The following is a 288358-nucleotide window of genomic DNA, read 5'->3' as shown; positions in this document are numbered from 1 at the left end:
CATTTTAGCCTATGCCATGCATTTATATGTTAATACAGCTGTAATACTTTTAAAAAACTTTTCCATGATGGAAGGCGTTCACTGCAAGGAAAAAAAAAAAAAAGTGGTATTATTCTGAAATTAATGTTTATACATCAGTTACTAAGTATTATAAGATGTTATGGTTTAGGTCATCTTTCAGACCAACAAAACAACTAAGGTTCCTATTGATTGTGGACATTTCAGATTTCTTTGTTGTTGTTTTTCACCAATGTAATATATGTATATGTAAACCCTGGCTCCTGGCTTCATTCTGTCTCATTCTGCCCGCTTAAATTCTCCTAGCAGCTCTATTAATGTTTTCAGTTGCCATTGTGGAACATTCATGGCATTTACTTTATAGTCAACTTAGGTTGACTGTATACAGTGAACTGTTGTTTAATTCTTGCAGGTGTTATGAGGACAGATCGGTATTTTTATGATCCTGTCTTTACTGCAGCCTTTGTCCTTAGAAGGATGTATGTCAACATAGCAACTGTGCTCTGAGGTCTAGGGCAGATCTGAAATTACCCTTCCTGAAAACTGATAACAAAGATAATTGCTGTGAAAATGTGTCGACCCTGCTATCACAGAAACTGATACCTGATTTTCCTCTGAACTCTTCCATGAGCTTCTCCAAATACACCCTCCCAAGCATATATTCCTTGTGCTTCCACTGTGTGGCCACCCCCAAGCCTCCACCCCAATTTGCTAGTAGAGATCTAGCTTCATAGGTAGGTTCAACATTTTCATTCTCATCTCTGGAAGTCAGTTTCTCTGCCTGTGCTCCTCTCTGGTATTAGGTAAAACAGAGAACATGCTTCAGCCTGTTAAATGGTAATGAAACTTTTTTTTTCTTTTCTTTTTTTCCCACATCAAAATGAGGATTGTGTCAGAATCTAGCTTCATCAGTAGCCTGATACAAGGGCTTTAATCTCCCACAGAGACACTATAAATCTGTGCAATGTTATTATGTCAGAGTAGCAGGAACTGGTAACAGGATCAAGCAAACCAGCTGGCAGTGCACAGAGGTGATAAAAAGGCTGTGGATAACAATAAGAGATCCGGTGCCAGCATACAGACCTGCCTTTTTCTGACAGTCTAGTTAGTGTGGACACCCTCAAAGGTTTGTCACACATCTCCAGTCAAGAGGAATTCCCTGGCCTTTGCTTGTAACCCAGGGATCTCTTCCACAGTCAGTACCAGAAAGGCCAAGCAGACACAGCTCCGTAATAACAGCCATTTGGCAGAGGCACGATCAGATAATTGCTGTTTAAAAGTTTAGCAATTGTCAGTTGTTTAGGGAAGAACAGATCCCTATGGTCACACCAGATTTTCAGGGTCTAGACTCAGACAGTCAAAATGTAGCCTGAGGGTCAGCTTTAGCCTTTTGTTTGATTTTCTCCAGCCAGATGCATTTATCAATTAGAGAAGGAAAACAGCTGTTTACGATGGGAGCATGCCTTCCTGTATCTGTGGCTGATAAGAATACCTTTTTTTACTGTCTGTATTGAGAAGCAAGACTCTATTGCTCGTGTTATTCCCCCGCTAACCTGGCCTGGCCATGGGGAATTGGCATTCCACAACAGCAATTCAGACCCTTTGGGCTGTGGAGCAGAGCCATTCTGCTCTAGAGCATTTCTTTCTTTGATCGTTTGATTTGGCAGGCAGGCTAGTCCATCATCTCCTTCAGAAATATGTAGAATAATACCATGATTTACAGTTTTAGAAATCCTGAGATAAGTTGCTTGTTGTACTGATCATAGCCAAAGACAGGCCAAAGTGTACATGGGGCGTGACACCAACATACTGATATTTATGTGTCGTTTTATTGCTGCATGTTGAATTGCTATATACTGACTAAATGGCAGTCATTTTACCTATCATTAATTTCCAGTTAAGTTTGTGCATCTCTTGGGAAAGTTTCAGATGGAAGATACTATCAATTTTTTGTGCAACCCCCAATATCCACTAGAAAAGAGAAAGAAACACAGGCGATATTGTCTATTGAAAGCACAAGTGTTATCTACGTGCGCTGTTCACATCACCTACAGCATGACATTTAAGACTAAGCAAAGCCATTGGTTATGTAATTAGTTAGCAGAGGCAAACATCCTGCCTGGAAAAAAAACAAGAACAAAAGCTGATTTGTTATATCTTTACCATTCTCTTTAAGCCAATATGCTGCTCTAAATACAGCACTGCTGTACCAGTGTTTGTGTTCCTTCCTCACTAACAAAGCTGAGGTCCTGCTGCAGAACAATTCTCTTGCAGTGACATCAAATCCAAATGGCCTCTGAAGTAACACATTTGTTTGAAGAAAGTCCCAGTTACTAAAATTAGCTGCAAAACTGCATTTATTATGAGAGATTACTGTGTCAATGATGCCATGCTGCACCTCAGGAGACTTACATAATAGGTTTTTCTAACACTAATAATTCTGATTTTGTGATTCTCTGATCATCTGGGTATAACACAAAACTTAAGCCTGCATTCAGGCAGAAGTAACTGGATAGAGAGATAGAAAATTCCAATTACTTACATTGGCTGTATAACTACATTTATTATGAGAGATTACTGTGCCAGTGATGCTGTGCTGGTACCCACGGGACTTACCTAATAAGTTTATCTGTCACTAATAATTATGATTTTGTGATTCTGTGATCAGCTGGGTCTGACACAGAACTTAAGCATGTGTTCAGGCAGAACTAGCTGCAGAGAAGGAATTTTCACTTTTGGCTATAAAGAAATCATAGTATTTATGCACTTTCATGTATAAACACTGCTACTAAGACTACCTTACTTCAAACAAACATCCTCATTAGATCCAGTGTTCCATTTAAACGTTAAAACACAATAGGCAGTGCATATTTGGGCAATCATTGCATGCATCAAATGATGTTTAACCACCCGTCAAGTACAATAATCCCCTAGAAATGCACCAGCTGAAATACCGTATTGCTTTTATAAACCTGAACTCACAAAGAAATAGAGGGAAAGCAGTCTAAATGGGCACTGACCTAAATAGGGTACCATCACAGCCAAGCACAAATCTTTATTTATATCAAGTGTTCCAGAGCCATTATATAATTTGATGAAGTGTCCAAAGTATTCTCAGTAATCTCCCTAGTTAGGGCTATTTTAGCAGGATATACATATAGCACAAAAATCTTGTTTTATTTCTCCAGCTCATCTATATTTGTGTAGATTCCATAATCATGTAGAAAGAACTGCATTAAAAAGCTACCTCTGGTTTCTGGTGCCTGGGAGAGAAAGAGTCTGGTTGAAATGTGGAGATAAATTTGTCATTAGTGGAATTATCTTATTTTTCTTAAAAACTAAAAATTATGCAATGAATTCAGATTGGCAGAAGAGGAGAGAAGAGTGATTCTACTTAGATGTTGATGTGTACTTGACCTTGAACTTACTTCATTATTGTTTGTACTAACACAGGGGAGTCAACATGATTCAGAGGAAAATCAGTTGAACAAATCTTATATCAGGCACCTCTCGAGTTGCAAGTGAATGCACAGTTTTCTGCTTTTCTTTGTGCTTGTATTCACCTGTAGTAGGAGTGAATGACTTGCAACTTTCCCAAGGATATAGCCTTATGTTGACACAGTAGACAAGCAGAAGTAGATTAACATGGGCTATAGTTACCATACTGGTAATATATGTTTATGTGGGCATATTGGTAATATTTGATGAATTACATAAATTTGTATGAGTAGATATTACTGCATTGTACCTATTAGCGTGTTCTGGGTCCTTGGTTAAGACTTCAGGAATCTCTGGTGCTGACACAGGCAGTCCCAAATTCATGATAAAATCAGAGGTAAGGGAGATTCCATTGTTACTTTTCTTAGCGTTAATCGTGTCTGCTTGACAATGCTCAAAGACCAAGTGGAAACAAACCCTGTTGTATGTATGTTCTGAGGCTCTCTGGGCAAGGCAACAGGGTGTCTTGGAACTTGAACTGTCCGCTCAGATCCATTTAGAGACAGTGCTGGGGACAAAATAGACGATGCAAACCATGGTATTTACTCATTCTAAAAGAAGATGAGAATCTTGGTAAGAATTCGGTCCTCTTATGCTTTTTATTCTCTTACCCCAAACAGCAGTGAGCCATTAGTGATATATGTTAAAAAAAACTTGATTGTCTGGGCAGTCTCACAACATTTAAAGTTAACTGTGAGTGACCAGACTGCAGATAAATCAATTAGCAGGTTCTGGTCAGGGAGTACCTGCTGTCTACAATAGCATGATATATTTCAGTTACTCTGTCTACTACACGTTTGGCAGAGCTTTATGAGTGTAAAACACCTGAAGGATTTCAGGACTAGGACTTGATTTATTCCAGGCTTCCTGCTTCCTAGTACACTGTACTCCTGGATGGATACTCCCTTTGTTTTTCTCCTCAGGCTGTCTATCAAGGTTAGGGATCCCACTACTTTTCTCACCAGATTGGTTTTAAGAGGGAACTATCTCACGAGCCAATGTTGCATTCTCTACTACATTCATACCCAAACTATGCAGGAAAATGATATAGGAAAAGTGCTTATAGGGGGAACTGCTATACAGGGGAGCTAAGCTGTATGGATGATTAATGGAGAATAGGACAGCAGAGAGAGGTTGAAAAAGATGTTTTCAGTACAGTATGATACACAAAACCCTCACTCTCTAAATTTACATGAACAGAAAGTGTTGAGCCACATTACTGTGGGTTTTACCAGTCAATAGACACGCTATCAGGATATTTATTTTAACAACTGTTTAGAGTAATACTTAAGTGTATGTATATCAGTAGTCTAGAAAATAATTAGAAAAGTGTTAGAAACAATTAGAAAGGAATAAGTACTAATTAGGGGTATGAACCTGAGATTGTCTGTTGTTTCTAAGAGAACAGTCTTACTGCTGGTTGTCTGTCTTTTATATGACAGCCTTTAATGTTTTATAATTTAGCAATGCAAAAAATAAGCGAGCCCTCCTGGCAAGAAGGGCACTCAAAAGCACACAAGAAAGAGATATAACTAAAAAGAAAGAGTAAAACTGAATTCTGAGTTGAGAGAAAAAGCAGGGGGTTATATGCCTTGCAGACACAGTCAAATGCTACATATTTTTTCCACTCATTCCATGCTCAGTGGAAAAATGGGACACTTGCTTAAAATCCTCAAGAGTTTTTCTCTCACCACTTCTGTTATGATTCCCACAGATTTTAATATCTAATTACAGCTCCTCAGAGATTCCCAATGGCAGCCAGCAGGACCATTTTTCCTGCTCACAGGAGCCTATTTAGAAAGCCCAGTGATAACACTGGATATAACCCTGATAACAGTAGGTCATTGCTGATCTGAGTCACACTAATAAAACTGATATCAGAATTTGGGACTATGTAATAGTAATGTCTCTACAGTGGTGTAAAACTCATTTGAAGAGAATTGAGCTCATTGATTTCAATAGAGCTTCTCATCAGAGTAAAGCCATCAGGATTGACCCTGGGAATCTTGTGACACAATGTTCCAGGAAGCAGCCTTTGTTTGCACACACTGCAGCTCTTATTTATTAATATGTGAAGCCAACAATGGCTATTGTCTCTTTTCATATTAGAATGTTGTCACATGAGCAGTTCAAGTGACACCAAGGATTGCAAGGCGAAGACAAGTGGCTCTCTCTGGCTCCAACTAGAAATGCTGTATATTTTAATATATAAATACTCAACAAACGTTCCTTCAGATTAAATCACCCACAGATTTTTTTTTTTTTAATTAAAAACCACCCAAACATCTATGCTTAACAAAGAGTTTCCCCACCTAAACAAAGGAATGCTTTATTATGAAAATCCAGGCACAATACCTATTTTAAAAAGCAAAACAAAACAAAAACAAATGATGAGTAGCTGAAATCAGGTTGCAGGTTATTTACTATGATAAATTTCAGAAAGTATTCACTTTGTTCTTGTGCCACTTGGAAATCCTAAGTGCAGAGCTGTAATTTTTATATGGGCTTTTGTTTTGCTGTTTGCAAAGACTCATCTTATTTGTCCCCTTGTTGGTAGTAGAATTTAGTCTTGCAAAATAAACAGCCTATAAAATACTTAACCTTATTTACGTGAACCCTATTATGTATAGTTTCCTCAGAGCTTTTTCACTCTATAAATCTAGAACAATCCTTTCTTTATTGCCTTACAATTGCTGCTTTCTCCCCATATTTTAAATGAATCAGTTTTGCATAACTGCATCTATTATTCCATTCAAGAGAAAAGATGAGGACTCTTGTAAATGGTATCAGGCTAAATTGAAATTAATACAGCTAAGCCTTTAGCTGGTATTATAGTGCAAGAAGCAACTTGGCTCCTATGCATTTCTTGGTATAATAAATGAAGAATAACACAAAAGAGACAGTGAAGTCCAGAGCACTTATATCTGAATTGTATTTGAAGCTATATCTAAACCACTGGTGTGTAGACAGTGACATTGGCATTGTAGACAACGAGGAGATGTTCTGTCCTGGGAAAGGTAGGAGCAAGTACATAGAAGGTATTTTCAGAAATGTCAAAGTGCATTCCCTTTTTCAAAAATTTATTAAGCACATAGCCTTCAATCACCAAACACACCCCAGACCCAGATTTTAATAGGTGTTATACAACAAAATTTTTTTTTTTTGATCTAATTCTTGAAAGCCTAAACTATATTTTGTTATACTAAAGGCTAGATTCAAAAAGTATACTGGATTTAAAAAATGTAATGGGATAGCTATGACCAACACTATGATGCTACTGAAATTTTTGAACTCTCTTAATTGCCACTTAACTGAGGCGTCCCTGTGTTTCTGGCAAGACTGTGTTGTGCTTCCTAAACACCCGATATCACCAGCCTGTTTGTCTCTAAAGCTCAATAAGCAAGGGAGACAGGACAGAAGAGAAAATGGAAGATCTCTTTTTCAGGTAGTACTTCTCTTATACAAACTAGAATAAATTCAGCAATGTTCTGAAATGAAGTCCAGCAATAAGAATCTATGAGAAGTTCTATGAGACCTTGTTTCTATGACCTGGTTTCATACAAACAGATATTCTTGAATGGTGCTGAGGAACCCACCTGCTTTTGAGAGGTGAGAGCTCTTATCAGTATTTCCCAACGGTGAGTTTAAGCAACCTTCTCCTCAGTTTACTGACTTCTATGAACCCCATTCTAAGGTGCAGACTCCTGTCTTTGTCTATCACAGACATAGCTCAGGACAGGTAATTCCTTCAGGCACAGGAAATGTTGAACATACCAATGCTGAGGAAGTTCTGGATTCATCTACTTCCCACTGACTTTAAAGCATGTACAATTTCTAGTAATTGGATTCTTAGATATATAAAAATCTTTACGAGTCTGTCCTTATATTCTTTAGTTACTTAAGGTACTTCTGAATATTGTATTTCTAGCCTTTGCTGTATGATTTTAATAATATTGTATAACATATGAATCCAGAAAAGATCCCTCAAATGCCAAAGGCATTTAGCATTAACTTGACTTTAGAAACTTAGGACAATGCTCTCCCTTTCTCCTTTATGACCTGAGGCTCTGTGGAAACAGAGAAAGGGAAGGCACAGAGCCAGGAAATAGCTTATCTAAGTACTCTGAGTCTTTCATAAATCAACAGTATTACCACTGGAGAGTGAAGCCAACAGAAGAATAATGCCAGCATCACTAAATTGCACCCACCGTACATCCTCCTTGCAGGGGGAGGATGTTATTGCATGGCAAGTAGTGCAGCTTAGGAGAAATAGAAATAAGAATTACAGTTTCCTGTAGATGCTCTGAAATGTACGCCTCTCCAGACAAAAGGAGACTCTACAGCTTCACCCAACATATGCAGAACTGGTTTCTAAATCTGCCTGTGATTTTGCTGAAGTGGTCAGACTTGTTATTGCCCTTCTCAGGAATTCTCATCAGTCCATGAATTTTTTCATATCCCAAATGCTTGCCAACTTACCCCTTAGAAGCTGCTGCTCTCACCAACCACGTACAGCAACGGAATAAAATTCCAGAGATTTTTGTTGCACTGGAAACTACCATGTTTTACAATAGTTATGCAACAGATGCATCTGTTCAAGGGCCATTTTCTTTTAGATTCTCTTTGTGCTGTTGAAGTCTTTGTGAATTTTGCCACTGACTGAATGGGCTCTGGATCAAGTCCTTACTGCTAAAATTGTTCTGCAGTGATAGACAAGATAGTTGGCAAGGAAGAACAGTGGCACCCAGTGGTGATTTTCTTTTTCTTTTCAGATTATATTCTCTTCAAAGACTTCTTCCTTAGCTTTTTGAGCAGATTTCCTCATAAAATACATAAATTAGTTTACACAAATATACAGACATCTGTGTATCCATTATGGAAAATATATGTGTACACATACACATGCTAGTATTCATAAAGAGAAAGGTAGCTTTTATAAATACAATATAATTATAATGTTAATTTAAAGGAAAGTAATCAAATGAATTGCACTTTGGAAAAAAAAATCACTTCATCTAAGGTGCTTAAGGTGACTTTACTTGATAAATGGATAATGGCATTTCTGCAGCAGTTAAGGAAAACAACTGTCCTAATGGGACAGCATGGGTTTATGAAAGGTAGGTCCTGCTTGACGAACTTGATCTCCTTCTATGACAAAGTGACGCACTTGGTGGATGAGGGGAAGGCTGTGGATGTGATCTACCTTGACTTCAGTAAGGCTTTTGACACCGTTTCCCACAACATTCTCCTTAAGAAACTGGCTGCTCGTGGCTTGGACTGGCGTACGCTTTGTTGGGTTAAAAACTGGCTGGATGGCTGGACCCAAAGAGTTGTGGTGAATGGAGCCAAATCCAGTTGGAGGCCGGTTACTAGTGGAGTCCCCCAGGGCTCAGCACTGGGGCTGGTCCTCTTTAATATCTTTATCGATGACCTGGATGAGGGGATCGAGTGCACCCTCAATAAGTTTGCAGATGACACCAAGTTAGGTGCGTGTGTCAATCTGCTCGAGGGTAGGAAGGCTCTGCAGGAGGATCTGGATAGGCTGGACCGATGGGCTGAGGTCAACTGCATGAAGTTCAACAAGGCCAAGTGCCGGGTCCTGCACCTGGGGTGCAACAACCCCAAGCAGCGCTACAGGCTGGGAGAAGAGTGGTTGGAAAGCTGCCTGGCTGAGAGGGACCTGGGAGTATTGGTTGATAGTCGGCTGAATATGAGCCAGCAGTGTGCTCAGGTGGCCAAGAAGGCCAAGAGTATCCTGGCTTGCATAAGAAGCAGTGTGGCCAGCAGGTCTAAGGAGGTGATTGTCCCCCTGTACTCGGCTCTGGTGAGGCCGCACCTCGAGTACTGTGTTCAGTTTTGGGCCCCTCGCTACAAGAAGGACATGGAGGTGCTTGAGAGAGTCCAGAGAAGGGTGATGAGGCTGGTGAGGGGTCTGGAGAACGAGTCTTATGAGGAGCTGCTGAGGGAGCTGGGGTTGTTTAGCCTCGAGAAGAGGAGGCTTAGGGGAGACCTCATCGCTCTCTATAGGTACCTTAAAGGAGGCTGTAGCGAGGTGGGGGTTGGTCTATTCTCCCACGTGCCTGGTGACAGGAGGAGGGGGAATGGGCTAAAGTTGCGCCAGGGGAGGTTTAGGTTGGATGTTAGGAAGAACTTCTTTACTGAAAGGGTTGTTAGGCTGTTAGGACTGCCCAGGGAGGTGGTTGAGTCACCATCCTTGGAGGTCTTTAAAAGACGTTTAGATGTAGCCCTTAGTGATATGGTTTAGTGTAGGACTTGTTAGTGTTAGGGCTGAGGTTGGACTAGATGATCTTGGAGGTCTCTTCCAACCTAGACGATTCTGTGATTCTGTGATTCTGTGATAATGAACTGTTCACAAATAATACAGGTTGAATATTTAGGTGCAGGTAGCTATCTCTTATCTTTTACTTTATTTCAGTAAATAAGTGGTGAAAATGTTCTCATTTATGCTGGAAGAATGCCAGCCTGGATTCACACATTTCATCTTTGTAAACTTCACAAATTTGCAAACACTAGTTTAAAAAAAAATAAAAAGTAGTTTCTTGTAATAGTGCATAAAAAGTATGCACATAAATAGTGCATTTGTTGATAAAAATCCTATTTGGGAAAGATTCATATTCACTATCCAACAGGAACTATATTTATTTGATAATCACTTAGAAAATGATGCAGATTGTTCTCTGTCTCAGCTACTGTATCCAAGCCAACCTTCTCTTGAATGTTTCCTAATTTCTTATGGCTCTTACATGGTATACTGTGGGAGATCCTGCCCTGTCTACATCTGTGGCTATGTGGCAATCACATTAATGCAGCATCTATACTATAATCTTAAATGTAATCAGTCTTGTTATCTGATGCTAAAATAAATTGACAAACGTTTCTAAATGCTGTGAAATTCTTTGTCTCCAGAACATAGATGCTGCAAGCAAAGCACTTGTTTGGAGTGATCTATAGCCCTTGCTTGTTCCTGAAGCTCAAACAGAAATTATTAAAAAGGGTTAAGTGGCTTGGGCCAAAAATATACCAGAGGCGATCATAGCAATTTATCTGGATGGACAGTTCAGAGCTAATGCCTCAGAACACTCTCAGGCTTAGTTCTATTTTCTAGCGTGCATATCCTGTAAAACTTCTATATAGACCTGAAGGCTTCTGAAGTCTAAGGCAGTCCTGTCATGCTTGAACATGCTTTTCAGGGCTGCTGAATAAGAGTGAGGCATAAGGTCTGAAAGGAAGGAGAATTCCTGGAGCAGAAAACTGTAGATTGATGGAGGGATGGAAAGTCAGGGAAATGTGTTTGACCCTCGGTTGAGAGAGCAAGCAAGCTGAAACTAAAAGGATCAAGGAGCATGTGTAAAAATGTTAAATTTTAATGTTTTGTTTTGTCATCGTTGCAGCCCTTTGTTTAAAAAAAAAAAAAAAGATAAAATGGAGAGGATTATATTTGTATGTACAAGTTTGGGCAAACTAACTACTCTGAGGTATATCAGGGGAAGAGCATTCAACTTCAGCAGTACATTGCAGCCTTTGGATTCATTCTGTAAAAACATTCACTGAAGAAGAGAAGCAGCTACCTGGACTGGAATCAAAACAAAGTGTAGCACTGGTTCAGCTGCAGCTTGTTTGGTGCTTTGCCATCCAGCATGGCAGTTAATAGAGTCCTGTGATTTGACACCCACATTTTGTAAGTGGAGTGTTACTGAAAAGGAGGAGGGGAGCAGACAGCTGTCCAAGTAGTTGCATGATCAATCACACAGAATCACACAGAATCAAGAGTGGAGAGGGAGGATTTAGGTTAGGAAAAAGTGTCACAGGCTACTGCATGTTATCCTTTCTTTTCTTTTATAAAGTTAGTGTTGTAAAACATGTGGTTAATTATTTTTGAATGAGGACTTGCAGTTCATTGACCACTGTCAACAGTCCTTCAAGTTAGCAGCATTTTCAGAAGGGGAGGCTGAGATCCTCTTTGTTAGAGGCCCTACACAGAGACTTGTCAGGCGCTGTCAAAGAAGCGTGCATAGAGAGTAGACCAGTTCTTAGCAAATTAGTAGATTTCAGTTATATCTGATTTCTTTACCAAAACAATATGAAATTGGCATCAAATATGGCTTTTGTTATTCAGAATACATGGTAGTAAGTGGAGCAAACGTTTCAAACTGTTGTTTTCCACCTTATGTGCCATGTGCTCCAGTTTTCTGCAGACCACATACAGAGTGCATATTAACTCAGCAATACATTGTTTATTTGAAATGTTAAACTTGTTTTCTAAACAGAAGCACATTAGGAAAAATACCAGATTTTGAGTAAGAAATGTTATCCCACATGTGCATTTGCAATCAGCCTTATATGACTTTTTTCTTACACTACTATAAATACACACAATATCTGTTACTTTGCTGTACAGAATACCAAATGCTAGTTAAATTGTGCTGACAGCTTGTAAGAAAGCAGTGCTGTTGACCCCAATTACTAAAATCTGATTAAGAAGCAAACAAAATGAAATTCACTCACAGTCTAAAATTTGTAATCTCCTGTCAGTGTAAATTAATTGTTGCCAGCAGTTCTGACTAGGGCTGCTGTGAAGCATTCGTGTCCAACCCAGCAGATCTCTTCTTGGAAGTTAATATCAAAATTGTCATCCTGACTGTAGTTCATCAGATTGGGGTTTCTTATCTCTCAAAAATAGCAAGAGGATGACAAACTACTATTACAACAAAAAGGCAAAACCCAGCAAGCCTGAGGAATGTATGATGTGCTCCTCTTTCCTCCTTTTAAAAAGAGAACCTTCAAAACAAGGTTCATGAGAACTTACTCTCTAACACTGAAGAGAATATAAAAATAAGAATATTCCCCTAGTTCTCTTGGACAATCTCACGACCAATTGTGATTTGTGAGTCTTGCTATGCTCAGACAGAACTCCATCCTCCAGGAAGGCTAGGAGCTGCTTTTCTTCATTCCCCATGGGAATATTTGCCACACCTAGCTTTAGGCAACTCCCCCCCATCTGCTAAGTGCAAGCAAACCAGCACTACTAGCAAGGACTCACAGTGAAGGGCATCAGTCCTAGGCAGAATCAGTTTCCAAGCCAAGACCTACATAAGACCCATGTACAGAAAGATTAATCTGGCCAAAAACATATCTAAAGAACCCTAGGTATCAGCTTGCCAAATGCCAGTGTTGGAAGTTTTTTTCTATAATGAGACTAAAGATTCAGCCACTGTTTTTTGTAAACCTTCAAAATCCCTATATATATATGTGTATATATATGTATATATATATATAGGGATACATAATCCATATATATATCTAAATACTATCTATGACTTCATGGCATTTTCCCAGAAAAAAAAAAAAGAAAAAAAAAAGAATATACTCATACAATACATTCTGAAGAAGGTTAGTATATAAACAATACAAAAGTTTTTGACATAGTTACAGCATTAAATATTACATTATGATACGATATGTGATATGAAAAGACAGGCAGTTGTTTTCGAGTTTTGCTATTAAATTAACTTTTTTGTATAAAAGTTGATTTTCTTAAACCTCCAAGAGGAATGCAAGGATTATACACACTAAATAACTCAGTAATATACAGTAGATGTATGGAATGCAATTTTCATAGCTTGCTCTGTGATAGGAATAAGTAATATCCAATAATTGGTTTTCTCCTTAAAATTAAGAAAAAAGACTGATGATTTCACAGCTAATTTTTGAGTTTATATCATTAAATTGTCTCAGATTTTGAAGCATATGTACTGATAAAATTGGAGAATAAACTTTTCAGAGATTAAATTTGTGAACTTAATAGCAATACATACACACTGACACTCAGTTCCAAACATCCAGAGTTCAAGCCAGACCCTGAGTTATTCAGATCTCTCATTCATAAAGTAAACTCAGCAAATACAGGACATAGATCTCTATAAGTGCTGGACAGAAGTAATACTCCAAAGCTGGCAAGTCAACAAAATTGTATTTGAAAAGATGTACATAAGCCAAATCAAAATCATGCAAAGCTTTAAGACTGACTGAAAATGTTCTTTAATAGACCTTATATCAACAAGAGGTATCAAGGCTGTGAGTGTGCTGTGTGGAGTGTGCAGCTAAATGTTCATGAGGAGGAAATAGTCTGTTTAGCCCTTTTTAGAAAGGACAACAAGAACAAAAAAGGATCCTCTGTTATTCTCTCTAGGGCCATCAGGCTAAAGTTAGTTCAGTAGTATAATATGAACAATTTTATGGCTATGGTTTGTACTGTTGGAACAAAACATGAATGAAGTGAAATCTGGAGCCTCCTGGATAGGCAAATCTACAACAAATTGAAAGTCAGCGATGTTTTAATCTGTAGTGGCAAAATATGGTAAAAGCTGAAAGCCCCAGAGCACAGTACTGATCGAAATGCTAGAAATAGCTTAGAATGGACTAATCTGCATTAGCTGAAAGATAAAATAGATCTTTCACTGATTGTCAGCAGTGGGTGATTACTGAGAGATTTTGATTAAACTTTAAATCCATCCTTATTTAAGTTTTTACAAGTTCTGCATTATGTTGTTTGCATTTCTTAACACTGTCTCATAGCATAGTTAGTGGAGCAGAGGCTGAAATACAGATAAGAAAAGGCAACCTGTGAACAACACTCATCTTATTTTGGGTAATTGCCAAATCACTCCTAAGCACTATAATCTTATTTATTTATTTCAGTCTTGGTCTTCAAAGCTACTAAGTCCAGTAGAAACAAGAATGCTACTGATGTCAGAAATTTGGGCAAAGAAGACAAGACGATGGGGTCATGGAGAAACTTATGTCTTGTACCTCCTTTCTTTAGTCTGGGCTGGGAAAATTCAGTTCCTTCAAAAAGGCATCTTCCAAATCTTTTCTGATACTATCATTCTTACTTCTCTTCAATGTCAAACTCTTTATACAATGTCTTAAGCTAGTCATTCTACCTACCCAAGGTATTGTCAGAACAAAGCAGCATAATCCTTTACACATTCCATGTAGCGATACCATTAATACTTAGGCAATGTCTTTTTTTTTTTTAAAAGGAACACTTTACATCTTTATTCATATGTTTTGTACTCCACTACACCTTACAGATTCTTTCTTACAGCACTTCTACCTAGCCATTTATTTTTAATTTTACAAGGGTGCTTCCAAAGTATATTTGTTATGTAGTATAAAATATATAAAGTATAATATATGTTATGCAGCTTATCTTTTTTGAATTTCACCTACCTGATTTTAGAGCAATTTGCATTTGAACTCTGCCCCACACTGTGCTTGTGACTCCTCTTAGCTCATGGTTGCTTATAAATGCACTCCTCTTCCATTATAGCAGTTAGCAAAAATGTGAGGTAGACCTGGAAAAGACCAGATTGTTTTACAGTTGACCAGTCTCCAGATATTCCATATACCTCCGTACACTTGAGAAGTCCTCCAGTCTGATAGAAAATTATTAATATTTTGCTTACCTCCTGTTTTACAATCAGGTATAGTTATGCCTTACTGTAAATTCTTGAGGTCTTATCTTCTTAGTTTATTAGGGAAATGTCACACAGAACTGTTAAAAATCTTAGTGAAATCAAGGCAGAGTTTCTCCTGTGCTCTTTTTAGATATGCTGCCTAAGAAAAGTACTGGATATGAAGTTTTCTTTGAGAAATATATGCTGACTTTCTTTTATGACTTTATTATTCTCTAAATCTCCCAAAAAGATATGGATCAACTTTCCAGTGTATTTCTGGATAATTAAGCTGATTGGATTGTAAATCCTAAGATAATTCCTCTTTTCTCAAAACATACTTTGTCCTTTTTCAGTCCACTGGAACCCCTCTCCAACTTTTCGTAGTTGTCTGCGACAGTCTGGAATATCTCATCTAGTCCATTAAATTTTCTGGGATGTATCTTACCTGTGTAATCTTTTTCTGTTTCTTTTTTTTGTTTGTTTGTTTCTGTTTGTTTGTTTTTGTTGTTGTTGTTGTTTGTTTGTTTTTATCTTGACTGTTTTTTTTCTGTCTCCATTTAAAATGATACAAACATCAAGCCTTTTTTCTAATATACATTTTTTAACACATCATCATTTTTTATGATTTTATTAGATGAATTATATTCTGACAAATAAGAATGATGTATTAGATTACATGTAATAATTGACCAAATACATTAGCATAAATATTATGGCAGTCTCCACTGCTTAAAAGCTGAAATATAAAAAAATGCTACAGATGGACAGAGGCCAACTGTTGTCCCACATCTAGACTGGCAGAACCTGTTTTCTGGCTCCTTAGCGTCACTTTCATTTTCTGAAGGTCACTCAGATGTTCACAGCCAGCCAGAACCAGGACACACAAACATTTCTGAGGTATTAATCCCTGCTGCTGTCTTTCACGGTCATGTCATTCTCACATCCCTTTTGTCATATAACCAAAATGTAAGCATCTGGTCACACAATCAGCACACACAAGTACATCAGGAACCTGGCCCACAGGATCATATGACAAGTACACGATTTTGCTGAGTGTTTGCGAATGCTTGTGTTTTTCTCTAGCAGTGGGCACAAGGACCTCATTTTTGAAACAAAGCTATTTCTTTTAAACATCTCACAGAAAAGTATCCCAAATAAGAGGAAGACAAAAATTTCAATGTTTGTTCAGCTGATGAAATTCCAAATATCTTTTTCATTAAATCTCTTTCTCTCTGTCACATCTCTTAGGTACAAGTTTGGCTGGATATAAAAAATCAGGTCGTTACTTTTTAAACACATGTTCCTGCAAACTAAACTGTAAATTAATTGCTAATGTAATTTGAGATAATGAATGGTTATACTTACTAACTACTGCACGTATGCAGTTTTTCATAGCTTCATATCAGTTGTATACAACACTCTTTACAGTGTCCAGTGGGTTGAAAGTTAGCATTGCTTCAGAGAAACCAATGACTCTTTGTAACTTCTAAAAATCATATGACAAGATTATCTTTTGATAAGTAATATGAACTATGAAGGTGGAATTTTGACCTGATCTGGAAATAATGGAAGAATATTCTAAGTGGATTTCCAGCTTCATCTGTAGTACACAGCTCTGTCTACTGCAAAGTTGAATACAACTGATGGATATTCCTTTAAAAGGGAAGTCACCCAACTCCTCCTGCATATGTCAATAGGGGCAACAAGAGAAAGATCTTTTAAAGGACAAAATCTGTCTGCACACACTTGCATGTAGAACAAATACTAAAGCAGCTGAAAGTTAGTGATTTAGGGATGGACTCATTTCCTGTGTTTGCCTTGTTTGGCAGTCTCATAAACCCATCGGTTTAACTTGTTGACATTTAAACTGAGCAAGTGTCTGGGTATAGGCTGCTGTATGGCAGGTCTACACAAGAAACAGCATTACTTTACCTAGAACAAAACAGAGGCTGCACTCCTCCCCTCCCTACCCCCGCTGACGCTGCAGCCTGGAGGATCTGTCATCACGTGATGTATTTGAGCATGATGGAACAGTGATACCCTTCCGAAAACCCATGTGTCCAGAGCAGCGTGCATGTATTTAGCATGTTACCTTGCGTAACGTCAAGCACAGCACTAGTCATTTACAGCATGCATTGCGTTTTGCCTGCAATAGCAAGTTTCTGTTTTTGTTGTCACAAAATTTTGTACCACCACAGAAAGTTTTGCATTCTCCATTGCTGTAGAAAAGTCAGTATTGAGACCAAATCAGAAAGAGAACTAGTTTATAATGGGCTTGATCCAGGGCCAATAAATTTCAGTGAAATGCTTTATTTACGTTCAACAGATTTTGATGGAATTCCATTAGTCCACTAGAAAAAAAGTTTTTTTTTTTTTTTTTTTTTAATGTTGCTTTGTTGTAGCTAGCATCCGCATTTAAGGAGGGTTGTTTTCTCTCTCTCCCTCCCTCTCTCTCTCTCCCTCTCATTCCCTCTATATCCAGACATATCTAGAGTTTCACTATAAAAGCATAACTTGCACTGTTGAATTATTCCTTGGCTTCTTCCGTTTGTATGGTAGATAACAGGTAGCAATGACAAAGTATTGAGCTCCATATCTATCAATATCTTCCTTAGGTAACTGAATAGTAAGAAATACAGAATATCCAGCTTAAACTGTTAAGAATGTTAAAACATTCTTTTTCTTCTGTGCTCATTTTCACTCTCTCTCAAACAGCCACCCTGAACTATACAAATGCACCATTCACTGTATATGCACTAATCTCCGAACTTTCTGGGCCATTTTTTTGAAGATAACTTTTTCCAGAAGTAGAATTTTCTCATTTTCTTGAATTTCTTGCATCAAAGTAAACTTTACTGTTCTAACTGCAAATTCAAGTTTTGCAATGAAACAGAGTGAAAAGAAATGGAAGACAAATATAAAGTTTGGCAGAAAATTGAATAAATCCCAGAAAACCTAAAAGCTGTTTTCCTTTTTTTTTTTTCTTTTTTTTTTTTTTCTCTCCCAAAGATCTCTTTTTTCCTCTTTGGAGTGACACATATCATTCTGATGCCCTTGATCGAAGAGTGAGATGTGCCACATATTGTGTAAAGCCTAGATAAAACTAAATGCCAGTTTAATGGTGTACTACATTCCTTCATAAGTAGGTAATGGGAACCAGAGATATTTTGCCCTTAACAGAGACACATGCTGCCTTTGTAATCTGATAAGTGTACTCTGAATGGACATTATGGTACCTCAGTTCCTCTGCTAAGCAGTACAGAGTAGAGCAAAACTACGGAAAATGCAGTGATGATTACTGTTAAATAGAGTCATCACCTCACCTTTAGATGATGGTGAACCACGTGAGATAATTGTCAGGGTGTGTGGGGAAAAAAAATCTGAAAGCCATTCTGAAATACTGTGCCACAACTGATTACTAAAATCTCTCCTTGGTGGAACAAACAAAATCCTTGAACACCAGCCACTCTGCAAGAAAACAAAAAATAGTTAAGATGTCTTGACCAACCTAGTCCAGGGTGATGTGAAACATCTGTATGAGGCATGCTGGGAAACAAGAAACCTGACTGTAGTTGTCGTTTAAAGGCAGAAGGCAAAGAGATGTCTTGATGAAAGCCAAGTTTTTTGTTTGTTCGTTTGCTTGCTTGTTTTTTTTATGCTTCCTCATTTCTTTCCTCTCTCCATAAGGAGCTAATATCACATAAGTAGCTTCAACCGCCAAGCAGCTGTTTTTGACCTTATGTGAAGGAGAACATAGGGGTTATAATGAGTAGAAAAAGGAAAATGATGGTCTTCAAAACATACAGCAAATAGCAAAATACAGACTCTTCCATTGGTCTCAAGGATGCAGCATAGACAAACAGCTGATTACAGCAGGACACTGCACCCTAAGGAAAATCAATGGTAAGAATAATGTCAATCGCTTCTGTTCTCTGGAGGTCAACAGAGCTATGTTAGCTCTGCAGCAGCAAGGGGCTAGCTCTAAAACTTTAGTAACATATTTCAAGGTCGTTAAAAGCTTGATTTCCCATAACCTCCAGTGGTCTAGTTGTCACGAAGCTGTCCAATTTGACCTTTTCCCATGACAACAATTCATTTGTACAGATTGTTTACAAGACAGGACGTTACTTTATTTCAGACAGGAACATGGAGAGTGCAAGCAGTGTCTTTCCTCAGAAGAGAGCGTTCACTTTCAAAATGCAAGAAAGCAGGGAAGACATGAGAGAAGGTGTTTCTTTAACAACAGCTGCAGGTGGTGTTGTGAAGAGTGAAGTAAGACAATTGACTTTTCAGGAATATCAAATGTCACATGAAGAACATATATTCCTATTATTTTTGTCTCCATACTAACTACTGTAGCATGATCAGTGGCCTTGGCTTGTTATCCATATCGGAGAATGGCAGAGTGACATTTAAGGGCAAAGATCTTACCCCAGTACGACATAGATTTAAGTGAGGGGACTTGTCTTCAGAAGTTGAATACCAGCTCCATAGCTTATCTTAAGTGTCTGCACTCACATTGCTAGTTAGTTAAAAGAGCATGAGGCCAAAAAAAGCAGAAAATCTCAGTTTCTCCTTCTCACTAGTTCCCCTTGTTTAGGGAGAAATCATTTCAGTATGCCAGGCAAATGAATTCTGTTTGAACAAATTTTTGGCTGACATAAGCAAAATTGGACACAATTGTACTGACTATCAAAATTTATTCCTATTGTTCCCTAAAATTTCAATAACTTTTTAAAATTTCAAATATTTCCAGAGCCAATGTACAAACAATTACAAAGTTTAATTCAGCATGTAGCCTCCCAGCTTAAAAAAAAATAAAATAAAAAGTAAAAAAATTAAGACTACCCTTTATACTTGCCTGTAATAGCCAATAGACTATTTAAGAAGAAAATTCAGGTTGGACTTTCTTGAAATTTTTGAACAGACTTCACATTATACCATATACACTTTCAAAATTTGAAGCTGTCCTGTCCAGCCCTGAAAATCTCATTTATTAGAGCAGCAGATTAGGATGAGTATTTCCACAGCATAACTCCACTTCTTCTCCAAGCTGGAGCTGGAGCTTTGTCCAAGCAAATACCAAACTGACCAAATTTAGATCAAATGAGTGACATAGCCACTTATTGTCCTTATGTGACAAGCAGTATATGCAGTCCAAAGAATCTCCAGCAGTTTTTATTTCTATTGTTAAGTAGAGTGATCACTTCAGGTATCTAGGATACTATTTCCTAATTATAAATTATTAGAAAGGTCATATGCCAAATTAAAAGGTGGTGAGTGATAGCACACTGAGGTAATATTTCATATTCACATATACATGAGCTAAACTTGTCTTGCCTGTGCATAAACCAGCAACCAGTGTGAAAGGACTCAGTCAGGGAATACTTAGATCTAAGATTTCAAACTCAGATAAAGATTTCAGATATCCCAAATGAATTAAAGGGTCAGAGAGCAGAGAGGCCTCTGCAATTTGTCTTCATGGCTTCATTATCCTGCAGAGTACAGCTGTTCACAGTCCAGTTCAGTAAATCAGAAAAGCAGAACTTTTAGAAAGGTCAGGCATTTGAAAAATTATTTTAGAATTATTCCCAAGATTTTCCCTCCCTTAAGATTTAGAAGTCCTCCTGGATATTTTGTGGGCCAGTGGGGAAAAATAACCTGAAATGTTTAAGGATTTTTTCCTCTGTTCGTGGACTGTGGGAAGATCTGAAGACAACAGAATTGCACTGGCATAAGTGCATGAAAATGTTTTCCCATGGTCTTCTGGGTGTACAAGGACCATGCGGCTTGAGCAGAGTACCCTGTAAACATACACATTACTGCGTCACATGGATGTTTTTTAGCAGTTTACAGTTCCAGCAGTGACTCATATGTTTTAACTTGCATCCACTTTCAGGCATAAAACTTATCAATCAGTAGTCTAATCACAACATAAGTAGTGGTTACGTTAATTTATTCTATCCTTACAAAGCACTCCCAGGCTGAGCATTTTTAAATACTTTAATCTTACAAAAGCTTTGCTGCAGATTGCCTGTGGCTTGCTTGAGCTGTTTTTGTGTGTGTTTATGTTTTTGTTTGTTTCTTTTTTTTTTAATTTGGTAGTGTTGTTTTTGTTTGGTGGCAAAAAATTAAATGCAGCATCAGTTCAGAAGAAGAGAAGAAAAACACTCACTACACTGTTCTACAGTTCAGAGAATGTCAGCAGGGTCCTAGGATATTGCCTTTTTTTTTTTTTTTTTTTAGTGACTCTATGATGTTGTTAATTTAAACAAGATATTGCCAAATTTGTTGAAGACCTCTCAAACCTAGGACTGTTCAGAATTTTTCCTCTGCTTTGTTCCTTCTTCTTTTCGTTTCATCCAACAGAGTGAAAGAATGTTGCTTTTTCTGGAAAAACAGCTTTTCTGAATTTTTCTTACACTCCAACAGGAAAGCCAAAACATGTTTTCTTTCAGATTTTGTTAAAATAAATAAATGTATTTCTCTTTTTAACTCTGAATCCACATAATAGATACTTGAACTGCTTTAGTGCATTGTGTGAATAATACTCCAGAGTTTCAGCAACTGCAAATGGTTATTTAAGTTTGGGACATTTGCATCTTAATACACAGATTGAATTATAATGAATGTGAAGCTTTCATTGGAAAACTGAAAATGTTAACATAATCACAGGGAAAAACATAGATTCAAGACATTTGTTTTTTACTTTACCCTTGCACCAGAACATAATCATACAACTCTTGTTAGCTTGTATAGAAATTGAAATTAGTGGGAAAATCTTGCTGGAGGCATACGTTTTACAAAGTACTTTTCAGATTATCATATTTCTAAGAGCTTTCTGAATCAGGTCCTTACTGCAGAAGTATGTCTTGCACTGGTCTACATCAAGAAAACTGGGAATTTGTTCTAGGACAAGGGGTTTTGCTCATTTGCAAGACATTGCATAATTTTATAGCCCCGTAGACAGTAATGCTACAGGGAGATGAGAATTTTTCAGGTAAACTTGGTACAATTAATTCATGAGTAGGTAACTTGCAAAGATTCCACACTAGAAACAATAGCAACTGGTTTTCCCTTTATATTTCACTTACAAATTGAATTGCAGTTTCCTTTCAGGAACTCAACATCACATCTTTACCAAGTCATTTTAAGCTAGCATATTTTTACTTTTTGGATATGATCTGTATAGACTACACTACTCCTCTTCCCAATGCAAGAAGTTTCTTTGTAAAAAACACATTCTTATGATATTGTGTACATGCACTTGTCTGGTATAGGCAATTTTCACGTTGTTAATCCATTTGCTTTATGCATGTACTATCTGCAACAGTTCAATGAAATAATGTTTTCAGAAAAAAAGAAAGGCTATAGCCGGAATACAAAGCAGAAGTTAAATGCATCCAATTAAAAGCCTGACTCATGCCTTAATCCTCAAACTGTCTTCTGCTGTAACCAAAATGTCTTTAGCACTCATCTGAACATAAATTCGCAATACTAGATCCATCCGTATCCTCCATCCTGCAGGAAGACAGCAGATCAGGTTTAGCCACAGTTTTCTCTTTCAAAAACAGGATAGTAGTGAGGTCTGGGCAACACCTTGCAGACATTGAATTACTTTGCCTGAGCAGCGTAAACATTTTTCTCTCTCAAAAGCATGCACCAGATATTATAGAAAGCCTTCTATGAGGGAAGAGGCACTAAGAAAATGGTTTGCCAGCTAGGTCTATTGCCTAAAACAAGTTCAGCTACTGTAAAAGACTGGTGTGAAACTAGGAGGTATGCTGTGTATGAGGGGCTTCCTTTTGGCTAAGTATCATGCCACACAGACAGCTGGGTGGAAAGGAGCAGGAGCAAGTTTGCTTGTACACATCAAGGTCTATTTGGAGTTATAATATATCTCTCTTCTCCTCAAGTAAATTTGGTAGATGTTGTAAAAGCCTGTGCCATGAAAATAGTTTTACTCCCTTCATAAGCCCTTAGACTAAATAGGTGAAATTATACGTTTTCTCATACTGAATAGAGTGTATTGAAAAGTTGTAAGAATTGACAGATTAATACTTACCTGAGTTGTACTTAAATTAAATCTGGGACTGAACTACAGAACTTAAACTGAGCTTGAAGAAAACCAGAGTATTTTCCCTGAAGTCTAGATATCTGTAATGCCCATCATTTAAAGCTTGTAAAAGAACCAGTCCCCTACCATAAAATGAGATTTTCTAAAACTTTACCTTTCTGTATAGGTTCTGGGATAAATTGTAAAATTTTTGAAGAGGGAGAGGTATCTTGCTTTTTGGTCAGTACATGAATTCACAGCTGGAAATTCAGGCAGGGATTTTGATTGCAATAAGTAACATGGTGCTGGGCATAAGGGGTGAGGGGTGGGTGGGTAGAGGGTTGCTGGGGGGGAGGTAGGACTGGGGAGCAGCAAATTTTTTCCCTTGTGGCTGCCAATGACAGCACAGTACTCTGTGCTATTTAGCTGCCAGATCAAGTGGAAGGGACAAGGGATGATGATTGGTCATTACTCTTTCCACCTCCAGGCAGCCCCTGAAATTCCTGCTTAACTGACCTGGCATGCCACAGCCAAGACAAAAATATGCTTTTACGGAGTGTAAATAAGCACAGAAATAGAGAAATACAGTGTTCCTTTCGTCAGCAACTGAATCACAAATAAACTTAAACAATAGCCTCTTTGAAATTTGGCTAATGCCTGAAGAGAAAAAGAGGAATGCAAGACCAGAAAATCCACCCACAGTCTCAACAGACAGATAATTAAAATCATACTTGTTTACCATTCTAAATTGGTTAACCTTTTTGTGTTTCTTACCCCTACGGACTCCCATGTATTTTATTGTAACAACTGCTTGTTACAAAGCTGAGATCTTAATTTAGATGGATTGTTTACTTTCTTTGAAATCAATAGGAAAGCTTTCATTGCATTCAGTGAGAGCAGGATTTACCCCTAAATCTGAGCTAGTTTTTTTTTTTTGACAATGGACTTTATATGAATGAACAAGTATTTATGGACAAACACCCACCCACATTCTATTGTTTTTGTTGTTGTTGTTGTTTGTTTGTTTGCTTTCCAACCCTAACACATTTTTTAAAAAGTCCCCTAAGCTAATAATACTTCAGGAACTCAGATTAATATTTCAGGAACATTGCATTTTGTGGTGCCCATTGTAAACATCACTAAGGTGATGAGAAAGTATTTAATTTCTCACAAGAATCCGAAACACTTAAAGATATTCTAAACTTCCTCACAATGTTTCTTCTCCTTACTTAACAAGTTCACACAAATTGCAATTAAGTCTTAAAAAGACTAAAAATTTAGCTTCTCAAATATGCTTATAAACAAAATACAGCATGTAATTACTGTGTGATCTATAGCTACTTCCAAAAATAAGAAAAGAAACTTCTGCTCATTGTCCATTCTGGAGCCTTTGGGGTAGAAGGGGAGGCAATCACCAGAAAAGTGATAGAGTTAAAATTGTGTATGGAATAGATATATTCCCATATAATATATGGGAATGATAATATATTAATAATAATATGGTATAAATTAAGACCTTTGATCCAAAAGTTATTTTCCTAGAGAGTAACCATTCCTCAGCTTCACCCTGGTACAAACAGCTCCAGAAAATCTTAAAAATAAAATGCTTCCATCTATTAAATAGCAGATCAGCAGTCCATTATAACTCTGCCTCTGCTGACCCAAGTTTCAGGGACTTGGAGTTAGAATCCATGTATATAGGTATAAACCTGAAAGCAGCATCTGTTGACAGCGAGTGCAGAACATCTCTGTTGTTCTGAGACAATGCCTCTGAGAAACATCTCTACCAGGGCACAGCATTCCAGATGCACAAGAAAAGCATGACAAGATGCAAGTTGGACAGTTAGATTCATAGAATCATAAAATATCCTGAGTTGGAGAGGACCCACAAGGATCTTCAACTCCTGACTCTGCACAGGACTACCAAAAAATTAAACCATATGTCTGAGGGCGTTGGCCAAATGTGTCTTGGTATACTTGTCCTTGGGGATGCTGACTGCTTGTGGGGACACTGGGACCACTGGTGCCTCTACAGGCCAGTCCCTGGGGATGCCAGGACCTTTGGTGTCCCCACACCCTTGTCCCTGGGGACATTGGGACCCCCACAGCCCCAAGACTTCAGTCTCTGGCAAACAAGGGGCTCCCCATCTTGGGGCAGACATATTGTTCCCTGTCTGGGGAGGCATACTGTCACCACCTTGGGGATTCCAGGACCCCCACTGTCCCCATCCCAGGGTTCCTACAGGATGAGGGACCCTAGTCACCACAACAACCATCCCCAGAGAAATAGGAATCCTATTCTTCTGAGCCTTTGGTCTAATTGAAGTGTTATAAAATAGCAAAGCAAAAACATACTAGCAAACAGATAAAATTCTTACATTTTTTTTGGTTGAAAGCTGCATTTTTTATATTTTTTTAAAATTTGTTACCTTAAAATTCTTTTCTGTACTGTTTGGAATAGATATTTTTATTCCTGTTTCTATATTTTACTATTACCATCAAAAATTTTTTCCTTCCCTAGCTGGAATTCATTTACCAAATTCATGAATTGGACACTTCTCACAGAAATTGTTTTCATAAAATAGTTTTTTTCTTGTCTTCTCTAAAAGAAAAATAAAAGATGAGAAATATGTAATTTCAAGTTTTGAAGGGGTAATTATAAAGAGTATTTTACTTTATTAATACACGTTTTAATAATGAAGCTTTTAAGTCTATGAATAGTATAGTTATAGCAACAGAAGTCTTCTCCCAGTGAAGTAAATGAGAAAATTATACCATGTTTGATGGGTTTTGGTTAAAGCTGAACAACCTCACAGCTTGTTTCTGGAAAAACAAGGTATTTCATGGAACGAAACCAATGATCTTTTGCACTGTCACAACTGCATGACAAAAAAACGTATTTAACATGTCTATTTTATTTGAATGATAATTTAGAATACATAGAACATACATATTCTTTGAAAAATTATCTCATAAGTGCTCACATCCTGACAGCATGTCAATTTCCAGTGGAATCAAAGCATGTCATTCTGTTTATTTAACAGAAATTTATTTTGTACACTGCAATGATGTGTACTTTACAGGTGTCTATGAGTATCCTTTCTATCTCAGGTATTCTATAACAAGAAGCTGAAAGGAACCCTCTTTATATCACAACCACCTTTTTCCTATCTGACATCGCAGACAGCAGCATATTACAATGCACAGTGCCATGTTATAATGCCATGTTAAGAGAAAAACTCTCCAAATAAAAGGAGGTGATGCACCATCACTTCACTCCAACCATTTTATAATTGCCGCCTCTTGTTCTCCTACCAGTGCATTGCTTTTGATGTATGTGCTGTTGCTGTCACGGTGATCTTGCAGCTACAGCCTGTTCCCACTGGAACTGCAGCCCCTGTAGGCTGTATCACATGCAACAACAGGCAGACAGATGTCTGGCTGACGTGACACCTTTCTTTTGAGTTTTGTTGCTATTTTAGAGTCTTATGGTAGTTTCTTATCTCCTAGCAGCCGCCTGAGGAGAGGCAGTGGGCTATCAACTGCAGGGGCAGTTCTTCCCTGTTACACAGCCAGGTCAGGGCTTAAGCTCTTAAATTTTAACATTTAGCAACAAATCTGTCTTCCATTTCTCTGATAGCCTCATTATTTCCTAGAGAATAAAATGTTGTTTTCATGTCTTCTGCTTGTTCTCTTAATCAAACTGTCTTTTGGAGGTGATCAATCTGCTTTATTTTTTGTCAGGATGGTGCAATTTTTAGACTCGCTGCAAATGGTCCACAAAAGTGCTAAGATTATCATTTTCAAGGAAGCATGCTGATACTAGGCAATTTGCATGAACCTTTGTCCCATGAGTCAGGGCAGAGACTACTTCCCATCTGTTCACAAGTAGGAAGGAATCAGTTCAGGCTTTGGCTTTCAACCTAGCAGATGTCTCAGCTGCTCTCCATCTCTCATGCATTGCAAAGGACAAGAGAACAACAGCTGGGCCAATTGAAAAGGTATTTTTATTCTAGCTGGGGAATAAAAATCTGCTGTTCTACCTGGTGGAACTGAAACAGAAAGACAAGCAGAAACTACTGTGCATTACAAGAGGCATAATATCACTGGGGAGCAAGTCCTGCAGAATAGGATTAGGAGAAAAGATATTTCGAGTCAGATATATAGCTCTAAAGAGGCACTCCAAAAGCTCAGGCAGATGCTGGTTTCTAAATTGACTTCCAAATATGGCTTATTTAGGACTTAACCCATGGAAGAAGTATGCCAGAAGTGATCTTTTCCCCACAGAAGATGCTGAGGGAACATCGATTTTCATAAAGGAAAATATTTCTTTAGAAAGGTTTTGAGCTTTCATAACAATGAAAAGAACTGTCATGACTCAACCCACACTCAATCATCTACAACAAAGCTGGTGAAGACATTCAGCTTCAGTATTATATTATTTTGCTTTTGGGGACAGCATACTTCAGATAGAATATTTAATGAGCACAGCCTTATTTAACTGATCAGATCCATGTGTCTTTCCATTAAGGTCTTTCCATTTGGTTCAGTCACTGGTCTGCAGCATATGATTTCTCCAAATACCTTAGGATTAGAAAGTGATATATCTGTTTCCAAGAAATATATATATTTTTTTCATAACAAGCCTGATGTATCACCTCCTTCAAACTAATAAAGTAGCTATGTGTGAATTTTGTATAACACTGGGGTGTATTTTTTTTATATGTTTTGTGCTTTGGAAAACCTTTTCCTAACATTCATATATTAAACCTGTGTTTCTTACACATATTTTTAAAATCATGTGGCTAAGAAAACTTCAGTCCAAAGTTTCACCTATCCTCTAGAATGCTTATTCTTTCTATTCCAGGGTGAATTATAAGCAAACAAAAGGAAACTTTTTCATTGCCTTTGAGGAAAAAGCGTACTCCTGGGTACCACAGCTGCTTTAGGAAAGCAGTTTCGGTAGGCTAGCTACCATGCCTATGGTAAAAGTGACACAAGTAGTTGGCAAAAGGAGTAAGTTTGCTTTGGTGTTGCAATGAAAGGACTAGGGCACAGTGCCATGGATTGCTCTAAGTGACAGGAGATTCACAGTTCACTTTCAACAAAGCAATGACTGTATGGAAATCAAATTTGGAAAGGAACATATTTCTGTACAGTTAGATTTAATCACAATCTGTAAATTCAGAGCTTGAATTTACAAAGACACATAGATGTCTAACACTCCTGATCTGTTTGATTTAAAATTCTGTGTGTGGTATCACAGTCTTCCAAAATTCCAAAAAATTGAACCAAGATTTCTGTATTTCATAAGTCATAGGTAAAAGTACCGCTTATTGAAAATTCAAGTTTTCACACTCTAGAGAAGTGCTGAATACCTAACATTTTGAAATGAATTATATTTTGCAAAAACGTCAGGTTCCAAATCAAATATTCCATGGTAGATCAACACTAACATTGCCAACAAAAGTGAAGTGCAAGATAACAAACTGCCTCCAAACACTTTCATATTTTCCGTCAAGAATGTGAAGTGAAAGAATGTCAAAAGACTATTCTATGAAGTACTCTTCTACATTTAATAACCAAACAGACTAACAAAGTTTTAGCTTTGAAATTAAACAGTGTATAGTAATAAGAGTGTATAGAACTTATGCTTTCTGAAGGGGAGAAGAGGGAGGATGAGTCATGAATCCAGTAACATGGATAGGTCAGTATCTCAAAATCCACTAAGAAGTCAAAATGACAAAAAGTCAAGTCTTTTTGACATTCAGCAAAATGCAACTATAAAATTAGTTGTCTTGCCTGCAACAGAGAACCTTAGCATGTCCACATGCTCTGCCATGGGGCAGTAACTTGCAAAGTCATTTTACAAACCATCAAGTCATAACTTCTCTACCTCAGACTGCAACCTCAGATTCCCCTCTAAATGCTTCTTACCTTTACTTATAGCATCTGAATACCACTGAACATCCTTTGAAAGAAATAGAGAAGTTCAAATAGACTGCAAGCCCACAGCAAAATTATTCTTTCCTCCTGTTGAATGTAGTGATGAAATCTTCCATCAATTCAACATGCTGGAATCCAGTTCCTGTGGCTTAATTGGTGAGAAAATTAGTCTTATTTTCACAGCATACCAGCAGCTACAGATGCCAGAGCTTTCAGTATTCATTATGCCTGCTTTCCTTTGGCACCTTTTATGCTGCACATTCTTGTTCCAAACTTGTTTGTGGGTTTCAACCACAATGGTACAATGGTATACGTTTACTGGCATACCAAATGATCTTTGAATATAGTATAGCTTTACTTTCACAATATGGAAGGGAAGGGAATTTTGCTTTGCTCTTGCAATGTTTTTCTGGCTATGTGTTTTCCAGTATAGGTACCAAATGCCCAAAGCAACATCTGATTATCACAAGCCTCCTATTGATCTCCATTAAGAGAATGCTATATATCTGAACAGCTGTCCTGGTTCCAGTTAGGACAGAGTTAATTTTCCTCCTAGTAGCTGGTAGGGTGCTATGTTTTGGATTAGGATGAGAAGAGCGCTGATAACATGCTGATGTTTTAATTGTTGCAGAGCAGTGTTTACACCAGGCCAAGGACTTTTCAGCTTCTCGCTCTGTCCTGCCAGCGAGCAGGCTGGGGGTGCAGCAGGAGCTGGGAGGGGACAGACCCAGGACAGCTGACCCAAACTGGCCAAAGGGCTATTCCATACCATCTGACGTCATGCTAAACAATATATAGGGGTGGCTGGCTGGGGTGGGGGGGCCGGCTGCTCGGGGATAGTCTGGGCATCGGTCAGCGGGTGGTGAACAATTGCATTGTGCATCACTTGTTTCTTACACATTATTATTATTAATACTATTATCATTATCACTATTATTATTATTGTTATTATTATTTTCCTGTCTTAATAAACTGTCTTTATCTCAACTCACCGGCTTCACTTTCCCGTTTCTCTCCCCCATCCCAGAGAGGGAGGGGGGAGGGTGAGCGAATGGCTGTGTGGTGTTTAGCTGCCAGCCAGGTTAAACCACAACAGTCCTTTTGGCGCCCAACGTGGGGCTCGAAGGGTTGAGATATCGACAGATTTGACCTGAGTGTGTTAAACTAAAATTGGTATAAGTATTGGACCTGCCTAATAGGTGCTAGTCACCATGTTGATTGCCTTAATCTCTAGACTGTTGTGCCTGTTTTCCAAATTGAGTTTTATAGCATGTTACTTTCTGTATCTGCTCCCTGTTGCACTGTTTATCCTTTCCGGGCCCTGGTTTAAGATTGTTATGGTACTGTGGGGTGTAACAATGGCTTATGAAATGATGAAATTTCTGGTCATGACTCTAACCTGGTATTTGTACTCAGCACTGTCGTCGACTCTATACTTTGGAACCCATATCTCGGAAACTATTAGCAATTACACCTATTGCCTTTTTTCGTCAGGGAGGCGTCTCCTGTCAGCTGTGCAGGAAAGGTATCCCTTCAAGGAAGAACTTGTATGTCTACCAGGCAAATGGACCACCATGGAGAAGGGAATTCAGTACCTGAGGGAATTAGCCATACGGGAAGTAATTTATAAAGACCTAGATGATGCACAAACATCCACAGATCCAGATGAAGTCCAGTGTACACGACCCATGTGGCGGAAGTTTGTACGGAATGCACCATCATCATATGCCAGCTCATTGGCAATAATAACCTAGAAAGAGGATGAGGAACCCACAATGAATCAATTGGCTAAACAACTCCAGCAGTACGAAAGAAATCTCTCCTCTTCCCTACAGGCCTGTGTCTCGGCTGTGGAGAAACTCTCTGAAGAGTTCCACCAACTTAAAGAGAATTTATCTTCCCCTCCACCTGAACGAACCAGTGTCCACCAGCTAAAAGAGAATACTTTGGAGAAACTATTTGAAGAGGTCCACCAACTTAAAGAGAATTTATCTTCCCCTCCACCTGAACGAACCAGTGTCCACCAGCTAAAAGAGAATACTTTGGAGAAACTTTCTGAAAAGATCCACCAACTTGAAGAGAGATTATTTTCCTCCCCACCTGTACAAACCAGTGTCTCAGCTATTAGGGGTAAACGTTCATCTATGCAAGGAAGACAATATGGTGGGCACACACACCGCGCCACCCTGTGGTTTTACCTACGTGACCATGGAGAGGACATGAGAAAATGGGATGGAAAATCTACCTCGACCCTAGAGGCACGGGTACGTGAGTTGCAAAAGAAAACAATTGGGAAAAAGGGGTTCTCTGAAAAGTTTGCTGCTCCAACTTCCAGCTGGCAGTCCTTTAAACACAGAAACGAAGATTCTGACCAGGACTAGAGGGGCCCTGCCTCCAGCCAGGGGGAGGAAAGGGACAATCGAGTTTATTGGACTGTGTGGATTCGATGGCCTGGCACGTCAGACGCACAGAAGTATAAGGCTTTAGTAGACACCAGTGCACAACGTACTCTAATGCCATCAAGCTATAAAGGGCCAGAGCCCATCTGTATTTATGGTGTGACGGGGGGATCCCAGCAGTTAACTGTATTGGAGGCTGATGTAAGTCTAACCGGTAATGAGTGGCTAAAGCACCGTATTGTGACTGGCCCAGATGCTCCGTGCATCCTTGGCATAGACTATCTTAGAAGAGGATATTTCAAGGACCCAAAAGGGTTCCGCTGGGCTTTTGGCATAGCTGCCTTGGAGACAGAGGACATTAAACAGTTGTCTACCTTGCCCGGTCTCTCAGAGGACCCTTCTGTTGTGGGGTTCCTGAGGGTTGAAGAACAGCAAGTGCCAATCGCTACCACAACTGTGCACCGGCGGCAATATCGCACCAACCGAGACTCCCTGAGTCCCATCCATAAGCTAATTCGTCAACTGGAGAGCTAAGGAGTGATCAGCAAGACTCATTCACCTTTTAATAGTCCCATATGGCCAGTGCGAAAGTCTAATGGTGAGTGGAGACTAACAATGGACTATCGTGGCCTGAATGAAGTCACACCACCACTGAGTGCTGCAGTGCCGGACATGCTAGAACTCCAGTATGAACTGGAATCAAAGGCAGCCAAGTGGTATGCCACAATTGATATCGCTAATGCATTTTTCTCCATCCCTCTAGCAGCAGAGTGCAGGCCACAGTTTGCTTTCACTTGGAGGGGAGTCCAATATACTTGGAATCGGCTGCCCCAGGGGTGGAAACATAGCACCACCATTTGCCATGGACTGATCCAGTCTGCGCTGGAGCAGGGGGAAGCTCCTGAACACCTGCAGTACATCGATGACATCATTGTGTGGGGTGACACTGCAGAGGAAGTTTTCGAGAAAGGGAAGAAAATAGTCCAAATCCTTCTGAAAGCCGGTTTTGCCATAAAACAAAATAAAGTTAAAGGACCCGCACGAGAGATCCAGTTTTTAGGAATAAAATGGCAAGATGGGCGTCGTCAAATCCCGATGGATGTGATCAACAAAATAACAGCTATGTCTCCACCAACTAGCAAAAAAGAAACACATATTTTCCTAGGTGTCGTGGGGTTTTGGAGAATACATATTCCAAATTACAGTCTGATTGTAAACCCGCTCTACCAAGTAACCCGTAAGAAGAATGCTTTTGAATGGGGCCCTGAGCAACAACAAGCCTTTGAACAAATTAAGCAGGAAATAGTTCATGCAGTAGCCCTCGGGCCAGTCCGAACAGGACCAGATGTAAAGAATGTGCTCTACACCGCAGCCGGGGAGAATGGTCCCACCTGGAGCCTCTGGCAGAAAGAACCTGGGGAAACTCGAGGTCGACCCCTGGGGTTTTGGAGTCGGGGATACAGAGGATCTGAAGCCCGCTATACTCCAACTGAAAAGGAGATATTGGCAGCATATGAAGGAGTTCGATCTGCTTCGGAAGTGGTCGGTACTGAAGCGCAGCTCCTCCTGGCACCCCGACTGCCGGTACTAGGCTGGATGTTCAAAGGAAGGGTCCCCTCTACACATCATGCAACTGATGCTACATGGAGCAAGTGGGTTGCACTGATTACTCAGCGGGCTCGAATAGGAAACCCCAGTCGCCCAGGAATCTTGGAGGTGATTATGGACTGGCCAGAAGGCAAATACTTTGGGATATCATCAGAGGAGGAGGTGGTCCGTGCTGAAGAAGCCCCACTGTACAACAAGCTACCGGAAAATGAGAAGAAATATGCCTTGTTCACTGACGGGTCCTGTCGTATTGTGGGAAAGCATCGGAGATGGAAAGCTGCTGTATGGAGTCCTACATGACAAGTTGCAGAAGCTGCTGAGGGAGAAGGTGAATCGAGTCAGTTTGCAGAAGTGAAAGCCATTCAGCTGGCTTTAGATATTGCTGAACGAGAAAAGTGGCCAGTTCTCTATCTCTATACTGATTCATGGATGGTAGCAAATGCCCTATGGGGGTGGTTACAGCAATGGAAGCAGAACAACTGGCAGCGCAGGGGCAAGCCCATCTGGGCTGCTGCATTGTGGCAAGATATTGCTGCCCGGGTAGAGAACCTGGTTGTAAAGGTACGCCATGTAGATGCTCATGTGCCCAAGAATCGGGCTACTGAAGAACATCAAAACAACCAGCAGGTGGATCAGGCTGCTAAGATTGAAGTGGCTCAGGTGGACCTGGACTGGCAACATAAAGGTGAATTATTTATAGCCCGATGGGCCCATGACACCTCAGGCCATCAAGGTAGAGATGCAACATACAGATGGGCTTGTGATAGAGGGGTGGACCTGACCATGGACACTATAGCACAGGTTATTCATGATTGTGAAACATGTGCTGCAATCAAGCAAGCCGAACGGTCAAAGCCTCTTTGGTAAGGAGGACGATGGCTGAAATATAAATATGGAGAGGCCTGGCAGATTGATTACATCACACTCCCTCAAACCTGCAACGGCAAGCGCCATGTACTTACAATGGTGGAAGCAACCACCGGATGGCTGGAAACATATCCTGTGCCCCATGCCACTGCCCGGAACACTATCCTGGGCCTTGAAAAGCAAGTCCTATGGTGACATGGCACCCCAGAGAGAATTGAGTCAGACAATGGGACTCATTTCCGAAACAACCTTATAGACACTTGGGCCAAAGAACACGGTATTGAGTGGGTGTATCACATCCCCTATCATGCACCAGCCTCTGGAAAAGTTGAACGATACAATGGACTGTTAAAGACTACACTGAAAGCAATGGGTGCTGGGACATTCAAAAAATTGGGATACACATTTGGCAAAGGCCACCTGGTTAGTCAATACCAGGGGATCTGCCAACCGAGCTGGACCTGCCCAATCAAACCTGTTACGCACTGTAGAAGGGGATAAAGTTCCTGTAGTGCACGTAAGAAACATGCTGGGTAAAACAGTCTGGGCTACTCCTGCCTCAGGAAAAGGCAAACCCATTCATGGAATTGCTTTTGCTCAGGGACCTGGATGCACTTGGTGGGTAATGCAAAAGAATGGGGAGGTCCGGTGTGTACCTCAAGGGGATTTAATACTGGGTGAGAATAGCCCATGAGTTGAATTGTAGTATGTTAATTATTATATAATACTGTATGTCATCACTACCATGATTGCTATATATCATAGATAAAAATAGTGATTAATTAGAATGTATTGGAAAGAGTGTAACCTGAGCATGACATAAATGGTATGGAATAAGGGGTGGATATCTGTCCTGGTTCCAGTTAGGACAGAGTTAATTTTCCTCCTAGTAGCTGGTAGGGTGCTATGTTTTGGATTAGGATGAGAAGAGCGCTGATAACATGCTGATGTTTTAATTGTTGCAGAGCAGTGTTTACACCAGGCCAAGGACTTTTCAGCTTCTCGTTCTGTCCTGCCAGCGAGCAGGCGAGCAGGCTGGGGGTGCAGCAGGAGCTGGGAGGGGACAGACCCAGGACAGCTGACCCAAACTGGCCAAAGGGCTATTCCATACCATCTGACGTCATGCTAAACAATATATAGGGGTGGCTGGCTGGGGTGGGGGGGCCGGCTGCTTGGGGATAGTCTGGGCATCGGTCAGCGGGTGGTGAGCAATTGCATTGTGCATCACTTGTTTCTTACACATTATTATTATTAATACTATTATCATTATCACTATTATTATTATTGTTATTATTATTTTCCTGTCTTAATAAACTGTCTTTATCTCAACTCACTGGCTTCACTTTCCCGTTTCTCTCCCCCATCCCAGAGAGGGAGGGGGGAGGGTGAGCGAATGGCTGTGTGGTGTTTAGCTGCCAGCCGGGTTAAACCACAACAACAGCACACTGATATGTTCTTCCACCTATCAGAGAGACGGGGTGATAGCCAGCTGATGACAACTAATAATGATTCCACAAGATGATATCTGTTACATATGACACCATCTGTGGGTCACACAAGACAAGGAGGTAAACCCTATGCCAAAGATTGTAACTATAAATGGCATGTTTAGCCTAAAGAAACATCTTCCAAGCATCTTTAGTATCTCTGAGGTCTTCATAAACTTTATTTTATAACAGCTTATAAACATTTATTTCAAGCCTTGCAGTATTTGAATCACTGCTTCAAAGCTATAGCAATATAGTAAGGTTTGGATTATTTTCTTGCTCTGACTAAGCAAAGAACATTTCATAGTCAGCTGAGAAGGGGTGAAAACTTTCAAATTGTACTTAGATGCCTAAGTCACACTACAACAAAAGTCAAAACACATGCAAAATTTATCTCAGCAAGACAAATCTAAAATGATACAGGAAAATCCAAAAAGGATTTCAATAGTGTTAATGTGGTGGAAGTAAGTAAATGATCTCACTGTCTTCTCTAGAAGTTGTTATTTTCAAGTATTCCAAAAGTAGGAAAAGAAGTCAAAAGGATTGGGACTAGATGCTAGTAGCCAGCACCATGAGTAACTGTGATCTTCACAGTTCCTCTCACCTGAGTTGCCATACTGTGAGGCAAGAATGGTTCACCTGCCAGTGAATCTGTTCCTGAACCTTTGCAGTCCAGAACATTTAAAATGTTATTACATCTCAGATGTTTTAAGTGACTATGAAGGAAAAAAAATTTCCAAAACCAAATTAACCAGAAGAATGGAAGAGCGTTTTTTTCCTTGGAACTCAGACTGCTCATGAATATGAAATTCCTTTTTGGTGATATTTGGTAGTATCCCAACGTACACTGCTTTTAGAAAACTTAGGCAACCCAGTCGGCCTTTTTTTTTTTTTTAATTTAAAAATTCACACTGCTCACACCATTCTTTCTTCAAGCATCTGCCCTCCAGCTCACTTCAGTTGCTACTAATGACAATAGCGAAGTGAAATTGAGTGCAGAAATCTGCTTTCAAAGGAAGAAAAACAATTAGTAATTGCCTTGGATTAGAAAATTCTCCTTGACACATATTCTGAAGCAGCTATATTTTTATTTATCATGAGCATTGATAATGAGAGTCATCATGGACTAATTGTGGCCTAATTGTAGACTACTCTTTCTTTCTTCCTTTGAGAGAACCATCTATAGAAAACAGTCCAGGATTTCAGTACAATAGTCACAAGTCCCTAGCCCATCTATAATCATAGCACAATATGCTTCTGTAGTCAGACATCTCTCCAGCTGAAATTCCCACCTTCAGCAGCTTTATTGGCTTATATAGATATCAATGGGTTATGTAGAAATCTGTGTTCAAGCTGCAATTTATAAACTCGGAAGTGTGATCACACTGATTCATTGAGGTAAGAACTCTGGGCCAGAGCAGAATGGGAGTTCTGAAGATTTCTCTCTCTCTTTTTTTTTTTTCTTTTTTCTTTCTTTTTTTTTTTTCACAAGAAGCAGAACTGTATAGTCATTTAAATGAGCCAGCCATGGGACATCTCCAAGTTCTTTTTCCTTCTGTAAATACCTGAAATGAGAGAGGGAGGGAAGACATCAGCTTGAGTTCTTTCTGGCTGCCAGAATGCAGACAGCATTTCAATACACTCTTAAGTGGAGAAGGGTTTTAGAAACTGCTGAGCATTACCCACAACAGCTGCAAGATTGATCCAGAGCCTCAATGTTCTTGCTTCTCATCTCCTGTGATCCAGAGGGGGAGTCCAGGGCCATATCTAGCACACCAAACACTTCCACTTTAAATCTACTAATATAAAGCATATTTTCCAGAAGAACCTAGAAAATAAATGACAATTGCTAGGATTTCTGTTGTGAGCAGAACCCACTCTATGATAGACTTTTCCAGCACTGTTCCCTGTGTTCTCACTGAGGAGTTCAGAGGCTTCAGCCGACAGCACAAGGGCTGTAGTTCATACTTTAGTGACATCAAAGAGGCAAAAGTGACTCCAAACTCTGGTTCAAAGTACTTCTAGTAGCCAACAGCCAAGTTTGAGATGAAACCTGTAAAGCTATCTGTAAGTTTGTCATTATATGCAGAAGACTGACTACAAAAGACATGTTCCCCCAGACAGCAAAACTAAATGGGCCGTGTTTTTTTTGTTTTTGCAGATTCTTCTTTTTATGTACACCACAGCAGTTCCAACTCATAATTCTCCTTTTGCCCATGTCCTCTATTTCTTCCTTCTCCTCCTAGTTCCCTTCTGCAGATGCAAAAAAACTAGGTGCACTAACTAGTGCCTTGTCTCCCTTGTAGCTTTTGTTTCTCTGGAAATTTATCTACAAGATTGTTGCTCCCATTTTGAATTTCACTGAAAAATTAAAGCTGGATAAAAAAAGTAAGGGAAATGGGCATCGTAAGTGCACAAGCTTAGTTTCTTAGCTAACCATAAAAACTAAATTTTCTACAATAGCGAGATGTATTCAGCCAACTCAATCACTCTCTAAATAGTAGGGAGTAATTCTGGTTGTGAAACCTTGATTAAGCAATATGTCAGTTCAACAGGCAGATTTTTTTTCCTGTGTCTTTGTCTAAAGAGAGATTTCTGGCGAGTATGTGTGCTGGGCATGGATTTTTTCCACATCCTCATAACAAATTCTAGGAATACAACACTGTCTTGTTTCCCACCCTTTCCCACCCCCTTTTGGTTGACTTTTCAGGGGTTTTGTTTGCATTTTAAGGAATTCATATTTCATTGATTTACACATTGTTAAGCTCTATTACATTGTTCTTCCTAATTAGTGTTTTCTTCCTACAGCTTCAAGGCAACCAAACTGAAGTTCATTTTTAAAGCAGAGGTTTATATAGCAGAAGATTCACACGACTTGGACAATTGATACCATATTTATCTGAACAGTTGCTGTTTCAGTCAGCAATTCCTGAAACACCGGGATCACAGGATTCCTTTAATGTAGGTTTCTTCTTAATACAGTTGAAGCAAATCTAAAATCTTAGATAAAATGGATCAGCATTTTTATCCAAGTTGTAGGGAAAGAAGGACAGCTATTTAACTATCTGTTTTGATGGCCAGTCTGCTAAGTGACTAAAAAGAAACTATAGCAATAAAATTACTGAAGTGTGCTGGTACAAAAGAAGAAACTTGTTATTTCACTAAAGACAAAAGCAACACTTATCTCCGTCCTCTTTTCCTAGCTATGTCATTCTGTTACATGTTTTTTAGACATCAGATTATCAGATTTTCAGTAGCTAAAACACAACTGCTTACAGCAGTAAAACTGAGGCTGAGCCTACAATGGAAAATTCAGTTTTTCTTTGCAATTGGTTGGCATTTGTGGTAGGTTTTCACAGCATTAATATTAGTGCCTTTTCAAAGTGCCTTAAAAAAAAGTTCTGACAGTGTAATTTTACCAGGAAAGTGGGTGAGGTTTTAAAATATGAACAGAGAATCAATTTAAGTAAAAATAACAAAGGGGCCAATGGTCTGGTAGAAGCTACAAAACTTTAGTACAGCAGTCTCCACTGTTAAATAACACTAATATAATAATTGTTCAGGCATAGTTCTAGAAATTCATTACTTTTCCATTTCATTAAGTGTATCTATACGAACCATAAACACACATTTGTGAAGCACCACTATATTATAGACCTACGGATGGGCATTCAGTAAACCACCCTCTGTGAAATTAAAAAAAAAAAAAAAATCACCTCAACTTTTTGCTAATTTTAATATGTAATGGGCCTAGGAGAAACAGTTTCTACAGACAAGCTGATTTAAAAAGCAGAAAATTGAACTATTTAGAAAAGTGTTTTGTCCAGTTAGACTAGCTCATACATACAGTAAATCTCAAATTTTAAAAAGGGACTTATTGTTTGGAAACAGAGCAGGGATTTTAAAGTGTTTGTCCATTTATACCTCATCCTTGGATATAATTATTCAAAATACTTAGATAAACATCCTAATATGATTTACGATTCTTACTGGCAAGTTGCTTTGGTTCTTCATTTTAGTTTCATGTTTTAGAAATAGAGAAAGACCAGTATTTACTTAACACACATGTATTCTCACTCACATACACCGGTTTGGGCCATCTGTATGGCAAAATAAGTAAACTGAGAGCTCTGAGATGGAGAATTAGTCACAGTAAAATTGAAATTAATTTTGTTTGTTAGACATGTGCTGCTTTCAAGCTTAAAAAAAATAAATCTATTGTTAAGTATATGCAGTTATACATACGTGCCAAGAATTCTGCCTGTTTCTTATGGCTGTGGACATGAAGGACCATTTTCTCCTTCAGCTTTACCTAGTTAACATTGACTTAGCTTATTGATTAAGAAATGCGGGAAAATTATGATCTCATAAGTTTTACATACAGAATATGTACAGATAGAAATGAAAACCTGCATAAGGCCCATACAGAACAAACATTCTTTTGACCAATATGCAGGATTTACCAAATAAGTTCACAGCTAAAAATGTTTAAACAACTACTACTATTAGTTCATTAAACAAAATAAATATGTGGAGGAAATTTATCGATCCTGTTGTATCATTTGCTATCTTTATCAATATTCCTTGTGTAAAGCTCTCTTTAGGTGGCTTGCAACATTGTTCACTAGAATATATATGTGATTTTTTTTTTTTTTTGACCGTATTTATGTAAAAGCATGCCCTGTTAAATTCTTTCTCTTTCAGCTTTTAAACTGAGGAAGATAGGAAAAGGAAATTATTGTTTTGGTAGAAAACTACTCAATGTTTAAAGAGTAGGAAATTCCCAGAAATGTTTTAAGCACACATAAATTTTCATAGTAACCATAAAAAAAGCCAAGAAAAAGCTGAAGAAAGTTACCTGAAGGCAAGTAACAAGCGAGTGTTTGGAGGAAGGGAGTCAGAATGGAAGAATCATAGAATCACAGAATCATTAAGGTCGGAAAAGATCTCCAAGATCATTGGGTCCCACCATCCCCTACCACCAATGTCACACACTAAACCATGTCCCTATGCACCACGTCCAACCCTTCCTTGAACACCCCCAGGGACAGTGACTCCACCACCTCCCTGGGCAACCTGTTCCAGTGCCTGACTGCTCTTTCTGAGAAGAAATGTCTCCTAATTTCAAACCTAAACCTTCCCTGGCACAACTTGAGGCCATTCCTTCTAGTCCCATCACTAGTTACCTAGGAGAAGAGGCTGACCCCCAGCTCCCCACACCTTCCTTTCAGGTAGTTGTAGAGAGCAATGAGGTCTCCCCTGAGCCTCCCCTTCCCCAGACTAAACAATCCCAGTTCCCTCAGCTGCTCCCCATAGGACTTGTGTTCCAGGCCCTTTACCAGCTTCGTAGCCCTTCTCTGGACTTCCTCGAGCACCCCAATGTCCTTCTTGTAGTGAGGGGCCCAAAGCTGAACACAGTACTCAAGGTGCAGAGTCACCAGAGCAGAGTACAGGAGGACAATTGGACTACATTGGCTAACAGAAAATACTATGTTTAAAATGGTGCAGAGAGGAGTACAGAAATCAATGTTGAACGGGATCAGGTAAAAACCTCAGCAGACCCTTCTGAGAAACAGTCATAGCAGAAGCACTGTAAATGATCTATAGCAAGAGTGCTTGCTAGTAAGCATGGACAGAATAGCCCTGTGCTGAACAATGCTTGAAAGCAGAAGACAAGGTAGGGAAAAGAATTAGTCAAAAACAACAACAAAAACTAGAAACCTAGTCACTTATGAGGAAAGTGATGACGATAAAGAAAACAAGGAGACTATAAACAGGCAAAAAACAAAGATGATGGGGCACTACCCATGTACATCACATTTCTACTCCTAACAAAAACGAGAATTGCACAGCTGTCTACTGTAAGGATATTTTTTGGAGTGTAATCTGGTTAACATATGTTCATAGAAATGGGGAATCAGTCACTCTTTTTCCCCAAGTAAGTTCTTTCCTTTGAGGATTACTGTTCTGCCCACTGCATTATAGTTATGTGCTCCAATGAAGATCACTTTAAATCATCACCTACAAAAACTGTTTAGCTTTTTGGTAATTTGAGACTAGCTGTTGCAAAAAAAATGGAACATCCTTGTATGACAGAAAATACTCCTCACATAGAGGAGATGGATTCATTGCAGACAAGGCAGAAGAACAATAGACTCACTATTAAAGAAAGGCATAAATAATTGAGAATGTCTGCAAAGGGACTAAGTTCTCAGAGAATCTGGCTTTTAGCCACTTGTAAATTAAGTGTGAAGAGCACAGAAATAAGAGCAAACAAACCTGAAATTATCAGGAAAAGGAACAGCCAAATACTAGTTCCATTCAGGCAGTCAGGATATTAGCCCTAGCTCTAGGTGAATCATAGCACAGACATTTTCTATGAGTTTGTAACAGCAGACTACAATCTTGTTTCACTGCATGACCTCTGTGTGTGTGTATATATGTGCATACGTGCACGCAGGCCTGTGCACACGTATATTTAAAATCAGGCATACTTCAGCATCTGGTACATGAGTATAGGGCACTATTCATAGTCTCCATTTGGGGGTAACCACAGAAAGTCCAGTCTGGAGGAACATGTTCCACGACATCTATGTATTCAAGCCCCTGTGTATCTTCATACATTGTGTTCACAGCTCCCTAGCCTCATGCAAGGCCTCCTATACTTCAAGGCCTCACAGCCCTTTTCTTCCAAGAGCTGAATCTTGGAAGTTTCCAACACAAGGCTCCACCTGCTGGGACCCTCACCGCTCTTAAGCTGCAGGAAACTTGAGACTCTCATTTCTCCTGGAGTCTAGACACCTTTTGCTGATGCTATGAAGAAAAAAAAAAAATAAAAATCCAGACAAATTTAGGACAGTTCTGCCTTTCTCAGGAAGATCTGCCCACTCTGAGAGTGGGCAAGCCCATGTCTGTAAGCACCTTTCCCTCTTTTTTTTTTTTTTTTTTGCCTCCCAGATGGGTTGTAGGAGGAGAGAGGAAAAAAAGTGAAAGAGAAAAAAGAACAGCAACCAGTACCATCTCTGGAGGTGACACATTGATCCTGTCTGTGGGCCCCTCAGCCCCATTTTCGCTTTCTGAAAGAGTAAGATACTCATCCTGCTTTATCAGTGTAAACCCCAGGGGCAGAGAGCTCACAGCCTGTGCCCTGTGTAGGACATGCAGGTCCTGACAACTTACCTGGTCCACAAGCAATAGTCCTTCTTACTCCACAGAGTTACAGCTCATCATCAGCCTTGTTGCAAAGCTCATAGCCCTGAACAGACTTACAGAAAAGAGGGATATTTTGTTCCCACCACAGTAGCTCAGAACACTAGAGATTTCAGGTTATGTTCACATATCAGTCTGTGCCACTCATTCTTCCCTCTATCCTACAAGGACTAAAACTGCCTTGCTAAGAATCAGAAACATATTCACTTGCTGCAGCTGAAAACCAACTCAGCCACGAGTCACAGACATCAGTCAACCAGGGTCTCTTGCTCCAGTAGAGGTGATCCCCGTTACTCTCGTGCCCTACCTCATTCGTATGCCTTTGTCTCAGGTTTCCTTACAAATATTTGCCCTTGCACAGTGAACAAGAGTTCTGGGGAACCTCACTCAGGGTCAACCAGTCAGTCAGTCTCTCTCACCCATACATCTCCTCTCTTCTTCCCCTCCCTCCCAGCTAACATAACAGTATATCTCACCCCAAAGCTCAGCAGGGTTTCTGGCTAGAAACCCATCACGCCAGTGGAGCTTGTCCTTTAACACTTTTCTGACTAGCTGCTGCCAAGGTGTGTTATTTAAGATAAAAGATTAAACAGGGATGAAAATGCCCTTACTAAAGTCATTGCAAATTTTCTGGGTGGCATTTATGTAGAAATCCAAGTTGGACTTTTTCCTTTAGAAGTGTGCTTAATAAAGAGGTAAATAACACATATCAGAATACAGACAGGCACTTTTGTGCATGTCCCCCCGATGGCATCTTCTGCCATCAGTTACCGCAAAATGCAGGGACATGCCAGAAGGTACTCCCAGAGACACAACCCTCACAACAACCATTTTAGATGTCTTTATATAGTTTGAGAAACATTCAGCAGCTACACTGATTTGCATTTTAAAAGTCAGTATATTCTCTAAAGAGTGCTTGGTTTGCTTAAACTCTTCTGTTAAAACAAAATAAAAAAAAAAAAAAAAAGAGAAAATAGCTCCTCCTTTGAAAGGATACCTTGAACGAAAGAGGAAACAGCCTTTGTCCCATCTAAAATGTTCAGTTTTACATAAAATAGTACATCATCTCTGTCACTTCAGCCCCATGCAGTTTTTGGAAAATAAATCAAAAATTGCTGAGCTTCCATTTTACAAGAGCGGGTGGAGCTTACAGTGGTGGTCAGGCCTTGGCAGATCTCTGTTACTGAAAACTAGATGGTGTGCAATGATGGGAGTGATATCTTAGTGTAACCACATGATTTCCTGTGGTTTCTATGTTAATCCCATTTCTTTCATTGGCTTTTTTTTTTTTTTTCCCCCTCAATGTCTCTGTTTGTGTGTGTCTGTTAGTTTTGGTCTTGTTGCACACTTCTGTAAGTGTATGCGAGATTGATTGCTTCCTTTTTCTCTCAGTCTGGCTGTGTTTCCCTGTCTTTTTGTTGCATTTTTTTCTGACCATAATGATGTGGTCTTTCTGGAGTCCATGTACCACTTTCCACGAAGTTTAGTCATTACTTGTTAGAGGCAGCCCACTCACCCCAGTCTGTCATCCTGTTCACATTCATGCTCCTAGTATAACTGCAAAAAATGCTAGCTCTGTGGAGCATGAATGAGAAAATAAACTCTTTTTCCTTTGCTCATGTTCATCTTACCTTGCACTGAAAGATTTACTTGCCCTTGGAAGGGGCCATGCTGCAGCATAAATCCTTTTACTAAAAGCAGCCCTAAGTAAAGTACCATTCCTCTGCAGGGAGATCCAGCACACTCCAGCCAGTCATGGAGTGACCTGTGGCAAAGTTGTGTTGCTCCTTAACTTAGGCACCCAGAAAATGTGTGGTTTCAGATTTTGTGAGGTTAATCAACCTGCTGTCAATATGCGGGAATCCGTTTCACACATCACGTACCTGTATCACTCCCTAACTTGTCAGCATCTCATTGTTTAATATAAATGCTTATTTCTGAACTGTTTCAAAACTGATTATTGTCATTGTTTCGAAGGTAATACTTTAATTCACTCATTAAGTTCAGACACCTTTACCATCAGTGCATGAATAGTACTGCCAGGAAGGGTGGCCAAGACAATCTGCAAGAGCCAAAGACTTTTTCCTATGTGACTTCCACACCTAGCCTACTGCCAAGAGTGATTTAGGTCATACTTACAGTAGCAAGCAATTGCACCAGTTTACACTGGTATGCTTAACAATTTTCTTTGTGTAATTCATTACTGCAACCTCTAGATGAATGACAATTTAAGCCAAACATGTTTTTATTTAAATCTCTGTACTGCTGATGTAACCATTTTGGGTTCGGATATGGAATCTTCTGCTCAGGAAAGATTGAACTTTAGTTACTCTCATAAATGTCAATGGCTGGCAAACAAATTTTGCCTAAATGTGAGCATTAAATGTCTCTGGGCTGTGTACAGCTCAGATGTACCGCCGTAACTTTTACATTTTTTAAGGAGAGGCTGGAAAACAAGGAGAAGACAGAAAAAGCTCCCAGTAATAGCACACAGGGAGTGTGTCCAGCATGGACCAAGTACCCAGCTGTGGCAGTAGATGCCTGAGGGGACTTAGGCCAAGGTTCCCCTACAAGGATTTTGTTTTATCTTATCCTCAATTAAGCTTAAAAAGACAATAAAAAGCCCAGCGTGAACTGAGATTACAGGAAATAGATGTTCAGAGAACCATGTTTGCCTTGCGGGCTCACGAGCTCGTTGTGATCTCTCTGCGGTCCATGCACAGAGCACCTCCTCCGTGGCACAGCGCCGCGCTCCTTCCTTCGGTGGTCAGCAGCAGGAGCTGCGCCTGCTGGGCCCTGCTGGCTGCTCCTCTCCTCCTCCATATCCGTAATTATAACCTGTTTCTGCAGGTCTTTCCTCCCACTCTTCAGGCCATGTTTTCAAGCTCGTCCTTTCACTAGCAATGTGTACACCGAGGAGCACCACCCTAAGAGCAACTGTGAGCCTCTTGGGCTGGATCCAGGTTGGATGTGTTTGATTCGCCGCTCCATTGAGCTTTCCCTTGGCAGGGGAGGATAAGTGGGCTTATGGGCTCTAGCCACTTCCCTCACAGCCTCGAGAGGAAGGCGTGTGCTTGGCAGTGTGGTGCAGGTGACACACCAGCAGGCACGCTGCCCCAGCCGCCTCTGACGGACAAAGTTGTTCCCTGGGGCTACGGAGAGCTGCAGACAAACTGAGGCAGCTCTCAGTGAAAGGAGACAGGGAGCCTGCTGTGAAACCACAGGGTCGCTGACCAGCCCTGGTGCTCGTACAAGGGATGAAGCAACTCCTCAGGAACCTGCTGCCAGAACGGAGCACACAGCTGCAGCAGCCCCTGGTCCTCCACAAGCATGTGGTTAGGTTTTCACACTGACAGCTATACCAGCCCCAAATACAGTCCCACAATCAGAATAATCTGTAAGCGTCTCTCAGTTCTGAAATCCAGCACTGTGAAGACTGGAAATCCAGCAACTTACAAAAATTTATATTATTCAGTGTGTATATTTTCCAATTCTTACATAACATTCCAGAGATATACTTTAATTATGACTTTTACATTTTAGCTTCAGTTTTACTTTACGTAATTATAATGGGTATATCCCACACACAGACTATGTATTTTGCAGATGTGAAATTTTGTTATTATAATGTGGAGGGGAAATGGTTAAACTAATTGACAACATAATGTGAAGTAGTTAAATTCATCAGATACACTGGAGGTTTGTTATTTTTACATCTTGTTTTCCAAGTTATCACTAGTATCATTTTCATAGCTTTTTTTAAAAAAATATGAAAAAGCAGATTACTGAATATACAAAATAGTTCAGAGTAGTTGCCTGAATGCTGTTAAAAACAAGGTTAGCAAAAGGTAATACTTATAGGAAAATTACATTAAGGACATAAGGGACTAAAGTATGTCTGCAAATTACCTGCAATATCCCAATATAATCACATTTTTACTGGGAAAAAATGTACTTCAGCAACTACTATTTTTACTTTAGTTTTTAAGACCTCAAATGTAGAAAATAAACCAATGTACATACAAGTACTCACAACATATGGTGGGTATTCCCTTGCTAAGGTTGTGCAGGTATCCACTTTTGGAATATTATTAAAGGTTATTGATATAGTACGAAAAAGGTCCAATTTTTTCCATTATCCATCTGTGGATCCTCCTCTCCGCAAATTTTCTGTGACCAAGTTAACTTTAGCTTTATGACAAGCTTTCTAGACAGCCTACAAACAGTGTTATCAGACTCATCTAATGCAGTGCCCAGTTTATGGCAAAGGGTCAGCTACTTTCCTGCAGCCAGGTAGTCCATCAGCACAAACCCCACAGCAAGCTGAGTACAAAGCCTTTATGTTCAAGTTATGACCGTAGCATATGAGACACACCTGCAGTGGTCCTCAGTATGGCTGATTCTACAGTGATGCCTTTGACTGTCCCATACACTTTCCAGACATAATTACTACATTAGAATTGTTTAACTTGAAGTGGATTGTTTACTGCACATCAGCACAGCTAACCAGATAGTGTAAACAATGGCTACGTTTCAGAATAGAGTATTCTGAGTAATGTTAAGGAAAGCAAGCTGTGATGTAGTCTGAACTGAATTGTTTATGATACACTAGACATGGTCAAGAACAATTTCCACAAATAAGAAGCTTTCTTTTCTGATGACTTTTACTGGCAAACTGATAGATATAAAAGAAGAGCCTGAAATAGATACCGTTGCATACTGAGTAATCCCATTAACTTAAAATAGAAATACCCGCACTTTTAAATTATTTTTTTATCTTCACATTTGATCAAATTCAGCAGTGCAATGAAATGTCAAAGGCAACACAATGCTCCTGGTTGCTTGGGTCAGCTAAGAGCAAAACGGTTCTCTTTTTCCAAGTTAGGTTGTTGCAGCCAACATAGTTCTCTGTGATCTGTCAGATCATATTGCTCCCTGCCCCTTCAGACCTCTGTAATACCTGCTGTGTGTAGGGATCAAGAGTGGGTACCTCTTTCTGCTTTTCTGACTCACACATACACAAGTCAGAAGAGGTTTTCATTAGTATCTCAGAATATTCTTCTTTCTGATCCATGTTGCTTCTGGTATGTTCTGCTTTGAGTTGGGAGTTTGTACTACATAGATACTAACCCCTTACAGAGCTATGTATGAGTTCCTGTGATTGACTTTGTTTATTTATACAGAGCTGGTAAAAACAAGCAATCAAGTTATTGGTTCCTTACTGTTATCAAGGTGCAAAAGAGATTTAATTGATCTTGTATTACAAGTTGAAGAAGTTTTTTTGGTGGTGGTTTTTCTTTGTCTGTTTTCACTAACAGTTATGCTTAACTGTTTCAAACTTATCCAAACCTGAGTTTAAATTGTTTAAATTTTCCAATTTTTCTAGGTCAGTGTTTTGCATTGCCCTACCTCCTATCATCAGGCACAGAAGAGTGGTTATATATTCCAGTTTTTATATTTTTTCATACGCAATTCAAAGGAAAAAATGTGTGAACAAATAAAACAGGATATCAAAGCTCCTACCACTACAATAACCCTGACAAAAACACACTTTCAGGCCTACCATACAAAAGCTCTTCAGCACTGTAAACATTTTGTCACTACAAAGAGCAATACTTGACCACTTTTTGAAGACAGGCAATCCTATCTGAAAGAAATGTAATACTTTTTTAGACTCCCACTTAAGCTTTGTACGTGCTATGATTGTCAGGTCTGTAATTCCCAGCATGTCCAGCTCTGCTCTTGAATCAACAGTAAACAGTGTTCAGGTGGCAGGAGGTAGGTTTTGTTCACTAACAGCCTTGTGTTATGTCCTTCATGTGCTCCCACATCTACATGTGCTCTTCTGGCTGTGAGTTCAACCCCTGAAAATATAATTTGCACGCAGTGTGTTACAGCCTGAAGCTGAGCACACTGTCTTATCCACACAGAACTGATCTTATGTGAACTTTCTTTCCTCATAATATAACTCTATCAAATGGGGATCAGATGTAGTCCTGGCAATAAGCAAAGACAAAATACAGATCTTACACACTTGTCTTGATTTTGGAAACTGAAATCAATAGAAGTTGTCCAGTGGTCTAGAACAATAATCACAATTAATAATATAACCCTAATAAAATTACTTCATTTTATTTGCTTAGATTATTGAACTTCCTGTCATGATTCTACAGAGATGAAATTTTCTTTTCAGCAGAGGGCTTGTAGATTTAGAAATCCCTTTCCTAGAGAAATAATGGGCAGGATTTTCATAACTAATAAGGAGAAAATGGACCTAACTGAGCCATTTCCCAGGAACCCTGCTCTGGTACTCCAGAAGGATTTTAGAAATATGCACTTCTTTCACTTTCAATTTTTGAAAGGAAAATGGCAGGAAATGACACAATCATTTAGGTTTCAAGAAAATATTTATATTTCCTCTTGTTACATCTGAAAAATGAATAGTGCTTGTTGACCTAGCCTCACTCAGCACAGGCAGGTCTTTCTTTCTAATAAATTTGCTATCAAAATATAGATGGTAGCTGTACATCTTCATGTGCAATGGAAAGACACTTTCCCTGGGTGCACGTTATCTAAACTGTGTTAGCTGAGTGGAACTGTGGAAAACCAAAGTCCCGTACACTGAAAATTAAAAGCTGTCCACACAATCTCTGGCATATCCAGCAATTGATATACATGCTTGACAGGACAGGGAAAATAGCTTTATGGTTACTTATAGGTAGATTGCATTTCAGCAGTGATAATGATTCGTCATTAATCCCTGCTCTTAAAATCTAGCTGCTAAAATGAAAATGTATGTTGGCAACACTCATAAAACTATTACATGGGAGGCTCTCCTATTCTGCTGTGGGAAAATCAGTTCAACCATCAGTCACTGCGTAATACCTTGGTTTTTAATAGCTCTATTGTCATTTATGACAAAGTGGTCTAAGCACGTTAGGAAGACTCTAGGAAGAGGTAATGAGTTTTACTAGAGTAACTGATATACTTAGGTACTCAACTTACTGAAAAGGATTTACCAAATAGCTTTATGAAGAGGAATTAAACTACCGACCAGTCCTCCTCCCTTTTCCAGCTACTGATTGGCATGCTAAGACAGGAACAATCCATGCATGCCCAAACAGCCATTGAAATTGATTGCAGAAAGGGTGTTTTTCTCTTGGTCTTGGTGGATTTCTATGTTTTTTGTTTTCTTTCACTCTGTTTTGGGAGGAAGAGGAGGACTGAATGGATACGGTCTTCAAGGGAGATTTGAAAAAGACTGTAAATCAAAAGGAAATTGATTTCTTTGCATGCTGCCAGTACAGAATCATCAGATATGCCCCTGCTGTACTTCTTCACAAAGAGGTGAAGAAAATGAGATTGTTAAAGTTGTGTTTGGCATAATCCACAATTGTTTCTCTAAATTTGAAAACTTATAGTTGAAATTGTCAAGGAACAAATATACCCTCTATTTAGTTTTCCCCACATGAAACAAAATGCCCTGTAAAATAACCTCCATCACAGTAGACTTTTGGCAGCTGAGCTTCCAGCATGACTATTTCATTGCAAGAAAATGCACCCAGAGTTACTGAACAGTGTTGCTGGGAAGAAAGCAGCATAAACCAGCTTTCTGCTCTTGTGGTGAAGGCAGCCAGCCATATCCCAGGCTGTAGTAGCAAGGGTGTAGCCAGCAGAACCAGGACAGTGATATTTCTCTATTAGGCACTAGGGTCAGCATCATGTATGGTGAACTGTGTCCAGGTTGTGTCTCACTAGCATAAGACCAACATGGCTATACAGGAACAAGTCCAGCTGTCTCCAGGATGGTCAGGAGGCTGAAGCCCTTCACAAGTGAGGACAGGCTGAAGAAGGTGAGATTGTTTGACCTGGAGGAGAGAAAATTCACAGGAGACCTTACTGCTGCCTACAGCTGATCCCATTGGAGGGCAAAGAGAAGATGGAGACAGACTTTTCTCAGAGGTGCAAGGACAGGCAGCAGTAGGCAAAAGTTTCAACATAGGAGATTCCAACAAGATTATTTTTTTTTTCCATTGGAGAACATTTGAATACTTGAACAGCTGCCCAAGAAGCTGTGGGATCTCCAACCTTGCAGATATTCAGAACACAACTGGACACAGCCCTGAGCAACATCATCTAACCATATCTCCCTGCATGCCCTCTAATTTTTGTGATTCTGTGTATTAACCAACATGTTCTGCTAATGTTTCTGAGCACATATAAAATAAACAAATAAATAAATCCTCTCTTGATCTTTCCTGATGATACATCATTTGCATGTTAGCGTAACTTCATACTTCACAAACACTATTTTATCCTATAATAGGAACTAATGGGTCTTATCCAGGGTTTTATTTTTATTTTTACATCGTGACAGCCATCTAAATATAAAATTATAATAGTGAGCTGGCACAAAGACTTTTTATTCTGAGATTTACAGAGACCATGGCTCATGCTACAGTCCAGAGGGATGGGGATGCCTGTAAGGTTTATTCCATTTCACTATAAACCCTGTATCTTGGTTATCAGCACTAAGCAGCTACAAAGGGCTTAGCAAGAGCTGCTGATCCTATTCAGGATCTGTTCAGTGCTGAGCCACAATGTTTTTCAGTGCTGTGGCCATGCTACTAGTAATATTGAAGTTGTTACTCAAGAGCTGAAGTGTATTTTCCTCCACAAACTACAAGGATAGTAGACATACTGTATATGTCTCTATTATGCAGACGTAGATTCAGCCTCCACAATGAAGGTGTACAGTAGCAATTTCCAGTGGACATACTGAAATAGCCACTTTGTGCTTGCTTACATTAGGATTTTATGCTGTTACATGTCCAGTTAGAGAAACATGCCTGTATACACATGTCACAGCAGTGACTGCTTCAGGTAATAGCATCATGAGTTTAGTTGTATGCAGCTAACTACATCTTTCTTTATGTAAATGCACTGGTTTCTTTTTGAGAAAAAAAAAAATCTTTTGGTAAATATGAGGTTGAATAGATCAAGAAACATTTCAAAGCATGTAAACTAATACCCGTTAACATACAGGTATGCATACTTGTAATGCTGTATAAGATTAATAAAATGCATTAACTAGCAATTGTGAATAATTATTTTCTAAACACTGTAAGCTTTCTAATCTTGATATACCATTCTGTAAGTTATTTCTACATTATCCGTGTGTTTTAGGCAAGATCTTTCTCAGTCTATGGCTTAAACTTCAAGACAAATTTATTGAATTGTGATTTTATTATTTCTGTCTGCTGCTATGCAACTAAGAACACATCAGCCAACCAGTGCTTACTATCAATCAAATTCCACAAAACCATTCCATTATCACCTCTGAACTCCAATTTTAATTGTTGTATAAATAAGCATTCCTCTAATTTAATAACTGCTATTTTCTCGATGGCTAGAGAGAAACTCAGGAAAAGTTGAAAACATTACACCATATGGCAAATTTACACTGTTATAACTGCTGGTGTAATTGTGTCACCAACATCTTATGATGCTTCAAGGGAAGAAGCTGCATTTTTGTACACAACCAAGTCTTTTGGTTGTCTTTTGAAGTTAACAATAATGGAAGTTGTTTGTCCACATCTATAGTAGGAGCTACAATGACTACAAATAATACTTTTGATAGGGTAACCCATAAGCTTAGGTCATAGGGATAAAGAGACACACAAAAAAATCACAGTTCTCAACTGTTTTAAATATCTGATTGTTAAAATTCTTTCACTGTATATTTTGCTACCTTGGCCACTGCAACATGTCTTTTTGCTTCATGACACCTGGAAATGGCCCTTTCTCAGGGAAGTAAAGCTTTGGAACAAGCAGACAGGAACATCTGAGTTTTGAGTCACAAACAGAAGAAAGAACTGCAGTAAAGAAACTAAGGCAGAAATATCTGAAATGACAAAGAAGGAAGAGAAAAAAGTGATCTTATGCCAACCGTTTTTAGGAAAGGAAAGCAGAAATGTTATAATACAGTCTCCTGACACTGAGAAATCCAAATGGTAAAGAGAGGAAACATCTCATTTTATATAACTGGCAACTACACAGTAATGTTTTATGGCCAGTCTATATAGGTTATGAGGCAACGTTCAAGACTCTGACAAAAACTGTCTAAAGTTTAAACAAATATAAAAAGCAAAATAAAATAGTTAAAATAAAAGACCCAAATCTCAACCAGTGGTAACGCCTAGCCAAAAACAGAGTGACAGAATAGAAATGGTGCTATTAATGGTAATTCTAATTCCTCCTTTATGAGACTCACCCCGTGACTATCAGGCAAATACCAGGAAGAAAGCTACATTCTGCCATGTCATAAAGCCTCTAAAAAAGCATGTTATCACCCATAATAATATTACAGTTCTTATAGAACCTATTAAAGGACAACAACCAACGATGTTGCTTCTCAAAACCTATTTTATTAAAAAAATGACTGCACATGTATTAAACATCAGTGTGGCACACTACCAATTCGTTCTTGATATGTTCAGAAGTTTGGAGGCTGATTCTCAGTTATACCGAAGTAATGCTGCTAAAGTTGATCACAAGAAACCAAGGCCACATGGAATCAGCTCATAAGAATGGGAACCTCCAACTACATAAATTTTGTAAATTCATTTCTTTTTCTGTGACAAGGATACTGTGACTAATGTCACAAGATTAAAGTACCATAGGTCTGCTTTGATTTACATTGGAGTCTGAAGTGATCACCAGAATCAGACACAGGATTACAGAGATTAGGAACTCACATAAGTCTTTCTGCTGTCTCAAACTGGGGACAATTAAACATACTTTATGATGCAATGTTCCCACTCCAGCCTTTGTCATTTTTTCTCCACGTGGAATAGACAGTAAAAAATCTTTTTTCCCCCATGGCCTCATAGTGTGCAAAGCAGTTCTTTGCTTGGATGTTAATATTTAATTCTCAATATCAGTTCTCCAAATTTAAACCTATAATACCGATTTAAAGAGACAAGGCAAGATTTTTAAAACAATCTACCAAAAATGGAGAATCTCAATGAAAATCAAATCCATAACATGAAAGTATAGGCTAATTCAGGCACTGGTTATCAAGGTGCCAGAACAATGCTGCACCAAATCCCACAACTCCCCTGGAGTTTTTGCACTAGCCTAAGTAACATGCTGGGAGAAGTTACAGCACCAGTAGCTTTCCCTCTATATAAAACAGATGCATTTTCTACTGCCTTGTTGTCTAAGGCACAGCGACTTCAGCATGGGCCAGAAACCTATGCTTCACAGATCCTGTCTTAGCACTGATGATAAGTGTTCTTTGTATCTGCCTTGAAAAGCCCTTAACCTTTCACTCCCTTCTGTTCCTGCTAGACCATGGAGATAACAATGCAGACCTCTGAAGTCATGATGGGGGTTGATTAGTCTGTGTGCCAAAAGGGGAAAAAGAGAAATTGCAATGAAGTGTCAGCTGCTTGCATCGTAACACTGACACAAGAGCAGGAGCCATGGCAGCCACAGTTATCGATGCTGCAGAAATGACATCAAATCTATATTTTAAAAATAATAAAATCCAAAACTTTGCTGCAGAAAGTAGATCTGAAATTCTGTAGAAATCCAGAAGCACTGAAAATAGGATGTAAATTGTAGGAAAGAAATAGCTTTGTTTTCATGAAAGATGTAACATTAAATAACATTAACATGTTATTTACAGACTAAGCATATTTCAGTAAGCCAGGATGAAAAAAAATGAGATTTTGTATCAAAGAAATTTTTGGTCATGGCCACACACCCAGTCATGTTGTAGATCAAAGGTTTTGGGATTCTTTCCTGCAGTCCTTGGGATCTATGGGCTGCTTCTTGGTGGTCACTGACAAGGGCTGACAAATTTGTTGATCTTTGCACCAAACTAACTGAGTGTAAATTCCTAGCAAATGGTCTACAGATCATAACAAAGCTTACATCTCCCAAGCTAGACCTCTTGAAAATGTCCAGTGAAATCACTGCTGACGTGTAGTTCTAGTACATCTGTATAGATCTCCAACCTGCAAAATCCCTGTGTAACAATCCCATCAGGCCCACAGGTCCAGACCCATTTAGTACCCACAAGCCTTTCTTCTGGAAACATGGGTAGTAAAAGCTGACTAAGCTATGATTCTCAGAATTATTTATTTTATTTTATTTTTTTTTTTTGAAATCAAGCTTTATGTATCTCTTCAGAATACAAAGCAAGCAGAGCAAAGAGAAAATAAGACAAGTTGTTTTTATACATTTTTTCTTATTAACACCAAATTCTTTTCTATAAAGTCCATCTCTGGTGAGGGAGAAGTCTGCTTTGCTGCCAACTACATCAGTTGTTTGATGGTTCTTTTTCTCTCTCTGCTAGCACAGCTGTACTTCTGGATCCCAACCCAGAATCATAAAGCTGTAGAATGATTTGGTTTGAAAGGGACCTTAAAGATCATCTAGTTCCAACTCCCCTTCCAAGCCAGAGACACCTTCCACTGAATCAGGATGCTCAAAGCCCCATCCAGTCTGGCCTTGAACACCTCCAGGGATGGGGCATCCACAGCTTCTCTGGGCAACCTGTGCCAGTGCCTCACCACCCTCACAGCAAATAATTTTGTCTTAGTCTAAAAACCCTCTTTTAGTTTAAAACCGTTATTCCTTGTTCTATCACTACATTTCCTTGCAAAGAGCTTTCTTGTAGGCCCCCTTTAGGCACTGGAAGGCTGCTATAAAGTCTACCTGGCTCCTTCTCTTCTCCACCTGAAATAGCCCAACTCTCTCAGCCTGTCTTCGCGGGAGAGGTGCTCCAGCCCTCTGAACATCCTTGTGGCCCTCCTCTGGACTCACTGCAACAGGTCCATGTCCAGGCCCCAGAGCTGAACGCAGTGCTCCAGGTGTGGTCTCACAAGAGTGGAGGAGAGGGGGAGAATCACTCCTCTCAACCCGCTGGTCACACCACTTCACCTGCCTTTGAAGGCGAGCTCAGATCCTGCTAGCTGCATGGCAATAGCAGACATTTCTGTGCAGGTCCAGCACATGAGAACATATACAGCAGTAACCACTGCATGGCTCTTGCAGAGCGCACAGAGCTATGGATTTCTGTGGGTACTTTAAAGCTAGCTCACGTTGTAGCTAGCTCAACACCAGTTGCATCCAAACCTCTGACTGCAGTGGAGAAATAGCATCAGAGCAGTTCTCACAAACATACACCCCACACATTGCTGAGAACAGGCTCCCATCTCAGCTCACTGTTTGGGCCAGCATTTTGCTTTAAGGGTCATAACTGAGATATAAAAGTCTTAAAATCTCATCTGGAGTACGACAGCTTTACTCCCTCATGCCTATCAAGCGTCTTCTCTCTGTCCTTATTTGGCTTTCTTTCTCTGCAGTAGCCTTTGACTTAAACTCCTCGCAGTTAGATTGTTTGCCAAACAAACTAACATAAATGTGCTATTTGCAAAAATTTACACATTCTACTTCTTTGTCCACAGTGCATAAGTATATTTGCTTCACTAACATCAAGAAATACTCATTTCAAGAAGAGTTTTTAAAGATTGCATAAGATTTTCTACAGAAACCAATGTAATAAGCAAGAGTCTGTACCAGAGTGATGCAGAGCTGCAGACTGGCCTGAGCACAGCTGCATTAGCGCACAGATCCTCTCTTTCCCATCTCATTAATATTTCAGGTCATTCCACAGTGAACACTTATTCTTATGAGGCACAGCAATGTGCCAGAGACTGCTTTGTGGACTGGAATAGTACTGTTTCCATTCAAAGTCTGGTCCAGTTTCTCCATGGAAAGTAAAAGTGAGCTATCACAAAACCGAACTGCCAGCATGTCTTCAGAAAACTTCTGCTGGACTTTGAGAGTGCTAAGGAAAAATCCTGTGCTGCGGTATGGCAACTGGTGTGAATTTCCTCTTTTTGCTGTAATGAAGTTAGCAACATCCACAGATAGATTGACTTAAAGTGACTGCCCAGCAGTACTAAATTCCCCTTAACAGACTGACTTATCCCAGTGGTTTACAAAAATATCTCTTTGGAATGCCTCCAAACATACCAGAGATGCTGGCAAGCTCAGTCCCCAGAATAGTCCTCAGCTAGCGACTTCCAAGCTCCACACAAGAATCAAATTGCCTCACTTGAACACCGGTCTACATTCTTTTTTTGGTTGAAGACATTACCTCCCTCTTTCAGTGTAATTACGAAGAAAAGTTGTCTTCTTTTAAAATAAAATCAAATCCATAGTGTCTGAAGACAAACAGACCCCGGTACAGGAGAGAAATCCTAGGCCAGAGAGAGAAACACTGTTAATGCAGCTTCATAAATATTGACAACACGTTGCTTTAGGCAGTATTGATGCAACAACAGCAACATTTTTTGTATGCACCCTGTCATTACCTTTGGTTAATAGTCTGTAAATTTGCGTTAGCTTTGATCGAGGTGCCCTTGTACAGGTTAAGAAGTAGCAAAAGCCAGTAGTACCTCATGACTTCTGGAAAATACCGTCCCTTCTGCCCACTCTGTCTCAAAGGTTACTGCCCCCATGACACAGAGAAGCAGAGCTGTGCTTGTATGCCAGCAGTGACAGGTTGTAGCCCTGCTCCTTTCTTTCTCATCATGGAGCTGAGTTTGGAGCTCTCACTGCCTTCCTGTGAACTGTGATAACCGCAGTGATGAGCCACCCCCTGCCCCACTGCCTCTGCCACAAATAGCTGCAACCTTTAACCGATGGACAGGACAAGCAGCAAAAGGAAATAAATAGCACCACGTGCCACAGCGAGAGTCAGGGCCTCAGTGTGGGTGAGTCAGCACAGCCCCAGCTGTACCAGCTATGGCGCTGGCTTTGCTCCTCCATTTACAGGCTGCAAGCCAAAGCACAAAGGGAATACTTCCCAACGGCCTTCATTGTTATACTGAGTGCAAAATAGCTATATTTAAGGCTTTTTCTTAAAACAGGCAGCATGCTGCTTCCCTTCCCCACTCCATGAAATGTTTCACAAGCCAGGCAGCACCAGGACTGTTTTCACGGTTCTTGTGTGTTCCTGAGTGTGGCCTTTACTTCCTGGCAGTACATCAGATGTTATTTCCACTGTGGTATTTCAGTACTGCTAAACCATGCTTGCAAACATCCACTTAGACTGTAAGTCATTCTATGCCATTTTATGCCATCTTTTAAATGTTTCTTTCCTTCAATCGATCATGCAGATACGTTTTTATTTACATTAACTTCTAGGACTATTTTTTCATTGTACAAGCACTTTCAGAGATACTTCTCTGTGAAGGGGGTGGTGGTTTTTCATTGATTCTTACTGCTGATATTTCAGTCATCCAATTAGGAAAAAGGAACAATGCAATGTGACCTGCACACCAAATATACAGACTGACTGAATGCTTGAAATACACAGTCTGAAATTCATGCAAGACTGAAATTTGTTTGCATAAGCTGTTGTAAGAACAATGTAAAAACTTATCTTAGTAGAAATCAGTTTTGTCAAAAAAGACAAAGATAGGCCAAAGTCATTACACATTTTATTCACAACAAAGATTACAGTCAGTGATTTGTTAGTATTAGGTAGCTTAATCACTGTTTAATGCTAAGAAAGAACATTAAACCTCGGAAAAAAGTTTAGGCATTTTTTCTCCTGAAATTTTCTAGAGCTTTCATACTTATCTTACAGAACAAGAAACTTCCTCACTTGTCTTCAGAGCATGGGACTAAAAAATGAGACTTGTGGGGCTTCAGAAATTTATTTGCTATGTACAGATCATAAAAAGACATTCTTACCACATTTATAAGACGCTTTCCTCCACACAGTCTGGTTAATGATAAAAAGAATATCCCAGAAACAAACAAACAAACAAAACCAAACATTTGCTCTAGTGATTCTTATCCAGTTATAAGAGATCACATGTACTATATATTGTTCCAATGCATTTTGAAGCACCATTCTGCTAATGCAACCTGTCTCTTTTTCCTATGGGAAGATTCACTCAACTACTGTCAAAAATTTTACTTGTTTTTATATTTAATTTTTTAAAAATTGTGTCCATATGTGTATATTGTAACTCCTACAATATTTGATAAAATGCAAAGCAAAACCAAAATAAAATACATTCCTGAATTTTCTTTCTTTATCAGTGTGCTAAATAAGCCTTAACAATTCTCAATCTCTAAGCAAGAGCATAATCAAACTGGCCTTTCTCCATTCCACCAAGCCCATCAGCCCAGGTTGAGGTTGGCATACTCCGGTAGGGGTCAAGCAGAATTCGGAAGCAGCGAACAACGAGGATTCCCAAGAAAATAAATAATAAAATCACAAAGGCAAAGGTTGTTTTCTGTTCCAGGGTCATGCTGGAATCTGATGTCATGTTCCCAGATGGCACCAAAGTGGCACTGAATATCTCTCCATCCATCGTCCAGGGAAGCTGAAACGAATAATCCCACAGTCTCCTTCTTTTCATCATTAGTTTGCTGAGGTCAGAGTAGAAGCCATTTAGATGCACTTTGTTATCTGTAGGGCAAGGGGGAAGCAATGTTAATTGTGAATAGCCCTTTTGTTTAGTTCAATGCAACTTTCTCCTAGTGGAGAAAAATGAGATGGAAAAGGACTTGACAGCAGTTCTGCCTGCCTCTGTGTCACATAGGAGAGACATGTTAGAAATCCCGTACTGCTCTGTTGGCATAGCAGAATTCAGTCACTGATATTACATGTCACTAGACCCTGAGCTGGCAGGAACCTCTCCCTCCTACCATATTATTTGGACTGGGGTAGAACATTTCTTTCCTTGAAGGGTAAATGAGGGTTTTAATCACAGTGTTCCAGTGGGTAACCTACAGAAACGGCAACTGGGAAACAAATTGCATTCCTTGCTGCAGGATGGACGAACTGCAATTGATACCACTCTACGTGGGGGACTAGAAAGACAAGTGTATTTATGGCTTTATACACAGTGACCAGAAATGTTCTGAGGTGGGATGGACCAGGATCTGATGCAGGACAGTAAAATGCATGTGTCTCCAAGGTGGAAGGCAGCAACCCAGTGTTTGTAACGCTGCAGCATTTATAAGGAAAGGGTATAAATAGTGTTTGAAATGAGAGGAAAACATTTAGGAAGGCAGTCTAAAACAAGTCAAATACTAATGCAGCTCAAGGGCAAATGTTTCCTCTTCTTACTTAAAATCACGATGAGGTTTACAAATATAGTTAGCAAGAAAATGTCTTTTATATCACCTGCTCCATGGCATCAAGAGAATCACCAAGATTTGTGACTGAGCTTGGCTGTTTCTGGACAGAAGAGCACAGGCTGTGCTACCGCTGGCCTGGCACTTCTGCTGCTGTGTCTGTCTGTCTGGGTGTCTGCCAGCTGCTGCCTCCTCCTCCCTCACACACTGGGTTTTCCTTCCAGTAAGAAGGAAGCACGGCTGGATGCCACAGCTTAGGCCTGGTCATCGACACTACCTGAGAAATGACCTCGGGAACAGAAGTGTTGAAGGTCGAAGGACAGCACTGTCTCAGTTGAACATGTTCCGAAGAAATAGGAAAAGAGCACAACGCAGTGCACAAGTATGCACAAGTGGAACTTGCAAGTGATTGTGGCTATTCTGTCACTGGACTTGGGTCAGTAATTAGTTACAAGCATGCCTCAGCAAAACCAGTTAACAGGTATAAGTGGATTCAGAAAGCATAGTCACACTATCATTTTGATGGTATTATTCTAAAAAACATACCTCAAACAAAATAAAGTATTAAAGCAACAAAAATATGGGAATTGCACAACTGTTATTGCCTGATTCAATTTATGAATGAAAGGGTAGCAAATTTGAAATTTTAACTTCTCATCTTTTGAAAGCATGTTTCATCTACCAACCGATAAAAAATGCAGACTATCTAACAGTGAGCTAAAACTTAAGGAACACCCAGTTTAATAAAGCTGACTGATTTTTTTTATTTTTTTTTTTATGATACCTTGTGGAGGAAATAATTCTGATGATAAACAATCTTGTTATAAAAGAAGAAGAAATATATAAATTGAGACAGGCATGTAACATGGTGGCAGAGATACTACAGTGAAAGTCAAAAGCAGTGGTGACCCCTTCTTAAAGCCCTCTGGTATTTTGACTACAGAAAACTGTAACACTCACACATTATGTCATGGATTTCCATGTCATTTAAGCACACACTGTCAGCTATATGCATATTATACACACTTAACACTCTTCCCTAAACCTGCAATCACAAGATGCAGTATTCCATACTTGCTCTCACAGATCTGAGTGTTTTAGGAAATGCTTTCCTGACATTTTTCTAGGCATTGTTTCAATGCTGCAGGTGACTGTGGGAGAAAACAACTGTCAGGAAAGATCAGCTTTTGACATGCTGCTTTTAAATGTCAAACTTTGAATACACATAGACTCAGCACACAGTATCTTTCCAGTTTTTGAAGAAACTTGACTTCAGAGAGATATGTGCAATTAGGTACTCAGTGATAATCAAATACAGTTAATTATTTTCCTTTAGGCTCTGTATGGGCACCTATTCTGGATAATACAGATGCTCATTTTCATACTCATTTCATGCTCATTTTCATTTTCATACCATTAAGTGCTACTCATTTATTTTAGGAATGGGAGGATGTCTGATAGTTTTACGCTTAGCAGCTTTTCACACTCCAAATGCTAATCTTTATGCTATAGATTATAAGTGGGAAAATAACAAGACTACATTGCAAAGCTGAAAGGAATGTATTTCCCAGGCTTTGGTCTCCAGACAGCGTTCTGAGTATGCTCATCACTGCATACAATTATAAGGTTTTGGGGACAGGCAGTCTGTCTACATAGAAAGGCACTATACTCAGCATAATCAAAACCATTGCCCTGTTTGGAGCACTTCTGCAAGCCAGAACTTTAGTGATATCATCGACTGTTTCCTATGCATCAAAATGATGTTTAACTGTCTCTACAGATACAAGTACATAGGTACTTGAAAACAGAAGTTAACCAGCTAATGACATTAGTTGGGTGTTATTTCTAGGCACAAGTAATTAGTTAGACTTGGAACAGGCAGCAGCTGGTGGATGGTGCCAGGGAGACCCTGAGCCCTCCATCTTCTTCCCTGCCAGTCATTTTCGGTTGTGTCAGGAGAGCTCCACTGGAGCTGGGCACCAGAAACTTCTTCCAACAGAAAATGTTACCTATGTAGGAGACCACATAGAAATGGTAACATAACTTTAAAGTGTATTTTCTTGTATAAGGATCTCTGCAGTCCTTGTAAGAATTCCGCCAGCTGGCCTGAACTCCATCACACCTCTGTGGTACAGATTGAAGGCTGACAGGGGGAGACAGGAGATTTCTTTTCAGCTTGTTCCAATCACTCAGAAATGATCCAGGTTATCGTATGGGTGGAAAATCCTCAAGGTTGTTTAAAAGTAGTTGATGTAACCAAGATTCCTCTAGGTGCAGACCCACTTTTTTTTTTTCTTTTTTTACATCTCAGATAAAATTGATAGAACAAACAGATTATCCTTCACTTAAGAAAAAAATAGGCCTGCTTTTACGGTTTTGTTTTAATGCAGGGATGCCCTATTCAATTACTTTCTATAATGGGTTCCTTGCAGATGTGACTAATCCTTTGTTTAATAAGTACACAATTGCAAATCACTCTATCCACATCAGGTTGTTATTATAATTTCTCCTTGCCAGTGTGCACACATCCATTAGGTACTTCAATTATAGATCTCCCTGAGGTGGTGCTTACATTCTAAGGTACTAAATTTGTAAAGTAATAAAGAAACAGAACTGAAATTGCATATTATTAGCAACATTGAATCGACATGTTAGTCCTTGGCACATCCCAAGACTTAATATCTTTCATATAGTTTCAACCCAGAAGCTGACCTATTAGCACAAGATCTGGTCAAATGTCACCAAAAGACAGCTTTTATTGTCAAGCCACTAAGATTTTTGAAATTAAAATGACATTGAATTAGTTAGTAGAGCTATCTACACATTGGTATGAAAGACACAAATTCACAGGACTCTTGAGAGTTAAAACTTTTTCACAGTACCTTTGACTGGTCTTTTAGGGCTTTCTGCATTTCACTTGTTTCAAAGATGACTTTACTTGAAAATTGCTCTATAGTTAAAGGATTTCCTCAGGGCTCATATTTTAAAGCTTCTTACTTTGAAAACAGTAGGACTAATGGAAAGATAGGCTACAAGATCTGCAGCTCTAGAAACTTACAATTAAATTTGGTGTTGTTCTGTTGTTTAAAGTGCCCTTTCTTTACTACCATATACAACATAAATGACGTTTTGTGTCAACACTCGTATATGTACATTCTTCTCATGAAAGCCTTTTATGTTTGTGAAAAGTCACAACCAAAGAGACTGTAGGTAATCACATTCTCATTGTGCTGAGTAGAATCTCACTTCTACCCTTTTCACAATTTCTATATCCTACCTGTTCATAAACTCTCCAGTGATCCTGTTTGTGTGGCTGGAGTATGGCACAAACACTCTGAGACACAAGAGAGGCTCTGGAAGTGATCTTCAGTTGCCAAAAGTTGTCCCAGCGTAGCTTGAGGTACACTCGGATTAGCATTACTGGCCCTTCATCTTTCAAAAGAGATGCAGAAATGCTAACTCAAAAATCTATTGAAGACATCCAGACTAAAATGTGACATACACACTCTATGTGTACATGGATTTAAAGTGGGTATTTCAATTTTTAGAACAACAACAAACATTAAGAATGAAACATCATTTAGTGGTGGCATCTGTTTATTTCTATTTCTTGCCAGATCCTTCATTGCACTGTTCTGTCTATATCACATAAAACAAAAAGAGAGGCCTTTGAAACAAGCAGATTGAAAGGAAGAATCTGACCATCAAAAACAACTCATGGGGATATATGGTTTAATATATTTGACCTGTTAAATAGACCCAAGGCCAAGTATACTGCTAGAGTTCTGCTGACTTAATTACCATCTTGTCCTTTTCTTGTTCACTCGAGATTTACTGGACTAACGTGTAAGGGCAAAATGTGGTCCTGTGACTGCACTGGGTGCTTTACAATGTATGCCTGATATGTAGGTATCCTATGTTAGTGGAGCAATTGGGTTTCCATTATGAAATATCCCATGGAATGTAGCAAGCACACAACTGTGCCAAGCCTGTGTGCATGATTTTCCTATACCACCCATACTAGTTTCACTGATTACTCACTTCCTTAGCTACAAAAACGCATGGCAAGTTTCTTCAGGCTCAAACATCTGTACACAAACTATTTGAGTGAAGATATTTCCATGTGCCCACAGCTCAGTTGCTGTGCCTGGCATTTTGAACCTGTTGTAAATAAACTGAACTCGATTACAGAAAAGAACAAAGCTAAAAAATTAAATGACGTATGCCCTACCCTTGTATTCAAATGTGCCTTATATGCATTTGTACTTCATCCTGTGTAGTAATTTGCAACAGCAACTGCATACTTTACGAAGACGTATTAACAATACCCTATTTTGGCTATACTTCATCCTCTTTTTTACAAATTTGTTATCAAACTGACATTGCCCTTCCCTGCAGACACATATCTTCATTGTCTTTTCAACAGCTTTTAAAGACTTTGTGTGGGAGAAGACATTCTTGGTGTGCCTTTCAGCTATTGGCATTATTAAAGCAACTTGGTGGGGTTAACTTTAGCAATAAAACAAAGATAGAAATTGATTGGTTCTTTATTTCTGTAGATTCTCTCCAATACCATGCACCTCACTTTTATTTAATGCACCATGGAATGCTTAAAATGAATCCTCACCTTTAAAATATTAATGCACACACATAGTATAAGATGTGAGGATGATTTATACATGAAAAAGTCAAAGTTACTCTAAAAGCTTGAATTATTCACTGCATTTGCTAAAGTAATTGCTAGCTTTATGAGATACTACCTGTGAAGATCTGAATGCATGAATCTGTGAAACACCAGTGTGTTTATACCATCCAGGCACCTGTGCAGTGGTTTGAAATATGCACCCAACAGACTGTTTTCCTTCCTCTCTATGCCCTCTTCTTTTTAAAAGAGGATATACAGATACAAAGGCATCAGTATTGCAAGTCTTCTCCACAATGAATATTTAAATGTATGGTAATAATAAAATAACCAAAAAATGCTAAAGCCTTAAAAACGAGTAACATGGTTAAAATCCTTGTAGTCTGGTTCCTATGTGAATCAGCAGGTAGAAAATTTTTATAGTCTTAACAGTCATAAATCCTTAAATAAATAAAATAAAATAAAGCCATTTGCAGCTCGAAAGGACATGAAATGGATTTTATATTACCCTTTCTTACATCTGTAACATCTGTAAATGATATACTGTAATATACTTTCTAGAAAGAAAACAAAGAATGTGCAACAACATAATTGGTGTACATATTCATTTAATTATTGTAATTTTTAATCTGCTGTCAGTATTCCCAACCTGCTATGTAGGATGTAACAGTGTTAAACATGCAGATGCAATATAGAGGTTATAACTTTTTAAAATAAATAAGGAAATTTAGGCAAGCAATTTCTGTGAAACAAATACCTTCATCTAGTCCAGAGAGAACTTGACTCATTTCCCACTGCAGCAATTACAGGTAGTTACAAGTTGTATCTTTAGTTTCCATTCTTCTGTACATTTCTTGTATTTCTAAGCATAAAGGATCAGGACTACCAAGGAACCAGTGAAAATCCAAGATAAAAAGCTGCCTTTTAAAGGTTTATAGTTTATCACAAAAACAAAACAAACAAACAAACAAAAAATCAACGAAACATCTCCCCAAAAAATGGAATGAGAATCCTACTTGTGTGTTAGAAATAATTAGTTGACAATACTGTTGTTCTTGAAAGTGAGGCTATAATTTCAGTTCTGCTTCAGCAACTCTTCACTGGATTCTGCTTCACCAAGTACAGCAGTAGCCTCACAGGCTGTCTGAAACCATCTTCAGCAGAACATTAACATTCAAAAGGCATACCATAAATAAATAAATAAATAAAAAATCACAGGGTATTCCCATACCTTTGCAAAATCAGAGCTATAATCTGCTAGCATTTCTCTCTTCTTCTTCACTGATTGTTGTCAGCAATCTTTCTTTTTAATGGCAGTAAACTCTGCATTTATCAGACAATCTGAATATTTATTACAATTTGTGATCTTCAAATGCATTAACCTTTACATAATGATTATAAATTGCAATTTGAAAATAAGATTATACATACATGAATTAACACTCATTAAAATGTAATCATGTCATATGTATTCCTGTGGCATATTTCTTTAGAAAATAAACTGACCTTGCAATGGGAGAGGATACACTCCATAGCATTTACCGCTCAACTTTTATCTAGACATTTTGGCCCTGAGAGTTGTTCTTGTTTCCACCCTACTGTCCTTGATATAGCTGTGTTTTATTTTGAAGGAAAATAACTAAAATAAGAAGGTTCCTGTTTTCCTTTCCCATGGGAAAAAATAAAGTCAGCTTTAGAACGTCTGTCAAATAGACAGATTAAAACATGTAAGTTTTTGTTTGTTTGTATGTTTGTTTCCCCCAAGTTTCTACTTAAAAGCAAGCAAACACACATGCACACAGAAACCTGAACCATTTTAGGGTGACAGAATGCCATTTGTTTTGATCTTTTACTGGGAATTTAAGTTTTTATATATTCCATACTGTCACAGAGCAAGAAAAGAGTATGGTATATTATCCTCTTCTTATTTTTCCATGAGGCTTCTAATATGGAAAATAGATTTGAAACTCAAATCCCACCTATCTCCCTTTCTCTGTCCCTTGCAGTTTTTTCCTGTTGAAGCATCCTTTATTTTAGATCATTAAAATTTCCAGCTGCATTGTGGGTGGCAGGCTTAACGGTGTGTAGTGTGGGACCATGGTTTTGTGCATATAATAGGGCAAAATATAGTTTCAGAGAGGATGCAAAGCTGCCACCCAGATTAACACAAAACAGAGACGGACATTTTATGGACACCCACATGGACAATCAGAGACCCCTATACACCCATGAGGGGGTCTGTCTTAAGCCCATTCACAGCATGGCTTCTCATGCTTTGCAAGCAATAAACAAAGAGGAAAGCACCTCCTCTTGCTGTCTAGAGAGGACTTTCCAGTTCCTTGTTCTTCCTTGCACACAAGCACGTCAGCTTTGATGCTGTGTTCTGCATCCTCTGAGTCCCTCAGGATCTTGTGCCTCTAAACTGGATTCCAAAAAGGTATCTTAAGCCCTCTTCTACACTTCCTTTAGTCCCACCAGAACTTCTCATTTTGTGACTTTAAAGAGTCAAACTTTATTTTCTCTTTTATTTCTTTGGGGATTTTCCACTCTCTCAACCTAAAATCCAGTAGATAATCTATATTTTATCCACCCCATTGCTATAGCAAGCAACTGCTAGAAGGGTATTTGCCAAGGTTTAGTAGCCCCTCCTCCCTCATGGTCTGAAAGGTTCATGACAAGACTTGATAAAAGAGGCTGGATTACATTCCCAGAAAATTTCATGACAGTGATTTCATAACATTAGGCAGAAGTTTTGTATTTTGCATTTAACTTCATTCACATAATAAAAAGTCTCACAGTCTCAACAGTACACTACTGTAGCACCACTGCTCTGTGATCCAGACAAGCTGGTGGGCATTAAAGGGTACACCTTTTTGTTGCAGAGAAACTCCTAATCACCTGCGTCCTTTTAAACTGTCCTCACCATGATGCATGTTTTCATCCACCCAGCTTCAAGAAGCTTAGCAATTCTGTAAGAAAATAAGGAATGATTCATTTCTTACAGGAAGACACATTATAAGAACACAGATATGTTATCCAGCAACAAGGGAACTCCCATAGAAGAGGAGGTTTTCTCCTATTGTTCTGTATGCGTTTTATTGGATAGAAGGAAAAAAAAAAAAAAAAAAAAAAAAACAAGTAATTGTGGGATCCAGGTGGTTAACATATAAAAGTTGGGTGCTGCTGCCAGATAGTGTAAGCTGGACTGTAAGCACTGAGGAAGTTTCTGCAGTGCTCTTGCTAGGGTCTGCTCCCCAAAAGGTACACACAGGAGCCAGGAATTGAGTGCAAAAGTCCTGGGGTGTGTCACACAGGCCCACTGCTTGGTCAAAGAGGGAAGATAAGAGGACAGCATAGAGTTCAAGCAGATATTTGTCAGTTTCCTATAGTCCACTCGATGCTGCTTTAGGCTGCTAAAGGTTTTGAGTGAGACTTTTGCTTTTATCAGACACTGTAAGTCAGTCTTCCAGGGGCTGCAATGAGTGTATAATATGCAACCCCAGGGACTACAAGTTCCTACGTCCTTATTTCATTTGAAAATAGAATGCTGAGCATATGCCTTTGAAAGGAAATAGCTTTGACTTCTGAAATAAATATCAGAAACATTGGTATTTCAGGTAATTTCCTACTGCACTGGTAACAAGATGCATTTGCATCTCCAGTTATTTAAGAGGAAAGTTCCTTTCCTGCTCTTCAAAGAAAGTTTTTCTCAGCCAGTACCATTAAAATATTTTCCATAGCCCTGACTTGCTTTGCTATAAAGCTGTGCTTCACCCTTAATAACTTCTTGAAATAGGAGAGACTTGAAAATAATTATATTTGGTATTCACATGGGCTTCAGTTCCAAAATCTGTATTGGTCCCAAATGGTGTAAACAAAGGCAAGCTTTCAGGAAACAAATGGATTTTGATTAAAAGTCATAAATGCAATCATAAGGCATTCATCGCAACTCTCTGGGAGACACTCCAGCAGGCTTTTTAATGTGCCTCTGTTTCCATCCACCCACAGACCTGTCGCTGGCTCTCTGGGTTGGGTACTGCTGAGTGCAGCCTGCACCGTGCTGTGTTGGCAGAGGCATGCTATGGGCTCAGAGGGAGATGTCCCCCTTGAAGGCCCTCTACCATCAGGTTGGGTAGGTGCAGCCTGCTTTTTCCTGCAGGATGTGCAGTCCCAGGTGATTTTGCTGAGCCACCTGTGGCCCTTCTGGCCGATGCCACCATGGGGCTTCCTGCACCAGGCTGGGAGAGGTCAAGCAGAGGAGAAAATCATCAGCCCCTTTGGCCTCTTCTCCCCAAGAATGGGGAGTATGCCTGGTGGGTTCAGTCCACGGGTCACGTGTTAAGTTGCTGACCTCACTGAACCTCCCTTCTTCCTGCAGCTGGCATTAATTGCTGCTGACATCTGGAGGCATCCCTCCCCATGACACGTGTTTGGCTGGATGAGCAAGCAGGGGCTGTCAGGGGCTGTAAACATCCCAAGAGCAGGCACAGCATCTGGCCAGTGGTCCCTGGCAGGACATTAAGATGCCCAGCCCTGCTTTTCCTCCCATGCCCTGCAGCGCTGCAGCTGGGGCTCCCCTACATCCACTGCAAAGGACGTTTTGAAAAATAAATCTGCCCACTACATCCATAAGTCCGCTCTGGGTTCGTTGCACTGTCTTATCAGTGCAGTTCCTTGTTTTGTCTATGCAGGGAGAAGTGTTCTTCAGAGGGCGTCCAAAAGTGCTTTGCATAGGTAATGCCAAATAACGGGGTAGTTCAGATATTTTCTGAATAGATGCGGTAGGTGAGCAGCATGACTCCTGGGGCTAGGCCAAGCCCAGCCGGCCTGCCTCCCCGGCCTGCCCGTTCTGCCCCCTCCCGCCTCTGTCGGTGGCGTTTTCTGTGGTGGTTACTTCAGCCCTCCCATACGTGTTTGGTCTGGCACGTTAGAGCTATTGTTGCAGGACCCAGTGAAATTAAAATATATTTTTTTAATGAAAAATTTGTAAAGGGTGCCTCAATCTGCAAAGCGATATTTACTGGTGCCAAGGCAAAGCGGGAAGGGTAAAGCACTCAGATATCTCAAGGAAAAGTCGTATTACAACTGAGATTTACTCTGGAGACTATGTAGCATCTCTGCTCACCAGTCCCACTGTAAAAGTGGTTATCTTATGTTTGTATCTACTTCTGTAATATTTAACACCAACCAGTGCAAAAAGATCAAATAAATATGTGAGCCAGGAATCTCAGCTTGGCCAGAGAAAGCAAGGAGAAATTTTGTTTTGCATTCAGTGTAAATATCATTCGTATTCTGACCACCAATGTCGACAGCTGTTTATATGATCCTAATCTGCAATTACTTCTGAATGTTTTTTTAAGGACAAGGTGAAAACAGCACTCCTTTGTGCAGGGAGAGGCTGCTGCACCTGGAGAATTAAGGGGGAAAAAGGAACAAAGATAAGTTGTGGGGTTACAACACCTTGTCAGGAGATGCCTAAAGCATCAGCATGATATATGCAGTGGAAAATCAAGCTCTCACATTCCTGTTTGTGTGTTTTAGTTTTATATGACTGTGCCCCATGGGTCCCCTTTCAGGATCCTGCTTAGCATCTCCCTTACGGTTTTGCCACAAAAGCTGACAAAACCTGTCCTGCTTCAAAACCTTCTGAAGTGCAATTGAGTCACTCACCTCTGATTGACATCAGAGGCTGGCAGGAACAGGGATCGGCCACCATGGATTTCAGCGTAATACCTATGAAGAGCCATAAGCCGTCATCTTAAGGAGGTGGCATTCAATACACTAACAACCTAGTACCTCAGAATCCGTGTTTGCAAATGATATTTCACTAGTATTGATTTATATTTCCTTCATTTGTATTCTTTAGTTTGCACTGTAGGGATAAAAAATAATTAAATAACAATCCCCAACATCATTTACATAATTCATCATAAAAACAAGATTTCAAAGGGAATTGACTTTCTTTGCATTTTTCTGTATTTCCCCATTTTGTCTTAATGCAGCCTAGATGTGACACCTGACACAACATGACAGCATTTCTGCTGCCAAAAAGCCAAAGTTTTATAAGAACTTCTCTTCTATATTTGATTTACATAGGGAGCCATGTAAAATTCTGATTGGGTCTGCATGTAAGAGAGTACTGGATATCTTAAGAATGGCAGCTTTAGAAAAGCAATGATTTAAACTTCTACCTTGCACAGACACAGCAGAATAGAAGTGTACAATTAGTTCTAACTTTACTCCATAAGTTTGCTAGCCATTAAACATGCAATGTGCAATTTTACTACTCTGATGCTGAAAACTAAGAGACTGAATGAGGATTTCCAAAAACATCACTGGAATACTGCAATTACAATTTGGTATAATGCAGCTCAGTAATGTCAGTAAAGGAATATTTTTTAGCTGATACACATTAAAATAAACCCAGAATAACATCACTGAACAGATTTTATTGCTTAAGAAATTATAAACCCTACCTTATATTCCCATCCCCATATTAACTAGCTTGCCTTAAAAGTCATCTCAGAATAACACAGAGAGATTTTGGTATAACAAGTTTGAAAATACGTGTGAGACTTTAATGAGCATAACACTGGCTTTTTTGCTATTTGATTTTGTCCTTATTTTCAATAACTTTGCAGAACTGGGAGCTACTGATGAGAAGCAAGAGAGTATTGTCTCAGCAGAGGCTGAGTGTAACTGTGATATAACTGCTGACCTTTAGAGAAATTTGGAATGATGAGTATCTTTTTCCCATTCAAGAATCCTGCTTCCATTACAAAAGCTGCCCCTTTTCACACTGATGTCATCCTTTGAAAGTGTGTCATGAAAGGAAAAGGTAGATCCCTTAAACAAACCCTTACAGATAAATTTCTATACAATGTGCTACAGAATTCCAGCTGAGGAAGCTGGTAACGCCCAAGTGATTCTTATCCACTGATTTAGTTAAGTTAGGGCCTTAAAGGAATGAAAGTCATCCTGCTGGCTAACCCAGAAATGCCAAAGGTGACAGTGCTTTTTCAGTAAAAACCACAGAACTTCCATAATGAATGCTTCACACTTCCAGCAGAACAACAAGTCAAACGGACACAGATGAGATGGATCTTTTTTTCCCCACAGCTAAAGGTATAATACCACAATTGATATAATATGATACATAAGTTATACACATTTATATCAGAAAATAACACAATATAATATTAATTAATTTATGTAAATGTTCATAAAACACTTATCCAATGTAAGGGAATACTATATACACAAAGGCTACAAAAAATACATTTCAAATGTAAGCATAATGAATTTGACGTGACAAAAGATTAATTGTGCAATTCTCTTTTCCAAATAGCATAATAACTAGCATATTGTAATTCTACCTCTCACTGTCCTGTCTCATGGAATTTATAATTCTCTGAAACTAAAATTAGTCTCTTTAATTAGAACTCAAAGCATGTGAGCACTCACAGAGACACACACACAGACAGACAACAGAGTTATTTAATACTGCAGTTAATTTACAATTGAGATAAGTTCACGTTTTTCATGACTGGGGCAATTGTTTTAGTTCTATTTTAAGAGTTGGTAGCAAATGTAATCATTTTCCTTTGAAAGGTCCTTTCATACATTAATCACAATTAATCTGAAAAACTCTCTACAAAAGGTGGTATGCTCTTGAACTGTGACAAACAAAGGAAGAGTATGCCAGGTCCTCAAATGTACATTGCAAAATGTATTTCTAAAGCAATAAAGCTTCCTTTTGCATTACTGCATTTTTACGTATCAATAAGTTTGCCATCTACAAATAGAAGGTGTAGAAATACACCTGAAAATTTATAACCTTCAACTTAAACTATATTATAACTGCTAACATATCAACAAAATCCATATACATTCCTATTTTGTAATGCAGTTGATTGCACATCCTTCGCTTTGTTTGGGTTGGTATTTCAATAACCTGCAAAGATCTCAAATGACACAAAATTTTCAGCCTTCTTCCTTTGCTTTGAAACAGAAATTACCAAAATCACAAACAAAATTAAAGTTATTTTAGACAGGTTTTGCTAGGCAGCATAAAAGAAATTACAGCTCCCCCTTTTCACTCCCTCTTACAATTTCATCAAGGTTGCCCACATCCCTTGGTACTTTACTCCCTTGTGTAGCCACTAGACAAGAAGAATTGATGACCTTTGTAGCCAGCCTTGTATCTCCCTAATTCTTGCTTCAAGACAGCCATTTCACACTGCGGCATAGTCAGTGTGCAAGCTATTGACAAAAAAGGGCAAACTCGCTCCCCCCACAACTTCCAACTCTGAAGGTTCCCACCACACACTTTGCATCAGACACAGCTATTGTGCAACTACATCATAAATCAGGTATGGAAAATTCAACTGGAAAAAAAAAATGAAACAGCAAAAAAAAAAATCTCATCGGATCATTTAGCATCTCAAGAGATGCGCGCAGAGGGAGGAACAGAGGAGCAGGACTGTCTCTTTTCAGCAGCAGCTCATTATTAGATTTGTTTAGCTGGAACTTGAAACTGCATCCTAAGCCTTCCTGCAAAGCTGGGGATGATAATGACTCCTCAGTGACCTCTCCTTAGAGACAGACAAAGAAGGAGATTCAAACAGATGGGAGGGTCCACGGGTGTGCCACAGCTGTGGCTACCTCTAGTAGAGATATGCAGTAGGATTGTAACAGACCCAGGTTGGAAAGGGAGGGAGTTGCAGATGGACTGGGGTGATTTCAGCAGGTTTGCAGAGGAGCTGCATGCATGCTGTGAGAAGCTGTAGGAAGAGATAGGGAGGAGAGGCTGTAGGGAAGAAGGCTGAAGAAGGAGAGCATTTGAAGGAGTTAAATGGGAGTACTTGAAGGAGTTAATTGGAAAACCACAGTTTCGGTTAAGTGTGCCTGAGAGCAAGAGGGGAGTCTAATGGCTGAGAGGAAGGAATAGGAGTCTTCTGTGCATTAGAATGCTTGGGAAGAAGTCACAGGAAAATAGCAGTTAATGTGCTGTGTCTATAGGTGCAAACACAAATAATACGCAGTATGATACTAAGGTTGTAATCATGCTGCAAACTGAAGACATTTCTGGTACTGCAACAGGTTTATTATGGTACACGACAAGACTCCCAGCCATCCATACTCCCACTGCTCTACACTGTCTGTACACCCCATGCTGGCACCAGCAGTAACACTGCCAGCCATGAGGTGCCCTGGTCCTGTGGGAGCTGTCTGTACATCTGCTGTCACCCAAAGGATAAGAAGATGGAAGCTCACTTTTTCCTTGAGGCCCCATTTTTCTTAGGTTGTCATGATAAGGCCACACATATGAAACTGAGGGGAAAACTCCATTTGGGAGATGGCTTCTCTATCGTGAAAAATAGCTTTCTCGTGTTTTTAAATTTAGTATGATATACTAAAAATTAAAGCCCTAGAAGGTTAATTTCTCCACTTAAAGAAAAATAAAAGGAATATCTGAAGGCTCTCCTTGTGTTTTCTACCCTTCTCAAATTGTTTTAGTGAAAAAAAAAAAATCTATTTGATACATCTGACAAGTCAAAGATTAAAAACAAAGCAAAAAAGAAAGGGACAACAAGCCTTGTTCTGGGAGATCTTTTTTTTTGTATCATAAAGCTGCAAAAGATGTCCACAATACTTTAAAAAATATATTTCAATTCACTTAAACAGTTCTGATTAGTCCCAGCCACTGGATGATACAGTGTTTTGAAAGTCAGCTTCCAGCGTCTTGACCTTCAGCATTGTAACAGGCAGACTGCAGTCTAGTGAAAGGCAGGCTCAGATAAGGTACTGGGGGAGCTCCCAGCTGTGGCTGACAGCCATGAACACTGAAAATGCTACCAAAAGAGCATTTCTTTGCTTTCTGTCACACGGCTTTCATCAGCACATATGTTTATCAATAAAGCTTTCTGATGACATTAGAACTTTGTGGCCCTTAAGGCTTTCCAGATGATAAAACCACATTTAAAATTAATTTAAAGTTCAGATATTAAATAGTATTGAAACAATTGCGAAGCTTATTAAAGAAACTGACTTAACAGAACTGGAGACTGAAAGTTTTTATCTCTCATAATTTCCAACAGTACAACAGTATCTCTCTCATCCGGCCTATCCACGTATCTTTCCTCTAGCTTGGTGGTAAATCTGATGGGGATAAAAACAGTTAATATTGATTCATTAACTCCTTAACCTCTAACTCAGTCTTTTATTGCCAACAAACAGCAAGAAAAATGAGATATTCACCAAATCCTTACATGGCTTCAAATAGATAACTCTGTTTTTTTATTCAAAATAGAATATTCATTAGACTGCACACAGCATAACTGATAGCATGAATCTCTCAGAAGCCAATATTGCTATTAATGCCAGTCAGTTAGTTTATTTGATAAATTTAGTCTTTTTTGTGCCAACAGAAATTACTTGAAATATTTCCTTTGAAGGAATGAGGAAGAACAAATCACAATTTAGCTGTGCCAGGTCACATTTACTAGCCTCTTCTCCCTTACTCAAAGCACATCAAGAGTAAAGATTCTTCCCATCTCTGAGCAGCCTACATGCACTAAGATCACTCCTTTGAGGGCTTTGCAATTACTCATTCAAAACAACAAACCTATTAATCTTGCTTCTCATTTTCTACTTATACCCAGTCATTGTGAAAATCTGTATGCATAGACCTCCCTGTCTCACCCTGCTATTTTATCTCCCCTACCACCTAAGGAGTGCTGCTTGACACAGGTCTCATCAGAAAGCGTTAATGAAGCTGCTGTCCTCTGCAGGATTTTACTGCTTTGCAGTCACATCTACTTCTGGTACACACAGGCAACATCCACTTAGTTTATGCCTCTAGCAGAGGACCAGTGTAAAACTGCTGCAGTCAAGTAATTTTTTTCAAGTCACCCTAACCAGATTGAGAGTAGCCACTCTGTGAAACAGCTGATCCTCTGCATTCACATTTGAGAGGCAACGAGGGTGCCTTCACAGCACTGACACTGCAGTTCACCTTAGGTACTTGAGCTTTCTCAGAGTAAGCTGAGAGTACAGCTGCACTGGTTGTACTTCACCTGAACCCATACTCCTTGCTTCTTATTAAGGCAATGCCCGTACACAAAAAAAATACAGCCTTGTTTTGCTGTGGCTGCAAACACTGTTCATATTAGAAACAGCTGCAAAATCATCTATTTCTCTGGGTTGTTCTGCTTTGCTTCTTACCTAAGTGTCTTTCATTTCAATGAGTTCTACAGTGAGCTAACTACTGACCTATATTTTTTCTCTTAGCTTTAAATTTAATGTCTCTAAGTTTCATCCAATCCTTTATTACTATTGAAAGGGCATATAAAGACATTCTCATTGACTGTTTTTCAGTTCTGGTTTAGAAAGTCTACAAGTTTCTTGGTAGACTTCAACTTCATTTTTTTCTGCACATAATCTGAGCAATATGTCACAAAGAGAAGGCTTTTTCTGTGAGAAAGGAAGGAGACTCTATTCTGACAGATCATTTATAAAGATCTGATGATATAATGAAAAACTCTAATGTTTTGTAATGTATGTATCAAGTGTCTTCATATCGTAGATTGAATTTAATTTTACTTTGTCAGAATTTGATGTCCTGAAAATTATGTTGATTCTGCAGATACTGCATTTCCCAGTGAAATGCATTTCTTTGAAAATTCTCAAAAGCAACAAAAAAGTGCTTTAATATTTTTACATTAAAAATACCAAAACTAATTATTCTTTAAAATATAAAAATAGAGATGAAAATCTCATTGTCCAATTCACAGCCTATTCCCAGAATTACAAACAAAACTTGAAATTGTGGTCTTTTCAGTCCCATTATTTGAAACCAACATGAGATTTTCCTAAGGCAAGCCCAACTACACCAAAATTGTTCTGGCAGATGTTTGTCTAATATTTAACAAAGAATGCTTCTTCTCCTCCTCCTTCTCCTTCATTTTGTGAGCCACTAGTGTGCATCAGGATCCCTACTGAGTGCTTATTTCTGCATTTTGATGGCTAGAATCTTCATTATTCTTTAAGTGGAAGCTGAAATTCTCGCATGGTCAGATGCCAGTAGGAATTGGGCCTTAATTAAAACATCAAATAGCCAAAATTAAATTGCAGGAGTTGGCAGCATTGTCTTAGCTTGCTGAGAAAGAAAAGCAGGCAACTTTTTGTGTAGCTGGAACCTCTCAAGTGATGTTCTGACTCACACAGACAAAAAACACATGACCATATTTTGAGAACTTCTCTTTGCACCTTAATCTAATTTGGCAGTCCTGGGGCTCAACTGGTTTTCTGAAGAGCAGTATCATAAATCACTGTCATTACTGTCTTTACCCACCAAGAAGCACAGACCCCATATTGTGAAACTGTGTTACAATGCTTCTTCAGATGTAAGTTTGTTTGGAAGTGTTCTGAGCTCCTAGATGTCCTTTATAGTGACACATGCTAGCTCCACACATTTTTATAAGGAAAATCTGTGCACTTCTTACTATTAATCATTGAATCTGTGACAGGCTTAGTTTAAGGTGCAATTGCAATGTTTTCGTGAATAACATCATATTTTTCTGCTAAGATAAGGTATCCACTGGATACCTGGGGATAGGTTGTCTGTTTTGCTAGATTCCTCATGTCCAAAAGTAACAAGGTAAAATAAAATAACTTTTTGGCTTGTCCGATGCAATTTTGAAAATGTACTTCTGGAGGGGTAAATAATTTGAAACAGGACTACAAAAGGTTAATTCAAAGGTAAGAGTGGAATAAATAAATACAAGGAAAACATAATGCATGTTCATGGACCTGAAAGGTTGAAGGAAAGTAGATGCAGATGGAAAGTGATACGGAAATAAAAAATAAAACAAAGAGATGTGAGGATTCCTTGGAAGAAGAAAGAAATAAAATAAGAAAGGAAATGGCCACAAGTGAGAAAAAATGAAGAGAACATGTGTTAGAGTTTTCATTCAAATCTACTTTTGCTAGTAACTATGTGTTCCACATTCAGATACTTCATGTTTCAGAAAGGAAAGGTTGACATTTTCTCAAGTGTTGTATTGTTGTAGCACTTTTTCCTAGAAATCTACCTGCCAAAGCAAGAAAAGTGGAGCCTATCTTTAAGGAACATATCATAGTTTCCTGTGAGCTAGGGGCAGGGAAAAAAAAAAAAAACCTACTAAATATAAAACCAAGACGTTCATCTGTGCTCATAAATGCATTGGGAGACAACAGTAAAATAAAATACACATGGTCTTGAAAATGTGATGAAGAAGATTATGGAACTTAACTACATGGGCATCATCTCATCTGCAGACAGCTGCTGAACCAGAGGGCTTTCCATACCCGGTAGTAAAGAGAGAAAAGGGCTTGAGAGAGAAAACTGATCACAGAGTCAAAGAAAAATAAAAGACCAAGCAAAGCAAGAAAAGAAGTTTGCTGCTCTGCTGAGAAAGGAGCAGTTACAGAAATCTATGTAGCAAGGAAGATAGGAAAGGAAGCAAACCCTGGTAAAGCAGAGACTGGTGCTCAAGAAAAGAAGAATTGGGCAGGCAAAGTCTCAAGAGAGACTGAAACACAAAATGGTATTCTGAAAAATGATATTGTTGAAATCCTGCTAATAAAGAAGGAGATGTCAATAGTAACTGTGTTGACAAAGATGAGGAAAGGAGAGAAGATTCAGGTTATCTTCCAGAGAAACCAAACACTCCTTGGAGGAAAAAACAACAACAACAACAACAAAAATAAAATAATAAAAAACTGAGACCAAGGTCAACTGGTTGTTCTACATTTGGTTTCTTGAAAGATGGTTATAGAAGGTGATAAGTTTTATCTTCTCAACAAATGGACTGTACCTAAGTCCCTTAAACTCATACTGATACATCTAGAAGAACAGCTAAGAAACAATCTAAAGTTAACTCGTTTTTTCATCTTAGTGCACACGCCATCAGCAAATACCCTTACAGAAACAGAATGACAATGGCCTTTCACTGGCATAATGTTTGGTGAAGAATGAAGCTGGGCATAAGTCCTAGGGTAACTGAGCATCCTAGTATTAGTCGCATTTCTTCTCCGGTCTACATATTGGAGATAGAAAGAACAAAAAAATCTGAAATATAGCATACAAATAAAGGAGAGACAGAGCACAAAGATGCTTGTGAAGAGAAAAGATCTCTAATATAATTTCTAACATAATTAGAAAGAAAATATGAGGATATAAGTAACTGAAACAGGATTAAATTTTGCAAGTAAGAAACCTCTATCATGCACATGGGGATGAATAAACTTCTGTTTGAAGCTGAGAATTCACTAACAAGGGAAAAGAAAGACATGGGTGTATACACCTGATCACAAGATGAGTGCAAGCATGTGCTGCAACTGAGAAAAATGTTATTCTGACTCTGGTATATTTAGGATCCTAGTGTTTGCAATAAAAATTGTGAAGCTGTGACGTAGGTTTCCAATAAAAATTAATCTGCAATATTCTGGAGTATTTATAATATTTTATTTTAACAGTTAACTACAGTACTTGAATACAGTACTTTTACCATGTATATTTAATGCAGATTCTTCTCCAGTTAAGACATATAGCACTTAAATTAGGTTCTCGGTGTCCCATTTTTGGGCTATCCATCTCTATAGACCACAGATGAGGTACTTATTCCCATGAGCTCTTGTTGCTTATGGGTGAGCCTAGCATCAAAAGACAGTTCAGCTGCTTATTTGAATAATAAAACTAATCTTACTGACATCTGTGGGGAAAAGAAGTTAAACAATGAATCAGAAAAAGCTGTGCAGTAAGTCTAGTCAGTCAGTTGCCACACCAATTTTTCATTATTTGCTACTTCTTCAGAAAGTCCATGTAGCTATGGAAAAGCACAAGATGACTGGAGGAAAACATGGTTTTTATTTATTATAGATAGGTGAGAAGAACATTAGCATTAGGGGACAGTGGTAATGGATTGATAGATGCTTTCTTGGAGAATATTATTTGATGTAACCCATGTGAATTACTGAATTCCACAAACGTTACATGTGATCCCTTGAGATTATTCTCTTTCTCTGTCATTGAAGCAGAAACTTACAATATAAATAAATATGAATATATATGCATATATACATATATAATGTAAATATGATATATCTTGGCTTCACAACTTTCATGTGCTATACTTTTCTTTTTTTCAAAATGCAAAATTTAAATACTAAAATAATGTAGATGCCAAAAAGCTGAGATTTTTCACAAGTAGATCAATCTACATTTGTCTTTGTCCATTTCCTGCACCGATTCACCTTATTCATTAAAAGTACAGCAGTATCTATCCAAAACCAACCCTAAGTCTATTATAAACATCTTCTGAAAGCCAGCCTCTCTAGTTACCACATCCAAGCTGCCTCTGCTTAATAATAAACTATTCAAATCAGTTGAAATTCAGATTGTAGTAGTTTAAATGTTAAAAATAACCTAACATAAAGTTGAAGATGAGATGCAGATTAGTGCATTCTAATTTTACATTCATTATTGCAGTCAGTGAAGGACAGATCAAAAATTCTGGAACACGAACATGCTAAAAGTAAACATTTTTTGGTTGCATATTGATTGGTTTTGTTTCTTTTTCATACCTTCCCAATTCAAAGTATCTGGATAATATTACTCCCAAATTTAGAATTTCTTACTGAAATTTATATGAAGCCACCAACATTGATTTTCTAATGACAAACAGTGAAGATATTTCTAAAAGAGAGTAGGATGACTTCTTTGTGAAATTGTTTCTGGGATGAAAGAAAGCGTGCATGAGAGGGCATACACAGGTTTATTAGTATAGATATACAACCAACTGAATCTGTCAACCCATGATGACACAAAATTTTGTCAAAATAGCAAAATTAATACAAAAATTTATTTGCCTCCATATATATTTTGTAAGATTCCTGCAAAGCGTACTTTTTTCCCAGAATTCCCTTCTGTGGATGGAGAATTTCAGACTTTTTGGCCTTCGTTCCTGTTCAAGACCACCTGAAGCTCTGACATCTGAAAACACACTGCGATAGAATGTGATTCCCATCTTCCCCATAGCTCTCCTCTTTGGCATGTCAGCAAGGGCACATGGATAGATTTAAAAAAAAAAAAAAAGAGAGAGACAGAAAAGTACTTCTTTGGCATGCAATTAAATTTTAAATTCTGTGTGATGGGCAGGGTGTTCCCTCTGGGGAGATCAATTCTCAAATACATGATGGCTGGCACTTTTCCCATAAGGATGGTATTAGAAATAGGGTTTCCTTGCAACTGCTCTGGGATCACACAGCTTCTGAGCATTTCTCTGGAATAGGCAAGTGGCGCATGTTTCCTTGCCAACTGTGCTTGCATCCAGGTGTTTCCTCTTGTTCAATGACTGTATTGTGACTGTTTGTTAACCATGACTTATATTTCCACAGTAGTGACAGATGGGAGTAAATGCCATAGACAGCGCTCAAAACACTCGGTTTTGTGTTGTTTCCCAAGAGTCAACACTGAAGGAAGTGGAAGTTTTGTATCAAAGTTTACATTCTTGGACAGGAATAGGCATGGAGTTAATAGGAAGAGAAAATAATCCAACATTTATTTTTTGCTTAACAGAGAAATAATTCGCTAGGTCAATGACTAATCTCTAAGCAAAATTACCAGATATATCTAGTCAAGTGAAATGAATGAGCTATCAGTAAACTAAATGCATACTAATGTCTAATATCTTTGCAAACAGTCACAGCACTGAGACATTAAATAGACCTGCCTTTTCCCATGTCTATTTCTTAAAAATACTGAAAATGGTGATATTTTCTTTTCTGTCTAGTTCAAAATCAAAGAAAATAAATTCTCTGTTGTATATGACAGAGAAGAATTTTGAAAAATTTTTACATTATCTGACATGGGAGAAACTCTGTCAATGTAGCAAGGCTAACATTGTCATAGCAGTTCAGGGTCAATGTTGGAAAAGAGAAAAATGATATTGATAAATATGGCTAGAGGAAGTAATGGGCATGAATCTTTCTCTGCTACAGCCTCTATTTAAGACCTTATAGGAAATAAATAAATAAATAGATAGATAGATAGATAGATAAATAAAAAAATATATTTCCATCATTTTCTGCAGGAGCTTGAAACAATGAGCTGAATACTCCATTGGTATAAATTAGTTATGCTTTCTGGATTTCATATGGACTTAAGCTACCTAAGAATCTACAGGATGGCATTCTGGACTGGGTCAAATTTGAAATACAGAGGATTATTTAAAATAGCTGGGTTTAATTAATACATTTATTTAAAAATACCCGTGTACCATTGTTGATCCAGTATGTTTCGATCTCCTTGGAAACACACGCTAAAAAATTCCCCTTAAAAATAAGTAAATAAATAAATAAAATCCAAGAAGAAGAAAAGAACTATAAACATGTCTGTGGCCTTCAAAAGATCTGAATGCTTAAATCAAAGAAAAACCTACAGAAATGTTTCCCTCAGGGAAGGAATGATAAAGAGTTGAAATACTCCCTGCAGGTGAGATCTATCATCCTGTGGAATCATCTCTTCAATTTTTTAATTAGAATTTTTCATTTTGTTTAGCCAACTAAAAACAATTTTACTTACAAGACCTCCATGGCCAGAGTAAAACTTTCTGCCCAAATACTTCCGGTATTTTTATGTTTCTTTTGACCAAAACTTACTCTCTGAGCATTTCCAAATAATTTAAGAGAAACATTCAACAGGATTTAACTATATTCCCTTGCAAACTACAGTAGAACTTTTTACAATTAGTTGGTGGTGGCTCCAAGCTCCAGACAAGGGAATAGATCCAAGTAATTTCCAAGGTGTTGCTTCAGAGGTAACATTTCCTGAGGAAAACAATCTCCAAGACATAACAGAATCTTAGGCATAAATAATGGCATTGTTGACATTAAAAGAAGCTACATATACTTTTTTCATTACCATTGCTGAGCTTTCCTTTTCAAATTCATGGCTGACAAGGTGATCCCAGATTTTAGGGCATGGTTAGCATTTATTTGTCAGATGGCAGAGAACTTGCCTCCCTAACGCTGGCTGGTGGAGGTCATTTATTTCTTACAGGACCAGACCCCACGTTGCCCCTGACAGGAGTCCATCATGTGGAGATGTGACCTGTTACTGACTGAAGGATGCCTGAAGCACATTGAGGAACATTTCTCCAAAGGCTTTGGTTCTGTAGCCGTGGAGATCCTTGGGAATCACATTTTTGCATTCCAGATCTCCCCATTTTATATTTATCACTAGCCAAGGCCTAGGGATAAAGTAGTACATTAACTTTTTTTTTTTTTTTAAAAAAAAAACAACAACTGTATTTGCAATAATGAAACCAACTTTGAAAAATGAAAAAAAAAAAAAGATTATTAAGTTGCTTGGCAATTAACTAGAGATCTGCTCTGCTAGCTGCCACATCTTCCCCCTAGGTTAAACTACAACAATCCTTTCTTAAACTAAGATGGAGTCACTTTTGCCCTAATTGTCTAAAATGGTGTGCAAGCATCATCCACTGGAATTTACTGGGTATCACATTTTTCAGTGGCTTTCCTTAAAGAACAGGCTGCAGATTACCTCCTCAGGAAAAGAAAAAAAAAAATGTTTGTCTTTTATTCATGGAGAAAGAGAGGGAGAGAGAGAGACTTATGTATACATACAATTTTTGTTTTAACCTTCAGACATGTTAAGTCCCATACATTTGCAAAAGAACAAAGTGGGATGATGAGGTGAAGGGCTAGAAAATACAGATGACAGTTGAATCTCCTATTAGCAAAAGTCAGGTAGTGCTATGAACTGACTTGTTTTGGCTGTAGGTTTCCTGGCAGAGAACATACAGAGCTGGCTTTTGCATAGCAAATCTTTAAGAGAGGTCAAAGTGACCTTCAAACAAGCAGGATACAAGTATTTCTTTAAAGTAGATCCATGATGGGTTTTCTTGTCAGAATAATAGCAACAGCACATTAACTCTATTCAAGCTGATAGCCTGCGGTCTGCCTCATTACTATGACTCAAACATTGTTTGAAGTTGTAAACCAAAGAAAATGAATGGTTATGTTTCACCAGGTGTCAAAGGCCCCAAAACCAGCTGCAGTTTGCCACTTTATGTTGGCAAGAGTTGTTCTAGTAAACTAAAATGAGTTAGGATAATGTCTGTACATTAGCAAAAATGAAATCTAAAGTCCATATGATGCCTTCTGCTTTCCTTGTACACTCCAGCATGTTCAAAGTCATCAAGCCTCTAAGCAGAACCTGTACTGGAACAAGTGGAAGAGCAGTGATTCTACATTTGTCTTTATATATCTTTGCTCGGATATGAAAGCATTAACAGTACCTCTCAGGTCAGAAGTAATAAGGGAGAACAGTTATCGCCCCACCTAATGCAGTCTCAAGCAACCCAATGTGACACTTTAAGGACAAGTCATTCTTGCTGTGCCAAAACACTGTGTGCCAGCACTAGTTTGGTTTAACAGAAGATGAATACAACAAAACCCAAGTCTCCTGCCAATCTGCAGAAACTGCCTTTCCCTGGGAGCCAGTGGAGCCAGGAAAGGTTGTGTCATAGTGTAGAACTGTTCTACATGGCTCTAGGAGGTAAAAAAAAAAAAAAAAAAAAAAAAAAGGCAAAGCTTTCAAATACGAAAGTTAATTTTATCCTCTTTATATGTATATATTTTTGCATAGTTGTCCTGGTTCCTGCTGGGTTAGAGTTAATTTTCTTCCTAGTAGCTGGTATGGTGCTGTGTTTTGGATTCAGGAAGAAAATAATATTGATAACACACCAATGTTTTAGTTGTTGCAGAGCAGTGCTTACACTGAGCCAAGGACTTTTCAGTTTCTGAAGCTGCTGTACCTGCGAGGAGGCTGGGAGTGTACAAGGAGCTGGGAAGGGACAGAAAACTGGCCAAAGGGATTTCCAATACTGTATACTGTATGGTGTCATGTTGAACAATAAATCTGGGAGGATTGGCGGGGTGCTGCAGGCTGCCACTTCTTGGGGATGGAACGGGCATTGATCAGCCTGTGGTGAACAATTCTATTGTGCATCACTTGTTTTCCATATTCTATTATTCATTTATTTATTTAATTAATTGTTCATTTATTCATTCCTTTTCTGTCCTATTAATCTGTCTTTATTTCAACCCACAGGTTTTACCTTTTTTTTTTTTTTTTGATTTTCTCCCCCATCCCACTGAGAGGGAGTGAGTGGATGACTGTGTGTGCTTAGCTGTCAGCTGGGTTAAATCACAAAAATAGTATTATGAATAGTTTGTAAAATATGAAATCAAAGCAGTAAAACCGGAAGCAACCAGACTTTGGTTGATGAAAGGACATTTGCTGCTGTGTTTTGCCCAAGTTTCTGTAGCTCGGCCAGCTTCATTTAGAGGGGTGTGATAAGACAGTACAGTTATCTATCAGCTACCACAGGTTACGTCAGTGGTGAATAGATTAGGGGAATTCACTGTGAAGGAAGCATCAGCAAATTGGTCTTTAGGCTATGTTTGTATTAGTAAATAAGCAGAATCAAAGAAGAGTGAATCAAAGAGTAGAATCAAAGAAAGAGCCCTGCAGTGTGTTTAACCCCTAGCACACCCATGGGCATCACTCTGTCATATGCCATACTGTGCTCTGCATTATGATGCCTGGCAGCGACACAAGTGAGGACCAAAATCAAGAAGTGATTTGAATGTGACCACTGTGGTCAGGGCCAGGGAAAGGCTTGAGAAGTTATTTGAGGACTGAGAAATGAATAGGCTTGTGTAGTATGACCACAGAGGATGGGATACAACAGCTCCAGTGAAATTTCAGGTTATACATCCTATGTTGCAGCAGAGTGGTTGCTGTGCTCTTCACACCAGGCTCCCAAACAGGGATCTCTGAATAGTTCTCCAAGTGTCTGTCCTTGTCCGACTGTCCCTGAAAGCCCTTCCTCCTGCCTCCTCCTTTCTGACAGTTGTTCTGTCTGGAGTCTGCACATGCAAAGGAGATGTGTTACTAAACTTCTGTGGCAGTAAGAGCAGGCAATATATACTTTTCCTCTGTTTCTCCTAGACTGTCCCCGAGGTGGTTTCTCCCATTCAAAGCCATCTGACCGTTTTTCATGCCCTTCCCCAGCAATTTCTTATCTTTTTCTTGCACCATAAATTCTCTGTCAAGTCACCAAGTTCAGACTGCTTACTTGTGCTTTAGTACCAGTCCTGAATTTAGCCTTATTTTCTTTATCCCATGACCCATTTTATTCATTCTGATACCTTCTGAATGCCTGCTGGTACCTTTTCCTTCAGCAGTCCTGTCTGATGGATGTGTTTCCACAAACATTTATGTAGTGATAATTTACTAGGCATGGACAATATTTTCATCTGCTTACTGAGCAAGTAACTGACAATTCCGGACAAGTCCATAATGATTGCCATGTAGGCCAGTTTAGGGAACTGGCACAGCTGAAAATCAAGAGATAGATTTCAGTACAACAGACAGGCTCCAGCAATTCCCCCCACAACAAAATGAGTAGAGCAGGGTTGCCTCCTGGAGTTCATCCTGCAAATCTCATTGAAAACAGCAACTATTTCTTTACCTGATCCTCCAGTAACAAGGCTGCCTCCCAGCCCACCAGTGAATCTCCACACAGAGTTCAACCCTGCAGGAATCTGAGACCGAAGGGAAATCAGACACAACCTAGAGCACAGGTCTGGGGGTTGGAATTGTTCTTTCACTTAGATGCTTTCTGGCTATCTTGTCAGATTACAGAGAGAAAGAATGAATGGAAAGCACCCGGCTATTTGGTATACAGGGGTGAAAAAACAAGTATTTCAGGTGTGGGAAACTTGATAGTAGGAGGCCAAAGGGGTGAACGTGAGAAAAGAAACAGCAGGAAGCCAAGGAGGTATTTGTTTTCAGAAGAGACAAGAGAAATAAATGATACTACACAAGAATATGTGGTCATGTGGGTACAGATATCTCCCTGTAGACTGTGTTAGAGTTGCAGGAAATAAATACCTAATAGCTTCTTAGTCACTAAGGAATAAGAACTAGAACATAGACTGGTGAATATTTTTATTTGTTGTTGTCTGTTGGTTTGTTTTTTTTTCAAGAAAATAACGGAAGAACTGCTTGAAAGCCCATTGTCTTATTCAATCTCCAGAGAGTTTTAGAGGATTTTGTCAGCAGCTCTCTTGTGATATAAGATCAAAACAGCTATGGTGGGTCTGGCTAAAGATCCCTATAGCTATGCATCATCTTTCTGACCCTGGTCAGAAGCTGATTCCATATGAAATAACATAGGAGCAGCTCAGCACACAACGAAACTTCTCATGCTGAGGCCTCCCATTTTCTAACAGACGTAGTTTAGAGATACAGTTGTGTCTATATCCTTGTGATTAATGACATTTTGTACTTCTCTATTAAACTCTTTTTGAACTTATTTACACTTCTGATTTACCAGGATTTAGTTCCTCAAAGAATACTTGTTCTGAATCTACAGCTGATACGCAGAGCAATGACCTTGGTTAATGTCCTTTTTTTTTTTTTTCCCACAACATATTTGTGTGAGCACAAAACTTTATGACACATTTTTATTTCAACCTTAAAAAAATCTATAGCAACAGTTTTTCCTAAAGTAGTGAAGTTTTCCACAGTAATCCCTGTGATTTTAACATATCTAAGACCTTCAACGGTCTGCATCTCTTACCTCTTGAGCACAAATAGACATCTTCCTTTAAGAGGGGAAGGGACTGGACTGGCAAACCTGGAATACGGCCATCCCATTGACTCTCAATCTGGTCTGGAAAGTATGTTCATACACTTTTGGTAATGGTGCCAACATAAGAATCTCTTCAAGAACAGAGCATTTTTCCCTTCAGAAAATGAACTGAATCAGATACAGAACTTGTCTGCACAGATTCATTCCTGCTCATTTCCATGTGTGGCATTAAGGTCAATGGGAAAAAACAGGCTTCTGAAACAGAAGCATTCACACATTCAATTACTCAGAAATAACTGTTGTGTTTCCAATTCACATCCTACATCAACATTCACTTGTAGACAGCACAGCTTGTAGCAAACAGAAAAGGAAATGTCTGCCAACATTTTCGCTGGGAGAGAGTATTTCCAGAAAGAACAATATTTCAATTAAAGTAGATGTATTAGTAACATTATCACAGAATACAGAACAGCTGAGGTTAAAAGGGGCCATTGGAGAACATCTGGTGTAGCCACCCCGCTTAAGCAGGGACACCTATAGCAGGTTGTCCTGGACCATGCCCAGGTTTCTTTTGAAGATCTCTAAGGAGAGAGACTCCACCACCTCTCTGGGCAACCTGTGTCTGTGCTCAGTCACTCACACAGCATAGAATTGCTTCCTGGTGCTTAGAGGGAATCTCCTGTGTTCCAGTTTGTGCCCATTGCCTCTTGTCCTGGCACTGGGCGCCACTGAAAAGAGCTTGGCTCTATCCTCTTTGCACCCTCACTGCAGGTATTTATTTGCGCTGATAATATCTCCTCTGAGCCTCCTCTTCTCCAGGCTGACAAGTCCCAGCTCTCTCAGCCTTTTCACAAAGGACACATGCTCCAGTTCCCTCAACCATCTGCGTGGCCCTTTGTTGGACTTTCTCCATAATGTCCATGTCTTTCTTGTACTGAGGATCCCAGAACTGGGCTCAGCACTCCAGGTATGGCTTCACCAATGCTGAGTAGAGGGGAAGGATCACCTCTTTGCAATTTGTTACCTAAAGATTCAGTAGAGTCAGTAAATATGAAAAGTAAAGTTCAGCTATTAAATAGACTGAAACCTTCTCCATTGTACCTCCCTCCATCTGCTTCACATTCTTTCCCTGCCTTTTTTTTTTTTTAATAATGAATGAAAAGAATAACATTTTTCCTACTTCTATTAAAAAGGAAAAAAACAAAGTGAAATATCAACTAAACAGAAAGTTGCAGTCCATCTCTAGCCTAAAATTCTGTTTAGTTCCTCATGAGTGATGTTCTGCATTCATACTTTCTCTACACACACCTGAGCTGAGTGAGGTTCTCTCTCAACACTGTTAAAAAGCACTTCTTTACAATCACCAGCAGCCTGCAAAATATTCTCAATAAATCATGTAATGCAGTGCCCTATGAATCACTTCAAGGGTTATTCTCTCTCATACTTATTATATGAAGAATACACATAGTTTTTAAATATCATAATCTAAATAGAATTTAGAAAGATATTTTTCTCTTGACCCTTTTTGGGGAGAAGTTTTTATATAAAACTGTGGTTTTATAAAGAGTCTGCCCTGTACATAAGAACATAGTTCTGATGGCTGCTTAGCCAAGATATAACTTGAGACACATTACTATTCCACAAAATAAAATAAAATAAAATAAAATAAAATAAAATAAAATAAAATAATATAATATAATATAATATAATATAATAAAAATAAAAGACTTCACACTTACTCCCACCCTTATTTATAAAGAATTATACAAGAGTACTTCAGAAAACACCAAAATTCAGGTTTTCTGTCAATGCTTATTTAAAAAAAAAAAAAAGTTAAAATAGATAGAGTTTGGTTCAAAAACCAACTAGACAAAGGTCTAAGTGCATCTGCTCTGGAAAGCCTCAGGTTGTATCTTGTTCACTTGGTAGATTTGAAGTGTGGGAGCCAAACACCAGCAGGAAATGGGTGTATATTATAAAAACTACCCAAAAATAAAGTTTTTAAATCAAACATTTACTAGACTAGGGTCTTGTATGTCTCCTGTGAATACTGTACTGTGGTGGCTACTGCATGAAGAACACTGCCCTCCTCTGTAGGAAATCAACATCTCCATAGCTGCTAACCTGGCTCTTAAGGCCTTCTGAGCAACAGTTCCTTACAATATTTGAAGAACTCTTCAAACGTATTACAAAAATAAATAAATTAATAATAATAATGGAGAAAAACAGTCTGAGGTGTTAAGCATGTATCTCTGAGTGCCAGATCAACCCTCCTCAGTGATGTTAAATGCCAAAGACAAAGGCAGAGGGCCAAAACAGCAAGCAGAATTGACCAAGTTGTTCTTTGGAGTAAGGGCGGAATGAAGCTTTGTCAAAGGGTAGAGGAGCTAACATGTCCCTAATGGGATCCAGTGAGAGGGTGACAGGCCTACCACAGCAGTGAGACTTCCTTAAAATGAATGTAAGCCTATAAAACCAGGTGAATAGAATTAAAAGAAGAAGTGGAGGTGAGGTAAGGGAGCATCAGTTAACCAGAGTAGGCTGAGGGGAAATTAATAGAAAGACAGATTAGGATGGTTGAAATGATACAAATCAGGAAATGAGAGTTAAAATTAGAGCTGAACAAATCTGTTAGATGCCTAGAAATTATTTTTTTCTTGTGCTCTGGTGCTTGTTAAAGTTGCCTGCAGATAAGTGTTTGACATGGTAATCAAAACAGAGAAGAATTATAGAAGCGTCCTTGTTAAGAATAATAACAGCAACAAATAAAACCCAGATAAACAACAAAACCAGCAGTTCTTTTTTTTTTGGAGACAGCATAACTAGTGCAAGGCAGCTGGGAGTCACAAAGACAGTATGTCCACATTATGTTCACATATATCACATCTTACCTTGTCTTCATTTTAAAGTTTTCATCAGCTGTGCCTGCAAAGTAGCACCTACACCAACCCACGATAAGCTGTTATAAAACCTTCTCCACTTGGCATCAGCTGGAGCAGAGCATGGCAGGTGTATGTCAGCATTCCCTTCCAGTAGGTGGGAAGAAGCCCCCAGGTATACATGGCTGCGTTGGCTACAGTCACTGGCACCTCGTGTGTTTTCCTCTGCTGTCTTGGCACTGATATCCCTGGAGTGGATAATTACAGGATTGCTTTCACAGTAGCTCATCTCTCTTGGAGAAATACACAGAAGAGAATACACAGCGACAGACTGCACATCCAAAATTTAAAATGCCAACTGCCTTCAGTCCAGCACCTCTCATGTGTGACTCAATACTTGAGGAAAAACAGACCTCTGAAGACTGAGAGATGCTTTGCCTTGATCCAAAAGCAAAGCCAAATAGATTTTCTGAATGTGTGTGAAAAGTGTGAAACCTTGTCAACCTCAATGTTCTTATTCAACAAATTCACACAGAAGTACAGCACTAGGGCTGTCATATGAATAGTGCTAAATACATGCAAAGAATGAAGGAAGTGAACATAAGCATTTGCTCCTTGGGAACTTGCCATCACCAACACAGTGGTATAGTCAAACTGAAAGGGATTGATGTCGCATGTACAAGCGATCTAGCTTGCTCAGCAAACAGCTCCCCAGCCCATTAGAGGAATGTCAAACCTTTGGGTTATTTTAACTGTAACCTCTCACAAATAGTATGTCTTCACTGAATGAAGTAAGATAAAGAAGGAAAATCTTCAGTGCTTTAGGGTACTAAGACTCAATGGGATGACTGTGAATAAATAGATGCACAGATACACCTTCTCTCTGTTGTGATACTTTTGCAAGCAACAATCACTTTTATGTAGCTGCCTAGGCAGAGTGTGCAAAACCACATGGTGTCTGTGGTTGCTTACTAAAGTTTCCAGAGGACTGTTGTGTTTTCTGCCTCTAAGCTGCTTTCCTGCAGTGACTACTGCTCTGAGGATGTGTTGGATATATAATTACATTATTTGCTAGCAACTTCCCTCTCACTGTATGAGCCTAAGTAAATTAAAAACTATGCACTGAAACTATATTATTATAACTGTTTTATTCATACCAAGTTATTAGGAATTTGCTAGAATTTACAATACAGTAGCAAATTTCTTATTATGTGCTCTGAACTACTTCAAAAAAATCAACAAAAATAGGCCTTTCTTTTGAAAAGTAAATTTATAGGCAATCAGGCAACTCTGCAGTTAGAAGGATGCTATGTTGTCAGAGGCAAGAAGTTCTGCTCAACTTCAGCCTGAATATGTGTCAACCCTGACCGGAGAGATCTGCTCTCACAAAACAGTGTTTACTCAGCCCTTCTCTTTAATACCAGATGAGTTCTGTTAGCACTAACTAGAAGGGTGACTTTGATCACAGCCTGAAACACTAGCAAGGGAAATTGTTTACAAACTCATGCTTTCATCCAACAGAAATGGGAGAGGCTTCTGCACCAAGAAAATAGAGAGCAAATTGCAGGTAATATAAACAGGCAGCAGTGAGAGGTAACTGAAATTAGCAAAGCAAATTAAAATCATGCATTCACACACATGATTCTATGCAACTATTCTATGGACTTTGCTAGTACTGCTTCACATGCATAGCTATTCCTTATTCTGTTTCCATGCATTGGTCTAAACTTTGAATATATATCTTCAAACATTCTTCACCCAGCATTAGACAATTCTCCAACAATAATGAACAAAAGCAAAATCCCTCATGCAAGGTCTTCGAGTGTTAGTTTGGATAGTCTCAGTGGCAAGGAAGATACTCTGATACAAGATACAGGTAGTGTCATCAAGAGTAGCTAGACTTTGCACCAGCTCTCTCCCACCTCTCCTTCACATACGAAGTCCCCAAAACACAGCTCCAACTTCATGCTTTCCCTCATCCTTATCATTATACCATCATAAATGAGGTTTATACACTTCATTCCCTTCTCAGCATTGTTCTACATACTTTGTCACCACTTAGGTCTTCCTCACCTTCCTAAGGCTAAAGTACAGTTTTCACCATGGGTGGATTCCTATACAACTAATGAGAAACTTCTAAATCTGCCCAGAGTAAGACATGGCATCTACAGGTCATGTTTCTTTTGTTTCTTGTTTGTACTTAAGAATCCAGAAAACATGAAGTTTTTCAAAGTTATTTGCCTACTTATTTGTCTGTCACTCATAGTAAAAGAACCTGTCGTCACAGATCCATGGGATTTGTGGCACCTAACCTTTTCAGAGTAGAACACTACCACAACACCCTAGCTTCAGTAACAATTTTAATTTCTTAGATTTAGCAATTTATCACCAGATTTTGTATGTCTGGTACTAGTGTGTTGAAGGGAGCTGGAATGTCCAAGGGAATAAACTCTGCAAAGGAGTTTACAGGAGATACAAAGGACTGCATGTACAAGGCAGAGAGAGAGCCATTTTGATCTTAGAATCATAGAATCTCCCGAGTTGGAAGGGGCCCACAAGGATCGTTGAGTCCAACTCCCGGCTCCACACCAGCCAAAAATCAGACTGAGTGTCTGAGAGTGTTGTCCAGATGCTTACCAAAATTTGACAGGCTCAATGCTGTGACCACTGCCCTGGGGACACTCTTTCAGTGCAACCACCCTCCCAGTGAAGAAAACTTTCCTAGTATCCAATCTGAACTTCTCCTAATTCAGATTCAGCCAATTGTTCACCCATCGTATTATGTCCTTGGCTAGCTGTGTGATGGGCATTTTGTCCAGAAGGATACTGTGAGAGACAGTACCAAAAACTTTGTTGGTAGACAAGAGTATGCCTACTGGCTTCCCTTGGTCAACCAGGCAGGTAACCTTGTCATAAAAGGAAATTAAAAAATAATAATAATAACATTCCCCTTAAACAGGACTTTCCCCTTGTGAACCCATGTTGGCAGTGACCAGTGATTCCATTGTCTTTCAGTAACTCCCAGAAAAACCTTCTCCATAAAAAGAGATACTGAAGTGAGACTGACAGGCCTCTAATTACCAGAGTCTTCTTTCTTACCCTTCTTGAAAACTGGAAAAACATTTACCACCTTCCCATCAACTAGGACCTCTCCACATTTCCAAGACCATGGAAAAATATGTGAGAAAGGTCTTGTGATGATGTCAGCCAGCTCCTAGAGTACCCAGGGATGAATCCCTTCTGTAGAATTTATGGCGTAACTGTTTGACCTATATAGGCAGACTTTCTAAACCTGTTACTCTGCAGTATATCTATTTTTACTGCTTCTTGGATGGCATAGCTACCATTCAAAATCCCATGACTAATCATAATACATTTCCTTACACAAAATACAACTTCCTGCACTTTCCCAAGGACATGTGGTAAAAATCACTTATTGTTTGCAACAGTTGTTTCTGCAATTGTAAGAGTTAAATCATGAAACTTATCTTTAAATACTATGCTTGATACTTAAAGAAAATAATAAATTAGAGTACATCTCATTGCAGTTGAATGATATGCTTTACACAGCCTGTCTCACATTTGTAGATACAGCAAATGATGAGAGTTTAATTAAACTTATATCTTACATGTACTCATTTTCTCACAAGCAAAAGTAATTAATCCAATTTTAACATACGAACAAGGCAACATCTATTTGTTTTTGTTACAGAGCTGAAAAGAAGGAATTTCCTTCCAGTATCCTCTTAGATGAGAAAAGTGTTTTCTTCCATTAGGAAATAGTCCTAAAAATTCAGAGTACAATTGACTCAACTGCATAAGATGTAGAGCATGCACCTGTAGATACTCAAAATGAGCTTTTTCCAGTGAAAACTTAAACCTAAGAGAATTTGTGATAGAATACAACAGAAAGTTGAAGGAGAAATTTGACTCAGTGTCTCAATGCATTGTTCACAACAAAATTTCTACACTAGTTAATTTTAAGCTTGATTTTTATCAAATATATGCTATTTTCTTTGATCTACGAAAAATAGATTAAAATAAATTTGAGAGTCTAAATTCATCATTACTAGCACTATGTTTAAAATAAAAATAAAAAAATCACTTGCACTCCTGTCACAGTGTATGGGAAGCATGTTTTTGTGATTAAAAACTCTGACGTAAAACAGAATTCTATCTCTTTTTGCATTGAAGAAAGCCAACTTAACCTTAGAAAACTAACTCACTTACTCTCCCCTCGATGATATGAGGTACTTCCCTATTTTACAGAAAAGTCCATGGATACATTCACTCATACTTCTAGAATGCCAAGACACTTGGAAATCACTTTTTCAATGAGAAATGTTTAAATTTGTCTGTAACCTTTTTAAATCTACATTTACTTTGATTCCAGTTTATGAAAAATGATTGCATTAGTTCAGAAGCAGCAGCTGAGTGTTTTTGCATCTGTCATTTGTCTTCAGCACTGTGTATTCACAATTTAATTACCAGGTCATAGTCTGGCTACTTTACAAAGTCAACTGGCTAGCATATCTAAAGCTTTGACAGAATTCTACACAATGAGATGATAAATCAAAACAACTGGCATTTTTTCCTTTTAGGAACTGCAGCTCTATACACCATTACTTTTACATGAATAGTTTTTCCTTAATTGTATAACTATGGATGGAACAGAGCCATAAAGTCAAAGCCAAATGGCTCCAAGATTCATGATGTCAAAATGTGAGGCTCTGATAGATTACAGACAGACTTAATTGTGGCTGTGAAGATCCACATCAGAAAATTAACCACGTCTGAAGCTATGCTATTCTGGTTTTCAAATCTTTTAACAACTTTTGATAGGTTACAGAATGGTCTCATCTTTCTATTTGTTCCAATGTCTGTTAAGGGGAAGAAGAAAATAAAGTTTTTTATTGTTAGTTTGTTTTTTAACCACTTGGTCAAATATTAAATGTAATTGTAAACTAGACCCATAAATTTCCAGCTTTGACAGTTAATAATGTTCAGAGATAAACTGATACTTTCCATATGCAAAGTTTACATTATGTTATTTTGAAAAAGAAAAAAAAAAAAGACTATTTTTACAAATTTGCTGAATGATTTTTACTAAAATTACAGTTTTCACAGGTTTCTATTTATACAATTTCTTCAGAAACCTACTACTTGAAAATCACTCACTGAAAAACCATATGCAAGGATTAACATAAAAGGCAACTTGTAAACTTCATTAAACGTACATACTCAATCACAATTATGCTAGAGCTCTCTACTGCAAGACTTGCATGGATGCTCTTCTAAAGCTGGCCAAATTCAGCAATAGCAGACACACCCAAGGAATTTTTAGAGGGATTCAGGACTTACACTGTATTCCCATCTGCTATCTCAGTTATACTCTACTACTTCCTGCATTCAGTGCATTGAATAACTCTAAAAGACGATGAAGCTGTTCTACCTTCTTTGTTTTAGCTGTTCACCGTTCCTCACTGAACATCCCTACTTCTCTGATACATCCTGATTTCCATCACATCCTTTGACTTCATTCCTTTCTTTGCCCTCTTTTGCCATGTCTCAGTAACTTGCCCAAACTGAGCAGGTGTCTAAAAATGAAGATTGAATTTGGAAGGCATTTCTCAAAAAACCTGTTGTTAAAGAAGAACATCCTAGAAAGTGTATAGGCTCAAAAGTGATTTGTTTCTAATTTCAGATAAACTGACAGTCCACCTAAATAACTTGTATCTGCTGTTTCTGCAGGCCCTACATACCTTACTCTTCTCCAGAGATAATTAGAGTAAATCTGAAGAAGGTAGCTGGATGAAATTTATCCAGAGTAGTTTCAACGGATGGGTAGAGAGTTCTACAGCTGAGGTATTTCTAACAGAATGGTGCAGTTCTGAATGATGAACGTGATGAAAAGGCTGATGTTGAGCCCAGAGCAGTAACTGTTCAACTCAGTCTAGCTGCAACCGAAACAGTGTGTGAGAGCAGTCCCAGGTAACTTCAGCTGGCTGTGAGTAAAGAGAGCTTATTCTGCTAGGAATATTATGTAATATAGATCATTTTCTGCTTAAAATTAATAAGTAATAATTATTTGCTCTTACTCATCACTCCTTTAACTTCAGTGAAATCAAATCATTTGCAACAGGACCGAATTTGACCCCAGCACCTATTTGGAACATACACCTCATTTTGACTTTTGCAGTCTCCTGAGTCATGTATATTCATGACCTACTTAGCAGGTCAACTTAATGAGGTATGAGTGGAAAGGGAGCACAAGCAGCCACATTTTTGCAACCTGTACATTGACACAATTAACAAGTGTTTTAAAAAAGCAGTGCCAAAGGCTTCACCACAGAATAACAACCAGCTTGAAAGTATCCAGAGACTAAGTATGTTTCCGTGTTTTTCCTTCTGTGGTCATCTGTACTAACTAGAATAAATTTAGCACAGGTAAACCTATCTCTGCTGCCTTCCCATGTGCTCTTTGTTTCACGCTTTTGTAACCAGGTTCCTCTGTAACCACTGGTTCCTCTTTCTGAGGTTATACTTTCTACTACTGAGAAAAGTGCACAGCTTCCTTTCACAAAGCATTCCACTTGGACTTCTGCTGGATAACTGGTATGCAGGCTGCAGGCATTTTGAAATAGATGGGGTGTCCTGCTTCTGCACAGAGTGTATATTCTAATTATGGGAACATAATCTCTAGGTATATCAGGAAAAAGAGGTAAATAAGAAACGTAAAAATATTTCACTCTCTCCTAAACACTCAGCTTGTCTCAGTCTGTTTAGATGATCTGACCCAGACTGGAAGGCAAATTAAATGCTTGCACCAAAACTCTGAGAAACTTCATTTCTAAGCTTTGGCTTCCCAGATTTTCAGTCACACAGTCTTGTCAGACTTTCATAATTAATTCATTCTGCTCCAGGCAACCTCTCAGCCCACTGAAGTTATCAGCATGCATGTGATTATTTATGGGGCTATTCCTCAGCTGAGGTCATCATTTTTTTTTTCTTTTAGTTTTATTTTAGTTTAATTTAAACTTTTTTTTTCTTTTTTTCTTTTTTTTTTTTTTTGTGAGGGTTACTTGTTGTGGAATTGGACCAAACAGGAAGAGTACATTTATTAAATAAATAAATAAATAAATTTCCTAAGCCTGTTGATAATAACAAACACCCCAAACAGCTGCTACAAATGGAAAAGCTCAAGAATGGCCAGTAGGAGTAACGTGATACAGAAGGTGTCTAAGTGACCACACAGTGGTGTTTTAACAGGATGGCTGTTGACATAGCAGTTTTGGTTTTTGTTTGTTGTTGTTTTTCCCTAAAGAATACTAATCCGAATTTAAAAAATGAATATATATATATATATATATTAAACTTTACTCTTATGTACTAAAATCTCACTTGCAGGAAAAAACAGAAAAAAATCTTTCACTAACTCTTAGTACTGACATCACATACATAATAAAGAATTTGAGCCCTCTACTTGCCAGCAGGAGCTAGATCTCATTTTTTAAACAATTTCGCTAAGCCCTGAAATTATTTTTCAGCCTCAGGAAAAAATAAATTAATAAAAATTTAAAAATCCCATATTCTTCCTGTAGAGAAGATCCTTGTGCTGATTTTTTCCTGAAGACTGATCCACCTCTTACTAGCATGTACAGATCCTTTCAAGTTCAGCCTGAATTTATCACAGGTCTGCTAATTAGTATTCTCCATAACATCAATTAAAATGCTATCACTGTGCAACCTACAAGTGCCTTAAATGAATCACTGCCTTAACTTGTACTAAGCAGTATATTTAAACACTTAGCATTGAAGGGGCTACACAAAAGCAGCAAGTGTTGCTGCTTGGTAGGGTATCAGGCAAATAGCAGAGCTAATAAATAGTCCCTAACATTTTTTTAAGATTCAGCCTTAATTCTGTCCCAGGTAGATCACCTTCAGTTTAATTCAAGCCGTAAAGATTTGGCTTTATCTGTTTTTTTGTTGTTGTTTTGTTTTTTTTTTTTTTTATGTGGTATAACAGATAAGTATGTATTTTGACATGCATACAGGCACTAAAGGTTTTTAATCGGGACGTCTTTGTCAGGGTCATGAAAAAGCTACTATGCAGTGCTGAGAAGCAGTGGTGCAATTAGCCTCAAGTAACTGAACTGACCACATGCTGATAGTGAAGGAGATTACAGTATCATTATAAAGGTGTGCAGCGAAAACCAGTGTCACCAATGTCATAGCAGAGCATGCAGTCATTGTTACTCTTCAGCATACCTACAAGATGCAGACCATCTCTCACAGCCTGACCTTCTGCAACCTGCTTGGTACAGTACCATAACTTTGACGGCAGTGAGGCAGGAGCTATAATAGGAGCAGGTCATACCACGTTATGTTCTTTCTACAGTGTGATTATCAACATATATTTCCTGCTGAGACAATTACAATTTCTTTGAGGCAAGTATCTCCAAAACATCATGATAGTACTGAAAAAAGTCCATGGTAATGGAAAAAATTGCTTTCAATGCTGCTTGCTACAAAATCTATAGTAAACAAAAAGATGAACTGTAATTCCAAATCTGGAGATAAAGTACAGCAACTCTGCTTTCCTTATATAGCTGTTTTCCCTTTTTTCTGCGTGTAGCCTCCATCTTCAAATGAGGGAGCTTTCCTGATTTTTTTTTCCTTATGACATCCATTCACAAAGCAGCAGCAATTATTTCTGCTCTGTATTTACAGTGGTGACAAGCAGCTGAGAATTGCCCTTACATGTCCAAATGTGTTCATTTGCTTCACTAAGTTGATTTCAGCATAAATTTAACACAGGATGTCAGTGTCCTACCTGTTGAGCTTTCTCTCCTATCATGACCCTATTGGAGCAGACTGTGAAAAGCTGAAATTTATCTTTAACTTGCTCCAGAATTCATTCATGCAGCTCAGACTCTGAAAAGGGTTTTCACTCAAATAGGAAGTAATTTATTTATTATTTTTAGCTTTGCAGAGCACACTGTAGACATTTTTGCTTTCCCTGGCCTCTTAGGGAAGAAGCTGAACTCCTGCTCTTTATGTGAGGATGTTATTTTTTTTAAATGTAAACATGCAAGGGAGAAGAAAAACAGAATTTCATCTTCAGTTTTAATTCATTAAATTAATTAATTCAGCACACACAAACCTACTGATAATTTCATGTCCTCTTCTACTTTTTATCATGTAGGATACAATCACTCTACAATTACCTTAAAGGAGGCTATAGCAAGGTGGGGATTGATCTCTTCTCCCAAATACTAGTTTATAAAACAAGAGGAAAAGGCTTTAAGTTGCACCAGAGGAGGTTTAGGTTGGATATTAGGAAAAAATTCTTCACTGAAAGGATTGTGAAGTATTGGAACAGGCTGCCTAGTAGTTGCGTCACTGTCCCTGAGGTCTTCAAAAAAACATGTAGATATAGTGTTTAGGGACATGTTTTAATGGTGGACTTGGCAGTCACAGGTTAAAAGTTGGATCTGATGATCTTAGAGGTCTTTTCCTATCTAAATGATTCTATGATATTGCAGCAGGGAATAAAAGGGCAGCATTTAATATATTATACACTGCAAGCTGAAAAGACATTAAGAGCAAAGATACCTGCACTGAACAATGTGTTCACAGAATCATCTAGTTTGGAACAGACCTTCAAGATCGCGAAGTCCAACCATCAACCTGACCTAGTCCCATCACTAAGTCATGTCCCTTAGTGCTATAACCACATGACTCTTAAATACCTCCAGGGATGGGGACTCCACCACTTCCCTGGCAGGCCATTCCAATGCTTGACCACCCTCTCTGTGAAGAAATTCTTCCTGATGTACGATCTAAACCTCCCCTGGAGCAACTTGAGACCTTTTCCTTGTGTCTTACCATTTGTCACCTGGGAAAAGAGACTGACACTCACCTTGCTACAGACTTCTTTCAGGTAGAGAGCAACGAGTTCTTCCCTCGGCCTCCTTTTCTCCAAACTAAACAGCCACAGCTCCCTCAGTCACTTCTGTCTTGTGTTCCAGTCCCTTCATCAGCTTCATTGCCCTTCTCTGCACATGCTTGAGTAACTCAATACACTTCTTGTGCTGAGGGGCCCAAAACTGAACACAATATTTGAGGTGCGATCTTACCGGTGCTGAGTACAAGGGGGCAATTTTTTTCCTAGTCCTGCTGGCCACACTATTTCTGATGCAGGCCAGGATGCCATTGGCCTTCTTGGCCAGCTGAACACCCTGTTGGTTGACGTTCATCTGGCTGTCAACAAGCACCCCCAGATCCTTTTCTGCTGGGTTACTTTCCAGCTACCCTTCCCCAAACCTATAGTGCTGTGTGGGGTTGCTATGACCCAAGTGCAGGACCCAGCAGTTAGCCACGCTGAATGTCATGCGATTGGCCTCAGCCCATCAATCTAGCCCATCCAGATCCCCCTGCAAAGCCCTCCTACCCTCAAGCAGATCAACAGTCTTGCCTAACTTGGCATTGTCCATGAACTTACTTAGGATGGCTCAATCCCCTCATCCAGATCATTGATAAAAACGTTAAACAAAACTGGCCTCAATACTGAGCCCCAGGGAATGCTATGGGTGACCAGCTGCCAACTGAATTGATCTCCATTCACTACAGCTCTTAGAGCCATGCAATCTGTCCAGTTCCTCATCCAGAGAACCATACACCTGTCCAAGCCATGAGCAGCCACTTTCCCAGGGGAACACTATGGGAAACAGTGCCCAACATTTTACTAAAACCCAGGCAGACATCCATAGCCTTTTCCCTTGCCCACTGAATGCATCATCTTGTCATAGAAGGAGATCAGGTTAGTCAGGCAGGACGTGCCTTTCATAAGCCCATACTGGCTGCATCTGATCATTTGATCATCCTGTATGTGCTGTGTGATGGTCATTCAAGATATATGCTCCGTAACCTTCCCTGGCATTGAGGTCAGACTCACAGGCCTAGCAACTCCCTGGATCCTCCTTCCTGCCCTTGTTGACTGGAGTCTCATTCAATAAACTCCAGGCAAATGGGACCTCTCCAGTTAGTCAGGACTGCTGGTAATGTATTGAAGGTGGTTTGGTGAGCTCTTCCACCAGCTCCTTTCAGTACCCTTGGATGACTCCCATCCAGCCCCATAGACTTGTGAATGTTCAAATAATGTAGTGGGTCACTTACAGCTTCCCATTAGGTTATAAGAGCTTCACTTCACTCATGATGACAAACAGAAGTCCCAGTATCATCCTTTTAGCTTTTGATACTAAGAAGTTAAGAAGTCCCCCCAGTGAAAAACCTCATGACCTCAAGAGTCAGATACGTGTGTTTTTTTTTTTCTTCCCATCAAGGTGTTCATCAGCTATATTAAAAACAAGTAAATCTTTATAACATCTTTATAATATTTTCCTCTAGGAAAAACATTTATTCAACTAAATTACAGAGTAAGCCAATTAAGGCAAAATATATTACTTGGAAATAGACAGGCTTTCACTGGGTACAAATATGAACTGGCTTAACAGTATTGCATATAAAAATGTCCTTTGAAAGCATCAAGAAAGGTAAAAGCAAAAGAATACAAGCTGAAAAACTGTTTAAGGCAAACAAAAAGTAATTGTTTATTCTTTGTTCTTAAAAAAAGTATTATTACCAAAATATTCTCTTCACAATTACTTCCGTATTTCTGCATAAAGATTTACGATTGTGTGAGCATAGATAGAAGGAACGAAGCCATGAAAAAAATCAGAGAAGACTAAAAACTTATATGATAAACAGTGAGCCCATGACATCAAGAAGGCATTTAAGACTTATAAATGTTTAGAAAATGCAGAATAGCAAAGCAAGTGATATACATCTCACTATTTTCCACATCCAATTGCTGACAACCATAACTTGATAGAAGAAATTATACTAATTCCATATAAAATGTGTGGTTTGGAAATACTGTAGTAAATGATGTTGAAATGCAATGCTAAGATAATTTCATGTGTATGTGCTACCTGATCTAAAAGCCACTGAAGCAACTTGAAATCTGCTGTGTGTTTTAACTGGAGATGATTTCGTCTCTGCTACAGAGAAGCTATACATAAAAAAGAAAAAGATGCAGCTTGGAAAATGAGATTTCAAGAATTATTTAGCCCAGACTCGAACTAACTGGGCATGGATTTGTGCTGTTTTTCAGCAGTTCACTGTTACATGTTAAAAAAACTACTCAGCATCAGTCCTGAGAACGAACGAACTTACACCAAACCTCTGATTGTGAAATACCACTTAAGCACAGGCCCCAAGAAAACATCTAATACAGAAGTTGTCTCTCTAGATTGAAATACACATATAACATACATATTATGCTGTCAACATGTTTATATTACTAATGTAATAGAAGTAGCTAAACAATGATCCCCATCTTTAAAAAAGTACATTGAGTAACTGAAATATTAAACATTTCAGAAATGCCTATGAAGGTGTCAAGTAATAGCACATTCCAATCTATAAACTGTGATGTTATTTGTCTTATTTATAAATATATCTGTTTGTTCTGATTTCCTCTTTTATGAATCATATTGGAAATCACATGGTTATTAAAAATTGGAATTGCTCATTTCCACTATTGGAAACTACCTCCACATCTTAAAAAGTAAAATACAGTTTACAGGTAGATTAGAAATCTGTGCGGTATCCCCACTGAGAATTAGAATATGTAGTTTTCACCAGAAACAAAGCCAGTATTCCTTAGTGTCATGGATCAGCCTTCTTTCAAACGGTCCTGGGTGGTAGATGTTGTTTGTACATTCCTGCTAGAGCCTTGGCCGCACTGTAGATCATCTGTCGACGGGACATGCCAGTGAATACCATGTGCCAATCAGTCCTGTTGACATTCAGTATATTCTTCTCAAGCACTTCGCCCACTGTCACCAACAGGCCTGACCATCTCAGATTGTAGTCCTGAGGAGTGAGACTCTTAGCCTGTGCAACATTTTGAGAAGTGATTATTGAATGAGCATGAAATGAATAGTTTTGTTTCTGTCTTCACCAATATTAGCAGTAAACTTTCTTACAATAGGACTACATGGCAAATAAAAGAATATCAGAATCCAAATCTCATACTACCCTGTAATTTTGCAAGCCGATTACACTTTTTAGATTTGTGTCTATCATGATCCAAGTGACATCTGAACAATTTAAATGTGAAGCACATTTGACGGCATAAAGACATTCTGCTATTAGTATGAAGTAGTTTTCTCTTTTGAAGTAGCCAACAGATGGAATCAGCATCAATACATATTCATACAGTAAATTCTTACTCTCCAAAGATTTATTTTTTTTAATGGTTAAAATGTCCTTTTGGAGTAGACAAGTAACAAGAAAACTGAGCTTGGCTCAGGAAAGGAAAAAAAAGGAAAAGAGGATTGAGCTATTTGCATGAGATCACAGAGTGTGCATACACTGTAATTCCCCGAGGCTGGATGCAGATGGGAAATAGTGGTGTAATTATCACTGCATTTATCTGTTCTCATTCTCACCCCAGACAACCACCTCTGGCCACTCTCACATATAACGAAGAAAATTTCAGCCTAAGAAAGGCTCTTCTTAGTATTTCTTCATAACATTGCACAATGGGCTAAATTCTTCATACAGCTTTTGTTTTGACAAGTAACTGAGTTAGTCTGTTTCCCCTGCATGTGCAGCAGACCAAAGTTCAGCAGTGTGTTCCAGCCTTCCTACAACTGCTGTCTTGTGAAGTAACAGTATATATCACAGAATCACAGAATGTTAGGGATTGGAAGGGACCTTGAAAAATCATCTAGTCCAATCCCATATATAAATTTGTTAGAATATACAATCTGATCCAAAAATGGAAATAACTCGTTGCTCTCCAGAGGTACAGATCTTCCTTTGTAAGGAAAAAGCAAATTCAATATTTCTTATTAATCCAAACATATCGGCAGTAAGAAAATAATTTACCTGACAGTAGGGACTGAATATCTGTTATGGTATCTCCATTATGATCCACAATTGCACATAACTTCATAGACAAATTTAGAATTTTTGCTGCTAAATATCAGGTAACATCAAATGAAATATAAAAAATTAAATGCCTAGTATTTTCCCATGTTCTTGCAGTTTCTGCTTTGACAAAAAAAAAAAAGATGACATCTGACCTCTTAACGGAAAAAGCTTCTCATAACAAGATCTCAAATTCACCTTTTTACTATCTCAAATCAAGCAATATTTAAGAGTTATAAACAGCCACGAGTCTCTAATTATGTGCTCAGAAAACGTTTATGCCATTGGTAAAGACATTAAGAATTATATTCTAATTCTAAAAAGTTTTATTCTATGCAGATGCTTTTATCACTACTTCTATTACAAAAACAACAAAACACACAGCTAGCAATTTAATTGCTTTTCATGTATTCTGTTATACCTTTTGTACTGAAATAATATCTATCTATATAATATCTATCAACCAATGCACATTTCTTCTGTGTTTTCAGTCTGAAATATCACTGTACGATTACTGTTGTTTTTTTCCTCCACTCTGTAATCTAGATTTTAATTACAGATATTGAACTGGATTCATACAAAGTTTCTCGCACATTCCTGAGAGAAACTGGAAGAGACATAATGGGAATAAAGGTAACAACTGGTGCACACACACAGTCAAGAGCCCAACAATTTGCTACAACACATCATCCATATATTAACTGAAAAGTATGTTTACCTATGAGAAGACATTACTCAGAAAGTTAAACTATCAACAGTACCTTTTAAATGACAAAACATTGTTCTGTAAAACAAAAATGAAGGAAAGCTATCATGATGTTATTATTTTTTTTAAAAATCAATCCCACAAATGTCCACTCTAATGGAACTGGTATTACAAACAAAAAATTAAACAATCACTATTTGTTTTCTCAAAACAATCCTCTGCAGATCAAACTCCAAACAGTTTTGTTTTGAAATTCTTCACAGAAACATTAAAAATAATTTGCAAACCAGAGTTAACTAATGTATGACTCATATCTGCAGTCAGGCAACATGCAGTGACTGGAGTTTGGAGTAATTCCCAGTGTGGCCCAAGTAATGTAAGCAATCTCATGAAAAAATTCTGTTGGTTTAAGAACTGCACAGTACTGGGTTATTTTCAGTGGGATGACCCATGGAATTTCCAAGACTTAAATCCTTCTATTTCAGAAATTTTAAATCTTTGTGAGAATAGCACATTCAGAAGAGGAAATCTGTCTTGCTTTTAGGTAAGAGTCTGTATGTTGTGGAATTAGGTCCGTGCACAAATATGAAAAGGTATCTGCAATTTATTAGAAATAAGTTTTAGGAACACTAACCAATACAGTATGCTATCCTATCAGTATGCTGGTAATTAACAACATAAAATATCTAGGTTTTATGAGCTTTATTAAAAATGGAGTGGTCTCAGTTTATATACTTGTGCCTGAATGAAATGTTAGATTCTTCACTGGTTTGGTAACATGTGCACGTGTGCAGACACTCCACTATTACACAGTTTTGTTTACCTCAGATGAAACTCCAATACATACATGAAGTAAGTTAAGAAAAGGAAAGCACTCCTTTCCTTGGGTAAGAGTGCTTACTGTATGTACTTGGTGCACTTGCTTAGTGCATTCTTGAGCTGCAAGGCTTTCCTGTATGACCAGGGAAAGTGTGAGTATTCTTATTTTATCTAAAGATTGGTAAGGTTTATTTTTAGTCGCTGAACCAGATTGACAGACGTAGTACAGTGATTAAAATTATATTCCCTTTTGAGGGAATATTTTTTCTCAGTTAATTTCTTTTTGGTTAATATTTCCTCTTAGTTAATTTCTTCTTGGAATATTTCTTTTTGATTAATAGAAAAGTAAAACTAATGCTTCCATGTGCCATATACTGCAGAATGAGACTCCTGAGCAAGTATTACTTTGCCACAAATGCCTACAGATTTTTAGGTAGTACTTACCTATGACTTAGAAGCGCTTTTTATCCTCATTTATAAAGAAAGATTTAAGTGGAGCAACAATAAGAACTGACATCATAAATGAAATCAAAACTTAAGTCTTATGTCTTGACTGTTAATCCAACACCGGTAAGAAACCTGAACACTCACCTGCTGAACATATTGTAAAGGCACTGGTGTTGCTTGGGTAAAAGCTTCCAGATGAATTCCATGAACTGGATCCTCAATAATTAAACATCCGATGTCGAACCACCTGCAATAATATGCAAATTAATTCACTTTTTAGTACTATGTATTACTTGATTGAAAATTTCTTAGTAGTTGAATTACAACTCAGGTATTTTACAAATTCTGCTACATATGTAACTGTATGTAATGAAGTTTCATTGAAGTGTGTTGCATATTTTAAATAAAATTTGTATACATCATCTTTAGTGTATGTGTAACTATAGTGCATGAGTATGCATGTAATAAACATAAAATAACTAAAAGTATATACAAAATACATGAAACAGATCAAAGAAACGCAGAAAGCTGAAGGAGAGGGGGCATGAACAGATATATTCTACTTATTATGTTACAGTTTTCATGCAATCTTTGCAATAATGCTTCTAATTAAAATAACTTTCCCTAACAATCAAAAACCTTAATTCTCATTCACGTTCTATATTCAGAAGATTTTTCTGGGTATATCTAATCTTACTACAATCACTTAAATGATTTAGTCAGAAGAACAGTTCTGCACCTTTCATAAAAAATGGTGCCTGCTGCAGAAGGCACAGTAAAACCACTGAAGCAGTATCAAAAATGTTTCTCTATCTAGCTTGCAAAAAAATTAAGCAATTTCTCCCTATCGAACTTACAACACTGATACAAAACTAAGGGCAATGCATCATCATTGCCTCGCTGTATTCAATTACCAGAACAGTTTTACAGTTGAGCTGCCACAGGAGAAACATACTTCACGGAAAACACAAACAAAAAAGCAAGGCCAAAATCATAAAAGATTTAGAAAGCTAAATATTGCAGCTGTTGTTTTCCACATATTATACATGTGTCTACATATAAGTTAAATTTTATACTTTAAAGTGTGGGAAACAAGAATGTTGTTATGAATAGAAATGCAAGACTCAAATTTAACAAATGACTGTCTGGGGGGTGACAATAGCTTAATGTCAGAGCAAGAGTGCAGTAGACTGAGACGGGAAGAAGTACTTCACTTGCACCCTCTTTTGTAGGAGGAAACAGAGCACTGGAATGCCCTGTGATAGAGCACTACTCTCACTTGCAACTATGAAAGACTTTGTTAAGGATAAAGTGCTCTCAATTTATATAAAAAAAAAGTTGTTAAAGGGAAAGATAACAAAATACTTTGCAACTTATTCTGCAAACAGTATTCAGAATGCGCAACTGGAAGGGAAGTAATGTCCTTCAGCTCTCTGAAAGACCACTGAGAACTGGGTGGTTACTTGGAAACACTGCTCTCCTTTCAGATATTTGTAAGCATGATATCAGCAGAACACAAACTCTATCCCTGATACTGAAGTGCAACACCACAATGCTCACTTCAGAATTATTATTTATCAATTATTAACACCATGATCTATTATTTCATTGCAGAAAAAATAGGGCCAAAAATTGTTCAGATGTTTTTTTTGTAACAACATGCAGGGAAACTTTCAAAGTCACCTGTTGGATGAAGCAAGCATCAAATTATTCTTTGTTTCTATTGTAAATAATATTGACGATTACGATGTTCTTGGGGCAAGTATGGTGTGGACAGAAAAGCTAGCATTCTGTTCAATGATATTCCTGGGCCAGCTCTTTCATTTCAAATATTTTATAGAAAATTCTCAGATTTAGGAATGAGTAAATTCAAATGAAGAGAATAGCAATTATTCTGAAACAGAGACCTTGTTGTCACAGTTACTCCTTTGTGTAAACATAATAAAACATCTAAATTGAACTAGGTGGAAATAAATGCTAAACAAAAATTAAAATACTTCCTAATTCTCTTTACTTTAGAAAGTTCACCATTCATCTTCCACTAAGGATACTAAATGTACCTTCAAAAATGGAGCAAATGTGTGTCAAAAAATGAATCAAAGCCCATTACACGAACAACAGTGCAAAGATGAGAAAGAAAATTATTTAAGATTGCATCAAGGAAACATGATATTGTCTCATTGTTTTGGAAGATAATTATAAAACTACTTCAAGAACTGTCTGTCAAAAAGCATGTTATGAAGTCAAGTTGTAATGAATGCACACACACAAGAGTAAGGAAGTCATTAGCCAGATTTCAACTTTTACAGCTCCTTAATTTTGTCAGTTTCGTGTAACTTCATCGTGCTTTTGTAATGTGAATCTTGATAAAGCTGACAAGGATCTTGTCTATTCAACTCTAAAGATGTCTGGCCAAAAAGCTGAACAACCTCACCAAAATCAAGTCTGCCAAAGCAATACTGAAGACAGACTCCCTCCTGTCTTCTGCTGAGAGAGTGATAATGCTAACAACTTCTTATAGTAGGCCCCTTTGAGCCAATACAGAATATTCCCCGCCCCCAGCCGCCAAGAATAGGTATAAGGTTCTCACTTGTCAGGAAGCAACTCCTCAATGAAGTTTTCCACTGACACAGCAGGCTGTTTTTCATGTATTACTCCTGTCCGACGCAAGCTGTCTATCCTTTCTTGGGCTCCCTAGAAAGTAACATAAGCTGTTACACAACAGTCTCTGACTCACATCATAGTACAATACTTGCAGATGAATACAAAAAGAACTCTTCAATGTACTTTTCAAGTTAAACAATATGAGAGATTTGGAAAAATTACTCTTATTTCAACATTAAAAAAACAGCTCATAGGGGAATCCTCAATAGTTCCAAAAACTGTAAGACTAATTCAATGTTTTTAGTTTGCTATTTTTCCATGAAAAAGACCTACACTAGTATACAAAGAATTCCTAATCTGTAACTGCACCAAGTTTCACTGTCAGCTAAGGCATAAGAATATATTCCTTTTACTTACACTGCCATTTCTGCAGCTTTTAGATCCTTTATCAATGTTGTAAGACCAAAGGAGAATCTCTGTGTTGTGGTACCCCTCCAAGTAAGATCTAGAAATCACCTCCCCAAATCTGTTATCACTCTGAGGTTTTAACAAAAATAGTACAAGTACACAGCAGTAGCCAAAGGGAAAAAAGAGGTACAGCAGGTAAAGAACATATACGTTATCCCCCTTTACCTCAGTATTAAATTGTATCAGTTAATACATAGGTATGAGGGTAGTCTTAACTCAGCTGTGAACACTGCCCCAACAGTTAGGAGAAATTACTTAATTGAGAATAAACGAATGATTTGCTTACATTTAAGAACCAGAATACTAAGTAGTTTTTTACAGCATTTTTGGTTATTGGCCAGGCGGTGGTTCCACCTATGTATAAATACTCAACAATCATGCAGTTTAAAATCTGGTGAAACACCCTTTGCTAACCATTTCTTTGGGCCAGCACAGCTGTTAATGAGGCTGCACAGTTAATTCTTACCTTTTAAGGGTAACATAGATCTGCTTGGGAAGATCCCTGTGACAAGTGTTGATCAAACTATCTTTGAACTACAAAATTAGTGCAGAGACAACCTCAGCCTCAGAGTCTCCTTTCATTTCTAACATTCCCAAAATACTGTGCTAGTAATAGCTGGAGAACAAATGCCCGATATACTTAGAAACTAGAGCAGTATCACAAAGTATGCTAGATGTGATGGAAACAAAAGACATTATAAGGAAATTGATGAAAACATTCTTCATCTGCGATGAAGGCGTTTGCAACAAGAAGTAAAAACTTGTTTCAACAAACCACTTGAAAACATTTAACGACCCAGATCATAAAAAAACAAAGGTTCACCTGTACTACAAATCGACCTTCCCTTTACGGGAAATAAGGTTGCTTTGGGTGAACGTTTCCACAATCTGTCTTTGCATTGGAGAAACATTAGTGCAGTTACATATCAACTTACTTTTAAACCTGCAGCATAGCCCACAGGTTGGGGTGCGATGTTAGACTGTGCAGCCTCTCCAGTAACAACAGCCATTCCAAAGACTTCTTGAAAAGCATCTCGAATTGCTGCAACTTTCACTTCTTTATTAGAAGTAACCACAATGTCCAGTTCTCCACCAGTTTCTGTAAAATACATATAGTGTGGGTATTTATTTCTCCATGTTCACATTATAAGCTAGTTCAAATAGGTCCTATATCTTAAGAATACGCTTCAGTTGGTCTTCTCTTTCCCATGAACTGCACAAAAGCTCTTTCATGAAGCAGAAGTAACTGAAACTAGAAAGTAAGAGTTAGATGAATAGCTAAGAGATTTATGGATGAAAAAAAGACAACGGGAACTGAGAAATGTTCAGTACCTGAAAAAAAGCAGACTCCTCGTTAAATATGACAGTCCATGGATTTAGAAGAGTAACTCAGACATCCATTTCTAAGGATGTTTTGATATTCAGGGAAGCAGTAAAGAATGTTGGTGTGACACAGAAATTTGTCCTTATGAAAGAGACCAAGAACACGGATTCAGTTAACAGAATCAGTGAACAAATGTCAAGTTACAGAAGTTTTAAAAGAAAGGATTGCATCACTTTCTAGTGGTCCTTGGACTGCAAATTTCAGTATCATCTTGTTGTTCGTCTTCCTCCCTACAATTTTATATTGATTATAGATTAAACATCTATGGATCAAAAAGTTGTCAGTATTTCCAAAGAACTTCCATATGAAAAAGACGAGTTTCATAAAGAAGGGCGAGTTTTCAGTAACTTTTAACTGCTTGAGCAGGGGGGTTGGACAAGATGACCTCCAGAGGTCTCTTCCAACCTTCACCACTTCGTGATTCTGTGACACATCAGGACATTTCTAGGACAAGAGCAGCAAACTAATAAAGCCTTTTAACCTGTTATCACCCAGGCCCACTGATTGTAGAAAAAACAAGCTGCACCTGTGAGGAAAAAAGAACAAAGTCCAATGATTTTGCTTGCGCCCATGAGCTTCAACAAGCCTTAACTGCAAGGTGTTGTACCTGGGTTGGGGCAGTCCCAAACAGGAGTACAGACAGGGAGAAGAACTCACTGAGACCCGCCCTGGAAAGAAGGACCCTGGGGTTCTGGTGGACATAAGGTTCACCATGAGCCAGCAGAGCACGCTTGCAGCCCAGAAGGCCAACTGCATTTGGGATGCATCAACAGAGGAGTGACCAGCAGGTCGAGGGATATGATTGTCCCCCTCTGCTCTGCCCTTGTGAGGCCCCACCCGGAGTACTGCATCCAGGTCTGAGGACCCCAGCACAAAAAGGATGTGGGGCTGTTAGAGCACGTCCAGAGGAGGGCCACAAAAATGATCAGAGGACTGGAGTACCTCTCCTATGGGTGACCTCTCTGCAGCTTTTCAAAACTTAAAGGAGGCTTATAAAAAAAGAGGGAAAGCAACTTTTTGCTTGCGCAGATAACGTTAGGACAAGGAGGAATGGTTTTAAACTAAAAGAGGGTAGATTTAGAACAGAGGTTAGGAGGAAATTCTTCACGCAGAGGTTGGTGAGGCACTGGAACATCTTGCTCAGAGAGGCTGTGGATGCCCCATCCCTGGAGCTGTTCAAGACCAGGTTGGACGAGGTCCTGGGCAACCTGATCTAGTGGGTGGCATCCTTGCCCATGGCAGGGGGGTTGGAACTAGGTGATCTTTAAGGTCCCTTCCAACCAGAGCTGTTCTGTGATACTAAACAGAAGATTCCACTTAACTACACATGCTGATAAAGCCTGCAGTATTTATCCTGATCTAAAATAAAATCCTCCAAACAAAGCTTTAAGTTTAAATTTTAAAGGAAAGAACAGTTTATTCTTTGGCTCATATTACTCAGCAGACCTCAATTACAGGAAATATCTTCTTTTTATGAAGAATTGCCAGAGGTATGCCAGAATAGTAGTAAAACTTTTTTTTTTTTAAATCTTATTATATATTAATTAGTTTACTGAATGGAATTGGATGTACACAATGAACTCCAGTGCAATTATTTTCCACATAGCAAAAAAACAGGCCAATAAAAATAGGGAAATCACTGAAAATATCTTTTTTTCATTGGTTCCTTCTTGATAAAAATCAAGTTAAGTAAATGTTCTTAAAATTGACTGCAGGCTTTTGCTGAAGCTAGCCTTGTTTTGCATGGCCTAGGGATAGAAAAACTGCTGATGAGCTTTTTAGGCAACTGAAAACTAACCCAAAACGTATCTAATAATACGTTACTGCATATTAACTTAAGAATGGTAATTTTGACTCACGTTTGTATTCTGCACATGATGAATTTAGATTATGTGCTTTTGTATTAAGTATCATCATGTAACAAAAGCATTTATCTTTTTTCACCACAGAAAATACAGAAAGGAAACAAAGGTAATATATGCATTAAAAGAAAATTTGTGACTGAGTCTGTCACATATTATGGTGATACGGAAATAGTAAAATCTAACGTGTAAAAATTTGAATGTATTGGTGTATATTTGAGACAGAACTGTCACATCCAGTTAAGGTCCAGACCCTGTACATCAAATAGCATTGCACCCTGCGTGTTACTGAAATGCTGGTTCCAAAGACAATTAGAGATTCCCTGTCCTCTTTTGTTCTAAAACTATTGCTGTCGGATTTTTTATGCTTATAAGGTGACCAAGCGTTTAATGTGCAGAGATATTCCATTCCAGGTGCTTAACTCAGACTGAGATCTTTACCCTGAGCCACTGAAAACAGTTTAGCTGTTTTCAAGGAAGAGATTACAGAAATACTGTTTTTTCACATGCAAATATTCTTTCGACCACCTCATCTACAAGCTTTGGTACTTTTAGGCTTTGGCATGAAAAATCTGAAATTTGTTTGGAATTGCAGCAACGGAGAGCACAGAGAAGGGGGCCAATTTCTGTTGACAGCATGACTTTTGTTGATTCCAGAAAACATTTCTAGAAAAAGGTAAATACTAAGTTTACAAATTTCTGCCCTATTTCCACAACTTGCAACTACAAATGAGATGTACACAGCTGCTTTCCCTTCCAGCATGACTTCAGAGAACTTTGCGACAACCATTGAGCTTCCATTCTCTAACAGAATCTTACAAGCAAAGCATTTTATTAAAATGACTTCCTCCTCTAGGTAATGCTGTTCTGTCCAATGAATATTGCATCAAACCGTCCAAACTGTCAGTGGATTCTGAGAGATTCCATATTAAAAAGGGACAGTCAAGACTGTGATGGAAACCTTAACTACAGTTCCCCTAATTGCGCATCATCATCATTTACTGTACATTGCCTCCTGCTACTCCACTCAACAGTTTCTCAATTACTGGCTGGCCTTCTCACTGACTTCATATCCCTCTATCTCACCACTAATGAATGAACTGCTGGGATATATTTACTTAAATTTAAGATGATTAACTACTTTTACTAATCAGGACATCTTCCCCTTTTATTTGACATATTGTCCACTGCATTAGTGCAAGACTGCAGCAATATAGTTAGCCTGATCACAGAGTCAGTTCAGCTGAAAAACAGCTCCAAAAAACAAAATGCAAAAAATATTAATAGTTATTTCTCAGCCACATCAGCTTCCTGATCAGCTTGACCTACATTCAGACAAAGGGCAGTATTGGCACAACAAAAGAGGGAGGACTGCTTACAGAACTGCTGGAAGGAAGAGGGGGGGGGGGAAAAAGGATAAAAAAACAAACCACCACCCTGGATAAATCATGTCTTCTGTTCCATATTTAATGAAATAGAAATCTCAGGTCACTATATGTGGCATAAAATGTACTTCAGTAAAACAAAAAACGTTGAATACCATAAAGTTTCTCCCTCCTAATAATTTTCAAACTAATTGAAATGCAATGCTTTTCCTTCATGGCTCAATGCCCAGCAATACTTCAGACCTCATTAGACTGTTTTAAAATTTTAACTTTCCTGCTGCTTTAAGTTTGCCAAATTTCCTAAAAATAGTATAAATACTAGCAGAGTAGAGAAGTGGAGCAGGTCAAAGTCAGAAGAAAGCCTCAAAAGCCATGTGAATACCTCTGTCCTTTGCCTCTCTGAGTCTGTCCACCTTTCAGCTTGTTTTAATTTGAATATGGTACCTTATACAATACTAGTATTTAATCATGTGATCTAATAGGATTGATACTTAAAGTGTACTTTAAACTCTGTAACACTTAATGCAGATACAGTGGGAGAAAAAAAAGTATGGAACTCAGGGATTATAGACGAGTCCTCTTAATCGGTTTTATTTTTTTCTCCTCATCTTCCACAATTTGTATTAAAATTATATTACTATGCCACTACATGAACTATAGTGGAATACAAATGCCAAATGAACCTCAAGACATAAAGAAAAGAAGCCAGGTTCCAGAGTGAGTGATTCATTGGAAAATACACTTGAAAAACCACTACAATGCTGTGGCTTTGAATTAACATACCACATATTTAAATTCTTTACTCTGAGGGTGGTGAAGCACTGGAACAGGTTGCCCAGAGAAGCTGTCAATGTCCCATCCCTGGAAGTATTCCAGGCTGGATGGGACTCTGAGCAACCTGGTCTAGTGGGAGGTGTCCCTGCCCATGGCAGGAGGGTTGAAACTAGGTGATCTTTAAGGTCCCCTCCGTCCCAAACCATTCTATGATATACAAACTTCAAGTGTATAAGTAGCATGCTATTACGTTAACCTATTATTTACAAATATTATGTAATGGTTTGTCACAAATACTTACTGATATATGGAACCATCCCAGGATCCAGTGTTGTGATCATGGACTCCACTGAATGTTTGGTTTTATCAAGAACAGACTTCACCATGGGATTCTCAGCTACACCCTGAATTCAAGCAAATAAGATTTCCATATTTATCTTCTATCAGGATGCCAAGGTGTTACAGTTTAAAACAAACAAACAAAAAGTTCCCTTCAAAAATCAAATATTAAGCTGTTTTGTGTTTTTCTTATCACATCTACTCCTTTTAACATTGCATCTCACTCCTCAGCATATATGCTACAGGAGATGACTATCACTGCATGACTCTAGTTAGAGCATACACTTCAAGTATTGTCTTCACCATCCTCTTCTGCATTAATGAATTACCCAAATTGACTTAAAAAGAAACATCTCCATCAGGGAGATAGTGTGCATAGTGTGCAACACACTTGATCTGGTCCTGTTCTGGGACTGGAATCCGTAAGCATTTAATAAGGTTGTAGATTCCCAATGCTAACTATAAGCACCATCAGAGTATGCAGCTAGATTTAGACTATGCTAACTTAAGCTGAAGAACTCTCTTTTCTAACCTTCGTAAAGACAATAGGATCTATTTTTGTATTGTCCATTACTAAGAAATATTTCTAGGGCAACTGGGCTGAAAGTCCTCAATTTATAAATAGATTCTAAACAATACTGGAAAAATGTACTGTACTCTCCAGCCAAATCATAGGTGGAGCTGCTGACAGACTTCAAAGTTGATTAAATATAAACACAAACACTGTCCTGTGTCTTGCAAATAGTCTTAATGAATGTCTGTATCTCTTTAGAAGTTTACTTAAATCCAAGAAAGATTATAGGGTGAAAGAAGAGAGACAACAATGCTTAATCTGCGAGGGATAAAGCACTGGAAACTGTAACATTTATAACTTTATAACACCTGTAACATTTCTTTGGTAGACAGGCTGCTTTAAGTCTAACATTAAAAATGCAGATGCTTACATTTTCTTCTCTTCCGCATAAGCATTATGCAGGAAAGCACAGTGCATGCACTTTTTTTGGCAAGTGCTTGCTTAATAAGTAACATGTATTTCAGTGAACTGCAGAATCAGACAAGCTTTAATTATCTTAGAATAACTTCTGCTCAGCAGAGCTTCTTTTCCACAAATACAAATGCTTTCTATTTCTTTGTTGCAAACTTAAAGGAAAAAAAAGGCACGATCCTGCATCTACTGAGATAGCACAGATACTAATAAGGATTGTTTTACCCACATCTCACACTGAAATAACTCACTGCTGAGTTCAGGTACTCTTCTCATCACTGTGGAGAACATTAAGCCTGACTACAGAATTTGGTAAAGAAAACAAAACAATTTCTAATGCTAGCACAATGGAACTTTTTCAAGGCAGAGCCCATGGTAGCCACTTCTTTCCCATGTGTACAACCCCAGACACTGTTCTGAATGGTAGCATCACTCAGTAATATGCAAATTATTGTGATTTCTCATGTATCCACAGGATGCTGTCATGAGCAGGCCAGTAATATTCCGTCTTCAATTCTCTCATAATTTGAGGTTTGTCTGCTTCAAGTGAAGGAGAAGTAAGAAAAGAACTGAGGGAATGCTATAAGATCCTCAGAAACGCTGCCAGTAGGAAGTTCCAGTTCTGGAGTCAAGCAGTACTTCATAGAATACCCCGAGTTGGACGGGACCCATAAGGATCATCAAGTCCAACTCCTGGCACCGCAAAGGTCTGCCCAGAACTACTTCTCCAATTGCTTCCAGGTTGGCTGCCTAACTAATAACTAATACACATCTCCTGCAGGTAATCAAGTTCCTGAAGAGCAAGAAACTGCTGCTTCTGCCTTTGCAGACTGCCTTATGGTCATTGGCCTATCACAGAGCAGGGAGAAATAATCTGCATTTTTCTATCAGTGCAAAACATGAAGTTACCACAACACTGCGAACCATAACGTAGTTAAATTTGGAGTTTCTACCAAGTCATTGCTAAGTCAACATAAATCCAAACAGATGTGGAATCTTCAACACTGGAAGACTGCAAATACAAATCTCTTGAAAATTTAGGTATTGATGTCCTCTTTGCTTAACCAGTCAAATACTCTAGCCACAAGATGCAATGACTGCATTAGCGTCTAACTTTGCTTCTGACACATACAACCAATCTTGGAATATATCTATAAGACTCCTCAACCAACTTTGACAGATCCAGGGAACTGAAGCAGTCTCACTCAGTTCCAGACCATCAACTTGTTAATCTTAGATTGTCACAATCTTGAGTATTACCTAACTTGAAGGGAATCTGGAAGAAAGGTATAAACGTATATCTTAAGAACACCTGAGAAAAAAGTAGTTCAGACTATATCCAGAATAGAAATAAGGGTAACTGCTGCAACTACTATTTTAGTTCTCCAACAGGGAATCCAGGACGCATTTCTATAGTAATTACCAGTTTGTCTCCTAGATTCCAGCTCATCTTCAGAAAACAAAGTCTGATGTATGCTGACAAACATCAAGAATTTGATGGCTTCATTGTAATTAATGATTCCTTATTCTCTGACCTAAAAAGTCCTCAAAAAGAGGCCACTGAGCACATGGACCACGCGAACATTTAATATGTCAATAAATATTTAGTTTTTATTATTGATGTCAGATAGTGATTTCCTCCAAAAATGGAAACAGGACACCTTTTGAACCTTCCTGGTAAAAAGGCAACAGTAATAGGGATGAGATTGGCTTTTCTGATAATTTGCAACTGCAAGCTCTAGTACTTTCAAAAGGGCTACAAAACCATGCCACAAGAACAACGTTCTCCCCTGGAACATTACCTCTATTGCAAATACAAAAATAAAGATGATGACTGAGAGAAGGACATTATTATTTAAGGGAAGAGAAAACACGTATTTTCATAATCATGATAAGACATCTCTCCCTGAAAAGGGCAGCACAACACTCTCTCTGCTCTCACTGTAGCGATGGAGGTTTAATCTGGCGCTTCAAAGCTGTATCACTGTGAAGTTGTATATTCCTTGCTGGCAGAGTTTGCCATCTCACAACTTTTTCTCCCAGCTTTTTACATTCAAAAGAGCTTGAAAGTCCCTCCAAGACTCTACATTCCCATCAGGACATTAGTCCTCTTGATCTTTCCTTCAGGTTTGGCATAAACCAGCAAAGAAGATGGTGCTGCTCTTGAGGATGGGGTTCAGCATTTATTAAAAGTCCTTGGATTTTGCCACAATCTACACAAAGCTACTTATACATAGCATTTTCCAAAGCTTCAAAAAGGTTACAGACTAATAAATTCCACTTGTGGATGTTGCTGCCTATTTCCTCAGAATTATGAGACTGCTCCAAGAGCAGCTACTCTTCAGTATATACTCCACATTTTCTAGTAGAACAGAAAAATCGTACAAGATATCTTAGGCATTTCTCTGGTAAACATTTCTTTGGTGGAAGAGATTTTATTGGTCTCCCCTTGAAGAGACTTGTCTGTTACAGAACAGGCAGGACTTGCATCCCAAAGAAATCAAATCCACTTCATTAGGGAATTATAAAAAAAGGAAATAAACAGTTCTGTTGAGGTAAAACAGATTATCGTTTTTCTGCATCCAATTGCTGTGAAGTACAAAGCAGCTTTCAGATGTTCTAGAACGTCACCTGATTTAAGAATGGGTGACAGAACCTGTTAGGCATGCAAGTCTTCCTGTCACAAAAACTAAAATTAACCTAGAACACCTGCATTTATGCAGTCCTTCCTCTTCTATGCAGAGGAAGAGAAAAAGCATTAACTTCAACAAACATCACTACTAAAAATGACCACCTTTCACATGACACCTGAGGAAAGACAGGATTCATATTAACATGCATTTAAAGAATAAGGTGTGTTCTACTGCAGTCAGTAAGAAGTCGTAACTTCTTGTGAAAAGTAACAAGAGAAAAAAACCTTACCTTTATAAACCCCCACAGTCCTCCAGCAGGTGCTCCACCCTGAGTAGCAGACACCCTGGGGTCTTCATGCTCCTCAGGAAAAGTGATTGCAGAACCACTTCCAGTTCCAGAAGCCAAAGGGGACGAGAAAGATGCTTGTTGAGTAATAGGATCTGCCAAAACACCTTGTAAAATGGAGAAATAAAACACAAGTGTTCATTTATTCTACTGCATTTAAATGTTATACTGTAGCAACATGCATTGTTTAACAGGAAAATGAGCAGGAAGAATTTAAGAATACTGGGCTGTTTTGCTTCATTTCTTTACAGCCCCAGAACAATTCTGCTTGTTAAAGGTTAGCAGATATAACTACTGTAAATGAGTTCAACAATGTCCACTAATAGAACTGAGACTGCCTGTACGTTATGTATAAAATTAAACAATGTTTTATTTTCATTAGAGCTTAGTTCAATAGTGGTGCTTTTTATTGTATTCAAATTTTCATAAGCCCTCAGTTGAGGAAAAAGAGGAATGGGTGTTGCTCTCTGAATAAAAAGACAGGAATGTTCTCATACATAATAAAAAGAGAGGTAGGAAAATTTCTAACCCTGAGTGCTGGAAATTAGTAGCAATAGAAAAAAGAGCGAACAAATGAAAAGCTTTACATATTTTTAAGGAAAAAAAGAAAAAAACTCAAACAATAGAAAATTTTAGCTTGAGCCTTTACCCCGTTACTCAGGTCTATTTTAACAGATTTTCCAACACAGGCCTTAATCAAGAGTTATTTTTATCTTACATTGCCCAACAGATAGGTCTTTTTAAACATTTTCCTAATACAGAACACTTAAAAGAGATATCACCAGTAACAGTAAAAGCCTGGCCCAATTGCAAGTAAACAGCCAAGTTTCCATTCCACTAGCAGAAAATGACATCAGTAGAGCAAGCAACTACAGAAACTGCTTGCATGGAAGGTATGTATTTTTAGCTGTCCTAATGAAATTTAGTGACTTGAAACAAGAAAATAGAAGCTGGTGTCACGGGATGAGCAGTTCACTACAGATTAAAAAATAAAACTAAAATATAATATGAGATTACAGCCTGCAATGTCATACCATACTGCGGAAATATCATGCCTGTACTTGACCCTCTGTCCTAAACAAAAGATACGTCTCCACATTCAGTCTGATTCTTCTGCACAAGTTAACAAAACCCACATTTCTCAAGGATTTTTTTGCAAGCCTGGATGCTAGTAGACCTCCATGAAAGGGGACTCTGTTCTAGACCATGACTGTATTTTAAAGGCTACTCTCCGTTCTTCTGAGTGCGGCTACATTAATTAAGTGTACCTAGAATAGTAAGAACTTAAACTTGCAGGACTCTAGCAGAGCAGGGAATAAAAAAAACCACCACCCAGAAGGTCAACGCCCTCCACGTCTCACAAACATGAAAGCATACAAAAAAAAAAGGGCAAAAAAAAGATACCTGTGACCAGAGGTGCAGAAAATGATGGCATCAGTGGGCTCTGTGGTGCTCGACCAGCATGACCTCTGGTAATGTCATAGGTTGAAGACATAGAAAATCCTGAAATAGGTGGACCAGTGGGAGGTGCAGAAAGACTAGAGCCAGCTGTAGAGCTTAATGGAGGAGGTGTAGAGAACTGGGGCAGGGAGGTACTAAAAGCTGAAGGGGCAATAGGAGGTGGGGCAGGAGTTAAAGGTGGTGCAATAGTAGAAACTGCTGCGGAAGGTACAAATGGAAGAGAAGCCGAAGTCATCATAGGAGGAGGAAGTGGAGACACTGCAGCTGGCATGGGTGGTGAGTATGCTGGAGATGATGACATGCTTGGTGTAGCAAGGGGACTGGACAAAGCTAGGAGAGAGAAAAAAAAAATGTATTTTAGTAATATCAAGCCTTAACCTCAGAAATTCAGTTACAGAGTTGGTCAGATAACTTTAAAAGCAAGTTTTGAGCAAGTTTGCTTTTTTCCCTTGAAAGGGAATGTTAGTTTTGCTTAAGTTTGCACACAACATTGATTCCACTCATTTTTTGTGACAGTATCATGTAATCCATGTCCCTTTTTCTTGCATTACCCTATTTGCCTTAAGCTAAAAAAGAAAAAGATGAGTCAACATTTGTCTACTGAATGGACAGCTGCTGAAGGCTGCTGCAGAAATTTCTAGCTAGCACCGTTCTTCCTAAGTCAATGCTTAATCAACAGGACTTAAGGTGATGCAGGAAGTGTCCATCTTCAAGAAAAATCAAATGTATACTCAACTTAGATATGGGCCTAGGGTAGTTACTTCACAGGTGTCAATCTGTAAGGCATGCTGAACACCAGACAGACCTGTAATCCTTGGTATCTAGCCTCATAAACCCTATGCTTTCTCTGTTTCAGTCTGGCCCCACCTGATCCTTGGATAAGCCACTTTTGCTCATTAAGTCAAGGATAGCCAGAAAATTAAGTTAGAAAAACAAAAACAATTTATTTTGATAGCAACTGTTGGATCAGCTCAAGCAATTCATGCACCTCAGCCTAAACATGATCAATAGTTAAATGATATGTTGAATTACATTAATGCACTGATCTCATACCCCCCTCTCAGTGAAAAAATAATAAAATAAAAAATTGAGCAAGCACCATCCAATACATGCACATTTCTTTATTTATAAGTTACTTTCTTGTAGTACTGTACTAGCATATCATGTACATTATAAAACAAACACAAAATTATAAATTTTAAAAGGATGAGATAAAGATGAATGACATTTTTAAAACTTTTTTTTTAGTAGTAGTACAAACATCTTTCTGCTCTAAAACTTTTTATTATTAATATATTATTAATAACTATTAGAATCACAGAATGGTTTGGAAGGAACCTTAAAGACTATCTTGTTTCAATCCACCTGCCGTAAGCAGGGAAACCTTCCGTTAAGTAAGGCTGCTCAAAGCCCCATCCAACCTGGCCTTGAACACTTCCTGGGATGGGGCATCCGCTTCTCTGGGCAACCTGTGCCATTGTCTCACCACCCTCAGTAAAGAATTTCTTCCTCATGTCTAATCTAAATCTTCCCTATTTTCGTTTAAAGCCTTTAACACTTTACTTTTTACTACACTTCCTGGTAAAGAGACCTTCCCCAGCTTTCAGTGGGCCCCCTTTAGGCACCGGAAGGCAGCTACAAGATGTCTCCAGAGCCTTCTCTTCACTAGGTTAAGCAACCCCACCTTTCTAATACCATCTTTTTAAGTGAGATGCTCCAGCTCTCTGCCCATCTTTGATCCTCCTCTCAAGTCCAAGTATTAATATAGTATATAATTCTACTTTTAATACTTAAATTTGTGGTTTTTTTTTCTTTAGTGTGAGCAGTGTGATTGAGTAAGCCTCATTATTTTCTGAAGTCTTGGTCTAACACTGTGATATAGTGATTAAAAGGTTTGGTTCTATGCTCAGTTTAATCTGAAGCTTGGATTTACTATCTGTCATAGCTGAAAAAACACCTCACAAAGATCCAAGTAGATGGTAGATGTAGATCCAAGTGGAGGAAGTGCATCATTCACTGTGCTTTCTAAATCATGATTCTTCTTTTCCATTCCATCCATTAATTATTTGTTTTCTTCTTGAAATTCAGCTAGTAAATTCATATAAGCTAATCAGAATGCAAACTAACATTGCACTTTCATATTTTTAACAGATCAGTTCAAAATCCACAGAAACTCTTTCTGTTGAAGATTTTTAAACAAGTTAGGAACTTCTCTATCCAAATTTATGTGTACAGATATGAGAGTTTTCACAGGTACATACTTGTATTACTTTTCAGCAAAAGCATCACATAATAATGGAAACATTCCCAAACAGCTATTTTCAAAATGCTCTCTCCGTATCATGAGTTTCTAACAAAAAGCATACTTTCTCATTGCTTGCTAAAACTCCTCCTTCACCTCTATGGGATACATTACTTTTTTCTATTAGATTTTGAAAGTATCTGCTAGGTAGCACAATGCTGATATTGTCATTACAGAAAAGGTTAGAAAATTTGGAAAAGTTGTCTTATCATACCAGAAAAACATGCAATTCATCTTTAAGCTCAATAACTCTTTTAAGCACTTTGCCACAAGATAACCATCCAACCCTTCTATCATACAAAAAATGTCGCTGGTCAACCCTCATCTCACTGCAAATTATTGTAAAGATTCTGCTATTTAAAGGCTGTTTTTATAAAGTGAACCACATCAATAACATCCTGTAGCACTTTGCACTTCTGGCTCCAATTTCTTTGCTGCAATAGACATGAACAATGCAGTGAATAAATTTCACGTTTGGTGATACTTCTGTAACCTTACGCTGGCATCTGTTTTTTAACAGATGCCAAAAGCTGCCAAAGCAGCCAGCCATTCTATCAGTGGTTACTCTTACGCAGTTGTCCCATAAAACTGTGTTTTTACTGAAGAAGTAATTTACTGTTGAGTTTGTATCTTCTACAGCACATCTCTCCTTTAGTGGTTCACAATGAAATAGCTCTTGTATGTCATTATTAAAACAGAATCTAGCAAACACCACATGCTGAGACATGCTAGGAACAACCGTACTTTCAGCCAAGTGTATGGCAAACCTCCTACACTGCGTAGTTTGTTTCTTCAAATCTTCAGCAATGTTTTCTATACATCTTCCAACAGTATTTGCTGACAATGTGCTGTCACCGTATTGTTTTCCAAGTATTATTTCAGCCATTTTTACCATCACAGGAAGAACATGGGTTTCCCCAATGGTACGTAGCTTTTTGTCTTTCACTGTTAAAAAAGAAGCCTCTAAAGAGGCTTCTAAAAATTTAGTATTAACTGTAGTGAAATTTTGTACAGTACTGGACTGAGTACCATATGACCTGAAATGTTGCCCAAAAAATTGTAAAGTTTAGTCTTCATGTTCTGGATGCTTAGCTTTTAAATGTCTTGCTAATTATAACGGCTTCATGCTATCACTAGCTAATACCAAAAGGCACAATATAAACTTAGGGTAAGGTTCATCCCTAACAGTGGCAGCTACAAAACCGTATTTCAAATAATCCTGAAAATTTTGAAACTTTTTTGGCCAACTTCTTCTTTGATCTGATTAGATTGTCATTGTTTTTACCTCACAATGTGGCTGACAAAGAGTTCTTACAATGTGCAGAAGCGTCATCTCTGTCATTTCCTTGCTGCCTGCTTGTGTTCACATTGTTAGCATTATCTTCAATCTGTGGTATCTTTGCTGGAATCTTTCTAAAACACTTGCCCATTTTGTGAGGGTTAGTTTAGTTAAACTAGGTAATACAATCCACAATTCCACTAAACCAGACACACAATGTTGCAATACACTGAAAGCAAGATAACAAGAGAGGCTGCTACTGTCAACCCCTCTGTGTTATGAACACCCACTCTTCTGTAAGGACACCTCATATACCATACACAACTTGATTGTCTGACATACTGGATTATTCACTCGGGTTGGTGGGTGTCAAGGCATATATTAAATGCTCAAAGAGCTTAATTGCTTTATTTTTAAGATAAAAATAAACGTCCATAAAAGTTTGAATGTTTTCTTCTCACACCCCAGTGAATTGTCTTGCGCACCTTGTGAAGTAAGCACATAGCACTTTGGAGACCACTGCACAAAATACCAGACGTGTCAGAAAAACAAAATATTTGGTATTCAGCATATGGTGTTCAGATCCTTTAAAAAAATTAGATAAAGTGCACATATAGCTTTGACTTCCACCCACAGTACTAAAAAAGTGATTACTTTTCAGGTTTACTACTATAACTCACTTCTATGCTGATCTTCTAACCGTGCATTGTAGCATAAGGTACTATTTCTTAATAGTTGACCACATCCTTAAAAAACACAAGTGTACCCACTTAACTTTATAAAAAAAAGTTTCAATAAAAAAAAGTTTAAAATATTGCGTCAAATGTGCATCAGATAAGCACACTTCCATGATTAAGAAACAATTTAAATCCTTCAAATTAGTCTGGAGAAGAGCACTGTAATTATGCTGATTGCAATATTTTTGGATGAATGGTTGTACTTCAAAACACATGAATAAATGTGACCAAGTTGCAAAACAAGTTTTGGTACCTAATGAGACAGGTGTAGCACAGGCAGCAGTAGCCCCCACTGTGCTTGGTGGGGGTGTGCCAGGTGGAGTTGTCTCTATTCCACTCTCTTCCATCATTTTCCTTCAGCTACAAAAACCTGCAAGAAAAAAAATAAAAAGCATGCTTTCAGCAACAAAACAAAAAAATTTAAATTAAAATGAGAGGGTCACAACACAGTGATTTATGTTACCCAACAGAGTGGAGAAATCTCAACTCTAGGAAAAAAGGAAAAAATTCTCTGCTCTCAAGTACATAATTACCTAGTATGTCTTATTTCTCCTACACCTTACCCTTATTTTTAGCACTGTAATAATATGTCAGACACCGAGCATCTTTCTAAAAATCTTACTGTGCATGCCCACTTACTGTGTCTAATGCATACTAATGGCATTTAGATGCGTAATACTACAGATATATACAGGTATTTTGCTGCATTATTGAGTGGTAGCAATTCAAAGACCTGTTATTTTCTGAGCCACGGCTGGATAGGATGCAAAACATGACCGGGAGAAGACAGAGGACCAAAGCCTCCCCCTGCTGGCAGCAAGAGAACCAGGACTAAACAAGAAGCTGTAACCACCTCAGGCCTAGGAACACCAGCAGATGCTGCTGAGCATCACACCTGGGCCAAAGCACCTGGCTGAACGCTACGAACAACAACATCAGCATGGCAGGGAACCAGCCCAGAAGCTCCTGACTCTGTGACCTGCGCTCTAACCAGCAGCTCACCTACCTTAAGAAGTACTTTGGGTCAGCAGAATTAACCCCCAGAAAAGCTAAACGAAACCAGCCAGGATTTATTTCAAATGCGGCTAAAATTACATGGAAATCAATTAAACTTGAAAAGTTATGAATAGTACACTGAATATAAGATTTCCAGTACAGCCAATTCCTGTAAAATCCGTGTATCGTACTACTCTGGTAACAATGTCAGAAACAAAGACAAATGACAAATTCAGCTTTTATTTTGAAGACCAAGTTTATCTTGTAACGCTTTTAAGTAAACCTTCAAAATATACCACTACTGAAAAAGTAAAGCTATGCATTCACTTAAAAGTTTAAAATTAATGTATAAAGCTGTAGGACAAGAAAAGGAGAGGTAAAAAATAAATAAATAAATAAAAATCAAGACTCAAGAACACCTGGAGAATTTTGTTCTTCAGTGCAGAGGCAGCGAACAAAAAGCCCTGCTTCCTCCCAGGCCTGGTAAGCTACACAGCAAAGATTTGTATCACTCCCTGAAGTAACATTTCTTAAGGAAATTTTAATAAAATAAAAATCCTACATAATTATACATATGAAAAGCTGAGACACTCAAATATTTTCCACTTTAACCATTACGTCAGCAGCTACTGAGGAGTGCCAGATTATTCCCTTTACAATTTATAGAGGAAAAGGCGTAGATAGTGTGTTGAGTAAGAATACCCACATTTATATAAAAGTAATTCCACATGCAAAAATACATTTCTTCCTCTCTCTCAAACAAAAAAAAAGAAAAAAAACTATATCCTCACTGCCCCACTGTTGTTTTAAATGCACAGACAACACTAAGTTTATTTTTTTCCTCCATATTAACTCTTATAAGCAAACTGAAAAATCCCAAATGTAGGATGTAAGTTTTAGTCCTGTCAGGCTTATAACATATCTCCAAAAGCAACAAAAGTATCAAAATCATGGGAGGAGAAATTCCAGACCCTCTGCCAAACCGCTATGCAAACTTTGCATCAATGATTCGGTATTAAATGAGCCTAGCCTCAGAAAGCCAATAAGCATGTATACAATATACAGACAGCACTCTTCATGAAAACTCTTATGATGGGAAGACTTCAGTTTCTGGGGACCTCTTTAATCCATTTAAAAGCTTCACTTTAGGCAGGATGGATGGGTCAGTAACTGCTTGGTGGGGAACAGACCGTCCTTACAGAGTTAGCACATCCATCTCGTCGTCCCTTTGAAAGGAACTGCACACAGTCTCCCGTTAAACTTCACTACGCAGAGGAATTTGCAATGATAAGATTTCTGTCTTTTAATCAGGTTACGTGAGTTTACATTCCATCCGTGAAAGCACTTCGAAGTCATCCTTCTTCCAATTATACACTGCAAAGCCAGAAAGAATTTTCCATTGTGCAACTGAAGTAATCACTGACCCAAACCTCCTAGAAACATCTTATTTCATCGAGGCTCCGCTGATCTGCTGCTTGAATGCAGCTAATACCAAAATTAAATACCGTGGCCATGCGGAGTGACTGAAAAGTTTCCACGGGGCCACTTCTCAAAAACTCCACACAGAACATTTTTCAAAGCCAGACAGACATCGGAGATTCAGGAAGGGGGAGGGGAGGTGGGGCCAAAAAAAGATGCTGACGAAAAAAAGAAACCTGAACTGACATCTGGAAAACTAGGGATAAGCAGTAATGTAAATAGACTCCGTAGTTGCTTTTCTCTACTGCCTTTAAAATAAAGGAACTGCTACAGCACCTGCAAACTTGCAGCAAAAATTGCAAGTCAGTTCCTGAAGTAGAATGATTTAAAAAAAAAAAAAAAGGAGGGGGCTCAAAATTTGAAATTTAAAAAAAAATAAAAATCAGTGGTTTCACGTTTTCTTCCCTCACTGGGGAGACTCTGCAGGACAGCCAACCATCTGCCAACCCAGCCTGGCCAAAGATAGAAGCTCAAGAGGGGAACCCTACCAGCCGTGGGGTTTGTTCCCATTCCCCTGGGCTCCACAGCTCTGGGTGTGCACCACCAGACAACGTCCCCAGTAGGCCGGATGCCTTCCTGACGGTACCCCGTCACAAGTATACTGCTCTGCCTCCCTTCTGTCTGCCTCAGATTTTATCCTCTGACCCTAACACATCATATACTCCTTCATATATTGCCCACTATAATCCACTGGGATTTTTGCCAATAACTGAGGAAAAGACAACTTCACCCCACCTCTGGGTGGAAAGGCAGACATTTCTTTATTCCTTCACATAACACACAGCCAGGGCAGCCTGTAATATTTTCCTCCCCCTCTCAATTCATTACTTTCACTCTTGTCTTTTTCCGTCTACCCAATCCCCTGCCTTTTAGCTTACATGTGTCTTCACGTTTTCTGTGAGCTCCTACTCCCCGATACCCCACTGCCCCAAGACACTCTTTTGCACCCAAGCAGCTCTGAGAGGGAAACAGACCGTGCTCTGACTATGAAGAACACAAGATTGAGAAATGTCACACAACAGTCAAATTCACTGTGAAGTCCTGACCTGGCAGCCTGCACAAATAACAGCTTTCTAAACACTGAATTCTCAACATAAGCCAGTCATAGTTTGCATGTGCTGCACGCATTAACATAATTTAAAAAAAAAAAAGTTAAAGAGAAAAATAAGAGATAAGACAAGAGAGAAGGGAATGCGCAAAAGGAAAGGAAAAATACAATAGATGTAATTGGAAGATAACAGCTCATCATGTCAAAAGAGTCCAGCATTACATATAATTAAAACTAATTCTGCAGCATGTATGGGTTAGCACTTGAATCTAAATGGCCTGTCTGAACACAGTTATATGTGAGAAATTGGGAAGCAAGCAGTATATGAGAAATGTGTAAGAACAGAAAACAAAATACAAGGAATCCACAAACTTCAAAAATAATGTCCTCAACAAAGTTTCCAATGAGGATTTCCAGCTTCCCTCAGAGAAGCTGCAGTGCAGCTGTTTCCCAGTAAATCCTACAAATCCTTAATTACTGCTCGAAATGGCCTGTCTTTTAGTGATTTCTAAAAAAAATAAAAATAAATGTTTAAATCATTATTTGTACAAGCCAAAACCAATTTACAATCAGTAGCCCCTGAAAACTATGCTTCATTTCTTAACGATATAAGTCTTTATAGAAGCTACAGTGAGGTTTTCTGCTTTTTACATAGACAGTTTTTATTGCACCTAACTTTCTACGAAATACTGTTCATCAAAGCCAGCCATGTTGCAAATCTGCAAGCCAGTCTGTTTTGCCAAAAAATAAATGCTAAAGTGCATCTTACTACGTTCTTTACTTCTCCCCTCTCCTTGATCGCTCCTTTATGGTCAGCAAATATTTTTCAAGCAAATATAGTCATGTAATGCAACATGAATAGACAGAAAAATGACTTCAAAAATTAATTTAAATACACAGACTTTTATATTCCTTCCTGCAAACTGGAACACTGTGCATTACTAAGCTGAAGAGACAAAGGAGAAACTCTGAGACAAGCAAATTGGAGTACGTACAATTAGTTGAAAATTACAGCAGTACTGCCATCTACTGATTTTTGACCAGAAGCTGCTATCACAAATTTGATAATCTCACCACATTTCATTGGAAGAAAACCTTTACTTATGCTTATACAAAAGCAAAATAAGTGATACAGAAAAGAGAAAAAAAAATACACCCCCCCCACACACACATTCCCAGTGACCAGCCATCCTTAAAATAACTCGTATAAGGAGAAGCATTACTTCTGCTAGGCTTCCATCTTTTTTTTGTTTGTTTGTTTGGTTTAAAAGAAATCTTTTTCAGTATTAATAGGATGCATTAGGGAAGACGCTTAATCCTTGCATTACAGAGAGAAAGTGTGCCACATCTGCAAGGCCTGTCCTTAGCTGACTTGTAACTGTATTTTACTGATTCTCACCAGATGAATCTCAGCCATTAACCCAATTCCCAAATGCAAGGCCTGTGTATGCTGACGGAAAATCAGGCTAAAGCTCTAACTGAAAATTTTAACGGAGCTGATGTTAAAAGCAGGAACTAAACCATTCGATTTAGAGACTAAAAGGCTGAGCTGGGAAATTAATCATCTTTTGACTTAAGTTTAATATGAAGTGATTACATTTGCTTTAATATTTCAGCAATAATCTTAATGACATAACCATACTTCAAAAGCATTCTTCAGGTTATTACTCTAATATACAGAAATTGACAGTTAATGATAAGATTACCTACAAATGGAGATTAGCAAATTTCACATGGATAAAAACACGTTATCCAGAAATCAGTCATACTTTAGTGTTTATACTAAGGTCTTATTTTTAGTCATTCTTAATTAACCCCTTCTTGTATTTCAGTAGATACTCCTGCTAAAAAAAACACACAACATACTCAAGAGCTCGAAGGGGCAAAACTGTTCTCCAAGCAGAGACTAAAATGAAAAAAAGTACAGCTGGAATACTGAATTCAAACACTATTAAACTTCTCACCTGTACATCACAATAGGTATAACTATTTTACTTAAAGTCTGAAACATACTATGTGTGGTTACTCACACTAGTAATGGCTAAACACGAGTTGACAGCTTTCCAGAATAAGCAGTAGCCATTTATTTATTTATCTGAACAAATCAACTGTTTGGAGTCATACACCCAAAGCAAACACCACTTCAAATAAAATGGTACATCCTAGGTTGTATTGACTGAGTCACAGGCACATACTTCCATTGAACAGGACATAAACCCAAGGGGGAAAAAAGCCCAAGAACTCAAAGATTCAAATAAAATATTAGAAACAGAACAGACTGACTGACCAAGGAGAAAGCAATAAAGAAAATGACAAAAGATGAATGACAGCCTATTAAAGAGGAAGTTGATGCTGGTTGAAGGCAACGTACTTTCAACACAAGAAGTTAAAGTTTCATCTGAAATATTCCTCACACTGGTTTATTCTACTTTAGAGAGGCAGAGAGAGCCAGGGATAAGACTTCCTTCAGAATCTGCAGACAGGTCCTTGAGGATATACAAAGCCTCACTGAAGCCAAAGGAAGGGCATACAGGGATCACCATTTTAATCACCTGGTGTTAAAATGACTTGTCCTGAAGGCCAAAGCTCTGAAGAGAGGCAAGCAAAGGGGAAAAAAAAGAATGACCTGAACCCTCCTATAGCTATTTTATGTCCATAGCATAGATAACGGCAATCAAAACACCCACATCAACGTTTCACTTAAAAGAAAAAAAAAGCCTTTACCGATCACCAATCAGAATCCAGTGTGCCTCAGACCTATCACATCACCAAGGCGGAACAAAACGCCAGGCATGCCAGCAGTGGTTGTCTCTAATTTGAGACTACTTACAGACAGGGATATCATAGTTCATACATAACACTTAAAAAAAAAAAAAAAAAAAAAGGAAGTTCCACTCTGAGCAACTCTGAGTTCGTTTTTACTCTTCCAAAAGCTTTCTAATCTTCTGTAAATTATTCCGTCTCCCAGATTCTCACTACCACTGCCACCCCTCTGGATTTGTTCCAGACCACATGCACTCTGACCACTGAGGCTTTATTTTTAAATATCACAATGCCTGTACAACACCGAGGACCTCTGATCATTGCTGACCAATCCTACTAGTTTAGGACAGGATGTTTTACCTGACTACATTACACCATCTAAAAGCGACAAAAAGCGGTAAGCGTGTATGTCCCACCAACTTGCAGCAACAGCTACACCGCATGATGTGATGTAACAGCTCCTGCACTTACAGAGTGGTTTTTTTTGTTTTTTTTTCCCCAAAAAGAAATACCTTTTTCATGAGACAGTAAACATACATCGTATAAATCGCGGGTAAATCCATTTATCAGTGCTCCCGCTGCCTACAGCGACCCCGCGGCACCTCCTGCGGCCAGCCCCGCACAGACAGCGGGGAGATCCCCGCGCCCGGTCCCACCACCACAGGCCGAAACCACGCAGCCCTACCTGCACCAGCGATCCCAGCCCCCGGCCAGGCACGAACCCACCCCGGGGGTGCCCTCAGCAGCTCCCAGCCCCCAGCCCCGTCCCGCCCGCCCCCGGCCCTACCGCCGCAACCGGCACCGGTGAGCGCGGGGCAGCGACGGCAGCGGCGCGACCCCGCCGCCCGGCCCGGCCCAGCCCTGCCCAGCCCTCCGGCCACTCCCTCCCGGCTGCCGGCTGCCAACGCGGCCCCCCCAGCCCCGCGCTGCGGGCACCCCCCGCGGTCCCGGCCCCCGCCGCCCAGCCCCAGCCGCCGCCGCGCGGCCTCAGGGGGAGCCCGCGCCCCGCGCCCCGCCGGTACGAACGAGGCACGGACCCGGGCCGCAGACGCCGCCGCCTACAACTCCCGGCGGCCCCCGCGGCGCGGCGCACGCGCGCTGCCACCCGCCCGCTCGCCCTGGCCCCGCCCAGCGCCACGAGCTGCCACGTCTCCCGCGGCCGCCGCCCGGACGGAGGCCCGCCCCTGCATGCCCTACAAGATGGCGGCCGGGGGGAGGTTAAAGGGGGGGTTTAAAGGGACGGCGGGAGGGACCGCCCCTTGTGCCACGTTCAATGGCGGCTCCGAGCGGCAGATGGGAGACGTTGGTTTTACTGCTTCGCCTTAACGCTCGTAATGACGCTTTTTGCCGGCTTTATGCGTGCAAATAACCCTCCCTGCCTTCTCACTACCAGGTAAAAACCGGCGTGGTGGACTTACTTACGGTCTGAGCACGCCGTTGGGCACCCTGGAGTTCAGATTAACAGGCTTCTCTCTTTTTGCTGGGAGATGGCCGTACACAACCGTGAACAGCTGTATGATTCAAGTACGTGGACGATGTGATGTTAAGATACATATTTGAAATGCTTCGTTGCTCGCTTTTATCAATACCGCAGCATGGACTTCCGTGTTCAGCCACAGAACTGACATAAACTAACGTCGATCTGACCCGGCTCAGTTCAGAAATGCCAGAATGAATAATCAACTGACAGACTGTTAAACAACAGACTAATACGAAAACGTAATCTTTTGTGTAAAACAATCTAGTATAGTAAGGGTTTGTAAAAAAGAAGTGGCTTTAATGATGAAGGAAAACTATAAAGTGCCAGTGCAATAGAGAATTGACTGAGGAATTCGGAGCAATTGAACCAAATGAAGCTTAGGAGAAACTTACTAACTTTTCAAGAACCATCATTATTTGCTCCATGTTATTTCAGTAATGGAAAGATAACCAGCCACGTGTGTCGGGGACTAATTTTATCTATTCCTTGGCTGTATCATTCCCCCTTTTGTCTGAAGCAGATTGTCAAGTGGAAAAGTGGATGGAAAAACGTAGTTTTTCTTACAAGTACTATATGCAAAATCCTCATAAGATTGAAGAGTCAGTTCCCTTCCTATTGGTTCAGAGGATGCTTTTTCACTTTGCACTAGGCTCTGAGAACTTGCCTTCTCACTTTTTTTTTTTTGGTGGTTTTATTACTGTATCGTGGGTGCAAGATGCGTTTTGTGTTTTGTCTTCCGTGCCTCAGAAAGCCAAATACTCCATATCCACTTGAGTTGAATTCGCCCTTGTCTTTGGCTGGAACATTCCAGTATTTTAGCTGTTGCTAAATAAAAGGCCATTTAGTCACTCCCTCATTTAGCTAAATGGAAGACATGCCGATCATTTTTCAGCATGGTATGTGATTATTTGAAAGTTAAGTATAAACCCATCAAAAACTGCTCAGCATTCATCGTGACATTGCTGAGATCACCAAGTGCATTGATTTGTGTAAATGAAGATTTTGCATTCCCCATTCTTAAGAAACCATTCAGAATTGTTTTGTTATATTGATCTCAGTCTGGCCTCTACCAACTCTGTGGCAACCAGCTTAATTAATAGCATGTTCTTGAAACAAGTTCTGTAATACAGACATAACTCTTGATTTTCCTTAATCCATTTTTTTTCAAAACTGCTTTGCAAACTTAAAATGTATCTTCATAAGTCTTGTCATTCCCATTATTAAATGATACAGTGAACACAAATGGTTATGATTACCTCTATAAAGTACGTAACAAAAAAACAAACAAAAAAAAAAAACCAGCCCTGGGGTAACTATCAAATAAATGAATAAAATAGAAAAAAGTTTGGGAAACTTTTTTTTTCTCCTCTTTTTAATAACATTTTTTTCTTTAATTTGCTCCTGTGTAAGCATAGTCTTCAGTGTTCTGATGACAGTGGAGTTTTGTAGTTATGCAGATATCTTGTGGAAATAAAAAAATCAATAGCTGCAGCTGTATGTAAAGTGCTTCAAGAAACAACACCTCTTGGTGTTGACCATGACTCGAGGTGTACAGGTAAAGGGATGGTCTAGCCAGCGGCATCCCCTGTACAGTGTGGCCTGCCAGACCTCAGTGTCAGAGCTTCCCTCGCCTCCCGGTGAGCAGAGGGGCTGTGAGCAGGGCAATCACAGGGACACAGGCTGTGACATGTCTTGCAATGTAGAGCCAGAATAGATGGCGCAGGCGGAGTTACTCTCCTGCATTTCGGAAGCAAGCAGAGGAAGCGATCTTGAAGAGTACTTATCTGGTGATTGTGTCATCTGTCTTTTATGTGATAGACTGTAATTGAGGACTAGAGCCGTAAGGGGTTTGATGTTAATTCCTTCACTGCAGCAGTTGAGTGCCTCCCGTTTTAATTGGGATAACCATACTCCTCAGGGTCATGTTGTTTGGTTCTCCTTGCTCCTCAGCTTATGGGAAGCTTGAAACATAATCAGTTAAGTATTCAGAGGATATTTTAAAATCCATTACTTAGCTTATTTTTAAGCTCAGTGAAAGCTTGATAAACATGGCCTTTCTTTTATAATAAGTTTGTTTACCTTCCTGCTGGGTAGAGGGAACTCCCGTTTTTTTCCTTCTTTTTCTGCCACGGTTTACATGAATGGTTCTTCAGATGCTGGTCAGGGGAACATGTTACTACAATGTTTCATTAGCAGCCTCAGCCTATATTTTCATTTCTAGCAGAAACTTTGAAAATTGTCCCTCTGAATTAGTGCATGGTTCCCCAAGGTTCAGTTAACGTTCTTGGGGAGGAGGTTCAGCCATGAAGGATTAACCAGGAAAGGTTGGTCAGATTGAGAACTTCATTTAGGACACATAATATATTGTTCTTAGACCGTTTATGTTAATGGTAATTTGTTTTGCATTTTGGCAAGTCCATGTGCTTCTATTACATAATCATAAATGTATTTCATTTTATATATATATATATATATATATAAAAGTTTAATCTGGAATAAAACTGAGGTTTTATGCAGGGTTAGCCTCTGGTCATTTGACTTGCAAAAATACTTCTGAAATGTAAAGCAAATGCAGAATGATCTCTTCCTAAATTTGCAGAGCACCTGAAGTACTGTCTGTGAAGTGTTTGCTGCTCCTCTCACTTCCATGGGTGTAAATTCAAATGACAGAGATGTCACTTTAAAAGCGATCATGCTAACTATTTCTCTATATGTTTATGCTAATGAAAAAGAAAACTCCTGCATTTTTCAGTCCCTGTATACCATTTATTTCTGTAGTGTGTGCGTAGAATATGCAACAAGCAAAAAACAGCCAATAACTGAGAACACAGCAGTGTGACCTAAATCTGTCTGCAGTCAATAAGCCTGTTTACGTGAGCTAGCAGCTGTGTGACTGCATCATGTGCTAGATTTACAGAAAAAGAGTTGCTTTTCAGCTATATGAAAATGAAATCCCTGAACCAGTTTACTGCTGAGTTACATGAATGCTAGAGCTGGCAGAGGCAGGAAGACGGAAAGCAGAGCCACCTCAGTTTGGATCTAAATCTGTTTAAGCTGTTACAGAACTCAGACAAAATAAAACAGATATTTCATTTATGGTATCTTTCCACTGCTTTATTGTAGGAATCTTCAGTTTCCTTGGCTTTTGTGTTTTTATTTTGATGAGTCAATTAAAAGAAAAAATAAATTATTAAAAAGTGTTTTTTTTAAGATCATAACATGAAATTATATAGAACAGTTTAAGGCAACGAGATATATTGAAATATCAAATACCCTTGCTGGAGTTGCAAAAATGTCACAAGGGAGATTGACACAATGGTGTGAAGTTCGTTCATGGGAAATCAAATAATAGGTTGTCTTTTATTTGATATGTCCTTTATGTCCTTCCTATAGAAGTCATGGCTAAATGAGCATGCAAAACACTTCCTTAGTCCTATAGAATTGAGTCAGGGCGAAGATGCAAGAAAACAGCAGAATCAAATCAATTCAAATGCAAAGAGTGAAGATACAATCCTCACAGTGATGGAATTAGCCTCTGAAGTGTCTAAATTGTGACTCTTTAATTTTCAAGGTAGTAAGCTATTCAAAAATTGGTATGCTTTTGGTTCAGGAAGGCACAACTACTGAGATGTTCTTGATGTTAAACCACAGTAACTGACATGCTAAAAGCAGGTATCTTGAAAAGTAGATTAGGTTAAAAAAAAAATCTTTATGAAAGTAGGAACATTTCAAAATGTGTCTTGTGAAACTAGCTCTTGAAACAATCAAGAGAGTCAGTCAAAATGGATATGATGGAAAAATACTGATCATTCACTTGCACAAATACATAAAACAGCAAAATAACAGTGCCTTGAGGTCAGAAACTTTTTTTTTTCAGAAACTACATCAACAATCAGCTAAGTGTAGAAGTCAAATTCTTCTAAATGCTTCTATGTTAATCCAAAAATAATTGTTCTCGGGATCCTTAAAATCCTACAGTTTCATTCTACAACATGTTATTTTGAAGTTGTAACAGATGTATTATTACGGGTCTGCCCAATTTAGTCTCTCAGTAGCTAACAACAGCAGTGAGCACACCTGTAGGAGGTGCACCCAGGTAGAACTGCTCAGCATGACGGCAGAGCTACTGGAGGAGGTGGGCAGGCTGAGGAGCATCAGGGAGCCTGTGAGGAGATCAGCTGATGGAGTAATACTCTGCCATTCCAGGGGCAGACATGTCAACCATTGTCACACATGATACAAAGGACCCCTTATTCTCTCTCCACCAGGTAGATAGTGGTGGCTTAAGAGATAAGGGGGAATGGAAGCTGGTTTCTGCTTGGGGGTGGCAGGTGAATCCCCTCTCGCCTACCTTGCCTTCCCAGCTACTCTTACACAAGAGGTGTGTGGCTCTGGAACTTGAAGGACGCAGAGACAATAATGTGGACGATGACCCATCCAGGTTGGAACGGTCACCATGGCCAAGCCACCCCCACATCATGACCACCTCCATTAAGAAAAAACAAGACGTTGTCATTGGTGACTCCCTTCTGAGAAACACAACCTCCCTGTGGGCTTGGTGAAAGATTTTACTAGAAGACTTCCTAGCCTGATACAGCCCTCACATTATTAGCTATTCTTGATTTTTAATGTAGGCAGTGATGAAGTTGCAAAGACAAGTCCAAAGGCAATCAGAAGAGACTCTGGGGCCTTGGGATAATTACATAAAGGATCAGGAGAATAAATACTGTTTTCCTCTATCCTTCAGTAACAGGGACTGACATTGAAAGAAACATGCAGATGCAGCTTGTCAATCCGTGGCACAGATGAAGCAGAGGCATTTAATGCCTTCTTCGCCTCTGACTTTAAAATCCATGATGAGCCCTGGGACCACAAGAGCACTGAGTGGAAAGACCATAACAGCAAGAATGATAAAGAGCGTGATTTGCCACTCCAGCTGGATACATATATGTCTATGGGGCCAAATGGGATTCATCCCAGGGTACTCAAAGAGCTGGCTTATACCATCAACAGACCTCTGAATTATTTTTCCAAGGTCTTGGGAATCTGGGGAGCTCCCAAGCGTAAGAAGGCTGACAAATGTTGTCCCAGTTTTCAAAAAGGGGAAGAAAGAAGACCCTGGTAATTGCAAGTCTGTCAGTCTGTCTTCAGTGCCTCTTAAAATTATAGAGTAGGTTTTTCTGGGAGTTCCTGAAAAAAACTTGAGAGAAAATGCAGCCACTGGTCACCACTAACATGGGTTGGCCACAGGAAAGTTGTGTTTGATGAACTCAGTTTCCTTTTATGACAAACACAGCATTACCAGCTGGTTGAGGGAAGAGTATGTACCGCTCTTTTCTGCATTAGTGCGGACACACCTGGAGTACTGTCTGCCACAAGGGTAGGGACAGAGACAGCAAGTGTGTTGTTACAAATACTCAGACATTTTCTGCAGTTTTCATGGCTTTATTTGCTTTGTCTAAAAGCCTTAGACTGCTGTGAGCCTCCCTGTTCCCCCCTCCCCCCCGGTTGCCGGCGTGTGCCCCATCTGCTGGCCCAGCCCCAGCTTGGCCAGCTCCTGGGGCACTGTCCTAGTGTCGCCGGCGGGGTGGCCTCTTTGCGGGTGGGGCAGAGTCCTGGCAAGTGGGGGCCCTCCTCTTTGCAGCTCGCCGGGGCCCCCTGCGTCTTTGGTCCCTGCCCTGGCCGGCAGTGGAGGGACCGGCCTCAGCCTCCTCTGGTTCCTCCGCTGGCACTTGTTGATTTCTAGGCTCAGGAACCGGGACGGATGGAAGGCGGCTCGGTCTCCCGTGGAAGGCAGCATTTGAGGTCCCAGGGAGCTCCTCTGCGTTGGTTCCCTCCGAGCTCTCTGGGCCAGCTGATGGTGTCCCCACCGATGTGGCAGTGTGGCTGGGGACTGCTGCAGGGCTGCCCCCCTGTCCTCCGGCAGCGCGGGAGGCCCCCAGGCCCAGGATGTTTTGGGCCTCCCCGCTGCACCGCTGCATGGCGGTGGCAATGAGCCGCTGCACGAAGCCGGCCGTCTGCCTTCCCAGGGAGGTCCTCAGGAGCAGGGTGAGGGCCCCCTCGTCCAGGCCAAAGAAGCGCAGGCCTGAGATGACGTTGCGCTGCGCTTCTGAGGCTGCCCTGCCGTCATCCCCGAGGAGCTGCCCCAGCTCGTGGCGCAGCCAGGGCAGCAGGGGCTGGAGCACAGCAGGGTACAGCCGGAACAGGGACGCCCAGGCGAAGGGGTGGAGGCCGCCCACAGCAGCTGTGGGCACTGGGCCTGCAGCCTCTGGTCGGGAGGCTGCGTGGGCAGGAGCTCCGTCTGCCTGCTGGGCGGTGACCGGTGCCTCCGCAGGTGGTGGGATGACGAGCTCCTTGAACCTGTTGTCCGCCCGCACCGAGTGCACGATGGAGCTCACCCTCCTCTTGCAGAGGGGGCACTCGGGCTTGCTCTCAGCCCACCGCTGGATGCATTCAAAGCAGAAGCGGTGGAGGCATGGCACCACATAGCTGGGGTTCACCCAGCTGTCCAGACAGATGGGACAGCGGGTGTCCAGCGCCGTGGCCATGCTCTCCACCTGCTGAGGTGAGCTGGGGAGAACTGGCGATGACGAGCCGCTCCCTCTCACCGGCGCTGCAGCAGCAGGTGTCACGCTGCAAAAGGCAGAGAAGAGGCCATGGTCATCGGCTGAGCCAGGGGCGGCTGGAAGAGTTGTGCAGGTCCCCCAAGGAGGAAACCCTTCCAGCTGCCCAGGGCCCAGGGGAAGGTGTCCCCACCGCGCTCACCTCTGCTGCCGCGAGCACTCCTCCTGGGTCTCCCGACGGCCCGAACGAGGCAGGGCCGCGGAAGAAGCTCCGATGGCTCTGGGAAGGGCACTGAGAGCTGCTGCAGCAACTCCCAGAGCACGACACCAGCACCAAGGCCAACCTTGCTCCTCACTCCAGACCTCGCGTAAACGCTCAGCTGGAGTGCGGGCACTAGCCGGCGGGGTGGGACTCTGCGCCCGCATATGAGCAGCGAGGGCCACGCAGTCACAATCCGTCGCTCCAGGCTCTCACAGTGCATCGCTCGGAGCCATCACAATGGGCCGTCCTGCCCCGCAGCGCTCGCTCTGGCAGCGCTCTGGCCCCAGCACATGCGTCTGTGTCTAGCACAATGTCACTTACCACTCTGCCCAACAAAATGTTTGCCTTCATCTTGGTGTCGGTGTTATCCACCAGTCACTGCAGCCTTGGCCGTGTCTTCCCGGTGCACCATCAGATCACCCTGGCCATGGCAGACACATCCGGGCCCATAAAGCAAGAGCGTCCATTCCATAAAACCTCGTGCCTGCCTTTGAAGCTGCACGACACAGTCCTCACACTGCTCTTGCTACACTCCAGCACAGCTGGCCAGCCCTCGCGTTGCCCTGGTTCTCCCCACAGCAGGCTAATGGCAGCCCTTGCCTTGCCCTCAGGAATCTCCTTGATTTTGACCCTCTCTGGAGGGAGCAGGGCGTTCCCCTCTGCTTAGCACCCATCAGGCCTCATCTGGGCATCGTGTCCTCTTTGGGGTCCTGGGCGGGAGAGACATCGACAAGCTGGAGGAATTCAGGGGAGAGCACTGATGCGGTGGGGCTGGAGCACTCGCCCCGTGAGGAGGGTGTGGGACCGGGACTGGTTCAGCATGGAGCAGAGTACGCTTAGGGGCACAATGTGGAGCCTGTGGGAATGGGATGACTGCAACGGGGACGAGATCTTCCCAGCAGTAGCTGGCAGAAGGAGCGGAGGCAGATCTGGGCCTGGAGATGTCCAGGCTGGTGATAGGGAAAAACAGAGAAGTCCTCTCAGGGTTCCAAAGGACACTCAAGAAGTCCTGTCAGGCTTAGGAGTGGGTTTTCTAGCAAGGTGGTGTCACCCCTGAGCATGGAGGTTTTCCTGACCCGAGTGGAGCCAGCCCAGAGCACAAGGGTCACAAGCCTGCAAAGGGACACATGCGGAAGTCCAGGGTGGGAAAGTATCGCCAATGTGAAATGGAGACAGGCTTTCCAAATGAGCTCATTGCAGCCAAAGCATGGCTCAGAGGCTCTGTGGAAGCAGAGGGCCCAGCACTGTTGGGCTCTCTCTCCTCAGGGCCCAGAGCCGCTAGGAGAGCGCACGTCTCTGCAGAGTTCAGAGCAGGGCACAGGGCCCATAGCTGTCAAAGCAGGGGACAGAAGTCCGAAGGCCCCATGTTGCTCCGGTGAGGGGAAGGAAGTCCTCAAAGACCAGGGACAGTCCCATGTGGCTTGAATCGGGGCTCAGGAGCCCTGCAAGAGCAGAGGGTGAAGTGCCATGGCAAAGGCACCATACAATGCCATAGTGCCAGGAGTGGTGAGACATGAGGAAGTAGAAAGAAGTCCAGCAAGAGCAAATGACCCAGCTCAGAATTGCTTAACTCAGTGCCAGTAAGCTCTTAATACCACCGGGCTTCACGGTGCTCGAGAAGGGGAAAAGTTCCTTTGAAAGAGCAGAGGACCTGGCTCCTTCTCCTGTGGAGCAAAATGCAACCAGAGAGCTCAGGAGGCGCAAATGAGGGCAAAGAGGCTGTGCAAGAGCAGGCAGAGAAGCCCCACAGCGCTCTGCTGAGGACAAAGATGCCTTGCAAGATCAGCGTGATAGGTCCAATGGTCACTGAGCCTGCAGTGGAAGGTGGCTCTGCAAGAGTGGAAGGAAAGGACCCATGCTGCTCAGAGCAGGGCTTAGAGGCCTTGTGCAAAGTTTTAGTGTGGAAGACAGCTAAGCACCTCACAGCTGTTTGCTCATTGCCTCACAGTGGGGTGGTAAGTAAAGTAGAGTAAAAGTGAGAGAAAAAGCAGTCCTTGTCCTTAAGGGTGACTTAAATGTCCCAGTCGTTCACTGGATATGCACACAGCCGATACAAACAGGTTTAGGAAAATCCTGTAGGACATTGATGATGCCATGGTTTTGGCTGGGATAGAGTTAATTTTCTTTGTAGAGGCTCAGATGGTGCTGTGTTATGGATTGTGGATGTTGTGGATTAAAATAGTGCTACTAACACACTGACGTTTTTAGTTGTTGCAGAGCAGTGCTTACACAGAGCCAAGGACTTTTCAGCTTCTCATGCTGCCCTGACAGCAAGGAGGCTGGGGGTGCACAAGGAGCTGGGAGGTGACACAACCAGGACAGCTGACCCAAACTGTAAAAAGGGATATCCCATACCGCATGGTGCCATGCTTAGTAGTAAAAGCTGTGGTAAAGAAGGAGGAAGGGAGGGACATTGGAAGTGGCAGTGTTTGTCTTCCAAGAAAACCGTTATGCGTGATGAGCCCTGCTTTGCTGGAAGTGGCCTAACACCTGCTTGTCAATGGGAAGTAGCAAATGAATTCCTTGTTTTGCTTTGCTTGTGCAGGTGGCTTTTGCTTTACCTAGTAAACTGTCTGTATCTCAAGCCGTGAGTTCTTCCACCTTTCTGATTCTCTCCCTCATCCAACCTGGGAGAGTGAATGAGTGGCTGTGTGCTCTGACCTTTTGTGGGATTTGCTGCTCCAGCTGGATGCATATCAGTCTATGGGGCCCAATGGTGTGAGAAACAATATGCAGCCAGTAACCCAGGCTCAGACCATGCAGGCTCACAGTAATAAATCCAATACCATTAGATTCTGGAATACTATCTTTAACAGACTTGTCATCTCTTGCAGTCCCCAGATCATATCTAGAGCGTTATTTTTTAATTCTTCAACTATGACTGAGTTATTCACAATAGCCTTTTCTAATTCACCCATCCCTAACCAATGGATAAACCACCTCGCCAAACTGTGAAATGCCCCGTTCCTTTTCACTAGAGGATTAGCTGGAGTCCACTTAATTCTGCGTATATGGATCCCAAGGGGCCTTTGGCTTTGTATGTCTGCATTAATAGATACATTTGGAATTATTGCCCCCAGGGTACAAGCTCTCTTACATGTTAGGGGCAACACTTTCCTGGCTTTATTACCACATAGCCAATACCACCCCTTGCCATTCAGGACCAGCCATCAGGTTACAGGATGATTCCCATGTTGTGTCTGGTGTGCATTATATACAACAGCATTCCTATAATTACCATATTCAGTACAGTATGGATAATTCCTTACCTCCCAGGTAACATTCCCACACCCAGGGTCAGTATTATTGCCCCCTGAATTTCCATTAGTATGAATAATGATATACATACTAACATAAAAAACAGAATTCCCTGGAAATACTACGTAATCCAACTCTTTTCCCCAATTACACATGGTATTCGTTATTCTTCCCTAAGGAGAAGTTAAGAGTTAATTTACAGCTTTGATTCACAAATTCTCCTAATTTTTAACTCTCAAGGTTCTCCTATAGGGACAGTCTCTCGGGTCTCAGGGTCAACTGATGCCTTCACGCAGGTGTAATGAGTGTAATGAGTCCACCTTTTCTCCCAAATGTAATGAGTGTAATGACTCCACCTTTTCTCAGCTGTTCTTATGGTCACCTCAGTAGTCAGGAGTACTTGGAATGGTCAGTCTCACTCAGGCTATAGCTTTGATTCCCTCCATATTCATATCAGAACCCAATCTGCTGCTCGGAATGGATGGATCAGGACTTCCAAGGGTGGGGTATGGGCTAACAATCCACTTGTCCTGAGAGATGACAAAGAGGACGACAGCCCAAGTATATAGTTTTTAAGGAAAGCATCTTTTGTCCTGAATTAAGGTAATTCACTCCCTTTGCCCAGGTACAGCAATCCAAATAATATGAAATATGATGAAACTCCTTTTCATCAGAAGAAAAACTTCTTTTCTTGGTGCTGTTTGCACTCAGAGAAGTGCCAAAGTAAGCACTTTGTTCACAGGAACCAAGTTTGCGGAACTAACTTAGTCAATTCCTTCTTTACTGTCTGATCTGCTCCACCCTTCCAGAAGAGGAAGGATGCCAAGGAGTGTGAAATTCCCATTTAATTCCTAGAGTCTGCATTAGTCCTTGCAATATTTGTGATGTAAAGTGACTTTCTTGATCAGAGTCAATATTTTCAATGATTTTCAATATTTTCGAAGCTTGTCCCTGCTAGGATTTAGGTTGCAACATAGGTAGCTTTCTTTGCCTGCCATCCCTTTGTCTTTTCTTCCTCTCCCTTCCATCCTGGGCCCAACTTCCCCTTAAAGTTTTCTTCCTTTATCTCCAAACCTTGGCCTCACTACCTGGTGCACTGTGAACACTATTAGTTTTGCTCTCTGCTTTTCCCTCTCATCTTCCCTCCTGACATACACCTTCTGGTCCTCCCACAGGAGTGTCTCCAGTGACTGTTCACTCCATCCTCCCACCTTCTGGAGCTTTTTCTCTGTATCTGGCCAGGCTTTAATCACAAAATGAACTTTCAAGAGCCCTTGGGCTACAGGGTCCTCAGGATTCATCTGCGAGTACTTTCTCATTATGACCCTAAGTCTCTCGTATGGTTTCTGTGTTGTGGGTTGTTATTATCCCACTTGGATAAGCAGCTATTTCTGCTCTATCAGAATTACTCCCGGTCTGGGGGGGTCGGTTCTTTCCCATTCTTGCATAGCTGCCTGCCGAATCATTCCCCTCCTAAACATCCTTCTCCAGTGAATAGCATACTCAAGATTGACTGCTAGGGTCGAGGTGTATTTTCTATCCCACTTCCTCCTGTCCTTCTCCTAGCCACTGAAGTAAAACCACAGGGTGGCATGTGGTGTGCATGCACCGTGCCTCTCTCTTGAGTAGAGGAACTGCTGCTCCTACTAGCTGAGACACAGGTCCCTATGGGTGAGGAGGAAGGCATCATTCTCTTCAAGCCACTGAACCTCTAGATTCACTGAGCTCTAGAAGATTGCAGGGGCTGCCTGTGCTGCTCTTGTTGTCTTCCATTGTCCAAGGCCAATTTGCAAATAACTTAATAGTATTTCTACAGAAAAAAATTCTTCATCTGTGTGATTGATCCCTTCACTAGAAAGCCCATGGATAAGAAGACAATACTCAAAAATGCAAGAGCAACCAAAGGCAGAATTGTCACTGTTGAGGACCATTACCATGAAGGTGGCATTGGAGAAGCGGTATGCGCTGCAGTAGTGGGTGAGCCTGGTATCACAGTCAACTGCCTGGCTGTATCTCACGTACCACGAAGTGGGAAGTCAACTGGGCTCCTGAGGATGTTTGGCATTGACAAAGATGCCATTGTGCAAGCTGTTAAGGTGGCAGTGTCCAAATCAAGAAATGTGGAGTAGTTTGAAGCATCTTGTGCTATGTTACACAAAAACAGTGTTCGGAGAAGTACTGAAAGCTTAAGGCAGGCAAAGGTGCTTTATGTAGAGTTTTAATAAAAATAGCAGCTTAAAAATGAAAAAAAAAGAAAAAGGAAAAAGAAAAAAAGAAAAAAAATGCACCCTGGACCCAAGGGAATGGTGTCAAGCTGCGACAGGGGAGGTTCAGGCTGGATATCAGGAAGAGGTTCTTCACTGAGAAGGTTGTTACGCACTGGAACAGGCTCTCCAGGGACGTAGTCACAGCACCAAGCCTGTTGGAGTTTAAGAAGCATTTGGACTGTGTTCTTAGTCATATGGTCTGAATTTTTGGCTAGACCTGTGTGGTGCCAGGAGCTGGACTCAATGATCCTTATGGGTCTCTTCCAACTCGGGATATTCTGTGATTCTATGATAACGTGTTGGGACAGTTCCTCCACAGCCAAAATGCAGGCCCACAGGGAGGAAGAGAGATTTTCTTTACGTTGGTAGGGTTGTTGGGCCACTACATCCACTGCTGGTTCCTCTCCATCCTTCCAGCTCATTGGAGCCACCATAGCAATACGTTGGTTTGAGTATTCCAAGGATATTTAAAATTCTCAAGAACTTTGTAGCTGGGCAGGGACAAAAGAAAAAGGGGAAGGAGAAGGGGAAGGTGCTGTTCCTTGTCTCCTGCAAAGGTTGGCTCTCCGAGGAGAAAAGTCTGATTGTGAATCAGCAAAAGAGATGGTTCCTCAAGTACAAGGATGATAGCAGTGCTCTGTGCAAACACTGGAGAAGGTTCATGACCAGTGCTTTTATCATATCCTCAGTGAGTGTTGCACAGAACATCAAAGAGATAAAACTAAAAGCAACCTTAAGCCAGACCCCAGAGGTAATACACAGTAAAACAGGGAGTATAAATGGCAAGTAAGGGCTACATAACACAACTTGGAGAGCAAGTAAATCAACACTGTGACTGGCAACTATGAAATGAATATAATGCTCCTAACAAATCATAAACAAATATCCTCTCTCTATCAGGCTCTGGTCAGATTTATGCCAAGTCTTTGTGCCCCACGTTCGACACCTGGAAGACTACTTTAAGCCAGCGGGCAGCAAAGCACCATGCAGCCATTGGCTCAGTCTTCCCAGAGTGGAATAGGGGCTGAAATGAAAGAAGTGAAAATAACAGAACTCGTGGGCTGACATAAGGACACTTTGAAAAGTAAGTAGGAAAAAAAGAAAACAAAATTATAAAAACAAACAAAAAAAGCGATGCCCAAAACAATCGCTCACCGCAAGCTTTGCCACACTTCTCACAGAAGCCGTCCCTGCAGCTCCCATCTGCTTCCACAGCCTTGCCTTGTCAACCCAATACACTTCCCTGCTCAGCATTGCTCTGCCCAGTGCCAGTTGCTGAGGGTTTTATTTGTTTATTTTTTTGGAGGGGTAAACTCTTTACAAGGGAGGGCAGTGATAGGAGAAGGGGTGACGGTTCTAAGCTAAAAGGGGGTAGATTTAGATTAGACTTGAGGAAGAAATTCTTTGCTCAGAGGGTGGTGAAGCACTGCCATGGGTTGCTCAGAGAAGCTGTGGATTCCCCTTCCCTGGAAGCGGACAAGACCAGGTTGGATGGAGCTTTGGGCCTCCTGACATAGTGGAAACTGTTCATGCCCATGGCGGGGCACGGTGGGAGGGGCAGTGTGACTGGATGGTCGTGAGGGTCCCTTCCAACCCAAACCATTCTGTGATTCTATGGTTCCAAGGTGGTGTCCAGCAGGACCCCAGACCCTTCCCAGCAAAGCACTTATCCCCAGCTGGACAGCTCCCAGCAAGTGCTGCTTCCTGGGGTCGTTCCTGCTCAGGTGCAGGACTTTGCCCTTCACCTCGTTGAACTTCTTGGGGTTCCTGCCTTGGCCGGACACAGCATAGCTGCAGATGTGCAGGCCTGGAAATGGGTAGCATGTGTTTTTGGGGAAGCAACTCAATAGTGCCTTGTACGTGGGGAAAAAGCACGCCAGCGCCAACACCCCAGCTGGCCCTGCAAAGGGCTGCATCGACATACCCTTCTCCCACCTGTCTGAACCCATTGGCCTTCGGGTCCAGCGGACACACGAGGAAGCGGTGGGAGTATCAGGAGGAAAAGGGGGAGAAAGCAGCGAGGGTAGGGACATGGACACCAAGTGTGTTGTTACAAATACTCAGACATTTTCTGCAGTTTTCATGGCTTTATTTGCTTTGTCTAAAAGCCTTAGACTGCTGTGAGCCTTCCTGTTCCCCCCCCCCCCCCCCCGCAGTTGCCGGCGTGTGCCCCATCTGCTGGCCCAGCCCCAGCTTGGCCAGCTCCTGGGGCACTGTCCTAGTGTCGCCGGCGGGGTGGCCTCTTTGCGGGTGGGGCAGAGTCCTGGCAAGTGGGGGCCCTCCTCTTTGCAGCTCGCCAGGGCCCCCTGCGTCTTTGGTCCCTGCCCTGGCCGGCAGTGGAGGGACCGGCCACAGCCTCCTCTGGTTCCTCCGCTGGCACTTGTTGATTTCTAGGCTCAGGAACCGGGACGGATGGAAGGCGGCTCGGTCTCCCGTGGAAGGCAGCATTTGAGGTCCCAGGGAGCTCCTCTGCGTTGGTTCCCTCCGAGCTCTCTGGGCCAGCTGATGGTGTCCCCACCGATGTGGCAGTGTGGCTGGGGACTGCTGCAGGGCTGCCCCCCTGTCCTCCGGCAGCGCGGGAGGCCCCCAGGCCCAGGATGTTTTGGGCCTCCCCGCTGCACCGCTGCACGGCGGTGGCAATGAGCCGCTGCACGAAGCCGGCCGTCTGCCTTCCCAGGGAGGTCCTCAGGAGCAGGGTGAGGGCCCCCTCGTCCAGGCCAAAGAAGCGCAGGCCTGAGATGACATTGCGCTGCGCTTCTGAGGCTGCCCTGCCGTCATCCCCGAGGAGCTGCCCCAGCTCGTGGCGCAGCCAGGGCAGCAGGGGCTGGAGCACAGCAGGGTACAGCCGGAACAGGGACGCCCAGGCGAAGGGGTGGAGGCCGCCCACAGCGGCTGTGGGCACTGGGCCTGCAGCCTCTGGTCGGGAGGCTGCGTGGGCAGGAGCTCCGTCTGCCTGCTGGGCGGTGACCGGTGCCTCCGCAGGTGGTGGGATGACGAGCTCCTTGAACCTGTTGTCTGCCCGCACCGAGTGCACGATGGAGCTCACCCTCCTCTTGCAGAGGGGGCACTCGGGCTTGCTCTCAGCCCACCGCTGGATGCATTCAAAACAGAAGCGGTGGAGGCATGGCACCACATAGCTGGGGTTCACCCAGCTGTCCAGACAGATGGGACAGCGGGTGTCCAGCGCCGTGGCCATGCTCTCCACCTGCTGAGGTGAGCTGGGGAGAACTGGCGATGACGAGCCGCTCCCTCTCACCCGCGCTGCAGCAGCAGGTGTCACGCTGCAAAAGGCAGAGAAGAGGCCATGGTCATCGGCTGAGCCAGGGGCGGCTGGAAGAGTTGTGCAGGTCCCCCAAGGAGGAAACCCTTCCAGCTGCCCAGGGCCCAGGGGAAGGTGTCCCCACCGCGCTCACCTCTGCTGCCGCGAGTACTCCTCCTGGGTCTCCCGACGGCCCGAACGAGGCAGGGCCGCGGAAGAAGCTCCGATGGCTCTGGGAAGGGCACTGAGAGCTGCTGCAGCAACTCCCAGAGCACGACACCAGCACCAAGGCCAACCTTGCTCCTCACTCCAGACCTCGCGTAAACGCTCAGCTGGAGTGCGGGCACTAGCCGGCGGGGTGGGACTCTGCGCCCGCATATGAGCAGCGAGGGCCACGCAGTCACAATCCGTCGCTCCAGGCTCTCACAGTGCGTCGCTCGGAGCCATCACAATGGGCCGTCCTGCCCCGCAGCGCTCGCTCTGGCAGCGCTCTGGCCCCAGCACATGCGTCTGTGTCTAGCACAATGTCACTTACCACTCTGCCCAACAAAATGTTTGCCTTCATCTTGGCGTTGGTGTTATCCACCAGTCACTGCAGCCTTGGCCGTGTCTTCCCAGTGCACCATCAGATCACCCTGGCCATGGCAGACACATCCGGGCCCATAAAGCAAGAGCGTCCATTCCATAAAACCTCGTGCCTGCCTTTGAAGCTGCACGACACAGTCCTCACACTGCTCTTGCTACACTCCAGCACAGCTGGCCAGCCCTCGCGTTGCCCTGGTTCTCCCCACAGCAGGCTAATGGCAGCCCTTGCCTTGCCCTCAGGAATCTCCTTGATTTTGACCCTCTCTGGAGGGAGCAGGGCGTTCCCCTCTGCTTAGCACCCATCAGGCCTCATCTGGGCATCGTGTCCTCTTTGGGGTCCTGGGCGGGAGAGACATCGACAAGCTGGAGGAATTCAGGGGAGAGCACTGATGCGGTGGGGCTGGAGCACTCGCCCCGTGAGGAGGGTGTGGGACCGGGACTGGTTCAGCATGGAGCAGAGTACGCTTAGGGGCACAACGTGGAGCCTGTGGGAATGGGATGACTGCAACGGGGACGAGATCTTCCCAGCAGTAGCTGGCAGGAGGAGCGGAGGCAGATCTGGGCCTGGAGAAGTCCAGGCTGGTGATAGGGAAAAACAGAGAAGTCCTCCCAGGGTTCCAAAGGACACTCAAGAAGTCCTGTCAGGCTTAGGAGTGGGTTTTCTAGCAAGGTGGTGTCACCCCTGAGCATGGAGGTTTTCCTGACCCGAGTGGAGCCAGCCCAGAGCACAAGGGTCACAAGCCTGCAAAGGGACACATGCGGAAGTCCAGGGAGGGAAAGCGTCGCCAGTGTGAAATGGAGACAGGGTTTCCAAATGAGCTCATTGCAGCCAAAGCAAGACGCAGAGGCCGTACAGATGCAGAAGGCCCAGCCCCGTTGGGCTCTCTCCTCAGGGCCAGAGCCCCTGCGCGAGCACACTTCCCTTCTCTGTGGGGTTCAGAGCAGGGCTTTCGAGCCCTGTAGGAGCAGAGGGCCAGGTGCCGTGGTGCTTGATTTAGGGAAAGGGCAACATAAAAAGCCATGGTTTCACACTCTTTCTCTCATGAGTCTTTCACACTCATACTGTGGTGCCCAGAACTGCACAGAGTGCTGGAGGTGGGGCTGCACCACCGCAGAGTAGAGCGGGACAATCACTTCCCTTGACCGACTAGTGATGCCGTGCTTGATGCACCCCAGGGTACAGTTGGCCCTCCTGGCTGCCAGGGCACACTGCTGGCTCCTGTTCAACTTGCTATCAACCACAACCCCCAGATCCCTCTCTGCGGGGCTGCTCTCCAGCGTCTCGTCGCCCAGTCTGTACATATAGCCAGGGTTTCCCTGTCCCAGGTGCAGGTCCTGGCACTTGCTCTTGTTAAACTTCATGCGGTTGGTGATCGCCCAGCTCTCCAACCTGTTCAGACCTCTCTGCAAGGCCTTTCCACCCTCAACAGAGTCAACAACTCCTCCACGTTTAGGATCATCAGCAAATGTGCTCAAAACACCTAGTCCTACATCCAAATCGTTTATAAAAACATTGAAGAGAACTGGCCCTAAAATGGAGCCCTGGGGGACCCCACTGGTGACCGGCCAGCAGCCTGATGTGGAACCATTTGCCACACATCTTTGAGCCCTACCCATCAGCCAATTATTCACGCATCGTACGATGGTTTTGTCCAGGTGTATGCTAGATGTTTTGTCCAGTAGGATCCCATGGGAAACTGTGTCAAAAGCTTTACTGAAATCCAAAAAGATCACATCAGCTGGTTTCCCTTGATCGACTAGATGGGTGATCTTATCATAAAAGGAAATCAAATCTGTCGAACAGGACCTACCCCTCGTGAACCCATGCTGCCTGGGACCGGTGACTGCATTGTTCCCCAGGTGCCCTTCAATAACTCCCAGGATGAACTGCTCCATAATTTTACCAGGCACTGATGTGAGACTGACAGGCCTGTAGTTACCAGGGTCCTCTTTCCTGCCCTTCTTGAAAATTGGTACAACATTTGCCAGCTTCCACTCAACTGGGACCTCTCCAGATTCCCAACACCGTTGAAAAATAATTGAGAGAGGGCCCGCGATGATGTCAGCCAGCTCTCTAAGCACCCTGGGATGAATCCCATCTGGACCCGTGGACTTATACGGATCCAGGTGGAGCAGCAAATCCTGCACACGTTCAGGGTGGGTTGGCAGTTTATCGTTCCCACCGTCATGGTCCTCCAGCTCAGGGCACCGGGGGTCCCAAAGCCCATCATCAGCGTTGAAGACAGAGGCAAAGAAGGCATTAAACGTTTCTGCTTTGCCTGTGTCCTTGTCTGTGAGGTGACCATCCCCAACAAGTAGTGGACCTATGTTTTCTCTGGTCCTCCTTTTTCTATTCATATATTTTTAAAAGCCCTTTTAATGGTCTCCCACAGAGCTGGCCAACTTCAACTGCAGTTGGGCTTTGGCCGCACAAATTTTCTCCCTACAAGTGTGAACAGCATCCCTGTAGTCCTTCCACGTTGCCTGACCCTGCTTCCAGCAGCCGTGCACTTTCTTTTTATGCCTAAGCTCCAGAAGAAGATCCGTGGTCATCCAAGCCAGCCTACTGGGCCGCCTGCTTGACTTGCGATGTTTTGGAATTGCCTGATCGTGTGCTTTTAGGAGGCAGGGCTTAAAGAATGACCAGCCCTGATAGACGCCTTCAAAAGCAGTTTCCCAGGGGACCTTGCTAACTAGTTCCCTGAGCAGCCTGAAGTCTGCTCTCCCCATATGCAGGGCTGAAGTTTTGGTGGCAGTTTTCCTCCTGTCACCAAAAATTTTAAACTCAACCACTTCATGGTCACTATGACCAAGACGGCCACCAGTTGCCACACCCCGCACAAGTCCCTCTCTGGCCTCCAGCAGCAGATCTAGGAGGGCACCTTTCCTAGTTACCTCCCTGGGGTCCAGGTAACCTCCCTGAAGTCCAGGGAGGGAAAGCGTCACCAGTGTGAAATGGAGACAGGGTTTTCAAATGAGCTCATTGCAGCCAAAGCAAGACGCAGAGGCCCTACAGATGCAGAAGGCCCAGCCCCGTTGGGCTCTCTCCTCAGGGCCAGAGCCCCTGGTCGAGCACACGTCCCCTGTCTGTGGGGTTCAGAGCAGGGCTTTCGAGCCCTGTAGGAGCAGAGGGCCAGGTGCCGTGGTGCTTGATTTAGGGAAAGGGCAACATAAAAAGCCATGGTACCAGTAGTGGTGGGACATGAGTGATCAGAAAGAGATCCAGCTTGAGCATGCCACCCATCTCAGAGGTGCTCAACTCACTACCAAGAAGCTGATTTGTCAATAGCACCAGGCCCCACGGTGCTTAAGAAAGGGAAAAGGTCCCCTGCAAGGTTAAAGGGCTCAGCTCCTTCTGCTCTGGATCAAAATGCACCCAGAGAGCTCAGGTCCAGGCCCCACGAGGGACAAATGGTGGTAAAGAGGCTATGCAAGAGCAGGCAGAGAAGCCCCACGGTGCTCTGCAGAGGACAAAGAGGCTCTGCAAGAGCAGTGGGCAAGGACAGCTGACCCAAATTGGCAAGAGGGATATCCCATACCAAACTGGGATACCAATACAGACGATACGAAATTGGGTGGAACTGTTGACTCCACCGAGGGTGCTGAGGCCCTGAAGAGAGACCTAGACAGGTTGGAGAGCTGGGCAGTCACCAACAATCTGAAGTTTAACAAGAACAAGTGCCCGATTCTGCACCTGGGAAGGGGCAGCCCTGGCTATACGTACAGCCTGGGAGATGAGATGCTGGAGATCAGCCCTGCAGAAAGTGATCGGGAGTTCTGGTCAGCAGCGAGCCAAACATGAGCCAGCAGTGTGCCTTGGCAGCCAGGAGGGCCATCCGTATCCTGAGGTCTATCAGGCACCTAGCCAGTCGAGGTGTAGTGGGTTTATGTGGCAAGGTTTTGGTAGCGGAGGACTGCAATTGTGCCCTCTGTAAGAAGAGTCCAGCAGCTGCCCCATGTTAGATTAGGGCCAGTTTCAGCCAGATCCAAAGGGACCCACTGCTGCCCAGAACCGAGCCAGTAAGCGATGTCTTTTGCGCCTTTCTGAGAGCAGATTTAAGAAAAGGAAAAAGCAAGGAAACAAACAAACAAAAGAAAACAAAACAAAATAAATCTACTGCACAACAGCAAGTGGTAGAGTGAGGAGTGAGAAGCAGCACTGCAATCCCCCAGGACAGTGCAGAAGGAGGGGAGGAGGTGCTCCAGGCACGCAGCAGCAGTTCCCCTGCGGCCTGTGCAGGGAGAGGCCCCTGGTGGAGCAGGCTGTCCCCCTGCAGCCCACGGGTCCCACGGCGGAGCACATCTCTACGCTGCCCCCATCTCAATCCTTATGATGATCTGGCAGGGAAGAAGACTGGTGTGGCTGAACAGGGAACTTTTGCTGAGTCTCCGGGAGAAAGAGAGTCTATATCCAGTGGAAGAAGGGACAGGCCACTCGGGGAGAGTACAAGGAATTTGCTAGCATATGCAGAGAGAAAATCAGAAAGGCTACAGTCAAACATGAGCTCAACCTGGCCACTATGGTAAATGATAACAAAAAATGTTTTTCCAGGTATATTAACAGTATGAGGAGGGCCAAGGAGAATCTCCATCCTTTATTGGACTCAGGGGGAAACATGACTACTGAGGATAAGGAAAAGGCTGAGGTTCTTAATGCCTTCTTTACGTATGTCTTTCCTAGTCAGACCACTTGTCCTTGGGGTACTCAGCCTCCCAAGATGGAAGTCTGGGTTGGGGAGCAGAAGAAACCTCTCACAGTTCTGGTGGGAAGAGTTGGAGACCTGCAGCTCCACCTGGACTGTCACAAGCCCATGGGGCCAGATGGGATCCACCCGAGGGTGCTGAGGGAGCCAGTGGATGTGATTGCTGAGCCGCTTTCCAGCATCTCTCAGCCGTCATTTTCATCCGCAGAAGTCCCAGATGACTTGAGGCTTGCTAATGTGATGCCCATCTCTAAGAAGCGTCGTAAGGAGGACTTGGGAAACTACAGGCCTGTCAGCCTGACCTTGGTGCCAGGAAAGGTGATGGAACAGGTTGTCTTGAAGGCAATCGTACAGCATGTGCAAAACAACTGGAGAATCAGGCCCAGTCAGCATGGGATCATGAAAGTCAAGTCCTGCCTGAACAACCTCACCTCCTTTTATGACCGGGTGACCTGCCTAGTGCATGAGGGAAAGGCTGTTGACATAGTCTACCTAGATTTCAGCAAAGCCTTTGATATGGTTTCCCACAGTATTCTAGTGGAGAAGCTGGCAGCCCGTGGCTTGGACAGATACACTCTTTGCTGGGTTAAAAACTGGCTTGACGTCTGGGCCCAGCGAGTGGTGGTGAATGGAGATCCAGCTGGAGACTGGTCACCAGTGGTGTTCCCCAGGGGTCAGTGCTGGGGCCCATCCTGTTTAATACCTTTATTGATGGTTTGGATGAGGGAATTGAGTGCTCCCTCAGTAAGTTTGCAGGTGACACCAAGCTGGGGGGAAGGTGTCGATCAGACCCATGGTCTGATTTTTTTGTTGTTCCTGTGTGGAACCAGGAGTAGGATTCAAAGATCTTTGTGGGTACCTTGCAATTTAGGATGTTCTATGATTCTGTGGATTTAAATTATATATAACATGTTTGAAATGAGGGGTAATTTCATTCAGCTACAAATTCTGATCAGATTCTGAACAGGGGTACAAACATTTGGTGACATATCATTTAAGTGACTGTAATATAGGGTTTCAAAGATGTCTTTGGTGCATCAAATGAACCTTATATTCTGCACATTTTAAAATAATAAACCAAAAGGAAAGTCAGTTAGTGATTACAAAGAAAACATTGATAAATCAGGGTTGTTATACATGTTTTTGTGTGCAGAATGGATTTCTTTCTTTTAAAATAGAAATGACATTTTAAGGCCCTCTTTGGAGACTGTAGAGGTAGCTAAAAAAAGTTTATAGGGAGGAGGAGAAGCAGTCAAAGTGGTGACTCACATACCCTATTCTTCAAACTAGTAACTCACTAATCTGTTTTATTTTTGTTCTTATTTTTTTTTTTTGTTTGGTAAGTTTTTGTTTTGGCCAGCGTGAAAAGCACTATAGCGCTGTCTTGTCATTTCAGGAACTAATGTTGCAGCTCTTACCCATCCTCAGTCAGTCAACAATGCCATAGACAAAAGGGGAAAAGAGTAGGAAGATACTAAGAAGGGGCAGTAGAAAACAAAGTGCAGGTTTTCCTTTTTATTTTGAAGAAAAGAATAAAGTGCTTTTCTAGGTCACATTTGGTAATACCTTACCTTCCAAATATTTTTGCAACATACTTTTTTGTTATTCAAAGAATAAGTAGAAGCAGGTTTTAACCATAATGGTACACAGAAATTGTTTTCATTCTTCAGACGAATGTAGCAGAGCTTCTGCATTACCATCCGTTAATGCTGATCTTGTCACAGATTCATGACAGTAAGAATCTGAGTGATGGAGCACTCTTCATGTGCCACACAGAGCATACATTAACCACTCTAGGTTCCACGGTGATAAAATAAACCAATGGCTAGAAAAAGCTTGTATCCAGTCTTTTCTTTGTCTTGCTGCAGTTTTCAAAGTGTTATCTTTTCCACTTTCCTATTTTAAAATTATGTTTACGCGGAACAAAATCCTACACACCATTACTACTGCTGTGATAGGGATTTAGGGGAAGATTAAAGTGAATGGAAATCAAATTTTCTTTATATTATCTCTGATAATTATCTCTGAAGAGAAGGGATGAGCTGGAGGCTGTAGTGAGGTGAGGCAGTTGTTCAAAGGCAGGTGATTGGTGTGAAAAACTACCTTTCAACTCCTGCTGAGGTTATACTTTGGCTGATTGCAGTGTAAAGTCTCACCACAAATTTAAGGTGTTAATGAGGTAATTTAACCCATGCAAATATCATCAGATCCTGTCATTTTTGGAAAACGTGCAAATATGTTTGAGGCATTTCATTTATTGTTGGCTATCCTGTTGAAGGCAGTTCACTCAGTGTTTTCAAGGGTCTTGGGAGAACTAGAGAGTCCATTTACTTTCTACTGGTGGTTAGAATCCTAGAAGTAACCCGTATAACCCACACGACCACTCACGTATCTGAGGCATGATGTTTGGTGGAGGTGTCATGGTGACTAACTACTACCTCTTTGCTTAAGGTGAAACATAATTGAACCAGTCCTTAAGAATCTTCTGTGGGATGTAACACTTTCCCGTTAGTACCTAATGCTAAATCCCTCATCCTTGAGCAAACAGTGATAGCAAAGAACAATTTCCCACACCACCTACTTGTAGCCACTGCTTTTAGGTTCATATAAAGAGTCAAAGTTAAAAGTCAAAACAGTATCTCATTTTACTCCATGTTTGTACTTCGGTTATTGGCTTTTTAAAGGTCAGTCGAAGGTTATTGTCCTACAAAAAAGGGAAAACACCTTGCTTTCGGCAGTTCAGTTCCACGTCTTTTCCAAGGGCAGAGCTTTACGCATTCAAGGGACAGCCTTGAAATAATCACCCACTTCACAGAGTTGATTCCTGTGTGATCTGACAGTAATAACAAAAGTTCAGCAGTTTAAAATCCAAAATCAACCTTGCTATTCTGCAAAGCACCTCAGAAACTACTGGCTTTTTATAAGAGGGAAAATAAAATACATTACTTGTTGGTAACGATAACATTATTTATATTTCCCATTCAATTTAATATTCATCCTAAGGGGCCTAAGGGAGGAGGGGGGGAGGGGGGGAGGAATAAATTCAACCATTTCCCATCTTTCATTAGAAACTTTATTATGTTAACCTACAAGTATGTGAAGTGAAATAAATGGTAGTGAAGGGCAAAATGATGAACATCAGTCATCTTTGGAAAATAGATATATTTTAACAACAAAACAGGTTTTTGTTTTTGCTTTGTTACAGCTATGAAAAAAAAAGTCCAGACATACTTGATAGGTTTTCTTTAAAAATATATTACAATTCAGTCTTATCAAAGTGAAGTCATGTGGTCTAAAAAACTGAAAATAGAAGTGTTAGGTTCAGTGCTCTAGCACTAGTGTAAGCGTACCAAAAATGGAAAGATTTTCTATACAGTAATTAATAAACACACACACAATTGTTTTCAGTCATTTAAACTACTATATATATAATCTTTAATATAAAGCATTTTTGTCAAAATTAGCTCTGTATTCTTCAGTCTGGATTATGGAGCTTCAGCGTAAGGATTACTATTTGGAAACATCTAATTAAAATATCCAATTGTAGTCACAGTACTTTGAAAATTCAACATATGTTAAATAATGCATTTTCTGCTTCTGAATTTTTATTCTAATTTCAGTATTAACTTGACTTTGCAGATTGTCTCAGAAGAAAGTACGATTACAACAAAATCTTCATTCCCCTCTAATCTGTATGTGCATTTGCAATTAAAATTGATGGGAGCTCTCTGGGTAGATCAAGATGAGGACAAAGTTTACACATAACAGTGTGTTTTGATTAAAAATATTTGATAAAACAAAAAGCTGTTGCAGTTTATTATGCTTCTAAGTGACCAGAATAAATAAGCCTGTACTATCTAAACTTAAAGTTTATACTTACCACATGCTTTAAAATCAGCTATTCACTTTGTGCAGAATTTTGTACTTTATTAAACTGCTAAACAACTTGCTAGGGGATAGCTACCTCATTTTTTCAGTGCTATATTTCTCACTCTTATCATGTGAACACGTAGAAACAAGCATCTCTTTCCAATCCTATCTGTGGTGAAGCCAATTCTCTCTGTGTAGCTGGTGTTTGCTAAAATTATTGCATCAACTTACTCATTAAGTTCCCACCAGAATATAGAATGGATGGTCAAAAGTATTCTAGTTCTTTAAGAACGTACTATGATCTGCAAAAAGGACTGTTACAGTCATGAGAGTTGAGTTTTGAATCTGTTAAATTGACAACAGATGTACTCCAGAGCTAGCCTCCCTAACAGCCATGCAGGAGATGAAAGGATTGCAAACAGAAGTCCCAGGTGCTTTTTTTCCTCTCAAACGAATGATATAAAGATACCATTCAAGAGGAATGTATTACCCCTACAGGCAACCCATTTTGTAAGTGTCTACCAACAACCATCCGCTGAAGTGAATTCACAAGTCATTTACTTGACCTAGATGTACTGCAAATATAGCTCAGACATATTCAGACATTGCTTACGCTGACTACACAGCAGGATTTTTACTCACAGAAAGGCTGGTTATGTATATATGGCTATGTATATACTTCGAACATACACAATAGGCAAAAGTATCAGAAATCCATTTGTTCCCACAAATATCTGGCTGAATATATCACTAGAGGAAATGTGTGTCATACTGGAGATTTTCAAACCAATTAAAAATCACGTATTGAGCTCTTCGTTGCTGCATATTAAAAAAGAACTGTTTCTATGATGAGGATTTATTTATCTAGAGGTCTCCAAATTTTATACAGAGTAAGAAAATAATTTTTTGTGAGCTTACAATTGCCAAATACAGCATTTTCTATTCACGGCTTCAAAGACAGGTTTTATTTTAAAGTCTGTTTCACACAGTACAAACACATGTATATACCATTAGCGCTACATGTTCCTATATGCACACAGATCCAGTCAATATTTTGTTTTACGGAGGGATTAAATGGTGACTGGCTTTTAAAACCTTGTATTTAATTGCTATGCTGGCAATGACCAAAGCTGATCAAGTTGTTTGTTCCAAGGATGTGCAAGGGTCAGTGCTTACAACCAGTAAGAACCAGGAATGTTAAGGGGCGCTGCAAACAGGCATATGCTTTCCCCAGGGTTAAGCACACCTGCTACAATGTCTCTGATGCCGAACTCTCATTTATCACCACTTCAATGACAACAAATAAAAGCACATGGTGTTTCCATTTCAAACCAGGGGTTTGTTTTCAAAAACATTTCTGAAAGTGTGTGTTTGTTTGTTTGTTTGTTTTTCCAGTTGATACTCTGTTGCATTTAGTATTTCAAAGGCAACTGGTTGTGATTTTCACACGAGTACATCTATTCCACCATGATAGATACTTCATTGTCTCGGGCTCTGCTGCAGTCCAGCCTTAAAACTGTCACAGCAGTCCCTGTGCTGAGCTGGCACACACACCAGACTACTGACCGATCAGCTCCACATCACATAGTGAGTGTATCACAGGTCTCTGTGCCAAAATGTGACTCCAGTGCAGAAAGAAGAGACTAGTAGGACTTTATGCTTCCCATTATATGCCATAGAATGCAACTACCTATATCCCTAAGCTCCTCATAACAAGCTACAGAGTTGGTACTAGAGCAGGGTGAAGATTGCTGGGATTGTGTCACAAGCATGTCAGCAGATGGCATCACTGACAGCAGAAGCAGCTGGAAGTAATATTGCCACAGCTGAGAATATCTTTTTTAGGTTTCTAAAGGTATCTTTACTTTTTCAGACTGTTTCAGACAGAGAAAGGAGACTTTTGGAGGGATGGTCTCCATCCATGTAGTCAACAGAATGAGCTAAATTTCAAAGCGGGAGTCTGTTTTTCTGTTTTTTTTTTTGTTGTTGTTGTTGTTTTTTTACTTTTTCTGCGTTGTTGTTATTATCCCCAACAAAAGACCTTGATATTTTATTCTTCCAATGAATTCATTTCATAAAGTTAAACTATTATGTAATTGCTAACCACCTCTTATAGTATCAGTATGACATTATCCTTACTTTAATCCTCTTCCTCCACCCAGAGGTCTCTTTAACCAGACAAAGTAAAGGCCAGTTGGCAAAAATGCAAAAAAGAAAAAAAGAAAAAAAGAAAAAAAAAAGACACACAGTAGAATATTTTTGCAATTACAAGCTAGATCACTAGAAACACAGACGTACACCTTAAAAATTGAGACAGAAGTTAATGAAGAATGGGGGTACATGTGTCACATTATTAGCAATGCAAAAGACCAGCTTAAGCATGTTTTTCCCTACATCAACTATAAAAAAAGAAAAGGTGCCTTTAGCAAGTATGCACAGAGATTGCTTAGTTATTTCTAAGAAAAAAATCACAACATTTAACTGTTTTTACCCTATATTACAGTAATTATTACTACCTGTTTATAAAATGTAAACCGTTCATTGCAAGTCAGGTTTACATAATTCATCACCTTTTTCCACTCCTTACACACTCAGTCCATGCTGACAAAAATAAACTGATTTAATTTACATATTTTATGAAGTAATTACTGATATGTTGTGGATTATTAGTAGTGAATGGAAGAAATAGTGGTCAGAACTGCAGCATATGGAGTTGAAATGTAGCAAAAGATTTGTTGAGGACTGGTGCTGGGTTTGGAGTACCCAGAGATCTTGAGGCATCATGTAATATTGATGTATGCAATGCTTTTGTCATCTTCAAAACTGTTCAAGCAAAGTATTCCCACCACCAGTAAGGGACAAAGAATGCCTGATGGTGGAATTCCCAAACAACTGCAGTATTGTGCTTACTCACACCCCATCTGATCTTGTTTCTTAGTATGTCTTGACTAAAGATCAGAATGGAAGGTAAAATTTGGCAAGGCAGTTTTTCTTCTACATAACTAATCACCTGTATAAAGTGGCATTTGGCAAGTTGCACTGTCCTGGGAGTATTTCTACTTTGAAACATGACAAATATCAAGTCCACGTTTAAAGTAGCTGAAGTGGGATCTGTTAGCAAAACCGACCTGCAAACTAAGATTTTTAAGCAAGTATATTACAGTATAAATGTGTTGTATACCTGTTTCTATAAAATTAACTGCCATGAAAAAAAAAAAGAAAAGAACAATCAGGGTCTCCCAAGTGTGGCATTTGTCCATCCATCACTTGTATACACAATACAAACTTCATGTAGAGATTCCTGTTTTATGTACAGCAATTGCCTGCTGGACAGATTAGGAGCAATAGGATCGTAAACTAGAGGAAGGAGCCATGCCACTTGTCCCCTTGAGAGTCCCACTGTGCTACACTCCAGCTTTTGGGGTCATTCACTGCCAACCTCCTTTGTAGAGGATGTGGGGCTGTCTCGAACTGGTAGCAAGTCATAGTGACATGGAATGTGGCTGTTTTTCGGGAGATCATAAGGATCCTGGCTGAAACGTCCACTGCTGCTGAATGCTCCCTGGACAACGCTCACCGTTGGTTCTGCGATAAAAGAGAGTACATACACTCATCACAAGAAATGGCAGAGAGATGACGCTGTATTTCATTGCAGTTTGCATTACAAAATATTCTGTCCTATCTGCTCCAAGACAAAGATTCCTTGTCATGCTGAGTCCTGAAATGAAGGTGTGTTGGTAAGTTGATGCTAAGGCATTCCAGCTTTACACTAAATAATGCCTCTAAGCTTGCATCAAGGACTTACCATGAGTATATTTAATGACAGAACCAAGTGGATCAGCATCTGTTCTCTGTGTGTGGACAAAAAAAAATAGTAATAAAAAATGGGGGATTTAAATCAAGATCTTATAAAAATCCTTAAAAATACAACACAGATAGTGATGGATTTCAGAAGAATAGCTAACTGGGGACAGTAATGGAAAATGGTGTCCTGTAATGCGTGACACACATTATTCTGGTCCTGAGACCATTAGGGAAATAATATGCTACAAGACTCCAATGTTTTCTGTAATTACAGTAATGCAGCAACCATATAGGAACCCTTTCAGTAAAAACCCACTTCTGTGGGTGAAAATGCATTTTTCTGCTCAAGGAGAAGAAACAGACCTTTTCTATCCCTCCCATACACTTGTTCCACCTGTGTTCAGTACTTAACAGATCTGAATTATATTGCAGTTAAATGCTGAGCATACCTTCTGCTGTTGTTTACAGAAAGACTTTCAAACTAAGGAAATCCAGAGGTAGCTGTGGGTTATTGAACACAGACCTGAAGGTATTTTTAAATGGTGCTCTTGTGAATTACACCACTCATCTGAAAAGAATGAGCTTGTTTTTACAGCTTTTGAGCAGAAAACAGAATTTGAAAGCATCACAATTTTTTTTCAGTGAGTATTTTTTCATGTGTTTTCATTAAATTGATTCAAAGGAAAAGAGTTTTGTGCTTCCTCTTATTAACCTTCAAAATCTCGAAGCAGAATTTCTACTTACCAACTTCATAAACATTCTTATTGGCTGAAGCAGAGCTGGCAATCTCAGCATACGGGGAGTCCCTGCGTGCTGGTGACTTCATTTCAACATATCCGCATTCTGAACTCTTTGGTACAAGAGCTGGTGGGTCTTTTATAGTAGCATATGGGTTTTCAGAGCTACTCAATGAGCAATTGCTTAAATTGTATTCTGAGTTCTTCACTAGATCTGAAAAAAGAAAAACAAACTACTCTCTCAAGTACACTACATAATTTGGACATTGATACTAAACAGAGCAAAATGCATTTCCACTTTTACACAACTCTGAAATTATACAGACATTCTTTAATCTTGAGTTTTAAAATTCACTCAATATTTAAATTGAAACTAATCGTAACACTTCACAATTGTTATACAGCCATTAATGAAAGCACCTCTACTGGTCTGTTCTTTTATGAGATTGATCTTGCCATCAGCAAAACATCTGACCAACTTCACTTCTGATTAAGATAGAAGCTAGCATTAAATACAGATAATGTGTAGAATCAATTTTTTATACGGTCTTCAGAATATTTTTGCCTTTGCAAGTGCTGAACTAAGGACATGATTAAAGTAAGTGACCTAACAGACTGTTTCTGATAGCAATGGCTAGGCAGATGGCAAGGTGGTTTATAGAGATAGCCTATTTGGTGCAAAACTTGAGCATGAAGCCACACCAAAAGAGTAACCAGTTTCTTGGAAGTTTCTCTGAAGTATGTATAGGAAAGCTGAAAAAGAAACACCAAGTGTCTTATCATTTCAGGATTTAGGTGAAGGACAGCTTGCCATAGTTTAAGAGAAGAGGCATCTTCTCAGGCTGAGAAGAGTCTCTGTGGTGTCTGTGTTACTTTGTTCTCTGTGTTGCTTTGTGGTATGCTGTATTATTTAAACTTCAGAGCTGAGACTTTCTCAACTGGTTCCTGAGTGAAGATCCAGCTTGAGAATGACTTTGGTAAACCTGCCAGTGGATATGTGCTCATAGACTTGTGTCTCCTTTAAGATATGTTCCATTAAGATTCCTCTAGTTCTGCAAAACCAGGGAATCTCAAGTAGCAATATATAGCAAATCACTTCTCCAGCTTAAATTGTCCAGTATTATAAATAAGGTGACAAACCAGCTGTTCTTGTCAACATATTTAACTTATTTAGCTACACTTTTTTTATTGTTTGGATATCCAGACATTCTAATCATCCTTGCTATACCTCAGTCATAAAACAAAAACAGTTGCATACACAAGTATGGTGCAGTATAAAGTCTTATAAGTAAACTGGATAACTCAGAATATCAAAATACCATAATTACCCCAAATTTCCTAAGGTTTTCATTCTTCTCTATGCATTCATACTTCGATAAACATTCCAAAGTCCTGCAGTGAGCATGTTGAAGCATTGCAGGCTTGCTTGTGATTATGCAGTCCTACACCGTCCATGCCATTTGCAAGAGGAATTGGTTCTCTTTTAAAGCCTTTCATCTGAGGCAGCATGCATCCTTACCTAGCTCACTAAACTGAAGTTCCTCTAGAATGGCTAGAATAGAGCCATTTTGTGCCTCGTGCATTACAGAAACATTTGTTGTATGGGACACATAAGGAACTTAGAAAGCCTTGAGGTTTTTTGGTTTTTTTTTGTGTGTGTGTGTGTGGTTTGTTTTGTTTTAAGAAACCTACCCTCACAAAAGAAAGAAAATAAATCCACAAATAAAAATTCATGCATTTAGGGCATTGATTCAATGACACAGTAATTTAGTCCAAAATTATTTTATATTCTCTTTGCACAGAAACCAAATATAATTTATAAGAGTAAACTGATTATTGACGTCATTTCATCTAAACGCACCAGAAAAAAACTCACCTTTCAGGGATTTTCCCAAATAACCCCTATCAAGTCCAAAAGCACCTGAGAAAAATGATACCAAAAACAGAGCAGTTTTAAAATCAAAGAAAACCGATTACATAACAGCTTCTATGTCTTTCAAATTAGCTTTGGGATTGATTTCTACCTTAGTGGAAGTATTCTCTCATAAACCCCATGAGACTGCCCAATATAGGGTTGCAAAAGCATTGTTCATATTTGCAAGCTTTCAGTACCTCTCTGAACAAGAAAGGTGGGTAAGGTTATAAAGGACTATTAAATTATCTGGTTGACCTCACACATGTCACAGGCCATTACATTTTGCCCAGTTACTCTTGAATGAGCCTAATAACTGCTGTTTGATTAACGCATATTTTCTGTCTGGGTAAACTGTATCTACCAGAAAGGCATCCCATCTTGACCTGAAAACCTCAGAGTATGGAAGTTCACTCCAGTTCTTGGTATTTTGCTTTCACAGTTAATCACTCCCACTGTGTTGTCCAAGGTCATTCTGTTACAGCTCTTTGACCTGAGGGAATGGCCTGAGCTACTAGTGCCTCGGTCTACAGCTTTACAATTAGCTGTTAGGAACAAATTTATCTCAATATAAATCTCAATCTAAACATCAGCAATGACTGACAACTGTTTTCAGAGACCTGGTACTTGCCTGGTTGTTAATTTATTCAAAAAGCTTTGATTGATACTATGCAGTACTAATTTTTTAATCAGACTGTATGGTGGTACTATGCTAGAAGGCTTACAAAAGCCTAAAACCATTTTACCTATACAGCATCTCTATAAACAAAAGTCATTGTTTCCAAAAACGAAATTATTCTATTTGAGAAGTCCTAAAACAATGAATTGTATTCCTACCCCATAAGTTACTAATTAGATCTCACATTAGCTGTTCTATTGTTTTTGCTAAGACTAATGCACAGGTCACCAGCCTACAGCTACCCAAGTCATCTCTGTTTATCTAGAAAACAAACATAATATCAGCACTCACCCAGTCCTCTCGAATCTCCCTGTTACTCAAGGTACACTGCAGTGGACTAACCACAGCTTAATGTGCTACTACAAACACTCTTGACTAAGAAAATGTGAAGTTGACCACCGTTATGACTGAAACCCTTTTCTACAGACTAGATCTAAGCCTCAGTTGTGTCAGCAAAAGATCATGGATGAGCATGATAAATAAGGGCTCTATACTATTGTTCTCATTCCCAGAATCTGCTACTGTTAAAGACCAGAAATGAAGGTAAGAAACGATACTCAAAATTGCACTGGCACTGAAAGACCCTTACAAAATTTTCACTTGTCAGTGATAACAGTCAATATAATCCAGCCTTTTTGGAATGCAAGAAATTGGGAAATGATGACAAGACAGCAAAAGACAGCATAAAGCAGGATACAGTAACTTAACACTTGTGAATTTTTCTTCCTAAGATGTCCTTTGTTTTGGCAAATGAGAGACTTAACTTGGGAGATGCTCCTAGAATTTACAGCTGAAGCAGGTCAGATGATGAGAAACTATTTTTAAACAGATTCAAGATAGTGGGGATTAAAAAAAAAAAACATATATGCAACCTCTCATTTATTTTGTAAGAAATTGTAATTTTGCCAAACAAAAACACTACTGTAGAACATTCATTGCATTATGACATTAATTAATATGAAAAACATTTTATAACAATGAGATATTTTGCATATCACATCTCGATGGGGCATCAGATTGATTGACAGTCCCTCATAAGGAGTCACTTTTTCATCTGTCAGGGTACTGCCTTAAAGGAAGGACAAACCCATAACCCTGAGCCTCACAGAATCTGACAAACCTGACATTACGAACAAGGCTTACTAGTGTCACAGAAGAACCATTTTGATACCCTGACTGGAGAACACGTTCTACACGGAAAAAAATAAATCTGTTTTCTATTCCATCTCAGCTACAATAAAAATAACATTGATTTTTTCTTACCGAGCTCATTGAGGTAACCCCCATGTTTCCAGTCAGCAGGCAGTGTTCCAGTGTAGTCCATGATGGTGCCTCGTTTTCCGGGTTCCACGTTTTTAAGGTTCACAAACAGCTGATTGTTTTTTGCCTATTTCAAAGAAAGACAGATAATTGAAACTAGTAGGGGATTGCTGCATTCCACTAGGAGATAATCAGGGAAAGTGAAATAAATCCAATGAGAGGGAACACAGTAAAATAAACTGGCAGCTAATCTACACAGAAGAATCTAGATTTTTCTGCTTTACCTTTGCCAGGGTCAGTCTGTCCATGTTGTTGACATGAGGTGGGGTAGTGCACTGTGTTAGAGTGTGATAACTAGGGTTGGAGAAATAGTGACTGTTAGCATTTCCACCATTACTATGAGGGATGGTTTCTGAAAAGGAAAAGAAAAGAAAATGATTAACTTAAAATAACATGCGATTTCTTTCCTAAGCTATGTTTTCCATAGTGCTAAGTGGATTTCAGAATCTAGTCTGGAGTTTCTTGAATAAAAATCTAGAAATCTTGCATACATCTAAATGAATAAGAGAGAGACAGCAGTAACTGACTAATTGCATAGCCACTTTTAGCAAAGAGCATTATCAAGTGTTACTTAATGATTTGCCTTTCTGATCTGATCCCTTGTTTTATTTTGCATCTGTAACCATGGCATTGTCCAAGTCATAGACACTTTTACCACAGAGTTCACAGCAACATTTTTTTTGGTGCTTAAACAGCACCACTGTCTTCTCTGGTACATCTTTCTCTGCTCTGACAACTGCTTCTGCTGGCTTCTTTAGCTGCCAGCTTCCTTAATAGCTGTGTGCAAAAGACAGGATCACCTGAATTTTCATGTACACCTGCATCCCAACTCACATCCGTGGATCGAAAACTCCTGTCCTGTTTCAGGAACATTGCTCTTTCCCCTCATCTGTTTCAAACTTGGACCACTCTGCCCCTCTACACAGCCTTGCTGCAGCTAGTGTGAAATTCTGATTTTTCTCAATCTATAGCAGTCTTTCTGTATACAAGCTGTTGGCATCGAATTTAAAGTCTCAGCAGAAACTACATTTTGCCACACTTTCCAAGTCCGTTTAAAAGTAGGCACAGAGGAATAGTGAAGTCCATATGTCCACCAGTTAATACAGAAAAATATTTAGGGATTAAAATGTTACTGAGTAGAGCAAGATATATGATCACTTGATCCTTTATTCAGCAATTAGCATATTTTACCAGCATATACCAGCTTTATTGTACTAAATGCACAGATGAAATGACTACGATACAGAACAAACTAAACAGCTACAGATGCTGAACCAGCATCCTTCTGAACCCTGGTGAACCGTCTCTGGCAGCTGGAAGGTGACACAAGCCTACCACTGCTCTGGTGTGCTGGTTTACTAGCAAGTGGTGTGGTCCCAGGGGCTGCTCTGCTATAAAGCACCATTGGGAGCAGTGAGTCTGACTCCTCTTTCCCAAAGACGGAAGAACCCTCCCCTGTCTCTTTCGAGGGAGGCTTGCAAAGCAGACTTGTAGATGCACTCTCTGGAAACAAATAGGCTCCTGCTCAGAGCAGCCTTCACTAATGTAGAAAGGTGAAACGCACACATTCAACCCTGTTATATGAATCCCATCAGTGCTCGACTGAAAACATAAAGTCAAGAGACAGAGGAAACAATCTGTTCTAAATCTCACTTACCTGAAATGGTGTAATCTGCATTGATGACTCTCATAGCAGGTGTATAGGTCACTGAGGGCATATTTGTTTCTTTCCCTTTCTGTTTTTGTCTGTAAATGATGAACAGCACTAGCAGGAAAAGCACAACCAGGACGAGAATGATAATGCCTGCTATAGCCCCTATCTGGTAAGAATCAGCAGGGATGGCAGTACTGGTACGGCTTAAACTGTTCAAGTTTCCCACTATAATTACACCAGCTGAAATACACAAAGAAATGAAAATATATTACATAAATTATGAGGCTTACATTTCAGGAGCAGAAGACAATATTTCACTTCTCAATCTTTCTTTCTGTTAATTTTAACTGTACTTCACAATGCCAAAATAGAACTATGTCAGAAACCAGCACAAAAACAACCCTAGCCTTGAGGAAAATCATTCTTCTTCTTCACAGAAAGAGGTGAAAAGGTAAGAAAAAAGAAAAGAAATTCTCTAGGCAAAAGTGCAGAGCAGATAACGTGCATGCTCTTACCAGCAGCTTTGCACAGTACAGCACTGTAAAGCATTTCATGCAATCAGCACCTAAGTGCTTTGGTCCAATAAACTACCACAGAGGCATCTAATACTTACAAATCTACAAAATGTATACAATTTAGTAAAAGACAATTTAAGCACATATTAAACACACACAAAATTAATTTTATGGCTGATACATAGATGACCTCAAATAGGTTGACTAAGTTTTAGAGAAAATAATTCCAGTAATTTTCAGCACCTAGGTAGGCCTTACCTTGATCACACCTGGCCCCCTTCCAGCCTGGGCTGCAGTAACAAGTCCCTGTGATGTGGTCACAGGTCGAGTTGTTCAGACAGTCACATATCTGCCGGCATCCGTACCCATAGGTACCTTGAGGGCATTCTGCAGAGAAATGAACAAAATACGTGTAAATGAAAAGCAGACATAGTTATCACTTCTGAAACGTATACAGATCTGTATGTATTACAGACCTACAGCACTACACCTGCTACCATTTGCTGCCTCACCACGTATGTTTTTGCACATGGCCAGCAGATGGCGATATCTTATGAGTGGTAGACCCGAGAAGATTTTCTGAAGGGGAACGCTCTACGTGTGTGTGCACATGCAGACAGAGAAAGAAACTGCATTCAAAAGTGACTTTCTTTTACCTGTTATCTTGCTGCCACTAAGAAAGTGAAAACAGAAAAAAAAAAAAAAAGAAAAAAAAAGTGGAAAAAAAATAGATTAGAAAGGCAGAAGACAGTGAGGACAGTTCTGCCCAGGCATGCCTGGTCTCACAGGTCACGCAGATCCAAGTGCTTGAAGAACCCTGTAATCATGAATGGTGCCAGACATCCGGCTGGTGTCATGACTATGACAGATGTGCTAATGCGGTGACAGGGCAAGAGACTAGGATCACTAGTCTGAGATGTGCCATCTACTTACATAAAAATAAAACTGGTCCCAGACTGCTTATGGCATACTTTGATACCATAATGTGTACACTGAGAAACTACATGGAGTAGAAAAATATTAAATTATGAAAAATAAGTTAATTGGAACAGTTTTACATGCATTTGTCTCTCCCAGAATGATTTGTATACAATAAATAATTACCAATCAAAGCGTCTCCTACATCACATAATCAGCATGATAGAAAATTATCCTACACTGATAAAAATTACTTCTTTCATATTGATACCTGTGTTACTCTGTGGCTTTTTACATTGTTGTAGTACCTATGGTTTGAGGAAGGGTGGTATTTCTCTTTCTGAGACTCAAATTTCTGAACCTCATGATTTTCTAACTACATTAATTTGTCTTTTTTTAAAAAAATCTAACACATCTGTTATGTATTCCTAGTTTACAATAATTTATGACATAATATAACACAATACGTGCCAAAGATACTTCTTTGCAATCTTGATAAATCCAGATGCAAGTGTAATTTCCTGCTCATATACCACCTTCTTCTCTTGGTTACATTCCATAAAACAATATTAGCACCACTGAAGTCAATGTCTGTACAAAAAGTACTATTCCATGATATATTTTGGCATTTTGAAATCTAAACTGCAATGAAAAGTCAATTTTTTAAAACTGAAGTTCCAATTCATAAATATCAGAACACTTAGTTTAATATTGTTGAATCATTATTACCAAATTATAGTATAAAATGTCAAATCTATAAACATCCTAACACAGCTAGGTTTGCCAAAGTATTTGAAATAATATTTTGATATGATGATATCAGAAGAGGATCTTAAATCTTCATCTTTTCCTAAGCATTATTCTCCTTTTTAAGTGAAACATCCTGATATCATCAGAGTAGAATAAGAAAACTGAAATAACTAATAATTACATGTTGCAATGTATTATTTCACTGAAATAAACATATTCCTCCAAAATATTCACATTTCATTGTAAATGTATTTTTCTTAGGAAAAAAAAAAAAAAACTTTTCTGTATTTTCAGTGGTTCTACCCCAGGTGCCCGTTAGCCTTACCTACAAAACACCTGTTGGAGCTGGAGCTAGGCTCACTGCTGAGGGAATAAAGTGTGTCTACAGGGGTAAAGTTCAGTATATGGTAACCTCCCCTCCCTTCCGTTAGAGTACTGCCAGGTGTGACGTGCTCTAGATAATAAGAAACAACCCCCTCATATCAAAACCAAAGCCTTATGCGCAGTGCTGATGCCTAACACAAGTTTAAATCTTCAAAATAGTAATTAAGTTAAAATAGGGGTATGTGGGACCTCATGTTGAATGGATTGCTTTACATTGCACTAATGCATGAAGATTGGGAGCACCACTCACTCGGTGATATTAGCTAATGCTGGACTAATAGCGTTCTGTCTTCACGAGCATTCTGTCTTTATAGGCCTGATTATTCTTTTAATGTTGTACAACATTATACCACCACTGATGTCAGTGGTGCTATTCTTAATTTTTCTCGGGTAAGGAATCACATGTAGAAAAATAAAATGACATTTATTATGCTTTTATAATCCATTTGAATTGTAAAGACACATCGCAAATTTTAATTTTATCCACTAGTAAAGATGTGGTACTACTTATCTATAGTTTTCTAACTAATAATTTTGATTGCGATTTATGCTAATAATTACTCAGACTAATTTGTTACTTTTACATGTCAGAGTTGTTGTTTTTTAAGCATTGTATCCAAAGCAGCTAGAATGTGGTACAAATGCCTCTGAAATGTAGCTACAAGGTGAAAGAAACAACCACCACTATCATAATCAGTCTTAATAACTAATTCTGTGGGCATTTATCTGTTTGGAAATAGTCTGGGTCTGACTCCTAAAGCTCTTGCACAGTCAAGATTCTCATTGAAGCCAGGAGGTTGCATCACAACACTTGCCAAAATAACAGGAGGTTGGCTCAGGGTTTGGTGTTTGTTATCAAGCATGGACAACTCCAGTTCCTACTCACTCTGCTCACAGTGCTTCCCCATGAATCCTGTGCGGCAGGTACACTGCCCACTGATGTGGTCGCAGTCAGCTCCATTCTGACATTGGCATATCAATGCACAGTCCTTCCCATAAAACCCTAGGGGACATCCTGCAAAACAAGGAGGGGGGGGGGGGGGGGGGGGAAGGAGTGAAACAGGTGCTCTAGCAATAAAATTCAAATATTCTGATTAAGTATGTTATTGAAAAGCCATTTCAATGTGGCATTCTATAAACACAACAGATTAAGACCTACCTCATTTTAAGGGATTTAGAATATTCATTAGGCAACAAGTACATAAAAATGAGATTGCAAATTTTGGGGACAGCAGATGAGCAGAAGAAGCCAGCAAGAAGGGCTCCTAGAAGAAATAGTTTTAAGGAGAAAGAGGGCACTTTGTGAGCCAGAGCAGTGATTCTGATTAGTGATGAATGAACCTTTGGACATATTTTCTACACAGCTGATGTTGAATCATAAAATAATAAAAATAATAACATATTGAGTCTCAGCTCCTCACAAAGATACCATTTCAGTATGAAGAAGATATATCACCGCAAAGAGATCGTTATTCACCAGCAGGAAGCAAAATAACCATGATAGCTGACAGCTGAACCAAAACAGTGAGTGTTTTCCAGAGCTGCATCCATATGGCAATATAATGTACTTCCTGCCACTATGACATTGTTCAGTTGAAAAAGAGAGTTCTGATTTTATGAAAATGTTATTTAAACATGGAATGCAAAACAGTCAGTAGTCTTATTTTTCCTTAGTTTGAAGATAATGGATGTGCCTGGATTACAGAAAGTGTGGATGCCTGTATTGAAGATAAACCAAACTGAAGCCATTAATTGATAATTTATGATAAAGATAAGAAGACAACGTGTCAGTATCTAATGTTTCTCTCTCAAACTTTGTATGAACTGTTGCCAAGCACATAATGTGTGCCACATGCCTACACAGTTGCTGCACTTTTTGCATTTTCACTTGGATGAAAAGGTCTCAGGAAAAAATCAGTATTAATGTACTAATTACCTAAAATCCAAAACAAATGATAGAATAACAACGTAGTGAATTTATGTTTCTAAGTTCCAAGTAAAATCGTTTCTACGTAGAAATGTGAATTACAGCTACTGAGCTACAGCTGCTGTTGCAGTTGACCCCTGGATGTAACAGCTACAGGTGAGAGATGTACAGTTTGACCATTTTGCAATGCCAACAGGGACTACGCCTCAGTAGATCACAGCCACAGCTAAGCCAGATGCTATTCTCATGGCTTTTGTCAGCACTGTGTTATGTTATTATCTTGGTTGTTGGGTCTCCACTGCTACAATATTTCTTGGGGAGGTTTCAGAGAGGGAAAGATTTACATGGTACCACCACCTTGCCTGGTACATAGCTAACATCAACCACACTATGGTCTGCAGCCATAACTGCACATGTAGAGCAGTAGCACCTGAATGGCAGTCATTCATTCTGCATGTGCACATGACAGACTTCTCCGCTGGGATGTCTGCCTGTGGCCAAAAGTTGTCTTCCTCTGAAGGAAGGCTAAAAAGGAGCCCAAATGCAATGGCCAGCAAGCCTCCAGTGATTTTACAGGGCCTTCCCCTGCAACCATGGAGGTTATGCCTTGCATCTTCTGATCAGAAAGGTTTAGCAGCAGGGGAAGAAATTAACAAAATGTGAAAGTCCCGAAGGAAAATTTTGTCACTGATTTGTAGACATGTTGAGACTATGAATGGACAATAACAGTCACTTACGCTGTGTACAGTAAAGGCCAGTCCATCCTGGGGTACATTTGCACTCGCCGTCGTAGGCACTGCAGTAAGCTCCATTATGGCAGTTGCATGTGTGGATGCAGTTTGGTCCCCAGTGAGAAGGCGGGCAAGCTGAAACAACCCAGAGCAAGTAATCAATCATAAATGACAAGTTCTTTGGTACTCATGAAATGGAGAGCTGCTTACAAGCACATGAGAGGGCTGTTTGGTTTGGGGTTTGTTGTTTTTTCTTTTAAACAAATATTTTGGGCTGCTCCATTTAGAGCCGATAGCCAGATTTTTTTAAGCTATGGATTCATTTTACTAAAGATAAAAAGTGCTGAAAAAAACTGAATGTATGAAACCAGTGATACATACTCAATTCTTAGTAACTAGGACACTAACACAAGCTTTCTTGTGGAGAAAGCCATGTAAGCTTCCTTAAGTTCATCTGAAGAAAGACAGTTGAAGGCAACTTGAGCACAGTTAAAGAGATAAGCCTTTTAAGCCCCAGATGTGAAGGAGAACAGAGAAGTTTGAAACATATCTTGTAGCCTACACCTGAAGAACAATACTAAGATTACTCCCTGAATTTCCACTGTTAGATGCTACATCGAAGGTTGGACTTGGTGTTGAGGGACATGGTTTAGTGGCTAACATTGAAATTTTTACATGCATGCATTGGAGATTGTGTGGATTTTGGTACCTTATACAATTAGCTATGCTTCCTCTGACAATTTTGCTTCATCTAGTTCTTTCTTGTCAATAGTAATTTGTATGGATCCAGTAAGGCATCTGGAGAATGCCTTATTTAGTAATTATTTAATAAAATAACTTGATCAAATATAAGAAAACCAGGGCCCAGCCCTTCTTTTTATGTCAGTAACCAAGTCTTCAATGATTAGCAGACTGTACACAAATCAAGTGAGGTAGAACAACACTAAGAATGTGCATCTGTGAAACTTCTTTATGAAAGGAAGAAATAATAAAAAAAAAGTACTTACAAAAAGTCATAGTGAAAGAGATTTCCTAATAAGATGTTAACAAGTTTAAGAACAATGAGCTTGTTCTCACAACCACAGTACAGACCTGCTACTTGAGAAAATCTTGGCTTTGTTCTGAGCCTGGCCTGTAGCTCTCTATGCAATGGTAGTTAAAAACCAAAACTGAACAAAACAAAATGGCCACGAATATTCATAAAACTGTCCTGAGGATACAAATCATGGGATGCTTACAACACTACTGTTGAGGAGACTACATAACTGCACAGACAAGCAAATAACAGGCCATGTAGCTTCTACACAATGCAAGATTCACGAATCACAGAATGCTTCAGGTTAGAAGAGACCTTTGGAATCATCTGGTCCAATATCCTACTCCAAGGATCTCCAACAATAAAAGTTTCACAACTTCTTCCAGAATGGAGACTTTGGAGCTTCTCTGGACAGATGACATGCTTGACCACTCTCATAGCAAGGAATTGTTTTCTTGCATCCTATAGGAGTCGCCCTTTATGTAACCTGCGAGCATTGTCTCTTGTACTTTGGCAGTGCACTTCTGAGACAAGTCCGGTGCATATTCTCTAAAACTCCTCTTTAGGCAGAGGAAGACTGAAAATGGATTACCCAGTTGTATGCTCCAGCCCACTTATTAGAAAATTTGTTGTGTTTATGATAGTGCAAATGAAATGCAGAAAACTTTAGGATCTCTTCATTAATTACCATGAAGTCCTAATTTCTGACTTATACAGCATTTCTTTACCAACAAGGAGAGAATTTATATAGCTGAACCTTGATTGTTTCAAAAATATAAGAAAAAAAGCTGATACTTACGCTGAGAGCAGTCACTACCAATCCAACCAGGGTAACACTGGCAGGATCTGTCAATAGGATTACACGTTCCATTATTGGTGCAGGTGCATATTCCAATGCAGTTCTTGCCAAATCTGCCACTGGGACATACTGAGAACAAGTTACCAGCGTTAGAATTCCTTAGTAATCAGCACAAAATTGTAATTTCTTTATTTCAAGAATAAGAGATTTATATTTGGATCAAGAAAAGTATTTCTTAGTATAATATAGCAGTATGCATTACAAATTCTGGTAAGCCCATTATACATACTGATTATACAAATAATATATAGAAGAATAAAGTGCTGTTTTGAAGAAAGGTATTTTTCATACTTAAGGATCAAGTGTTCAAAGAACTTTAGACTGCTTAAGATTTGATATTTATAAACTGCACATACCACAACAGAAACCACTTTTTGTTTTATACTTTCAGTAGATGGAATGAAAAACAGTGCTTGGTCTCTGCATCCCACAGAGTCTTTACTATAGCTTGTACCTTCATTACAGAGGGCTCCAGTAAATCCAGGTAAGCAGTCACATAATCCAGTAATATGGTGGCAGGGGCCACTGCTGTGTACACACTGTGGACATGTCTGGCTGCAGCGGTGTCCATAAAACCCAGGCGAACAAACTGGAATCAGAAAGAACAAATTGCCATTGATTCCTGCACTTTATACACAGTTATGAAATGCTCTTCAGTGCAATTGTTTCTAACTTCTAATTAGCTCTGCTTTCTAAATACACAAGGGTTGCAATGGTCATTGTTACTCACACAGATCAATGCTTTAAAACTGTGTAAGATTTGCTCATCTTCCTATGGAGCTTACTGTACTCTAGTCAGTAACTACTTATCTGACATTATATAACTTCTCAGGCCATATTTTACTTATATGTTTGATATCCATATATATTTCACATATTACGCATACATGCCTGTACATTATATGCCCTCTACAATGTGAATGTCCTTTAAAGTATATTGGAAGAAAAGTACCTTAAAAAACAGGTTTAGCTTTATCTGTAGATGAATACAGTCACCTTAAACCTTAACTTCTTCTGTGCTTCCTAACCTGGCAAACAAATTGCCATCTCTTCACTGAGAAAAATGTACAGATGTTTTCAAGTCATCCTCTCATCTAGATACTCACCGTAACTCATTACCTTGTGCAGACAACTACACATCACCTAACTTTTACAGAAGAGATGAAAAATCCACAGTGCTCCACTTAATTCTTATGCCAAGGGTACTCGTTTCTTTGGGGGGGGTGCGGGGGTGGAGCTGGAGTTTTTCATAAAATCTCTTTCTTAGTTGCTCTAATTCCTTTTAGCATTTCTTCCTTGTAAATTAGAATATTATGAGATACATCAAGAGAAATACATGTTGCACAGCAGCAATCAGCACTGACAAAAACTCTCTTGGAATCTTTCGATATTTCAATTTCATTCAAGATTCAGTCTTTTGGTTATACACTTAATACAAGTTAGGTGGCCACATCTCTCTAAGAGACTAACTTTTCCAAATGAAACAGTGCCAAAAAGTCTTCCTGTTTACTGAAAAGGCACTTTCTGATTGGGATCCAAATTATTCCTATGACCTTTGTTGTCCGGCCTCCAGACCATGCACCGGAGAGGGGCTCTGAGATGCACTGGCATGGAAGTCACTTGTCCTGATTTTAGGCATAGTTCCAAAACACAAGGAACATTTGTACGTGTAGTGTTACATTTACTCTACCTTTGGATTATCTGATTAACTGCAAGTCTTTAGAGATTAGATAGCGAGGATAATTACTGCACTTATTTAGAAATGCTTAAGGAATACTAATGCTCCACTGATGTGGGATTTAGTAGTACCAGAGGCAATCACATTCTTCAGCTTGAAATCTTGCCCATTCCTGGACTGTTCATCTTCCTCTGTTTCTCAGTCTACCTTTTGGTAATCATTTCATGTCTCCTTCTTCCTTTTCTGCCACTTCTAGAGGACCGAGTAGCATAGCCACTGGGCCTTACTCCCCCTGCTTCTTGACCCTGTTTCTGGGAGACCTGTGAAAAACAGTGCTACCCTCCATTTGCAGAGGACTCACATTTCTCTGCCCTGAGCATCTTTCCCTCCGAGCTTCAACAATGTAGACTGAAGAAAGCTAGGCTGATGGAAAATGGTGATATATTTTCTTGGTTGGGTAGATATCTGCACATCATCTTATTTTTCCCTCCTTGTTTCTGGTATGAATTGCCTCAGTTCATCTGTATCTCTCCTCTTGCAACACTTAAAATTTACAAGGACAAATTTTTTAAATGCAAGCATACATACCTATGTTATCCTTTACCTACTTTGAGGCCTGATCCTATTAGCCATTCTCTGATGCTTCAAAATAAATGTTAAAAAAAAGCAATAGTTAAACTAATGATTCCTACCAGATTCAGTGGGAAGCTAAGGATTTTAGCCTCTGAAACTCATGGACGTTTTATTTACCTGCCAAAATGTGTATTGCGAAATTTACGTTTGTCAATCATATTTGGAAATGTTGGCCTTAGAACAGAGTCCCCTACTCTACTTGTTTCTCAAAAAGTCATGTGCATAACAATGTCACTGCACAGAATGTGAATAAAAGTAAAGTTAAACGACAAAGAGAAGAGCACTGCTAGTTGGAAACATTTACTGAGTTCAGATAACACCTTTCTGTGCATTCATACATTTTGACAATCAAAATGTCTGATCGAGGACTGTTTCATAGTACTTGACAAGACAACTAACAACGTACATGTATCTTATGTATTCCAGTTACAGGAGGAAGAAGCAGAAGTTTTAAAGCAATTATTTTGTCCTTACTTCTTTGACACGTGGTGCCTCGGTATCCTGGTGCACACTCACAGATTCCATCATCTGGAGAACAAGATGCCCCGTTTTTGCAATAACAGGACAGCGAGCAATTTGGACCCCACTGTCCCTCAGCACACACACTGTCACAGTGTATGCCTGCAACCACAAAGGAAAAAGAAAAAAGGTCAGCCCATAAATAGAAAGCACTCTTATGCATAGCTGTTTTAAACCTTTGGTTCTCAGAGGACTCATTTTTTAAAACACTACTAACAAAAACTGTTTATGAAAACTTCACCAAAATCAGGAGAATAGAATGAGAAGGTAAACCTGTATCTCTGCTCCTGCCTTCCCCAGACCCCCAAAAAGTGAGTTTCTTTTATATTCCAGTTTGATGAGATGTACTTAAGGGCTGATCCTGAGCTCCGTAACAGGAAAGCACTTCCGTAGCCAATTCACATGGAACATAAGAGCACCATGGGATGCTAACTCTAGGCTTCCTTCCCACAAGCACTTTAAGATCTACTAGAAAGATGAATGCCAATTTCTCGGTATTATAAAGAGCTCCATCATTTTCCAGGACTGTTATACATATATACTAAAAAAAAAAAAAAAAAAAGTCTTTTATTCCTCTCACTTTCACCACCGGGATCAATAAAGAGAAATGAAAGTAGAAAGTAATTCAAATGTAGCAAAACAATGTTTTTTGCTACCTCCATAATGACTGCTTTAAAACAGCAAATGCTTATTTTCAAATTTTCTGTTAGGGAAATACTTGATGAAAAGCTATTGCAGAAACTTTTCCTCCTGAATGTAAAAATTCTTCAACTCTGAGATAATTTTGTCTAATAATGGGGTGCAGGACACAGAATGATTTCTAATTAGTAGTGAGCTGATTACTGCTAAGCCTCATACCAAATGGAAAAATGTAGTGCACACAAAGAGTTTCAAAACACACCATGTGAGCATTCCAAAATGCTTAGCTGCAACAGTGTTAAGGATGCTGGTCAGTCAGTGTTTTGTCTAACCATTTTTGGCATAAAATTGATTAGAAGATCACCACAATCTGAACCCCCATACATAAGCCATAACACAAACCACTAACTATCATCACCTAATCGCCTTTTTTCCGTTGCAGCACAGAAACATGAAATATAAAATTCCTGTTTTTTTTTCACACTATCTGCTTTTACAAAGTACGCTGCATGTTAAATGCCAGCAGGCTTCACTGTGGAACTCAGACCGCATTGTGTCTACAGTACTTTGCATTAACAATTAAGTATTATTGTAGCGCCTCTACTGAATGAAGCCCTTCGCTAAGGGAAAAGTGGACTGAATCCAACCACAAGTATGTCTTGCTTTGTAAGTATTTCCAGCAAAATATGCCACAGGTCCAGTGGCTGCCAGGATCCTAAAAAAGCAAAACAGTTTCACATGTGACAAGAAAAAATCTTTAACTTTGAAGAGCAAACCCCAGTGTTTGTAGCAACACTGAAAAATAATTACAGTGTTTATTCATAGGCCAGGCACAGAGGTAATTCCCCAACCCCCACAGCATGTGCTGTGTAAAGCTGCCTATATCTGAAGACCAAGTCTCTAATTAGAGGAAAGGTGAAACTCCAGACACTCAAATTGTTTGTTTCTTTGCAAGAAAATCAACAGATTGAATAATTAAATATGTGGTTCAATAGACTGCACCAACTAATGCTGGCGGTAGAGAAAACACTTGATTTTTAGAAGCCAGGTACTAACCATCTGCAGACAGTATATGGGCCACTTTAAAGCCTAATTTGTACAAGATCATTTAGTTAACACTGACCGGAAAAGAATTTATTGCCAAAAAAACAACCAAACAAACAAAAAACAAAAGGTTTCTTCTACCATTCCTTTTTTTTTTTTTTTTTTTTTTGCCTGCACGGGCAATGCCATTCTCCTAGCTGCATCCACATTTGAGAGGCAGAGAGCATAAACTGGCTTCTCAGCAGTCTGGGACAACTTTTTCATAAAGTCTGTACTTCTGCACGAACAGATAGAAGAGAGCGGTTTGATTCAGAGAGATGATGATGCACATGAGCAGGATGAGATCACTGCATATTTTAGAAACAAGACCACTTAATTCAGACACTTCAGACTTCTCTGCTTGAGGTTCCCAAATCTGAAAACTTGGGTTTATGTCTGTGAAAGCACAAGTTGGCACATGCAGGGGCTTTCAGTGCTGAGCCTGACACTCTGTTCACTTGAGTGTTATCTGTCATATCATACAGAGCTTCACTCAGTGAACCCTGCCAGAGAAAAGACATTTTTCACAGAGTCTTAATGGGTTTCAGTGGTGTTCAATATACAATGGTCACTGTTAACAAGTCAGTGGTTGCCAAGAGTTACCATAGAGCATTATCTGAGATTATGTAGACCAGTGACATACAATAACACCAGGCTCAATTATATCGTCTTGATCGGTGCACAGAGGATGCTTTATGACAGTGCAGTGTCAAAGGGTGATACTGGGCATACTGGGACAGAAGAGACAAGGGACCCCATGCTATACATATCCACTACACTTAAAAGAGCCAAAGAGCACCATTAAAAGTGAAAAAGGAGCAAGTTCCTCCAGCACACATCAGGGAAAATTATGCATCAGGGAAAATGAAATTTAGCTTTTGTTCCCCACTTTCACCACCTATGAGGAGGTAGTCGGAATGACATCCCTCTACTTTGAAAAGCAACAGTGCATCCTAGGTATCGCTGAATAACAGTTGTGACAACATAATGTACTGAAAGAGTGCTGCATATGGCATCTGTTTCACTATAAAAGGAATTTTATTAAATTCCTACTGATCAACAAACAAAATCAATTACACTCCTGTGTTCAGAATGAATGTAGCAGGGCAGAAACACAAATTGATTCAGGGATTTACTGCATCTCTGTTTATAAAATTGTTTTAAGTCTCACTCACTCACTGAAATTTAGGTGAGCCCATAAGGCATTTAGAAATGGGAAACTGAGTTTAAAATTTTCCCAAAATCAATTATATGCATTTTTGAGAAAGAATAGGTCGGAAATACTAAAAGAGTTCAGAAAAAGAAAAGAAGAATTTTCCTGAGTCTGATGCTTTGTATTTCCATAAAAAAAGCTATGCTTTTAGAGAAAATCTAGACATTAGAGAGGAGAAAATGACATTTTACTAGAAGTTGGAAGCAAGACTAGACTCATCTTTCACAATGGTATCAGCAAGCTTATGACTGATACAGTTTTAAGTGAATATTAACTTCTTATGCAACAAAATTGGTTTTGATAAGTTTTCATGTTGATTTTGATAGTGATAAGGATATCTGTGAGGAAATGTTTTTGCCAGAGCAATGGACAAAGAGCTCTTTGATGGCCTTCACAAGTTGCTAGGCAATAGCTGAATGGTCATGATAAACTTCAGCTAAGCTGCTCTGAAGAAATGCTCATGCATTTTATGCCCAGTGCTTTATGCCAGGGGCCCCACATCTAAATCAGCATTCCCCCAGCATTTGTGATTGCATGAATGAAGAAAATAATTATTTAAGGATAGGAATGTTTCTGCCCATGCTAGCAGAGTGTTTAAATACTCCCTATACTATATTTTTAATATGTTGAGACTCAATGATCTGTCCAAGTCAGTTCAACATAGAGTTAATGGGTTTTAGCACTTGAAGTGGAAAAATATACCAATTATTTCTTATGATCTTCCAAGTTAAAGTTATTATTGGACTAAGCACTACTTCCCAGTTTATTTTGTTTCCACTAGTCTGATAAAAGTTATCCAAACAATAAAAAGTAAAGTTATTTTTATTTAATTATATTTAATTATTTGAGAAAAATTGTTAAGCATTAGATTACTGCTGTTAAAGGAGTCTGAGACTACTGATGGGGGAAAACTGACAGAATTCCTTCCCTACTTCTCTGTCAAATGGATGAGAGCCAAAAGGAAGTCACAACACAGGAAAGTGGTGGAACATTTCAGAGACGCTGTAGAAGTACCCTCATTGTCCTTAGGGGAAGAGAAGGCCTTGCTCCATAGCTGAAGATAGCCAGAAGACTAAATAGAATTGTCTCTTTAAGGAGCTAGGGAGGGGATCAAAGATTTTTCTCTAGATGTTCTTACTGATGCTTCTTCACTGGCGGCAGTAGAATAGTTTTTGCCTAGGAGTTTTGATAGAAAGCCAGATACAAATGCTTCTTTACAAAATCAGTGCTGTATCAGCTTGAAAGCAAACATCAGTATCTGTAATTTTTAGTGGAAGAATCACTTGTGAGATAAGCTTGGTGTCTTTCTGAAGGCTGTATTGTTGCTGCATACTGTTGTCTGACCCAGTGATACTTTTCTTACCGTCTACCACAGGAAAGTAACAGAAAAAAAAAAAAAACACTTCTCCTTTTCTTGTCTTCTTGACAGGTAGCAAATAAGTGTACTTAATTTACTGATGTAACGTTTTTCTTTTAAAATAGTACTATTTCTTTCACCTAAAGACCTATTGCGAAGTATAGGCAACAGAGATGCAGACACAATAAAGTCCAGAGGTAGAGTATATGCCTTTACTGAATAGCACTGGAAAGCACACAATTTATCATGACACAGCTTCACTTTGTGGTGCACTGGATGTTCGCAGCTATATGAACTCATGCTTCAGAAGCAGAAGTAAAATCAGCTGATATGGAGGAAAAACTATGTCTTGGAAGAGGCTGCCAGCTTGGGTGCATGAAGACACAAACACTATGCACATTCTCAGCAGCATCTCATTTCTCAGTCTGAACGTGAGAAAGGCCTATGACAGTACACTTTTGTGTCTTTTTCTTCTATGTAGTGGGAAAAAAATAATTGTGTATACACTAAAAGCTAAGGAGCATAGGAAAGGTCTAGTTGGTGCTTCCCTGGGGACCTGGTTATTTGCATAAGTGGGGTGGGTGTCAGATGACAATCCTCTCTGTTATAATCCAGTAACAAATGTGCCTCTTGAAATAATGTTGGGAGCACATGGAAAGACACAGCACTTCCTCACAGCAACAACACATCTGGCGATGGACAATCTGACTAGCATCAGCAGGTGTCCGAGACAGCAGAAAGTCACCAATATCCTATCTGCCATAGCATACGGATAAACACTATGCATGCTGGTAAAATGTAGGCTGATATTTCTGCATCTGTCTTTTCCATAAACTAATGCTATTGTTTTGGTTCAGATAGCAGACTACTGGTGTTTCACAATCCCTGGCACCACACAACCTTTAAATTGATTTTAAAAATAACAAGTGTGGTTGTTAGTATGACACGACATTTCTTCACAAACAGAAATGTCCAACAGAACTGCATCCAAGAAAACACAGCAGGAATTAATGTGTTACCACTGACACCCATGTTGCAGTGTAATACACAAACAGTCTGGAATAAAACCTTTACCTCTTTTACAATGCTTCTGTGAAAAATCTCAGTTTGCAAGAATATGAATTCTCTAATATTTCAGGCAATTTGAAATATCTGTGTTTTGACAGCTGCTTGCAGGACAGATAAGATGATGGGATGAAATTAACAGATACTGTGGTGCTTGATGGATTGTGGTTATTGAGAAAAGTGGTAGAGGTGTTTCTTTCACAGAAGTTAACTTAAGGTTTTGGTATAAACTACCAGGAGCCTTAATTATCTACTGGGGGTTACATTTTCTGTGTCTTTCCTCTACTTCATGGCTCTGTATATTAATGCTTCTTACTCTTTTTCATTGTCTGACTATTGCACTCCCTCTAAATGAAGAGAAGCTATTTATAAGTTATAGTGAAAATGTCAAGGGACAAGAGTGTTTGGGGCAGACATCATCTTCAGTGTGGGCGGATGTTTCTCATTTGTACCATCATGTCATGTGGCTCTTGGAACGTGATGGAATGGTGAGATTGCCAGGAAAAAAACATCACCCTTAACTCTTGTTTTTCTCAGCAGAATTAACCTGCTCTATAGTGAGCACTCAGTATATCGCAGAGGGTAGGATCTCTAACAGGAGTCCTATAAACGAAGTGACTTGTTTAGGATGAAAAATCTGAGTAGGTAAAAGAAACTAAATTAAAATCAGAAGGTCGATAAAAATAATTTTAATTATTTCTAAAGTTTTATAACAGCTCATGACACTGCAGTAGTCAGAAACTGAACTTACCATTTCATTCATAACCACAATTTCCAGATAATACATCAGGCATTTTCAAAAATAAAGAAAAGCTTCTTTAAGAAACTAAGCCACAGAGGACCTCAGTGCTGACATAATGCTCAGCTGCAGCTCTGTCTTGAGACCAAAGTACAGGGTAGCATGTCAGCTAGGCTGCTCTTTGGTACATGACAACAGCACTTGTGCCTGCTTCAGAAGCAGGGAGCTCCCTTACTATCAGAGGGAGCATGCACCCTACTGGGTCGGTGACCGCCACCAGGGCAGTGCATTTCCTCTTCCCCAGCACTGTGGCACAACTGTGCCATCCAGCAAGGGAAAAATCTTCCAACCCTGATTTATTTCTGCAAAGTTATATAAACTCTTCCCTCTGATGAAATTCCCTGGAGAACAGAGCAGTAGAAAACTGCCCTGTTCAGAAGGCTGAGAAAAATGTTGCATTTAAAGTAGCTTCTCAGAAGCTTTATATGATTTTGTTGATATCAAAACATTTGGATTGCCTTGGATTCAGTAATTTATTCTTGTTAAAAAAGAAAAAAAAATAAAAGGAAAAAGAAAAACCTTCATTTGGGTTAGATAAGCATTAGACTGATCCAAAGTCATTTTCTCCCTCCCTTTGGGGGGATGAGGAGGGTGGGTGGGAGTAAGTAATACCAATAAATAGAAATTACTAAGTCTGATATTACTTTAACAAATCTAATAGAAAAAAATCTAACCTATTCTAATATAATTTGTTGCAGTTCAGTAGTTTCATGTCTGTGTGTCTGTGTCTGTCTGTCTGTGTGTGTGTGTGTAAAAAAATAAATTCTCCATCTGTTTCTCCACATATTATGCATCCACACATGTATTCAACAACTTTTCTTAATCCTGTGGACTAATGCTATCCTTGCAATGTAACGTTCCAGTACAGCTATTTGAGAACCTGTTTCTAAGATATTCTTTTTTTTTTAATTATTCTAAATATAAGTGTCTACACAAAGAACAGATTCCTCATGGGGTACTGCTCTGACATGTGAAGTGTGGGAGTAGGATTTTTCCAGGCACTCAGTATAAAGCAAACTATCCCATTTATGTCATGCCGTGTGTCTAGACATCACCAACATGTTGGAACTAGTCTGATACACACGCTGTTGAGATGACATCATCCAGGGACAGATACTCAATTATATCTATAATCACGTAAGAAGTCTTTTCCTAGTGAAATCTTTTTCCTTTCTAAACATGAAATTGAAACAAGCTTTTACTAAAGGCAAAAATATTTTATCCTCTTCAATACCTGAGTTCAAGCACAGTCAAGATTTCTGCTATGCCTGAAGTTCTTGTCACATACTTCATTAGCTATCCTGCACTGGTTGGAAATTTTTTGAATCTGTTATAAAAGTTGCCAGATTTTTATTATGGCCTTTCAAAACTACTTGTTTTAATCTGGCTTTATTCATTTACATACTTTTGGTCTCTGATGATTTCTCTCAGTATTAGAAAACTTGTAAGACTTATTTCAGACAGCAGCTCTAAAGCTTGTGAACATCCCTATCTGTCTACATCAAGGTTGCTCAAGATCAGCAACCGATCACATACTTTTTAATGTGGGTATTCTTTAATACATCTATGAACTTTAAAAAAAATCATATTTTAAACAGTTCCAAAAAATTTGAGGAAGTATGTCCAAACACACACATGCTACTCAGACTACCTGACAATGAGAGCATCAAAGGCTGTTGAAGTCATAACACGATCACCTAAAAGACAAAGCAGCATCTCTAGAAATATTAATCAATGGAATAATAGTTTGTATGTTTTTATCTTTTTTGTTCGTTTGTTTTGTTTACAATTCCCTCAAATCACTTCTATTGTTTTTGCATTATTGTAGTATTCATTTCCCAGAGGTATTTGAGTTCCTGACTGCAAGTCACAGTGTAGCTTGTGGGAAAAGAATAAATTCAATCAAATCCTACAACAGTTAGCTGAGTGCTGGTTATGGAAGCCTCTCTCTTTCACACTGAAAGGCGCAACAAGAGAGAGGTACAAGGAGAAAAGCCTCTCCAAAGGACTTGGCAGAATCTTACAAGCAAATTGCACAAATAAGGAATGGGTAAGTACTAATCAACCTGAACTGCAGACACAGCACTAAGTACCTTGAACACAATGTTTGTGATCCATCTACAGAGCTAAAAAAATAAACATGTGAAACTCAAAGTAGGGGGGGAGGGGAGGAGGAGGTCAATTGTTTCTCAGGACATTACAAGCGCAAAGCAAACTTTTTTGAGCAGAGTAATTTGCTAAACTTGTACATTAGATAACTTGTTGCAGGTTATTTGCTCATCTCCATTTAGTATGTCTGGAAGTATCAGAGAAAGAACAATACCATATTATATTCACAGAATCATGGAATATCCTGAGTTGGAAGTACTCACAAGGATCATCGAGTCCAACTCCTGGCTCCACACAGGACCACCCCAAAATCAGGCCAGATGTCTAAGAGCGTTGTCCAAGCACTTCTTGAACTCCGTCAGGCTCGGTGCCGTGACCACTGCCCTGGGGAGCCTGTCCCGGTGCCCAGCCACCTTTGGGTGCAGAACCTTTCCCTAGCACCCAGCCTGACCCTCCCCTGTCCCAGCTCCATGCCGTTCCCTCAGGTCCTGTCGCTGTCCCCAGAGAGCAGAGCTCAGCGCCTGACCCTCTGCTCCCCTCGTGAGGGAGCTGCAGGCCGCCATGAGGCCTCCCCTCGGCCTGCTCTGCTCGGGGCTGAACAAACCAAGGGACCTCAGTTGCTCCTCCTACCTCTTGCCCTCTACACCCTTCACCATCTTTGCAGCCCTCCTTTGGACACTCTCTAATAGTTCTATGTCCTTTTTAGACTGCCCCAAACTGCACACGGCAGTCAAGCTAAGAACACACCATCCCAGAGCAGAAAGGGATAATCCCTTCCCTCAGCTGGCTATCAGTGCTGTGACTGAGGCACTCCAGAGCACAGTTGGCCTTGCTGGCTGTCATGGCACACTGATGACTTATATTCAACTTGCTGTCAAACAAATCACTTTCTGTGGGGCTGCTCTCCAGCCTCTTGTCCCCGACCTGTATGTATAGTCAGAGTTGCCCCTTCCCAGGTGCAGAATCTGTCACTCACTCTTGTTAAAAACTTCATATTGTTGGTGATTGCCCAGCTCTCTAATTTGCCTAGATCTCTATTATACCTGAAAGCATAAAAAAAAATCCTTTCTTAAACCAGCAGAAACAAAACAGTGTGTTTTTCTTCCTGACTTCTCATCCTTAAATGGTATGAGTCCCTCCCTGAGATCAGACGCTTGCAACAGTACAGTATCACAGTGGGACACAAAGTCCTGAGCACTTGAATAGACAAACTTACAGTGTCAATTAGTCATTACTGATGATGGAAGAGCTTTTCTATCACTTACAGTAGAGATCTATGTGAGAACTAAATCTCCTAAAGCGACTAATTATTTCATGATGTTTCACGCTTCTGCATAGTTTCATCATGTTTTCAGAAATTCTGCTTTCCACAAACAGGGCGACAACAGTGCAAAACACGAATCTGATAAATTACTAAATACACATATTTCCTAAAGCCACAATGACAATATTGGAGAAACCTAGTTAAAAAAAAACGTGCAACTGTTTACACAATAATATATATATATATATATATATACACACACAGATTTTTTTTTTCAAAAGTTTGAGAAACCCATATGGCAACACAGCTTCTGCATGATTTACAATCTTTTTGGCTGCCTGATCAAAGCTTCCTCAGTTTCTGGATATGATGCTTCCCTACCAAAACTGCCAGCACAAACTTGATTATCTACAGTTGTTCCCCAGTTTCATGAGAAGTCATACTGTGGAGGTGCCCAAGCTGTAAGATTTCGCCTTCTATTTCCAGTTTTCTGTGGAACCCACACCCAACAAAGTTTCCATGCCTGTGAATCACAGGAAGGGACACAACAGCCACAGAACTGGCCCCTTCTTCTTCCAAGCCCACATATTCCTCCTCTACCCACAAAAAGGCAAGATCGAATACTGTCATACTGGAAACTTTCATCATACTTTGCAACAGTCTCTTTTGTACCTGACCATCCTGGTAGACAGCGACAGTAACCCGTGGTAGGATGACAACCATCTGCATGGCTGCAGTCACAGCGTTCAGCACAATCCATGCCATATGTGCCGTCCTGTGGCCAGGGGAAAAAAAAAAAAAAAAAAAGAAAAAAAAAAAGAGAGATGACGAGAACTGAGAGTTAGAGGAGAACAAGTTCTGGGCAGTCCTGCCTCAGAAAGAAACCTCAGATCTCTCCTAAGTCTGTAATCAGCTTACTTAATATAAAACTCTTCTGGCTTTTGGAAAAGTTTAATGTTGTACATTTTCATTTTTTCATCCAAGAGGAGAAGATAAAGAATTAATTAAATTCTCTTGACAAATCACAGACTAAGGGGTCTGGAAACTATGATTCAGAAAACAGTAGCCTATGTTATCAGTGGTAATAATGAAAGCTCTATTGTACTGTCCTTCTAACTTCCCTTACAGCTGAGTTCCTACTCTGGGACCCAGGGGTCCTAAATGGGAAAATAGTTCAGTTTCCTTTCTGTCTGAGACCCTGACATCTCCATATTTGCCAAAAAAGGATGCCATGTAAAGCCATAATTTCTAAAAGAGAGGAGCAAAACGTTATATTAAAATACATGTTCAGAGTGAAGTTTATTGCATAAACAATGCAAACTATACTACTTTCTTCTAATTAACAATCTTTTCTTCTGCACTACATTATATACTATGTTAAAAAGAGTTCTTTGTGTATGATATAGAACAAAAAAATAAAATTATATTTTGGCTGTGGAGCATTTTTGAACCCACAAAGAAGGTTATCAAGAGCTGAATGTAATGTTACAAGCTGAATATCCTTCTCAGTGTGTTCAGCTGTGCCAAAAGAACATTGCCAGTTTTCATGGCACTATATCTGAATATCTGAATTTGACTTTCTCCTTCTTCAGTAGAACGTGGCACATACTTCTAGGCAATAATTCCATACAAAATCACTCTAAGAAAATGAAAAGAGCAAAACGTTTGCAAAAAAAAACAATGAAGAAAGATCCAAGGAAAAATACAATATAATTTCAGGTAATACTTCCCGGGCTATCCACACCAAAGGAAAAAAAAAAGGGGGGGGGAACATGTCAGGTTTAACCAATCATTTACATTCAAGACTAAAAATTGGTCACAGTCACATTAAAAACTGGAATAAAACCTGTATCAAAATTCATCTGCTGTTCTTTGATGTTCGTGCCTACATTTCTGTAAAGTTACACAGGATTTATCTATTCAATCCCCAGTCTTTAAAGTCTCAAGTAGAAAAAAATCAAATATTAATTGAAAATAAGTAGTGTTTTGCCCATCTCAATAATCCATTTTTATAGAGAGAAAAATAAAAGATTAAGAAAGGCAATTCCTATGCATTTAATCAGATTTGGAGAGAAAGAATGAAAGAAAACTCTCAAATATATTGTTGAAAAGAGGTAATTCTTCTAGTCTGCTATGTATGTTTTCCAAACTTCAGTCAAATCTTGATTAACAATCTGAGCAAGGATATTGATTTTCTAAACTTAATGAAACATATTGAAATCCATCAATTTAAATAAACTGTCTGCATATGTTGCTCAAACAAGAAAAACATTCAGATGACATTGGACCCATGAGAATTATATTTCTCTTTATTCTCCCACTCTGGAATTTTGAGGTAGAATATGCACTACAGTGTGTAAATGTTTATGGACATTATTTGATGCAGAGAGAGAAAAACTGGGAAAAAGAGAGAGACTAAGACACTGAGTGTGGGAATGCTGAGTTATTTGAGACAGAAATTCTTTTGAGCATTATTTTGCTATATTTGGAACAATGGAACAAATGGCATAAAACAATACCTATTTTTTTAATAAGTTACTTTTGGAAGTTAATGAGCTTGGGTAATCTTCAAAATTGGACACTAAGTGATAAACAAAGCAGCTTTAGAAACAAAAATAAATAGTCTTCTGATGGAGATGCATTTGTTGGAAATACTGCATAAACACACACCGTAGACATTCTAATCAGCTTTCCAGAATATTTCAGAATTTGTTTGCCACTTAACTTACTATATCAGAATCAGCATATGCTATACCACAACAGTTCAATAGATCAAATTTTTATTCAAAACAAAGGTGTGTCTTCCAGTCATATGCTGTAGTTCGGGTACTGTTATCATATTACTGCTAAGCAGAGCTAATCCAAAATGACAGAAGCTTGAATACGACATAGGTGGAGAATTTACATGGTTCATGTAAATTCAAAGGACAGGTAAAGGAGAGCAGAGGGAACTTTTTAAACAAAACAAAACAAAAAAAACACTGAAGTTTGTTTAAAATCTCCCAGAAAATTGAACCCTGCCATTGGAAAAGACAGAATCTGGAAAGCCACATTTATCCACAGAAAATTTTTCTTTTTTTTTCTTTTTTTTTTTCTTTTTCTTTATGAAATGTACTTACAACAATTGAATAGTAAATTGCTTTTGCATTTTTCAATTTTTTGTATTTTGAAATTAAATATTTTTATGGCTTCTCTCGGTTACAGATTGCAATGTGGAACAAAACTGATTAGAAATTTGTCTTCGTCTATGCAGTGATTTCTAATTGTGCCGTTCTCAAAGTCTGGGAGATGATGGAAGTTCGAGTCCTGATACAAAAGTAAAGATCTGTCATGGGACTGGGTGAAAAGAGTGCTTTCTCATGTGTGGCTGAGAAGGTAGGAAAGTTTATCACAGATATAAGATAATTAAAATTATGTTGTTAGATGTGGAATATATTTTTGCTACATTTTTCTCTCATCATTTTTCCTAGAAATAGTTTAACAGAAGCAGTTTGGATGGCATGTGATGCTGAAAAAAAAATAAAAAATTTGGTACTGAGTGTTTCCACATATTCTACAGGAGCTTGTGAAAAGTCTCAGGTTAAACGTTCCAGTATGAAAGCAGAAGAAATGTTCAGCTGTGCATCTTCATTGTACGTATTCATTTTTTGTGTGGCTATCTATTCTGTTTGCTTTAGTGTGCTGCATGGTAGGATTCTTCCAGAAGATTTTTTGGTGTGTGTTTCTGATCTTGAACCCAGTAAAATATGGGCTATCAGGTACAGAGCTCTTTAGGATTTACACCCATGAAGTCAGGAGAATCACAGGAGTGTCCCCTTGCCCAGTATTCCACAGTGCAATACTGAGCAAAAATTATTAAACTACCTGACAAGGGAGTTCGCACTTTTCTCCTCTCCAGCCTGGGGCACACGTACAGGTTCCATCCAGAGCATTGCAAGCCCCTCCATTAAGACACTGGCAAGTCAAGTTACAGCCAAGTCCCCAGGTACCGCTGGGACAATTGATTGAGCAGTCTACACCATGCCAACCTGCCAAGAATAAGAATTAAAGTGACAAATGAATCAGGTTTCCCTCCATTCCTCACTAAGGACATGTTTCCCTCCATGTCCCATTTGGAATCTCTGAGATGCGCAGTACCAGTAACATTAACTACAGGACACTATTAGCTGTTTCAGCTGATTTGTCTGGATTTGAGTAAAGGAGCTGAAGGGCACCTTGTAACATCTGTGCACAGCACATACTTTGCAGATGGGTGCCAACATATGAGAGCTATTGATGAGAGATCTGAAAGGAAAACACAGACACCTTGAAATTTTGCTGAGAAGCACCAAATTATGTTGAAAGTTTTAAAGGACGGCCTGAAAAAATCAGGAATATTTTCCCTACACTTAAGCTGCTGCTTTCATAATTCTTCCACCATTATTCAATAGACAGTTCTGCAGCACAGTTTTAACAGAAATCTTAGACTCTTCCCAAACCCTGCCTCCCTTCCCTGCTAAAAAAAAGTAAAAATCCACCCCCCTCCCCCCCCCAAAAAAAGAAGAAAAAACGCTATAGAGAAAGCATAACAGCAAAGTAAAGTGTAGGTTGGATTTCTTCAAGGACACATAGAAGACATTTTAGATGATTTCTATACTTCTCTCCAAATACAAAATAGATTGCAATGGAAAGTGTTTCTAAAATGCAGCATTCACCACTGATTATGCCTGATAGCAATGATTCACAGACTGTGCTCTGGATAGACAGAAATATAAATAGGTTTTCAAAAATGTGATCATCTATTGGATATGACAGAAACTGAGTGAGCCAGTCATATGTTAACAACACCAATGACACAGGCCAAGTTGCTAATTTTGTACCTTGTTTACACTAAGTGAAGGGAAAAATAATTCTGCGCTGAGCCTAATCAATAAACTATGCAAAACACGTGTATTGAAATAAAGCTGCCTCGTGCCCTAGGTTGATAACTTCAGAGTTTAGGGGTCATTTCAGGAAAATGTTATACTGTAGTAGATAGAAAATTGAGATATTTTCTCTAAGTGTCTTTCAAGTTTTTTAAAGTTTCCTTCTACACTTCCTAAAAGAGCTTCCCATATCATAAGCACTATTAAAAGTGGCAATCCCATGAGAAATAACATCAGGTTTGGAATCCTTCTAAGGCAGACAGGTTATATTTTCCAGCCACGTGCTGACCCACCCACACTAACCTGTTTCGCTGAGTTTTGCTCAGAGCTAGAGCAGCCTCATTCCTAACATAATGCCTGAACAGCAATGTGACTATTAGTTCAAAAAGCAGAGGCAGGATTTTCTTAAAGACGGGGTGAAGCAGGCAAGATATGTAGTTATATGCAACATTCAAAAACTGGAAGGTATTCTCACTTCACTGAAATCAACGGGATTTTCATCACTGGCTCAGTGGTGTCATACCAACCTCCAAAACGCTGGGCACCTGAGATATTCCGTATGTGGGAAATACCTCTAATTATTAGGGACAACATGGAAAGATACATTATGTTATTGCTTTTGACTTAGTGCTTTGATCCAACAACATCTTTTACACGACAAGTGTTGGGTTTCAGTTTAATAAATCCATTTCACCATTTGCTGTACTTTTCCAGTGCAGCATGACTAAAATGCACAAGAAGATAGGATGATTTGTGGCTCAAGTAGTTTCTCTCCTCACAATGCAGCTACTCTGTAGACATGCAACAGAGTCAAATCTGCTCCATTGTCTCTGGACAGAAAACAGAAGAACAGAAGCTGGGAACTCTGCATATTCACTGCAGGGCTGATTTAATTGTAACAATCCCCAACAAAATTTGGGGTTGGAACTAGTTGATCTTTAAGGTCCCTTCCAACCTGAGCCATCCTATGAAAATTCGCAGCCATTTGTCTACGTTTCCTCTTACATTTCTTCTCCACTCTCAACCTTTCTGGCATAGCATTTGCTTGGGAGCATTCAACAGCTTTCCCCCTCTCTTCTAAGCAGTTCAGCATCACAGCTAAGAGATGCTTGTCTTTAAATCCTTCCTCACAGCAGAAACAAAGCAAAAAAAGCAACAGGCTATCAGTGTGTATTTCAAGAGGGGATCTTTAAGTGGAGCTTAGAATTATATTTTTGGTTAAACAGGAACTCCATGTAGATTTTAAAATCTTAGAATGTGAAAAGATCTCTGCAAAATGCACCTGAGGGTGTCAGACATCCTTATTCCTGCCAAAAGCATATGCTGCTGGGAGACTTGGAGGCAGGCAGGCACATACAGTTTCTGGAGGAGGTATGCTGACCATCAAAATTACTGTTGGGAGGAGAGCTGTTCAGCAGAGGGGCTGAAAGGCCTGAGTCCACTCACAGTAATGCTGGTAGATGCAGAAAGTTTTGGAAGCAGGGAGCAGAAGACAGCACTGTTGATGGTGTCCTGAAGTTAATAAGGGGGTTAGACAAAGATTTTTCAGAGAACTGCTGAGAAAAACAGTATTCAAGAAGAAAAACTCGCCGGAAGATATCCACGTCAGTGCTAAAATGGCAGGAAAGAAGACTGTGCCTCCATGGTACTGAGATGGGTGAGGATAGCAGACAGAGGTGGTATTCATCCAGATGGAGCGGAAATGGGGCTAAGTGTTTTGGCCAGGTAGGCTGACAACACATACATTGCATACCAGTAGTCATTCTAGCAGCTCATAGCCCTGCCATGAGAGACAAGTGGCAGCCCATCTCTGAGTAAATAAATACTAGTAATTCACCAAGCCATGGTATCCATATCTTTCAGAATGAACACAAAGTACATGTTCTTCTTCCTGAGCAGATGTCCACCCATTTTTCACCTCCCAGTTCAGCAGAAGCATAAAGTATTGAATATATGGTCTTCTAGGGTGTCTTCTGTTAATCAAATGTCCTGCTTCCTCTCTACTTCAAGCACCCAACTTGATTTTATGATTATAGAAAGTTAACCTGAAGACATACTTACCTGCTTTGCAGGTACAAGAACCATCTACTGGTGAACAGATGGCTTCGTTTTTACAGTTGCACACAGAAGAACAGTTCACTCCATAGGTCCCCGGAAGACAAGGAGTACCACAATCAGCACCCTGGATTATACCAGAAACAGAGTCTAAAAACTCTTCCAGGAAGATCAGGCAATACAATTGTATCTTTAACAAGTGACCTAGACATGCGATTGACTGACTGCGATCACTGACTCAGGTGCTACAACAGTCAGAAAACATACAACTCACGACTGTTCTACGTTGTCACTAAGTTATTCTGAATTTAGCAAAAGGGAGTCCTTAGTGCTGTGCTCTTCATGGCTTCTAGGTCTACATAAAACCACTAGCTTTCTATCAGTTGTTATGAGAGCTCATCACACATAGTGAACAGCACATGGTGAGATCAATGCACAGTATTTTCAGTAATAAGGAAGCCTTTTGCAAAACCAAAACGCACTAATATAGTAGTTTAATAGAAAATAATATGGCTTGTAAGATATTTTTAATTAATTTGGTTGAACTATTATTCCTAGAAGAACAGTCATACTGTAAAATGTTTTCTGTATTAGATTATAAGCATCCAATGCACAGACAACAGCAAATGTGTAAAAGCTACTGAATCCCAAACTGTAAAAACAAATGTCTTTGTCTAGAGTTTCTGTGAATGGAGCATGAGGAGTTGATGCAGTAGGATAATGACTGAAAACTATACTTCCTTTTTTACACCTCAGGAGTACCTGCTCATTAGTACCAATGTCTTATAAAGCAATGAACTTTTATTTGTTAAAATGGTTTCATTTCAGTACTGAGAGCTAATCACAAATTTTGCCTTTCTAGGGCCTTATCCTGTAATACAGCCAGTGGTACCCAAACACCCTTTTCTCTCCTTTCCTGTGGTAGAGACAGGGCACTCTGGCATCTTGAACAATTTCACACTTAACTAAAGGCAGAGGAGTTGAAAATGGACTGTGAAAGTGAAATGTATTTACCTTAAATCCAGGGGCACAGGTGCATTTTCCAGTCACACTGTCACAGTCAGCACCATTTTGGCAGCTGCAAATCTGCTGACAAGACTCACCATAGAACCCCGGGGAACATGTCTCGTTGCAGTAGAGTCCAGACCAGCCAGGCTTGCAGGAGCATTCCCCAGACATAGGGTGACAGCTGCCAGGAGGGGATGAAAGGATAAATAATTCAGAACTAAACATGACACCAATATTTTTTTCCAGAGAACAAAATGCTGTTATAGATCGGTTGCATAAAGGATCTTGTATTCTATGCATAGAGATGGTTTTCCTCCCCAAACCGCAGAACAGAAGGGATATATAAATGCATGCTAACTAAGATAAGAAAAAGCAGCATTATACAACAGATAGACATTTTGGTAGAACATGGAAAGAAAAAAAGATAGATCATTTTTCTGTGGCTTGCTGAAAACAAACTTCTGTCTTAAAACATAGGTTTTACTATAAAATGCATAACAATAGTTACAAGTATTAATGTGATGAAAGCATTAAATTCCCCAAAATGTATCACTAGGTTTCCATTGTAGGTAAACTGGGACCCTTTTCATAACTCCACCTATATTCATCAGTGTTTTGTCTAAGAAATATGATGCTTTACAAAAATAATATTATTTTAGCATTGGATGTTGTGGTAACACAACATCTGATCAACAGCAAGCTCCTTTTTGATAAACCTTTGGTTGAAAAGAGGACAACTAGCAACTTCAGATATACCATCAGACTTGTGACCTTCTGAAGAGTATCTCCCCTGTGTTGGCCATACCTGGTAGGAGACCAGCTGTCCCTACCTGGAACAGCAGTTCCATTGAAGGGCCAGTCAGACAGCTGTTGCCTCATGACAAATGGACATCATCAGCTGTGCTAAGATGTATGTGCTGGAAAAGCGGACACAATGGGGTGCTCTGTAGCGCTCTGGCAGACAAAGCACTTGCTTAATTCTCACCAAAGGAAAGCCTTAACATCCAAATCCAATATATTTACAATGGGAAGACTGTTTAAAGATATTTGTCTCCACTGATTGAAGTGAAGTTCCTTTAAGTGTGCTGGAAAAAATGTGCCTTCGTCCAGACACATTAAATGATCCATGACAAGAGCCTGATTCTGCAAGACTTGCTGACGTGTGGGGGTGTGTATTTTTCTAACCATCTGAAAGTTTGAAAAAACACCTACTACACTTTTAGGTGATATAAGTAATAACAATGTTCTTTGGAAAAGTTGCATCACAACAAGAAAAAGCAGTATTAGTTGCAACTGTTCTTGGTCTCAAGGTATATTATTTCAAACCAGAAATTTCTTGTTGACAAACGCAACCACCTGATAATGTAGTGATGATCACAGAAAGCACAAATTATAAAGGTATGGGATGATATTATGCCTACATAATTAATATGTCTCCATATTATTGCCTACACTATAAAACTCCAAGAATTTGGGGATTATGAAGAAATTAAAATCTATTTTTAAAAGTATTAAGCTAGTTTACATAAAGTGAGAGGAAAAGTCTTTTCAACTAAATGATACATGCATAATTGGTTCAAAACTCATGGTATTCAAAGTCAACAGTACTGGTTATTTATTCAGCTATAAGTATACTTACTGTGGAATAAACTGAAACAGAACTATTCTCGTACAAAACGAACGTGAGATTATGAAAGCACATGATACAGCAGGAGAATCAGATTTGTACCCTAGTCATAACTCCTTCTTGTAGGTACCCAAGTGGCATTTTGGATCCAATTCCCCTGTTTCTTACCAGCAGAGGAATACAGGGACAGGCATATGGAAAGATGGTTCAATCCATAACTGAATAGTCATTAGAATATGAATTAGAATATATTTAAATTGTAAAATTAGTAGTACTGTCATTTTAAGACATAAATCCCAGCATTATTTGTTGTTGGCTTTTTTCCTTTCAGGAGAAGAGGAGACTACATGCATGAGCAAGCATTGGGTATGAAGCAGACAGAGGCATTGATATTCTGTGCCCCCCAGTGAGTGTTACTAAGGCATACTTGCACATATATTGATTGACACCAAAATTAGTATTCTGTAATTTGTAATTAGATGTAGGAAGCTGGAGCACTTCTGAAGCTTTTTGATGGGTTCTCATGCAGTTAGCTTAATTGGCAATAAGATTTATATGTTAAGATAGGGAAATAAAGAGATGTTGAGAGATGCTGCCAGTACATTTGCTCTTATTCCTGGTCTTTTGTTCACACTTTCTGGAAATACAACCTTATTTTGTACACAGACAAAAAATATTTCTGGATAGTTGATAATATATATTAGGAAGACTTAGATGAACTTCATCATTTCTAGTGATTTATATAGATTCTAAACTGCTACAGTAACCTGATACACCAAAATTCTGTATCAATTTATGCAGTACAAAATTTCCATGAAAAGTTCTACATGTATGTACAAGCCCATCAGAAAAATACAAAATTACAAGATGCCTGAATCTTGATTTTAAAAACACCCCCGGACTACCTGGGTTAAGCATGTATCACATCATAAAATTTCCTTCAACTGTATGTTTCTCAGAAAAGGCATAAGACAACAGAAATGCCATTAGGGCTCACGTCAAGAATAAACCCTAACTCCAGCCTTGAACTGTAGGAAATCATTGGTGATCCAGAATGACCACAGATGATACTACCTACAGGTGTGAACCAGTAGTGAAAGATCACCAGAAAGAGCTTAACAGAAGAGATCAAATTTAGCTTGGAGATCAAGCTGAAAGCAGTATGCATTCAGTAACACAGGTGCAATATAAATCCTTTGTAAAGCTTCTAAATAAATATGCAACTACGATCTGATCTCTTTAAATTTTTGAAACAATCATTAGGTGTTACTTGAGCAAAGCCATGATGAAACCAAGCCTAGCTGTGTTTTAGCCTAGAATGCTTCTGTAAAAAATGAGGTAGTAATGTTGACAAAAGCAGATCAAGGAGTCTTTTGTGCTCATTCCTGCAAACTAGATTATCATAATGACAAGTTTTAACAAGCCCCACATGCAGTGGGTGTGGGTGGCAGGCACGCATTGGTCTGCTCATACCATCTCACAGCACTGCTCATATCGAAGGGTGTTTTATGTGGTCATAGTCTCAACCAGCTAACTCTCACTCTAGTTTTATTCTTGACTACCTAGTGAAAAGGTGAAAAACCAACAGTGTCACCTAGTCACAGAGAACAGAGGGAGGTCTGTGTCTGATTTGAGCTCTAGCTCAAATCCTTTCATCCATATGACAAGATGTAACAGAGAAGAACCATTTGTAAAAAAATCACTTGACACAAGAGGGTTGTTATCTGCTGCTGTCCTCTGGGCACCTCAAAGGAAAAAAATCTCTCAAGTACATCTATATCTAACCCTTTATGGAATGCTTCGCTGCTGACATAGCCAAGAACAATGATGGGCATGCCACTCATTCCCAGGAACAGCTATAAACCAACAGCAGCAATGAAAGCCTTGTAGCTTATCCTACCCAAAACGTAAATTGACTCAGGTTTAAAAAAAGAAAGTCTGATTGGCAAAGCTGTTCTGATGAAATTTCCTCAATCAATATACAGGAATAGAAGTACATATTTTTGAATTATATCATGTATTTGTCCCTTTAAATACTTGAAGAAAATGGCTAGTTACATTCTTGTATGGTTCAACTTACCTACACGTATTTTACAGCAATTTTTTTTTTTCTGCTAAGCATTTTTTAATTAACCTTTAGTTCATTTTCTGAGCATTTTTTTATGCAAAAACATAAGCAATATCCCGGGGCTCAAGGCTGACCAACAGCTCCTCCTTGAGAACATCTAAACCAGTGGTCATACCCAGATGAAAGGTTCCTAGAAGTCCCATCAGAATACTAGATGTACAGACACACAAAGTTTATTCAAAGAAGGAAATATACCCCCTTTTAAGTAACCTGGAATTACTCACTGTTACGCTGCTAAATGGTTAATACCATGAAGATTCTTTGGCTACTACCAGCCTAAATATTACTTGTGGTAAGCAAGTAAGGGATGAGGCTATTCCCTGATGTGTTTAGCAAGTTGTCTCCTGGATGACTGATATTTAGTCACAGATGAACATAGCCAGGCACAACTGGCTTCCTACAAGATTCTCAAAAGCGTAAAGGAACATGTCCGCAAGGGAGCTTTCTCTTCCATTCTGTTCCTAAGATACCCTTTGATTTTTCTTATTCGGTGGTTTTAATCATTTCCTGACCTTAGGGGATGAAATGGATATGAAAAATACACTTGTAAAGTCATGAAAATTTTTGTTTTCCCCACTTTTATTATGCCTTTGCAAATGTGCTCCCATATCTAAAGTGCTGTTTTCATTTGTCATATGGATGTAAAAATGTTCAAAAAAAGACCAACCAACCATGTGTTACTGTTTACATGTGAACATTTGTGATCTGATTTGACCACAAGCTGTCTTGCAGCAGTATAAATGAAGAAACAGCTGTGTTGAACATGAATCAGAAGTAATCCCTGTAATATCAGAAATACTATACATGTAATGCATTCCTGTCAAACAAAGCTTCTACAACAGTCTACAGACAAATTTTCAGGAACGCAGCTAACCATAATTCATAACACAATAGTATTCAGTCTGCTAGCATAATTTGAGAGCTGGACACGTCAGCATTATAGTTCCATTTATTCTTGAATGCATTGCCCAGAGAATGAATAAATGGCTGGATTTTATGTTGAAAACTCAGGGTTGTTTTTTTTTTTTTTTTTCAAAAGGCTTTTCAAGTAAATGGGATAAACAGAAGTGCAAGCACACAACTGTGAAAGAGTATGAATGGAAAGTAAATTCAGTTTGCTGTCACACGGTTTGCCAGCAAAAGATATGTTGAACAACTCAGGCAATCCACAAAGTAATTTTTCACAGAGGCCTAGCAGGTATTTCCACATAAGTGCTTGAGTGTTTTAACATCACTTTTAAAATCTGACTAAAGGTTTCTGTTTCATCTGTGAGGAAAATTGCATCTTGTATACAAAGTACAGCACCATTCTATGCAACAGTCAATGATTTCTGCAATTTCTTCCACAACAGCTTTCAACAGCTGAACCTTACAGTATGCTCACAAAAGTTATATAAGGTACTGTGATTATTAATAAAGTCATGTATATAAACACATGCACAACAACCAAAGTATTTCATCAAAACAATTGTGTTTTGTTATAAGAAAAGAATTGTTCTATAAATATGTTGGCTTGCTTCAACTGACATTCCTCCTTCACAGCTGAAAGATTGTCTCTGAATAGCTAGTCTATAGATTTTCATAACAATATGTTCAACCAGTGTGGAATCCACGAAGACATACAAAACTCAAAAATAGGATTCATTATCCCTGAATGAAGAGAGATGTTAGAAGGTAAGCCAACTGGAAAACTATTTTCATTTGATTTCTAGGGATCAGATTTTAAGCTGTTTCTAGAAAAAAATGTTTAAGTGAAACAAACAAACAAAAAAGTGTTTCTGAAATCTAGGTTTACAGTTGCTAGGACTTCACAAATTTTTATTAAAAGAACCTACTCCAATTCTTATATACATATAGAGGGGGAGGAGAGGAGAAAGAGAAATGGATTCTCTTCTTATGCCATATCTCTTAATGTGATATCTTCATTGATTTCAATTCAGTTACTTCTCATTTACAATATGTGAGGATACTGGCTTCATATAGTGAACAATATAAAGATTTATTCATGTGGTAAATATAGACAAAGGTTATACTTTGTCTTATTTCATGAATCATTGATTGAATATGGAGGTTAATATTAAGATCAAATATAGTTGCAAGCACCAACATTCAGAAGGTCTGCATTGGTGTTTCCCTTCTTGACATGGTTAGAAAATACTAAGCATTCTCAGAAATCTTCAGCTGTTTCTGTTTGCATGAAAGTACATCAGGAAACATTTCTACATCAGATTTTTATTTTTTTTTCCAGATTCTGATTTCTATGTCCTATGCAGAAAAAGAAAACACACTAAAAGGTGTAAAGCCTACCTCCAGGTATTAGGCAAGTGGCAGGGACACTTTTTGTCACATTTAAGACCATAAACTCCCTCAGGGCAAAGCCTTGTTTCGCAGCGCTCTCCAGTATATCCTGGTTCACAGAGACAAGCACCACTAATATGGTAGCATTTCCCACCATTCATACACTGGCAGGTCTCGGCACACCGTACTCCGTAAGTCCCCACCGGACACTCATCTTGGCATCTGTGAGAAAAACAAACAAACAAAAATTAGGTTTACTTCCCATAAACTACAGTTCAGTGGGATTTAAGGGAAATAGGGTTTATGAGGAATTTCTAACACAGGTCTAAAACTCCTCATAAGTAGAGTAGGAATTTATATAACTTTATATTTAAAAGTGTCTGTCTCTTTGTCTTCCTTTGCTGCTTAGTAAGAAAGACTTTAAAACATTGCTTCTGCAGACTTCTCTGGAAAAGGTCTCCCGTCTCTCCAATAAAAGAGACAACATGCATATGCAGATGCAGACCACTGCATTTCTCATTCAATAAACAGAACAAAAACGAATCCTCTTAAATTAGATCTTAGGTATGAAATGGAAAAAATTGTCACTTTTTAAGTGTTCTGGATTCTACACCTAGTAATACTGTGAACAGCCAGCAGACATCTGTGACTCAGGCTCGGAGATTCCCTGGCAACTGCTATCAGCTGACTCCAAAGAGAGTATTTTCTAACTATGTTTGCAAACCTGTGAAGTTTCCAGAATACCTTTATTTTCAGAATTTTACACTAAACTTTTTTTTTGAAGTCGATTTTGTCCTTCAAAAATTCATAGAACAAAATAGGAAAATCTTCAAGATCCCCAAATTCTTTCTTTCATCTGACTTTACTTATGTTCATATGTTAGAAAAAAAGCTCGGTTTAACCCATATGGAAGAGTAGTAATAATTTTTGTTGCTCCTTAAGCAGAATGTTTCCTAATAAAGACAGGTCTTCACCAAACCTTTCCCTTTCATTCACAGAGCTTTCAGAAGACAAATGTTTAAGTTAAGTTGTATTGCTTTAATGTTTTACATATTAAAGAAATTTAACTTAATTATCAGACTGTATGGTTAGATGTCCAGCCTGACTACTAAAAACTAATTTCTAATACCCCACTTCTATAACTTGCAAATCAATTACTAAGGAGTTTCAAAAGTTCATTTGGTTTCTAAAGTTCATAAAGTTCATTTGGTGATTTTAAGAAACGCAATGCAAGTTCATTTTTTTCAGCTTTAACTGTCAATAGTTCTACAGCATAACTAAAGTTTCCAGCAATAAGTACACTTAAAATATTTTATATGTGCATCAGGGTAGACCTCTCAGCTAAACATGTTCATGCCTTGGGGCCAGGGATGACAACATTTCATAGCTTACATGACACAAAATATCCCCATATTCATCTATGCAAGCATCCTATAAACTATGAATTATGTTTACCAGTCCACAGAAACAAAAAAATAAAACAGTTAAATATCAAAGCTTCAGATCAGAACATGATGACACTGAAGGTGTGAGGTCTGCTGTCAACTTAGCATGGAATATCACCACATAACATCTTCTGCAATTTGGATGCCTGTAAATTATATCAAGTTACAGATCACTTGTTAATATGGCACACTGTTAATGCTTTTATCAGATTGTAACCTGCCCATTTCCCCAGTCTTATAAAAGAATCTCCCTGTTGGTCTCTTTCCATTTTTCTTATGCATTTTCTTATAGCATTTTTTTTTTGTAATTATTTCTTCTTTTATGGTTGATGGTTTGTTTCAGGAGAGTTTCAAAGACTAGTACGATACAAGACACTGCAACATGTAATAATTTAGCAAAGCCCTCTGACTGAGGTAGAATAGGAAGTCGTGTTCATTTCACACTTCTGCAGTGTTTGCCTCAAATTGATATAAATACCTTGAAACTTCTGGACAACACTATCCCTGCTCAGAGTGGAGCCAGCAATAAAATCCCTTTTACTTTAGAGGTAGAGCATTACACTAAAGTGGACAGCCCTGTCTCAATCTTTCTTAACGTAGTTATACAAATAAAGGTGAGAATGAAATCTCTCCAAATGACAATCAATGACCCCAGGCAAATTAGACAAAATTTAACCTTCCTACTTCTTTTTAATTTCATCTTCTTCAGCTTCAAAAAGTTTTAGTTTAAGTTGCATTCCCTTGTGTTAATATGCCCTAGGAGTTCTCTGTTTCTTGCTGTTAGACCAAGTTCCAGGAGTCACTACCACACTGAAATCTCAGACAAACACCACTAAGTTACAAACAAAAGTGAAGAATAGCTTAGCACCTTTAAAGATTGTCCTTTTTGCTGCTGGTATGTCCATGCAGCCAATGCCCACACAATTATTTTAATACATCCATCCCTTGCCAATCCATTGACGAGAAATAAGAACCAGCTGTCTACAACCTTGCTTCTGTCCCATTCCTGCCCTTAGAGTATCTTGAAAAACAAAAGAATTGCAAATACAGCCTGTTTTGCAGGAAAGAGGGAGCTCAGACTTGCAAAATGGATCACAATACTGCAACCTGTAAGGCATTTCAGACTACAGTCAGATTTAAATTCAAAGACATAAAATGTAACTGCTTTAAGAAACATCTGAGTGTGGTACGTGGATTCTCACATTGATACTCATTTGATTTCCCAGCTGAAATGTGTTTCTTTAAATGCATCTGCCACCTTCTGCACCGTTTCTTCACAGAAGCAAATTTAATTTTGGCAAGCTCTGGACTAATTGTGTCTCTTTTTCATGATTTTGTTTTCCCTTATGCCTGGCATGGCTCTCCCCATGTCCTGTGAACAGTTGCGTGGGAAGTACATATGGTTATAATACCTACTATTGTTGGCAGAGATCCCCTGGACTGACCCCAGTGATTAAGCTACTGCTGACTTCAGCAAATGAGTAGTGTGCTATTTAAAATAAATGCAGGAAAGCACTTCTTTTATACCTTTTTCCTGCCTTCACAAATGATGTCTTGCTATGTTTTCATTTCTCTGACATCTACTACAGATTTTTTAACAGCAAAGTCAGAAAATAATGAAGTTTCAGTACTTTGTTTGAATGGAATACTTTATGAGATAACTCTCCAGCATGCTCATTTTGAAGAGGAGCTGGATGAGCTTTCCTTTCTACTACCACTGCCAAACATCTGCACAAAACCAAGAGCTTCCCACCTTGCCCCACAGCCCAAACTGCATTATTCTGCACAGCGCTCAAATGAAGACACACAGGATACTGGCAGCTCATGTGACACAGCAGAAAAATCCTGAAACTGAGCAAATCTCCACAGAATAGTAATCATGTGACCCAACGTCAGCTAAGCAACATCGCAAACATTTCACAAAACTCTTAATCATATCATGGGCATTCTCATTCATCTTTCTAACAGCTTCTTAATTTTCTCTGTTGTAGCAGACCCCTTGCAGTTTCAGCAGTCTCATAAAAAAAGAATTTTACTTACCGTTCCCCTGTGTAACCTGGGCTGCAATGGCATTGACCTGTTGCTGAGTCACAGGTCCCTCCATTGTGGCACTGACACTCCTGGGAACAATTTTTCCCATAACGACCCTCAGGACAAGGCTGACCACAAACTGTGCCCTGTGTATACAGGAAAAAAAAAAAAAAAGCCTTAACATTAGGTTTGGAATTGCAGGTCAGATGGACAGTGAAGAAAGGTTTGTAATGAAGGAAGATCAAGATCATGCCACTCATCCAGTGCTGATCTTGGAAATGCCAGGCTCCTCTTCAGCTTTAAACACAGGGTACACTTCAGCAATGTAGGAACAATCTGCTAGGATTTCCATTTTGCAGGCCAAAGTTCACGGAAAACACTATCTCTAAGCAACAATGAAAACACTCAGACATTTAAGACTAATTGATGTCAATCTCTTCCCAATTTCTTTATCAGGAGTAGTATACGTCAAGACATCCAGAAATGCCCTCCAATGAATAGTGGCTTACAAATCTGTAATTACTCTAATGCCCCAATTATACTACTTTATGATCTTTTTTTTTTTTTTCCCTGACAAAAGGAAAAGCTCTTTAATTTCACTGAAAGCAGTATATATTAAAAGCTTCGGTAGGATTTCTGCTTCTTTTCCACAGGTTTTGAATTTCTGCACTGCTAATTACATCATTGGGATTAACTGCACCTATGTAGTGATAGAAGTATCAGACTTTAAGACTTTTAAGACGCTAATTCAAGAGAAGCAGATTTACAAGTATCTCAGACAAAAAATACACAGGAATTTTAGCAAACATAAGATAATACAGAGCTTGTACCTGGCTTCTTTATGCCATCATTACATGAAAAGCAAAAAAGATTATGCTGACAAAATTGTGTTTCACAAAATTGAAAAATCTAAAACTAACAAGTTATGCTTAAATAACTACAATGGAAAATTAGTCAATGAGATACATAACGAGTAATTTATCAGTTAAGACACACATTGGTATAAAATTTCCATCACTTCTTCATAGGCTATATTGTTTTTCATTAGCTGCATTGAGAATAATAGAGAATGTAAAGAATTTATGCAAATATTTTGAGTATTTGCATAAATTTATTTGCTTAGATTTATCATTAATTTCTGTTCTTCTATCATGAAGAGGAATAAAAAGTAAAAATTACCATAATCCAAGCTAGGGAGACAGTAAACAGTGCTATTCAAACACACAAAGAGACATCATCCACTTTCCGAAAAGTTCTCTACTTGGTGAAAAACTTACCCCCACCACAAAAGTCCTCATGTACTGTGAGATAATTAGAAGAACAATGTTTTTTTTTTTACCCACCATGGAAATGTACATTAAAAAAATTATTAATAAATACAATCGATAAATATTATCTGCAACTGTATTTTAAGAAAATAGTTGGGCTTTTATTACTTCCAACTTTTTGGTCACCTTCCAACTCCATTTTTTTTCCAACTCAGAATTGGCATGCCAGCCTTGTGGTAAGGAAGCCTACAGGCAAGCGAGGAAGTTCATTTGTAGCTCAGAGGTCAATTCTTCTTTCCCATACCCACTGACAAAAGGGTAGGAAGTCTAAAGATAATGTCCAAGATCTGATGTTCTATTTCTGTCAGCACCATTTAACCATTTAACATGGTACTTTGGTGTTTTCTTGGAAATGTATGCATACCATACACTTGAGAACAAATAAAAAATCCACCACAACCAATGAATAAATTTCAAAAAATTAACCTTTCTCTATGGAGGTATCCAGGGAGGTTATAATCTCCCTAAAGCACCAAATTATATCTAGAAATGAGCACCTTCTAGACCAAATTTAAAGGATATTGTCTCTTCATTGTGTGATTCATGTCCTTAGCATTCCAGAATCTTACATGGTTAAAAAGGCAGCACAGAACTGGAGGACTTTCAGTAACAGATGGTTTTGCAAGTATTTTATTCCAGTCCCTTATGCTAAAATACACTTCTTATTACTCCTGGCTACAGGGAGACTGCATTTGCTATACTAATTGGCTATCCATTTCTGATGCTGCCTGAAATCTACAAATATGGAAATTTTATGGGGCCGTGTTGATTTCAGAAAGTGTTATTACCATCCATCCCGACGGGCAGGCACACTCCCCAGTCACGTGGTGACAGATGCCTCCATTCTGGCAGGGGCACCTCTCCTCGCACTGCGGCCCGTGCTTCCCAGGGGGACAGAGATCCTCGCAGCTGGAGAGTTGGTGCACAACAGACAACTGTTACTTCAGCACGCGCCCCAGTCTCCAGCCACCTCTTCATTTTTAATGCTATTGTTACATTTTCTAGCCAAAAGCATGCAACAGAAAGCAGTCCAAAATAAAGAGAAGCAAACTGAATATTCTATAGCATCCATGAAAAAGCAAAGCAAAACAAAACAAAACAAAAAAAAATACAACTAGGAAACAGACATAGCAATCTAGGCATTGTTTCTTCATAAACATGTTTTTTTCTGCAGTGGTTGGTGTTCATTCACTTCTGCTGACAAAGCTCAAAATATATTCTGCTAGGACGAAACCAAATCACTGTTTCAACGCAGTTTTCCAAACTTGTAGCCAAACGATCCTCATGGTTGTCATAAAGAAGCTCCTGCTGCTACTTTTTGTGGCTTTTACTTAGCAGCGCAGATCAAGAGGACTTGAGGACGCACTGAAATACGGTTTGCACAGCGGCTTCTCAGCCAGCCCTGCTTCCCTGTGTTACACAGCAGAACGAACAACAACTCAGTGGCAGAATTTACTCCAGACTTTCTTTCTCCTGTTAGCACTATTTAAAGCCTTAACCTTCCCCCAGGATATAATACGCCCTCTGCTTACAAGGCACCAGTGTATCCAGGAGGACATCTGCACTCTCCAGTCACATGGTCACAGGTGGCTCCATTTTGACACTGGCATTTTTGATGGCAGTCATTTCCATACATCCCTTGGTCACAGCGCTCCTCGCAGCGCCAGCCTTTGAACCCCGAGGAACAGTGGCATGCTCCAGTGATGGGGTTGCATAAGGCTCTGTTTTTGCACTGGCAACGGCTGCTGCAGTGAGGTCCCCAGTGGTCAGGGTCACATGCTGAAAGGGCAGAAGTAACAATTTATAGCACTTTTGTAATAGCTCGTGGTAGAGCACTGAAGATACTATGAGTCAACCATAAAAAAAGAAAGAAAAAAAAGAAAAAAAATTATAAACCAGAAATGGTTATGTGGTGCTTCCTCAGCTCCTTAATAGAAATTAACTACTTGGTGTTAAAACATCTGGATGTTACAGTTTTGGTTATCCAACGTGTTGTCACAATCACTCAAGTGCATCTTTTCTCGTCTGCCCCAATGCAGCCCATTAAACCCTACAAGCAAACCAGGCAGGATATTTCAGCATCAAAAGAAAAAACACATTGTTTAGGAAGAAATTTTTCTTAAGTGAGAAACATGGGAATTCTGTAAATAGCCGGAAGATTAAGGTCACCCAGAGTTCAACAGGAATGTGCTAATCATATGGTCAAATGACCTGGTTTTATTTTTATGTTTTGTTGATAACAGCAATGCAACAGAAAAGCCTCAATTGCAGCTACTGGTAGTCTGGGCTCTCCCCTTGGTGACTGACAAGCACTGTTCTCCCCGTCTTCTCCTGGGGCAAAAAAGCCAGGCAGAGAACAGGCACGCTTTCCGAGAGTAAGACGACGTAATTCAAGACACATCCTCAGGGTAGAAATTATTGAGCTATGGGAGCTGTTCACTTAGGCTACACAAATAAAAAGGGATTAAGGTCTTTTAAAGAATCTTTTCCTTAAGATTTTTTTTCCCCAGTAAAGGTCACAAGAATGTGCATGCTTAACGGAGATATTGCTAGCAACTAGACGCAAGAAAATGCAGAGCAACCTAAGGCATTGTATTATACGCACTCAGCAGTACTTTCAAACTGACAGAGTGACTGTCCATCTGATTACTGCCAAAGTTTCTCCATTTACCTATTTGAAGATGCTTATTTTCTGTTCTGAACTATACACACAACACACTGCTGTCTGTGGCACACAGCATGTCACAAGATGCCTTTACCCTTGATAACTCATGTTCATTCACAACTTGTATATACTTATTTTCAATGTCTGCATGGAACAGAACATGTAATCTGCTTAATCAGTCCTCAAATTGTCCTCAGCAAACTAGATATTTGGAGATATATGTAAGGGCAGTGGGACTTCTGAGACAGTTGCATGTCTCTGATCCCTATACTTTTTTTTACTTAACAGATTAGTCTGGATTCAGATAACAGTCATCCTTCTGCTCCCAAACAAAATAGACAATTTCAATTTCAGTTATTCCTCATGGAATAATAATCAAAAACAAAAAAAGAGGTCCTGAGATGTCTGATAAACAGAAGAATTCAGACTGACCAACAGATCATGGATGTTCCCATGCAGAGCTCATTCAAGGATGAACGTAGCCTGAACCCACCCTATAATATAAAGACACAACAGACAGTGTTTGGTTGAAAAATTACAGCTTGTGTTCTTCCACCAACAGCTGGAAATGGTGGAGTCCAACACAGAGCTGTTTGTAGAACCAGCACAATGAGTCTCAGAGCCATACAGACCAAAACCATCCACCACGCATCTGCCATTGCATCAGACACCCAGGCACGGAGATTGCCTTGCTAGAGACTGCCTCACTTGTGAAGCAGAGGAGCCTCGTACCTCCTTGCTCTTTTTACAGCCCCATCCCCAGTCTGCCTCCCTCGATGCATCCTGCTGACACCTGCAGATTTACTGATGTTTGAGGTGAACGTGCTGTGTCTGTGAACTTGAACCTCTCTAGACTATTTTACTGCAAGAGCATGTACTGCACAGTACATAATAATTTATTAGTTTCCTTACGTGATCTTCACATTATGCTTGCAGGAAATCATTAAAATAAAAAGCATGGTATGGCTGCTAATAGAATTTCCAGTCTCATGACCATTCTCCTGGCAATGGCCAGGTGGGTAACAAATATTGACTATGTAATTTTTCATTACATCACAACAGTGAAGCATCCCACCAGGATCATGATGGCCATACCATAGTGTGGCTGCGCAACAGTCCATTATGCAAGTTCTGTCACCAGTGTAGTACCTAACTGTGAATTATGGGCAGAGCTGTGGAGAAATTTGCAGGATTAATGGGAAAAAACAGTATTTTTGAATGAGACAGATAGACCATGTATTTTACCTCTATGTCCATTGACTGCTAATCAATAATGTTCCCCATAGGAAATTAAAGTGATTTGTCAGAAACTGATACGCAGTTTACTATTAAAAAAGAAAAGGGCAAAGGGTAGAAATGTTTTCTGTGGTGAGTTCTGTTTGTTTTTAATTAGTTTTTAGAAGTTAATTTTACCAGCTACAATACCAGACTATTTCTGCTGCTTCCTACTATTCAGAAGCTGAGAAAGCTGGACTGGAAGTTGCACAGCTGCTAATCTGGTGGAATGGATAGTGTTTGTGCTAATGACTATCGTCAGGTTACAGACTGTCAGCTGGAGTTTAATCACAATAGCTGCTCCACTGTCCTGACCGCACCAAGGTCACAGACACGCGCATATGCTAACACTACATGCACACACACACCGAAGTGCCAGCTCCTGGCTTCTGAACAGAGCTGAGGTTGTACATCATCTGTCTCAGCAGAGGGTATGCATGAAATAGAAGCAAAATAGAGAGAGGGCAATCCTCTCTTCAGAATGGTTTCAACAAAAAGACAATGCATCTTAGCCCCACTAACTCCTGGGAACAGTCTCAATACTGCAGAAATGCAAAACCCAATCTGTAAACCAGAGTTAATTTTCTGTATTTCTCACATAAAACTTGCCAGATATTGCTGTTTTATGCAGAGCACCATTCTTACAAAGTCACTCTCCTTCCCCTTTTCACATATGTTGTATTCACCCCCATATTTTTCCAACTTAAACCAGACAAGACGGCTAGCTGTAACGCTCACTACCAGTTTTTGTAGGAGATTCCCAGGATCCTCCCTACCTTCATCTTACACCACTGGGGAAAAAAGCATCAAAGGAAATGTTTAACAACACTGTGATATTGATGCCACATCTTGCTGCCGTTTTTCTTTTTATACATTATGTTCATCTGGGAGCATCTTTTTAGCCTCCACGGTGCATGCAGTGCACGTCATACAGTGCTACAAATACCATACAGAGAACTTTTCCTTCAAAAGGATGCTCAGTGAAAGTGAAAGCGTGCCTTTGGCAATAGGGACACCACATTGAATAAACCCTCGTGTAAAATAAGCAAGAATGGTTTGAAAATCTAAGATAATACAGTCTGCAGACATAAAGAAATGCTCTCTGAAACTGAGTGCCGAATGATGATTTTAGGAACAGGGAGAAGCTCAAGGATTCAAGTTCAAAAAAAAAAAAAAACAAAACACTTTCAAGGAAAAAAAAAAGAAATTAAAATCTGTGATGCAAAATGCTATAATTCTTGGGCCTTTTGTAGCATCTTTGAAAAATTAAAGTTGTGTATTTCCTATAACTTTAACTCACATAGTTACTATACGAGGCAAGATGTGATTTTATGCAAATGGTTTCTGTGAGCGGCTGGTGACTTGCAAATTTGGGTTCAGGGAGCCCTGATATTTTATATCACAGAATATTGGTTTCTATAATAATTAGAAGCATATATGAAGAATTTGGTAACTTCTTTCTGCTCCTTCTAAACAAAGATGTTTTTAACAAAATGTGGTTGCATATTTGTCATTTTTTCTGACTTTTTTTTTTTAGTTGATTTCATTTCATTTTTAGTTGATTTCATTGAAAGGCAAAAAAAAAAAAGTGAATAAGTAAGTATTCTCAACAAGCCCACCTTGATCACCTACAATTCTATACCTCTGTAAAGAATGGCCCATAATGAGAACAAAATAAGGCTATCAAATCAAGTCAAAGAATATTTCAGAACAAATTTCTCTTTAGAAACTCTGACTTACAACTACCTTTTAAGTATGCTACAGCTCCCTTTATAACATCACATTCAAGTCAGACAATGTTTTGTTTGTTTTGAAATCTGACTTCCTGCTCCTTTAGTCTTTCTTTTTGGCTAACGGGGAGGTAAAAGGAAAAAAATCACAGCAAAACTTCACTTTTCTTACCATCGCTTTTTGCAGCTGTCCTACATGTAGCACCAAGATTTTATTTTGGTTTACATTTCTTTGCTTTTGTACAGAAAAATGCTGTTGTGTGTTTTTGGATATATATAACATTGTTGTCAGAACAGAGGAGACCCTTACTGCACAGCAGTTGGCTATTGTATTGTTAGGGTCTTTCAAAACAACTTAAAACAATATCCCCTTCCACAAGTGGCAGAAACATAGTAAACCACTCTCTCACTGCAAACACAATATTGTCAAGTACAAATTTAAAATAAATAAACAGTGGCAAACATGCAGAATTCCTATCTCTCTGTCTCTTCAAAACGTCAGCAAAATTTCTTCATATATGTTCAAGGAATCACAGCCGTTTCTAAATGAAAGTTAATTTTCCTCGCTCCAGTATGGAAAACAAACTGAAGCTGCCTGTAATATCTGTGGCTGTCCTTTCTTCATTTCTAGGCTGCCACATCAAGGACAAGTCTAAATCTTTGCGCCTCCCTTTGCATCTCTCCATTGACTCTCAGATATCTATTGACTTGTCCTTACTTCATGGCCTCTCTGGTCTATCCCTCATCTATCATTTCTCATTCAGTATCCAAATATCAACCACCACATTTACACTGTCCATGACATTAGCCCCTTTGTTACATTTTCAGACCATTGTCTTTCTTGCTTCTCAAGTTTCCTCTACAACTTGGCACAGCTTACCACAACCCCAAGCTGTAAAACTGTCACGTTGCCCTTCTCCATGTCCCTACCTTACAACTCCTTCTTCCTGTGAAGTTCACGAAAAGTAGATGTAAGCAGCAAGTACAATGAAATCTGTATCTGCCATGGTCATTTGTCAGTGTCGCTTCCTTCCTCGTCTCCTATGTGTTTTGAGCTTTGTGTTACTTCTTTTCCTTTCCTTTCCTTCAATGACAGGTTCTCTAGGACAGAAGCAACTTTCTATTCTGTATTTTTTCTTGTAGAAAGAGTCTAAGACTACCCTGCAGGAACAGACAACACATCCACAAGGGCTCCAGGAACCACCATCACCTACAACTAAGAGTACATCAACAGTAACATACCCTGTTTAAAAAGTATTCCAGTCTTTTGGAGCAGAGGATATAAATAAGAAAAGAGTAGCATTTCTAGGAGTGTCCACAGGTGATTTGCATTATTGGTGTTGGTTCACAAGAAGCTCAACGTGAGCTGGCAATATGCTCTTGCAGCCCAGAAAGCCAACCATATCCTGGCTGCATCAAAAACAGTGTGGGCAGCAGGGCTGGGGAGGTGATTGTCCCCCTCTGCTCTGCTCTCGTGAGACCCCACCTGGAGCACTGCGTTCTGCACTGGGGCCCCCAGCACATGAAGGACATGGACCTGTTAGAGTGAGTCCAGAGGAGGGCCAAGAGGATGATCAAGAGTCTGGAGCAGCTCTCCTACAAAGACAGGCTGTGGGAGTTGGGGTTGTTCAGCCTGAGAAGAGACAGCTCCAGGGAGATCTTGTAGTGGCCCTCCAGTACCTAAAAGGGGTGTAGTCCCCCTAAAGGGGGGACTCCTCCTAAAGGGGGACTACAGGAAAGCTGGGGAGGGACTTTTTGTCAGGGAGTGAAGTGATAGGACAAGGGTGAATGGCGTTAAACTAAAAGAGGGAGATTTAAATTAGACATTAGGAAGATTTTCCTTACCCTGAGGGTGGTGAGGCACTGGCACAGAGAAGCTGTGGATGCCCATCCCTAGAAATGTTCAAGGCCAGGTTGGATGGGGCATTGGACAACCCGATCTAGAGGAAGGGGTCCATGCCGGGGGGGGGGGGGGAGGTGGGGAATTAGATGGTCGTTAAAGTCCCTTCCAACCCAAACCATCTATGACTCTGATTATCAGGGAATAACAGATTATTAACAGCCAAGAACAGACGATGTTAATGAAGCAGACTAACACTGAGAAAACTTTGATGTATCTAAAGGAGTAATCCACTGACAATCTGGCTGTCATAAACCACTCAAAAGCTATCCATAGTTTTGAATTTGGAATAACTTCTTTTTCCTCAACTACAGAAGTGAAAAAAATGCTTGTCTTAACATAAATACATGTTAATAGAACTAATATCTCAGATATCCAGTAAGAAGTAGAATCTGATGGATCTCAGTAAAGACAGAATGACTTTTTATGAAGGCTGTGTTTCCATTCATAGGTGAAATAGCCACTCATCTCATCTATCCTTCTGAGGACCTCAATAAAGAAATGCACACATACTTCCCTTTTCTCCATTAACAAGAGATGCCCCATCTAACTTCCAATTGTCAACAGGAAAAAGGAAATTCAGTTCTATTTCATGTGTTGCATACATGAACATGTGTTCACTCTTTTCCCCCAAGGAGAGTGCCATAATTACAATATGAAGATTTGCAAAGACTTGGCATACACCATATTCCAGATTAAAATCTTGTCAGAAAATCAGATCAATAAACTTCTTGACAGGAAAGAATATATATTCTTGATATAACAGCAGTCAGATCATATTTTATGTTAATACATTATGTAACTTTGGTCTATACAAAACTGAATGTGATAAGACTTTATGGATCCTCAATTACTCTTTGCTGATATGGACAGGAAAAGTCATAGCCATGCAGATGCTACTCTTAATGATCTTTATTTCTGAGCATGTTTGTGTTTAGAACAATATCTGTTGATTCACTAAGCAAAAGCCATGAGAAAAATATGAAAGTTGTCACTAATGTAAATCCAGATCAACCTTACTGGAAAGTTTATAGAGCATTAAAACTATTCTCTGATACTATGGTTTGGTTAGCTGTGATGATGGCATTTTTTTTCCCTTAGAACATTCCTGCAGGATAATTAATCTCCCAAGTGGAATTAAAACCAAATAAAATTCAAAGTCTGATTCTGAAATCTATAAATAACCAAGTATGTTCAAAAATTGACAAGATGCAATAAGCCCCTAGTGCCAACAACCTGTATGTCAGCCCAGATTGCAAGACAGTAAACATGGAACAGGACAAACAAAAATTTCAGAGATGAGTCTAAAAGGCCAGAAAACAAAGCTGGCTATTCTGAATACAAGAATAAAAATATCCTCTAGAAAAGTTTTGAAGTCTGATTTAATAAAAACATGAGATTATTCTCCATATATTTTTGGATATACTGTTCTAGCCTCCTCAGGATGTTATGAAAATTCATGCACATACATATCAGAAGATAAATCTTTTCCTGCAGAGAATCACTTATAACAATTATAAAATATCATTGACTTTTAGTAAAAGACTTAGTATGCCTACAACCTAGACACAAAAATGCATAGTGTTTTTTTTTCTTTTTCTTTTTTTTTCAGAACACACTTTCTATTACATCTGAATTTCCTTTGAGTCTTTTGTTTCTATCTGATTTCATTTGGTATATTGAAGGCCTTTTACCCTGTGGCATATTTTTCATTCTTCCTTTTTGTTTTGTGCAAAAGAAAGGATTTTTATTCAAAATGCTAAGCTTTAATTTAATTCAGGGATTTTATTTTATTTTATTACTTTGTAAAAGCCTTTTGATCCGTGAAGTGGAAGAACAATGAAAATGTGTTTTTCAGATCCTGTAAAAGACTGGAACTATATGCCTTTCACATGCCATAAATTTCAGAAGACTCTTTAAAGTGCTTTGGACATCAGAACACAAGTCTGGATAATGGCTAGGGAAAACACATACAGATGGCTCTTGGTGTTCAATTTACTTGGTACTGAGATAAAATGTGTTAAAAATAATCACTACTATAAGAAAAGTTACAAAAGATTGCATTGTATAAAATATCTTGTTGTCCATGATTCTGGTATTCCAGAGATCTCCATGTAGGACCATAAATTAGCCTTTTTCCTTTTTTTTTTTTTTCCCCAATAACTTGAAGGTCATCTTAATTGTTAAGTTAGTAAAAAATGTTATACTTATCCTTCACGTGTTTGAAAACCTGCTAAATGAGCCAGTGACTAAATATATAAAGCACACTGAAAAGAAACCAATACTAAAAATACTTCTGCATTGTTACTTGGGGGGGGGGGGGGGGGAACAAACAGAGGTTATCCAAGAAATCAACTCAGGTAAAACCACTAATACGCTGAGTTTAAAAAATTGGTCAAAGACAAATTGAAAGGCTTCTCTGATCCAGATTTTTTTTTTTTTACAAATGAATAAAACAATTGCCATTTACTTCAGTGCCTTTTTTCAGTAAATCTCAGTTTAAGTAAATTCTGTAACTGATAACTCAGTTTAGTAGAAGATACATTTTCGTTTATGCTTTCACTTCCAGACTGGAATGGTAATCCAGCAGAAAAAAAATGAAGCATCCTATAAATCCTATCAATTTCCCTAAAACTTCGCAACTCACTTGCTTTATAGAAATGATCTTACACATAATAATAATATAATTTAAAATGCATTGTTGTACGCCAGAAAAGCACAGCCTCTGTGTAGCCCTGGGAATTTTGATATGACCTACCGTGGTGCCACTGTAGTGACTCCATTGACAATGAACATGATGGCTACTTCCATTAATACCTGTTCTCCCTGTTAGCACCTGTCCTAACTTGCTGGTGGGTTGGTTTCTCATTCCAAAAATACTAGCCTTGTTAGAGGAGAAAATAAATTGTTCAGCTGGCAAAACTGCTGTATCAGTTATGGAATTATAGAAGTTCCACCTAAGGGAAGTGAAAACTATCGGAAGGATATGCATAATAGGAAAAATTTAAATTTAAGACTGTTTATGATGTTCTGTCACTTTTGCTAACACAATGCATTTACATGTGACCATTCTGAAGTTGAGGGGCAGGAGGGGAGTTCTAAGTTACTTGAATGAGCTAATTCTCTACATTTTCCATAAAAACAAATGGCTCCGCATCAGGACACTCTGCAGTTTCACTAGTGTGTTTAGCAGTTACTAAGTTCTGTGAATTAACCTTCTGTAGCACCAGCATGTGATTAAAACCAGAACTTATTCCTACTGCCTGTTGAATGGCTTAGAAAAATTAAGGAAGAACTAGGCTCTCTATGTGTATCTTGCAAGCTCTCAGTTCAAATGTTTTTGAGAAACAAAACAGAAAGCAATGCCTTAGAAGCATTCAAGATACACAAGTTGTGTTGTCAAGTGTATGAGATGCTCCTAGGCACCTCGCCTTGCACCTGGAATTTGGGGGCTGTTTTATCTGGGGTGCAAAGTTGTCTGCAGAAAACATTCACACATCCACCTTTTCGGGGTTAACGGATATTACAAGCTCCACTGAGAAACTGGCAGTGTCTGCAACTCACGTGAGTGTCTCACACAAGCTATGCCAAGGGATCCAGTTTCTGCCATATTCTGCATCTGCCAAGTGCCATGAAGAAAACAGTGAGATTTTCATGCAATTAGTAAACTTTATAAACATCCACGAGAGTAAATGAAATCTGACAGTAGCAGAGCTACTGTACCTTTCCTTAACAGGTGCATTTAAAGGTACAAAGATGTTTTTCTGAGCTGACAGCTTTAAACACTCAGCTTGAAATACTAAAGAAAAAACCAAAGCTGTTCTTTTCTCATGTTTTATAAAACTCTGGAGCCAAATTGCTTAATGCCATAAAGCTACTTGTTCTACCTCCATGCCTTCAGACTATAGTCCCAATATTATTCTATTAATCACCAACAGAATTAAATTACAAATGAAAATCCAATGATTCAAACAAATCTGTGATTACAGAACAGAACAGAAAGTGCATATTCATGTTTCCATAGACAATCTTAGCATACTTGTCATAAACCAAAATGGAATACATGTCATTCACTTTTTGCCTTACTACTCAAGCCAGCTGGGGATCAGGAAGGCTATATTCCTTGCAGACATGCCAGTGAAATATTGATTTTGGCCTTTTGCCTCTGCTCCAGCTTATTCAGAAATTGTCCTATTGATTTTGACGGAATTATTTGTGGACTACTGGGCATAAGAAGAAAAACAAAGTGAATGTCATGATTGCTTTACTAGGGATCCACATTAGGCTGCATATGTATCTAACTTGCACACACATTCAAAACTGATGATGAGGTCTGTATATTATGTATTACAGCAAAATACTGTTCCAATAGTGAGAAAAGAAAATGGTCAGAAAATGTAATCTACAAATGGAAAACAGACTGATCTGCTCTACACGTCTAGATAGCCAGCTATCACTACACTTAGCAACTTTTACAGACTTCTATACACAGCCCATAGTCAAAAATGTTCTTATATAACAACCTAACCTGACACACACAATTTAAAAATCTGATACAAACAATAATCTAGTTTAGAATGGAAAAATTGGGCTTGGTTGGTTGATGTTTCTTTTCAATAACATGTATTTGTTCACATTTTTCATCTACAAACATATCTTCTCCCCAGGACCAATCAACTTACACTCCTGAAGTTCAAAAACACTTCAAAGTGGTGCTGAGAGTGTGCTGTTTGTGCTGATTGACTCACTTCAAGGTACAGATTCAACATGTCTTCTGTCCACTCATTTGTCATTAATCTGTCTACTGTGCTCAGTCAATAAATCTTTATTAGAATAACTTGTTTTGTATGACTTTTATCCTTCTGCTAGTATGCAAGTGTTCTGTAAATAAGTGACATCCCAATTCAAATAGTTGTTTGTTTTTTTCAGATAGATGTATGTTAGCATCATCTCCTCCATTTATTCCCACTGAAATTCACTGCAAGCAAGTACCATCTAATGGGCTGTAATACCTTTAATTAAAAAATGGCCTGAAAAAAAAAAATACATTTCACAGAGGAAACATTCTCCAAGGAGATATTATTTAATTAGTCACATTCATAAAACATGACCCACGTTCTACACACAGAAGAAAACATCCACTCATACGTTTTTCTTGGGCAGGATATAAGGTTTTCAGAAAGGCAGAGGACGTGAAGGCTGGAGAGCTGAGGGTTAGGTAAGAAATAAGCACTGAATGAGGACAGCCTCAGAGACATTGATACAGTATTCTACTTAAATCTTTATCCCTCTCCCCTGAACTGAAAGCAGCAGCTGACCTAAGCTATTGGGATGTAAAGGTTGCCACAAAAGGAAATGAGAGTCTACCAAAAAGTTTATTCCCTGACAAGTTTATTAGACCATAGCATGTGGTGGTGTGCAAAGATAGGGGAGGAAGCTTAATTACCCATCTTTTATTGTACAATACACCAATTTAGTCCATGCAATTACTATCACTTTTAGAGAGAATATTACAGTGTTCAGGAAGCACTTGTCTGCAATTACCACCCAGTAATCCACTGTAACACAAAAGCCACAGCATATGGTTTAAAAAATTGTTTCAAACGAAGTGGGTAAATAGAACTGAGAAACAACAGATAAAATCAAGTATAGGGTATGATTTGGCAGATGGACAGATGCTGCAACAGGTCAAACTGTGTTGTTCAGATACTTACAAATGAAATTCCTTTGTAAGGAGAATAATCAATCCCAAGAGAGAAAGGATCGTATATTGGAAGAAAATCTTTAGTTCTGAAGTTTTATGAAAAGTTCTGTGCTTAGGTAGAAAACAGTTGTTTCCAAGGTATTTGTGTCCATGAAAATGAACAGAGTTCTAAATCTGAGAGTTGGCTAGTGTCTCACACTTTGAAAATTGTCTCTCCCCTTCAGTCACACTCTTATTTGGTCATCAGTAACCACTACATGCCTTACAAAAGTACTGGCATGTCCTTTAACCACTGTTCCTTCTTCATTACTCAATTAAGTAATCAAGTGTTTATATGATGCACATTAATACAGTATGGGAATTTACATGTATTTTGCTTTAATTAATAACTTACTGTATCAACTGAAATGATTATAAAAATAAAGCTCTTTATTTTGCTTTTCTGTTACTAAAACTAATCAAGTCAGGGAGCAGGCAGAAAATACACTTAAAAGCAAAATGTGAAAATCTACGCAGGGCAAGCAACAATAAAAGCCAGTGCCAGAGATTCAACTTATCTTTCCAAGACCACTCTCTGCTCTACAATTTGATGTGATCTGCACTGTAGCTCTCAGACACATGGACAAGTAAATCACACATGGTTAGCAACAAACTGCAGCATTCACACTCAAAAGGACAATCTAGTGAAAGCAACATCTTACTTAAATTTGTCTGCATGGAATGGGACAAATTCCAAGCCAAATATCCCAGTAACATATGAACAAAACTATCCCCCTTCTTAGCCTACCCCCCTTCTAGGGCCACACTAGCAATCTGAAACAAATTTCTGCAGTTCCAGTTAGCTCTAATGTCATGCAGAAGCCTTCAGAGGATCACAAAACTCTCAAGAGATCACACTGTTCAAAAGTACTTGAACAAAGGCTCTTTCAGTTTTGGCCTGTTGTGTATTCACACCAGAAAGTATTTTTGCTATTGAGACTGCCGTGACAAGCAGTAAAAGGCAGTGAACTGAGGAAGAAGCACAGGAAAATAGCCGCACATGTATTCAGAATGAATTATACCAGGCAGGTAAGGGAAATGGTCTCTACAAAATCCTGTGAGAGGAAGAATTATTTCCAAAGAGAGATTTAGAGATTCCTCTCTCATCAAAACTCCCCTTTCAGTGAGTTTCAAACTTTGAAATTTCAATAAATAAAAGTATTTCCTCATTCTAGGTTGTATAGTGATACACATTTCTTTTGTACATTTGATTAGTTACAGAGGAGCTCAATTCATAAGGCTTTCAGAAAGAAAGATAACATTTTTTTGACAATTTCCTTTTACAATTCAGCACACTAGATTAAGATCAGCATTACCATAACATTGCAATGCCAACTCTTTCCATTTTATGCTTTAAGCAAAATTTGCTGTGTCTTTAGATCTGTTTATGAAAAGAAGCACTTGTAAGTACATACAAAGACTATACACCAAATGTAATAATTTTAAAATAGCAAGTTCTTTTTCATGTAATTGGTGTCATCAGCAAACTTGCTCAAAATACCTTCTATTCCTACATCCAGATCGTTTATAAAAATATTGAAAAGTACCGGCCCTAAAATGGAGCCTTGAGGGACCCCACTGGTGAACGCCCGCCAGCCTGACGCAGCCCCATTTACCATAACCCTTTGGGCCCTGCCCGTTAGCCAATTGCTCACCCATCGTATGATGTTTTTATTTAGCTGTATGGTGGACATTTTGTCCAGTAGGATCCTATGGGAAACCGTGTCAAAAGCCTTGCTGAAGTCCAAAAAAATCACATCAGCTGGTTTCCCTTGGTCCATCATACGGGTGATCTTATCATAAAAGGAAATCAGGTTAGTTAGGCAGGACCTACCCTTCACAAACCCATGCTGGCTGGGACCAATGACTGCTTTGTCCCCCCAGGTGAGCCTCAATAAGTTCGAGAACCATCTTCTCCATGATTTTACCAGGCACTGACGTGAGACTGACAGGCCTGTAATCACTGTAATCACTGGGCCTGTTCAGCCTGGAGAAGAGGAGGCTGAGGGGAGACCTCATCACAGTCTACAACTTCCTCAAAAGGGGGTGTCGAGAGGCAGGAGACCTTTTCTCCATTAACACCAGTGACAGGACCCGCGGGAACGGGGTTAAGCTGAGGCAGGGGAAATTTAGGCTCGACATCAGGAGGGGGTTCTTCACAGAGAGGGCGGTTGCACACTGGAACAGGCTCCCCAGGGAAGTGGTCACTGCACCGAGCCTGTCTGAATTTAAGAAGAGATTGGACTGTGCACTTAGTCACATGGTCTGAACTTTTGGGTAGACCTGTGCGGTATCAAGAGTTGGACTTGATGATCCTTAAGGGTCCCTTCCAACTCAGGATATTCTATGATTCTATGATTCTATGATAATTTATTAATTCTCTTTCTCTCATGTTTCACAAAATACGCTGCCAAAGCAAGACATGATCAGTTCCAGATGAAGAGTCACTAAAGTATCTTGCTAAAAAAAAAAAAATCCATATTTTTATTAAGTGAAAAAAAGAGGGTGAAAATATAACCAAAATTATTTTTGTCCTGCTGATTATCTATGTTTTTCACAGTTATTATTTTTTACAGAAATCCCATACTAAGTAAACTGGTAGCAGAATAGCTATGCAAGACATATGCTCTGTTTTATGAATTATATTTTTATATGGTCTGTGAAATTTAAATTATAAACATTTCTTTTATTGTTGACTAAAAAAAATACATTCCTTTCAAGTGGATAGTCATTAGCAGTGACCTACGTTGAACTTGACTGTAATGAAGTACATGGTTTAGTGTTAGACTAAACATAACACTTCCAAAGACCTTATGAAGGAGAATAGAAAGACTGAATAAATAACCTGTTATAATGAGCAAAAATACAGAATTACTCTGAGAAACTCTATTTTGGGTAAAGGGAAAAAATAATTTGTGCAGACCATGAATTGTTTACCTTTGACAGATGAAGAGACAGTACACAAAGATGCCACTCCTACTATGGAGGGGTTTCTGCCCTCTGTCAAGACCCATTGTCTTATTACAGCCTGGCTCCTGGACTGCAGCACCTGGTTTCACATTCAGAGGGTCCAGAAAATGGCAATGCCCAAAAACGTCATCCATTGCTATTACTTCAGTACTTCACTCCATAGTTTTGCTATGTTCTTGTATCAAGTGTGTGATGGCCTCCACCTTCATAATTTCTTTATTAAGTATGACCACCAGCTGGCTGATGTGTGACTGAAGCCATACATCAACCAGGACACCATATCAAAGTGTCCCAGACTCCTCCTACATATGTCCTCGATACTCCTTTCTTGCTTCCCTTCTCTTATGCACACACTCTCATGGCAAAGGGGAAAGAGAAGGTAGTTGGAGAAAGATGACTGAAGTAAGAGAAAAATGTAAAGAGACTGAGCAAACAGGGAGGAAGTATTCAGAGAAGAGAAGAACACAGCTGGTTAAAAAAAAAAAAAAAAAGGAAGATAGGGTTGTCTGGAAGATTTACTTATAGCTTTTATACCTGACCTTGCACCATCATTCTTCACAGAGCAAGAAAATAAAAAAATGGAGATTTTACTGTTCAAATATAACTATTTACTTACTCCAGATACTAAGATCTGTACTTTCTGGAATGTTTCTGAGCACAAAATAGCTCAAGACATTTGGTGCTGGTACAAGGTAACACTGTCTGCAAGTAAATGAAGAAAAAAATCAGACCACACATAGTAACCTGATAACTCAAAACAAACGCCTTGACCAGGAGACCAAGCACAGGATCAGTGATAATCCGCCGAAAATAGAGGACAACACAGTGGAAAGAGCCCAAGACAGGCAGAAGCAGGTGAAAACTCACCACTGGAGCAGTTGGGTCCTCCCCAGCCAGGCTCACACTGACAGGTGTTTGGAGCAATACAGCGACCATGGACACATTTGTCAGCACAGTGAGCTGTCAGAGAAGGAAATAAAAATAAAAATAAATTACAACTCCTAACACTTGGAAAAATATTCAAAACTTACTCTCATTCCAGATGTTTCATGCCTCAAATACCGTTTAAAAGTAAAATAAATATTAGCACATTAATATTTGATGGCTGCTCTTCAAAATAAGTTGTCTGATTTCTGTCTCTTCCATTTTTCCGTATTTTGAAGGATCCAACTAAACCAGGTTGCTGCTGCTCAAATACTTCTGCATTTAACAAAGAGAAAATTGTCCACATTTAATGAAAAAACAGTCACAGTATAATTTAGGTTAGAGAGCTGCCTGGACATGGTCATGGGCAGCCTGCTCTTGATGGCCCTGCTTGAGCAAGGGTGAAACCAAACCCTTTACACTAAGAAAGAGGGAAAACTGCAAGCAAAAAACGTGTGGTTCTCTTGCAACAGCATGGACAAAATATGATTTGCAACACGTCAGTATTTTAATATTGATTTTTCTGAATGGTTGCACAGTTCATATAAAACACAACAAAACACTGATGACACTTAAGGTAAGGCACAAGGTACAAACCCTATGAATCACTGCAACCTTTTTAATAAGTGATAAGCAGAGCTGCTTAAAAGTTTTCATTATTATTTTTGTTACGATTTGCAAGAATGTATGTGTGTGATTCTGCAGTTAAGGCTTATTTTGAAATAAGTCTTATTTGACACCCCATTTTGACAAAAAGAAAACTTGAAATGGCTTCTATATCCAGCACACCAACATAACTGACTCACATTACACTGAAGAGGAAGAACTGGCAACCATCAACTTTGTTGGCATCATATTCCTAAGGAAATGCCCTCAGCCTTCCAAAATATATACACTGGAATCATTTCCATCCAGTTCAAACAACAATAAAACTTAAAAAATGTGCACAGGATGAGAATTTTCTTTGTACCTACATTTCCAGAAAAAAAATATGACAGGAATGTGATCAGTGTATCAATGAATACAAGGTGCACAATGGGGAAAAGACAAAGTTGGTGTTTACAAGAAGTTTAATGAGACCACACAAATCATTGCTGTTCTGAACAGATTGAAAATGCTATACAATAATTGGGACAAATACTTGCAAAACGTCCTGTGATATTTTTTCTAATTAAACATGATGAAGCAGGATAGTCATCTTTATATTTTGTGTGGTCACAAAGAAAGAAAGCCACAAAGAGATCAACAGTATGTATTACTTAAATCATTGGTTATCTGGGATCCCAGCCACTAATTACGTATTACAGCCTTTAGGTTTCCTTTGCAACTTTTATGTTTTAATAAGCTACTTTCCAGATGTGTGTTAAAATGACCTTCAACAGGGAGAATATGTATTTTTAAATGTCAAAAGATAAAAAATATTAACGTCTATTAATACTCCCAAAGCCATTTCATTGTTCTCTATCTATTATGGAAATAATGACTAAATAATACGTCCCATGACTCCATTGGTTTTACATCTAGATATGAATTACTTACATCGTTGAAGATTCTTGCCTAATAAGTGGTGACATGGCCAATGAAGCTCTCCCTAAACCAAGTGTGTGAAAAATCTTTCCAGTAAACCGTAAGACAACATGAGGTAGCACATACGTGCTCTGTGCACACGTTTGAATAACTTACTGAATAAACTTACTGAATACCAGCACGCATTACCCAACATCATTACCACTGTATACATTTTTGACAGCCAAACCTCTGCTAGCTTCAGCAATTAAAAAACCATGAGATAAGGACCACTGAAAGACCTTTTAAAATGTAAATATTGTTGTTTCCAAATAAACATTATAAAGATCGCTTAAAATTATATATATGTATATATATTTCATGTCACCCTTCTCAGAGAAAGAAATTTGTATATTTGTATGCCACACACATATATATATACATATATATGTGTGTGGCATACAAATATATACATACATACATATATATACATATATATATGTGTGTACATATATACATATATACATATATACACATATATATGTGTATATATATACACATATATATATGTGTGTGTGGCATACAAATACACAAATTTCTTTCTCTGAGAAGGGTGACATGAAATTCTTTACTTTGAAGAAGTTAAACAAAGGCCAAGAATGTTTCAAAAATATTCAAGATTTATAAAAAATAATTTTCCAGTATTCCTTTTTTCTTTTTTAAGTTACTTAGTGCCCCAAAACACATCTGATCAATGGACACTTTCCTTCTATATTCTGGATATACCTATTTTGTAACCAAAAGAAATTACTCTCCAGACACTAACTGGACTAACTGATTCTTATTAACTGAATTGTAGTTAACATTCTTAAGAGACAGCATATATACCAAGATTATTTCACTGAACACTGGGACGAGAGCGCCACAATTTACTACATGACCTAGAAAGTGTGTAAGGTGAGAGCAATGAGAAAAGCACTAGTGAACAAGCTGAAAAGACCTGAATTACATCAGGAACAGAGAGACTTTTCTCGTAGACAAGATGTAAGAAAATACTTATGGGCAAGAACAGGTGAAAAACTTGATGTGAAGTCTCTTTGATAATGAGCAGTGTAAAGAAGCACCAATAATTCACTAACAGCAGTAAATTGCATAGGTCTTATCTTATTCTTTTGCAATGGAAAATCAATTAACATACGAAAAGCAATCAGAGCTTACACTTGCATACCTGCTTTTTTATCTTATTTTCCATTTTCTTCTGTGTCTTATTGTTTCTTTCAAAATCTTCCCTAAAATTTTGCCTTGTCCAACTTATAGGTCTGTATTTCAGCACATCACATCTTTTTCATTTTCTTAAACACGTAAGGTAGATTTGCTTTTTCTGACTACAGAGTATCATCAGCCAACCTGAAGTATCTACAAAACACCTGCTGCTGCATGCACGTGCAGGAGGGGCTGCCCAGTTCCCCAGACACAAGCGTATCTTCGTCCCTGTTCCTAACTCACTTGCAGGCACTGGTGTTTCTGCACCCAGCCAAATGATAATGCCCTGTTGAGAAAACTCAGCAATGTGAATCAACATGAAAAGACACGTGTAACCTGTGCAGATCATCCACACAACTAGTACAGAAAGCTGAAAACAATGTGAGGCAAGGGCTTCACAAAAATGATCACAGACATGCTGCAGCACCATAGCTTCATACTAAGGGGGGTTAAGCCAGTCGTGCCAGAAGCATAGCACGTGTAATGCAATCTTAGATCAAGTTGCCATTCTTACATGCTGATTACGTGGCTTATACTGATACCAATGAAGGGAGGGAGAGAGTGCTCCAACTCAAGAAAGGATTACAATTCAAATACCTGCTTATATGCTGATGGGCACCACCATACCACCTGCGGTGGAAATGCAGATTGCTCCTCCGCTGTGATACCTACTTAAAGTATCACAGCTGAGTGGAGTAACTCCAGTGCCTCATGCCACTTCCACTTCTGAACTAGAGCATGTATGAAGAGCAGAATATGATAAGACTTGAAATTTCTGAATGGCATTTTATGAATCTGCTCTCTGTGATTAAGAAAGTGATATGAAGTTATTTAATGATAAGTCACCACAGACAACATCTAGACAGCTGTGCATTACATTATCTGATGTTAAAAGAAGATACAGAAGAATTTCCAGTAATCAAATGTGAAAAGGCTATTTTTATCTTTAATGGAAGTTCATGAATGCATTTTTATGATCATATTATCTGTCATTTATTCCCTTTGAAAAGCCAGGTGTAAACCAACTAACACAAACAAAAGCTTGAGATATTTTGCCTGTAATTATTTATGTACGTAAATGACCAGGAGAATCCACTATGGTTCCCAATTTAGACTTTCAGCTTTTAAACAAATGAGTCACAACATCAGATAAGCAGCTACCTGAAGACATACCTGATTTCATGAAATTTCATGCCTGAAATCTCATTAAATAAATCTCATATTAAATAAAATTCTGATCAACTGCACTGAGAATTCGTATTAGAAGGAAAAAAGTGATACCTGAACGAGGTCTGCTTTTGGGTTGTAAGTAAATCTCCATATTATTTCTTTCACATAAATCACTTCCAACAAAAGAAGTCATACCACATGCATGACTGCATGCTCTGTGTTTGTCATTTTTGTTAATACCATTGTATCCTGCTTTGGATTCCTAGTCTTCAGAAAGAGTAATTTGAAGAGATATATCCCTTTTCAAGAAAAAAATAAGCTTCTTTATCTGTTAAAGTCCTCAAAATTTTGTGAATGAAATTTGAATGCATAAACCAATTTAGATTGGAAATGTAAAAGAACTCTTCCACATATTGTACAAGGTTTAACTTCAACTTCCTTGAAATTAATTAAAATATGGTCCCTCAGCATTTTCTGTGAAAAATGAAATTCACATAACTTTTAAACTACATTGTAAATGTGTTCTTTCAAATAAATTCTTCAATTCCATATTATATGCTAGAACGTATCCTTTGGTTAATCCTTTTTTTTTTTCTTTTTTTTTTTTTTTTTCTGTGTTTAACGTCTGTTTTTATTAAGGTGAGGGAAATTCAGTTATGTAGTAAGATAGCTTCTTAATTCTACCTAAATTCTGCCTATTCTCCGTTTTCTTTCTCAAGGAAATTCAACAGGCTTAATCCTGCTATGTTGTCAGAAACGGTAAGTCAGTGTTCACACTACCAAAATGCTATAAGGATGAATCTACTTTACGTGCGTTAATCTACAGCAAAGCCACCAGAAGACATCTTAAAGGCTGAATCCTTTTGTTTCAGAAACATGGTAAAAATTGGATGGATTTTGTAAATTTAAAAGTAAATAAATAAATAACTAATAACAATTATACACTTTCTATAAAAAGGTCTCAGCATGTAGCCCAGACTAGCATCCATATTCCAAATAAAATAAAAATTAAAAAAAAAAAAAAAGAGCTGCAATATTCACAATGCGTTACACTTCCTTCATTTAACTAAATAAAAGACACGAGTCAGAACTGCAATCCATGTAAATACCTCAACCTTAACAGACAGTGTGATGATATTTTTCTGCTGATACTGCTAACAGTATCTGATTCTGTTATAGTCTCTGCCACTAGTGTTACTTGACTGTTTCTTGGCTAAAAGGTGCAAGAATTTGGATTTTTTTGAGCGATCATATGTGTACTTATATTGTTGATTTTTCACTTTGTGGCACGATACATAGGCTTATCAATGGCATTAATTAAAAGATGATACTAAAACTCTGAATCTGGGTTTGAACAGTTTACATTACAACAGTTATTTGTCATTTAGAGAAGAACAAACAAAATACAAATTATTGTTTAAGTGATAAAAAGGCCTGTTTATATATTTTCCACATATGAGTTTATTTACTGAATCCAAAAACAAAACACAAATTTAATTTTTACCGAAAAGTGAAATCTTAACACAAGTGTCACCTACTGAAGCACCTGAAACTGAAAGTTTTCAGGAACAAGTATGAAAGTTAGAGTCACAGTTCCAAAGAAAACTTATATGCTAAGACAAATTCAAATTCGTATGCTCAGACTGAACTCGGAAAAAATCAAAAATATATATGTAAACCACTTAAATTTCAGCCCATGCTTTTCTCTGGCTGTTGGTCATTCTTTCGTTTTGTGAATACAACATTTAGAGACTTCAGCAATATGAGGCTCCCACATTCTTGCTATGACTCTATACAGTGACAAGTAATTCTCTTCCCACAATAGTGCAGTAGCACTATCATTAGTAAGTACTACCACTAGGACAATTGGCACTGGTGAGTATTCATGCTGTAAATTCCTAATTAGTATTTTAAAAAGGAAGTCACAAGATTTCACTTCATCACTAAATGCACTAAAGTGTTGAGTCATACCAAAATCATCTGCCAGTAGAATTTTCTAATTGAGCTTTTTAAACTGAGAAGTCAAGCAAAGGAACAAACAACAACAAAACATCAAACAAAAAACATCACCGTCCTTGGGGGTGCTTAGGGAAAGGTTGGACATGGTGCTTAAGGTCATGGTCTAGTGGGTGATATTGGTGGCGGGGGGATGGTTGAACCAGATGATCTTGGAGGTCTTTTCCAAATTAAGGCACTATTTCACATTTATATTGAATAAGTAATTTTAATGTACTTACTAATTTTCAGACTTTGTTTACCAGAGACCAAAGGTGCATCCACTGCACTGACTTCTCCTAAACTGGTTTGCAAAATCCAGCAGCAATGTCAAATCTCTTGTTATCCGTTACTTTGCAGAGTGTTTTGCTGGAGAAGCTCCTCCAAACATTGAACACTATGCTTCACCACTGTCGTTGTGGCAGTAAAGGAGACAATAAACCTATGAATTCATCTCTGTTTCTCCCATTTTCAGATGAGAAAAGCACCAGGTAAAGAAGCATGCTGTAGATGGTTAGGCAGGAGATGTGTGGTGACAGACATGTGGTGACCTGGGCCAAGGCCTGCCCCAGGACGGCAGGAGCCCACCCGCAGGCTGCACCATGCAGGCCCTGGGGACCAGGCCTGGGCTGGGGGGACACGAGGCTGATCTTCATGCATGAGCAGCCTACACATCCGACAGGGCAGCATACATGCTGTGGCTCTCCCAGTATGTAGGGCTTGTCACAATTTTCTCTTGGCTGGGCTTGCCAAGCACAGGCCTGCTCAGCAACTGGGCAGCAAGCTGAGACCAGCCCCCACAATCCAGAGGCTCCACCCCTCACTGGGCTGCTCTTAAAGACACCTACATTCACCCCCAAATCAGCTACTGACTCAGTCCCTCTGACGGAGTTCATCAGGGTTGCTCCGTTTTTTAAAAAATCTCGTTAGAACAGCTGAAGCAAACCCAATGAATGGAGACAGCTGCTTTCTATGATCATTCTGTCCCCTAAAACTAATAAAAGTATATGCGCAGGTCAATATAGCAAATGACATTACTGACAAAAGACTGACTCTGATACGACCAGTTTTTCAAGGAGATTAAAAGTTGAAGACATATTCAATGTCCTGACTTCTGGAAAACCTACAGCTACAGTCCATGCTGTGTACATGTGTATCCACAGGGGAAAATAATGTTAAATACTACTGAATTAATTTTATTTTTAGCTGTACACATTTACACATCTCAGAGGACACACTGCCCTTCACATGTGCTCACCTATTACAAGCTCATTGCTGTCACTCCTGCCAGTGCAAGCACCTAGCTATTCAGCCTGCCCTACAGCTTTGAACAACTTTCCAGATGACCTGTGTTCAGCCACTCACATACACTCTCAAGGCTCTGGATTAACACACCCTCTCTTTTAATTCTTCCTTTCTACTGTGATCTTGAATGAATATCAGACCTTTCTAGGTTCTTCACAAGGCTATACAAGAGGGAGAAAGACAGCCAAGCCAGGGGCACTGCCAGTCTGGACAGAGTTCTTCAAAGTTTAGGTTTAGAAAGCTTTGGAGACAGCAACATGTGCCCTACAAAAGGGTGCTGCTGCCTTCAAACAGTTGTTACAGACCTTCGTATCTGCAAGAGAGAGTTGCTCAGGGATCAACCAGGGCCCATGCTGAGGAGGACTGCCTTGTATTTCCCTACTGGTTTTGTCGGTGTTTATTTTTTGTGTTGAAAAATGCTCTGACACTTGTGCTATCTGAGATGTAATGTGCCATATAATCATTAGTGAGAATCACATCAAGGTTGGTTACTTAGACTTCTGAGATCCAATTATCCTGTCATTTCCATATGCACAACACCAATTGACTTCAACGAGATCTGCATGCGCACCACTGATGAATAACTGAGCCCCCAGTAACACAGCTCCCACAAATCACCCCTGAAAGGGAGCCAAACCAGCCCTGCAATGAATGTATGGAATTTCAAAGCAAAAAGAAACTGGACTTACGGACACACATTTCCCTGCTTTCATAAAATCCAGGGCAGCACTGGGATTTACGTCTGTACATCGTTTTTTCACCATGTCTGTAGGCAGTACGGTAACTGATTCTAAAGAAAAGAATGAATGGTTGTTGCTTATATTTCATAGTTCAGAAACTAAAACATTTATACACTTACAGATTTTTTAAAATCTTCAGATATCAGTAAAAGGAGAGGAAAAACCCTCCAGAAAGAGACCTTTATTTATCTGTTGTTGTATTTAATAGTCTTGTTGGTTCCACATCAAGCTTTATTTCCATGGGTGGACAGACAGCAGTAAAGTTAAGGATTCTGGCTACTTAACCAAATCACAAACCAGAGTATCATTGCCTTCACCATTAGCATCCCCAATGGAGATTAAAGTCTGGCAAAACAAATCCATTTCCCTGATCACTACTGGTGTCAGTTTCCAAGGAAAGTCTACTGGGGTTTATCCTTACAAGGGAGAGTCTGGTTTCTGGGGGCTGAGACACAGTGCTGGTTAAGACAAGAGAAGTGCTGGTTAAGACACTTGAGGATATCTTGAATATCTCTAAGGAGATATCTGGACATGATCCTGGGCAACCTGCTCTAGGTGGCTCTACTTGAGCATGGGGGTTGGACCAGATAACCTCCAGATGTGCCTTCCAACCTTCTTTTTACTTCCTTTTCAAGTAACACACATTTTCCCCAGAACATGAGATTCAAAGCAGCAAGGTATCTCATGAAGTTTTTGAACAAATGCACCTGGTAGGATCTGGAGAATTTCACTTCATGCATTGCATGCTTTTTTCTTAACCTGTTCTTTTTCTGTCAGTCCTCTGTAGGATGATATACCCTGACATGCTGACGACAGATATGTGACTTTTCTTGGATCAGACATTTTTCAGTTGACTCCGACCACCAGTGCTACACAAGTAAGTTGCTATAAATAAAATATCCTGTATGCCATGCTTGATTTTAACAGACACAAGATCTCTACACATATCTACAATATCAGCAGTTTGACAATCTTCGCAATTATACATCACCTGTGTCGTGTGCACTTAAACCAGTTTAGGATGTCAGTACAGCTGGTGTAGTAAATTTGATCAAAAGGATGTGGATATGACTCTTGCACTGTGACTGAATAACTGGGGAAAAAGAGAGTGAACAGATTATTGAGCAAGTCCTTTACATTTAACATGTGATTTTATTAAGTCTTTTACAAAGTTCTAGTAAGTAGCTGTAGTTAGAATGGATAACAAGGCACATATTTGAGCACACCTCTTAGGCACATCCTGTAACTCCTGGATGTGCACACAGTCATAGCACACTTAGCAATAGACAACCATGGCTTTGACAAATACTTCTTTGCTTTCTAAGGTTAGGAGTCTGCTAAAAAGGTGTTCCATAAGCCCTCACAAGCAAAGTTGTTTAGTCAGTTTCAGCCTAATGCTGTCTGTTACAAAGGATCTACTATGGTCTGCTGTTGTTTTTATCTACTATCTAAATGCTACTAGTTCTTAATTTCCTCTTTAAAAATGTAGGCATAAAATATGTATCAAAATTCATCAGAAAATGCTTCAACATAATGGTATAAAAAAAACCAAAATATTCATGTGCAACAAAACCAGCAAGTGCAAGTTTAGGCTAAATATGAACCAGCTAACTTTATAAAATAGAATATATGGATTGAAAGGGTTTTTATCCACTAAGGGAAGAAAAATATACATGCAGAAAGCAATCATGTCTCTGTGTAATACATTTGATGAAATGGTACTACAAGACATTTAAAGAAAAGTAATTATGTCTAAATTTTAAAAGCAGTTGTTGTCTCAAATGAGCAGCTAACTGAAGCAGCAAGGCAATGAGATGTGTGGCACATTTTCTCCTGTTTTACTAACATCACTGGAGAGCTGAAGAACTAGTTAAAAGACACAAAATTATATTTCTTCTTTTATCATACAAAACAGAAAAATCTCACTGGATTTTCTGAAAAAAAAAATCTTTTTAAAACTGTAGCTCTATCCATAATAAAACATTTTCATCAGTAGTGGAAAGGTCTTTCAATGTACTTACATATAAAAGTGGGTGTTAGTATAGAAGTATACTTTTTTTTTTGTCAGAAGTACTATGCTGAAGATCTATTATCTGAAGATCTATTATTTCTGCCTGTCAAATTATGAGTGTAGTGAAAATCCAGAGCCTCCAGAGCTGTCAGTGGGGCCAGAGAAACAGAGCCCTGCTGCAGAAGGGAAAAATATTGAATCACCCTAGAAAACTCTTGCACAGACTGTTTGTGCTGGCAGTCCGACAGTCCTTGGTTGCATAAGGGGGTTAGAAAATATGGGAACGTGTGGTCCATTCCTGTTGTAGTGCTGGTTCCCGGGAACAGTCAAAACCCTGAGCACACAGCCCGTCTGGCTTTTACTCACACTGTCTTTGACCCCCTCAGCACCTACTTTAGCGTAAAAGCCACAGTCTCCTCCTCCTAATGTCATCACCTACACTCAGAGAAAACATGTCCTGATCTACTTACTCCTCGCTGCCCAGCACTTGCTCCCTGTTTTCCTTATGCCCATATAGAGGCAAGCATCCCTAATCTGTCCAGCTGTCAGAGCAAGCCCGACAAAACGTCTGCGCTTGTTGTTGGACACGATGCTCAGCCCATCCGTTTTTGCTGTGATCGCAGTTCATTTGTAAAGAATGTTTCATGACAGGGCGGGGTAGGTTTATTTAAAGCATATAGTGCTGCCAGTGACAGCAGCAGCAATGAACTGGGATCTGGTGGTTTTACTCATTCGTAGCCATGTTCCCCTGCTGCCTGCTCTGAGACACAGCATGGATCTTTCAGTTCGTTCAACAAACTGGAAACACTCGATGAGTATTTTTTTCTTCTGTAGACTTTAATTACTTTGTTTTAAAATACTTTATGCACTATAACATTTTTTTTGTTGTTTTTTTTTTTTGTTTTTTTTCCATTTTGCTTTCACTATAATGCTTCTTCCCTCAAAAAACACTTATATAGATAAGAACAGTTAACAAATGATACACAATATGGAGTAGTATCAAGTAGCAATCTAGGCTTGTGCCTGAATATTGTAACCAGGTATTTAGTATGGTAATTACTTCATATACACAATTTCGTATATGCCAAATTGCATACCAAGAATCTGCTCCTACCTTTGCTGCACATAAGCTAAAATAAATGGCTGGGGGAAGTCCTTAAATACATTTTTTGATATACAAACTTCATAAAAATTCAAATACGAGTTTCAACTTCCTCTACAAAGATTTAGCCCAAACAATTGCAAATATATGTACAGTGGCTCAGCGGCATTTCCAGCAACTAAACATAAAAAACAATTTACCTCCAATGGAGGAAATACTTATGTTCTCAAATGAACAGTTAGACTGTCTCAGGGGTTAGCTGATCAGTCATGGGCTTAATTAAATAATAATAATGAGACATTCAGGCCTGGTTTCACTACTATAATCTTTGCTCAAGAAAACTACAACAAATGCTTGCGGTTCAACCTCTCCTACCCACTGTGAGCAATCCACTCGCAATTAACCTGAAATTGGGTGAACAATTGGACTAACTAAACTGATGAATTTATAGCTTCACATTATAAATTTCTGAACCTCATCAAAAAAAAATTAAACAACAAATCTTAATTTAGATTCCAGCAATGTTGAAAAGGAAAGAATCAGCATAATCAAATTTGGCCAAACTCCAATATGGCTAATTACATTTTGCATATGTAAAAGCTCCTTTTCACTTAAATTGAAAAAAGCTATTTTTAATTTCTTTCTTGTCCCTAGATGGTTCTGTAATATTACTGGTGCCACTGTTGTGTTTTTCCTAACCACTACTGAAAAGATGGCTGCATTTCAGCCCACTGTGAAATAGTCTTTTAGTTATGCATGAACTTACCTTGCCCACATGGTTATGCAAAATTTTATTCCCAGATCATTATTTAACTGAAAGCTATAAATCAATTAAAATGTACTAAGCAAAACAAACCAAAACTTTTACAATCAGAATTTGTGTAAAGTCTTACATAAAAGAAATTATTACCTTTCCCAGTGGCTACACACATTTGGATCTTCAAGGTTCAAAGATAAAGTTATTCCTACCCAATGGTACAGGAGTATGACAGGAAAGCCAAAAAAGGAGTTAAGAACCATCTTTTCAAAAAGGTGACCTGTAAGAAAAAAATATACATAATACATTAATGTTATTACATAAACAATAAAGGAGCCAAAACCATTGACTCATTTTATTAGGCTATACATAAAATCAAAGGTTTGGTGATATATATGAATAGGTACTTCAAGAAACACATGAAGCATGCCTAGTGGCAGCAAATACATGCCCACTGTGGTAGAAGACGACAAATAGAGTAGTTGATGCAAGTGGCAGGGCAGCCAGCTGGTCCTATCACATTGCAGACAGCCAGGCTCAGTCTGTTTAGCAATGGCTTATCCCTGCCAGGTAACAGAGCTGCAGTTTTAAAACAGATTGGCACTTGCTCAAGACCACAAGAGTAGAAACACTCCTGTTCAAGGTTTTGCTGATAACATGCCATCAGAAAGCCTGAAGACAACTTAACCAAAATGCTACAGCATTCACTGATAGCAGCACCAACTTCTTAAAAACCCCAGATAAAGCCCCACCTCAAGCAGCTTTAACCAACGTAGCACCTTCTTGTGAAAAGCTCACCCCCGAATCACACAGTGACTGCACATCCCTAGGGATGCCAGAGCACTGAGTACCTGGGCCACCAAGGGGGTGACGCCCAGGGTGTGCTCTGGAAAGGCTGCACCCCAACACCGGGGCACTACCTCAACCCAGGTGCCTCCCTGTGGGGTGACGCAGCAGTGTAATGCAGAGAGATGGATGTCAGAGGAGCAAAAAGCAGTTTTATAGTGTTCTGTGGTGGGAGCGTGCGTGTCTGTGTGCTATTCTTTTATGCAAATGTATACGTGAAATGATATATATATATATGCACGAATGCTCCTCAGTCCTTCAAGATGTTAAACATCATTATTAGTAGATACAATGTCAGCTTAGGACTTGCTAAAAATGGCACAGTGCCTTTTACTAACTAATAATTCCCATGCAAGCAAATTAATCAGTCAGGGGAAGGGTTTAAATGACTTTGCTTTAAATTGTTAACAGACAGTCTCACATTTTATTCTCCAGTGTTAATGGTCTTTTAAGTTGAATTCCCAGTATAGTTTGCATAAATATCCCGTTTTATGCCAGTTGTAAAATTCCCAGACAGAAAAAACTTTCTGCTCATAAAAAAGTTACTATTATAACATAAAAATCTAAAAGATTATCCCAGTACTTTGACTGGGTCTATCTTAGTTTTCAAGCAAATGATTTGATTTGCATACCAAAACACTTTAAATCTAACCTACCATTAATTCACAATTGCCAGAATGAAAGCTGGCAGAAGGTAACCTGTAATGATTGAAACATCCATTTCTGGGAAACATTTGACCTTTTATCTTCATTTTCACACAAATTTTAATACTATGTGGCTTCTGATATCACACCACAAATTGAGATAATTGAGTGTAATCCATAGGACAATAAGAAAATAACTTCTAATTTTATTTTCTAAATATTTTTAACAAAATAAAATAACTAGAAATAGAAATTTCTTACTTTAAATATTATGGAACAGAATAGAGTAAAACACACCAATAAATTACTTTAAGACAAAAAAAGTCCGCTATTCTGTGAAAATAAAAAGATGTAATAGTCTTACTTTACAAGAACTTCTTCAGCAGTCAACATAAAAAGCTCACAAAAAAAAAAAAAAGAAAATATTGTATTTAAGATATCCGAGGACACAGAGATGATCCCATTTTGCTAAATCCCTCTTGAAAAACCATGGCTGCTGAAGGACATTTCATGGTCTATAACTGTTTCTGTGCACAAACACTGCATAGCAGTGTCATCAATGTGGAGCTGTTTAAGAAGGAATAAAAGCAGCTGTATTTTCAGTTAATTTCAACGAAGTGGTGATTTCCCTCATTAGAAATATGCACTTTGATTATGCAGACTGTAAACTGTATTTCCTTTTTTTCTTCTTCTCAACTTCAGTAACTTTCCTTTTGGATACATTTAACAAAATTTAAAATTAAAAAAATAATAATTTGCATGAACCCCCTAGTGTAAAACTTGATTGCATTCCCAATCTTTTGCTTAATTATTAAGGAAAATCAAAACAGAAAATCAGTACCACTGATTAGCATTGCTAAAGTGTTTATATTAGCAATAAAAAATGCAGATGACTGATTTAACTCTTGCTGTCTGCAGTTGGCACTGAGATGCCCTGTTCAGAGATTCACTTTTCTTCTTGCATATTGCTTAAATCATCTCACCCAATACTACATCAGTGTCTTTGCTGTCTAAATACATATACATAGTACCTGTGGTTTCAGTACTAAAAGTGCTCATGCTGCAGAATGCTTTCTCTATGCAATGATTAGTTCAAGTATGAGGGAAATAATAATTCAGTCTAAAACAGAAAGCTCCTCCAACCTACTACAGCATATATTTATAATTCACATCCCCAAGCCATAAACACTTTCTACAAGTCATCCAGCCCTCTCCTATGAGAAGCACTGTTGACCTCAATGAAGAACAACTTCAAGGAGGCAAATGGTTGTTCCCAAACACTCTCTAATATCCAGCAACATGTTTGCATATACAGAAAAAAATGACACTTTTGAAACTGTATTTAAACCAGCAAAATTATAGAACTGCTGGCTAAGACAATATGGCAGCGACCAAGTCATAGGGAAGCTAGCAAAATGCATATTCCAGTCATTTTGATTGTTAACCAGCACGTACAACTCTCTCAGTCTATGACTTCAACATCCAACTGAACACACAATTAATTTAACTGAGCCTAAGGCATTTTACTGCCAGGTCTTCCTAGTGTTGTACACTACAGTGTACTATTAGCACAGTGCACGACAGAACACATATATCTGAACAAAGCACTAAAATCTTACTCTCCCCTGACATTTTTAATACTACCCTTGGAGAAAAAAACTTTAGTTGACAAAGCTGCATCTTTACTCCCATTTGAGCAGGATCTTTAAGGCAAGGCCTGTGCAATATGTGGTCAAGGTCTGTTTAGTTCTGAGTTGTCTCTGTTTCCACAACCTTTAATACAGGCCCACGGTTTTCAAACACTAAGAGGAGAACAGCACAGCTGCATGAAGCATCTGCAGATTATTCCTATGCGTTTCTCTACTCCTATTAAATAAATTTAGCTAGTGATCTCTCTATTATATCAAATGAAGATATTAATAGTCATCAATAATAGTCATATTAACAAATTCTTCTGATCATCCCAAGGCATATTAAAATTACTATCAAGTTCATTTTTAAGATGGTATAACAGGTGTACAGTTACCCCAAAAATATACCCCTACAAATTACAGGTATTCACCTAAAATATGTTTGATGAATTATATTCATCCCACTAGTAAGCAGATGGCAAAGCCTGTATGTGTACTGCATAAACACAGTTAAGCAGTGCTACACCTGATCTGAGATTTGTAGGCACCTTCTCTGTGACTACTACTGCTGCCAGTTTTGTACACATTTTTTCCTGTACAGTCCAAAATCAAAACTAGAAAAAGAGTAAACAACTAAAAAATAAAACCAAACATTTCTCCTCCATCTACTGAAAACTGAGTCATGATTTCAGATGAGTTTCTCCACCTGCCCCAAGCAGAGCTATGAGCAGAACACAGAGCACACAGCTCTCCCTTACATTGGTCTGCACAAAAGGTAAAAAAATAGGTGGAATTGGGGGAGAAGAGAGAGACAAAGCAATGCAAAACATGAAAGTGAAGGTTGCTCAAGGCTGTGAACAAATATTTTATGGTCAGCAAAATCAAGGACTGCTAGTGAATTAAGCAGGATTAGAACTGCATGAGCAATAGAGAATACGATGATACAGTTGCTAACATGACATAATGGACCCAAGAGCAAGGGAAATGCTGATGTAGCTTTCTCATTACTGTTTCAAAAGCATTTTTACCACTGCAACATAAAAAATGCAGCAAGAACATGCAATATAACTAGAGGAAGAACTTCAGTATAGTAAGAGCTTTTCATACTCTGTGATGGTGTATCCAAGGTTTTACAACAACTCATTTCCATCTTTCTGCAGTGATACAGCACGAGTATGTCAAACAATGTTATCTGGGCTGTAACCCAAAGGGTTGTTTTTAATTATGCTTACATTGCACTATCCTATATATACAGCAAATACTATTTAAAAAAATCTCCATTCTGTCCATTGTAGCTGAACTCCCAGACTGAATCTGTAAACTACACACTCATTACTGGAGACTCTGTTGCTACTACCTCTGCCCTCACCATCTCCATACCATGACTAAGCCAGAGACCCAAAATAGGCTTAATGACTGCTAGTAGCCACTAGAAATTACAGCTCCAGATGAGGTAAAGACTTTTTGTAAAGATTTTCTGGCAAATTCTTTGATTCTTCACTTCCTGTTAAGTGTTTTCCATATTATTATAGTATTGTCATTCTCAAAGTTCAGCTCCTCCATCAGAGCCACAATTTGTTTATAAAATCATCTACTACACTGCCAATGTCAGGCAAAGCAAAATCTGAACCTGACCTAATCTTGTCAGTGATGCTTAGTCCCATGTTAACTTCCATGAGAAAAAAAAAAAAAGTAAAAAAAAAAAAGTGACTTTTACTGAGTACATTAGAAAATTAATAGATGAAAAATAGGAGGTGATTTTCCTTTGGAAGTCAGTTGGATGCAGTGTCACATGAAACCTCACCCATAAAACAGATATGAACTAGCATGAATAGCAGAATTATCACGCAGAGCTTAGACTGGCTGAAAACAAACAAACAAACAAACAACAAAAAATCACAACAAACATAAATAAAGCAACCGTCTTAAGAAAAGAGTGCTCAAAAAAATGTCACGCCAAAGGCATCACCCCCAGTTAGGGGAGTGCAGAAGAGACCAAACTGCAACTCATCTGGCAAGGCTGAACTTTTCTTGACAGAACATGTGTGGGACTATTAGCTAAATGATAACCCAGTAGGGCCCTAAACTGCAGGACTCTTTCACACCCTGATTATCAGAGATGACAAAAGGCCCTTCCTTGGCGCAACTTAATCGAGTTAACCCTGTTAACTTGTGCTTCTTTACTTTTAAGCATTAATGCACATCCAGATGTCTGCTAACTGACAGGCCACTTCAGCCACATGCTTAATGACAACCTGACCTTGCTTGCTGAATACGCTAGATGTATGACTAGCCATGACATGTAGTAACCCAGTCACCAAGCAAGCTGTTCCCACAGGAGAGGGTGTTGATTTCCTGATTCCACATCCTACAATGCCACAGTTACTTAACAGTCCCTCCAGCCTTCCACTTCTCACACATTTATTCTTCCAATGGCTTTTTCATACCTGAGGTATCTAGGGGTATGGCAGCCATTTACACCAGTTAACACAAGTTTAAGCCTACAAGGCAACACAGCAATGTCCCAGACACCCCTTCTCAGTTGTTAGCAGGTCTTGCATGAAAACATGCATAACCTTAAGACACTCAAGAACAGCTACACCTCAGACAGAGTCTCAAACTTAAGAACTAGCATCTTTAAGATTCAAACTGAAAAAAGTGAAAACTTTCAAGAGTCCAAAGCTTTTTAAAACAGACCATGAAAATTAAATGGAAAAATCATGAATTTAGGCTGATATCTGAAAAATAACCAAATTAAAGGCTGAGTGTGCTGGAAAAATTCTCCTTTATGGGGACAGATGTTTTGCTATTTTTTTCAAGGGTAACATTATGAAGAAAAACAAATAATGAATTACTGTTTTTTGATTTAGTTACTTTTTTATTATTATTTTTTTCTGTCTCTTTTTAATTATAGAGGTTCCTAAAGAAAAAAATGAGGCTTATGTAATCCCACTATTTGCATATATGTATTGGCCCCAATGGTTCCAATAAATTCCAAATCTGTTGGTCATATCAACTGACGTTAATGGAGGGAAAGAAGTCTTGATTCACCAAGTTTCAGAGAATCCACTGACAACCCACAAGTCTGCAGATGACCAGGCATTATTTGCCCATAACTCACAGAAATGCCTGATTTGGAAGCTATGGTATCAGGATCCTTTAACAAATGATATCATTTCATAGCCTGCATATCTGAACTGCTCCTTCTAAGTAAATAAATAAATAAATAAATAAAAATTAAAAAGTGGAATAATATATGATTTTATGTTAAATAACAGAAAGCACCTGTTAAATTATGTTTTGGAATAGGCACCTTCTACTTAAGCATGAAAACTTTCAGGTGGAAACCTGGAGAGGCTGGCTAGGGTCACACTGCTCATTGCTCCAGAACTGTCTAATAAATTCTCAGACTTCAATTACAAGGAAATTTCCATTTCCAGAATGAAATAAGGTAACTATGCACCTTGGAAGAATCAGAAATCTTTAACTCTCAGCAAACTTTCAGCTTTACACTAGGTGTGCCACCCAGCGCTGCAGCACAGTCCCATACAGCTGGAAACCCCGCAGCGCTGCTGCCCAGCATCTCACTGCAGTACAGACACAGAACACAGTGCTATTCCATCACCGGGATGAACTCGCTAGCTGGTCCTGTAGCACTCAGGACTTCCCTGCAAGTTACTGAGCAGTATTCTTCACAAGATACAGTCTCACTGTAAAAGACCAGACAGGAGTTTCCTTAGGATCTTCAGGCCTCCTGAAAAACAAGACTCTCTTTGGCCCACCAGACTCACTTACTGCCATGCAACACATTGACTGCACAGTGAGAACTTCCACAGGCGTTAAGCTGCCAGGGATGATACATCCATTCATCAGTACCCTTCTCCTCCCTCAGATCAATAGTAAAAGGAGAGGAAAAGAAAGTTCAGTGGAAGTCAACTTTGCACGGGGCAAGGAGGCATGGTAAAGAACAAATGCCAGCATGCCAGATCCTTTGCAGATGGACTCATTATTATTCCTCTGGGGCAGGCTGCCAAACATCACAAGCATGGGGTCATTTCACTGTAGCTGTCATTGTGAACTAACCCAGAGCACTGTTCACATTAAAAGTTTTTTTTCTTTTTCCAGGAAGATAACAAGTACAGGTCTTTAACATACAAGCTTGTGATCATTAAGGTTAGTCACAGCACACAGAACTGTGTGAATGGCACATTGAACATGTCTAAAGATTATTCCACATAGGAAGCTGAAAGGATGAATTGTTAACAAATAAATCTTTTGGCTAAATGTGCTGTCCACCTATTTTCTACTCAGATGAAAAGTTACCAAATAAAGACAGTTAAAGCTGTCTAGAATCTAAGCCAAAGTATCTGAAAAGCACACTTCCAGAAGATGAAATGGCAGCTAGAGCATAAATCCTGATATAACTTCTTTTAAACAAGAAACATTAAGTGAACCATGTCAAGTAAGTGTACTTAGTATCTTAGTATCTATTTTTGGTCTGGGTATCCCTGGAGAATGATTTATTTAGCTCTCATACAAAAAGTAAACAAAAAAAAAGAAGGAAATTCCTCAAGATGTTTAATGTTCCTTCATCCCAAGCCAAATAATTTAACAAGAGTAAGTGATGGACAGAGAAGCTACATGTGAAATGAGTAAGAACAAACAAACGGAAATTGGTTCTGGAAAGAATTTATAATTAGCTAGTTTTGTAAACAGAGATCACTGAAAATCTTAACAGGTTGTGTCCATATGTTGATGGCAGCATTGCCTCAGGGTCACTACAACCTGCAGCTTTCACCAGTGGAGAACCTTGGTCCCAGAGTAGGTCTCTCTCTTCCACACAAAGTGAAGTGCATACAGGAGCCTGTCTTGCCTGATCTTTCTCTCAAGTTTTGTGTAGCTGTTCAGAGGTTACCGTTTCCAAGCAGACCACCTGAACACAAGCAAGCTACTACAGCTGTTTTTTGCCTGCACCCTCCATCCAGACCTTCGAGGTCCTCCTCCTCTCCTTCCAGCCCCTCTCCACAGCATCTGAAGGCCCTATGGCTGGCCAGCTGCTCCTGGGGAAGCCACCAACCACATTTTGGAAGAAAGCAGTGGCAGGACATAGGAACATGCAGGAGCTGGGATCTGGCTGGTGCCGTCCCCCAGCTGGAATGATGCCACCAGTGCAGGGAGCTGCAGCGAGTGGGGGACAGGCACTAGGCGCAAGTCTACTGGGCTGGCAGGCACAGGACTGTTCAGAGATGCACCAGCGGCTTTCAGTCCATACACAGATGGCACTCATCAGCCCTGGGCATCCTTCCCAGCGTGGCTGTTGACAGCTAACAGAAAGCAAATAACATACATTTTAAGAAAGGCTATACACCACAGGAGTTGATTCAGAAACCATATCCAAACAAACAGACCTTTCCCCACCCTTTTCCCTTTTTAATCAAATAATGTACTCCTTCCTGGACTATCAGTCTGTATATTAATCCCAGCACTGTTTCAATAGTACAGGTGAAGGCACTAAGGTCTATCCAGATGCATTTGTTTAGGGCTAATTATTTCTAAAGTTAGATGTTACTGGCATGTATAAAAGCTCTGTTTTTAACAGAATAACACAATAAGTAATCTTTACTGAATTTTTAGCATAGTGCCTTTATCAGATAACATGACCAGACATCTGATTTTTTATTTATTTTTTCCTAAGGATATTGTATTCATGGATGCAACTGTGAAAACTTTGTGGTTGCTGACAAATTGCCTGGGACAATCCTGTGGTCACCTAAATACACCAATTCCCTGGTTCCACTTATGCGGAAATTTTCATTCATGGTTTTACCCTCTCTTGACCGTAGCTTTTGTGAACTTTCTTTTCCTTTTATCTCAATTACCAGCCTTCCAGACATTGTATCCAACTTTTTGCCAATGCATAAAGTAGCACAACCACAAGACTGACTATTCCTTTAGCTTCCTATGCATTTTAGGATCCATTTCAAATGTGTTCATCTTCCTGTAACAGTCTTTTGCTTTCTTGTTTCAGCTCTCTTCAAAGACCTCCTCTGTTGTTTTTTTCCTTCCCCCATTACATACACATTCTCTTTTTCCACATACATTGCCCTCCTATATTAGATTCTTCTCCTTTCCTGTCATAGCCTCTGTCATCGCTGACAAAAATCTTCAATCTGCAGTTCCCCACACTTGCAACAGCCTTTCACTGTGCCCTTTCATCATGAACAACACAGGTATAAGCACACTCATTTGTTTATATCTTCTACTTGCTAACAAGTAGCTGTAATTTGTGAATAAGTTTGTTGGTAATACTGCTTCAGTACACTTATATTTTTAAATCACCCAAAGAAATGTCATTTACATATGACACTACAGCAAACAAAATTGTTATTTCAGTTAGCTCCTTTTTTCATGATTTAGACTGAGCATTTCATTTCTGGAAATTCTTATCTCATAACTTTGTAACAGTCTTCAAGTTTCAAAGGAAAAAAAATAATTCCGATGCCAACTCATTTTAACAGCCTATGTAGCTTCTCAACATGTTAATGCATTACTCACCAACTTTTGTTTTCAATCTCCAGCAATCTAGTTCAAAACATCTATGACTTGAACAAGACTCCCCTCCCCAGAACAAAGTAAATACAAAACATTCTGATGAAAGAATGAGGAACTTTGTGAAAATGTCTTCCTTCACATTTCATTCCTTCACTTCTTTCACATTTTGGCTTTTGCAAAAGTTAGAATGGATATAGTACTCCTCCATTCTTTCCTCAAAGGGGAAAATGGAAGACCATAATGCAAAACCAAAAGAGCCTGAATAATTCTATTCAACAAACCCACAGTTAAAGGAGTAAATCCTACTCCCTTAAAGTCAAAGGCGATTCTTCCCTGAACAGCTTTCAGTGAGCCTAGCAGATAACCGGCTGAGGCTAACCTACAGAGTGAACAACATGTTGAGACCATGGTTACCACAGCAAAGTGGCTTAACAACAGCAGGAGCTCCTTTCAGTGCATCTTTTGGATTTGTTACTAGCTGGAATAAATGGAACAAGATATAGACTAACGTGCAAGATCAGGCTGATTTTCCCATCTTGTCATTTCATTTCTCACTTATTTTCCTTCACCACAGCTAATTTACTACATCTGAAGGCCCTAAGAGATGCTGCCAAGTGATCACATCGTGTCCATTTATACTGGTCGTCACTCTACCTCATTGCCTCTGCCCCCAGGAGAGCATGGGCAAGACTTTGTTTTACTCTTAACTATATGCCCTTCGCAAAGCTTATGAACATCTGCAGTTCTGAAAACAATGCTTGTATGTGTAAGCCTTCTCTCTAAATAATCCCTGACCTTTACTTTAGACTAGCTTGTTTGATTTGTACTGCTCCTTGACATTACTGAGTAACAATCTGGATTGGTCACACTGCCCCATCTGTAGCCTGTACTATCTGCAGACATATAAATAAGAAAAGGGTTAGGGAACAGCTGATCATTTAAGACACCTAAATTCAACACTTCATTATTAAAAAAAAAAAAAATCAAACTTAAAAATATGTTTGTGGTCGTGTAATTTTAGTTCTTGGTGTTCCTATTTGTCAACAGAGAAGAAAAGATACCCCTGGAGAGAAGTTCAGCTTGATAGATGCCTATGGGGTCTAGAGGTTTTCTCTCTTCCATGTTTGCATGCATGAACACCTGCACACATACACACACGCTGGTGCATATATATAGATGCAGGTAAATGCACGCAGGCACATACAGATTCACTATACTACTGGCTAACTAGTTGCAGCTGGAAGGCAAGGTGCTGTGCTTTAGGGAAAAAATACTACTTCTAAAGAAATAAAACTGCTACCCAACACTAGTGATTGGTAGTAATAAAACATGTTCTTTCCAGCAATGACAAAGTAAACAACTGTGCATTTTATGCATAAAAATACTTTGATAATATGAAAGTAATTTCATATCAAAGTTCCCAGTCATGATTTATATCATTTTCAGTTTTCTCTTACCTTAATTTTGAATACATTCCAAATTATTACATTCTTAAATTCATTTATTTTAATGATGAACCAGAATCTCCTTTAAAAAGAGTGACTGGTTCATCATTAAAAGAAAATAATGAAGGCAATTGCCTTAGAAGCTCTAACAATCAAAAGAAGACCTTTCTGGTTTTAATTAATATTTCTTTCAAGATAAATTTTCCTATTAAAATATGTTAATTTACTTCGGTTCCAGGTTATCTGAAACCTTCCTAAAAATTATGTCTGCTGCTAATTCCAGCTGAAAGCAGTGTAATTTGAAGCTAGAAGAATCAAGACTGCATTTTTATTAACTTGAGCACAAGGCCCTAAATCCCTCAAATTGTTATCCTTTAGGACACATGTTGCATTCTTTAAATCTGTACCTCTTTGCAGTATGGGTTGTAAAAGGACAGCAGTAGCATGAGCACATATCAGTCATTACAAAAACGGTCTATTGATAGCATTGTCTGACAAAGCACCTTTAGTAACAAGGCACCCTATTCAGAGATCTAATTTTTGCAGACATTTGTATGCCAAATTCAAAGAATCTCTATGATGGTGGGTTTAATGAGGTACTTTGTCATTCTCTGTAATAAAAATTAAAAGACAGACAGAATTCTTCAGCTTAATTGCCACATCTGTTATTAGGCACTTCACTGTGATTGATTGGAGTGTATGTGTCAGAGACCATGCCAGAAAACAGACAAACTTTGTAAGCAGAGTTATAACTTATAGCCCAACTGGTATTAGCAGCATCTCTGTTACAACTTCTGCTGCTCCTCAGTTAAAGTTACATGAACATTGGCCTTGGTTCAGACATTCATCAAGAGAAAAAAAAAAAAAAAAGTGCTTTTTTAAAGCATTTACAACAATCAGAAGGAAATGCAATGGTCATTTGAATGTGTGAATGTGTCATCTCTCATTAATTAATGAGCGATATAAGCAATCCGTAGAACCAACCAGGACAAAATTTCACATTGAGTAGTACAACTGCTGTTTTAGTTTGATAACAGATGAGCAACCAGCTGAGAGGACAGTGAAAAACAGCGCAGAATTTGCAGAGGGATTGCACAGTCGGTCACAGTCAGGGAGCTTCTGGGAAGAACAAAAATGACATGGACACTCTCCTCTGATCGGTGTGGAAATTTGGGATGAAACCTGAATTAAGTCATGAAACTTCTTGTTCCCTCTGAGATACAGAGCAGCCCAACAGCTCAAAGCTGCCAGCATTTGCCAGGTCACTTGGCTGACTGCAGCAAGGATACCCAGGCATCTTAACTGGGCACTTCACGCAGGGGTAGCAAACCTAACTGCCGTTACCCAGGTAGGGTAAAAGCCCATGTTAGTGAGAGCAATCAAAGGAGCCACCCTGAGGAATTGCCTGATGCTGGGAGGAAGCACATCTCTCCTCCTGCCCATGGCGATATGCTGGATGATGCTGACAGCTGACTTCTTATAACTGAAGACTCAGTTTCATGGTAATGACTACTATGACAACTCCACACCCAGGCTGGTATATGACCACTATTACAGTGTTTTTACTAACAGCTGATATTCTTTTGGCTCTAAAATCCGAACGATTCACATCTACCAGTCCTGACATAGCAAAATGATTCTGAGCTTACTCAGGCATTCTCCCTCAACTAACTGCTCTTTTCCAATTTCACACAGCTTTTTTACTAAATGCACAGAAATGTGTGTTGCTATTGTTACCAAGGAAGATGGACAGGCCAGCTGCCATATTGCTTAAAATTATTTCTTTTCATCCAGTTCATCCAGTAAGGAGCAAGGGATTATTTGACCTTCCTTACTAATTTTCTGCTCTGCGCTAGCAAGTCAGAAGAAAGGTAGGAATGCGTAAAAGAGCAACAAAAACTCTACCAATATCCATTGCATCCTCTCCTGAAAGGCACCAGGATGTCCTGATGTTGAAAGCCAAAAAAAAGCTGTCTACCATGGGCTGGGACAAAAGACAGTCGCTTCATCCAACCCAATCTATCAGCTGCCTTGTGAACTAATCCATGAATAAACCTTTCTTCTCTCTGGAGGGCAGACTGGGACACTCCAATTCACTCCCTCCATGACAATAAGTGATCATTTTTTGGAAAGTCTTCCCCACTGGCTGAGATGAGCCAGGGCAGATGCTCTCTGCTACTATCTGAAGGTCTTTGTTGTGCTCTCAGGAGTCCAAAGCTACTCCAGACTACAACGAGTTCCAGCAAGTTCCTGTGTGGTTCTCTACCTTGCGGGTGTCTTTCTTTTTATGTGGCTTTTGCAAATACCTCATCTCCCTTATTCTCTTTAATTTAGGCTTCGCTTACTTAAGCACACTTACTTTTAAGTATATGTCATGAAATAATCTTACATATTGTATTTTTATTAGCATAACTCCTTTCAAGTTCTACAATATTTTTTTCCAACAATGTAAGGCTTTTTGTTCTCTAGGCTACTACCATGAACCACACCGCAAATACAAAGTATTTAGACTCCTGTCTAGATGTTTTATTTAATTTCATAAAAGACATCAACAGCAGAGCAGAAAATAGAATTTAGGCCTCCTAGTCCCTGTTTTCAGCCAACCCTCAGGACTCAATGCCTCCAGTATATTATTTTGCCACATTGTGCTTACCATGTCTGTAGCATCATTATTAGAACCAGGAAACACAGGTTTGGGGGTACTGGGCATTCACAAAGAAATCACTGCACACAGAATCACAAGTGAGAGGATTTTTTAACAGATTTGGTTTGTCTCAGAGGAGGCCAATAATGCCCCCTTATCTGTTTGTTTTTGCATTTCTTTGTTTTTCCCATTGGCATTCTTGTTGTAAACTGCAATGAAGAAAAACACACATACATGCCTAAGAGAAAACCTCCATGTACTAAAACTTTGGTATTTCCCTGGAGATAGGCAATACAGAAGAAAGCAGGGTAATTTTTGGAAGTGTGGTAAGAGACTCCCACAGGAGAGGAAAAAGGAAGCTTCAAGTACGTCCTCGCATGCAGACTCCACAGATGTTTCTGAATTCCACTAAACATATTTGGAGTGACTGCAGTGGATTTCTACTTCATTCCAACAGCTTCCTACCAAATAACAAGAAGCAGAAAGCTAAGAAATTTTTACATTTCTCATTGCCAGGAGAAAAGCATTTCCTCCCTGCATCCCAATACTACTTTAGCAAACTAAACCAAACCAAACAAAAATCTATTTTCTGAAGTTGATTCACTGTCAAAACAGAATTCAACTTGTAAAAGGGTGGGGTGTGCATAGAAAGCTTGACAGTTTTCAAAGACTGAAAAAAAATATATATATATCTGTATTTTAGTGGTGCAGACAAGGACTGCAAATTTGGACTTTTTTCCAAATCACTGCATCCTTGGAGGTTCACTTCACAATTCCTGGCTGTTATTATTCATACATAATGCAAATTGGCATAAACTAGCATTGAGCAAGAAAGGGTTGAGCACATCTTGAAAGTGCATTAAAGTTGCAGAACAACAATACCATTTCAGAGATGTGACCAAGTCTCCTGGCTCTCTGAAATGGGTTATGGAGATGGAAAAATCTACTGACAGCAGTAGGGCTATTTACAGCGAGGAATTATATTCCTTGCTGTACTTTTGTTTTGGTTTTCAACAGCTACTCACCCAACATGCTTACTCAATAATTAAAAATTGATTATTTTGTGAGTTCATGGTTTAGGTAGCTTGCCCAGAAATTCACTTCTATTCAGTGCCATCTTCTGTCTTAGAGTGGTGAAGCCCCATTGTATACCTGCACAGCAATACTTACAACACCTAGCTCTGCATCCAAAGCGACTCTGAAGCACACAGGGCACTAATGATGTTATGCGTCCTCAGCAGAGTCCATCACAGAGTTGGCAATGCAGCTCTTCTATAAAAGAAAAAAAATAATAATCTGTTAAAAGAGACAAGTTGTTCTGCTTGTGGACGCACCACTGGGATCTCTGAATGCTCATACACCTGACAGCATGTTACCCAGGCAAAGTGTGAGGATGCCGCATTCGTGTTCCTCACCTCATCTACCCCCTAACCACTGATTTCACTTAAGCTTTGACTGGTTTACTTGACGCCAGTGGGAACATCAGGCCATCAGCCTCTGTTCTCTTATGCCTTTTATTTTAGAAGAAATTAAAATAGGTAGAATGTAAAATACATATATTTGCAGACAGCATAAATATTCATGACATCTATTCCTCAATTTAAAATACACACTTCAATCTCACTGGCAGATACCCTTCAGAAACAGTTGTTATTTACAGTATCAGTCTGGGGGGGGAAAAAAAAAAAAAGATGAAAGGATCAAGTTACTCTTCACTTCTAAACAAGCCTGGCCACAGCTGTACACCAGCTTCTGAGCAACTGCTCTGTGAGCACACAACAGGGCTTCTGTCCTCCCACAGGGTTTGCTCAGGTCACCCACCCGCATGTGGCGCGGGCCTGGGTAGCACCAAAGCGCCATGGCGGGGCAGGCAGGGCCGTGAGGTGCAGGGGCCAGGGAGCCCTCAACGCCAGGGAGCAGCGCCCAGACAGCCCCCATGCCGCCCACGGCAGGAGGGGCATGGGCACAGGGAACTGAATCGATTTTTCGCGGATTTTTTTTGATTGCGAAGGCAATCAGGGAGGGCTGACAGTTCACAACAAGGCCCCACAGGCCGGGCGTGACTGATAGGTACAGCGCCCGCGCATCCACCAGCGCCCAGCTCTGTGGTGAAGTCTGTACAGGCTGAGGAAGCTCCAGAGGGGGTGGGTTTTGGCTTCCAGTTCTTCTGCTTGTAAACACGACTCTGAGAAACTGCAGTTTTCAGTATTTTTTCTTTCCTTTATGCTATGCCAGGAAGGCAACCCCAGGTACAAAGCAGCAGCAGCACCAGTCTGGTCATGGGTGCCAAGAACTTTGTTATGTCAGGAGAATAAACTATTTTTTAATTGGCACATGAAACAATCATTTGGTTAACCAGAATCTGCTACGGCAATGATAATAACCAAGTACATTATAATAATTATTATAGTGTGTGTTACTTGGTCATCTCTAAAGAAACTGATAATGCCCTCTTACTTGTCTGCTTTTTCATTTCTTTATTTTTCCCTTTTTCATTTTTTCTTTATTTTTTCTATATTGGTATTATTGTTGTAAACCACGATGAAGTAAAACCACTCATATATCATAGGGCTGGAGCACCTCTCCTATGAAGACAGGTTGAGAGAGCTGGGGCTGTTCAGTCTGGAGAAGAGAAGGCCCTGGAGAAACCTCATTGTGGCCTTTCAATACTTAAAGGGGGGCTTATAAAAAAGATGGAGAGCAACTTTTTTCTCAGTCAGACAATGACAGGACAAGGGGGAAAGGTTTTAGACTAAAAGAGGGGAGATTTAGATTAGATGTTAGGAGGAAATTCTTCACTGAGAGGGTGGTGAGGCACTGGCACAGGTTGCCCAGAGAAGAAGCTGCAGATGCCCCATCCCTGGAGGATGTTCAAGGTGAGGTTGGATGGGACCCTGGGCAACCTGGTCTAGTGGGTGGCATCAGGGAACACGTCAGGGGGACTGGAATTAGGTGAGCTTTAAGGTCCCTTCCAGCCCAAGCTGTTTGATGATTCTATGATATATGCCTAAGAGAAAGCTTTGATGTACTAAAACTTTGGTTTATTTATATATTAAACATATTAGTATTTATTAAGATAAATATATATGTAATAAAAGTATAATAATAGTCACCAAGCAAAGTAATTTGTATACTTCCAATGCATTAGAAAAGGCCAAAAGAATGGGAGAATCTGACAGCATCAGGCAGGACTGCAGGAGCTTATGTCATGAGAGACAGTGACACCAAACTGTATGAAAAAGACAAGAAACATACAGCACCATCTCAGCATTATACCCTACCCATAATTTTTAAAATACATACTCCAATGTCCTGCTTTTGTGGCCTCAGAAACAAACACAGTACAGACAGATGTGATCTGAACAGAAAAACATACTTGGGACATGAGTTCATTTGTACAAATCCAAATGTTGGTATTTCGAAACAATTTCCTCTCACTGAGAATAATGGCCACATGAGAAAACAGATTTCATATCTGAAGAGGCTTCTTGCTTTGCTGTTTTTTAGGAAAAGGACAATTTCCTGTTTCATATGATGTGCACTTTTAAGACATTAGAAATGACATTATAATTGAAGAGATTCTTATGCACAAAAAAAAAAAAAGTAATTATATGGATAATTAAAATCCACTCCAGTAAAAAGGCTGTGCTGTGGCCTACAAACATCCTTTAGTGGCAGTACATACAGATATCACAAGCGTCATTTCCATAACACTTGCAGGAGAAAAGGGAAGCCCAGCTCCTATGCAGGCTGTCATCCTCCTAACACAGTTTAAAAAGTAAAGTACCTTGGCGAAGTACCAAATCCTTTTCTTGAGTACTGTTTGGGGAAAAACAACAACCCCCTCCTCCCTTCCCTCCCCCCCCCCCCCCCCCCCCCAAAAAAAAAGCAGCCTATTTAGCCCAGCTTTACCACTGGGAAGACTTTATTTACCTGACTCACTCACAAACCACTCGTCCCAGAAGGTTTCTTTATCAATGGGATGAATTTCTTAGATTAGCTCTCTTGGATGCCAGCTCGGCTGTATCCTGTATCATAGAATCACAGAATCATAAAATCATTTAGGTTGGAAAAGATCTCTAAGATCATCTGGTCCAACTTTTAAGCTGGCACTGGCAAGTTCACTATTTAACCATGTCCTTAAGCACTACATCTACATGTTTTTTAAAGACCTCCAGGGATGGTGACCCAACTCCTTCCCTAGGCAGCCTGTTCCAATACTTCACAACCCTTTCAGTGAAGTATTTTAATAATATTCAACCTAAACCTCCCCTGGTGCAACTTGAAGCTATTTCCTCTTGTCTTATCACCTGGTGTTTGGGAGAAGAGATCAATCCCCACCTCACCATAGCCTCCTTTAAGGTAATTGTATCCTCACTATAATTTTTTTTCTATCACAAAAATTTACTAAAATATGTAAGATAAGTATTGGAGAAGAAGCTGGTCAGGAGTCTAACTACACCCGTCTTGATCCCCAAAACTAACACCTCCTGGTATTTTCCCAACAAAACTCTGCAGTGTCCTTCATGCGTACTAAAGGTAAAAGAAAGAAGCAACAACCACCAAAAAATGTCCAAGTGTCAGGTCAAAATTAGGTGGGATTTTTATTGAAATATAAAATTCAGATAAAGTCATTAAGGTCTCCAGTTTTGACCCTCAACCACAACCAACTTGTCATTAAAAATAATCTGTGCTGAGTCCATATACAGCCTACAAGAACACCTGACAGTTATGTTTTTGGTGTGTGGGAAGTGAGGGTGGCAAAGGGCTGGATGAAGCAGGGCAGAGCTCGGACCTTTGTTGGTGCAAGTGCAAGAAACCAAAACATCAGCTCTCCAGGCACTTATTCGTTAGCATACAGATATCAATATACCATGCTTTTTGATTTATCACTTGTACCTCAAACACAAAATACAGCCTAACCCTCTCCAGCTTAATTCTGCTGACACAAAACTCTTAATACAAGCATAGATAATTTTGGTGAGAGCCTCTCCCAAAAGTATAGACAAAACCCTCCACTAAAAAGCCTTATGACAAAGGACTGAATAAATAGGAAGATGAATTATTTAATACAACTCTGTTACTAGTTAAAAAAAAAAAAAAAGAAGCTTTCTGTTTCTCTGAGCACTTCAAAAGCTTTTCTAATGTAAAATTGTAAAATATTCACTAGGAAAGTGCAAACAAAGTAGGAATTATGCGTCAGTGTAAACAAAACACAACCACAGAATACAGAATTATTTTTTATTCTGAATTTCTGTATTCAAAAATTATGATAGTCACAAATGAAAAACATATATTTGAGCCTTTCAGGAAATTTAAGGTACTGACCTCATAGTGCTTTTTTCTTATACTAGTACCAATATACCAACAAATAGGCAAAGACCCGTGTAAATCATGTTTCCCTTTAGCTGAGGGCTTAGGGGCAAGTTGAATAGAGTCCTCTGTCAGAATTCAAACAAAAAGGTAACGCATGGCAGTAGGTGGGGAATGAGGCCAAGGCACCTCTGCCAGGCATGATCCCCAGCAGCTCTGGCCAACATTGGGTGCAACCGCCTGTGCGCTGGAGAAGACAATCCAGCCCTCAGGGCTGCAAAGGCAGAACAGTTGGTATTATACAAACACATTTCTAATTGAAGAGCTTTCCACTCCAGCTGCTGTATCCTATTTTTTAAGTACATTTACAATGGCTGATGCAAGTATGCTGCCTCTGGGGCCAAGATTGCTGCAGTTCACAAGTTGTCAAGGACATTTCTTCATATATCAACTTGAACCCTTTCAAGAGGGATTTTAAGTCACCAAACAAATGCTTCTCACAAACACACATGACCATTATTTGTGCATAAGTTCTAGTAACCATAACATGTATGTGTTGACAGACCAGTGCGGTTCTAAGTTTTGTAAACACTCTAGAGGAAATTATAACTCAATTATGCATGCTTAAAAGTGCACTGTATGGAATCAACCTTGTAGCACAGGGCAAAAGGAACTGAAAGATCTGCATGGTCTCTTGACACACTCTTTCTGATTTCCACCATGTCTGTCCTCAGTTCTACATTACATTATTTTTTTTGCTGATTTCTGGCAGCAACTTCCAAAAACAATACACAAACCAGTTATGTCATTTTGGAGTACAATTTAACCAGACCTTGGCACATACACACGCATACACACAGACACATACATGTCTTTTCCTTCTTTTTAACATGCAACTGCTTCCAGCATATTCACATTCTCAGGGCTACCAAGCTTAGTTTGACTATTGGTTTTCGGAGGATCTGATGCCAGCCAGCCATGCATAATGGCCTCTTTGTCTGGCTGTCACATGAACAGTGTTGTGTTACAATTATTGTCACTCCAGGCTTAAACTGCAAGGCATGCTTTCACACAAAACATTCACTTTGGGGGCTCTTTTTGGCAGAGCCCTGTGATGAAGACTCTTTCGCTCCTGCAGTTAATCAGTTTAGCATTCTGAAACTTTAAACATAAGGATTCAAAAGCTGTCATCCAAATCAACTGATTCTAAAACTTCTCTACGTAAAGAAAGGGGCAAATAACGTAAAATAACCATCAGCTAAATCATTATGCATGAATCAAAATCAAACTCAAGTGGTTAATAAGAAAACAGATGGCTATGGTACAAAAGGTCTGAATAAAGCCAACACTGAGTGAAAACATAGAAAAAAGTTCAATCTAGTTCACCTTTGCAGTATGTGATGTCATAAGGGTACCACCATGTTAGTGGGATTCCCCTAAAATCCAGCTTAGGAGAAGACAAGCACAGCATCACAGCTGCAAATTCCTCCCCTTTTTTCCACCAGCTAACAACCTCGTTGTTCCTGGCTGGGTCTATAATGCAAGGCAGATGCACCCTGCAGCCCTGATCTATAGATATGAATTATGACCACGTCTTAACTGCATGTCACAATGAGACTGCAGCATATGGCTTCCTCGAGCACATGCTGGTTCCTCATGTGAAGCCCCCACACACGGTCTAAGCCGAAGCTGGGGAGCTCTGGGAGAGCTCCCAAAACCTGGGCTAGCACTGTGGCAGAGCTGCGGTGTGACTGCCGAGCTCAGCCAGTGGACAGCATCACCAGACATGCTGCAAACTATGGCTGAAGATCTCATCATGACTTTACCTAACCTCTTTTGATCAGCAAGTATTTTGTTCCAAATAACAGGCCAAGACAGGGAAAATTTTAAGTCAAAGCTATCTCCACCTTGAATATTTTTCTCCTGTACCTTAGAAAAATGCCTGCAAGATAAAAGTTATATCAAAATAGTTCTACAAGATAAATGAGTAACTTAGCAGGTGAAAATATTATTACTTGTTACGTAAATCCTTTAAATTTACTGAGCACCCGATCAGACTTTGTTACAACAAATGTCCTGAAAAGTAGATAAACAAGATTTCAGTGTAAGAGAAACTTCAAAAGATGCTGTGCACATGCTGAACTCATTGAGCCTAAACACATGTCTTTGTTTCCATTAATACAAAATCTTCTCACAAGGCTAAGATTGAAATATGTTAAGAACTACATCCTCATGTCTTCACTGTCTCTTTGAAGCATTTTGTGCTGCATATATTTGTCTCATACTGTTGCTTATGGGATATAGTACTACTCACTTTGAAGAGAGCTTACGGGATCTAACCCTGAAGGAGATAAGTGCAACAAAACAAGAACTTACAGTATAGTGCTTGCAATGTATGCAAAACTTTAAAAAACAATGGCTTCTTTCCAAAAGATGTGGGAGTGTGCATGAAACAACAAACTACCAGCTTGTTTATTTGCTTCCTGCCCAGTTCATACTTCTTTCCTTTGCAGTCCCTTAAAGCAACATAACTGCTGCTAAACCCAGGTTTCATATTCTATCCTACTACTGCTCATAGATGTGTCAGTCGCCCTAAGCACACATTATTGCTCTCTTGTTCATGTTTCTTCTTTAGGTGCCTCGACCAGCCCTCGCTGCTCTCAGCATCCTGTCATTGTTTCAAGCATTTCCTCCTGGACCAGCACTGCCCTTGAAAGACACCACGAGGAAAGGTCAGGATCCCCCATCCTCATGTCTGGACACCTTCACCGACACCACAAAGCCCTGCTGGTTTTCTCTAGACCAGGCTGACAACTCCACCTTCTGCATCTCCATAAGCTCATGACTCCTCTGAGCCAGCACACAGTCTCAAGCTATTTTACTTACTGCCCCTTAGGACATCACATGAAATTCTCTACCACTAAAGCTGGAGTGCTCTCGTCTCTTCTGAAAACCTTCTCGGTATCTGTGGGACACCATCCTTTTAGCTATTTAGGCTAGTATCTGGTGAATCATCTTTGACATAGTTTTCTCTCTAAATACTCCTATGTTTTGAATTCAAATTTCCTGGATGTTTCCTGCAAATGTCCAAATTATAACTTTCTATCCACACACAAAACTCTCGTACAGTCTGACACCTATCTGACCATTGAAGCTTCTTTTTGGTGGATTGGAAATTTGATCAATACGTCTTCATATACCTTCAGAAGACTAATACAAAGAATGTTTCCCCATTTCTATGTGACATGTCAGCTATTTCACTGAAACACTTCCTCAATTGCTTCCTGTTTTCACAACTCATGCTTTTCATGGCCTCTTCCCATACCCATCATTTCTTGTATCTAACAATATGCTGACCCCTTTTTTGGAAGGGCCATGGCACCAGCCCTCACTGGAAATATACTAGTTTTGCAGGGAAATAGGTTTGTGCCATCATCTGTTTAAAGACCCCCTCTTATGAGGAACTGTTAGTAGCTGAAAAAACTTATATTAACCTCTTTAAACATTTTCATGATTTTTCTAAACAATACTATGACTGTGGCTTGACAGCTGTTTTCATGATTTCATTGTCCTTCATTTTTTTTCTATTGTCTTTTGTCTTAGATTTTAGACTACAAAAGGCAAGATCATTTTTGCTTTTGTTTTTGTGCTGTTATACAGCTCCTGTTACTAGAGCCACACAACCTACAGCTGTTAGCAGTGCTAGTATTTCTACTTTAAATATAAGATACTTTTATAGTAAGTCTTTGTATTCAAGTAACTTTGCAAATGTTAACTTGCATCTCTTCAACTAAAATAATTTGGTAGCAGTGTTAGAAGCAGTGTTCTTTTACAGCTGCAGAAAAAAAAAATCAACATCTTTTCTGAGGTCACACAGCAAGTCAATTTCAAAGTTAAATTTATGAGTTTTGATTCCCAATCTATATTCTTTCATTGTCTGGCATATTGAAAGGGCTCAGAATTAGTACCTCATTGCTGACTGTGGTCTAATTTCTCTGACAATCAGATACAAAACACAGATAAAACACTAAGAGCTGGCTGTCTACATTTTAATATAAACCTAATGTGTACATCCAAAGGAATGAACCACAAATCCTTACACAAGCAAAACATCAATTAAAATCCAGACAGTTTGAATGGGTTAATTAACAAGAATGCTGACACAATCAATAAAGCTATTCTAGTAAAGCCAATCCTTGCCCAGAATACTCCTCCTACTTTTCTGACAGATGGCTTTAGATCAGACATTACTCTTTTCATAAGAAAAACATTTGGAATATCCAGAAACAGAATCTAATCATAGATGAAAAAATAATGCAATGATGTCTAAGTTCATGATATATTGATTCTAGTGCATGTTTCAAATCTTTCAAGAGAAATATGAGTACCAATTACTCGGAAACCAATCTCTTAATATTAAAAATTAGAATCAAATTCTATTGCTGACAGTAAGTCAGTAACATAACTACTGTATAGCGAAATCTGGTGCCACTGGCATCATTCATCAAGCAAGGCACCACCTAACAGGAACATGGGTGTAAGAACCTTGACTGTAATTCCACTGCTCTGTTCCACCCCACACCTAAGGAAAGGTTCACTGTAGTTTTTTATTGCTATATTCTGTATTCCTTAAAATGAACAAACTGGATCACATCCATGTTACAGCATTCTCCACAGAAGAATTAACCTACCCTAATTTTGACTAAAATTGTAGCACAAGTGAAGAGAATCTTTTTTTTTCCTTCCTCAAAAGCCACTTACTTTCCCTAATGAGAAGAAGTGAAAATGCCTAGACAACAAAAAGGTATGTACAGACATGGTGCAAAACTCCTGCCAAGTAATCTGAATATAAATTCAATGGACACTTACCAGCTGCAGTCAAAAGCCCACTCCAAACTCTGTTAGATGTTAATCAAACTTAAGTATGTTAATGCGTGGTTCCTGTGCTCTTTGCACAGCTGAGCTAACTGCTTTTGTTAAAGTGCCTTTGCTTCCCTGGGTGTACACCCCCATTTAGTAGAACATCCTTTTGTGGAAAACATGGTTATGAAAGCCACTAATGGACCACTCACAAGGCCAGAACTGTCACCCCTGGGCTCCTTCATCCTCCACCTTCTGGCCTCCCTGGACACCCGCCACCTGAGGACACAAGTCCATGCTTACAGTCGTGTTTGATGTGTAGGCATTAGCTATGCATATTTCAGCTACAGCAGCTAAACAGCAAAATTAATGGTATACAAAGGGGGTGCAAAATCACGTCACAGAGGCAAAGGCATCACTGTTTCTGTCTACTGATGCTGCCTATGGAGGGTTGAAACTGGCATACACAGTCCTGCCCCAAAGAACAGTGCAAGTATGATAGGTGATTTCCAGGAAAATTAAATAGACACAACCAACTCACTTCCCATAGGTCACTGAGCAGCCAGAAGTTGTGATTATTTTTTTTTTTCAAGATATGGATTTGAACCAGTGAGGAAGAAACAGAAAATTCACTGCCAATCCTGGGAGCTGCTCAGCTTCCACCAGAGATTTCTTTAAATCTGTAACACTAACAAATTCAGCATCCAAAGAACTCAAATGCAAAATCGTGCTGTCTCCAAAGCATTGTTAACAATCAATGTTAGCATGATGCAACTGATCTACCTCTTGTGGGAGTGATCTGCATTTAAATTTGATCGTATGACAACGGCACATGGTGATTGCAGTTGACTTTGTAAGAAAAGTGAAATACATTTTACTAGATTAAGTCTGATGTTCTCAAGCTGTGCAGCCACATGAGTTGTATGAACAACTAAGAACTTGGACCTAAATTACACTGTTTGTCCAGCTTATTAAAAAGTCCAGACCACACCTGCTCAGCTGGCATTTCTGACTCGAGATCGGGGAATCACAGAATATCCTGAGTTGGAAGGAACCCGTAAGGGTCCTCAAGTCCAACTCCTATGGAAATGGAGATGGAAGACAAAAGCAGGCTTTCTAACACCATTTTATTTGCAGGTCCACAGAGTAGCAACCAATAGAGATAATTTGCCCACCCAGCCTGTTTTTCCCTAAATTCTGTCTCCAGAGTTGCATGCCCCTCCTTCACTTCAAAAAGAACACACATAGCTAATTATGTATGCTTTTCTCTCGTTATTGTGTTATTGGGCACAAATGTCATTTAGGGGTGTCGACAGGGAAGCTGAAGCCTGAAGCCAGCTTTCAGTTTCAGTCTCACGACAGACATGCTGGTCAGTCAAAGCATCTAAGAGTTTTCCGCGTGGGTCTGTAGCTTATCTGCTGGGAAAAAGATGTCCCTCTCCAGACCTTTTTTTTTGCTTCCAAGCCAGTGGATAAAAACATTTTTCCTACATTTAGTCATTATGTTAATCTGCTGCTGCTAAATCTCAGTTACAAACCTGAGAAAGTACAACATCAGACACCTTCAGTAGTGATGGCGTATTACAAGTTGAGGTTTTAAACTCTCTCTCTAATCAAAAGTTGGGTACCCAAGGAAAATGTCAGAGCTCATTTAGAGATACTAGAATTGCACATCTGCTTTGACTACATGAAAACACTCAGAGATTGGCAGCAACACTTAAGTAATTCATAAGATTACAAATAAAACGGCATTCCCAGCTCATTCTAGGAAAAGCAGCTGTTTTGGGGTGTTTCGTTTTTCCTAACTGATTTGTACCTACATTTCCAGTTTGAACCTCCTTCTTGGCTGAAACAAAAAATAGGAAATATTTACACTTCTGCGACTGCAGCCAAAACAGAATATGTACGGGATACCACACAGGTGCGAATTTTTCTAGGCAGCCTCTGCAGAAAGACGTCCGCTGGAACGAAGTCAAGCTATTAAGCAGATGTGCATTTCCATGTGCAGGTCATGCTTATTTACATACGCACACAAACATCCCTCTCCCTCCCTGTACGCCCTACTTCCAGTCTCTGTTCAGGACTGCCGAAAGCTTTCCACGACAACGATGGTGACCTTTAAAAAAATATATAAAACCGCTCAAACCAGCGCGCCCGAAGCCGGCGGACGGGGGTGAGCTTCTCGCTGCCTCCTACCCCGCAGAGTGGGCTCGGGGGACAGCAGCGACAGCCCCAGACCCGGAGCCCCGCCACGAGCCGGACCCCCAAAAATTTCGGTGGCACGGGGCGAGATGCGCACGGAGCCGCTGCCAGCTGCTCCGCAAGGACGAGGAGGACACCGATGGTCACCGCAGGACCCCTCAGCCCCCCTCCGCACCCCTCCGTCCCGCAGCCCCCCTGTGCCCACCTGCCCCGTCCGACCGGGCGCTGGCTGCCGCCGCCGGGTCCCCGCCGCCGCTGCGCCGGGCGAGGGGCGGTCGGTGTGTGCGGCGGGGCCGGCGAGGCGCTGCCCCTCCTTCCCTCCCTCCTCTCCCTCCCTCCTTCTCTCCTTCTCTCCCTCCCTCCGCCCGCCCCAACGCCGGCCCGGCCCAGCGCCCCCCCCCGCCCCCGGCCCCATCGCCCCGTCGGACGGACGGGCAGACGGACGGTCACTCAGCCGCTGTAGGGGATGGTGGTGCCCCCCGCGGCTCGGGGTGCTGCCAAACCCGCACCACCTCCCCAAATAATCCCCGTGCAGTCCCTTTCGGGCGGCCTGAAAATTACCCGGGGAGGCTGTTTGGTAAAGCTGGGTGGATTTTAGCGCTCGAGGGGCGAAGCCCTCCCCAGACAGACAGACGTCCCGTGTCCCCCGCCTCGGCACCGCTTGGGTGGGGAAGGACATCACGGCTTTTCCGCTGCCGTATATTCAAAGGAAATTAAGTGGGGAGAGGTCTGGGGTTGTTTCCCACACGTTTCAGGTGAATCGGACGTGGAAGGAAAATGTTTCGCGAAGCTGAGCAAGCACTGCCTGTGTCTTTTTGCAGAAGAGAGCCCCAGAAGGACTGACAAACGCAATCCTATCCCCTAAAACTCCGCTTAACACAGCTTCTGCAGCGTTGGTTGATACGCTTTAAATACAAAAAAGCAACCATAAATACCCAGGACAGTAAGCAACTTGCCAAATTGGCTGTTGCAAGGGGAAACCCTTTGCTCAGGGCAAACTGAGCGCGGCTGGAGGTCCGGGCTCTGCTGTTCCCGCACGGGGAAGCTGTGCCACGGCAGCATCGCCGGCTTCCCGGCAGAGCGGGTGGGTTTCAGCCCGAGGACCTCTGCCGGGTGCGGCGGGGAGCAGTGACACCTGCCGGGACGGGTCGCCTCCGCCCTCCCTCGGGCACAGCGCGGAGCTGCAGCGGCTCTGCGGGCGCCTGGAGACCCGGCAGGTGAAGGTCCGCGGGTCTGATTCCACCTCAGCTCGCAGGAATCAAAATTAAAAAGGAAAATCGATGACCCGAACGCTCTTTTTACGTGCACTCCTATTCCCTGTGTCTAACCCTGTTAGAACTAAGGGCAGTTTTCATAGGATCTCAGAATGGTTTGAAGGGTTGAAGATCATCTAATGCCAACCCGCCTGCCATGGGAACAAACCCCACTAGAAGGTGCTCAGATCTCAAGTCTAAGTGATTAAAAAAAAAATTAACATTAAGATGACAAATATTAAAAAATAAAAATAAAAAAGTTTATTTCCAAGTTGAAACAGATTAAAAGTCCTGATTAGACTTTTTAAGACAAGCCAGAACAAAGTGGGATTTGTCTGCAAAAGGAGCTTGTCTACCCAAGTGAAAAAGATCACTATTCTCTTTTCTGAGGTTGTTGCTTAAATTCACCTTCATTGCCCTTCGTGGGAGAATGTATCAGTTTGTTTGTTCTCAATATGTGTGCCTAAAAACTTAGCAGTGTTTTAAAACACAACAGTCATTCCAAATAATGGTAAATTTGTAATTGAGTTACAAATCACTGCTCCTCCACTTTTGGTGTCAGAAAGGGATATTTGTATATATTCATTCTCAGATCCTAGTCAACATATCAAACAAAGTTATGCCAGTGCTGTGCTACTCCTTGACATCTCTTATAAATTGGAGGACATCTTCTCTGTTTCTCTTAATCATTTGTTCAAATATAACGTATGCATATGCACATGAAATAGTGAGAAAAGTGCTTTATATTCCTCATCCTTTTTTGCAGTGAGAACCACATTCTTCTGTGAGTTGTATCATTTTCTTTAAGGGAAATTGCAGAAAGAACTGTGCTGTAAGAATATGGCCCTAAGTGCCCATTTGAAGACAACTTCCTCTTTAGCACAGTTGTCATGGAAATGCACACACCAAGTTGAAAATTAACAAACTTAGCAACAAGTGATGCAGAGATCTTTTACTGGAAAACTGCATCTTCTTTGAGAAGTTCCTCTCTCTCTCTCTCTCTCTCACTCTCTCTTTCTTTGTATCGCTTCCAACTGAAATCTTCAGAAAGTCTACATCTTACTATCAGGTTAAGAATCAGTGTCCATTTTAGAGGTCTGTGACATGTACAGATTAGGGACAGAGACAGCATTATTTGCTTTAGAAGCTAGTTCCCACTTCTCAGTCTTAAAGCCTACACTGTTTTATGGTTATTTAGAATATTATTCTCAGTAATTGCAAGTGTAGAACAATATCGTGTTTTCATTTCAGCCATCCTAATCTGACCTCCTTAATCAGACAAAGTTTGTAACACTGTTCAGGGGATATGCTCAAACTCATTTGACAGTTCATGTGTTGCTTTAAAAATTATGTACCTGTAGAAGATCAAACATTATAAGAAAATACAGTCATCACTGAAAGTTAAACATCGGGTTAAGCTAGTCATCATTGCAAAGGGAAATTCAACTTAGCTATGGTAAGACACTACTCTTGGGATGTGGTGAATCGGCCTCTAAAGGTGTTTGTCTATCACTGCTGACTAAACACGACCTAGATTGGATGTTTAGCTTTCAGACAGTGAAAGGTGGTGTGAGATGAAAACCACTCAATGCTGCATGCTCGGGGATGTTCTAGGCAGTGCATCCAGATTGCCAGCCAGAAGCTCATGGTGAGCTGCAGTCTTTTGCTGTAGAAGCAATGAAGATGTAATTCCTGTTCTGAATTGTAGAAGAAAGCTATATATCTTGAATACTGCTAGATGATAAAAATGCCTGACTTGTTAATGAGAGCTAAACAGTATTAATAATTCTGAGGATTAGACAAAGAATGAGACTTCTCGTGTCTACACTCTCCTGGTATCAGTAATGTCCTTCAGTTCAACCAACAAGGCTGTTTCAAAACATTCCAGGTGGAGTGTCCATATGTGGTCCACATTAATTTCTACGTAAGTGTGATTATTTCTCCACAGATGTACCTCTTGAAAATAGCCATTCTCACTCTTTGACTGCCCAGAAAAAATAAATTGTATGATGGTGTCTGTGATACTTTTTTTTTCCTTTTTTTTTTTTTTTTTAGTATGAAAAACTTTTAATTTATTTTGTGGAACGTCTGGATTCTAGATAGCAATTAGAAATCACAGGGGGATTGTCATTGGCCATACCAATATCTCAAAGCCTTTGAGCACACTCATAATGTAACACAACACGCCTAAGAGACACTGGGTAGTAGTAAAGCAGCAACAGGAAGAGTAGAGATCCAGAAGAGGAAAGGTGCTGAACACTGTGTACTGAGAAAAAGAATTACATAGGCATAAAATATGCATGTATAAATACAGCACAAGAAGTGTTATCTACAAATACACCTACCCAATATTTTCTAGACTGGGACCACTTCTATTTATCACCAATAATTTATCAACCAAAATTATTTGATCTGAAAATAATTGCACGTGGAAATAAATAACTTGACTGACTCAACAGCAACACAGCAACATGTTTCATTAGAACACAAAACCTGCAATCACAGTCCAGATTGTGTCTATAATTTCACACTATCATGATTTCAAGTTGACGTATTCTTTCTCAGAAAATGAGGTACAAAGAAGAGAAATGGTGTGACTCGCAGTCCAAAGTGTTTTTCTCATCCCGTAACCTCAATGGCCCAGGAAAGCAGAGTAATGCTGCTGCCTTCCCTGAGTGGTTCATTTATACTCTGTTTTTTCGTGATAGGGGAAGTGTTACTTTTTTAGAAACTGTAAAAACAGTCAAGAGAAAAAGTGAAATAAGGGGGTCACTGAGATCAGTCTGTCTCCTCCTATTTGTGCTTTGGCCTTCAGAAGTAAAAGTTGAAATGATCATCAGCTGGCCATAAACTTGAATGTTAGAGGCTGTGGGGAATGGTGATGGGAAAACAAGAGAACAAAAGTAAAGAAAGCAAGGAAATGAGTGTGGAAAAATAGAAAGATAGCAAGGATAAAAAGGCAAAGCAATAAGTTGAACAAGGAAGGAGAAAGGAGTAAGAAAAAATATACAGAAGAGAACATGCAAGAATGTTTTTTGAATTGTCAGGGTCTTTAAATCCATGCTGCATTTCAAGACAAACAATATTTTTTTACCATTCCTTATCATTTTACAGCATTGTATTGTATTGTATAGTATTGTGGGCCTATTTCTGGGCATGAGTAGCAGAGGTAATCCTTCTGTGGCATGTGACATTGAAATAGAATGGAACAGTTAAAAAATCAATGATGATTTTTTAACATAATATTCTAATCAACAATTCTTTCTTTTAACAAAGCTCTCAATTTCTTTTTGTTGTAGACTTGGGGATGTATCATTACAGGTTTTCAAATGAATCTGTAAGATAAAAAATGTCAAAAACTTAAGTGTAATAATGGAACTGTCTACTATTTGAAGACACAGGCCAAAAAATAAAGACTTTCATTGTTGGAATTCCTAAGTTTTCTGCTGTGTAAGAAATAATAGACATTCTATGTTTAACTTCAAAACCAGATTTTATTCATTTTACATTGGTCACCTTGGCTACACCCAAGGACACTGGCAGGTAAAAAAAAAAATAAATATATAGTACTGCCAGCAGACAACTACTTAACATTCCAAGCCCAATGAAACATGTACAGCAGACACAAGCAGTCTTGTACAATCATCCCAACAAAACAAAATAAACAGAAATAAGATATAACTTACAGTATTGGCTTTTTGGAGGTGTTTTCTATATACAGAAAAATTATCTTTACATTGCAATGATCCTCCTTAGAAAAATAATAATGTTGCCATGCTGTGTTATTAAGGTAATGTAATAGGAAAATCCAGGACTGCTTATCCTACTGCCAGTAAAATGACAAACAGAAGTAACTTAAGTAGAGTTCTTAAAAATATTTCTTCACTCTTTTATAACACTGCTTATCAAAAACCTCTCAGCTTCTTGCAAGCATTAATTCAGATAATCTTGAGATTCTTATATATCTCACACACATTAGTAAACAGAGGCTCAGACTGGCTGACTGATAGAGCTTAAAACAGACCAAATATGTATCATAGAATCACAGAATAGCTTGGGTTGGAAGGGACCTTAAAGATCATCTGACTCCAAGCCCTCTGCCATAGGCAGGGATGCCACCCACTAGATCAGGTTGGCCAAGGCCCCATCCAACCTCACCTTGAACACTTCAGGAATGGGGCATCCACAGCTTCTTTGGGCAACTTGTGCAAGTGCCTCACCACCTTTACAGTGAAGAATTTCCTCCTAGTGTCTAGTCTAAATCTTCCCTCTTTTAGTTTAAGACCATTCCCCCTTCTCCTATCATTATCTACACAAGTAAACAGTCCCGTCTTTTTTATAAGACCTCTTTAAGTATTGAAAGGCTGCAATGAAGTCTCCCTGGAACCTTCTCTTCTCCAGGCTGAACATCCCCACCTCTCTCAGCCTTTCTTCATAGGAGAGGTGCTCCAGCCCTCTGATAATCTTTGTAGTCCTCCTCTGGACTCACTCTATCAGACCAATGTCCTTCTTGTGCTGGGGGCCCCAGACCTGAACGCAGCACTCCAGGTGGGGCCTCACAAGGACAGAGCAGAGGGGGACCTTCGTCAACCTGCTGGTCACACCTATTTTGGTACAGCCCAGGATGCAGTTGGCCTTCTGGGCTGCAAGCACGCATGGCTGGCTCAGGTTGAGCGTTTCGTCCACCAGAACCCCCAAGTCCTTCTCCACAGGGCTGCTCTCAATGAGTTCTTCTCCCAGTCTGTGCTCTTGTCTGGCGTTGCCATGATCCATGTGCAGCACCTTGCACTTGGCCTTGTTGAACCTCATGCAGTTCACATGGGCCAACTTCTCCAGCCTGTCCAGGTTCTTTTGGACGGCATCTCTTCCTTCTTTGGTATCAACTGCACCACTCAGTTTGGTGTCTTTTGCAAATTTGCTGAGGGTGTGCTCAATCCCATGGTCTATGTCATTGATGAAGATACTGAAAAGAAACAGGCCCAAGACAGACCGCTGAGGGACACTGCTTGTTACCGGTCTCCACCTGGACGTAGAACAATTGACCACTACCCTCTGGGTGCGGCCATTGAGTCAATTCCTTATCCACCAAATAGTCCACTCTTCAATTCCGTCTCTCTCCAATTTGGAGATCAGGATGTCATGTGGGACCATGTTGAAGACCTTACAGAAGTCCAGGTAGATGACATCAGTCACTCTTCCCTTGTTGGCTGATGCAGTGACTCCGTCGTAGAAGGCCACCAGATTGGTCAGGCATGATTTACCCTTGGTGAAGCCGTGCTGGCTGTCCTCCTTGTCCTTCATGTGCCTTAACATTGCCTCCAGGAGGATTTGTTCCATGATCTTGCCAGGCACAGAGCTGAGTCTCACTGGTCTGTAGTTCCCCTTGTCTTCTTTTCTACCCTTTTTAAAAATGAGAATGAAGTTTCCCTTTTTCCAGTCACCAGGAACTTCACCTGACTGCCCAGACCTTTCAAATAGGATGGAGAGAGGCTTGGCAACTATATCAGCCAGTTCCATCGGGACCCTGGGATGCATGTCATCAGACACATTCTCTGTCTTCATTTGCCAGAGGCACTACACTCTCCCTAGTCTTTCTTTTGTGGTCAATGTACCTGTAGAACCCCTTCTTGTTATTCTTTGCATCCCTTGCCAAGTTTATTTCTGTCAGTGCCTCAGCTTCTCTGATCCAATCCTGCACATCAAGACAGCATTTTTGTATTCTTCCCAGGGCACAATGGCCTTGTTTCCACCATCTGTGACTTTCCTTCTTTTACCTAAGTTTGACCAGCAGATCCTTATTCAACTATGCTGGTTTTCTACCTTCCCTGCTTGATTTATCACATATGGGAATAGAGATCTCTTACACTCCAAAGAAAATATACTTAAAGAGTTGCCAGCTCTGATCAGACCCTCTGTCCCTGAGGAACGTGTCCCATGGGATCTCATCCACTAATTCTTTGAACAGCTGTCAGTTGGCTCTTCTGAAGTTCAGGGTCCTGACTTTGCTCTTAGCCAGGTCCACATCCATCGAGATCACAAACTCAGCCAGGGTGTGGTCATTGCAGCCTAGGCTTCCTCCAATCTTAACATCTCTAATGAGTGTGAATGCCTTGAATCCTGATTCCCTATTTGCTAATACCGTATCAGACCTCTACACTGCTACAAATATACTTCCCCACACACAACCCCACACCACCACCAAAACTTGGAATTAGTTATTTTATTTTGCTCTGAAACCTCAGAATGAAATGCATTGCCTTGTGTGCTTCTCAGTAAATCTCAGACTTTACTCACTGGTAAAAAGAGCAGCTGTAACAGCATCTTCAGGCTTACAGACAGAGATAGAGATACATTCTATTTAAAAAACACTCCAGCAACGTAATAGCAATACATTTTCTTTTTTAAGATAAGATTTTGCTCTGTAACATTCCAGTATACAGAAATGATAATGCCCAAGGGCGGTACTATACTCCAATCAGAGGTGACACCAGTCAAGGAGACTTCTACTTTGCCCTCCCCCTCCCCTTCCCCATGGAATGCTCTGCCCAAGTGTGCCCCCATATCTTCTCATTGTCTCTCTGCTATTGACTAACTGGAAGAAGATAAATGAGCAGTTCAGATCACACAATACAATACAAATTTTCTGCTAGTTTACAACAGCTCATAGTAGTGCACAGAGGCTGGTGGCAGAAGCCAGAAAGGGGTTTCTTCATACTGCTCCAGAATATGGTCAAGCCTAGCACAGACAACAAACAAAGATATATATTTCAATATGATATTGCATTTATCTCCTCTAAGTGGTACGCAGTGATAGAAAGAATAATCTGAACAGGTCATCTAACAGCTAAGCATCACCTCAGTTAACAATGCTACAGGTGTTCTTTTATCTTTAGAAAAAATATTTAATGTTTCTGTTCCTTTTATTTGTCTCAGACCAAAATCACATATTTCCACTTAAAAATCTAAACAGCGTATTTAAAGAATATCTATGTGCAGTAAACTTTCTCTTTTCTAAATGATGCTACTGTTCCAAAGCATTCACATTAGTGAAGTACACTTCTGTTGCAGGGCAACAGAGCTACAACCTTTCCCAAAAGAGTCTTTGTACCAATGCTTATACTTGTACAAAAACTATTTATAATGCAAGGTTGGGGGGGGGGGGGAGGGGGAAGGGAGTGGGAGGGAGTAAGAAAAGTTGCCAGAACTTCAGGCTGATTGGTTATCTAGTCTCTGAAATCTTTTTAATGCAAAAGTATGAGTTCAGTTTAATTCAAGTTCAGTATTCCCACATAAGATGTTAAAAGATATGTATTCATTTTCAGAAGAGGAGCATCTTTTAATTTCACTGATTTTTTATGTTTCTGTGCTAGACTGTAGACCAATTTCTGATGTGTGAAACAGTCAAGGCAATAGAAGGAAGCTATTTCCAGCTTATGCAGCCAAGCTAGTAATGTCTGTTGGAGCAATAAAGCCATGAATAGCACACAATCACTGACATAATCAATCAGATATGCTTTACCACGTTTATACCCATTGTTGGAAGTAAACCTATTGTCTCCTTCATTTAATAACTGGTGATGCTTGTAGAATTACAGAAATCACAATCTATAAGGTCCAAAAGTTCAGTAGAGTTTGCTTTAAGGTCAAGTGCATTGATAAGACCTTCTTTGAACTTCCTCTTCCCTGGGATAAAAAGTCCCTGCTGCATCAGCCTTTCCTTACAGGAGAAACACTCCAGTCCCTTCATCATCTTGGTGGCCTTACCTTGGACTCTTTCCAGTTTGGTCAGGTCTCTCTTGTACTGGGAGGTCCAGAACTGAAAACAATACTCCAGGTGTGGCCTCATCAATTCTGAATAGAAGGATCACCTCTCTTGATCTACTGGCGAAACTTTGCCTCATACAGCCAAAAATACCATTAGCATTCTTAGCAGCACATTGCTGGTTCATGTTCAACTTTGTGTCTAGCAGGACCTCCAAGTCATTTTCTGCCAAGCTGATTTTCATGTGGGTGGCCCCCAGCATCTCCTCATGCCTGGGGCTGTTCCTCACCACATGCAGGGCTGAAAATCATAGAATCATTAAGGTTGGAAAAGACCTCTAGATCATGTGGTACAACCACGCCTCTACCACCAATATCACCCAATAAATCATGTCTCTGTACCACATCCACCCGTCCTTAAACACCTCCAGGGACAGTGACTCCACCACTTTCCTGGGTAACCCAACCCAAGGCCTGACTACTCTACAGGAGAAGAAATATCTCCTAATTTCCATCCTGAAACTCCGCTGGCTATTCCCTCTAGTCCTATCACCAGTTACCTGTGAGAAGAGGCCAACCCCCAGCTCCCCACACCTTCCTTTCAGGTAGCTGTAGAGAGCAATGAGGTCTCCCCTGAGCTTCCTCTTCTCCAGACTAAACAACCGCAGTTCCCTCTGCCCCTCCTCATAGGACTTGTGTTCCAGGACTTTCACAAGCTTCATAGCCTTTCTCTGGACATGTTCCAGGGCCTCAATGTCTTTCTTGTACTGAGGGGCCCAAAACTGAGAACAGTACACGAGGTGCAGACTCACCAGAGCAGAGTACAGGGGGATGATCACCTCACTAGTCCTGCTGGCTACACTATTCCTGATAAAAGCCAGGATGCCGCTGGCCTTCTTGGCCACCTGGCCACACTGCTGGCTCATGTTCAGGTGAGCGTCAATCAACACCCTGAAATCCTTTTCCTTTGCACAGCTTTCCAGCCACTCTGTCCCAAGCCTGTAGTGTTGCATAGCCTTGTTGGCTGAAGTGCAGGACCTGGCACTTAGCTGTGCTGAACCTCATCCCACTGGCCTCTGCCCACCAATCCAACCTGTCCAGGTCCCTCTGCAGGGCCTTCCTACCCCTCGGCAGATCGACACTTTCCCCCAACTCGGTGTCATCTGCAAACTTACTGAGGAAGCACTCAATTCCCTCATCCAAATCATCAATAAAGGTATTAAACAGGATGGGCCCCAGCACTGACCCCTGGGGAACACCACTGGTGACCAGTCTCCAGCTGGATCTCCATTCACCACCACTCGCTGGGCCCAGACGTCAAGCCAGTTTTTAACCCAGCAAAGAGTGTATCTGTCCAAGCCACGGGCTACCAGCTTCTCCACTAGAATACTGTGGGAAACCATATCAAAGGCTTTGCTGAAATCTAGGTAGACTATGTCAACAGCCTTTCCCTCATGCACTAGGCAGGTCACCCGGTCATAAAAGGAGGTGAGGTTGTTCAGGCAGGACTTGACTTTCATGATCCCATGCTGACTGGGCCTGATTCTCCAGTTGTTTTGCACATGCTGTACGATTGCCTTCAAGACAACCTGTTCCATCACCTTTCCTGGCACCGAGGTCAGGCTGACAGGCCTGTAGTTCCCCAGGTCCTCCTTACGACGCTTCTTAGAGATGGGCATCACATTAGCAAGCCTCAAGTCATCTGGGACTTCTGCGGATGAAAATGACGGCTGAGAGATGCTGGAAAGCGGCTCAGCAATCACATCCACTGGCTCCCTCAGCACCCTCGGGTGGATCCCATCTGGCCCCATGGGCTTGTGACAGTCCAGGTGGAGCTGCAGGTCTCCAACTCTTCCCACCAGAACTGTGAGAGGTTTCTTCTGCTCCCCAACCCAGACTTCCATCTTGGGAGGCTGAGTACCCCAAGGACAAGTGGTCTGACTAGGAAAGACATACGTAAAGAAGGCATTAAGAACCTCAGCCTTTTCCTTATCCTCAGTAGTCATGTTTCCCCCTGAGTCCAATAAAGGATGGAGATTCTCCTTGGCCCTCCTCATACTGTTAATATACCTGGAAAAACATTTTTTGTTATCATTTACCATCGTGGCCAGGTTGAGCTCATGTTTGACTGTAGCCTTTCTGATTTTCTCTCTGCATATGCTAGCAAATTCCTTGTACTCTCCCCGAGTGGCCTGTCCCTTCTTCCACTGGATATAGACTCTCTTTCTCCCGGAGACTCAGCAAAAGTTCCCTGTTCAGCCACACCAGTCTTCTTCCCTGCCAGATCATCATAAGGATTGAGATGGGGCAGCGTAGAGATGTGCCCCGCCGTGGGACCCGTGGGCTGCAGGGGGACAGCCTGCTCCACCAGGGGCCTCTCCACAGGCCGCAGGGGAACTGCTGCTGCGTGCCTGGAGCACCTCCTCCCCTCCTTCTGCACTGTCCTGGGGGATTGCAGTGCTGCTTCTCACTCCTCACTCTACCACTTGCTGTTGTGCAGTAGATTTGTTTTGTTTTGTTTTCTTTTGTTTGTTTGCTTGCTTGCTTTTTCCTTTTCTTAAATCTGCTCTCAGAAAGGCGCAAAAGACATTGCTTACTGGCTCGGTTCTGGGCAGCAGTGGGTCCCTTTGGATCTGGCTGAAACTGGCCCTAATCTAACATGGGGCAGCTGCTGGACTCTTCTTACAGAGGGCACAATTGCAGTCCTCCGCTACCAAAACCTTGCCACATAAACCCACTACACCTCGACTGGCTAGGTGCCTGATAGACCTCAGGATACGGATGGCCCTCCTGGCTGCCAAGGCACACTGCTGGCTCATGTTTGGCTCGCTGCTGACCAGAACTCCCGATCACTTTCTGCAGGGCTGATCTCCAGCATCTCATCCCCCAGGCTGTACGTAAAGCCAGGGCTGCCCCTTCCCAGGTGCAGAATCGGGCACTTGTTAAACTTCAGATTGTTGGTGACTGCCCAGCTCTCCAACCTGTCTAGGTCTCTCTTCAGGGCCTCAGCACCCTCGGTGGAGTCAACAGTTCCACCCAATTTCGTATCGTCTGTATTGGTATCCCAGTTTGGTATGGGATATCCCTCTTGCCAATTTGGGTCAGCTGTCCTTGCCCACTGCTCTTGCAGAGCCTCTTTGTCCTCTGCAGAGCACCGTGGGGCTTCTCTGCCTGCTCTTGCATAGCCTCTATACCACCATTTGTCCCTCGTGGGGCCTGGACCAGAGCTTTCTGGGTGCATTTTGATCCAGAGCAGAAGGAGCTGAGCCCTTTAACCTTGCAGGGGACCTTTTCCCTTTCTTGAGCACCATGGGGCCTGGTGCTATTGACTCATCAGCTTCTTGGTAGTGAGTTGAGCGCCTCTGAGTTGGGTGGCTTGCTCAAGCTGGACCTCTTTCTGCTCACTCATATCCCACCACTGCTGGTACCATGGCTTTTTATGTTGCCCTTTCCCTAAATCAAGCACGACAGCACCTGGCCCTCTGCTCCTACAGGGCTCGAAAGCCCTGCTCTGAACCCCACAGAGAGGGGACGTGTGCTCGCGCAGGGGCTCTGGGCCCTGAGGAGAGAGAGCCCAACGGGGCTGGGCCTTCTGCATCTGTACGGCCTCTGCGTCTTGCTTTGGCTGCAATGAGCTCATTTGGAAACCCTGTCTCCATTTCACACTGGCGACGCTTTCCCTCCCTGGACTTCCGCATGTGTCCCTTTGCAGGCTTGTGACCCTTGTGCTCTGGGCTGGCTCCACTCGGGTCAGGAAAACCTCCATGCTCAGGGGTGACACCACCTTGCTAGAAAACCCACTCCTAAGCCTGACAGGACTTCTTGAGTGTCCTTTGGAACCCTGGGAGGACTTCTCTGTTTTTCCCTATCACCAGCCTGGACTTCTCCAGGCCCAGATCTGCCTCCGCTCCTCCTGCCAGCTACTGCTGGGAAGATCTCGTCCCCGTTGCAGTCATCCCATTCCCACAGGCTCCACGTTGTGCCCCTAAGCGTACTCTGCTCCATGCTGAACCAGTCCCGGTCCCACACCCTCCTCACGGGGCGAGTGCTCCAGCCCCACCGCATCAGTGCTCTCCCCTGAATTCCTCCAGCTTGTCGATGTCTCTCCCGCCCAGGACCCCAAAGAGGACACGATGCCCAGATGAGGCCTGATGGGTGCTAAGCAGAGGGGAACGCCCTGCTCCCTCCAGAGAGGGTCAAAATCAAGGAGATTCCTGAGGGCAAGGCAAGGGCTGCCATTAGCCTGCTGTGGGGAGAACCAGGGCAACGCGAGGGCTGGCCAGCTGTGCTGGAGTGTAGCAAGAGCAGTGTGAGGACTGTGTCGTGCAGCTTCAAAGGCAGGCACGAGGTTTTATGGAATGGACGCTCTTGCTTTATGGGCCCGGATGTGTCTGCCATGGCCAGGGTGATCTGATGGTGCACTGGGAAGACACGGCCAAGGCTGCAGTGACTGGTGGATAACACCAACGCCAAGATGAAGGCAAACATTTTGTTGGGCAGAGTGGTAAGTGACATTGTGCTAGACACAGACGCATGTGCTGGGGCCAGAGCGCTGCCAGAGCGAGCGCTGCGGGGCAGGACGGCCCATTGTGATGGCTCCGAGCGACGCACTGTGAGAGCCTGGAGCGACGGATTGTGACTGCGTGGCCCTCGCTGCTCATATGCGGGCGCAGAGTCCCACCCCGCCGGCTAGTGCCCGCACTCCAGCTGAGCGTTTACGCGAGGTCTGGAGTGAGGAGCAAGGTTGGCCTTGGTGCTGGTGTCGTGCTCTGGGAGTTGCTGCAGCAGCTCTCAGTGCCCTTCCCAGAGCCATCGGAGCTTCTTCCGCGGCCCTGCCTCGTTCGGGCCGTCGGGAGACCCAGGAGGAGTGCTCGCGGCAGCAGAGGTGAGCGCGGTGGGGACACCTTCCCCTGGGCCCTGGGCAGCTGGAAGGGTTTCCTCCTTGGGGGACCTGCACAACTCTTCCAGCCGCCCCTGGCTCAGCCGATGACCATGGCCTCTTCTCTGCCTTTTGCAGCGTGACACCTGCTGCTGCAGCGCCGGTGAGAGGGAGCGGCTCGTCATCGCCAGTTCTCCCCAGCTCACCTCAGCAGGTGGAGAGCATGGCCACGGCGCTGGACACCCGCTGTCCCATCTGTCTGGACAGCTGGGTGAACCCCAGCTATGTGGTGCCATGCCTCCACCGCTTCTGCTTTGAATGCATCCAGCGGTGGGCTGAGAGCAAGCCCGAGTGCCCCCTCTGCAAGAGGAGGGTGAGCTCCATCGTGCACTCGGTGCGGGCAGACAACAGGTTCAAGGAGCTCGTCATCCCACCACCTGCGGAGGCACCGGTCACCACCCAGCAGGCAGACGGAGCTCCTGCCCACCCAGCCTCCCGACCAGAGGCTGCAGGCCCAGTGCCCACAGCCGCTGTGGGCGGCCTCCACCCCTTCGCCTGGGCGTCCCTGTTCCGGCTGTACCCTGCTGTGCTCCAGCCCCTGCTGCCCTGGCTGCGCCACGAGCTGGGGCAGCTCCTCGGGGATGACGGCAGGGCAGCCTCAGAAGCGCAGCGCAACGTCATCTCAGGCCTGCGCTTCTTTGGCCTGGACGAGGGGGCCCTCACCCTGCTCCTGAGGACCTCCCTGGGAAGGCAGACGGCCGGCTTCGTGCAGCGGCTCATTGCCACCGCCGTGCAGCGGTGCAGCGGGGAGGCCCAAAACATCCTGGGCCTGGGGGCCTCCCGCGCTGCCGGAGGACAGGGGGGCAGCCCTGCAGCAGTCCCCAGCCACACTGCCACATCGGTGGGGACACCATCAGCTGGCCCAGAGAGCTCGGAGGGAACCAACGCAGAGGAGCTCCCTGGGACCTCAAATGCTGCCTTCCACGGGAGACCGAGCCGCCTTCCATCCGTCCCGGTTCCTGAGCCTAGAAATCAACAAGTGCCAGCGGAGGAACCAGAGGAGGCTGTGGCCGGTCCCTCCACTGCCGGCCAGGGCAGGGACCAAAGACGCAGGGGGCCCCGGCGAGCTGCAAAGAGGAGGGCCCCCACTTGCCAGGACTCTGCCCCACCCGCAAAGAGGCCACCCCGCCGGCGACACTAGGACAGTGCCCCAGGAGCTGGCCAAGCTGGGGCTGGGCCAGCAGATGGGGCACACGCCGGCAACCGGGGGGGGAGGGGGGAACAGGGAGGCTCACAGCAGTCTAAGGCTTTTAGACAAAGCAAATAAAGCCATGAAAACTGCAGAAAATGTCTGAGTATTTGTAACAACACACTTGGTGTCCCTGTCCCTACCCTCGCTGCTTTCTCCCCCTTTTCCTCCTGATACTCCCACCGCTTCCTCGTGTGTCCGCTGGACCCGAAGGCCAATGGGTTCAGACAGGTGGGAGAAGGGTACGTCGATGCAGCCCTTTGCAGGGCCAGCTGGGGTGTTGGCGCTGGCGTGCTTTTTCCCCACGTACAAGGCACTATTGAGTTGCTTCCCCAAAAACACCTGCTACCCATTTCCAGGCCTGCACATCTGCAGCTACGCTGTGTCCGGCCAAGGCAGGAACCCCAAGAAGTTCAACGAGGTGAAGGGCAAAGTCCTGCACCTGAGCAGGAACGACCCCAGGAAGCAGCACTTGCTGGGAGCTGTCCAGCTGGGGATAAGTGCTTTGCTGGGAAGGGTCTGGGGTCCTGCTGGACACCACCTTGGAACCATAGAATCACAGAATGGTTTGGGTTGGAAGGGACCCTCACGACCATCCAGTCACACCGCCCCTCCCACCATGCCCCGCCATGGGCATGAACAGTTTCCACTATGTCAGGAGGCCCAAAGCTCCATCCAACCTGGTCTTGTCCGCTTCCAGGGAAGGGGAATCCACAGCTTCTCTGAGCAACCCATGGCAGTGCTTCACCACCCTCTGAGCAAAGAATTTCTTCCTCAAGTCTGATCTAAATCTACCCCCTTTTAGCGTAGAACCGTCACCCCTTCTCCTATCACTGCCCTCCCTTGTAAAGCGTTTACCCCTCCAAAAAAATAAACAAATAAAACCCTCAGCAACCGGCACCGGGCAGAGCAATGCTGAGCAGGGAAGTGTATTGGGTTGACATGGCAAGGCCATGAAGGGGAGCGGCAGGGACGGCTTCTGTCAGAAGTGGGACGCAGCTGGCTCCCCCAAAAGGGACCCGCTGATGGCCAAAGCTGAGCCAGTGTGCAATGCGTAGGGTGCAGCTCAAGTTGCACCAGGCTTGCCTGTTAGGAAGAATTTCTTCATGGACAGGGTTCTCAAGCCTTGGAACGGGCTGCCCAGGGAAGTGGTGGAATCCCCATCTAACGGTCTTTTCTAACGGTCTTTTTCATCAGTGGTTGTATCCTGCTCGTGAAGAGCCCAGCCATGGTATCCACCCAGCAGAAAGCCATGGCCTCTACTTCTCTTGTGGCCTCTCCAGCCACAGCTACCAACGTGGCTACCCAGACGTAGGTCTTGGGGAAACACGCGGCCATCCAGGTCTTGGGTGCAGGGTGTGCCCGAGTCTTCTGTCAGTGTCTGACAGCAGCAGCGGTGGGTATGCCTGTGGGAGGTGTGCCCAGGTTGAAGAATTGCTCAGCTTGGTGGCAGAGCTTTGGGAGGAGGTGATGCTGAGGAGCATCAGGGAGTCAGAGAGGGAAACTGACTGGTGGAAGCATACTCTACCCACCCTGAGACAGACTCACGAGCCAGCCACCACACAAGAAACAAAGGTTCCCCCATCCCACCAGGCAGCCACTACACAAAAGACAAAGTTTCCCCCATCCCACCAGACAGTAGGAGGGGACCTAGGTCAAGGGGGGGGGAATGGAAGCAGGTTTTTGCTCGGGGTGGTAGGTGAGCCCTCTCCCTGCCCACCTCACCTTCCCGACTACCCTTCCGTAGGAGGTATGAGGCTCTAGAACTTGACAGTCAAAACAACGATGTAGATGAAAGCCCATCCCGGTTGGAAGGGGTGCCAAAGATAAGGCAGCCTACCCCCCGCGTCACTACATCTTTGTCCTGGTTCCAGTTAGGACAGAGTTAATTTTCCCCTCCTAGTAGCTGGTAGGGTGCTATGTTTCGGATTAGGATGAGAAGAGCGCTGATAACATGCTGATGTTTTAATTGTTGCAGAGCAGTGTTTACACCAGGCCAAGGACTTTTCGGCTTCTCGCTCTGTCCTGTCAGCGAGCAGGCTGGGGGTGCAGCAGGAGCTGGGAGGGGACAGACCCAGGACAGCTGACCCAAACTGGCCAAAGGGGTATTCCATACCATCTGACGTCATGCTAAACAATATATAGGGGTGGCTGGCCGGGGTGGGGGGCCGGCTGCTCGGGGATAGGCTGGGCATCGGTCAGCGGGTGGTGAGCAATTGCGTTGTGCATCACTTGTTTTCTTACACATTATTATTATTAATACTATTATCATTATCACTATTATTATTATTATTGTTATTATTATATTCCTGTCTTAATAAACTGTCTTTATCTCAACTCACCGGCTTCACTTTCCCGTTTCTCTCCCCCATCCCAGAGAGGGAAGGGGGAGGGTGAGCGAACGGCTGTGTGGTATTTAGCTGCCAGCCGGGTTAAAACACAACAATCTTCTATCACGAAAGAAGGAATGGTTATTGTCACGGGGGACTCCCTTCTGAAAGGGACAGAGATTTGCCGTCTGGACCCAACCCACGGGGAAGTCTGCTGCTTCCCTGGGGCTCGGCTAAGAGACATTGCCAGGAACGTCACTCGCCTGCTACGGCCCTCTGACTACTACCCTCTACTGGTTTTTCAGGCTGGTAATGATGACGTAGGAAGGAGAAGTCCAAGAGCAATCAAAAGGGACTTCAGGACTTTGGGGTGACTGGTTGAAGGATCAGGGGCACAAGTCGTGTTTGCCTCTGTCCTTCCGATAGGAGGGATCACCAAGGCTGTTGGAGTTTAAGAAGCATTTGGACTGTGCTCTTAGTCATATGGTCTGAATTTTTGGGTAGACCTGTGTGGTGCAAGGAGCTAGACTCGATGATCCTTATGGGTCCCTTCCAACTTGGGATATTCTATGATTCTACGATCCTACGATCAATGTTGACAGGCAGACTTGGCTCATCAAAACGTGACTTTGAGACTGGTGCCACCGGCAGAACTTTCGGCTTGTTGATCATGGGAAGGTCTCCGTGACACCCGGCCTGCTGGCACCAGATGGGATGCACCTCTCTCAGAGGGGGAAAAGGATTTTTGCCCAGGAGTTAGTGGGGCTGATAGATAGGGCTTTAAACTAGAGTTGAAGGTGGAAAGGGATAAAACCAGGCACGCCGGTGATAAGCTAAGGGATGGTGCGCTAGAATCAGAGGGACCGTGGGCTAGTGAGGTCCTTCGGTCTGCTCCACGAGGTGCTGCGTCCAATGAAGCACATTTGAAGTGCTTCTACACAAACGCCCGCAGTATGAGGGATAAAGTGGATGAGCTAGAAGTCTTGGCCCAGTCCCACAGCTACGACATCATCGGCATACGCGAAACCTGTTGGGATGAGTCCTGTGACTGGTGTGTTGCAATGGATGGTTACAGGCTCCTCAGGAGGGACAGGCAGGGCAGGCGAGGCGGTGGGGTGGCGCTGTACATAAAGGAGGGGCTGGACTGTGTGCAGCTTGCCGTTGGTGATGGCAAAGTTGAGAGCCTCCGGGTAAGGATAAAGGGACAAACAATTAAAGGGGATGTCGTCGTGGGAGTCTATTACAGACCACCCGGCCAGGACAACAACGCCGAAGAATTATTCCTTGAGGAACTAAGAAATACCTCGAGATCAGCTGCCCTTGTCCTAATGGGGGACTTCAACTTGCCAGACGTCAACTGGCATTACCACATGGCCGGCCCAAGCATGTCCAGGAGGTTCCTAAAGCACCTCTATGATAACTTCTTGGTGCAGGTGCTAAGGGAGGCAACTAGGAAAGGTGCCCTCCTAGATTGTTGCTGGAGACCAGAGAGGGTCTTGTGCGGGGTGTGGCAACTGGTGGCCGTCTTGGTCATAGTGACCATGAAGTGGTTGGGTTTAAAATTTTTGGTGACAGGAGGAAAACTGCCACCAAAACTTCAGCCCTGCATATGGGGAGAGCAGACTTCAGGCTGCTCAGGGAACTAGTCAGCAAGGTCCCCTGGGAAACTGCTTTTGAAGGCATTGGCGTCCATCAGGGCTGGTCAGTCTTTAAGCCCTGCCTCCTAAAAGCACACGATCAGGCAATTCCAAAACATCGCAAGTCAAGCAGGCGGCGCAGTAGGCTGGCTTGGATGACCACGGATCTTCTTCTGGAGCTTAGGCATAAAAAGAAAGTGCATGGCTGCTGGAAGCAGGGTCAGGCAACGTGGAAGGACTACAGGGATGCTGTTCACACTTGTAGGGAGAAAATTTGTGCGGCCAAAGCCCAACTGCAGTTGAAGTTGGCCAGCTCTGTGGGAGACCATTAAAAGGGCTTTTAAAAATATATGAATAGAAAAAGGAGGATCAGAGAAAACATAGGTCCACTACTTGTTGGGGATGGTCACCTCACAGACAAGGACACAGGCAAAGCAGAGACGTTTAATGCCTTCTTTGCCTCTGTCTTCAACGCTGATGATGGGCTGTGGGACCCCCGGTGCCCTGAGCTGGAGGACCATGACGGTGGGAACGATAAACTGCCAACCCACCCTGAACGTGTGCAGGATTTGCTGCTCCACCTGGATCCGTATAAGTCCACGGGTCCAGATGGGATTCATCCCAGGGTGCTTAGAGAGCTGGCTGACATCATCGCGGGCCCTCTCTCAATTATTTTTCAACGGTGTTGGGAATCTGGAGAGGTCCCAGTTGAGTGGAAGCTGGCAAATGTTGTACCAATTTTCAAGAAGGGCAGGAAAGAGGACCCTGGTAACTACAGGCCTGTCAGTCTCACATCAGTGCCTGGTAAAATTATGGAGCAGTTCATCCTGGGAGTTATTGAAGGGCACCTGGGGAACAATGCAGTCACCGGTCCCAGGCAGCATGGGTTCACGAGGGGTAGGTCCTGTTCGACAGATTTGATTTCCTTTTATGATAAGATCACCCATCTAGTCGATCAAGGGAAACCAGCTGATGTGATCTTTTTGGATTTCAGTAAAGCTTTTGACACAGTTTCCCATGGGATCCTACTGGACAAAACATCTAGCATACACCTGGACAAAACCATCGTACGATGCGTGAATAATTGGCTGATGGGTAGGGCTCAAAGATGTGTGGCAAATGGTTCCACATCAGGCTGCTGGCCGGTCACCAGTGGGGTCCCCCAGGGCTCCATTTTAGGGCCAGTTCTCTTCAATGTTTTTATAAACGATTTGGATGTAGGACTAGGTGTTTTGAGCACATTTGCTGATGATCCTAAACGTGGAGGAGTTGTTGACTCTGTTGAGGGTGGAAAGGCCTTGCAGAGAGGTCTGAACAGGTTGGAGAGCTGGGCGATCACCAACCGCATGAAGTTTAACAAGAGCAAGTGCCAGGACCTGCACCTGGGACAGGGAAACCCTGGCTATATGTACAGACTGGGCGACGAGACGCTGGAGAGCAGCCCCGCAGAGAGGGATCTGGGGGTTGTGGTTGATAGCAAGTTGAACAGGAGCCAGCAGTGTGCCCTGGCAGCCAGGAGGGCCAACTGTACCCTGGGGTGCATCAAGCACGGCATCACTAGTCGGTCAAGGGAAGTGATTGTCCCGCTCTACTCTGCGGTGGTGCAGCCCCACCTCCAGCACTCTGTGCAGTTCTGGGCACCACAGTATGAGTGTGAAAGACTCATGAGAGAAAGAGTGTGAAACCATGGCTTTTTATGTTGCCCTTTCCCTAAATCAAGCACCACGGCACCTGGCCCTCTGCTCCTACAGGGCTCGAAAGCCCTGCTCTGAACCCCACAGAGAAGGGAAGTGTGCTCGCGCAGGGGCTCTGGCCCTGAGGAGAGAGCCCAACGGGGCTGGGCCTTCTGCATCTGTACGGCCTCTGCGTCTTGCTTTGGCTGCAATGAGCTCATTTGGAAACCCTGTCTCCATTTCACACTGGCGACGCTTTCCCTCCCTGGACTTCCGCATGTGTCCCTTTGCAGGCTTGTGACCCTTGTGCTCTGGGCTGGCTCCACTCGGGTCAGGAAAACCTCCATGCTCAGGGGTGACACCACCTTGCTAGAAAACCCACTCCTAAGCCTGACAGGACTTCTTGAGTGTCCTTTGGAACCCTGGGAGGACTTCTCTGTTTTTCCCTATCACCAGCCTGGACTTCTCCAGGCCCAGATCTGCCTCCGCTCCTCCTGCCAGCTACTGCTGGGAAGATCTCGTCCCCGTTGCAGTCATCCCATTCCCACAGGCTCCACGTTGTGCCCCTAAGCGTACTCTGCTCCATGCTGAACCAGTCCCGGTCCCACACCCTCCTCACGGGGCGAGTGCTCCAGCCCCACCGCATCAGTGCTCTCCCCTGAATTCCTCCAGCTTGTCGATGTCTCTCCCGCCCAGGACCCCAAAGAGGACACGATGCCCAGATGAGGCCTGATGGGTGCTAAGCAGAGGGGAACGCCCTGCTCCCTCCAGAGAGGGTCAAAATCAAGGAGATTCCTGAGGGCAAGGCAAGGGCTGCCATTAGCCTGCTGTGGGGAGAACCAGGGCAACGCGAGGGCTGGCCAGCTGTGCTGGAGTGTAGCAAGAGCAGTGTGAGGACTGTGTCGTGCAGCTTCAAAGGCAGGCACGAGGTTTTATGGAATGGACGCTCTTGCTTTATGGGCCCGGATGTGTCTGCCATGGCCAGGGTGATCTGATGGTGCACTGGGAAGACACGGCCAAGGCTGCAGTGACTGGTGGATAACACCAACGCCAAGATGAAGGCAAACATTTTGTTGGGCAGAGTGGTAAGTGACATTGTGCTAGACACAGACGCATGTGCTGGGGCCAGAGCGCTGCCAGAGCGAGCGCTGCGGGGCAGGACGGCCCATTGTGATGGCTCCGAGCGACGCACTGTGAGAGCCTGGAGCGACGGATTGTGACTGCGTGGCCCTCGCTGCTCATATGCGGGCGCAGAGTCCCACCCCGCCGGCTAGTGCCCGCACTCCAGCTGAGCGTTTACGCGAGGTCTGGAGTGAGGAGCAAGGTTGGCCTTGGTGCTGGTGTCGTGCTCTGGGAGTTGCTGCAGCAGCTCTCAGTGCCCTTCCCAGAGCCATCGGAGCTTCTTCCGCGGCCCTGCCTCGTTCGGGCCGTCGGGAGACCCAGGAGGAGTGCTCGCGGCAGCAGAGGTGAGCGCGGTGGGGACACCTTCCCCTGGGCCCTGGGCAGCTGGAAGGGTTTCCTCCTTGGGGGACCTGCACAACTCTTCCAGCCGCCCCTGGCTCAGCCGATGACCATGGCCTCTTCTCTGCCTTTTGCAGCGTGACACCTGCTGCTGCAGCGCCGGTGAGAGGGAGCGGCTCGTCATCGCCAGTTCTCCCCAGCTCACCTCAGCAGGTGGAGAGCATGGCCACGGCGCTGGACACCCGCTGTCCCATCTGTCTGGACAGCTGGGTGAACCCCAGCTATGTGGTGCCATGCCTCCACCGCTTCTGCTTTGAATGCATCCAGCGGTGGGCTGAGAGCAAGCCCGAGTGCCCCCTCTGCAAGAGGAGGGTGAGCTCCATCGTGCACTCGGTGCGGGCAGACAACAGGTTCAAGGAGCTCGTCATCCCACCACCTGCGGAGGCACCGGTCACCACCCAGCAGGCAGACGGAGCTCCTGCCCACCCAGCCTCCCGACCAGAGGCTGCAGGCCCAGTGCCCACAGCCGCTGTGGGCGGCCTCCACCCCTTCGCCTGGGCGTCCCTGTTCCGGCTGTACCCTGCTGTGCTCCAGCCCCTGCTGCCCTGGCTGCGCCACGAGCTGGGGCAGCTCCTCGGGGATGACGGCAGGGCAGCCTCAGAAGCGCAGCGCAACGTCATCTCAGGCCTGCGCTTCTTTGGCCTGGACGAGGGGGCCCTCACCCTGCTCCTGAGGACCTCCCTGGGAAGGCAGACGGCCGGCTTCGTGCAGCGGCTCATTGCCACCGCCGTGCAGCAGTGCAGCGGGGAGGCCCAAAACATCCTGGGCCTGGGGGCCTCCCGCGCTGCCGGAGGACAGGGGGGCAGCCCTGCAGCAGTCCCCAGCCACACTGCCACATCGGTGGGGACACCATCAGCTGGCCCAGAGAGCTCGGAGGGAACCAACGCAGAGGAGCTCCCTGGGACCTCAAATGCTGCCTTCCACGGGAGACCGAGCCGCCTTCCATCCGTCCCGGTTCCTGAGCCTAGAAATCAACAAGTGCCAGCGGAGGAACCAGAGGAGGCTGTGGCCGGTCCCTCCACTGCCGGCCAGGGCAGGGACCAAAGACGCAGGGGGCCCCGGCGAGCTGCAAAGAGGAGGGCCCCCACTTGCCAGGACTCTGCCCCACCCGCAAAGAGGCCACCCCGCCGGCGACACTAGGACAGTGCCCCAGGAGCTGGCCAAGCTGGGGCTGGGCCAGCAGATGGGGCACACGCCGGCAACCGGGGGGGGAGGGGGGAACAGGGAGGCTCACAGCAGTCTAAGGCTTTTAGACAAAGCAAATAAAGCCATGAAAACTGCAGAAAATGTCTGAGTATTTGTAACAACACACTTGGTGTCCCTGTCCCTACCCTCGCTGCTTTCTCCCCCTTTTCCTCCTGATACTCCCACCGCTTCCTCGTGTGTCCGCTGGACCCGAAGGCCAATGGGTTCAGACAGGTGGGAGAAGGGTACGTCGATGCAGCCCTTTGCAGGGCCAGCTGGGGTGTTGGCGCTGGCGTGCTTTTTCCCCACGTACAAGGCACTATTGAGTTGCTTCCCCAAAAACACCTGCTACCCATTTCCAGGCCTGCACATCTGCAGCTACGCTGTGTCCGGCCAAGGCAGGAACCCCAAGAAGTTCAACGAGGTGAAGGGCAAAGTCCTGCACCTGAGCAGGAACGACCCCAGGAAGCAGCACTTGCTGGGAGCTGTCCAGCTGGGGATAAGTGCTTTGCTGGGAAGGGTCTGGGGTCCTGCTGGACACCACCTTGGAACCATAGAATCACAGAATGGTTTGGGTTGGAAGGGACCCTCACGACCATCCAGTCACACCGCCCCTCCCACCATGCCCCGCCATGGGCATGAACAGTTTCCACTATGTCAGGAGGCCCAAAGCTCCATCCAACCTGGTCTTGTCCGCTTCCAGGGAAGGGGAATCCACAGCTTCTCTGAGCAACCCATGGCAGTGCTTCACCACCCTCTGAGCAAAGAATTTCTTCCTCAAGTCTGATCTAAATCTACCCCCTTTTAGCGTAGAACCGTCACCCCTTCTCCTATCACTGCCCTCCCTTGTAAAGCGTTTACCCCTCCAAAAAAATAAACAAATAAAACCCTCAGCAACCGGCACCGGGCAGAGCAATGCTGAGCAGGGAAGTGTATTGGGTTGACATGGCAAGGCCATGAAGGGGAGCGGCAGGGACGGCTTCTGTCAGAAGTGGGACGCAGCTGGCTCCCCCAAAAGGGACCCGCTGATGGCCAAAGCTGAGCCAGTGTGCAATGCGTAGGGTGCAGCTCAAGTTGCACCAGGCTTGCCCGTTAGGAAGAATTTCTTCATGGACAGGGTTCTCAAGCCTTGGAACGGGCTGCCCAGGGAAGTGGTGGAATCCCCATCTAACGGTCTTTTCTAACGGTCTTTTTCATCAGTGGTTGTATCCTGCTCGTGAAGAGCCCAGCCATGGTATCCACCCAGCAGAAAGCCATGGCCTCTACTTCTCTTGTGGCCTCTCCAGCCACAGCTACCAACGTGGCTACCCAGACGTAGGTCTTGGGGAAACACGCGGCCATCCAGGTCTTGGGTGCAGGGTGTGCCCGAGTCTTCTGTCAGTGTCTGACAGCAGCAGCGGTGGGTATGCCTGTGGGAGGTGTGCCCAGGTTGAAGAATTGCTCAGCTTGGTGGCAGAGCTTTGGGAGGAGGTGATGCTGAGGAGCATCAGGGAGTCAGAGAGGGAAACTGACTGGTGGAAGCATACTCTACCCACCCTGAGACAGACTCACGAGCCAGCCACCACACAAGAAACAAAGGTTCCCCCATCCCACCAGGCAGCCACTACACAAAAGACAAAGTTTCCCCCATCCCACCAGACAGTAGGAGGGGACCTAGGTCAAGGGGGGGGGAATGGAAGCAGGTTTTTGCTCGGGGTGGTAGGTGAGCCCTCTCCCTGCCCACCTCACCTTCCCGACTACCCTTCCGTAGGAGGTATGAGGCTCTAGAACTTGACAGTCAAAACAACGATGTAGATGAAAGCCCATCCCGGTTGGAAGGGGTGCCAAAGATAAGGCAGCCTACCCCCCGCGTCACTACATCTTTGTCCTGGTTCCAGTTAGGACAGAGTTAATTTTCCCCTCCTAGTAGCTGGTAGGGTGCTATGTTTCGGATTAGGATGAGAAGAGCGCTGATAACATGCTGATGTTTTAATTGTTGCAGAGCAGTGTTTACACCAGGCCAAGGACTTTTCGGCTTCTCGCTCTGTCCTGTCAGCGAGCAGGCTGGGGGTGCAGCAGGAGCTGGGAGGGGACAGACCCAGGACAGCTGACCCAAACTGGCCAAAGGGGTATTCCATACCATCTGACGTCATGCTAAACAATATATAGGGGTGGCTGGCCGGGGTGGGGGGCCGGCTGCTCGGGGATAGGCTGGGCATCGGTCAGCGGGTGGTGAGCAATTGCGTTGTGCATCACTTGTTTTCTTACACATTATTATTATTAATACTATTATCATTATCACTATTATTATTATTATTGTTATTATTATATTCCTGTCTTAATAAACTGTCTTTATCTCAACTCACCGGCTTCACTTTCCCGTTTCTCTCCCCCATCCCAGAGAGGGAAGGGGGAGGGTGAGCGAACGGCTGTGTGGTATTTAGCTGCCAGCCGGGTTAAAACACAACAATCTTCTATCACGAAAGAAGGAATGGTTATTGTCACGGGGGACTCCCTTCTGAAAGGGACAGAGATTTGCCGTCTGGACCCAACCCACGGGGAAGTCTGCTGCTTCCCTGGGGCTCGGCTAAGAGACATTGCCAGGAACGTCACTCGCCTGCTACGGCCCTCTGACTACTACCCTCTACTGGTTTTTCAGGCTGGTAATGATGACGTAGGAAGGAGAAGTCCAAGAGCAATCAAAAGGGACTTCAGGACTTTGGGGTGACTGGTTGAAGGATCAGGGGCACAAGTCGTGTTTGCCTCTGTCCTTCCGATAGGAGGGATCACCAAGGCTGTTGGAGTTTAAGAAGCATTTGGACTGTGCTCTTAGTCATATGGTCTGAATTTTTGGGTAGACCTGTGTGGTGCAAGGAGCTAGACTCGATGATCCTTATGGGTCCCTTCCAACTTGGGATATTCTATGATTCTACGATCCTACGATCAATGTTGACAGGCAGACTTGGCTCATCAAAACGTGACTTTGAGACTGGTGCCACCGGCAGAACTTTCGGCTTGTTGATCATGGGAAGGTCTCCGTGACACCCGGCCTGCTGGCACCAGATGGGATGCACCTCTCTCAGAGGGGGAAAAGGATTTTTGCCCAGGAGTTAGTGGGGCTGATAGATAGGGCTTTAAACTAGAGTTGAAGGTGGAAAGGGATAAAACCAGGCACGCCGGTGATAAGCTAAGGGATGGTGCGCTAGAATCAGAGGGACCGTGGGCTAGTGAGGTCCTTCGGTCTGCTCCACGAGGTGCTGCGTCCAATGAAGCACATTTGAAGTGCTTCTACACAAACGCACGCAGTATGAGGGATAAAGTGGATGAGCTAGAAGTCTTGGCCCAGTCCCACAGCTACGACATCATCGGCATACGCGAAACCTGTTGGGATGAGTCCTGTGACTGGTGTGTTGCAATGGATGGTTACAGGCTCCTCAGGAGGGACAGGCAGGGCAGGCGAGGCGGTGGGGTGGCGCTGTACATAAAGGAGGGGCTGGACTGTGTGCAGCTTGCCGTTGGTGATGGCAAAGTTGAGAGCCTCCGGGTAAGGATAAAGGGACAAACAATTAAAGGGGATGTCGTCGTGGGAGTCTATTACAGACCACCCGGCCAGGACAACAACGCCGAAGAATTATTCCTTGAGGAACTAAGAAATACCTCGAGATCAGCTGCCCTTGTCCTAATGGGGGACTTCAACTTGCCAGACGTCAACTGGCATTACCACATGGCCGGCCCAAGCATGTCCAGGAGGTTCCTAAAGCACCTCTATGATAACTTCTTGGTGCAGGTGCTAAGGGAGGCAACTAGGAAAGGTGCCCTCCTAGATTGTTGCTGGAGACCAGAGAGGGTCTTGTGCGGGGTGTGGCAACTGGTGGCCGTCTTGGTCATAGTGACCATGAAGTGGTTGGGTTTAAAATTTTTGGTGACAGGAGGAAAACTGCCACCAAAACTTCAGCCCTGCATATGGGGAGAGCAGACTTCAGGCTGCTCAGGGAACTAGTCAGCAAGGTCCCCTGGGAAACTGCTTTTGAAGGCATTGGCGTCCATCAGGGCTGGTCAGTCTTTAAGCCCTGCCTCCTAAAAGCACACGATCAGGCAATTCCAAAACATCGCAAGTCAAGCAGGCGGCGCAGTAGGCTGGCTTGGATGACCACGGATCTTCTTCTGGAGCTTAGGCATAAAAAGAAAGTGCATGGCTGCTGGAAGCAGGGTCAGGCAACGTGGAAGGA

General features: G+C 40.7%; 5 protein-coding genes and 1 long non-coding RNA gene across 16 annotated transcripts; 1 reads left to right on the top strand and 5 right to left on the bottom strand.

Annotated features, from left to right (window-relative positions):
* Positions 1 to 35518: 35518 nt before the first annotated feature.
* CTXN3 (cortexin 3) lies at positions 35519 to 66387 on the bottom strand. 5 transcript variants are annotated; one of them, XM_066988210.1, is made up of 6 exons: positions 65143 to 66387; positions 63021 to 63175; positions 56959 to 59072; positions 56618 to 56844; positions 37042 to 37187; positions 35519 to 36924 (listed from the first exon to the last, which is right to left on the bottom strand). In XM_066988210.1, the coding sequence occupies exon 3, from the start codon at positions 59023 to 59025 to the stop codon at positions 58732 to 58734; it is 294 nt and encodes a 97-aa protein (XP_066844311.1). In that variant the 5' UTR covers positions 59026 to 59072; positions 63021 to 63175; positions 65143 to 66387; the 3' UTR covers positions 35519 to 36924; positions 37042 to 37187; positions 56618 to 56844; positions 56959 to 58731. The 5 variants fall into 5 exon arrangements, 3 of the variants coding, with proteins under 3 accessions (XP_066844311.1, XP_066844310.1, XP_066844312.1); XR_010827657.1 differs by lacking the exons at positions 63021 to 63175; positions 65143 to 66387 and adding an exon at positions 52320 to 52472 and having other exon boundaries at positions 56959 to 57255; XR_010827658.1 differs by lacking the exons at positions 63021 to 63175; positions 65143 to 66387 and having other exon boundaries at positions 57043 to 57246.
* Positions 66388 to 101402: 35015 nt separating this feature from the next.
* PRRC1 (proline rich coiled-coil 1) lies at positions 101403 to 131877 on the bottom strand. 5 transcript variants are annotated; one of them, XM_048050527.2, is made up of 9 exons: positions 131850 to 131877; positions 124780 to 124896; positions 120152 to 120538; positions 118691 to 118854; positions 114746 to 114848; positions 109975 to 110138; positions 108558 to 108661; positions 106112 to 106214; positions 101403 to 102954 (listed from the first exon to the last, which is right to left on the bottom strand). In XM_048050527.2, exons 2-9 carry the CDS (start codon positions 124874 to 124876, stop codon positions 102745 to 102747), a joined length of 1332 nt encoding a protein of 443 aa, XP_047906484.1. In that variant the 5' UTR covers positions 124877 to 124896; positions 131850 to 131877; the 3' UTR covers positions 101403 to 102744. The 5 variants fall into 5 exon arrangements, with proteins under 5 accessions (XP_047906484.1, XP_066844032.1, XP_047906483.1 ...); XM_066987931.1 differs by lacking the exon at positions 131850 to 131877 and adding an exon at positions 131600 to 131722; XM_048050526.2 differs by lacking the exon at positions 131850 to 131877 and adding an exon at positions 131498 to 131636.
* Positions 131878 to 137804: 5927 nt separating this feature from the next.
* On the bottom strand, positions 137805 to 140178 carry LOC106045240 (E3 ubiquitin-protein ligase Topors-like). Its single transcript, XM_048050531.2, has 2 exons — positions 139058 to 140178; positions 137805 to 138925 (listed from the first exon to the last, which is right to left on the bottom strand). Exons 1-2 carry the CDS (start codon positions 139279 to 139281, stop codon positions 137863 to 137865), a joined length of 1287 nt encoding a protein of 428 aa, XP_047906488.2. The 5' UTR covers positions 139282 to 140178; the 3' UTR covers positions 137805 to 137862.
* A 6682-nt stretch (positions 140179 to 146860) lies between these two features.
* Positions 146861 to 148880, bottom strand: LOC136789122 (E3 ubiquitin-protein ligase Topors-like). The gene is made up of 2 exons (XM_066988869.1): positions 148056 to 148880; positions 146861 to 147923 (listed from the first exon to the last, which is right to left on the bottom strand). Exons 1-2 carry the CDS (start codon positions 148277 to 148279, stop codon positions 146861 to 146863), a joined length of 1287 nt encoding a protein of 428 aa, XP_066844970.1. The 5' UTR covers positions 148280 to 148880.
* A 10142-nt stretch (positions 148881 to 159022) lies between these two features.
* Positions 159023 to 260983, bottom strand: MEGF10 (multiple EGF like domains 10). 3 transcript variants are annotated; one of them, XM_048050532.2, is made up of 26 exons: positions 260868 to 260983; positions 249458 to 249559; positions 234678 to 234804; positions 231646 to 231747; positions 230604 to 230704; positions 222619 to 222711; positions 207001 to 207247; positions 206257 to 206377; positions 204150 to 204286; positions 200674 to 200886; positions 194618 to 194792; positions 193610 to 193730; positions 190509 to 190672; positions 187317 to 187419; positions 177071 to 177217; positions 174740 to 174874; positions 174226 to 174354; positions 172397 to 172525; positions 170619 to 170747; positions 167939 to 168067; positions 167169 to 167405; positions 165736 to 165863; positions 165455 to 165578; positions 163477 to 163521; positions 161608 to 161814; positions 159023 to 160644 (listed from the first exon to the last, which is right to left on the bottom strand). In XM_048050532.2, the coding sequence occupies exons 3-26, from the start codon at positions 234785 to 234787 to the stop codon at positions 160484 to 160486; spliced, it is 3387 nt and encodes a 1128-aa protein (XP_047906489.2). In that variant the 5' UTR covers positions 234788 to 234804; positions 249458 to 249559; positions 260868 to 260983; the 3' UTR covers positions 159023 to 160483. The 3 variants fall into 3 exon arrangements, with proteins under 3 accessions (XP_047906489.2, XP_066844079.1, XP_066844078.1); XM_066987978.1 differs by lacking the exon at positions 260868 to 260983 and adding an exon at positions 258470 to 258488; XM_066987977.1 differs by lacking the exon at positions 260868 to 260983 and adding an exon at positions 252221 to 252322.
* Positions 189887 to 196685, top strand: LOC136788932 (uncharacterized). Its single transcript, XR_010827553.1, has 3 exons — positions 189887 to 190019; positions 190115 to 190276; positions 196570 to 196685. It is a non-coding gene; the product is annotated as an uncharacterized lncRNA (long non-coding RNA).
* Positions 260984 to 288358: the final 27375 nt, after the last annotated feature.

This window comes from Anser cygnoides, chromosome Z, assembly GCF_040182565.1.
Source record: "Anser cygnoides isolate HZ-2024a breed goose chromosome Z, Taihu_goose_T2T_genome, whole genome shotgun sequence".
In the NCBI taxonomy this organism is placed as follows: Eukaryota; Metazoa; Chordata; class Aves; order Anseriformes; family Anatidae; genus Anser; species Anser cygnoides.
Note: the sequence above shows the minus strand (reverse complement) of the source record. Positions and strands in the feature narration are given on the sequence as shown.

Excerpts from the sequence above, each read along its gene's own strand:
- CTXN3 (XM_066988210.1), bottom strand. The coding sequence starts at position 59,025 with ATGATGAAAAGAAGGAGACTGTGGGATTATTCGTTTCAGCTTCCCTGG.
- PRRC1 (XM_048050527.2), bottom strand. The coding sequence starts at position 124,876 with ATGATGGAAGAGAGTGGAATAGAGACAACTCCACCTGGCACACCCCCA. Across the intron at positions 110,139-114,745 it reads TGGGATGGTTCCATATATCA|AAACTGGTGGAGAACTGGAC; the intron begins GTAAGTATTTGT and ends TGTATTTTACAG. Across the intron at positions 108,662-109,974 it reads GCTATGCTGCAGGTTTAAAA|GGAGCCCAAGAAAGGATAGA; the intron begins GTAAGTTGATAT and ends GTTACTTTCTAG.
- LOC106045240 (XM_048050531.2), bottom strand. The coding sequence starts at position 139,281 with ATGCGGGCGCAGAGTCCCACCCCGCCGGCTAGTGCCCGCACTCCAGCT. Across the intron at positions 138,926-139,057 it reads GAGTGCTCGCGGCAGCAGAG|CGTGACACCTGCTGCTGCAG; the intron begins GTGAGCGCGGTG and ends TGCCTTTTGCAG.
- LOC136789122 (XM_066988869.1), bottom strand. The coding sequence starts at position 148,279 with ATGCGGGCGCAGAGTCCCACCCCGCCGGCTAGTGCCCGCACTCCAGCT. Across the intron at positions 147,924-148,055 it reads GAGTACTCGCGGCAGCAGAG|CGTGACACCTGCTGCTGCAG; the intron begins GTGAGCGCGGTG and ends TGCCTTTTGCAG.
- MEGF10 (XM_048050532.2), bottom strand. The coding sequence starts at position 234,787 with ATGGTTCTTAACTCCTTTTTTGGCTTTCCTGTCATACTCCTGTACCAT. Across the intron at positions 231,748-234,677 it reads GTGTGTAGCCACTGGGAAAG|TTATTCAGTCACAGTGCAAG; the intron begins GTAATAATTTCT and ends CTTTTTCCCCAG. Across the intron at positions 165,864-167,168 it reads TGCAGATTACACCATTTCAG|AAACCATCCCTCATAGTAAT; the intron begins GTAAGTGAGATT and ends TTTCCTTTTCAG.